This window comes from Microchirus variegatus, assembly GCF_963457635.1.
Source record: "Microchirus variegatus genome assembly, chromosome: 3".
Lineage (NCBI taxonomy): Eukaryota > Metazoa > Chordata > Actinopteri > Pleuronectiformes > Soleidae > Microchirus > Microchirus variegatus.
In genome coordinates this window covers 3,151,407-3,381,642 of record NC_139804.1, presented here as the reverse complement: position 1 = coordinate 3,381,642, position 230,236 = coordinate 3,151,407, and the positions used below count along the sequence as shown (strand labels likewise).

The following is a 230,236-nucleotide window of genomic DNA, read 5'->3' as shown; positions in this document are numbered from 1 at the left end:
AAAACAGGAGAAAAAATGTGCATGAAAAACAGAAAAAATATTACTGTGAAAAAAGAACAAAACGTGAGTGAAAACCCCCCCAAAAAAAAGATTGCGCATAAAACAGAATAAAAAACGTGCAAAAATCTGAAAAAAACTACAGTGGAAAACAGGGAAAAAAATTGCATGAAAACAGGAAAACAAATTACTGTGAAAAACAAAAATGAGCACGAAAAACAGAAAAAGATTACAGCGAAAACAGGAGAAAATTAGAGTGCAAAACAGAAACAAAATTGTGCGAAAAACAGGAAAAAAATTTGCATGAAAAACAGAAAAAATATTACTGTGAAAAAAGAACAAAACGTGAGTGAAAAACCCCCCAAAAAAAAGATTGCGCAAAAAACAGAATAAAAAACGTGCAAAAATCTGAAAAAAACTACAGTGGAAAACAGGGAAAAAAATTGCGTGAAAACAGGAAAACAAATTACTGTGAAAAACAAAAATTAGCACGAAAAACAGAAAAAGATTACAGCGAAAACAGGATAAAATTAGCGCGCAAAACAGAAACAAAATTGTGCGAAAAACAGGAAAAAAATTTGCATGAAAAACAGAAAAAATATTACTGTGAAAAAAGAACAAAAAATTAGAGCGAAAAACAGAAAAAAAAATGTGCACAAATCTGAAAAAAATGACAGTGGAAAACAGGGGAAAAAAGTTGCGTGAAAACAGGAAAACAAATTACTGTGAAAAACAAAAATTAGTACGAAAAACTGAAAAAGATTACAGCGAAAACAGGAGAAAAATCAGCGCGAAAAACAGAAACAAAATTGTGCGAAAAACACAACTTAAACTCTGAATTTCCGACTTTTCTCCGAATTCTGACTTAAAACTCTGAATTCTGACTTTAAAACTCAGAATTCTGACTTTATTCTCTGAATTCTGACTTTAAAACTCAGAATTCTGACTCTATTCTCAGAATAGACACGGAACGACAGTCAGCATATGGCGTCATAAGGAAATGTTTAAATCATATGAGAAGCTCATCGACGTCCATTTCTCGCTTTCTTATTTAATCTGGTATAAATATATATAAATATATAAATAACTTACTGTCAATCCAAGAACCTGAGAAGGAGCTGCTGCAAATAACAAAAAGTCCAAAGTGAATCACAAGGAGAGAGAGAGAGACGGGTAAAGGTGTGAAGCACGAGGCGCTGAAACACAACAGACGCTGAATTAACAGGTGATTATTCTGAGCACAGGTGAAAATCATCAAGGTGAGACAGGAAGTGAAGTTCAGGAGACGCAGGAAACTGTTTTTTAAAAAAGTAAAAGAGGAAGCTGCTCGACGACAGGAAACAAGGGAAGTAAAAACAGACCAAAGAGTTCAACAACTTCAATGCAATGTTGTTAAAAATTAAACACAAATAAAAGATTCTGCACGTGAAAACACTGGATTATCATTTTGAGGCCTTGTGTTGACCAATCACGTCTGAGGAAGCTTTGATTGACAGGAGGTAATCTGTGGTGTGTGTGTGGAGCAAAAAGAGGTGAAACACATTAGCTTAATAACAAAAATACAGTAGAGAGCGTTAGAGTTTAAAACTCAGAATTCTGACTCTAAAACTCGGGATTCTGAGTTTATTCTCAGAATTCCGACTTTATTCTTAGAATTCTGACTTTAAATTCTGACTTTATTCTCAGAACTGTGACTTTAAAACTCGGAATTCTGAGTTTATTCTCAGAATTCTGACTTTGTTCTCAAAATTCTGACTTTAAACTCAGAATTCCAACTTTATTCTTAGAATTCTGACTTTAAATTCTGAATTCTGACTTTACTCTCAGAATTCTGACTTTTAAACTCAGAATTCTGACTTTACTCTCAGAATTCTGACTCGATTCTCAGAATTCTGACTTTAATCTCCTGACTTTAAACTCAGAATTCCAACTTTATTCTTAGAATTCTGACTTAATTCTCAGAACTGTGACTTTAAAACTCAGAATTCTGACTCTATTGTCAGAATTCCGACTTTTAAACTCAGAATTCTGACTTTATTCTAAGAACTGTGACTTTTAAACTCATAATTCTGAGAATAAAGTCGGAATTATGAGTTTTACAGACACAATTCTGAGTTTAATTGTGACTTTTAAACTCAGAATTCCGACTATATTCACAGTTTTCCTCTAAACAGGGAAAATAATCTACAAATCTGACACAATGTGCGATTAAGGAAGACGTGACAAAAAGGCAAATAAACCGAGTAAACTCCACAAGAAGAAGAAGTTTTCTGGGCTTCACTTTTCACTTTACAGTCTGTGCTGATGTAGATCAGCAGACAACTTCTTAATTTATCTGCACTTGCGAGCTGTGAAAATAAAAAAAAACAAAAAAACAAATCACATGAATCTCAAAAGTCGTTATTTTCCTCTCAAACTGAACAGATGCCGACTGTCTGAAATATCAGCTGCTGCCTTGAGAAGGTAATTTGTCACTCGTGTTATAGGTGATGGGCTCCAAGATTTCCATTCAGATGTCTGAGAAATAAGTGAAAGGAAGGAGGAGGAGGAGGAGGAGGAAGAGGAAGAGGAGGAAGAGGAAGAGGAGGAAGAGGAAGAGGAGGTCTCAGAGGAACACTGCAAACAGCAGGTGTTTCATTTAACAGCTTATTTTTGGACTCACTGCAGGAATGAGAGGCCTCCACCTCAGCAGGCGTCAAACCTTTACGCTGGTTTTTTTAAAACGCGCACCTGTACCTGTGGACGGTGTTTACCTGTACGGAGGAGGATTAGTGCCACACAGGCACTTTCAGTTCAGAATTCTGACTTTATTCTCACCAGTCGTTCTGAGTTTAAAGTCAGAACACATAGGTTTAAAGTCGGAATTCTGAGCTTAAAGTCAGAATTCTGTCAGAATTTTGAGTTAAAAGCCAGATCTCAAATTTTAGTTTTAAATTAAGAATCTGGGTTAGAATTCTGAGAATAAAGTCAGAATTCCAAGTTTTAAATTTAGAATTTAAAGTCATAATTGTGAGTTTTCATGTCAGAATTCTGAGTTTAAAGCAATAATTCTGAGAATAAAGTCAGAATTATGAGTTTATTCTCAGAATTCTGGGCACCCATAATTCTGAGTTTTAAATTCTGAGTTTTAAATTCAGAATTCCGGGTTAAAAGTCAGAATTCTGAGAATAAAGTCTGAGTATTAAGTAAGAATTCCGAAAATATTAATTCTGAGTATTAAGTCAGAATTTGTTTTAGTCCAGGTTTAAAGTCAGAATTTTGAGTTTAAAGTCAGAATTCCAAGTTTTAAATTCAGAATACCGAGTTTAAAGTCAGAATTTGTTTTAAAGTCAGAATGTTGAGCTTAAAGTCAGAATTCTGAGCTTAAAGTCAGAATTTTGTCAGAATTTTGAGTTTATAGTCAGAACTCGAATATTTTTTTTCCCGTGTGGCACTAATCCTCTTCCGTATTACTTGAGACTGGAGCCGAGAATGTTCAAAATGATCAGCGAGAGGAAGCAGACGGAGCGTGAAGGCAAAGCAAAGGAACGTCCTCTCAGACTCAGCACAGGTAATGACTAACAGCTCATCCATGTCTGTGAGAGGACGCTTTCACTTCCATCGCCTGTTGTGAAATCTGGACTAAAAGCAGGATTTTCCCGCCTCCTCACACACACACACACACACACACAGATATATCTGGGAGGGGTTCATCATATGTTAATGTGATGGTCGGTGTCGAGTGAGAAGCTCTGTATCTGACAGAAGAGCTCGTGTCTCAGATTGAACTCTGAAACTGATTCCCGCTGTAAAACAAGAAGGGAAAGAAAAAAAAAAAAAATACAAGAGAAACACAAGAGCAGAAAAATAATTTTCCAATAATTTCATCAGATTTATGTGAGCTGAATACGTTTGGCGCGATAAAAAGTCCACTCCGCGTCTTACACGACCGATCGAATCAGGATCAAAAGATCATTTGTTATTTGCGGCCGTCGTGATTTGTTGCTTTTATCGATTCAAAGTGCAATTAGAAAGATTTTCTCCGACCCCCGGAGCACGAACGACAGCAGCCAAATTGGTGAGGTTTTAATAAGGTCATTCATCAGCAGCAGCAGCAGCAGCAGCTGACTCAGCCATTATTTTTAACACTTTCCTCAGCCTTTAATTCACCGTCTTCAGCGACACAGAGACAAAACACAACTGTAGAGTTAGACTTTAATGTCAGGGCCCTGTAGACCACTGTAGATGTACACACTACCAAAAGTTTGGAGTCACTTATAAATGTCCTTATTTTTGAAGGAAAAGCACTTGTTTTTTTCAATGAATATAACATTAAATGAATCATAACACACTCTACACAATGTTAATGTGGTAAACGGCTAATCTAGCTGCAAACAGAGGCCCATTTCCAGTGTTCTAATGGTACATTGTGTTTGCTAACTGCGTTAGAAGGCTATTGGATGATTAGAAAACTCTTGTGATGCTATGATGTTAGCACAGCTGAAAACAGTTTTGCTGGTTCTTTGACGAAAGCAACATTATTATTTTGAATAAAAATCATTCTAATTGTTGTCAATGTCTTGACTATATTTTCTTTTCATTTCGCAACTCTTTTGATGAATAAAAGTCTGACTTTTAACGTAAAACACAAAAAATTTTTTATAGGTGACCCCAAACTTTTGAACGGTAGTGTATGTTTAATATTCAAACTTTTCAGCTCGTTGACAGGCTAGCTAGCTAGCATCTTCAGCTAGCATGAATCAACTAGCTAGCTGGCTGATTGTCTGCTTGTTTCATTCCTCTAAAATCATTGGAGAAACATGTGAATATTTTAGCGGGCAAACCCAAATTAAATAAATTAAAATCCGAAATGCAACCGGCTCTGCTCTTTGCTCTCAATGTACCTTTAATGTTCAAACTTTTCAGATAGTTGACAGGCTACCTAGCATCTTCAGCTAGCATGAATCAGCTAGCTAGCTAGCTGGCTTGTAGTCTGCTAGTTTCACTCCTCTAAAGTTATTGTAGAAACACGTAAATATAATATATTTACGCTAGCTAGCTAGCTGATTCATGCTAGCTGAAGATGCTAGGTAGCCTAGGAAGCAGGCAACCCAAATTAAATGTCGGCAACCACCGTAAAACTTACTTTAGAAGGAAGATTTCACTGTCCACCAAGGTTGTTCATTCTTCTTCTTCTTCTTCTTCTGTGGTGATTCTTCTTCTTCTCCTCTTAAGGTGGATTACAACTCTTTGTAGCACATAGCGCCAACTACTGTACAGGAGGATCCAAAATACATCTGGCTCTGCTCTTTGCTCTCAATGTACCTTTAATATTCAAACTTTTCAGCCAGTTGACAGGCTACCTAGCATCTTCAGCTAGCAAGAATCAGCTAGCTAGCTGGCTCGTGGTCTGCTAGTTTCATTCCTCTAAAATCATTGGAGCTCTTTAAATCAGCCTACATGTTGTTTTACCACATTATCAGGATGTGTTCCAATAAAGAGATGGAGCAATAATTGTACTGTATTACAAAAAACATTTTACTGCTTAAGGCAAGGCCGAAGTACACAAAATACTGCGTTGACGACAAAGCATCGGAAGCCTTCACTCTCACAATAATAATAATAATAATAATAATAATAATAATAAATACAGTTTTTGCCTCTTTTTTTCACCTCTAAATTAAATCGAATTTTACTTTATGACCCGGTCAACTGGGTTCAAGGCTTAAAAAATACTTTTAGTTGGATTTTCTGAAATGCGAGTAACAGAAAATTCACAGGAAATGGAACTTTCCTAGTGAGTAAACTTATATCTCGCCCAGAGGAGTACACAAACTTTACATAACATGTACTTCATCGACCTTGGACGGTAAGGCTGATATTGATAAATGTATTTGGGTTATTTTTTGTGTGGAAACTTGGTGAACTTTGTGGAAACTACCAAAAAGACTGCTGGTCGCAGAGGCTGGAGGATATTTGCCTCTTAGCAGCAGCCGCTAAGCTAAACTAAGCTAAGCTAAGCTAAGCTTTGGGCTCCCCCCTGTGAATAAATCCTCCTCACCAGAGGCGTGTCGTGCTGAGATGAGCGCCCACAGATTTAAAAATTCACCTTCCACACACATCAAAAAAGTGTAGTCAAACTATACAAAGCAAACACCAAGATGGAGGTCATGTACGGGCGTTTTTTTCCCCCCTCTGTAAAAGAATAAACAACGAGGGCCGATTTGGTCGGATTAGCTAAAGCAGCGAGGGCATCAGGCTTCCTTAACTTAACTTCCTTCCTTCTGGGGCTGCAGAGGCTCAGCTTCCACCTGCGGCGAGTGAAAATGTTCCAGGTTCCGTCGCCTCATCGCCACACGCTGGCAGCTAACTCCCGAGCCGCCGCGCAAGCTAACGGGATTAGCCCCCGAGCTGCGCTTGAGTTTCAACACTTGTTCCAAGTATATTAAGTCTCCGGGTGGCTTCATAAAACACTGGTCTTCAACTTTGAGAGATTTCTGAACAGAAATCTTCATTTATATATTGATATTATTATTATTATTACAGTTAGATTTAGACAGTTAGCTAAACATGTCCTGTCCAGTACCTGGGACACGGAGTACGGTCGACTGCACGCCCTGTGGTGTCGAACAGATTTGCTGTGCACAGGAAGCGTTTGTTAGACTCTAACCTGTAGTTTTTCTTATTATTATTATTCTAATTATTTATTTTTACGATATGATGTGGGCAACCGTGTCAGATTTTGTATCGTTTAAGTTGTAGATCTCGGATTTTTAAACTAAAACAAGATTTCTGCTTGTTTTAGCTTCTTAAATGTGAATATTTTCTTTGTTTCTTTGCTCCACGAAACAAAGAAATCATTAAAAGTAAAAGACGTTGGAGAACGTTTCATCATTTCCAGGTTTGACAAACACTGATCGACGTTTTCTGGCGTTTTATGAACCAAACGATCCAAAAATTACTGAAGTCTGGTGAAATGCATTCTGCATAAAAGTGTCGTGCAATTCTACAAAAGTCCGTCGCATCATAATGTGTATTTACGCGCCGACTGATATCAATATTTACTTCTCTTCACATGACCTTGTTTCACTTGCATTCAGTTGCTGTGACTAAACTGTTATTCAGGGCTCTTAAAATCTCACCGTTTTTTAAATAACAACAAACCGAATCACAACACAGCAACACATTAGAAGCGTTGACACGTGCGAAACCCTAGAATAAATATAGTATATAAAACCAAAGCAAAAAAAAAAAATAAACACAAAATATTCCCTTTATTTTTTTTTTCCTACCTTAAGACTACACACAGGATCACTGCTGTAGCGCTAAGAGGTATCTACATTTGCATTTTATTTACAGCTTAGTTTCCGACGTCGTCGTTATGTACACAAGTCCGAGAGAGAAGCGCTAAAAACACAGTGTCGAGAAAAACTCAAAAACTCAAAAAACGAGTCCCGAAGAAAAAACCTTAGAAAAAAAAAGAATATACAGTCAACAGTTCTCAGTGCAATATTATCCACAATGCAAATATCCTTCATTCATATTATGTTGAGCATACATAGTTTTTTCTTTGTTGTTGTCACTGAATCAACCAACGACAGAATAAACAAAAATAAAAAAACAACTGTGTTCTATTTTTGCTTTAACGTTTGTACAGATTGAGACGCTCAATCGTCGCACACACACTCCTACACACACACACAAACAGAAAACAACAACAACAACAACAACACAATGATGATAAGAGAGTGGATCGTGTGCAGCAGGCTCGGCATAGTTCAATCCAAAATAGTCTTCTTTTCACAGATGGTAAATGTCCTGTATTGGGGGGGGCGGGGCTTGTGTGTATGGTATAGATTGAAGACCTTTATTTTGTAAACAGGAAGTACGACAGTGCACCTGCAGGTCTGATGCGTTTCAACCAGCGATGGGTTAAAGGAGAGCAGAGAGAGAGTGAAAGCACTTCAGATGCCGACCTGCAGGCGAAGGCAATGTGTGCGTTTCATCTCACGCTAGCAACACAATAACAAACGCCCCCATCTACCTCGGCTATAGCCGGTAATGCTAATGTTGCTATTGTATCTTTAGCCGTCTTTGGCTACGTCCACGATGAGTCCACTGGGCGTCACTGTGCGAGTGCTGGTGTAAACAGGAAGCAGGTTTTTTTTTTTTTACAAATGTACTTGTACAAACGACGAGTAAGAGGGGGGGGGGGGGGGTGGGGGGATTTCTGTCAACGACGCGTACGACGAGACGTTTATGCGTTCACAGTAGCGCATGGCGCATTTCCATGACGACTGTGGAAAAAGACGTGCGCAACGCCATGTTTACGACGGAGTCCAGGTACCGGTTACCAGTTAGCTCCGTTAGCTCCCATAGAGACTCTAGAAACGTTGACGCCATTAACGCCATGAACCCAACGTAAATGCACGTCAGCGCACATTAACGCATGACGCGTTTTCCATGACGACTGACCCGGAAAAATACACGCATGACGTCATGTTTACGTGCCCCGGCACCGGAGTTCAGGCACCGTTTATCAGTTAGCTCCCGTAAGCTGCGTTAGCTGCTTTAGCGCAGGTTAGCGCGCCTACAGTGGAATTGGAGCAGTCTGTTTATGAAACGAAAAGAGCAGCGCTACAAATAACTAGCGTACCTGTGTACTGCGTATGTGTGCCTCTGTTTCTAAAGTTTAGCGTTACTTTAGAGACTCGTTTTAACAATCGGGCGTCACGTTAACATGACGTCACATGCGTCTTTTTTCCAGTCAGTGCGCTAACGTTGGCGCCGTTAACCGCCGCTAACGCGTTAACGAGCCCAGCGCTAGTTCACAGCTGATGATTGAAGTTGAGTCAGAGTGTGTAACTGCAGGAAATGGCAGCGTCGTCCTTTCCTCATGGAGTTTTTCAAAATAAGCTAGCAAGCAGCATTTCAAAAACATTTCAAAACTGACGCAATGTGTCTTTTAAAAAAAAAGAACAAAAGTTGGGGGTGTGGAATACTGACGTAAGCCCAAAGATAAAACAAAAAAATAAGATAAGCGTGTGAAAGATCTGACCTAATAAAAACCACAGTAACTGATTTAACTAAAACCACCCGTCATAGTTTATTCCATGTGTTTGAAAACACCCTTAAGTATTGTTCAATTACAACAATTAACAATAAAAGGGACAATAGTTCACATTATTATTCTTTTTTTTTCTCGTAAATTCACATTTTTTTGTTGTTATACTGTTAATTCATGTTCAGCTATTTATAAAAACAAAACAAAACAAAAACTAAGATTCCCCATTCCTGTAAAATACTTTTTGTATGTTTTAATACACCTTACATTATTTTCCACAGTATTTTGTTCGCTCCTCGCTATTTTTCAGTCAAATAAAAAAAAAATTATTCTGTTGTTCTTTATCTCTTACTTTGATTTAAAAAAAAAAAAAAACACATAAAGTTACCTCTTATCCCCTTTTTACCGGCTTCCCCGTACACTTAGAGCCTCCTCGTCCTCTCCAGGAATCACAAGACAAGTGATGAAGGACTCGACCACTCTCTCATTATTCATGGATGACTGAAGCGATGATGGTTTTCAAGTATAAAAAAAAAAAAAAAAGTGATTAAAAGAGGAAAGGAATCTCCTTGGCTGAAATAATAAAATAAAATAAAAATCAAATAAAAAGAGAGGCAGAATTGAGCGAGCTCGTGAATAACAATCTGCAGAAGTCTGGCACCGCAGTGAGCCAGTGAACATAATGCATTACCAATACTCCTCTTGGATTCCTTTGAACAGAATCGGCAACAGGGGGACGAGGAAATGGAGTCACGAAAATAAGTCACAGACGTCTCAGATTTTCATCCTCGAGCAGCCGCACTTGAAGGGCAAAGACTGTTCAAGAATCTTCAAAAGGAGAAGGGAGAAGGGAACGCTCTTCCATTAATACAGTGCAACGCAGTGCAACCATGTTGTTTTTTTTCTTCTTTCTTCTGTTCTTTCTTTTAGTGCTGGGCACGTTAACGGCGGTTAGCGGCCTCAACGTTAGCGCACGTTAGCGCATAACGTGTTTCCATGACAACTGAGGAGAAAAAGAAGCGTGTGACGTCATGTTTACGTGCCGCGGCGCCGGAGTCCAGGCACCGTTTACCAGTTAGCTCCTTTAGCTGCGTTAGCTCCTTTAGCGCCGCTAGCGCGCCTACAGTCAAATGGGACGACTGAGCAGAAAAAGAGGCGAGTGAGTCCAGGCACTGTTTATCAGTTAGCTCCATTAGCTCCTTTAGCGCCATTAGCATGCCTAGAGTCAAACGAAACCACTGAGCGGAATTTTTTTTCCAAAATGTTTACGTGCCGTGGCGCCAGAGTCCAGGCACCGTTTACCAGTTAGCTCCTTTAGTTGCATTAGCTCCTATAGCGCCGCTAGCACGCCCACAGTCACGCCCACGCCCACGGGATGACTGAGCGGGAAAAGACGCAAGTGACGCAATGTTTACGTGCCGCGGCACCGGAGTCCAGGCCCCGTTTACCAGTTAGCTACGTAAGCTCCTTTAGCGCCGCGAGCGCGCCTACAGTCAAACTGGATGACTGAGCGGAAAAAGACGTGCGTGACGTCATGTTTGTGTGCCGCGGCACCGGAGTCCAGGCACCATTTACCAGTTAGCTACGTTACCGCCGGTAGCGTGCCTACAGTCAAACGGGATGACTGAGCGGGAAAAGACAAGCCTGACGCCATGTATTTTTGCCGCGGCGCCGGAGTCCATGCACCGTTTACCAGTTAGCTCCATTAGCTGCGTGAGCTCCTTGGGACGAATGAGTGGAAAAAGAGGCTTGTGATGTCATGTTTACGTGCCGCGGCAACGGAGTCCAGGTGCTGTTTACCAGTTAGCTCCAATAGCTGCGTTAGCCGTGTGAGCTCCTTTAGCGCTGTTAGCGCACCTACAGTCAAACGGGATGACTGAGCGGAAAAAGAAGCGCGTGCCGTCATGTATAGTGCCGTGGCACTGGAGTCCAGGAACCAATTACCAGTTGGCTCCATTAGCTGCGTTAGCTCCTTTAGCGCCATTAGCGCACCTACAGTCTAACAGGACGACTGAGCGGAAAAAGATGCGCCTGACACCATGTTTACGTGCCGCGGCGCCGGAGTCCAGGGATCATGTACCAGTTAGCTCCATTAGCTGCGTTAGCTTCATTGGCGCTGTTAGCACGCCTACAGTGGAACTGACTAATTAAACATGACGTCACGTGCGTCTTTTTTTCCAGTTAAAGTTTTTACCGAGCGTTAACATTGACGCCATTAACCTCCGTTAGCATGCCCAGCGCTAGTTTCTTTCATTTTTTTGTTGTTTTTTACAGTATATTAAAAACCAAGTTGAGGACAAGTCAGAGAAAAACAAGAAACAAAGAGTGGTCATGTACACAACTGTCTTTGGCAATAAGTCCTCATGTCCTACACGTGAGTCTGTCGTCCCAGAGCCTCATGTTCATGTCACCTTCGGCCCATTTCGCTCTGTCTCATGAAGTGAACGTTGTTGACACTGTCCGCCAGCTCGGGATACTGGTCCACGGACACCACGTAGTATCCGTCGTAGCCTTGCACCTTCCCCGATCCCAGCAGCTGCTGCTTCTCCCCCTCAGTCCAGGTCCGCGAGCCCTCCTCGCCGTCCCTCAGTCTCTGGCGCTCGCGCGCCCACGCCTGGGCGACGGCTCGCTGCCGGGCCAGCTCCAGGACGCGGGCCTTCTCCTCGTCCACGCTGCCGCCGTAGCGCGTGTTCAGGCACAGGGCGCCGTGCTGCAGCTGGATGTCAGTAATGCGCCTAGTCCTGCCGTTGAGCACGGTGTTGACCTGCGACACCGTCACGTTGACGCCCGTCTCCAGCGTGCGCCGGCCCACCGTCATGCCGATGAGCGACAGGTCGCCCTCCACCGAGCCCAGCTTCACAAAGTAGTGCGTGTCCATCCCGGCGACGGTGAAGTGCAGGTGCTCGAGGTAGAAGGCGTCGTCGAGGACCGCGGCCATGCGGCGCCCGTCCTCGTTGGCCAAGCTGATGATGTCGGTGCTGATGCGGCCGTCCCGTATGGCGAACTTCACGCCCTTGCCGAAGATGGAGCCGCCGGAGGCGAAGAACTTCCGGCTCTCCGTCTGAGGACACCCGGCACTCTTGGCGCCGTAGATCTGACCGAAGCGCTCCAGCTTCACGAAGGCCTTGAGCTGCCGCTGAACCTCGCACTGGACGCCGAGCAGAGACTGCAACGCAGAGACAAAAAACGGCGTTCAGACAAAAACGCACACAATCTCCACAGCGTCTCCGCTGAATTTTTTACCTTTTTCCCTACCAGTGTTGTTTTGGTCAACGATGACGATGACAAAATATTTTCGTTGACGCCGTTTTTTTTCATGACAACAACGAGACGCCGACGAGAAAAACGTGACTCTTTGAGGACTAAAACACTGCGTTCACTGTTGAATGAAGATGGATTAACAAACCCACAGAAGGACTGTAAAGTGGCTGCACTTTTTTAACAAAGACAGACACAGAGACACTTCTGCTCGGTAAGTGGACTCGTTAGCATTTTAAGCTAGCGATCTTCATGCTAACGTGTTAGCCAACAATAAAACAGATGGATAATTAGCGGCAGAAAGAAAGCAGGACATGACAATAACTGGACACGGTAGTTAGTAGTAGTGGCTAAAGTTAGCTTTTGTCGCGCTAACGTCAATTAATTATGTGTGTTTAGCCATGTTTACATTCAGTGACAGTGTGGTCATCTCTTTGTGTGTAATAATAGCCAATCTGCAAGCTCACAGTGTGTTGAACTTATAGATCTGCTGCTATTTTCACAACTTATGTGCGACACTGCCTAACAACAATCTCCAATACTTATAGACCTAAATACATTTGTTAAAAGACTATACTTCTTTTTTCACCAGAACTTTGACTTTTCGTCAACTAAAACTATCACATATAGAAGTGACTAAAATGTGACTAAAACTAATAAGCATTTTAGTCCAAAAGACTAAGACTAAATCAAAGATGGTTGTCAAAAACACACAGGGAAAATTAATTTACGCAATATTGCTTTATCGCTCGTTTCTTCCACCGAAGATCCATCCGAGCGCCGCACGCCCGAGATGATAAAACTCATCTTCATCCAACTCTCGACGGGGACTGAGCAGGAAATAAAAAACGACTGCTTCATTATCGCTGCAAACATTTTCATTTCCACTTAATGTTTACAATATGGCGTATATGTAGCGTACGAGCCTGTACTGCGGCTCAGAGCGTTATATCTGTGTCGTCTCGCGTGTTATTTGGGATCTTTAACAGAGCGTAGCTATCTTGCCCTGCTCTCTGATAGCATGTAAGTGCTTTCACGCTGACTGACCATTCAGACTTGGACCAGAAGAGAAGCCAACGCTGCAGATTCTTTAATCTCTGAGTATAAAGAAACAGCCGTATTTTGTCTTCGCCATTTATTTTTAAAAACAACAACGTCACCTTGTTCTAGTTCTTTGTAACTAGTGCTCACTTTGGAATGGTAAATTGTCTTGGAAATAACACAATATTCCTTATCTGGATGTCCTTTTTTCATGTTATTATTGGGTTGTTGAGTCAAAGTTACGATTCATTTTTATATCGTATTTTATTTATTCATTTTGCGTCATAAAATAATGTGTTATTTTTGCTTGTGAACTAGATGTCAAAACAAACAAAATGGGAAGACTGAGCGGAAAAAGAGGCGAGTGAGTCGCAGTTCCGGAGTCCAGGCACTGTTTATCAGTTAGCTCCGTTAGCTCCTTTAGCGCCATTAGCATGCCTACAGTCAAACTAAACCACTGAGCGGAAAAAATGTTTAAAAATGTTTTTTTAAATGAGTCCAGGCATCATTTACCAGTTAGCTCTGTTAGCTCTGTTAGCTGCGTTAGCTCCTTTAGCGGCGTTAGCATGCCTATAGTCAAATGGGACGACTGAGCTGAAAAAAAAAGAGACGTGTGACGTCATGTTTGCGTGCCGCGGCACCAGAGTCCAGGCACCGTTTACTAGTTAGCTCCGTTAGCTTCTTTAACGCCGTTAGCATGCCTACAGTCAAACGGGACGACTGAGCGGAAATTTTTTTTAAAAACGTTTACGAAATGTTTACATGCCGCGGTGCCAGAGTCCAGGCATCGTTTACCAGTTAGCTCTGTTAGCTGCATTAGCTCCCTTAGTGCCGTTAGCGCGCCTACAATCAAACAGGAAGCGTGGGAAAATAATGCGTTATTTTGTGTGTGTGTGAACTAGATGTCAAAACGAATGCTTTTATTCTGAAAGGGTGAGCAATATCATCCTGGATATTTTTAAAGTGACACGATCAATATGACGGAGTATTCGAGATATAATTTTAAATTAAGTTTCTCCAGTCCAATCCAATCCAACTTTATTCATAAAGGACTTTTAAAACAACAACAGCTGAAACGAAGTGCTGAGATAAAAACGTGTGACCTAATAGACCTAAGAACAAACAATAAAACAATAAATACTGTAGAAAATATAAAAACAACAATAAAAACCAAAGTCTCATACTGGGTTTAGTTAATTTGATCCAAACTGTTGAACTTTTTTCACTTTGACTCATCCTGACCAGCCTAGAAGTTCATTTTGAGTGTGAGGCCTTCGTTCTAAAACATCCAGGACACACTTGTGATATGAATTTAAATCATAAAATTAGCCTTGTACATTTGAAGATGCTGCTTTTTTGTTTTGCGAGGATCCTCTTCCTTAAACGCTGCATATGCTGTAATAATGATTTCCGAGCAGAAACTGGGATAATTAGGTCCTGGTGTAAACTCCACTGCTTGAGAGCCGGTGTTGATCCTATCGTACAGACGGCCAGAGCTGCCTAATTAAATATAACGTTCTCCGGAGCATAAATAGCTTTACGGGTACACCGCGGATGCATCGTGTACACTCTCATTTAAGCCTCCATTTTGTCGTGGCTGCTGAATCCTACCACCCCCCCCCCCCCACCCAGATTGATAAACGCCTGTGAGGGGATGTAGGGTAGGGAAGTGGGGGGAGTCAGACAGATGAGGTCTGTGCTGCAACAGGGCTTGCGATCTCTCATCCCGGCTCATGCTGCAGGCTGATTGCACCTCATGCTCCGTGAGTGATGCCTCAGTGGGAGTGTCCTGTCCTGGGAGGCCGTCGCACTGAAGCGGACGACATTGCTAACCCCACCACCCCCCCACCCCGCCGCCCTAGCCCTCCTGATGCCTCGGGGACAGCTGACCGGGGTCACAGTGTTGGCACGGTAAACAAACACGGAGTGGCGTGGTGTGAAGTGTCCCCCCAGGCCGACATCACAGCTGCCCCCCCATCCCCCCCCGTCTCCCACTCTCTCTTCATGCAGGATATGATGTGGTGTCACATCGGGCAGATATGCCCCCCCCCCCATCCCCACCCTGTCTGGTCTGCAGCACTGCAGACTTCTTCTGTTGGAGGCACAGAATCACCGTCACCCTCCTCCGCCTCATTTTTGGGCAGACGGTCTCTTGTGTCTCCGCTCAGACGTGGTCAGGGGCGCAGCTTGTGAACAGGCAAGGGCAGGCAACTGCTAGGGGCCCCTGAGCCGATAGTAAAAAAAAAAAAAAAAAAAAAATGACACAGACCTCAGAGCTGTGGCTGTTGTGGAGCCAGTGAAGAACAACGGTGGCACAGATCACCGTTGTTACCGTGTGCTTAAAGCGGGGGTTCTCAAAGTTTTGATACCCGAGGGCCAATTTAGGAACCCAACATTGGACTGAGGGCCGCCAAAGGAAAGAAAACAGAAAGAAATCCCATTTGTAATAATTTGAATGACCAGATTGCAGTTCTACAGTTTAGCGTTAACTAATATAAGCATTAATATAATAACGCTTTATAATTTACTGGGTAAATTACCCAGTATTTTGGCCATTGTTCTTACCTTCTAATTACAGGTTAATACCAAGTAACACATTTCTGTTACCATATATTTACTGGGTAAGTAGTTAGTAATTGGAGGCTGTAGGTACCTGCTTATTACCAGCTTATAACCCAATAATACACTAAAATTCACCATATAGAAACCAGGTAAATACCCAGTATTTTTGTTTACACTTATTGGTCTGTATCCAGTAATGTCCAATAAACATTTAACAAACTTAGTAGCTCCTGGATTAAAACTATCAACTGTAATTCATTGCGGGGCTGCCAGAAATGTTTCTGCGGGCCGCCATTGGCCCCCGAGCCGCACTTTGAGAACCAATGGCTTAAAGGCTGGATAATTAATATCCTGTGTGTTTTTGCTGTATTTTTAGAGTTTATTATTTATGTTTAATAGAGCAGACTTTGGAAGGGAATGGTGTAAGTGTGTGTGTGTGTGTGTGTGGGCGCTGCAGAGAGAGAGAGTCTGCTTTCATGATTGTGTGTGGCCGATCGATAACACTCTGCCCCGTTTACTCTGCAGTCATCTCCAATCCAAAGGATTAGCATCGGTGTAAAACAACGACTGCTGCTCATCCAGTGTCTGGATTATTATTATTATTATTATTCTGAAGATCATTTTAAATATTATGCTAATTTGACAAATGCCAGCGCTAGCATCGTGCTAAACGGGGACATTTCCTCGCTGTTATCACAGACGATGTAAGTAATGAGCGTAATTAGCGGCTCTGGAATTGAGAAGAAAGACTCGGTAAAAGTCCGTAAACCCTGTCAATTTACATGTTCCTATGAGCTTAATCACTTCTGTCAGGTCGTCGTGACGTCCATGTTGTGAATTATAAATTATAGGAGCGTTTAGAGTCAAATAGATAAAGCGAGGTATGTTTTAGGACGTCATTAACGCACAGCGAGAAGGTCACCGGTTCAGATCCCAGTCATTTGTATGATGTGTGTGTGAGTGCGTAATCTATGCAGATTAGATTTTCTTTTACTTAAAGGTGCCATGCTACATTCAAATTCAAAACACCGAGGTCTTTTAGGTTTCGTTTTTCTGACGTAACTGGCAACCCGTGGTCGCTCGGCAGCTGAGGCTCTACTGACCGCAACGATTGGTAGACGGCGGTAGGTGGCGCCACATGACGCCAAAAACGCGATTTCAAAACATAAACATGATTTGCAGTCTGCAAAATATTTTGTCCGTACTGTTGTTGTTGGTGAGTTCAGTTTGTTATATGAACATTATTCCTGAGTCTCTTTGACATATTAGGAGAATTTTACAGCCAGTTGCTATAGATTTATTACATAATGCACCTTTAATTATGCAAACACTCATTATTGTAGTTCATTTTAGACACAACAGAACACTGTAAAGACACGCGTCAGTCATTTTCATCCTCGTCCTCTTCCTCCTCTTCGCTCCGTGACGCGTCTCACTTATGGCGTTGCCTGGAGACCTGGAGTCTATAAGGGATGATTTTATATTACGCAACCCTCGTTTACCTACCGACTGACTCCCCCCCCCCCCCCCCCCCCCCCACCCCCACCGGGTTCATATTTAGCACAGCGCGGCTGTTAGAAGACACTAATTTCACCCTCTTTTCGAAAATATCATGCCTGTCGCGAACGATCAGGCAGAGGAACAACTCTGCCCTCGCGCACACAGCTCCACAGCATCATGTGTTTGTGGCTTTCTACTGATAATGGATGTGAAGCAATTACGTAATCGTAAGAATAATAATGATAATAATAATAATAATGATAAAGACTCTAATCAGGATAAGAAGTGTTATTTTTTTCCCCCAGCAATAGTGTTTAATTATCTCGCCTTTCAATCAACTGTTTCTTTCTGTAATAACACAGATTTTTTTAAAAAAGAAAATCACAAACTATTGTGATTATGATGAGAGTAAAATTACGCAAACTACAAAAATAAGTTCTAATGACTTTTACTGTCAATATTTTACTGTATTTTTTTGTAATTGAACCACAACCTATGATCTCAAACGTTACCCTTCATTAACCGTCATGTTTTTATTTTTTTAAAAACTGTCAACAGACAACGTGTCATCCTCTTAATCTGAACCCTATTTTAAGCCATAACACTAAAAGTAACCTTTAACCCCCGAGGATTGTCCAAAGAATGTGTTCTCAAACTAGTGCTAGGCATGTTAGCCACGCTAACGGCGTCAAGCGCACCTGAAAAAAAGGGGCGCATGATGTCATGTTTACGTGACTCCGGATTGTTAAAATAAGTCTCTAAAGTAACACAGTTGTTTCACTGGAGCCCAGGCACCGTTTACCAATTAGCCCCGTTAGCGCCTTTAGCGCCATTAGCGCGCCTACAGTGGAACTGGAGCGGTCTGTTTATTAATTGAAAAGAGCAGCGCTACAAATAACTAGCCTACCTGTGTTACTGCGTATGTGTGCCTCTGTTTTGAAAGTTAAGCGTTACTTTAGAGACTCATTTTAACAATCGGGAGTCACGTAAACATGGCGTCACGTGCGTCTTTTTCCGATCAGTCGTCATGGAAACGCGTAATGCGCTAACTTTAACTTACCGTGTCCAGCACTACCTCAAACCTAATTATTAGGTTCAGATTAGGACTACCTCAAATCCTAATCTGAACCTAATCATTATCTGACCCTAAACTTGACCTTATTTTCATTCTAATCTGACCCTAATTGTTACCTGGCCCTAACCTTAACTTCATCTGAGCTCTAAAACTTAACCTAATCATTATCTGACCCTAAACCTGACCTTATTTCAACTCTAAACTTACCCTAATTATTTTCTGGTCCTACACTGAACCTAATCTGAGTCCTAATCTGAACCTAACTAGTATCTAGCCCTCATCTTAACCTCACTTGAGTCTAAAATCAAAGAATAATAATCTAAGGTGGTTGTGTGGATTGGGAGCTGGTGGCCCTGGAGGGGATGATGGATTTTGATGATTCAAATCCCCCCAAAAAACCTAACCCTAATCCCAATTCTAACCTTCAAAAAGCCCTTTGAAGCCCTTTTTTAGCTAGTTACCCTGACGAAGATTAGGATTTTAGGTCGTGAAAAGAATCTGACCCATGCTAAGTCGAGCACAGTCCTGACTAATTATTAAGTCGTTTTCCAGTTGATAAATATTTGAAAATACTCAGAACGGCATCTGTGTATGTGTGTTTGGAGGAAAAACGAGGGCTGCATTTTATTCTTTCTAATCTAAACTGCACAATGCTGTTCCGTCTTAGCGCGGCTCCTCTCTCCGCTCACATAACATTTGAAATGGAAATAGCTGCGATGTCTTTGGATTGAATTAGATCTTTTCTCTTTGTTGCTGCTGCTCCTTTGTAGATCGGTACCTTGGGTGAGTTCAGAGATTCTCTGAGGACCCTGAGGCACACGGCGGCACACGGGGGGATTTGATGGTTACCCTTCCCAAAGCATCCAAGCAAAATGACATAACTGGGATTTGTAGTATTGTTTTTATTTTTTTTCATTATGTGCGCTTGGCTTTCTAGCTAAGTATGGTTTATTGGCGAGATTAGAGGTCAGAGAGTGAGATAACCTTGTATTGTTCCGTCACGTAATATAAGCTTTCAGGCTTATCAATACAAGAGAGCGCATTTTATATAATGACAAATCCCCCGCTGGGTTTTATGTGGCAGCCACAGTGTCACTCAACATGAGTCTCACCTCCCCCCTGATTCGCCGTAACCGAACCCTCAGACGACAAAACGCTGGAACCTCTTCAATAATTCAGGTGAGCTGGAGGTAACTTTAAAAGGGTGCTGATAAACGCGGGAATCAGAGCATGTCGACTACTCCTCAGACCTCGGCTAACAGCGTAAGACTGAGATGAAATCAATGGCCAGTGGTGGAGGGAATTGAGAGTGAATTTCCCTAATGGCAGGACAATTACAAGAGCTGTTTAGCCTGACCCCATTCCCCAGGATGAGGTCTCGGGGTCTCTGGCTCACTGGGCTGTGTTTGGGCCCTGATAGCCATAGCAGCTCCTGTGGGAGGCCTTAGCGCTAATGCTAATCGTGTTGCAGAAGAAGAAGTGGTAGAAGAAGAGAGGGCAGACGGACGATTTACCTTTGTGCTATCCCACTCCTGCGTCTTGATCTGCGTTTTGACTAACTCGTACGACGGCTCCATGGTCTCCGTGTTGGGTTTCCGATAGCCGGGGATGACGTTGTACAACTGGAAGCCGAAGGTCACCAACCAGCTGTTCACATCTGCGGGGGGGAGGGATTAAAAAAGAGTTAAAATCAACCACAACAGCGCAACAATCGTAGCGTAGCGGTGTCAGGCGTACGCTGTTCCCCAGGTCTACCGTTTAGGTCGTAACTGTACCTCCACAGAGGCTTGTCATTGATGGGGACAACCCGGAGCTGACCGTCCGTGTCATACTTGTATGTGTACCTCGTGGTGTTAGCATAAGGCCCCACCTTTAGCTCCTTGGTCACAACTCGGCCCATGTTGTCTTAAAACGGCGCTAAAGGAGCCAACCAGTTAACTTTGCCTGGACTCCGGAGCCGTGGCACGTAAACATGGCGTCAGGCGTGTCTGTTTTTCGCTCAATCGTCCCGTTTGACTGCAGGTGCGCCAATGGCGCCAAAGGAGCTAACACAGCTAACGAAGCTAACTGGTAAACGGTGCCTGGACTCTGGTGCAGGGGCACGTAAACATGGCGTCAGGTGTGTCTTTTTTTCGCTCAGTCATCCCGGTTGACTGTAGGTGCGCTAATGGCGCTAAAGGAGCAAATGCAGCAAATGCAGCTAACTGGTAAACGGTGCCTGGACTCCGGTGCCGCGGCACGTAAACATGGCGTCAGGCGTGTCTTTTTTTCGCTCAGTTGTCCCGTTTGACTGTAGGTGCGCTAATGGCGCTAAAGGAGATAATGCAGCTAACGAAGCTAACTGGTAAAAGGTGCCTGGACTCCAGTGCCGCGGCACGTAAACATAACGTCACACGCCTTTTTTTTTCCAGTCAGTCGTCATGCGTTAACGTGCCCATCGCTAAGTTTTAACAGATTCCGAAGTCAAGCGGCCGCCTCCTTAATACGCTCCTCAGCGGGCGCCGTGCACTTGATTTGTTTGCGAACATGGACAGGCCATAATAAACACTGGAGACTGAGACTATGATTCATGTCCACTCCTGCAGGTGCCACAGTAATGACACACAGCTGGAGCGCCGGGGAAAACGCCAAGTGAACTCTGCGGAGTGTCTGCTGAGCTGATAATTATACGTTGTAATATGATGTCGTTTCAAAGCAAGCCGAGACTTTCCAAACGCGGGACATTTTCTCAGACTCAGCGGGTTCTTTTTTTCTTTTTTGCAATAATTTCCTCTCTAATGAGATGCTAGAAGAGAAGAGAGCGGATCCGTGTGGGATTTTAATGCGGGTCATCTAATCGCTGCAGTTTGTAGGTGCTGCTGCTGTCGTTCGCCGACATGAACCGTCATTCATTCTGGAAACAGACATGACGTCGCAGCAAAAGCCCTGTTAATACTCCCAGACGTTTGTTTGTTCTACGGCCAATGAATCGCGGCTGTGGGCCACGCTGTTGCACCTGACAAAGCTTCTTTTTTTTTTTTTTTTAATTAAGAATTTGTTTTGAGGACAACGAGAGTGGTTTCGTCAAAGGAGAGGAAATGTCAGGCGCCCATCAATCACAATTGAGACAAAGCCACTACAGTGCATATCTACAGTAACAGGCCGCTTATTATTCTAATCACAGTCGGCTTCTAATAGCCGGACCGTGACGCTGAAACGCCCGATATCGCTAAATAGCTTTGTTGTTCAGAGAGCGTACCTGAACACACACTCACAAAAAAAAATGGCCCTTTTTCCCCTGTCCGCAGGTTTAAAAACGTATTAATTCACAGCCAGCATAATTCTGAGGGTTAAAATCTAACGCGTCACGTTATGTGAATGAGATCCGTCTGAGTATCCGACACAATGCCATTCAGCTTCCTGCCAAAGAGGTTGATATTTCTGGCCCTGGCTGATGTTTCTATGGATCTATTGTGCCTTTCCCTCCTTCTGTTGGGGGGGGTGGGGGGGGTTCTTTCACTGCCATTTACCTCCTCCAGGAGGACCATGTGATATTTCTGGGAAAAGATCTGTATGTTGAACAACAGAGAGGGGGCTTTGGTGCACGCCATTGTTCCCATTGAGCACTTTCAGACACAAACAGGAGCAGAAAAACAGCCTCAGCGTCCCTATGAGGGAGCTATTAAAAGCCTCTCTGGCACACTGCATTTGAATTGTAAAAATGTTAATTCTGGCAAGGTTGGTTCTTACATTTTGCGGCTTGTTGTTGTCTGGTGTTTAAAAAAAGCCAAACTAAACTTAGCTTCTCCATTAGCACCTTTGTTGTTTTGTGCGTCAGGATGATGTGGAGTTGAGCCTCTTTCCTTCCAATTCTAAATGCGACACAAGCATTGTCAGATCAGCATGGTGCAAAAGTTTACGCAATGGCGCAAAAAGTAACGCATGGTGCAAAAGTTCACGCATGGGGCAAGAGGTAATACATGGCACAAAAGTTAGCGCATGGTGCAAAAGTTTACGCATGGCGCAAAAGGTAACGCATGGCGCAAAAGTATACGCATGGCGCAAAAGTATACGCATGGCGCAAAAGGTAACGCATGGCGCAAAAGTTTACGCATGGCGCAAAAGTCTACGCATGCCGCAAAAGTCTACGCATGCCGCAAAAGTTTACGCATGGCGCAAAAGGTAACGCATGGCGCAAAAGGTAACGCATGGCGCAAAAGTTTACCAATGTCCATGGCGGCTGACGGCTGAAAAACAGAGGCACACATACACAGCACACAGGTACGCTGGTTATTTGTAGCGCTGCTCTTTTCCTTTAATTTAACAGACCACTCCAGTTCCACTGTAGTCATGCTAGCGGTGCTAAAGGAGCTTATGCAGCTAACAGAGCTAACTGGTAAACGGTGCTTGGACTCCGATGCTGTGGTACGAAAAACTGCGTTACCTTAGAGACTAATTTTAACAATCCGGAGTCACGTAAACATGACGTCACATCGCAGAAACACAATGACACAAGATGGCGCCCATCCATAAAGCAAAGTACAGATTAAAGGCTTAATCTAAGGCAAGGAAAAGCAAATAATTCTATGTTTTGAAGTCTGTTTTAAATGTGTTCACAGACAAGGAATCCAGACAATGTCCAGAGAATTGGGTTTGAACCGTCTTGAAGAATGCAGCGAGAGATTGTCCAGGTGAGGGTACGGGGCCTCGTCACTTGAACAATATCCAGAGAATTCCCTGGTTCCCAAGAATCACCAGAGCAACTTTTATGGACACACAAACCCTTCCCAGATAATCTCCACACGGACTAAAGCACATGTCTGAAACTGAAACTGCTGTTTCAGATGTGCGACACTATCTCTGATCATTTCGGATCTGCCTTCTACTTTTCTGAGTTAACAATGTCAGAGAGAAAATCCAGCCTTTGAATACAAAAGATAGCACTGAGACACTGACTAAAAGCTTGGAATGTAGCCTTGACAAGTTTCTTGCTTTGCAGAGAATGGAAGCCATGGTTTGAGAATTCTTTTGATACGAACACTGATTTATTTTCTCTCTCTCCTGACTCTGAGTTGCCAAGCATCCGTCCTCTGCAAAGCGAGTTGAGTGAATTTTTGTGGGCAAAAAAAAATCCTAGATGATGAGGAGCTTACCTGTCATGTAGCACTTTATCTCTTTACTGTTGCTGAGAGGATTGTTGTTCTTGAACATGTACAAGTTGAACGGCACCATGTGGTTGCTGTTGAGACGCTTCCAGATCTCGTGGTCCGGCGTCGTCCAGCGGCCGGCGAGGACGTCGTAGTCCCGTCTGCCCATGTGCACCAGCCTGCTGAGCGGCTCGTACAGACCCCCCAGGTAGCCGATTATCATCTGGAAGCTGGGGTTGGTGTCGAGGTAGACCTCTCCGAACGCCGTGTGGAGGACCTGTTTGATCATGAGGCCTGAGCCACTGAACACAGCCAGCGGGGTGCCTATGTTGTCGCAGGCCACGTAAAACTCATCCCCGCTGCTCAGCTCCATGGCAAACAGGTGTCCCTGTAGGTCGTAGTACAGCGACGTGATCTCGGAGCTCGAGTGGTTGTACATGTGCGTGACCCGAGTGGGATTGGATAAATCGGCGTAGAAGAACTGCAAGTGGTGGCCCGTGCTGCTTCGGCTCGACACCCTCCTGCCCAAGCCGTCGTAGCGGTACTTGATGCTCCAGCTGCTAACTTTGTTGTACACTTTGATGAGCAGGCCGGCCGAGTTGTAGTCAAAGTATTCGTTCCCCCGCTGCTTGAGGAAGCCGTCCTCGTCCATCCTGTACTGGACGTCTCCCAGGCGAGTGATGCGGTCTCTGATGTCGTAGCGTAGCGGCGTCAGGCGCGCGCTGTTCCCAGGGCTGAGGAGGTGCAGGTTACCGTTCAGGTCGTAACTGTACCTCCACAGAGGCTTGTCATTGATGGAGACGACCTGGAGCTGACCGTCCGCGTCGTACTCGTATGTGTACCTGGTGGTGTTAGCGTAAGGCCCCACCTTTAGCTCCTTGGTCACAACGCGGCCCATGTTGTCGTACTGCACCATCATCCAGTACATGAGCGAGCGGAAGATCTCGTACTGCACCTCCTTGACTCGGCCGTAAGCGTCAAAGTGCTTGGTGTGGGTCATCACCGCCGTGGTGATGATTTGGTTGATGTCGTAATAGATGACCCCGAACTTGCCGAACTGCTCCGTTTTACCGGACACGTCGTCGTAGCGGTACAAGTCGATCGGCAGCGGGGTTTCGTTGATGACGGCCTGCATGCTCGTGACGCGGAAGCTGTTGTCGTAGACGTAGTCGAACCTGGCGTTCACCATGCCCTCTTCGCTGAATCGGAAAATCTGCCTGTCGATCAGCGGGCCGATCTGACGGTAGCGGATGGTGCACGTGAAGCCTTCGCTCTGGAGGTTGACCGTCTTGAGCATCCCCGCCACCTCGTCGTAGGAGAAACCGATGCGCGTGGTGTCGTAGAGGATCTCCAGCAGCTTGGACAGCTTGCCGTATTTGTAGATGACGCGGCGACCGGTGCCCAGGTAGGTGGTCTGCAGCAGCTCGCCGTCCTCGCTGTAGTCCTGCAGCACTGAGGCGTTTCCCTCCGGGGGCCGGTAGGTGTTTCTGTAGTAGCCGATGGAGCGGAAGGTTTCCAGGGTCTGCCGCGCCACGTTGGGCATCGTCACAGAGGAGAGGCGGTCGTTCTTGTCAAATTCAAAGATGTACTGCCTCTGGCTGTAGAGCAGTAGCACCATGGACTGTAAAGACAAAACAAAGTCCTCTTTGAGTCAATATAGAACAGAACATCAATTGACTGATTTACATTTAGCTTTGTTTTACTAGAATAGGGGTAGTATTTTTGAAAAATTGTGCTTCCCAACCTCAGTTTCCCCCAAGTTGAGAAATATCTTCATTCTTTTTTTTGTTATGTACCCACTAGTGACACTTGGTCCTGTTAGCTTAACTGTTAGCAATATGGCGGACACTTGGTCCTGTTAGCATAACTGTTAGCAAATATGGCAGACACTTGGTCCTGTTAGCTTAACTGTTAGCAAAGATGTCGGACACTTGGTCCTGTTAGCTTAACTGTTAGCAAAGATGGCGGACACTTGGTCCTGTTAGCATAACTGTAAGCAAAGATGGTGGACACTTGGTCCTGTTAGCGTAACTGTTAGTAAAGATGGCGGACACTTGGTCCTGTTAGCGTAAATGTTAGCAAAGACGGCGGACAATTGGTCCTGTTACCGTAACTGTTAGAAAATATGGCAGACACTTGGTCCTGTTACCGTAACTGTAAGCAAAAATGGCAGACACTTGGTCCTGTTAGCGTAACTGTTAGCAAAGATGGCGGACACTTGGCCCTGTTAGCGTAACTGTTAGCGAAGATGGCGGACACTTGGTCCTGTTAGCTTAACTGTTAGCAAAGATGGCAGACACTTGGTCCTGTTAGCTGGATATAATCCCAATTTTGCTGTTCACACATAAAGCAGCAGGCGATTGGCTCAAATGAGCTCATGTGTTCTCTTCTTATACACAAGCCTTTGATTATTTGAGGAACATGTCCAGTCCTTAGTTCACACCTGAAAGCAGCGTAAGTGCAGTACCAAACACTCGGCTTGTACACAAAAAAAGAGGACGTACAAAATGTCAAAAAGAAAACACCATATTATGCATTCAAGTCCAAGTCGCACCAAATCTAATTTCCATCTTGAAAGCACAGTTGTTGATATTCCTCTGACATTAACACTTTCCTTAAGTGATGATTTCACAAACACGCTGCTGCTCCGTTCCCCCTTAAATCCTTTGATTCGAACAGTCTGAGAGAACTGAACTTGTTTGTGCCCTTCCTGGACGAATAAATTACGTCGTTAAATCAGTTCCCTGGCTATCGCCACAGGCTGCCAACGGCTCGGAAATTTAGCCGTCGCTTCGCTACACAGCGAAAATGACTGGCTGCCATTTTCATATCACACACGGGGGTTTGAGGAATCGCAGCCACTTCACTATTCCTCCGACAAACTTGTCTTCAATTAGTAAGTGGAAAGTGACATTTTCTCCTATTTCAGGTTGAACTTTGTCGCCAGACAGTTTTAATTAAGTTCCTGCTGATGTATGCGCTGCATACTGATAACGCAGCACAAACACGGCACCGAGCATAACAAGTTAACTTTTCACTCAACCCTGGTTCTCGCGCAAATACGCTTCGACAATTTAACGGCACAACGTGGACCCATCTTTGCTAACAGTTAAGCTAACAGGACCAAGTGTCTGCCATTTTTGCTAACAGTAAAGCTAACAGGACCAAGTGTCTGCCATCTTTGATAACAGTTACGCTAACAGGACCAAGTGTCTGCCATCTTTGCTAACAGTTACGCTAACAGGACCAAGTGTATGCCATATTTGCTAACAGTTACGCTAACAGGACCAAGTGTCTGCCATCTTTGATAACAGTTACGCTAACAGGACCAAGTGTATGCCATATTTGCTAACAGTTAAGTTATCAGGAACAAGTGTCTGCCATCTTTGCTAACAGGTACGCTAACAGGATCAAGTGTATGCCATATTTGCTAACAGTTAAGCTAACAGGACCAAGTGTCTGACATCTTTAATAACAGTTACGCTAACAGGACCAAGTGTCCGCCATATTTGCTAACAGTTACGCTAACAGGACCAAGTGTCCACCATATTTGATAACAGTTACGCTAACAGGACCAAGTGTCCGCCATCTTTGCTAACAGTTATGCTAACAGGACCAAGTGTCTTCCGCTTTTTGTTGTTAGCCCCCCGTCAACCCTTTGGTACCTTCTCCAGGTACGTGTAGCTCCAGGATTTGCCGTCGGCAAATATCTGCGAGGTGATTCTGCCGTTCTGGTCGTACTCCATGCGCACGGACATGGTTCCTCGTTGGATGCCCGCCACGTGGCCGCCGGGCGAGTACGTGACGTTGACGCCGTTCAGGCGACTGCTCGGCGCCCACAGCGTGGGTCGCCCGGCGTGGTCGTAGTGGATGCGTAGCGTGAACTTCCTGTGGTCGTCGTAGACCTTTTCCGTCCTGGTGATCCGATCGAAGTCCAACGACAGCAAGTTCCTGTTGTGGACCTAGAGAAAACAGAGCGGAATTTAAACACATTTGGAAGCTTGCAAAAGCTTGCAGATATGGCTGCACAGGAAGTGAATTCCTCTCTTTCACGTTTTTTGCGGGAAGCTTTTAATTACAGCAGAAGAGCTGTATCTCAAGACTGCAGGAGCCGCCGCCGAAGTGATAAAAATAATAAGAATTACCATATTTCTTTGTTTGTGTAGAGATTCAGCAGTATTAGTGTGCCTCTTCATGCGCAAGACATTAGAGCTATATTGATCATTAAATTCATTTTCCGCTGCCGACTGAAAAATAATTACCAGACGCAGATGACTCTCATTTTATTTAGCCATTTACGAATTCCTCTGCAGTATGACTCTGAAGCTGGTTTAAATGACACTTCATATTGTTTGGCTCTTTTTTAAAATGTGTACGAGTTTGCACACAGTGACCCAGTGATCAGAGTGTAATCTTTATGGTGGTGTCCAGGGCAACTGAGAAGAAGAAGAAGAACAAGAACACAGAGCCTTGATTTATTTATTTGGGCAGCAGCTGCAGTTCAAACAATCAACCCCAGCCATCGTGTTAGCTGGTCTGCAGCTAATGTGAGAGGAAGCTAGGTGAAAGAGAGGAGGAGAAAGACCTAAAGTTGGAGGTCAGAGCATAAACTCAACATTAAATCTAGTAGATGTTGAATGGATGAATAAATGGTCAAAAAGGTCCTTTATATCTATGGTATGTACAATTGAAAAAGTGCTAAGTAGAACCATATAAGGTTCTTCGACTTGTCCTCACAGGAGAACCCTTTTTGGCTCCAGGTAGAACCTTTTTATAAAGGTTGCACCGGGAACCCTTTTGGAGGGTTTCACCAAGAACCCTTTTAAAACCTTTTATTCGATTCAAAATGGTTCTTACTGGAACCATTAGTGTTACCAACAACCCTTGAAAAATCCTTTCTTCGGTAAAAGGTTTTCCAGAAGCAAATGGTTCCAGGTAGAACCTCAGCCCTTGTAGAAGGACCCTTTTGGAACCCTTATTTCTAAGAGTGTAGAACAACCACTACGAGCGTCCTCATAGGAGAACTCTTTTTGGCTCCAGGTAGAACCTTTTTATAAAGGTTCCACCTGGAACCCTTTTAGAGGGTTCCACCTTGAACCCTTTTAAAACCCTTTATTCAGGAAAGGGTTTTTAAAGGGTTCTCTGGATCAAAATGGTTCTTACTGGAACCATTAGTGTTACCAAGAACCCTTGAAAAAGCCTTTCTTCGGGAAAGGGTTTATCAGAAGCAAATGGTTCCAGGTAGAACCTCAGCCCTTGTAGAACCCTTATTTCTAAGAGTGTAGAACAACCTCTCCCTCTCTCTGAACTGACATGTGATTCGTTCAAAGGCTGAGGAACCGAGGAACCTTTACATCGCTTGATTTTCATTACGCTAAAAGGTTCCTTCTGTAATTACCGATCAATAACGGCACAAATGTGTCGCCTGCATTTGCTTTAATGTGGAATAAAAAAAACCCCCAGAGAAACAAAGCCGGTGCCGTTGTTTTATAACGCAGCGCCGTAATAAATTAAAAACAATAGAATTAGTGTTGTTTGATTGCTGCATTAGAGCAAAACAGAACTGATGTTATTGAAGAAAGAGCGTTGATTGAAGTCGTAATGAGAGATCGTTTCTCCTCGTGAAACGACAGCGTGAGATCAGATGTTGTTGTGATGCTTAGCGCGGAGCGCGGTTCATGTGATGTTTTTGGTTCTACCTAGGTTCCCGGTGGAACCTTTATAAAAAGGTTCTACCTGGAGCCAAAAAGGGTTCTCCTATGAGGACACTCGTATTGGTTGTTATACACTCTTAGAAACAAGGGTTCCAAAAGGGTCCTTCTACAAGGGCTGAGGTTCTACATGGAACCATTTGCTTGTGAAAAAACCCTTTCCAGAAGAAAGGGTTTTTGGTAACACTAATGGTTCCAGTAAGAACCATTTTGATCCAGAGAACCCTTTACAACCCCTTTCTTGAATAAAGGGTTTAAAAAGTGTTCAAGGTGGAACCCTCAAAAGGGAACCATTAGTGTTACCAAGAACCCTTGAAAAACCCTTTCCCGAAGCAAATGGTTCCAGGTAGAACCTCAGCCCTTGTAGAAGGACCCTTTTGGAACCCTTATTTTTAAGAGTGTAGAACAACCATTACGAGCGTCCTCATAGGAGAACCCTTTTGGGCTCCAGGTAGAACCTTTTTATAAAGGTTCCACCTGGAACCAGTAAGAACCATTTTGATCCAGAGAACCCTTTTAAAACCCCTTTCCTGAATTAAGGGTTTTAAAACGTGTTCAAGGTGGAACCCTCCAAAAGGTTCTACCTGGAGCCAAAAAGGGTTCTCCTAATCATATTGGTTCTACACTCTTAGAAATAAGGGTTCCAAAAGGGTCCTTCTTCAAGGGCTGAGGTTCTACCTGGAACCATCTGCTTCTGAAAAACCCTTCCCAGAAGAAAGGGTTTTTCAAGGGTTCTTGGTAACACTAATGGTTCCAGTAAGAACCATTTTGATCCAGAAAACCCTGTAAAACCCCTTTAAAAAGTGTTCTTGGTGGAACCCTTGGTGGAAAAAGGGTTCTCCTATGAGGACGAGCCGAAGAACCTGATATGGTTCTACTTAGCACTTTTATTTCTAAGAGTGTACAGCCGCATGCACACACACACATCCCTTCCCTGGACATGACTGCAAAACAAAAAGTACTAAAATGAACGAGAGAATCTAACAATAAATGGCAATGGATGTGGGCGGAGCAATTCAGAGACGGAGACGACTGCCTGAGGACATCTGTCGTGTGGGAAGAGTGTGTGTCTGAGCTGATCTGGTGGGAGGAGCTCACAGAGTTCCAATCCTGAAATGTTAGCATTTTAACAATCAACACACTTTTTTTTCTCCCTGCATCTTCCCTGCAGAGTTATTGTTGTTGTTGTTGAACCTCAGGAGGAGGATGAGATAAAGAACAGCACACAGTGGGCAGCCAGGTGCGGCGATTCCACGTAGAAACATGTCTCGTTCGACAAGGTAATGTAAAGTTTGCGGCGTGACGAGCATCCTGAACGCTTTCTCTCGTTCTGATCGGTGAAATGAGTTTCCTCTCTTCTGTCCACGAGATCCCATCCCTCTCATCCCTCCCTCCCTCCCTTCCCACTGCCACACAGTCGCTCAGCCACCCACATAATATCACTTGACATGCCACTCAAGGTCGCTCAATGATTCCAGCTCTGTTCATCCCCCCCCCCCCTCTCTGCTCTTGCCATTAGGCTGCTCCCATTTCCCCCATCTTGCCCCTGGGGCCATTGTCTGTAACATACATTAGACGCTTTCATTTCCAAAAGGGACAACGGGGCCCATTAAAGGAACAGCCGACAACAGACAAAGTGGCACCTCCCCATTAGCGGCGTCACCTCCCACAGCGCGAGCACGACGACTTAAGTAAGGCTGCTGTTCGCCTGACGAAGGCAAGAAAAACAGAGGACGAGCCGACCGTTGGTAAACCTGAGCAGCAATAGGCATTGACATATTTTACTACATTCACTGTCCAACTCTGTTTTTTGCTGTGCTTTGTAAATAAATGTACGGCTAATGCTGGAATCATAAGGGTATAATGAAGTAGGGATGCACAATATTATCGGCACAGTATCGGTATCGGCAGATATTGGCTTTAAAATGCGTTATTAGATATCGGCAAACATGCCAGGATCTGCCGATATGACCGAGTACAACAATAACAGCTAAATAACTAAGTAACGATATAACTATAAAACATTTTTTTACATGTATTTATTTTGCTGAATGAAGATAAAGTTATATAATATATAACTTATATATACATATATATATGTATATATAACTAAGTTAACATGCGTGACTGGCTTCAACGTTAACGTGCGTTAACTGCGCCAACGTCAACGCACGTTAACGCATGCCGCGTTTCCATGACGACTGACGGGATAAAAAGACGCGCGTGACGTCATGTTTACGTGCCGCGGCACCGGAAGTCCAGGCACCGTTTACCAGTTAGCCGCGTTAGCTCCTTTAGCGCCGGTTAACGTGCCTACAGTCGACCTGGAGCGGTCTGTTTATTGAACGGAAAGAGGAGCGCTACAAAAAACCAGCGTACCAGTTAGCGCCGTTAGCCGCGTTAGCTCCTTTTAGCGCCAGTTAGCGCGCCAACAGTCGACATGGAGCGGTCTGTTTATTAAACGGAAAGAGCAGCGCTACAAATAACCAGCGTACCAGTTAGCGCCGTTAGCCGCGTTAGCTTCTTTTACCACGCCTACAGTCGAACTGTAGCGGTCTGTTGATTAAATGAAAAGAGCAGCGCCTGTTTACTGCGTTTAATAAACAGACCGCTCCAGTTCGACTGTAGACGTGCTAACGACGCTAAAGGAGCTAACGCAGCGAATGGAGCTAACTCATCTTAACAATCGGGAGGTCGCTTAAACGTGACGTCTTTTTCGGATCAGTCGTCATGGAAACTTGTCTTGCGTTAACATTGACGCCGTCAACGTGCCCAGCACTAAAAATTGGATATCGGGGAAATCTGACGATATGACTTATTACCACAGTCTAAATCTGCTGCGACATGAATAAGAAAAATGACCTCTGCAGTATCGCAGTATCAGTATCGGTTATTTCTTCCGATACATATCGGCATATCGGATATAAGTCCAACATCGCCATAATATGTGTATCTGCTAACTACGACAACAAATCAGAGCAGCGTCTTGGTCTTGTTTTTTGTAAACAGAGCCTCGAGAAGATGAAGAAGTCTGTAGTTTATGCAATGCTAACAACTTATCAGCGATGCATTGAAGCTTACCCTGAGCCTGCGTCCGTAGACGGTGACCTGGCCGCGAGCCTGCTCCTTCCTCTGCCTCCACTCCACCAGGTTGAGGCCGTTGTCGATGGCCAGGGTCACGTTCCTCTTGCTGACGGTGGGGTTGACGGTGCCGGCGAGCAGGTGGGGCTCGGTGTGCAGAGACACCTCCATCCCATTGGCCAGCACCAGCCGCAGCGAGCCGTCCAGGCCGATGAAATAGCTGTTCCGCACTTGATCTGCGGAGCGGTTAAAAAAAAAAACGATTAGAATTAGAAAAGCGGGACTGAATCTAATTCATCTGAGTGAGACACAAACGTAATGATTTAAAAATGGCTGCTCAGCAAAAACAGAAAGGCACTAACGGCAGTATTTAACCCAACCCCAGCAATAATATTGGGTCTGTGTGACAACAGAGATCAATAGCGAGAGGTTTTCCCGGTGCCAGTAAAGTTTTACAGCTGTTGCAGCCGCCTCCAGGATACGAGAGGGATGAAAACTATCAAAGAGTCGTGGTTGCCCGTGGCCAAGGAGGAGGGAAAAAAGGAGGCTGAGACACAAACACACACACTCAATAGGGATAAATCTGAGGCTGTCTGTTGTTACTGTCCTCCGGTGACTACAGCGTTGTGTTGCAGCTCCACACCGGTGACTGATGTCTCCGCCGAGCTCGTCTCACGTCCATTCACGAGACGGGATGTGGACGGACGGGGACCGATTAGCTCATTAGCTCATTAGATAAACGTTCATTCACTGTGTTAAACGTAAAGCTATCCCACAGACCGGAAGTCCCAATCAACGCTGTTTTTTTGGTGTGTATCTCGTTGACGAAGCCCTAAAGTTGGGAAACAAACAGTTCAGCCACTGCTCAGAACGCTGGGTTTTATCGTATTCTTGGTCTGAAAAAGGCCTGGAATCGTGACGTAAGGATCCCGTCTCCTGAAAAACAGATCCTCCTGCTCCGGGCACTAGTCCGGGCACATCCGGGTTGCGTACATTGAACCGCAGAAGAAGAAGAACAAAGTCCTTTGTGGAGGTGTTTCACTCCCGACGTTGTCTGCTGCAATTTTTGAACATTGTTTTGATAATGAGTTGCAGTGCATCCACCGTTCCAGAAGGGGGAGCTGTGTTTCAGAGAGCTGGCGTATTATCCAGGTACCTGGCCAATCACAACACAGTTCTGTCTTCTGGGGGTGAGATTCCGTTTCCACACTCTTAGAAATAAGGGTTCCAAAAGGGTTCTTCTACAAGGGCTGAGGTTCTACCTGGAACCGTTTGTTTGTGAACAACCCTTTTCCAAGGGTTCTTGGCAACACTAATGGTTCCAGTAAGTACCATTTTGATCAAGGTGGAACCCTCCAAAAGGTTCTACCTGGAGCCAAAAAGGGCTCTCCTATGAGGACGCTTGTATTGGTTCCACACTCTTAGGTTCCAGGTGGAAGCTTTATGAAAGGTTCTAGCTGGAACGAAAAAGGGTACTCATATGAGGACAAGCCAAAGAACCTTATATGGTTCTACTTAGCACTTTTATTTCTGTGAGTTTCTGAGTGTAGACCTCCATAACTCACATATATGTGCAATAGGTCCACTCTACACTCTAAGAAATAAAAGTGCTTAGTAGAACCATATAAGGTTCCACCTGAAACCCCTTTGGAGGGTTCCACCAAGAACCCTTTTAAAACCCTTTATTCAGGAAAGCGGTTTTAAAGGGTTCTCTGGATCAAAATGGTTCTTACTGGAACCATTAGTGTTAACAAGAACCTTTGAAAAACCATTTGTTCAGGAAAGGGTTTTTCAGAAGCAAATGGTTCCAGGTAGAACCTCAGCCCTTGTAGAAGAACCCTTTAGGAACCCTTATTTCTAAGAGTGCATGGGAGCTTTAAAGTAGCTGTGGCCCTGTCTTTATTTAGCAACAGTAGATCTCATATTTCGAGATGTTGTGCTCCCGCTGTCACAGAATAATATGTTGTGTTGCTGAGACAAGACAAATGGGCTCAGAGGAGGAGGAGGAGGAGGAGGAGGAGGCGAGTCTGACCTTGCACTGGCCCTTACCTCTCTCCATCATCATGCAGACACCTCAGGGGTCGACTGGAAAAAAGGCCTCTGGGGCGGATCTGACCGAGAGGAGGCCTCCGAGAGCAGATAGGGCTGGGAAATACTGCTGAACTGGTCGCTTCGTACGCTAATGCATGCACACAGTTCAGCTGAGCCGGGGAGAGATCTGCCCGACGCTGACATTTAAAGGGTCTGCGTCGGGCTTAAAACTAAACAAATGGAACAGTGCACCTGACCTTTATGTAAAGCTCAGTATTTGCAGCTATCAAATACCAGTAAGGATATTTTTGGGCTGAAGATTATGATGAAAATCCACCAGCCTTAAATAATTAATTTATTAGAAAGAACAAAAAAGAACTAAAAACTAGGACAAAACTCCCTTTGCCCTTTGACGTGGAGAAAATCCTTTGATAACTTTTAAATAACTATTAATCATTAACATTTGGACTGAATTTGATGCGGCTAGCTTAAACGTGCTACGGCGAGTTTGTTTTTCCAAAATGGCCGACTTCTGGGTGGGCGGAGCTAATGAATGTACGTTAGAAATTTGTTTGGTATCATGAGAGCTACACGTGTACCAAGTTTTGTTAAGATCGGAACAACTACGTGCGACTTGGACGGGATAGAAAAAATCCCAAATTTAGCATTTAACGCAATTTTGTCAAAAATTTCTTAAGGAACTTTTGGATTAAGCCCAGACACACTCACCAAATTTTGTCCTGATCCGAAGACTTTTGTCTGACCATGACCCGACTTCTGGGGGCGCTAAAGAGTTTTTACGCACGCTAACCCCCGCAAAAATTAGCGCAACATCTGAGAAAATTAATCATCTCAACAGGAACAATAGGTTCATGCTTGGGCCCTGATGATTTGACAATTGTATGTTTTATATATTTGGTATATTTTCTCCTTATTGTGACTTATTTAATGCGGCTAGCTTAAACGTGCTAGGACGTGCAGTTTGTTTTTCCAAAATGGCCGACTTCTGGGTGGGCGTAGCTAATGGAAGTACATTAGAAATTTGTTTGGTATCATGAGAGCTACACGTGTACAAAGTTTGGTTAAAATCAGAACAACTAAGTGTGACTTGGACACGATAGAAACAATCCAAAATTTAGCATTTAACGCAATTTTGTCAAAAATTACGCCAACAATTTCTTAAGGAACTTTTGGATTTAGCCCAACACACTCACCAAATTTTGTCCTGATCCGAAGACTTTTGTCTGACCATGACCCGACTTCTGGGGGGGCGCTAAAGAGTTTTTACGCAAGCTAACCCCCTCAAAAATGAGCACAACATTGGAGAAAAATATTATAACAGGAACAATAGGTTCATGCTTGGGCCCTGATGATTTGACAATTGTATGTCTTATATATTTGGTATATTTTCTCCTTATTGCGACGGACAATTTTATCTGCGATCTCTTGAATCCCGTTGTTATCGCCTTCGCGCGCAAACACAAAGACCCGCCTGACATCCGAGGTGTCGAGGGGGCCGCGGCGCGACGATGATGCTCTTTAAGGCCCTGTGCGTTCATGTGTTATGTGATCACCCCGGTAGCGGGCTTTTTACAAAGCAGACAACAGCGACTTAATTAACAGCAGAGCTCCTGGCGCCGCTCGCAAGCAGATGTCTAAGACAAGGTCATGATACGGAGGTGACTGGTCCCTTCAGTGAGAAACCAGAGATCGTTCCTCCCTCTGTTTCAGACACTTTTTCTCCAGTGGTGCCAGAGGCTGGAGGACACGTTCAGAACCTAAATCAAACGATACCCGGGGAAAAGGTTGAAGGGTTGAAGATGCTCTTTTATTAAAACTTGAAGTGGGTCAAATAAAAAAAAATTCAAAAAGGTATCGGCGGGTGAATCGATGCGGCACTTAGTCGGGCAGAAAACGCAACATCAGAGAAGCTTAAATGTGCAAAACAAACCAGAGGGAATTAATTACAACATCAGTTCGCCTTCGTCGTTGTAGCTCGTACGGACCCACCAGCGCTGTGTTTTGTGTGACTTTTGTTGTGCGACAGAAATTCAATTTCTATTGTGGTTCTAAGTGGAAGCTGCGGCAGCTACACACTGTTTTATTAAAAAAAACTTAATAAACGTGACGGTGAGAAAGCTCTGGAACTGATAAGAGAGCGCGATATTACATCTTCATTTAAGAAAAGGGGTCCGCTCAGTCAAATCGCAGCAAAAATACATAAATAAAAAAGATAAAAAATAAAACCAATGCAGGTTAGTTTGGGTTTTATTTACCCAGGGAACTGTGTCCGATGTCTGCCTCCACCTAAACTCACTACGACAGAGGTAAATGGAGTTTTGTTTGCGCTGCTCGACGCAGTGAAAAATTTAATTTTGGAAAGTCAACAGCAATTTTGGGAATGTACCAAAAAGTTTTTTTTATTAAAGTGGAACTGCGTAGGTCCAATAAAAACCTTTGGAACTCCCTCGTTTACCACGAAATAACTAAGACTTCTAACTACTAACTCATTAAATTAAAAGTATTTAATAAGGAAATAACCAATTCTACCATGAATGTACAGTATTTTGATATCATAAAATATGCTAAGTATCCACATACTAAATGTTCCTTTTAAAGGCGCCATGTGTAAGAATGTGGCCAAAAACGGTTACTACACTCAAATTCAAAACACCGAGGTCTTTTAGGTTTAGTTTTCTGACGTAACTGGCAACCCCCGTGGTTGCTCGGCAGCCGAGACTCTACTGACTGCAATGGTTGGCAGACGGCGGTAGGTGGCGCCACATGACGGCAAAACATGATTTCAAAACATAAACATGATTTGCAGTCTGCAAAAGATTTTTTTTACCGCAAATATTTTGTCTGTACTGTTGTTGTTGGTGAGTTCAGTTTGTTATATGAACATTATTCCCGAGTCTCTGTGACATATTAGGAGGATTTTATGGCCAGTTGCTTTAGATTTATTACATAATGCACCTTTAAAACACAAAGAAGCTCCCGTGAAAAGTGAATTCTACTGCACGCAAATGCTCCTGCAGTCAGGTCTGATAGTATTGCTGCACAGTGCCTGTTTTCAGATTTAAAAAAAGTCTCACGATACCGATACCACCTTTATGTTTTAGCCAATGCTATGTAATGAACATACAGTGCACTTATTACTCTATGACCTTATTAGAATACAGGAAGTACAGGACAAAGTAGTTTGCAGTAGTTTGCACTTCCGGGTACTGGCCAATCACAACACAACTCCGTCTTCTGGGTGTGAGATTTATGTCTGAAATATCGCCGCTGGGGAACAGCGTCAGAAAAGACAGATTTCTATCGGCTCGTTTACAGCAACTAGGAGGTTTTTGACCATAAAAACAAGTTAATGTATGTAAGTAGACCTCCATAACTAATATATATGTGCAACAGGACCACTCTATGTGAGCTTTAATGGAAACTGTCGAGCGTTTGAGGCAAAGTTGAAGCCTTTGAGAGCGACGCCGATAAAGTAACCGCACAGTGAAAGACACTTACCCTGCATGAGTGTGTAGAAGGTGCCAGAGGCTGACAGGTTGGTGGTGACGGTGATGTCCTCTTTGTTGGAGCCCTCAGTCTGGACTCGGACTGAGCTGTCAGCGTCTGTGCGGTAGCTGCTCACTCGGCCCGTCGGGTAAGTGATGTTAGTCAGACGCCCGTAACTGTCGTACCTGACAAAAGAAATACATTGAACTCAGTCAAAGAAGGCAAAAAAAAAAAAATAATAATAAAAACGGGAATATCATCTGACACGGGGACAGTTGAGATGTTGTTTAGATATTAAATCATAATGAAGCGATCATAATTATGAATTTATGCAAGTCAGAGACACATGAATGTGACTAATGAGCTCCTCTGTCGTCTTAGATTTACAATGTTTGCGAGACGCTATCCAGGATGAACTGATCTCGCCGTAATTACAGTAGGAACTGGGAAGTTTTTTTTTTCCTCTGGAAGAGTCTGAGATTTACCCATCGGTGTCACAAATAACGTGAAAATGCATCAGCGCGGCCAGTAAACACAGCCACAAATCCCGCCTAATGTGGCAGTCTGAGGACATAAAACTCAAAACTATCAGCGTTAATCACCAAAGCACGATCAGCACAACTTTTTTTTTTTTTTTAAAGTCAGCAGCACTTTGCAGATTTCACTAATGAGTTGAACAAGTTTGGACTTTTGTAGCTCTGGCTCCGAAGCTACGGTATTTTTGGTTTTAGTCATGAATCATTCAATAATAACATTACACCATGTTTTCAGCCCTGGGTAAACCTGACTCATGACTTTGACCAATCATAGGACAGATCAGAGAGAAGAAGATGTGCATAAGTCATCACTCTGACATTGGGAACAACTGCCTACGCTGCATCTTCTGGCCTAAAAACATCTCAAACGCAGATCTATACAAGAACACTAAGAGCTAGCGTATGGTTCCGCAGATCAGAGGTAGAGGCAAGTGATGGCTTCTATCTGAAGCATCTACCAAAGACTGCACTACACTCTGAGCAATGAAAGTGCTAAGTAGAACCATATAAGGTTCTTCGGATTGTCCTCATAGGAGAAACATTTTTGGCTCTTAACCTTTTTATGAAGGATCTACCTGGAACCCTTCTGGAGGGTTCCACCAAGAACCCTTTGAATATCCTTCATTCAGGAAAGGGGTTTTAGAGGGTTCTCTGGATCAAAATGGTTCTTACTGGAACCATTAGTGTTACCAAGAACCCTTGAAAAACCCTTTCTTCTGGAAAGGGTTTTTCAGGAGCAAACGGTTCCAGGTAGAACCTCAGCCCTTGTAGAAGAACCCTTTTGGAACCCTTATTTCTAAGAGTGTAAGATGTGATCAAGGATAGTCCAAAACAACATGGCAGACAAGTTGAAAGCAACGTGTCCAATACATAACCAATACATAGGCCAAGGTTCATGGAACCTGGAACCCTTTTGGAGGGTTCCACCAAGAACCATTTTTAAAACCCTTTATTCAGGAAAGGGGGTTTAAGGGGTTCTCTGGATCAAAATGGTTCTTAGTGGAACCATTAGTGTTACCAAGAACACTTGAAAAACCCTTTCTTCTGGAAAGGGTTTTTCAGGAGCAAATGGTTCCAGGTAGAACCTCAGCCCTTGTAGAAGAACCCTTATTTCTAAGAGTGTAGATGGAGTCTTTCATGTCATTTGTGTTTGTCCTCATGTGATATGACCGGCTCAGGATGGAAAGAAAAACCCAATCCAGAAATGTTAGCATTGAACAAATCTGTAGATACAAGACTCTTAACGTTTTCTCTGGTGACGCCGTCTACGGCACCTTCAACACTTCTTCCTCGTTTGTGAGTAAGCTTTCAAGGATCGAAGCGCAAACGTCGTCACGTTTGGGAAAAAACTGCGTATTATTGTACAATAAGAGATTAGCGCGATCACCTCGTCTCACTTTACAGTCAAAGAAACAGGAGCAGCGAGGTTTGCCTCCTCCAGGAGACGCAGCGTCCCTCAGGAACTCCCAATCAGTCGGCTCATCGCAAACAGGAACATGAGTGGCCAGATCGTTCCATTTCACCGAGAACGCACATCGGGCATTGAACAATTTCAAATCTCTCAGACTGTTCCAGGACAGAGTGAATGCTACTTTACTTAGAATGAAGACTTTTAACTGTTTCCCTGAATACAGATTGGAAATCCCCCCCCACCCCCCCACACACAATGGTGCTGCCTGCCATAATAAAGCCTCTAATAAATGAGACGGTTGGTGCTAGTTTACGGATATTTCCTCAGCGCTGCCATCTCGAATATCCAATATGGAGAGGAAGAGTGAGAGCGAGAGGATTCATCTCACAGAGATAAATGTTATCTGATTTCGACTGTGGGGACTGGGACTCATTGATGCATTTCAACCCCGCTCCGCCACTTCAGGAAATACTAAATGGCAGAGTAATTTATATCTAAAGCATTTGATTTCTGTTGATAGGGCCTCGTCACTTTATCTGCAAGCGGCGTTCATCGCGCAATCAGAGCATTTTGCTGCAGAAGCGCGACGGCGTTTACTCATTATTCTGCTCTCTCTGCGCGCGATGTCTTACTCTTGAATCCGTCGAACCCAAAAAAAAAAGACGGAAATGCCGCTCTGGAGCGATGTCGCGTGCCGCCCAGTTTGATCACTGACCCTAACTCTTTCTGTCTCAATTAGAGCCTCGAGGTTTAGAGCCGTTCACTGCTGAGCCGTAATGGCTATGCTTCAATTCAGCTGCCTGTTAGCTTGCGTTTCTCTGGACGAGAAGGGGTAAGCGGGGGCAGCGTCCTCAGCAGAAGGAGAGGACTTCTTTCCCCTCGGATGGCCACGAGTCCTTTCAGATGTGACTGGACTTGTGTCACCTCCGTGTCACGCGCTAACTCTATGACCTTTCATACTAGCGCCCAACAACGGACACTTTATTACATTACTTTACATTTCATGTCATTCAGCTGACGCTAAGGGCCTTGCCTAAGGGCCCACACTGGGTATTAGCTGACCTGCCTTAACTAGCATGAAAGGTGGACGCTAGCTTCCTAGCTAACCTCTGATTTATGCATATTTCTTCTCATATTTTCCTTTTTTGAGTCAATTGGACACAGGAATAATGGGGGTAAGGGAATGACATCAAGTTTTACATTAGCTTGTGTAGCATTAGCTTGCATTTCTGTGAACAAGAAGGGGCAGAAGAAGAGGACTTCTTTCCCCTTGGATGGCCACGAGTCCTTTCAGATATGACTGGACTTGTGTCACCTCCGTGTCATGCGCTAACTCTATGACTAGCTAGCGTCCATTGTTGGGCGCTACCACGAAAGTTTGACGCTAGCTTCATACCTAACCTCTAATTTATGCATATTTATTCTCATATTTTCCTTTTTCCTTTTTGGATAGAGTCAATTGGTCACAGGAATCATGGGGGTAAGGGAGTGACATGAAGCTTTATGTTAGCTTGCGTGACATTAGCTTGTGTGACATTAGCTTGCGTTTCTGTGGACAAGAAGGGGCAAGCGGGGGCAGCATTCTCAGCAGAAGGAGAGGACTTATTTCCCCTTGGATGAGATGTGACTGGACTTGTGTCACCGCCGTGTCACGCGCTAACTCCATGACCTTTCATGCTAGCGTCCGTTGTTGGGCGCTAGCATGAAAGGTCACAGCTAACCTCTGATTTATGCATATTTATTCTCCTATTTTCTTCTTCTCTTTTTGGACAGATTCAGTCAACTGGGTACAGGAATCTTGGGGGTAGGGGGGAGTGACAAGAAGTAAAGTAAAATCTATTTGGTTATCACACATTAACTCCTCCCCTGTCAGTTGATCTATTTTCACTATTTTGTGAATAATTTCCCGTGCGACTAACGACTGTGTGGCGGCGGGCAAAACAACATAAAGATGTCCGTGTGATTACTTCAACCTCATTATTTAAGGTGTTATAACTTACAAATCCAATGGGGTGAGGAACATCTTCTCGTAGCAGTGTAGCTAATTCATGTTTGCGTGTTGGTTAAACAGAGCCATTACTGCCCTGTTAATTGGAGCACAATTAGGCGTCCTCCCCTCAGATGATTTAACAGATTTACACTAACCCTTAAGAAGAAAAAAATGATCATCGCGAGGAAAAAAAAACCCAACAACATTAGGCGGTCAGCGGAGCGTCTGCGTTTGCAGTATAGCTACGTCACAGCAGATGAGCATGCCAAGCACAGACGACGTAGCAGATGTCTTTTGTTTTCCAGACAATCGTTTATGTTTTAGTTCTGCAGTCATCCTACGGGGCGCGAGTACACAGTAATTACAAATACATATATATATATATATAATATAAAATTAGCTTAGCGGTACACTTTGTTAAGCAGAGATGAATTTCAAAGAAATCAAGTGGGGGAGTGACCTTCAAATCTAATTATTCATTACTCAATTGCAAATTAAGACATGGGTGATCATTTTTTTTAAATGAAAGAAAAATATGAAATTGAATCGTGGTGACCCTTATCACCAATCAATCCTGACAAGATCTAATTTTGATTTAAAGCCATATCTGTTTCCATTTTCTGTCGCTGTCGCCCCTTGCGTAATGTGCTCAAACCTAATAATAACAGCAGCAGCAGCAGCAGCCATTTTGCAGAACGTTGGGAGAAATAATTCAGGATTCCAACCACCCACTAAATTTGTTTAAGCCTCAGGTGATTCACTCTACCTTGAGAAAAATGCGTACGCATGGCTGCATTAGTGCCATTTTCGCTCCGGCGTTCTTTCAGCACCAGCGTCTCGGATGACAGGCGAAATCAAACACAGGTGATAAACGTCTCGTCAGATTGAACAGAGCACCTGATTATTTTTGTCAGAGTGTTCTAACTCCTCCAGCGCGGCGTAACAGATGTCTGGACCAGCCAATCTGCTTAATCACACTTTTTTTGGGGGGGGGGGGGGGGGTGAATGACATCCAGTTAGCGCAGTTATCCCTCGGTGGATTGCACCATTGGCGTCGCAAAGAAAATGAAATCCGGCGCTAAATCCTATAGGTCACAGGTGCATTTTCAACCCGTTTCAACCCGCCGCGATCGATAACTACATCTGTCCATTATCACGCTCTTGTGCCTGTAATGACTGCAGACAAGCAGTGGTCTGGACTCCATTGGGCACCATTATCGTGGAGTCATCGTAGAGTTGTGGTGCAACGGCAAATAGGATTACGCGAGCGCTAACGACAGGTCTGAGCGACGGAGGGGTCAAGGGAAAGCTCGGGTGCCGGGAAAATCAGATCTTAACAAAGTCTTTTAAATCTAAACCCGTCACTCACTTAAGCATTTAGCGCTAGCACAAACACGACGACCCGCAGAGACGCTCTGTAAACCGACTGTGTACAAATTGTATTTGGATTTAAGAGATTTAACAGATCTATTTAGTTCGCTCTGTGTGGCAAAGCGCTAATCTATAATCAGCTCAGCGAGGATCCTCCCCCCCCCCCCCCCCCCGACTCTGATTAAAAGGATTATGACAATGGTTCGGCCGACTCACTCGAAGAAGGTCGTCCAGCCGTTCTCGTTCGTCTTGGTCGCGAGAAGTCCCGAGCTCCCGTGGTACGTCATCACGGCTAGTTCTTGGCCCTGAGCGGCGACAGTTTTCAGGGCGTTGTTGGTGCCCATGGTGAACCAGAACGTCTGCCCGTCGGGGACCATGAGCCACAGGGGCATCCCCGTGGTGTCTCTCCGGATGATCACGGTGTTCTTGTTCTTGTCGGTGATGCCGCTCAGATCGCCTCCTCCCGTGTACGTCAGGTTGTAAAGGTAGTCGCCCGTGGTCAGACTCTGCGTGAAAACGTGGCTGCCGTTGGAGTCGAACAGGTAGAGTTCGTCGTTGATGGTCGAGGAGACCTCGTACATGCTGAGAGGATTCAGGTAGGGCTTGTTCTTACGCACGAAGCGTATGCGGATGTTGCCCAGATCAGCGATGTAGAGCTCTCCGTCCGGACACACGGCCAGGGAAGAGGGCGCATTCAGCTTAGCGTCCTTGGCGTAGCCTTCGTCTCCCGAGTAGCAATCGCAGTTGGCGTCGTTCTTGCAGTCGCAGCCGCTCGGCGCCCCCGCGACGAGGGAGATCTCCCCGTTGGTGGACACCTGTCGCACCCGGTTGATCTTCTTTTCGTCCGACTCGGCGATGTACAGGACGCCGTTGTGCGACACGGCGAGGGCGTTGGCGGACTCCAGCGTGGCGTGGATGGCCACTTTGCTCATCAGGAAGTGATCGATACCGGGCACTTGGCAGTGCATGGGGCGGCCGGCCACGATGCGGACCTGGTGGTTCTCCGAGATCTGCAGGACCACGTTGTTGTCCAGGACGTACAGGGAGTTGTCCATGGGACTCACCGCGAGGTCCGTGGGCCACTCCAGGCGCACCTGAAAGGGGAAAAAACACAACAGAAAATATCAGCCTCAGGTTTCCGCGAGGAGGCCTCGCTCGATCTTATCGATCAACACATTTTTTCACTTTATCAGAGGGAAACAGTTCCCTCAGAGTAAGAATCACTGCTCTGAAAAAGGCCCGCTATCTCAAAAAGAGTGTACTGTAAGCAAAACATGGTTTTTTTTTTTTAAAAATGATTTACTATCTGATAAGGACGGGAAACTAGCAGCCCAGTGTGCTGTTAAAAGAGAAAAAAGGTAAAGTTTAAGATCAAAAGGTGATAACAACAGTGGTAAAGGAAGGGCAGACAAGGAGAGATCACTCAAAAGATCAGATTAACAGAGCGCGAGAGGGGGAAAAAGGTACTCCTTCAATTGATCACGAGAGCTGCGGACACCCAAGGACTGAGCGTCTGCGTCGTTCACCTCCACCAACTCACTGTTTTGCCTCTCTTTGGGTTATTAATTTCATAATGACGAGAGATTGCGTCGCGAGTCCTTGAAGGGAAGGGAAACTGGAGCACACTTAGCAAATGAAAGCCTCGGCCAGCCTCTGGCATCCTAAATTATCATCTTATTGTTCTGCTAACAACGTATCAGGCTTTTAACAAATTGGAATGATTAGATTCGTCCAATTTTTTACCGGAGCTCCCTCTCACTTAAGATCCAAGAAGCATCTTTGTTTTTTTTCGGAAGAGCACAACCTGAAGTGCCATATTTTCAAGAGAAGCCAAACAAAGAAGGCTGATTAAAATCTGGACCCCCGAAAAAGACAAAGATGTGGTCTTTATGCAAATGACTACATGAGAGCAATACTTTGTTCTACTACTGGGAAACGGTAAAGGTGAATGAATTAATGCGGCCTGCTCCTGTGGCTGACAGTCACAATAACTTGCCGTAACAATGACGCGAGCGGGGGGGGGGGGGATTGCGCAAACCTTTATTATCGCAATTAAATTAAATCTCCAGGTATCTGTGTATCGCGTGAAATAAAAGTCGTTAAAGGAGGAGGAGGTTGCAGGGCTGCACTTTACGGTAAGGGTGCACACATACAATTAAATGAATTGCATGCATGAAAAATCATGAATTAATTGAATCACATCAGTAATTCCCATGTATTACAACGGTGTTTCATGCCTGACTTCACGATGGCACATCCATCCATCCATCCATCCGTCAGTACGTCGTCAACCGCGGCTTGGGTCACGGGGATGACGCCACGTGCCGTTAATTAATGCATTAATAACTAAGATGTCGGAATCACCGTAACTTATGAGTTATACGTGATGCTGGTGGGGACTTAATAGGCAAATCTGTACGACTCTAAAGGGGTGAGGGGTCACACGGTGTAACATCCAGGTGTATATGAGAATCTAGGGATTCAAAGGGAGTAGTAACTATGGTTGGGTACCGAAAAGCCAGTACTTTTCGTACCGATTTGCGTTGGTACTACCGAGAATTGGTTCACTATTAATGAATCTGGGCCAAATTTTGGTATTTGAAAAGTCCAGGAAAGCGTGCGAGAATGTGAAAGCTACGTGTAGCGAGACAACGAGATCGATAACGGCGAGGACAGCGCTCAATGTGATAAGGGTCAAACACGGGGATTTATTTAAAATCTAAAGAATCAGCTACGAACGCTGGCAGTGCTACTACTAGCAACACCCTTGAAGCTACTAGCAACACCCCTGAAGCCAGTCAAGCTAGAAAGAAGAATGTACCGTTTTTGACTCGTGGAAAGTGACGACTGCTGCTATCAGCTACCAACGCTAGCCGTGCTAGTAGCAAAATCCCCGAAACCAGTCAAGCTAGAAGCGTTGGCGACGAAATGAGCGATGAATCCACCTCACGTTGACACGTTCAGGTAATTATCAGCTAACTTAGTGCAAGTGCTGTCCAGATTCTCAGATAAATCAAGTTGAGGGCCAAGTTTAAGGGCTGTATCGCCCTCAATATTGAAACTTTCCGAGACCACCTTTGGGAGCAAGGGCTACCCAGAATGCTTTGCGTGTCTTCACATAACAAAGATGGCGCCTAAAGCAGCGAAACGAGTACGCTACAAATGAAGTATTTTCTTTGTTAATAGAGATATAAAAATGATGAAAACCATTGTATTATCTTAGTTTAGGCCCATATTATGGATTACTGACGTCATTGTTGCGTAACATTTATTTTTATTTTACGATCTTTTGTCAATAGCCGGCCGGTTGCGGACAAGCGATGGTTTGCTATGGTTTACTTTTCAATAAAGCCGTGGTGTGTGGTAACTGTCAGCTGAATATGTCCGTGGTTGTGGTATTTGTAGGAGTATCATCTTATAACTGACTGACAACCTAATAACTTGACTGACAAACGGATCGTAATAAATAATCCTGACGTAAATGTGTTCTTCTTCTTCTTCTTCTTTTTTGGAGTTGACAGACTAGACGCAGCTTTCGCGTTATTCTGCCCCCTACAGTCTGAAGACGTATATGCATTTAAGGGGGTGTCCCATTTCTAAGTGACAAAATAACCCTCAACACTTGGTTTTGAGGGCCAGTTAAGATTAAGGGTTAAGATAGGAATTGGAATTGGCCCTTCATACTCGCGTAACAAAACTGACGCAGCGTCACCTTTCAGCGAGCAGAAAATGTGTCGACTCGACGCAGACTCTCTCGCTTCCTTAAAAACCTACACCTCTTGTCAACACCGGTGATTAAATATTTCATGAGCCAGAGTGTGGAGAGTGGCTCGAAGGGGGGGGGCGGCGGTGAGGGAAGGAGGTTTTTTTTTCGCCGCCACTCTGACTGATGAGAGGGGAACTCTGTCCCATACGCTGTAACCCGATCGCAGCCTTATCCTTTATACAGCGAGGGGCAGCTGTCGCTAATGTCTGTCTGAAAAAAAAAACCCAAAAAATGTGTCAACACAGAACTAGAATATATTTGAACTGTAGTATTAAAAGTATAAAGACGTTTTTTTTTTGCCCCGGTCGTAATCTCTTCGCTCTTTGCTGGAGCCGGCGTTCTGACATTCTGTGTCGTTATTTGAAGACCCTCTCATATTTTAATTGGATGTCACAGTCGTCGGAGCGACAAAGCGATAAAGGCCTTTCTCAGCCGCCGCACTGTGTGAAAGAGAACTTGTTTTAACGCGTCACATTTTTTAAGTTTGAACAGCGAAGGCGATTTCAGAAGACGAATGAAAAAAAATAAAAAGGCAAAAAGGCCTCGGGATAAACAAATGACGAGATGACTCGCTCAACAAGGTCAAACTGTCGTTGTCGTCGTCGCCGTGAATATCAATAAGTTCAAAGAAAACGAGTCAAAGGGGAGTTTGGATTTCTGCAGCAGAGCTTTTGTGGCACAGATGGTTACGATGACCTCATCAGAGTCTTGATGTCATCTGACACCTGATATTTGTTTATCCTTTTGTCTTTAACTCTTTAAAACCTCAACCTCACAATGTCCGTCTGGACTTTTTTTTTTGCTTATTTTAACCATAAAAGGTCGAGAAAATGTTCTGTAACTACATGTTTTTTTCCCATTTTTCCAGAATAATATAATTTTCAATATCTGGTAGTTTATTTCCAATTTACTGCATGTTAAAATACTGTTTTATCAATTTAAAATGGATAAAAACACTGCATTTGTACACTTCTTGCCCATTTTTCCAGGAAAATATTATTTCCAATATCTGGCATATATTGCCAATATATGTTAAAATACTGTTTTATCAATTTAAAATGAAGAAAAACACTGCAGTGGTACACAAACAACATATGTTGCAGGTTAAATTAGAACTTCTGTAATTAAGTGTTTTTTTTCCCTTTTTCCAGAATAATATTATTTCCAACGTCTGTCAGTTTATTTCCAATTTACTGCATGTTAAAATACTGTTTTATCAATTTAAAATGAATAAAACACTGCATTTGTACACAAACAACAGATTTAGCGTGTTAAATTTGAAATTTGAACAGTGTAAAACATAATTTTTTTGTAATCTGACACCTGATATCTATTTATTTTTGTGTCTTTAACTCTTTAAAACTTTTAAAATGTCCGTCTGGATTTTGTTGTTGTTGTTGTTGCTTATTTTAACCATAAAAGTATGAGAAAATGTTCTGTGTTTTTTGCCCATTTTTCCAGAATAATATTATTTCCAATTTACTGCATTAAATACTGTTAAAATACTGTTTTATCAATTTAAAATGAAGAAAAACAAAAAGGTTTATTCCGAATAACACTGCAGTTGTACACAAACAACAGATTTCGCGTGTTAAATTTGAAATTTGAACAGTATGTTTTTGTTATCTGACACCTGATATCTATTTATATATTAATTTATTAATTAAGTCATTTATTTTAACCAAAAAAGGTTGAGAAAAACCATTTTTCATCTTTTTTTATTATTATTTCAAATATCTGGCAGTTATTTCCAATTTACTGCACAATAAAATACTGTTTTATCAATTTAAAATCAATATAAAAACTGCTTGTACACAAACAACTGATTTTGCGTGTTAAATTTGAAATGTGAACAGTATAAAACATCATATTTTTGTAATCTGTCGTCAGAAAGCAAGAGTTTGTGCCCTGGATGAATTTTTAATGGACGCTTTTTTAGCGTCCAAGTGTTTTTCTGCGAGCGCTCGAGCCATTTTTCATCGTTGTGGAAGTCTGTCCTCTCTGCTGTGGACGCTTAAGCAGCTATACATGAGTGTGAGAGGTCATGATGGGGGAGGAAGTCCCAGCCCCTCACCCCAGCCCCCCCCCCAGGGCTGGAAATCGTTCCCTCTTTTCTGATATCGGTCAAACCTTAAAACATGGGAGTCAAACTGAAACGATTACAGTTGAAAACACAGAGATGGAGGGGGGGGGGGGTGAATTAATAACAGCTGCTCGTATGCAAAAAAAAGTCCGCGTTGTCACCTCCAAAAAAGGGGGAAGTGACTGCGCTGGAGAGCGAGGATGATGATGTGACCTCAGCGCTGTGTCCTTGCCTGGAGGGTTGTGTGTTCTGTGTGTGTGTGTGTGGTACATATGGCCACATATGTGCGTTTGGCTGCATCGGCGGACATGTTTACGTGAAGGGACGGCAAACGAGGTCACGGGTCGAGCTCGCCGTCGCCCCCTACAGCGATAGGTCATCGACTGTGGCCGCAGCTAAAGCTCCTGGGACCTCAGTGTCGTCTCTGTGTGTGAATTCAAACTGCTCATTTTCATCATGCGTTTGTAGTATTTGTATATAGAGTGGAGCACATTGGCTGATTTAAATATGTTTTGTTTTTTTTAGTTAGCTGCGTTAGCTCCTTTAGCACCAGTTAGCGTGCCTACAGTCGAACTGGAGCGGTCTGTTTACGAAACGAAATGAGCAGCGCTACAAATAACCAGCGTATCTGTGTACTGCGTATGTGTGCCTCTGTTTTTAAAGTTTAGCGCCGTTAGCTGCGTTAGCTCCTTTAGTGGCAGTTATCGCACCTACAGTCGAACTGGAGCGGTCTGTTTATGAAACGAAAAGAGAAGCGCTACATATAACTAGCGCACGTTAACGATGGATAACGGCGTTAAGGCACGTGCGACGTCATGTTTACGCGCTGCGGCACCGGAGTCCAGGCACTGTTTACCAGCTAGCTCCGTTAGCTATGTTAGCTCCTTTAGCGCCAGTTAGCGCGCCTACAGTCGAACTGGAGCGGTCTGTTTATGAAACGAAAAGAGCAGCGCTACATATAACTAGCGCACGTTAACGATGAATAACGGCGTTAAGGCACGTGCGACGTCATGTTTACGCGATGCGGCACTCTACTTTAGAGACTCGTTTTAATGCGTTAACGTTAACGTGCCCAGCACTAACTTACATTTGGTAAAATGTTCTTGTTTTGGGCAAAAAATCTGCCAATAAGGTTAGCAAATTTTGCGAAGCTAGAATTCTTAAAACTAGCCCCTTTAAAAAAAAAATTGCATGCGTTAACAAGCTAACGTGCCCAGCGCTAAGTAAGAATATTTGTCTTACTTCCTGTAGGGCTGTTACGTTACTGTATGTTTCTTTAATATTAGCTTTCTTTGAAGCTTGTGAGGATTTGTTTTATTGTGAAAGACTCCAGCAGTGACAAATTCTTATTATTCTGTTTAAAGAGCAAAAAATTTGAAATGTTAAGAGCTCCAGATTTGACTCGGAGATAATTGTGCCTAATGGATCGAGACTGGTAAAGAGCGGCGGAATGAGCGCAAATGGACTCCGCGTTGAATCCTTAATGTCAGACTGCTTTAACAACGACTGTGCGTCTGTAACGTGAAGCTCCCACAAAAGGCTATTTTGCATCTCCGCAAACACACACACGACGACGTCCTGGAGATCCAGGGTCAGTCGAGGACGCCCGGAGACCGGGAAAAAAAATCACCACGACGACGCACCTGAGAGATGTCCATCACGGCGTCGCAGCTCAGAGGTCGCGCCGACGTCAGGTCGTTGAATCCCAGCAGCGTGGAGATGACGCCGTTCTGGTCGATCCTGCGGATCATCGTCCCGTCCACGAAGAAGATCACGCCGCGCTTGTCCACGGTGATTCCTGGAGATGAGAAGAGTTTTTGTCTGGTATCTTAGAAGAAGCAGCAGCGGCCACTTAATGACACTTTAAGGGCTTATTTGTTGCCATAAAAATTAAAGACTAATCACGGCGATGAGACTAATGCCACGATTGATTTGTTCGATCAATAACGCAGAGCGATAGAAACATCAAAACAGATGAATAGGACTGTAGGCATTGATTCAATTACAGAGAAAACTCAATGCTCTTTCTTTCTCAGCCTCTAATAACAGCGAAGCCGCAAACACTGACCTCACTCTTTATTTCTCCCCGTTATAATCGAGGCGTGACCATTATTTACACAACAATAAACGTCTCTTTCTCCACTTTTTATGTTTCCAATAAGGAAACGGTGCCGAATCCTGTGCTATTTCAGGGAGCGCGTGAATCACCGTTTCATCCCAGCAGAGGGAAGAAAAGCGAGCATGTGATCTGACGACTGAGTCACGCGTCGTCTGAATGTGAAGAACGACAGAAAAACACGTATTCAGTTTTATTATAAGTGAATTTAATGAGTTACGTGTATCGTTTACTGAAGAGGTGCAATACACAACTCCTTATATGGACATCCTGGGGATTTGTGTGTGTGTGTGTGTTTATAGATCACATAGTCAGGCTTTATAAAAAAATATGTTTTTTTGTTGTTGAGTCAAAGTTTGATTTACTTAATTATTATTATCATATATTATTATGATAATAATAATAATAATAGTAATAAAAAATATAATAATAAATTAATACAATAAACAAGTTCTCAAAATGTTTAATAATATTAATATATATTTAATATTAATAATAATAAGTATATAATAGTAAACATAATAATAATAATAACACTAATAATATTAATAAAAGTATGATTATTATTATAATAATTATTATATACATATAATATATATTGTTATTATCTGTATTATTATTTTTGTGAATATTATTATTTAAACTATTATATATATAAAAAAATACCTCAGCATTGTTATTATTATTATGTTAACTATTATATACTTATTATTATTAATATTATATATTAATATTTAAACATTTTGAGAACTTGTTTATTGTATCTATTTATTATGTTTATGTATTATGTTTTATTTATTTATTTTATTATAGTATCATGTATACTATATTATAGTATCATGTATACTATATTATAGTATCATGTATCATGTTATATTATTTATTTACTATTATTTTTATTTTTTATTATCAGTATTATTATTATTATCATAATATTTATAATAATTGTCGTTTCGCTCGTTTTAAACATGAATAATCTTCAATTTAAATTTATCCAAATATTAGAATTTTCTTCTCTCAATTTAAAGAATGACAATGAATTATCTCTATTAACATTTTTAACATAAAAGATCCTTTAAAAAACTGATTAGTGGATTCCAATTAGTTTAATTATAGGATCTAAGTTTTCGACAACAGTCTGACAAATCTAAGTGAACAACACAATATCCTCAGGCAGGTTTTATTCAATAAATCCTTTCTTTTTTAAAGACAATAGATTTTACATTTAATGTGTTCTATGTGCGGCTTCCAACAAAGTTTGTGCTCGACAATGACTTTGTTTCATAAACTCTTTCAATTTCGATTAACTTTTGTTACTAGCTAACGTTTTACCTCTGGGGTTGGTGAGCGTGGCCTCCACAGCTTTCCCTCCGTCTCCGCAGCGAGCGTCGTCGTACGGCAGACACTGGTCTCCGGTGCCGGCCACCAGCTCCAGGTTCTTGGCCACGTCCTTGACCACGTTCAGAGACTTCACCTTGAAGACTTTCCTGCTGCTGGTGTCGGAGAGGAACACGGCGCCGTTCACCGGACTGGTAGCCAGATAGTACTTGTGCGCCGGGCTGTTGCTGAGGGAAGAAGACGAAAGCCGAGTTTAGCGTTACTTTAGAGACTCATTTGAACAACAAGTCCAAGCGAAGTCCAAGCACCGTTTACCAATTAGCGTCAGTTAGCTCCTTTAGCGTCAGTTAGCGCGCCTACAGTTGAACCGGAGCGGTCTTTTTGTTTATGAAACAAAAACAGCAGCGCTACAAATAACTAGCGTACCTGTGTAACTGCGCATGTGTGCCTCTGTTTTTAAAGTTTAGCGTTACTTTAGAGACTCATTTGAACAACAAGTCCAAGCGAAGTCCAAGCACCGTTTACCAATTAGCGTCAGTTAGCTCCTTTAGCGTCAGTTAGCGCGCCTACAGTTTAACCGGAGCGGTCTTTTTGTTTATGAAACAAAAACAGCAGCGCTACAAATAACTAGCGTACCTGTGTAACTGCGCATGTGTGCCTCTGTTTTTAAAGTTAAGCGTTACTTTAGAGACTAATTTTAACAATCGGGAATCACATAAACATGACGTCACGTGCGTCTTTTGCTGTCATGGAAACGCGTCCAAGCCAAGTCCAAGCACCGTTTACCAGTTAGCTGCGTTAGCTCCTTTAGCGTCAGTTAGCGCGCCTACAGTTGAACCGGAGCGGTCTTTTTGTTTATGAAACAAAAACAGCAGCGCTACAAATAACTAGCGTACCTGTGTAACTGCGTATGTGTGCCTCTGTTTTTAAAGTTTAGCGTTACTTTAGAGACTCATTTGACCAATCGGGAGTCGCGTAAACACGACGTCACGCGTGTCTTGTTGTCATGGAAATGCGTCCAAGCACCGTTAACCAATTAGCTGCATTAGCTCCTTTAGCGTCAGTTAGCGCGCCTACAGTTGAACCGGAGCGGTCTTTTTGTATATGAAACAAAAACAGCAGCGCTACAAATAACTAGCGTACCTGTGTAACTGCGTATGTGTGCCTCTGTTTTTAAAGTTTAGCGTTACTTTAGAGACTCATTTTAACAATCGGGAGTAACGTAAACATGACGAACATGCGCGTCTTTTTCTGCTCAGTTGTCATGAAATTAGATAACGTTAACGTGCCCAGCGCTAACTTAAGTTTGGTAAAATTTTCTTGTTTTGGGCAAAACATCTGCCAATGCGGTTAGCTAATTTTGCTAAGCTAGAATTATTAAAACTAGCCCCTTAAACTAATGTGTCTTGAAATTAAACAAAACAGAATGTAGTAAAGTTTGCTTATTACAAGCAAAGAAGCGATATTATTTAAGAAATCTAAACTTAAAATAAGTGATCTGCTTTCTTAAATTTTACTGAGGCTTTTAGCGAGAAACATTGTCATTTTAATAGAATTAAAATGATTCAGAAGACATTTTAGAGAGTTAAAGGCGCCATATGTAAGAATGTGGCCAAAAACGGTTACTACACTCAAATTTAAAATACCTTTTAGGGTCTTTTAGTTTTCCGTTGTAAATCAGACGTAACTGGCAACCCGTGGTTGCTCGGCAGCTGAGACTCTACCGACTGCAATGATTGGTAGACGGCGGTAGGTGGCGCCACATGACGCCAAAACATGACTTCAAAACATAAAACATGATTTGCAGTCTGCAAAATATTTTTTTAAATGCAAATATTTTGTCTGTACTGTTGTTGTTGGTGAGTTCAGTTTGTTATATGAACATTATTCCTGAGTCTCTGTGACATATTAGGAGAATCTTACGGACAGTTGCTTTAGATTTATTACATAATGCACCTTTAAATGGGCACAATTACAATTTAAACCAATGACATGGAGGAAGAAATATTCACGTATATTCAGGCTTCCAAACCTGGGTTAGCGATCGAAAGAGTACAAACGAGCATGTTCTTCCGTTTCCCTCGGGACTCTTTCTCAACATCCAAACATATTACGCATCCATCAAGCGACCGAGGAAATATATCATATCGTGTTACTACCCGAGCGAGCAGCGAGACAGACTGACACAAAAAGAACCAAATATAGACAAATCCTGGCGTGGAGTGGATGTAACGTACGCATGGGATCAGGATCGGTGTCAGGAAAGACACAAGAAGGAGACGATAAAGATAGAGCCGGACAAATTAAGTGGCAGCAGCAGCAACAAGAGAGAGAGAGAGACGGGATTATTTTGGATTGAAAGTCTGTACACGCACACACACACACACACACACACACAAAAGCTGCAGCTGATCTACGGTGTCATAAAATAAGTTATAAGGAACAAACAAAGATAACAATAAAGAAAACAAACAGATTCTACAAGGTTTTTGACGACATACAGTATATATAGTACATATATACATATATATGTGTATATATATTTATATATATATATATATATATATATATATGGGTGATATAAAGGTGAGTTCCAGGTAGAACCTCAGCCCTTGTAGAAGAACCCTTATTTCTAAGAGTGTAGAACAACCTATACGAGCGTCCTCATAGGAGAACCCCTTTTGGCTTCTCTGGAACCAAAAGGTTCTTACTGGAACCATCAGTGTTACCAAGAACCCTTGAAAAAAACCCTTTCTTCGGTTTTTCAGAAGCAAATGGTTCCAGGTAGAAGCTCAGCCCTTGTTGAAGGACCCTTTTGGAACCCTTATTTCTAAGAGTGTAGAACAACCTATTCGAGCATCCTCATAGGAGAACCCAGGTAGAACCTTTTTTATAAAGGTTCCACCTTGAACCCTTTTGAAGTGTTCCACCTTGAACCCTTTTTAAACCTGTTATTCAGAAAAGGGTTTCTTCGGGAAAGGGTTTTTCAGAAGCAAATGGTTCCAGGTAGAACCTCAGCCCTTGTTGAAGGACCCTTTTGGAACCCTTATTTCTAAGAGTGTAGAACAACCTATACGAGTGTCCTCATAGGAGAACCCTTTTTGGCTCCAGGTAGAACCTTTTGGAGGGTTCCACCTTGAACTCTTTTAAACCCTTTATTCAGAAAAGTTAGAACCTCAGCCCTTGAAGAAGAACCCTTTTGGAACCCTTATTTCTAAGAGTGCAATTTCACAGTTTTGAATTGAATCCTTTGTTAATTTCGTCATTTTTTTTGCTCTTCGGCGCCACCTTTAAGTTCACAGAGTTATCAGGAGAAGATGGAACACAGTTCTGCCAGAAACCGATAAGCATTTCGGGGACGGTGGTGTAGGGGGGGGGGGGGGGGGACCTGTCAGCAGGATGTCATTCAAAGTGGATTAAGAGTGAATTTCAACTATAACCTTGAGGGTTATTTTTTTTATTTATTTATTTTTTCCTCCCTCTCTCTCCGAGGCTTGCGTGCGGTTGACAGGACGGAGCCAAAGCTTATCGTTTTTATAACACAACAAGATCACAGTCCGGCGGCTCTGAGGCGCCGTCAGGTGAAAGAATATGATTTTAAATGACAACTGACCTTCACTGAATCACAGCAGAGTCTCTGCGGCCCAGCGCCAGAACTGACTGATACGTGAAGTCTACAGCGAGTTTCTTAAAAAATATAAATAAATAAATAAATAAATAAATAAATAAATCTGCCTCCGCGTGATGGAAACGCAACAACAGCTGTCAAGTGCTGCCAAAGCAACAGGCGCCACAGCTCTAACCGTAAAAAAAAGCAGCCAAGGCCGCGCAGCCAAGTCAGGTCGGTCTGACAGCAGCGATGTTACGAGACGGAAAAAAAAAAAAAAAATAGAAAAAAGAAATATGTGTTTGTGTTAAAATCGTCGCAGTTGGACGTGGTTTTGCCTCAAAAAAGCTCAGCTTGAATTTGGACAAAAACACACACACACACACGAAGCGAAAACCTGTGGAGTCAGAGTGTGTCGGTGGCAAAGCCTCAATAACATGGATTCCACTTTGCATCCTATCTGCCGCGTGCGATCAGCTGATACAGAGGCGGTTCTAGAGTCTGTAGGGGCCCGGAGCAAAAATTCCCCAGGGGGCCCTCCCTTCCAACCAGTGTTCATCACCATTATGCTATAAATAATCTGACACCAACGAAAAATGTATATATTTTTTACATAACATGGAAAAACCTTGTAATTAAAAAATATAAATGTAAAGAACAATAAAATACTGTAAATAGCTTAAAAAAAACTATATAAACTTAGTAAAAAAAAAAAACATTACACTGTAAAGAACCATCATTATAAAACAATATAAATATATAGAACACACGTGTCAAACTCGAGGCCCAGGGGCCAGATGTGGCCCGCCACGTCATTTTATGTGGCCCGCGAGTTATTAATCAGTCTTAAAAATCTGTGTTAAAATAGGTCTATGCTGCTTTAAGGCGTGCGTTGACCATAAACTACATTTCCCACAATGCATGGCGATTGCCTTACCCGCAAAGTGACGGCACCACCACTAGATCGCAGTGCAACATTGTACGTGCATCATGCAACGAGTGAAATAAGCCTTTATTTTACATTATATTTGGGGACATTTAGTTACATTTATGGCAGTTACATGTGGCCCTTTGAGGGTTAACCATAATGCTGATGTGGCCCTCAGAGAAAATGAGTTTGACTGATATAGAAAAATAAAATACTGTAAATAACTGAAAAAAACATGTATAAACTGAGTAAAAAAGATGTGCAATACACTGTAAATAATCCTCTTCATTTTCCAACTTGCAGAACGATAACTTCACACAGGTTAACGTGAGGTGGGGCCCCTTTGGGGGGGAGGATCCTGCTGAGATGTCATTGCAAATCGCCCATTGTTGTTTAAGGGGGACGGGGAGGCGGCTGCTTACTGCACATTTCAGTAAAAAGTGTTGGGGGGCCCCCCTATCAGCTCGGGGGCCCAGGCAGTCGCTTGTTCACAAGTTGCACCTCTGACCGCATGTCAAACACTTCCTGGTCTTCCCGTGACCTTGAGCCACGACCATATTCCGCCTCCACATTCGCCCGACTACATCTCGTTTGTCGAAGATAATTGGATTTCGCCGCACGCCGGTGTGACGACGGGATCCTGAGTTAGGGGGTCAACGAACACGAGCGGTGACATCACAACGCCATCACCCCATTTTCATACAGACACCTGACCCACGATGGGCCACTGCTGCTGCTGCTGCTTGTTTTATTAATGTGGTCAGTGTGGAAAATAAGAGGCCAGTGACCAGAAGCACTGGGCTTTTTCATCCTCAATTTGACCACATGTTCCCCCCCCACTGAAGCCGTGACCCTCTCTGACAGGAAGTCGATCAATAGTCTCTTTGACTGAGACGCGATATCTAAAGATTTCCCTCGCTGCCTCCTGCCATTGGAAATTCTGTCTCATGTATCTGAAGCCACTGATATAATCTACACCGAGCGCTCTGGCTTTGTGCGCTAAGAATCTTTTTAATTTTCCCAGTGTGGATCCATAGCATCCATTTTTCTACCTGTGCCAATCTCAGCTAGCGCTGCAACAACTAATCGATTAAAATATCAAAATAGTTGGCAACTATTTAATAATCGATTAGTTGGGTCTACGTAATTACACGTACAGTTGCTAGCCCCTAATGTAGGGCAGTAAGCTAACCAAAGCCGTGGCAGTAAGCGCCATTAAGCTAGATGCTAACCTAGCATTGTGTAGCTCACGTGAGTTGGACGCGGCAGAGAACAACATTAACAGAGAGTAAAACGTATGGGAGCACTTTACGCTAACGCCTTCAAAGAACAGCGTTAGCTTTAGCTAATCTCGCACACAGCACATCGCTGCACGAGCACCTGAAGAGGAAGCACGCTGGAGCCGCGGGTGAAGGAGATTCACGCTAACTTCGTAGTACGTTAATTTATCGCTTATCCATCAACAAAACTGGAGAAAATCGAGGGTTTTTCTGTACCATTAAGTTTGTTTTTAAATTGGCTTGAAAACGTGTGTTTGTCCGTCAAAACGGACACAAATTTGCAGAAAAAGCTAGCTACATTTGATGATAATAAGCTGTGTATAACATGTACGAGCACCTGAACAGGTAGCACATTGGCGCACTGGTGAAGGACATTCACGCTAAGTTCGTAGTACGTTAGATTTTTAAATTGGCCTGAAATTGTGCATTTTTCTATCAAAACGGACACAATATCTGCCGAAAAGGGTAGCTACATTTGACGATAATTAGCTGAATAACGGAGTATAACGTGACGTTGTGGAGTCAAATTGTGCTTTTTTTTTTAAACGTTTTTTATCCGATGAATTGAATAAATAATCAATAGGTTAATCGTCAGTTGCAGCTGTAATCTCAGCTGACACAGAGACGAACAACCATTCACTCTCACACCAACGGTCATTTTAGAGCGTCTAATTTACCTAATCCCCATATTGGATGTTTTTGGACCGTGGGAGGAAGCCGGAGAAAGGAACTCCATGCAGAAAGGCCCTTGTTCCAACCTCCAATTCTCTAAATAAAACACTGTAAAATAATATAATATAATATATATATATATATATATATAAAAATATATATATATATCAGAAACTCGGGATTGGGACGTCGTGGTACGGTTTGTTTTGGATTTGCAGTGGATGTACCGACGATATCGACGATGCAATACATGCTTTACATTACAGTTTGAAACGTGTTTACTCCAGTGATGTTTGAGACGACGGCGTAACATTGAATTATAGCGGGCAACGCGATTCCGACTCCTGTTATTAACCCTGAGGGAAAAAGTTCAGCCTCTATTGACTCGATAATTAGCTGCAGTCTCACACACACACACAGGTATATACAAAACACATAACACAGAGATAACATTAGCTCAGGAGATTTAGCTAATAGAGCCATGAAGGTGAGAATTATGCACTGTTTCATAGATAGGATCATTGTGCCGTGTCTGAAATGGACTCCAAAAGGTCATTTTTGGACTGCACCATTTTCTGATATTCAACACCGTGCAGCTTACCTATGCCTGAAGTCTTTATTTCTGTCAGAGTTTGACACAAGCAGCAGGGAAATGAGAAAGAGAAAGAGAAGACAGAAGAGGAAATGTTAGTGGTTAGTAGTAGGAAAGAGAGTTAGTCAGAACGACAAACATTGAGAAAACCACCAAAGTCATTCATCTTTTTCCTGCAGAGACTCCATTACATTTGTTATCAGAGCCAAACTCTGGCTGCTACAGGTGGACGAGAGCGGCGAGGCCATCAATCCTGGGCCTTTGGGGCATTTTCCCCTCTCTCTCAGTCGACCTCAGTGGTTTATGAGCTGCACATCTGAGCCTAGCTTCCTCCCGAGTTAGCGTTAGCGGTAGGGCTGCAGCTAGCAAATATTTATGGAATTATTTGACCAATTATTTTTCAAATAATAGAGGACACAAAACACAAAATCATTATTATTATCTATTTACAAATAAAGAAATAAAGAAATAAATATAAAAAAAATCCGAAATTTTTAATTTAATTTAATCGGTAGAATACTCAATTACAAAAATATTCGATAGCTGCAGCCCTATTAAGCCCTAGTGTGCCAGAAACGTTAGCAACTGGATGCTATCGGCTCATATGATGCTGAATCATTGAGGACTTGCTTTTGTGGTACGACAGTTGTAGTTGTTAGCCTTGTAATTTTTTTTCCGATTTTCCCCCCCAAATCTTTTCCAATTTTTTAATCCGATTACTCCCAATTACTTCTCCCGATTAGGAATAATCGGTAGAATACTCAAATACAAGACTATTCGATAGCCTCAGCCCTAGTAAGCTACATTAAATCAGCTAACATCAATGTTTATGTTAGCGTGTGCCAGAAGCGCTAGCAACTGGATGCTATCGGCTCATATGATGCTGAATCATTGAGGACGTGCTGTTGTGGTAAGCTAGTTGTAGTTGCTAGCCTTGTTATTTTTTTCCATTTCTTTTTTCCAATTTTTTTAATCCGATTACTCCTACCGATTAGGAATAATCGGTAGAATATTCAATTACAAAAATATTCGATAGCTGCAGCCCTAGTAAGCTATATTATATCAGCTAACATCAATTTGCTAGTTTACATTAACGTGTGCCAGAAGCGTTAGCAACTGGATGCTATCGGCTCAGATGCTGAATCATCATTAGGAATAATCAGTAGAACACTCAATAATACAAAATATTTGATAAATGCAACCCTAGTAAGCTACATTAAATCAGCTAACATCAATGTTTACGTTAGCGTGTGTCAGAAGCGTTAGCAACTGGATGCTATCGGCTCAGATGCTGAATCATTGAGGACGTGCTGTTGTGGTACGCCAGATGTAGTTGTTAGCCTTGTTAGCTTCTTGTTTAAGCGTGAAATGGTCCCACACTTTGGACGTTTTCTTTGGTCTTTTACGGGCCGTTTCACACGCGCCATCGCGCTAGCTGAAATCCGGATGTGCAGGCGTGCGTCTGCTAAAGCGGATCCGTGCGAGTACCTGAGCTCCAGGACGCTGGTGACGTTCCCCGTGGTGAAAATCCTCCGCACGTAGTTGAAGTCGCCCACGTAGAGGCTGCCGTCGGAGCCGCACGCCAGCGCCACGGGCGCCAGGAGCTTGTTTCCGTCGGCGAGGCCGTTGCAGCTGGGGCAGGAGATGCTGCGCCTGCGCCCGTTCCCCATCACGCTGCCGATGACAGGGGGCTGCTGGGAGATGAAGACATTCTCGCCATTTCCCATGTGAAGAATACCTGATAAAGGGCAAGAAAGTGGTAACAACCTGTTTTAGTTTCAGCGCTGGAGGCTAGAAAGAAAAAAAAATGCATATGCAAACAAAAGCCCAAGTGCATACTTGGTAATCGGATGAGATTAAAATAATATCACTCCAGGCTATGAAAAATAAGAACAAATTATTGAATATTGAACAGCTAAATCAGATTTCATGAATAAATGAGGCTCATTAAATACTTAGTGAGATGCAACTCGAGCAGTTCTGGCTACATTTTGCAACTTTGGTTAAAAGAAAAAGTGTTTTTCTCAATTTTACACAATAATATGTGAAATAAATTCACCTTTTTGATCTCACATGCAGCTGTTTTATAAATGACATGATTTTGTCAGTGTTAATCCCTGCTCTGTAATCCCTGTGGTAAAAAATAGTTACAGTGACTTGTTACTGTGTTACATACTGTACATGTTTGCTAATAAGGACTTGACTGCGTGTGTGTTAACACTCTGATAACAAAGATGGCATCTAATTAGTTTCAGTGCGATATGCGTATACGTGCATAATATATCAAACCGCAGCTCTGTCAGAATGTGATCTACGTCACGTCATTAGCCATTCTCATGCTCAGTTTGTTTATTTTTATCCGATGACTTGGAAAACACGGAGAAACAAACACGTCAACGTATAGAAAATAGTGCATTTTTAAAGTATTAAATGTAAAGATCTGACTCTATAATTATGAAAGCAAAAGCGTAACTAAGAGAAAACACGCTAACACTGATTGTGCCATGCAATTCTAAAAAAATATGCAATACATACATACATATGTATATATATGTATGTGTATATGTATGAATATATATACAGTATATACATGTATGGATATTTACACACATATATACATACACATACATACATACACATACATACATATACATACACATACATATATATGTATGTGTATATGTATGAATATATATACAGTATATATATGTATGGATATTATTACACATATATACAAACACATACATACATATACATACTCATACATATATATACACACATGTATGTATGTATATATACGCATATATACATACATATATAGACATATATACACATACATACATACATACACATACATACATATATATACATGCATACATACATATGTATATATATGTATGTGTATATGTATGAATATATATACAGTATATATATGCATGGACATTATTACACATACAAACATACACATACACATACATACATATATATTCATACATATACATACATATATGTATGTATGTTTATATACACATATATACATACATACATATATAGACATATATACATATACAAACATATATACATACATACATACATATATAGACATAAATACATATACATACAAATATATACATATATATTTACATATATATATTTCATGCTGATAATCACAACAGAATGTCTTATTATGACTAGTATACAAAAATACTGCCAGCAAACATATTTAGAATAATTGTGTTTAAGTCGGAGGCCGCATGTAATAGATTGGGAGGCCACATCTGGGCCGTGGAGCCACCAGTTTGACACCACTGCTTAGCTTAACAGGGACTTCAGCAGATGTTCGTGTGCATTTCTACAGCCTTCATAACGACCCTGTGTGACCGGGCAGATGGAAACTCGGGCACAACGTCATGTCGAAAAAAGGCAAACTGGCACCGAGCGAAATCTCCTGGAGCAAAAGAAGTCAAGGAAACACATTGTGGCTGCATGAAAAACCACGATAAGTGTCCACATGCAGGCGCTCAGGCCTGTAGTTTACGCTTGGAACAAAATCAGATATGCAAATGTGAAGATGTTCCTGCTGTCCAATCAATATAATCTTATTTGAAATTCAGCATCTGCATGTCTGGAATGTTTTTACTGCTCCTGATAGTGGCCTGAGTTCTTTGAGCAGCACACGATGTGGTCTATCACAGAAGATTAGCCAAGCGTAACCCTTCTGGGATGGGATTTAATCTTTGAAGAGCTGCTGCTGCTTACTGCTGCTGCTTACTGCTGCTGCTTACTGCTGCTGCTAGGAAAGAGCACACTGATCGCAATTGAATTAGGGACAATTCAAAAAGTGCTAGTCATGGACTAAAGGTGCCACAGGGTGCATGGAAGCTGTTGAGGAACTAGCAAAACGCAAGTGAAGCTAAGGCAAGTGGCAGGAAAGCACACACTGATGCTAGGAAAGTGCACACTGATGCTAGGAAAGCACACACTCATGCTAGGAAAGCGCACACTCATGCTAGGAAAGCGCACATTCATGCTAGGAAAGTGCACATTGTTGCTAGGAAAGCGCACACTGATGCTAGGAAAGCACACACTCATGCTAGGAAAGCGCACACTCATGCTAGGAAAGCGCACATTCATGCTAGGAAAGTGCACATTGTTGCTAGGAAAGCGAAAACTGATGCTAGGAAAGCGCACACTGATGCTAGGGAATTGCACACTGATGCTAGGAAATTGCGCACTGTTGCTAGGAAGGCGCACTCCGATGCTAGGAAAGCGCACGCCGATGCTAGGAAAGTGCAGACTGTTGCTAGGAAAGCACACACTGATGCTAGGAAATCGCACACTGATGCTAGGAAAGCGCACACTGATGCTAGGAAAGCGCAGACTGTTGCTAGGAAAGCGCACACTGATGCTAGGAAAGCTCACATTGATGCTAGGAAAGCGCACACTTTTGCTAGGAAAGCACACACTGATGCTCTGAAAGCACACACCGATGCTAGGAAAGCGCACATTGTTGCTAGGAAAGCGCACACTGATGCTAAGAAAGCGCACACTGATGCGAGTAAAGCGCACACTGATGCTAGGAAAGCGCACACTCATGCTAGGAAAGTGAACACTGATGCTAGGAAAGCGCACACTGATGCTAGGAAATTTCACACTGAGCGCACACTGATGCTAGGAAAGAGCACACTGATGCTAAGAAATTCCACACTTTTGGTAGGAAAGTGCACACTGATGCTAGGAAAGCGCAAACTGTTGCTAGGAAAGCACACACTGATGCTAACAAATCCCACACTTTTGCTAGGAAAGCGCACACTGTTGCTAGGAAAGCGCACACTGATGCTAGGAAAGCGCACACTGATGCTAGGAAAGTGGACACCCATGCTAGGAAAGCGCACACTGATGCTAGGAAAGTGAACACTGATGCTAGGAAAGCGCACACCGTTGCTAGGAAAGCACACACTGATGCTAGGAAAGCGCACACTGTTGCTAGGAAAGCGCACACTCATGCTAGGAAAGCACACACTGATGCTAGGAAAGCGCACACTGAGCGCACACTGATGCTAGGAAAGAGCACACCGATGCTAAGAAAGCGCACACTGTTGCTAGGAAAGCGCACACTGATGGTAGGAAAGAGCACACTGATGCTAGGAAAGCGCACACTGATGCTAGGAAAGCACACAATGTTGCTAGGAAAGCGCACACTGTTGCTAGGAAAGAGCACACTGATGCTAGGAAAGCGCACACTGATGCTAGGAAAGTACACAATGTTGCTAGGAAAGCGCACACCGATGCTAGGAAAGCACACAGTGATCGCAATTAAATCAGGGACATTCTAAAGGTACATCTAAAAGTGCTCGTCATGAACAAGACTCTGAGGTGCCACAGGGTGCATGGAAGCAGCAGTCGAGGAACTAGCAAAACGCAGGTGAAGCGAGGGCAAGTGGCAGCTCCACTCCCCGTTTCCTGCGGACAGCACATTGAGACTCAGCAGGTTTCCTGTGACAGATCAAAGTGCCACCTTCCTGAGCACTTTCCAAATAAGTACGCCTCATCTCCTCTGATGAGACCCTCCTGGATAAGATACGAGGAGACGGTGAAATGCAGCCGGTGACAGGTGCGAGCCCCAAAGTTTGCCTTTCTTCTCGCCTCCTCCTGCCTTTCAGGAGTAATTTGCTGGCAATAAGAAAGTTGACCCCCTCTTTGCTAAAAATAGACGGCGACAATAAAAGTAAAAAAAAGAAGAAAGTGTGATCCATCTGTGGGCGACAGAGAGGGAGGAGGAAGAGACCATGTGCCGCTAAAAGCATCATCTGAGGCACATGGTGGTACTTATCTGCACTCATGGGAGCATTGTGTCATAAAGATATCAACATATACTGAACCTATTTTAGACTGCAATTTAAGATTATATTGAAATTAGAGTTGTTATATAATTATTGCCACATTGCCTTAAAAAGTAAACAACTAAAATTTGCCTAATTGGACTACTACTCATTTGATAAGTCGAAATTATGACACAAAAAGTCGAAATTGTGAGATAAAAGTTGAAATTATAAGATAAAAAGTTAAAATTATGAGATAAAAAATCATAATTGTGAAATAAAAAGTCAATATTATGAGATAAAAAGTCAATATTTGGGGATAAAAAGTCATAATTATGAGGTAAAAAGTAGAAATTATAAAATAAAAAGTTGAAATTATGAAGTAAAGTTATAATTATGACATAAAAAGTGAAAATTATGACATTAAAAGTTTTAAGTATAAGCCAAGTCATAATTATCAATTAAAAGTCAAAATTATAAGATTGAAAAGTAGAAATTATGAAATAAAAAGTCGATATTATGAGATAAAAAGTTGAAATTATGAGATAAAAGTTAAAATTATGAGATAAAAAGTTGAAATTATGAAATAAAAAGTTATAATTATGACATAAAAAGTCAAAATTATGACATTAAAAGTTTTAAGTATAAGCCGTCCTAATTATCAATTAAAAGTCTAAATTATGAGATTGAAAAGTCTAAATTATGACATAAACAGTCAAAATGATGACTTTGACTTGAATTTGAAAGGACTCACCGCTCTGGATGTTCAAAGCGTGATGCTTGTCCACCGTCCATCCTCCCAGTTTGGAGGCGGTGGTCTCGTGGCCCTGAAGAACAGCCGTCCTCTTCTCCCAGAGAACGAGATCTGGACACGACTCGTACTCAAAACCCACGGAAACTGTGAAGAAGACAGAATCCAGTTCAGCATTAGAGAAGCAGACGTAAAAACACGCGGTGTTTTCTTCTACTGTTTAAAAACATCATCGCTCACCGAAAGCCTCCGAGAGGCCGTAGACCTTCTGGCTGTAGACGTCGGCCTTGTCCCACACAAAGTCGTACGACAGGTTGGGCGACGCGGGGAACCACTTCCTGAAGAGGCGACCCTCCACGGCCACCATGAGGTGAACTTTCATCAGGTTGAAAGGGATGGTGGAGTGAGTCAGGGTCACTTTCAGGATGGACTTATAACCTGCCGTCCTGCTGCTCAGATAGCCCAGATTCATGTCCGTGCCCGGGATGGGAATCTCCTCCTGCAGCGACTGCAGACACAAGAAATACAAACATGGAGAATAAGAAGCAGAATAAAAGAGATTTTTATTTCATCATTGAAACGATATTTCAGTCGAAATAGGGACGATTGTGGAAGCCCATTTTTTGACTTTATATATCAAAATGATAACTTTTTGTCTCATAATTCTGACTTTTTAATATTGTTGACTTTGTTTCTCATAATTTTGACTTTTTTCTCATAAATTTGACTTTTTTCCCTCATCATTTGATTTTATATCTCATAATGTAGACTTTATATTTCATAATGTTGACTTTTTTTCTCACAACTTTGACTTTTTCTCATAATTTCAACTTTTTATCTCATATTATGACTTTTTCTCATCATTTGATTTTTATCTCATAATTTTGACTTTTTTCCTCATAATTTCAACTTTTTATCTCATGTTATGACTTTTTATCTCATCATCTGATTTTTATCTCATAATTATGACTTTTTATGTCATAATTTTGACTTTTTTCTCATAATTTTGATTTTTTTTCTCAAAATGTTGACTTTTTCCACATCATTTGATTTTATATCTCATAATGTTGACTTTTTATCACATAATTGTGATTTTCATATCATAATTTCAACTTTTTATCTCATAATTATGACTTTTTATCTCATCATTTGATTTTTATCTAATAATTTTGACTTTTTTTCTCATAATTTCAACTTTTTATGTCATAATTTTGACTTTTTTCTCATAATTTCAACTTTTTGATCTCATAATATTGACCTTTGTCTCATAATTATGACTTTTTACCCCATCATTTGATTTTTTATCTCATAATTATGACTTTTTATCTCATAATTATGACTTTTTATCTCGTAATTATGACTTAATCTCATAATCTCATAACTTCAACTTTTTATGCTAGACCAATAAGACATGATGCAAAGATGAATGTGATGCCTCTATATACTACAGGAAATATCAATGTTGTCACCGCTGTGGTCAGCGGCCGATATAACCTTTGTCAGGCATTTTTCAAACCCTCGTCTAAAACCAATATAATATGGATCCGAGGGGAGGATGAGAAATATCAATTTGAGGACAATTACGCAGAAACCGATGAAGGATTTCATCACGATGCACTCCGCTGAGTGTTTTTTCATAATTGAGTTAATAACAGCAGATCCTTCATTAGGGAGCGCTGGCCTTGGCTGCAATAATCCATACGACATTGGCGTCCGTGGACTCAGAGAGGGCGCGCTTCGATTGGGACAAGGTGACGCGGCGAAGAAAAGGAATAAACGTCGTCGCTGATCGTTACTGTGACAAATGACGGATAATTAAAGATGGATTTGTTTCTGTGGACAAAATAACGTTGTGATGTGTTGATAATGGCACCGTAAAAATTTGTGTAAATATAGGATATCATCATATACTGAACCTTTTTATACTGTAATTTAAGATTATATGAAATATTGAGAGTTGTTGTTATATGATTATTGCCACATTGTCTGAAATTAACCTTAAAAAGTATGAGTAAAATGAGCCTAATTGGACTATTTCTGTTTTCATTAGTCAAAATTGTGAGATAAAAAGTCATAATTATGATAAAAAGTTGTAATTACGAGATAAAAAGTCGTAATTATGAGATAAAAAGTAATAATTATAAGATAAAGTCATAATTATGAGATAAAAGTCGAAATTATGAGATAAAAAGTTATAAGTTAAAAGTCGAAATTATGAGATAAAAAGTTATAAGTTAAAAGTCAAAATTATGAGATAAAAAGTCGAAATTATGAGATAAAAAGTCGTAATTATGAGATAAAAAGTAATAATTATAAGATAAAGTCATAATAATGAGATAAAAGTCGAAATTATGAGATAAAAAGTTATAAGTTAAAAGTCGAAATTATGAGATAAAAAGTTATAAGTTAAAAGTCAAAATTATGAGATAAAAAGTCGAAATTATGAGATAAAAAGTCGTAATTATGAGATAAAAAGTAATAATTATAAGATAAAGTCATAATCATGAGATAAAAATTCGTAATTATGAGATAAAAAGTTATAATTATTAGTTAAAAGTCAAAATTATGAGATTAAAAAGTCAAAATTTGGAGAAAAACGTCATAACTATGAGATAAAAAGTCGTAATTATGAGATAAAAAGTCGTAATTATGAGATAAAAAGTCGTAATGAGATAAAAAGTCAATGTTATGAGATAAAAAGGAATAATTATAAAATAAAGTCATAATTTAAAGATAAAAAGTAAAAATGATGAGATAAAAAGTAATAATTATAAGATAAAGTCATAACTATGAGATTTAAAGTCAAAATTATAAGATAAAAAGTCAAAATTGTGAGAAAAAAGTCAAAATTATGAGATAAAAAGTTTTTTCTGGTTCTTTGGCACCAGGATAAACAGAGAAACATTTAACAAATCTAGATAATAATGTTTAAAATTGTGTTTGTGTAACGCATAAATATTATTATATGAAAATTGACCCTCTTAAATCACGTGTATGGCTGTTGAATTATTGCCCCTAAGTCCAATTACACTAGAACGATAAGTTCAGGTTACAGAGGTCAGTGTAGGAGATTTCCCCTGAGGTCACACCTGAAACTTCCCTCACACACAGAAGAGGAGGTCAGCACTCATATAAAGGTCAAAGGTCAGACAGCAGAGGTTTGGTTTAACCAAGTCTTATGAAGTCACCTCTGGTCGCTGGATGTCTCCACTGCACGGATGACAATTGAATTATTATCGAAAGTCACGTCTGTGTTTCTTTCTGTAAAGAAAATAACCGTTTAGACTTCACCTTTTAAATGGACCAGCGCAATATGGACGATGTCCCCGTTTTAATGCATTTACAGCTCAAGGAACGGCTGCTATAAATAGACCTGGACTGCGTATATGAACTTCACTGATATGCTATAAATCTTATGAGGCAAACTGGGAGACAGAGTAATTAGGGAAGGGCACGGAGATGCCTGCAAGACATGAGGGAAGCCACACATTCAGCCGCACATGTTGTCTTTGTCAAACAAAAATCATTTGCAAATGATTTAAGTTCTGACTTTAAAACTCAGAAATCTGAGTTTAAACTCCTCAATTTTAAAAATACATAAAAATTATTCCTTAAGATGTTTACAAGTATTTTCAATTGGTCCTTGTTCGGGTTGATACCGACTATTATGATGGTAAATTTCAAGTCATTCTGAGATACTTTTTGTTTTTGAGAAGAAAGTCAGCTCACTGTCAAAGGGACAAATTGATCATTTCCTGAATTTCAAAAATTCATTAAAATTATTCCTTAAGAGCTTTGCAAATATTTTCGATAGATCCTTGTTCAGGTTGATAACGACTATTATGATGGTAAATTTCAAGTCATTCCGAGATAGTTTTTGCTTTCGAGAAGAAAGTCAGCTCACTGTCAAAGTGCATCAGGGCAAATGGATAATTTCCTGAATTTCAAAAAAGCATTAAAATTATTCCTTAAGAGATTTGTAAATATTTTTGATTAGATCCTTGTTCAGGGCGATGCCGACTATTATGATGGTAAATTTCAAGTCATTCCGAGATACTTTTTGTTTTCGAGAAGAAAGTCAGCTCACTGTCAAAGTGCATCAGGGCAAATGGATCATTTCCTGAATTTCAAAAATTTATTAAAAATATTCCTCAAGAGTTTTGCAAATATTTTCACCTGATCCTTGATAAGGGCGATGTCGACTATTATGATGGTGAATTTCAAGTCATTCCGAGATACTTTTTGTTTCCGAGAAGAAAGTCAGCTCACTGTCAAAGTGCATCAGGGCAAATGGATCATTTCCTGAATTTCAAAAAAGCATTAAAATTATTCCTTAAGAGATTTGTAAATATTTTTGATTAGATCCTTGTTCAGGGTGATGTCGACTATTATGATGGTAAATTTCAAGTCATTCTGAGATACTTTTTGTTTTCGAGAAGAAAGTCAGCTCACTGTCAAAGTGCATCAGGGCAAATGGATCATTTATGACAGAATTCTGAGTTTAAAAGTCAGAACTCAAATATTTTTTTCCTGCGTGGCCGTAATCTTCTTCCGTAAAAATATACATTGTCAAGATAATAACAAATCCGTTCCTTAGCGGTGGCTCGTGTGCTGGTCCTGAGAGGCCTCGTGACCCAGGAGAAATTAAAAAATGTCCTGGCTGTTTTCTGTGTGCGAGGTAATCATCATCACTCTGCGCTGAGACAGTACAATGCACACTGTAAATCGCCCAAGTTCCACAAGCCAATTACACCGGGGAGATAAAATCACAGGACTGCCCTGAGCCAGAGTTACTATCACAGTTGTACTTGATGAATAGCCTTCATAGTGTCCCCCCCCCAGCCCCCCCAGCCCCCCCGACCCCAGATGTGTGGTATATGAATCATTTGGATCACATAACCACAAGCGTCTAACCTGGATTTCGGGCACCACCGTCCCCCTCTCGGCGCAGGAGCCGGCGAAGGCGGTGAGCGGCGCCGGGGAAACGGCGGGGCCGGGCCTGGCGAAGCTGCTGAGGTCGCAGCTCGGGATGTCGTTCTCCTCGTGGCGCATGACGACGGTGTCCATGACGAAGAAGCGCCCCCACGGCAGCCACAGCGCGTGCTCCTGGGCGATGAACGGCGCGCGCTCAAAGTGCAGGGCGATGGCGACGCCGCCGTTGGTCACCAGGTCGAAACTGGAAGAGACGAGACGTGAAAGGACGAAGGTTGATTTAGTAAATACGATAACTCATACATCACTAAAACCTTAGATTATAGAAAAAAAACTTAGAGTATTTAGTTCACAGAAAAGCAGAAAATAACATTTAAACACTGAAGCAGGTAAGTTTATACAAGACTGAGTTGAATTAACTTGATTTGTTTAAATTCACTTCTATTTAAGATGGTACAAATAATCCGATATAATCCATTAAACATTAATTTGACAATATTTGCAAAGTCATTTTTTATTTTAGGGATAATATGTGGTTATTCAAAGAATTATCACTTTTTATTTCTTTACTTTATGACATCTCAGTGGCCAACTAGGGGAATAAGGTCAAAATTATGAGATAAAAAGTCTAAATTATGAGATAAAAAGTCATAATTATGAGATAAAAAGTCAAAATTATGAGATAAAAAGTCATAACTATGAGATAAAAAGTAATAATTATGAGATTAAAGTAAAAATTATGAGTTAAAAAGTCATAATTATGAGATAAAAAGTATTCATTATGAAATAAAAAGTCAAAATGATGAGATTAAAGTCACAATTATGAGATAAAAAGTCACAATTATGACAAAAAGTCATAATTATGAGATAAAAAGTCAAAATTATGAGATAAAAAGTCAATATTATGATTAAAATGTCAAAATTATGAGATAAAAGCCAAAATGATGAGATAAAAATTATATATTCCATGCAACAACCCATTTGCCACCGTTTGCAGTGAGTAATAACAAAAGTAAGCAACGACAAATAACACTAACGTATTCTTTAATGAGTGAAGGATGATTAATTCCCTCTTATCTACGCGGCGCACACACACACACACACACACACACACACACACACACACACACACAGACGGACGATGTTTGATCACAATCTAAGAAACACATCTCCTAATTAACGCCGTAATCTGTGGATGGGATTTGAAGGAAAAGAACAGATGCACGCGTTCAAACAAGACTGTGTGTGTGTGTGTGTGTGTGTGTGTGTGTGTGTGAGAGACTGAGAGTACTTCTTAAGGTCCTCACAGAGACCAAAACCTGGTTCCAATGAGGCAGAACCTCATTTCTGAGGAACCAGTTTCAGTTTAGAGCTCTGACCTCTGAGGTCAAAATGACCCGAGGGCCAGTGAACTTCTAGGCTGGTCAGGAGGGGGCAAGTGAATATATAATTAAATGTTGAATTGAATAATTTTAAAATAAGTGCAGGGCCACAGGACATCGGCCGCGGATGACGTTACACACCCTTTCAAAGTAAAAGTTTTTGTTTTGATATATAGCTTGCAAAAAAACCTGCATATTTATGACGCAAAAATGAAGCATCTAGTCTGACTAGTTGAGCAATAAGCACTGTGGGCACGCTAATGGCGCTAAAGGAGCTAACGTCCCTACAGTAACGCTAAACTTTAAAAACAGAGGCACGCATACAGAGTACACCGGTACGCTAGTTATTTGTAGCGCTGCTCTTTTGGTTTAATAAACAGACCGCTCCAGTTCCACTGTAGGCGCGCTAATGGCACTGAAGGAGCTAACAGAGCTAATTGAGCTAACTGGTAAACAGTACATCACACGCGTCTTTTTCCCGTCAGTAGTCATGGAAACGCGTTAACCTAGTGCCCAGCACTAATTTCAAAGTAAAAGTCCTTGTTTCGTTATGGAACGATGTATACTCTCTATAGTTATAACATATTTATGACACAAAATGAACATTATTAATATCATAAACAGATATAGAAACCTAGTAAATCTTGATGAATAGATTACTAAACAACAAAGAAATCATTCAAACTGAATCATCTTTGGAGACCCCTGGTTCGGAAGGTCCATGTGTGTGATGCGCTGTCGCTCCTGTGCTCACGTTTTTTACGCGTTAGCGGTAAAGATTCACGGCGGAGGCAGCCGTCGCTCCTGCATCGATCCCTGAGACGAAGGCCGTCCTCTCTAACATCGGTCTAAAAGCCCGGGCAGAACTCCGTCACCTCTAAACGCTGCCGCGCAGGACTTTGTGCAGCTCTTGTCGCTTCACTGTTAGAGCCAATTAGCATCGGGTCACCCCGAAAAAGCTCCAGGGACGGGGGTCGGACTCGCACATGGGAAACATCTTTCTACAAGTCCGAATAATAAACTCGGGCCAGCTCGTCTCCCTCATGGGTTTGCGCTCCTATATAAAGAATCTCCGCTCCGTCCAATTGGCCGAGGCGATAAACAATGGTTTGTTCCGCCCTTGGTGTTTTGCCCTTGGCTTGGTCTGATTGGAGTACAGAGTGCCGCAGAGCTAATGCGATAGCGCTGCCGCGATCCGTCAGACGCCGTGCAGCTGGACTCGCTCGGGTCCGCTCCACTAACGCTAACGTGGCGGACGTTATCGATTGCGACAACAGCCTGAAGCAACGCGACGAAACATACTCATCTGCATAACGACGGCCTCGCTCGCTAGCGTCCGAGAGCTAACCCCGCCCGTGAATCTGACACGTCTGATACCAAAAACGACACGATGTGTATTTATTATGTACCTACAGTTTTAAATAAGTGAAACAAGGACGCAGCGACTGATGTTAAAGATGAATAGCGTGGGAATTCAAAAATAAAAGTCGAGGACTTTTTCCAGTATATTAAAGATTTAGCGGTGTCGGACTCAAATGGCCTGAGGGCCAATGAGCATCAAGTCTGACGAGTTGAGCAATACGACGTTAGATAAGATATTTATGATGATATTTTGTTGAATTTCAAATAGTGCTGGGTGCGTTAACGGCGGTTAGCGGCGTCAACGCTAACGCGCGTTAACGTTGACGCATAGCCATACTGACTGACCGGAAAAAGACGCACGTGACATCACGTCAACAGGTCTCTAAAGTAACGGTAAACTTCAAAAACAGAGGCACACGTACGCAGTTACACAGGTACGCTAGTTATTTGTAGCGCTGCTCTTTTACGTTTAATAAACAGACCGCTACAGTTCCACTGTAGGCGAGCTAACGGCGCTAAAGGAGCTAACGCGGCGGATCGAGCTAACTGGTAAACGGTACATCACGCGCGTCTTTTTCCGGGTCAGTCGTCATGGAGACGCGCTAACGTGCGTTAACCTAGTGGCCAGCACTAATTTCAAAGTAAAAGTCCTTGTTTTGTTATGGAACGATATAAACCCTATAGTTATATCACATTTATTAAAGAAAATTGATATATTAATATCATAAACAGATATATAAATCTAATAAATCTTGATGAATCGATTACTAAATAAAGTACTTTGATCATCGATGAGTGTTTTTAAGGAATTAAAGCAAGTTTTGCTGATTTTTCCGGCTTCTAAAATGTGAATATTTTTCCGATTTCTTTGCTCAAGTTAACGAAGAAATCATTCAAATTGAATATTTAGACAAATAAAACAAGACGAAGAGAAAATTATCGACAGATTTATCGATTATATACATGTAACATGAAATTTAAGGTTGAACAACACCAATTATTACTTATTATTACTATTATAAATGTAATTTAGTATCATATTCTGTCTGTATCACCTGACTGTGTTTAAAGGAACAGGACGTCATTATTACACGATATTAAGTCATATCGCATGTTACTGATTGGTAACAGTTTGTGTTTAACTGACATTTGTAGTAAAAACAATCATGATAATAATTTGATATGAAATTATAGAATGGTGGCATTCTGGGTCACTGGGATGGATCTTTTTAAAAAAAAAAATGCTGACTCATCAAAATCACTCTTACAGATGTCTTTGCAAGCACGCAGTAATGTAATTAGCTGGAATCCATGTCAGCGTTTACTCATTACTGGAAAAAAAAAGTCATATAGGGTGTTGGTGTTGGTGGGTGTGAGTCTATCTCAGTGCTCAGTCAGGCAGAAAACGGCTGCACTGTTGTAAAAGAAGCCTTAAACTAACCTCCTTCGTTTAGGCCAGAAAAACTTTTCGAGATAGTGGGAAAAAGGTAATTCAAAAAAAAACTAAGCCCTCAGACAATAAAGAACAGGCCATAAAAAACGAGCGCAGACAGCTTTCCCGTTTCTAAGTGGCTGAACAGGTGCATTTCTGATTTCACGCTGCACTGAGCGTGTTTACAATGATTGCAGAGGAGTTGCAGGAGACCGGGGCGTGTGTTTACTGGGGAACCTGGGAGTCGTGATGGAGTAGTGTTTACATACATGCTGCAAGGGGGGAAAAGAGGAGGATATCGACGAGGGAAGCCAGCGCTGTGGAAAGGAAGCAAGGGATGAGGAAATTGCAGCGGCGGCCAGAAATGGAAAGGGTTAAGGACAGTGGGTAATTGTAGGAGAGGAGAGGAAATAAGTGAAGAAGGTCAAAATGATTAGGTTTGAGATGTGAGATTTTCGGTGTAACGAGGAAGACGGCGACGGCGACGACTGACAAGGGGGAAAAAACCTAACCCTAACCCCGATCGAGATCAAAACACAACAGCGCAAAAAAAACGTGGGGCCTGTGGAGTGTCAGCGACAGATAAAAGTGGAGCTGGGATAGTAAACACCACACCATACAGTGATGTGATAGAGGAGCCCACACACACACACACACACTAACAAAGCCCCTAACACACTGGCGACTGTGTGAGATACATGGGGGATTGGAGGTGGATGATGACACTGTATGTGTGTGTGTGTGTGGGTGTGTGCAACCTGGAAATAACAGAAGCCACAGCGACAACATTACACTAAGTGTTTTTCCTCTTTCATTCCCAGAAACACAACGACGGCGAGGGGGCGGCACCAATCTGAGGTTTTTTAGCCAGAGCAGGTGGCACAAAGTCACTCCAAAGAAAAGCCACAAAGAAAACTCAAGACTTCTTCCACACTCCCCCCCCCCCCCTTTGTTATTTTTAGAACAGCTCAACACAAACATTTATCTTTCCTCCAAAAAGGTCTCCGCTGGGGCTGCAATTAATCAAAAAAGAAGCCAGACAATGAGTTTATTGATGAGGTTACCCGCTTTCTGGTGTAGACTTGTCTCAGGGAGCTCTTTGAAGAGGGTTAGATTTTTTTTTTTTTTTTCAATCATGTGCTACTTTATGAATTTAAAATGAAGGTTAGGAGAATATTAAGCTGCAGCACAAACAGAAGAAAGATGTGCCAGATATTAATCGCATGTGTGTGGCCTCAACTTAAAAATGTCAAATAAATAACATCCATCTGCACTGTGTTATTCCAGCCCTAGTGATCTGCTTTGAATTGACATATTTTATTCGCCTACACCAACCATAACCCAACTACATACATACAGAGTGGGCTAGGCTAACCCTACACCAACTACATACTTACACAGTGGGCTAGGCTAACCCTACACCAACTACATACTTATACAGTGGGCTAGGCTAGCACTACACCAACCCTAACCCAACTACATACTTACACAGTGGGCTAGGCTAACCCCTACACCAACCCTAACCCAACTATAAACTTACACAGTGGGCTAGGCTAACCCTACACCAACTACATACTTACACAGTGGGCTAGGCTAACCCCTACACCAACCCTAACCCAACTACATACTTACACAGTGGGCTAGGCTAACCCTACACCAAACCTTACCCAACCACATACTTACACAGTGGGGCTAGGCTAACCCTAAACCAACCCTAACCCAACTACATACTTACACAGTGGGCAAGGCTAACCCCTACACCAACCCTAACCCAACTACATACGTACACAGTGGGGCTAGGCTAACCCTAAACCAACCCTAACCCAACTACATACTTACACAGTGGGCTAGGCTAACCCTACACCAAACCTTACCTAACCACATACTTACACAGTGGGGCTAGGCTAACCCTACACCAACCCTAACCCAACTATATACTTACACAGTGGGCTAGGCTAGCACTACACCAACCCTAACCCAACTACATACTTACACAGTGGGCTAGGCTAACCCTAAACCAAACCTAACCCAACCACATACTTACACAGTGGGGCTAGGCTAACCCTAAACCAACCCTAACCCAACTACATACTTACACAGTGGGCTAGGCTAACCCCTACACCAACCCTAACCCAACTACATACTTACACAGTGGGCTAGGCTAACCCTACACCAACACCAAACCTAACCCGACTGCGTAGATACACAGTGGGTTAGGGTAGGGTTAAGCTAACCCTAGCCAGACAATGAGTTTATTGATGTGGTTACCGCTTTCTCGTGTAGACTTGTCTCAGGGAGCTCTTTTAAGATCTTTTTTTTCAATCATGTGCTACTTTTAAATTTAAAATGAAGGTTAGGATAATATTAAGCTGCAGCACAAACAAGAGAAAGATTTGCTAGATATTAATCGCATGTGTGTGGCCTCAACTTAAAATTGTCAAATAAATAACATCCATCTGCACTGTGTTATTCCAGCCCCAGTGATCTGCTTTGAATTGCCATATTTTTATTCCCCCCCCCCCCCACCCGCCTCCCTTGTTGCTACTGAAGCATAACTTATGAGTGCACCAGAAGGGCTTTGTTTGATTTCTCTGGGAATTGAGCCGAGGACTCCAAAAAATTGGACCAAATGAAAGCACAAAGCAGATCAATGGCAGCACAGTTTGCGGCGGCGACAATGTTGTTTTTCTTTGCTGCCATCATTAGAATTCAGCACAGATAAACAGCAGTATTTGACGATCATATAAGTATCACAGTGGCGTTTATTTACGCAGCACTTAATGGCACTCTGAGCGTGTGTGTGTGTGTGTGTGTGTGTGTGTGTGTGTGTGTGTGTGTGTGTGTGTGTGTGTGTGTGTGTGTTCGTCTCTTACCTTCCGTCCTGCCTGGTAATTGTGTAACCGAACGATGGGTTGTTGATGAAGCTGATGTTGACTCCGACCAGTGGCGTTCCGTCCGAGGTCACGACTTGTCCACGGATAACACAAGCATGACTGTGCGGGAATAAGAAGGAGCAACAGTTTTACATTAATAAAACTATATACATACACAGTGGGCTAGGCTAACCCCTACAACAACTCTAACCTAACGACATACTTAAACAGTGGGTTAGGCTAACCCTACACCAACCCTAACTCAACTCCATACTTACACAGTGGGCTAGGCTAACCCCTACACCAACCCTAACCCAACAATATACTTAAACAGTGGGTTAGGCTAACCCTACACCAACCCTAACCCAACGACATACTTACACAGTGAGCTAGGCTAACCCTACACCAATCCTAACCCAACTCCATACTTACACAGTGGGCTAGGCTAACCATACACCAACTACATACTTACACAGTGGGCTAGGCTAAGCCCTACACCAATCCTAACCCAACTACATACTTACACAGTGGGTTCGGCTAACTCTAACCTAACTACATACTTACACAGTTGGTTAGGGTAGGGTTTGACTAACCCTACACAACCCTAACCCAACTACATACTTGCACAGTGGGCTAGGCTAATTCTAGCCCAACTACATACTTACCAAAATTGGTACATTTGTTGATCTCATGAATCCAAACAGATTTCTAATGTAATTCCATTAGCTCCGCCCACCCAGAAGTCAACCATTTTGGGAAAAACAATAATGGCTAGTCTACACATTTGAACAAACTCTTCGTAGCACGTTTGAGCTAGCCACGTCAAACTACACTGTTAGAAATAAAAGTGCTTAGTAGAACCATATAAGGTTTTTTCGGCTTGTCCTCATAGGAGAAAAGGGTCCCCTTTTGGAGGGTTCCACCAAGAACCCTTTTTTTTATTCAGGAAAGGGGTTTTAAAGGGTTCTCTGGATCAAAATGGTTCTTACTGGAACCATTAGTGTTACCAAGAACCCTTGAAAAACCCTTTCTTCGGGAAAGGGTTTTTCAGAAGCAAATGGTTCCAGGTAGAACCTCAGCCCTTGTAGAGGGACCCTTTTGGAACCCTTATTTCTAAGAGTGGAGAAAATAATAGGACGGCAGATTGTCAGACTTTGCTCGGCTGGTTATCGAGAACCTTGACAGGTTTCCAGGACGAAGGCCGCATACGTCTGATCATCAGTCGTCGAATTCAACTCCTAATCTCAGTGAACTGATGCGATCAGAGATCTGCTGAGGAACTCTAACCTCGTAATTAGCGTCGGCGTCAACGTACGGTCAACCGTCGTTTTCTGTAGAGGTTTGCAAAAAAAAAAAATCACTTCCCTGCCATTCTGCCACGTCTTCATTAGACCGTGGCTATTATTAATACATTTGGGTCTTAAACACTGCCACACGCTGGAAACAATTAACACTAGCGTGTTAGCGGTTGCCCTCAACATGTCCTTACCAGAGGCAAGATCGTTCACCCTACACTGTCCTGCTCCCCTGGAACCCAACTTTATGTTAATTAGGCCAGGCCTCCTTCAGAAGACCTTGGCTGTCCACCACCACCACCGCGCTGTTAACAAGCAAGGAGATACTGCTCTGAATCCTCGGGTCTCACAACCCCCAAAAACATCCTCCTCCGCTCATTTACATTGAATTTACCAGTAACGTTAACCCAGAACAAGGCGTTTGGCCGCGTGCGATTAATCATTCATGCCAGCAGTTTATTTTAGTCTTTGTTTGAAAAGGTAATCATGCACGTTTTTCTTCAGACAGAGCTGCGGAAGTGGAACTATTTACTTTATTTTCAACCTGCCTCCGCGAACCACGACGGGGGAGACGGTTCCTCGAAAAAAAGGATTTAAATATTGACGTCAAATATCACAGAAAGGGGTCGCGACGACGCCTTTCGTCGCTGAAACTTCCACCTCCAGAGTGGGATTTCACAAAGTCACAAAGCGTACGCCATGATATTTCCAACCTGCAGTTGATCGTACATCATCCACAGAGGGCAAAGTCAGGACATGGTGAGAAAAACAAACAGGTGGGGGCCTCTGAACTCAGCAGGACGTCGTCTCTGGTTTAGATTCTTTTTTAACTTCTTTCTTTTGCACCAATATTAGCGGTAGAAGTCTCACCTACTGTTATCCTTCAGATTATTACGATATCCGAGGCTTTCCGGTCTCCTTTGCTGAATAAAGGGTTTTAAAAGTGTTCTTGGTGGAACCCTCCATAAGGGTTCCAGGTGGAACCTTTATAAAAAGGTTCTACCTGGAGAAAAAAAGGGTTCTCCTAGGACGACAAGCCGAAGAACCTTATATGGCTCTACTTAGTACTTTTATTTATAAGAGCGTAGGGCACAAACCTGTTCGTAGCCCCAGGGCTCTATAGCGCCCCCAGAAGTCAGGTCATTGTGAGACAAAAAGCTAGAAAAAGTGGCCAAAATTGCGTGAAATGCTAATTTTTTTCTATAGTGTCTAAGTTGCACATAGTTTTTCCAATTATAACCAAACTTGGTACACTTGTTGATCTCATGATTCCAAACGAATTTCCAATGTACTTCTATTAGCTCCGCCCACCCAAAAGTCAGCCATTTTGGGAAAAACATGGCTAGTCTACACATTTGAACAAACTCTTCGTAGCACGTTTGAGCTAGCCACGTCAAACTACACTCTTAGAAATAAAAGTGCTTAGTAGAAGCATATAAGGTTCTTCGGCTTGTCCTCATAGGAGAACCCTTTTTGGCTCCAGGTAGATAAAGGTTCTACCTGGAACCCTTTTGGAGGGTTCCACCAAGAACCCTTTTTTCTAATTCAAAAAGGGGTTTTAAAGTGTTCTCTGGATCAAAATGGTTCTTACTGGAACCATTAGTGTCACCAATAACCCTTGAAAACACCTTTTTTCTGGAAAGGGTTTTTCAGAAGCAAATGGTTCCAGGTAGAACCTCAGCCCTTGTAGAAGGACCCTTTTGGAACCCTTATTTCTAAGAGTGGAGGTCCATATTTTTGAGACAAGTTAATGATTAAAAGTTATATGAAGAATTTCTTCTACGTCAAAAGACGTGGCCTCAGCGCGCCGACAAAGTTGACGTTAAAATGGCAGAAAAACTACTTTAAAGGTGCCATATGTAAGAATGTGGCCAAAAACGGTTACTACATTCAAATTCAAAATACAGAGGTCTTTTAGGTTTCGTTTTCTGACGTAACTGGTAACCGGTGGTTGCTCGGCAGCTGAGACTCTACTGACTGCAATGATTGGTAGACGGAGGTAGGTGGCGCCACATGACGCCAAAACATGATTTCAAAACCTAAACACGATTAGCAGTCTGCAAAATATTTTTTTTTATGCTAATATTTTGTCTGTACTGTTGTTGTTGGTGAGTTCAGTTTGTTATATGAACATTATTCCTGAGTCTCTGTGACATATTAGGTAGGATTTTACGGCCACTTGCTTTAGATTTATTACATAATGCACCTTTGACATTCCACTTTGTGAAAGCTTTAACGCAAACAGAAATAGATGAAATTTGTCACAGTCATAACTGGGCGGAAATGTACTAAAGAATAGCCATAGACTGTAGCTGTGTTGTAATGCCGTGGTGAAGAAGGTGCAGACGTTGCAGCAACAGTGTAAAAGTAAAGTAGAAAAAGGAAGAAATGAGCTCAAACGCCCAGGTGTCCTGTTTCCATCACCGCTGATTGGAGTCTGAAAACCTGAGTCTACTGCAGTGTCATTAGACGCAGGAGTGAGCGCTGATTATATCTATTCCCATTGCAGACGAAAAAGCCAGATGTTACTGGGCCTTAATGGGCTTTTTTTTTTTCTCCCACTGGTGGATCTTTAATCCTTAATGGCTAAGTCAGTCCAGTCGAGTCTTGATGTGGATTTTTGCCACCGATTTTTTTGCCCAGCGTGAAGCGCGGGGCTCATCAAGGTGCGGCGCGAATCAAGGTCGCTGTCAGATAATCGTCGGGACCATCAATATGTAAAGCTAACAAGAGGAAAATCCCGCTTTTATACTGATTTACCACACGAGGACGGTCGTTCGTCACTAATGAACAACAACCGTTGGTGAGATGTCGTGGATATAACTCTGTCAAAGGCTTATCACAGAATTTGTTAAACATCTCCTTCGTAACAACTGTGTGAAGACGCCGCGTCGCTCAATCGGATTTTGGGGATGAAACGGATTTAAGTATAGAGTACTTTAAATGAGCGAGGCTAATAAATGGCACCGCCACCGACCGACCGCAGAGGCAACAAAAACACCATTATCCATGCAAATGACTTGATTACAGGGTAAACCCTGCTGCAAATAAGCATGTCACCGCCGCCCTCGTTTCCCCTCGCCTGGTATGTTACTTACAGAAGGGAACAGTGAGGACACATCGAGGTACATTTTGACTTCTCTAAATATGAGACTAAGGGCCAATTCCAATTCCTATCTAAGGGTGAATTCCAATTCCTTGCTTAACCCTCAATCTCAAAAATGCGCTCCCTCTAGTGCAAGTGCTGTCCTGATTCTCTGAAAAATTAAGTTGAGGCCCAAATTTAAGGGCTGTATCGCCCTCAATATTGAGATTTTCCGAGACCACCCACGGGAGCAAGGGCTACCCAGAATGCATTGCGTGTTTTCACATAAGAAAGATGGCGTTGAAAGCAGCGAAGCGAGTGCGCTACAAATGAAGTATTTTCTTTGTTAATAGAGATATAAAAATGATGAAAATCATTGTATTATCTTAGTTTAGGCCCATATTATGGATTACTGACGTCATTGTTGAGTAACATTTATCTTTATTTTACGATCTTTTGTCAATAGTCGGCCGGTGCGGACAAGCAATCGTTTGCTATGGTTTACTTTTCAATAAGCCGTGGTGTGTGGTAACTTGACTGACAAACGGATCGTAATAAATAATCCTGACGTGAATGTGTTCTTCTTCTTCTTCTTTGGAGTTGACAGACTTTCGCGTTATTCTGCCCCCTACAGTCTGAAGACGTATCTGCATTTAAGGGGTGTCCCATTTCTAGGTGACAAAATAACCCTCAACACTTGGTTTTGAGGACCAGTTAAGATTAAGGGTTGAGCTTGAGGGTTAAGATAGGAATTGGAATTGGCCCTTAACCCTCAAGCTCAACCCTTAATCTTAACTGGTTATTTTGTCACTTAGAAATGGGACACCCCTTAAATGCAGATACGTCTTCAGACTGTAGGGGGCAGAATAACGCGAAAGCTGCGTCCAGTCTGTCAACTCCAAAAAAAGACAAAAGGGGCCAAAATTGCATTAAATGCTAAAAAATGTTCTATCGTCCCTAAGTCGCACATAGTCGTTTCCGATTATAACCGCGTCGTACACTTGTTGCTCTCATGATTCCAAACAAATTTCTATCGTACATCCATTAGCTCCGCCCACCCAAAAATCGGCCATTCTGGGAAAAACAGAAATGGCTAGTCTACACATTTCAACGAACTCTTCCTAGCACGTTAGAGCTAGCCGTGCCAAACTTTTGTAGCGTACTCGTTTCGCTGCTTTCGGCACCATCTTTGTTATGTCAAAACACGCAATGCATTGTGGGTAGCCCTTGCTCCCAAGGGTGGTCTCGGAAAAAATCTCAACATTGAGGGCGATACAGCCCTTAAACTTAATTTTTCTGAGAATCGGGGACAGACTTTTTTTGAGATTGAGGGTTAAGCAAGGAATTGGAATTCACCCAAAATCTAAGCGATGTTATTACGCCAGCCTCTGATGGCCTCACGCCTTATAAAAGTGTAATAAATAAAATAAAATAAGGAAAGTGCAAGCCAGTAAATTAAGCAAATAGCCTCTGCCTCGCTATTATAAAGCAGCTATCAATCTTTGGCCATTATTGTTCCACAGACAAAGTCCCTGTTTACTATTCCAGTCAGCATCCATCGGCCCGGGCCTTGGCAGTCGCTTGTATTGTGTGTCACGGCGGCGCGAAGGCATCGTTCGAGGCGTTTTCATGCAGTGGCAGATGCTTTATTTTAGTGGCACCTTTGCCGGCTTTTTTTTTTTTGTGGTGGGAAACATCAGGGGGGGAAAGCACTCCCGACATGTTTAATAGCACCAGGAAGTGGTTAGCGGATCAATAAAAAGATGATCGGGTGACAAGGACGAGGCGTATCGGGACGGCGAGGCTCGTCTGAAGCGCAGAGGCTCCGCTGTCATAACTGCTCATATCTGTCAGTGGGCGGAGGAACCAACACCGAGCATGAATAATAGATTGCCAGTGATATTTTTAGGGTGAGCGGAGGCCTCCTCCAATCTTCGCGGCTCATCTCTGGATTCTCCATTTTACTTATTTATCGCTGCATCTCCTCGTGTGTGTGTGTGTGTGTGTGTGAGAGACAAGAGCATCACTCAATCACCTCTCTGAGCTCCGCCTCGCTGTCCGGCGCGGAACTGCGAAATGTTGAGTGCTTCTTAAAATGTCAATGAAGGAAAATGTCACACGAACGGAAGGGAGCTTCTTTTCTCAAGCATCGACAGACGCCGACGCAAATAGTCCAGACGGACGCGGAGCTGGGGATCGATTTATTGATTTTTCACGGACAACTGATGTCCGATCACGGACGGATAACAAACAAAGCTAACAAGAGGAAAATCCCGCCAAAGTATCGAATAAAGACGACCGATTCATGTTTTTATTCGATATCTTGGTCTTTGTTTGTTCAAAAAACGGCTCGTCTACACATTTGAAGGAACGCTTCCTAGCACGTTTGAGCTAGCCGCGTTTAAACTTAGTCCATATGAGGTTGGGTTGAGGTCTGGTTGTTGAAAAAGTTGACAGTGTTCCAATTGTTCCAATTTTAACCAAACCTGGTACACTTATTGTTTGCATGATTCCAAACAAATTTCTAATGTACGTTCATTAGCTCCACCCACCCCAAAAATCGGCCATTTTGGGAAAACAAAAGTGGCTAATCGACACGTTTCAAAGAACTCTTCCTAGCACGTTTAAGCTAGCCGTGTCAAACTCAGTCCATATGAGGTTGGGTTGAGGTCGGGTTGTTGAAAAAGTTGACAGTGGCTAGTGTTAGCCCCAGGGCTCTATAGCGCCCCCAGAAGTCAGGTCATGGTGAGACAAAACTCGAGAGAAAAGTGGCCAAAATTGCGTTAAATGCTAAAAAAGGATCTATCGTGTCTAAGTCGCACATAGTTGTTACGATTTTAACCAAACTTGGTACACTTGTTGCTCTGATGATTCTAAACGAAATTCTAATGTACGTCCATTAGCTCCGCCCACCCAAAAACCGTCCATTTTGGGCAAAACAAAAATGGCTAGTTGACACATTTGAACAAACTCTTCCTAGCACGTTTGAGCTAGCTGCGTCAAACTCAGTCCATATAAGGTTGGGTTGAGGTCGGGTTGATGAAAAAGGCTATAGTGGCATCAGGTACAAACCTGTTTCGTAGCCCTAGGGCTCTATAGCGCCCCCAGAAGTCATGGTGGTCATGGTGGGACAAAAGTGGCCCAAATTGCGTTAAATGCTAAAAAATGTTCTATCGTGTCTGTCGCGCGTAGTTGTTCCGATTTTAACCAAACCTGGTACACTTGTTGTTCTTATGATTCCAAACAAATTTCCAATTTACTTCCATGAGCTCCGCCCATCAGAAAATCTGCCATTTTGGGAAAAACAAAAATGGCTAGTCGACACATTTGAACGAAACTCTTCCTAGCTAGCTGTGTCAAACTTGGTACATATGTTCTAGACAAGTTGATAATTAAGTGTTATCAAAGGATTTTCTCTACGACAAAAGGCGTGGGCTCAAAGTTGACGTTAAAATGGCGGGAAAACTACTTTAGAATTCCACTAACGTAAACAGAACTACATGAAATGACTGTAGCTGCGGTGAAAAAGGTGCAAAGAACTGTGAATGTTGAGTGGTTCTTAAAATGTCACACAAAAGGGAGGCTTCTTTTCTTAAGCATCGACAGACGCGGACGCAAAAAAGTTCAGACGGAGGCAGAGCTGTGGTCGATATATCGGTTTTTCACCGACAAAGACCCACATATTGAATAAAGACGACTGATTCATATGTTTTATGTCTGCCCGTCGTCTCATTCAAGGCAGGTGTTTGGTCACATTTTAAGATTCTACACTCCCCCCTTCAGGGGAATAAGGGGAGAAGCTCGATAAGACACATTACATGCAGGATTTGCAAAGTGAAGGGGGAAGTATTTCTGAAAAAGAGTGTCCACTCGTCCTGGGCGAAGCACTTTCTATGCATCGGTGGTAGCAGAGTTTTGCAGAGGAGGAGCTGCAACAGCAGAGTCTGTCTCTGCAGTGAAAACACACTCAACTGCAGTCTGCATGTGTGTGTGTGTGTGTGTGCAGTTAATCAAGAGTCGCACACATATGAATTCAAATGTAATCACATTTTGTTAATTGTGCACATGATTTTGCACACATCTCAACAAGCGCTGCAAATGACACGGACGGAAAACGATCCGACGCCGTTTTCCTGAAACTGATGATGTCCTTAAAGGGATAGTTCGGAAATATGGACACAAGACCTATTTTCCAACTCAGCCGGTGTGATGGAGACTTCTGGGCACGCTAACAGCATCAACGTTAATGCATGTCGCGTTACCATGACGACTGACCGAGAAAAGATGTGCGCAACGTGACTCCCGATTGTTAAAATTAGTCTCTAAAGTCTTTTCAGGCCGCGTTGCCGGAGTCCAGGCACCGTTTACCCGTTAGCTCCTTTAGCTCCGTTAGCTGCGTTACCTCCTTTAGTGCCGTTAGCGCGCCTACAGTGGAACTGCAGCGGTCTGTTTATTAAAACGAAAAGAGCAGCGCTACAAATAACAAGCGTACTTGTGTACTGCGTATGTGTGCCTCTGTTTTTAAAGTTTAGCGTTACTTTAGAGACTCATTTTAACAATCGGGAGTCACGTAAACCTGACGCCGCGGGCGATTTTTTCCAGTCAGTCGTCATGGGTTAGCGTGAGTTAACGTTGACGCCATTAACACCCGGAAAATGATGCGTGCAACGTTATGTTAAGTCCAGAGTCCAGGAACCGTTTACCAGTTAGCTGGGTTAGCTTCTTTAGCGCCTTTAACCGTTTAGTCTTTAACCCAACGTTAACGCAACGTTAACCCAACGTTAGCGCACATTAACACGTGACCCGTTTCCATGACCGGAAAAAGAGAGTCACCAATTACCAGTTAGCTCCGTTAGCTGCGTTAGCTCCTTTAACCGTTTAGTCGTTAACCCAACGTTAATGCACGTAAAACACTAGACTACCGATGTGCATATCTGTGTTGATAGAATAATATTTGAAACAAAACTAACCTCGCATTGCATGAATTTTTGAGGGACTAGCTAGCCATAGCACCAGCGAACTCGGCAACTAGAAGAACTGAATGAAATGTCTTGAAAACGTCTCCATCGCATCGGCTGAGTTGGAAAATAAGTCTTATGTCCGTAATTCCGAACTATCCCTTTAAGTACAAAGAAAAGGCCGTTTTTGCCGGACGACAAATCTCTACCATCGTCGCCTTGGAAAAACAGTATAAAAAGTATACGACAGTAAACCTGGAATAATGACTCTGTCTGTTTTTTTTTTCGCCGCTTTTGACGATCAAAAAAAGTAACTCACCAGAGACAAAAGACATTTTAAAAAGTCTCCACTGTTTTCTGTTTTGATTGTTTTTCAGACGCCTCCGAAGATGAGAGAGATCCATAAGCAAGTGGGAAGCAAATGAGGTGACAGCCTGGTGAGCGATTAGAGACGAGGAAAAGAGACGGAGACAAAAGGAGAAAGAGAGGCAGGAGACTTTGACAGACGTCCTCTCGCTTGATACCGGCGCGGCTCAGATTTGTTTTCCCGTTGGTAGGGGAAGTCATGAGCTCTCTGCCTCTGGGAGCGCGGCCTCAGATGGATTACAGTACGACTGATCGCAATACATGAATATGAGATGCCTCTCTATCGCTTATCGCTTATCGCTCTCTTTGCCAGAGAATGCTCTTTGCTTTTTGTCACATTTTCTGTTCGTCAATCATCGTCTGTCCATCAATCTTTTCTGGCCGTCCACGCCAACACACACACACACACACACACACACACGCACCCGGACACATTTAAGCCGCCACTGGTGCTAGCGCAATGAAGCGTTTCCGTGACGACCGATCGGAAAAAAAGCTAACGGCGCTAACTGGTAAACTGTGACCGTCTTTTTCCCGTCAGTCGCCATGGAGACGCGTTTCCACGTGTGCCACGTGAGTTAACGTTGGGTTAAACGACTAAACGGTTAAAGGAGCTAACGCAGCTAACGGAGCTAACCGGTAAATGGTGACTGTCTTTTTCCCGGTCATGGCAACGGGTCGCATGGTAACGTTGCGTTAACGTTGTGCTAACGACTAAACGATTAAAGGAGCTAAAGAAGCTAACCCAGCTAACTGGTAAACGATTCCTGGACTACGGTGTCGCGACACGTAAACATTACGTCGCGCGTCTTTTTCGGGGTTAATAGCGTCAATGTTAACTCGCGCTGACACATGACGCGTTTCCATGACGACTGACCGGAAAAATATGCGCGTGACGTCATGTTTACGTGACTCCAGATTGTTAAAATGAGTCTCTAAAGTAACGCTCAACTTTAAAAACAGAGGCACACATACGCAGTACACAGGTACGCTCGTTTTTTGTAGCGCTGCTCTTTTCTTTTAATAAACAGACCGCTCCAGTCCGACTGTAGGCGCGCTAACGGCGCTAAAGGAGCTAACGGAGCTAACTGGTTAACGGGTGCCTGGACTCTGGTGACGCGGCACGAAAAACTTTATTACTTTAGAGAATCGTGTTAACAGTTGGCAGTCACGTGAACATGAGGTCGCGTGCGTCTTTTTCTGGTCAGTCGTCATGGTAACGCGACATGCTTTAACGTTGACGTTAGCGCTGTTAGCGTTGATGCTAAATTGGCCGTTTGTCCGTCAAAACGGACGCAAATTTGACGAAATTTGACAATAATTAGCCAGAGTTTTTTTGCAATTATTCCGAGACAGTTAAACGCAAATCCTTCATTTCTTCATAACAGAAACAAGCAATATATAGGTCAAATATATATTAATTACATTCCCCATTTGTACAGTGTGTGTTTTTTCCTTTTTAACTGATTTACAATGAACGAAATTCAAAAATAATCAACACATTAATCGAATATCAAAATAATCCCGAGTTGCAGCCTTAATATTTTCCACTCATTCATTTCCCCGATTCTCATCAAACACAAAAAAATAGAAAAACAAGAGCTCGACATCTGCTCGTGTTTTTTGAATTCAGTTTGAATTGAATAAAATTTGACTCATTTGTATATCACAATCTCCATAATCTCCATAAAAGACACTGAACATCGTCAAGGTCAACATCTGACAAAGTCAACAGTCTCTGCACTTGTTGCTATAAGACAACAGTACATGTGACTGACAGGTGCAAAGGCTTTTCAGACCCTAATTTAACCGAGAGCAAACCTGACAATTCTATCTTCACATTGATGCCAAAAACCCGTCCCCACTGCCACCTTTTGCACTCACTTGCTGTCGAAGGGGTTTGCCCCGGGGACGACGTGGGTGCTGTCCCTGCCCACCAGGAAGCGTACGCGGTCGTAGAAGGTCTGCAGGTTGCTCTGCGCCGAGGACATCTGCGTCTCCTGGATGATGTCCAGCGGGTCGGGCGAGCCCACGCACAGCGACGTGCTGTGACAGGTGGCCTGCAGACAGCAGTCCGGGTCCATGCAGTCCACCAGGCCATCTGAACAAGGTCAAACACACACACAGGAGGCTTTTCACAAACGCACCTGGGGACAGAGACTATATATATATATATATATATATATATATACTGTATATTATATTATTTCTCAGCCACTGGGGTGTTATCATTCTTTCCTGGAGTCCATTAACGGACTCATTTCAATACGTAACCGAGATGAAATAATACAAGAAATAAAGAAAGAAAGAACGGAGCTGCTGAGCGATGCATTTTTACTTTTCCCCGAAGTGGGTCACTGTACTGTACTCTTTGCGTTCAGGGCCTTATATCTGGCCAGATGGGGGGTGATAAAAATAGACCCCCCCCCACTGTCAGGAGTCACTCAAATCCCCCAGCAGCATCCCTGCACAATGACACGGGCAGACAAACTGCAATAAATAAGGGATGCTACAGTGGAAGATCGGAAGAAACCGGAGTCACGTCTTCCCGTTTTTTGGCCAGGAGAGCGGTGAGAGTAGACCCCCCCCCCCCCCGGCCTCTGCTCGAGGCGAGTTAGAAGCCAGAGGAGGGACTCACGGACGGAGCTTTAGTCCAGCGAGTCTGCTTCTTTTTTAAAAAAAGAATAAAAACCAGGTGACAGGACAGGACAGAAAACTCCTACGACGCTCTCAAAGTGGCCAATTCCTTGAGTCAAATTGAAGAAAGCAAAATTTGACTGAATGTGCCACTTGGGTCATTCGTTTGAAAAAATCCCATTAGCCACGTAAATATAACCGTCTTTTACGTCAAAATTTTATTTCCTGGTCCGATTTCAGTGATTTTGGTGTCAAGTGATGGGTAAAATTTCCCTTTTTTATATCTCTTTCTGCCATTTACCCTTACTGAATATTTTCTCCAATAATGTAGAAAATGTGCACAAACACAACATTATTCCAGCAAAATAAATGTACACAAATGGTCAATGTATTTGCTCATGAGCTGAATTCTTTACTTAGGAGCATTATGTAATAAATCTTAAATAAATGGCCATAAAATCCTCCTAATATGTCACAGAGACTCAGGAATAATGTTCATATAACAAACTGAACTCACCAACAACAACAGTACAGACAAAATATTTGCATTAAAAAAATATATTTTGCAGACTGCAAATCATGTTTATGTTTTGAAATCATGTTTTGGCGTCATGTGGCGCCACCTACTGCTGTCTACCAATCATTGCAGTCAGTAGAGTCTCAGCTGCCGAGCAACCACGGGTTGCCAGTTACGTCAGAAAACGAAGCCTTAAATACCTCAGTATTTTTAATTTGAATGTAGTAACTGTTTTTGGCCACATTCTTACATATGGCACCTTACTACAAAGGGATGTGAATCTTTTTCAAAAATGTATACAATGCATAGTGTGTTAAGGCAAATTATGGCATCAAAACAATACAGTTTGTATAAGATAATGTGATAATGCGATCAAAAGTTAACATTTAATCATTCAAAACAAATTAAAACTTAGTTACTGTACAAAAAAATAAAAGCTCAGGCTAGCTGCCTTTTTCTCCCAGAAATTACAAAAATAAACTACACAAATAACAATTAATTTTTGTTTATGAATCGATTCAGAATCGTGGATGATTGGGATCGCGATTCCGATGTGCATCGATTTTTTCCCCCCACCCCTACTGCTACACATCTATAATGCGAATAAACCTCAACATTCTCCATATGCATATTTTGTACGTTATTTGAGAAAATGTTCTGAGTAAATGGCAGAAAGAGATATAAAAAGTACATTTTACCCGTCATTTGACACCAAAATCACTGTAATTTTCGTGTATACAGAGTAAATGGCAGAAAGAGATAAACAGAGGATTTCAGATTTATAAATTAAGAATTTTTACCGATAATTTGACACCAAAATCACTGAAATCGGCCCAGGAAATGAAATTCTGATGCAAAATCGTACATGGTGAATGGGTTTTCTCAAAAGAACGACCCAAGAGGTATCTTCAGTCAAATGTTGGTGCTTCTTCCCAGTTGCGTAAAGATATTTTTGCTCATCTGCTCGTGTCAGAAAGCTGCAGAAGGTTATAATATACGGTGTCGTGAAAGTGCGCGTACCTCCGTCGTTGTCCTTGACGTCACTGCAGGCCGTTTCCATGGACGTGTCGCAGCCGTTGCCCCTCCAGCCCAGCTGGCACACACAGTACCAGCCATTGTTGCCCAGAGTGCAGCGACCGTTTCCGTTGCACAAACCAGGGCAGCCCTCTGCGTGACCAAGAAAAGGACAAAGACAGCGGTCGGCCACAGAATATTAAACGGGGAACACATGAATACTCTGTGTGTGTGTGTGTGTGTGTGTGTGTGACTCTACAGCGACAGTGCACTTTGTTAATATTTCTCTGGCAGGTGGCAATAATGAGCCCGGGGGTTGAAGTTGATTAACATGACATGTAGAGCTTGTGCTCTGTCCCTGTGCAGTAAAAGCACATATGAGTTATCTCCTAGATCAATATTCACTTATTACTACAGCAGATTGGACTTGGTGCTTCTGAAGCTGCTAATGAGAGCAGCGCTGTACGCTAACGTGCACGTAATTGGATCTGTTTTTATATTTATATACTGTGTATATATATATATATATATAATGAAAATGACATATATGTAAATATAAATATATATTTATATACACATACATATATGCATATATGTATGTATATAAATATACATATATGGATAGATACTGTATACATTCATATATACATATATGTATGTGTATATATATATATATTGACATATGTATGTATATATACATATATAAATACAGACATGCATATTTACGCATATATGTATGTGTATATACTGTATGATGTACACTTGCATATATAGAAATATATATATACATACATATAAACATATATGCATATATTTATATATATATGCACATATACATACATAGATACATATATACATACATATATGTACATATAAATATATATATACACATACATACATATATACGTATATATGTATATATATTTATATTTATACATGCATACATTATCTACTGCTTTATCCTCGCTGTGGGTGCTGAGCTGAACATACATACATATATATATACATACATACATATATATATATATAAATACGTACATATAGATGTATGTATACACACATACATATATAAATATATACATATATATATCTATCCATACATCCATTATGCACCACTTTACTCTCGCATACATACATATGTATGCATATATGTATGTGTATATATGTATGTACACATACATATAAATATATACATACATATATACACATATATATGAACATATAAATCGATATATACATACACACATATATACCTATATATGTATATTGATTATATATATATATATATATATATATATATTTATGTATATATACACATATATATATACATATATACATATATACATCCATCCATCCATTATCTACTGCTTTATCCTTGCGGGGGTGCTGTGCCTATCTCAGCTGAACATATATATATATATATATATACATATATACATACATATATCTCATTTTGTTTTTTAAAATTACAAGCTGCACCAACAACAGCATCAATTATTGACGTAAGATCTGTTGATAAATTGAAAGTGGGTGTTCTGTCATTGACAGAGCGCAGAAGAAATAAATCAAATAAACAGATAAATAAGTAAGTAAATAAATAAATAAATAAATAAAACTGTGTGTGAGCTGACAGCGTTATATGCAGAGGAGGAGGAGGAGGAGGAGGAGGAGGCTAAAAGGAGGCTGGAGCAGAACGACAGGTGAAAACATTCCTCTCTCCTCTGTCTCCTCAAGGCCATAGATCACAGGATTATCGCGGCCATGTTTTCCTCCTCGTCGGAGGCTGTTTTTGGAATTTATCCGTCTGCCTTTTTGCAAACCCTGAGCCGCAGCAGAGGCTGAGGCCGTATAAAACGTCTGCAGACATCAAGCCTCTCGCCCGTTTGTGTTGTTAACAAGCCGGCGTGATGGAGAGAACGCAGAGCTGACCCATTTTTATCAACGAGACAGAAGAGTCATGCAGTTACATCAGAGCGAGAGAGAGAAAGAAAAGAGATGGCTACAGATGTTTATTCTAGGGAGAAAGATCAGCTAAATTAATATTTAGGAAGATAAAAATGTATGGAAGCAGAACGGTTAGTCGTAGTTTGGTGTTGCATAACAACGGCTACACAATTCTACAGTCGACTGAATTTATATTTACCTGAATTCTGATAAATCCCTGAAAAATAAACAATAATAGTCAAAAAAAATCCCCGTCTAATAGAGCTGAAAATCATATTCACGACATTGTAACTTGATGTTTTGCGCTCCTGTAGACGCTAATAGCTTAGCATAAAAATGTTTATCGCAACAGCCAAAATCATATTAACGACATTGTAAATTGATGTTTTGCGCTCCTGGAGAAGCTAATAGCTTAGCATAAATTTTTTGTTGCGCAACGGCCAAAAATCATATTCACGACATTGTAAATTGATGTTTTGCGCTCCTGTAGACGCTAATGGCTTAGCATAAAAATGTTTACCGCAACCGCCAAAATCATATTCACGACATTGTAAATTGATGTTATGTGCTCCTGGAGAAGCTAATAGCTTAGCATAAAAATGTTTAGCGCAACCGCAAAAATCAGATTAACGACATTGTAAATTGATGTTATGCGCTCCTGGAGAAGCTAATAGCTTAGCATAAATTTTTTGATGCGCAACCGCCAAAAATCATATTCACGACATTGTTAATTGATGTTATGCGCTCCTAGAGAAGCTAATGGCTTAGCATAAAAATGTTTACCGCAACCGGCAAAATCATATTCACGACATTGTAAATTGATGTTTTGCGCTCCTGTAGAAGCTAATAGCTTAGCGTAAAAATGTTTACCGCAACCGGCAAAATCATATTCCCGACATTGTAAATTGATGTTTTGCGCTCCTGTAGAAGCTAATAGCTGAGCATAAAAATGTTTACCGCAACCGCCAACATCATATTCATGACATTGCAAATTGATGTTTTGCGCTCCTGTAGAAGCTAATAGCTTAGCATAAAAATGTTTACCGCAACCTGCAAAATCATATTCACGACATTGTAAATTGATGTTTTGCGCTCCTGTAGAAGCTAATAGCTTAGCATAAAAATGTTTACCGCAACCGCCAAAATCATGTCAGGTAATCATAGTTGTTAGATATATAAGAAATTCAACTTCTTCAGCCATTTTTGCCTTTTTTTGCTCTGAATAAAAATATTTCTTTGACCACAATTCATCTTCTAGACAATTGACTTGAAACTCTTTGTTAGAAATGGGGGAAAATGTTTAATTCGGCGAAATTTTAATTCCTAAAAAGCAGCCGGTCACGGTTGCTCTCTTGTTTTCCGTATAAAAACATTATAAAGCTTTTAGCCAAATTTTCTCTATCGGCGTACATTCTTTGTACTTTTATAAACAATTACTCAGGAGTAGTCAATTAGTCAGATCTCAAAAAATGTGTAATAAAAAAAAAAAAACAAGCCACCAGCACACAGAATATTCTGTGATAGGTAATACATTTAAAATTGAGCAAAAATGGACAAAACAACTGCACTCGGACCAGCGGAGACGGACGACGAGCGCGCGCCGAACCTTTATTACCCAAAGATAAATAAAGATCCGCTCTCTGCTGGCAACAGTTCAACATAATTGGCAGCTCTTTCAGAAGAAGACCACGACCCTCCATCCCCCCCCCGCTCCCCCGCTGAGCCTCGCACAAGTCTAGAGCTAAAACAGTGAGTGTGAAAAGTGAAAAGCACTCGTCTGGCAGCCTCCTCCCCGTGCCAGGTGGTCCATTACCGAGGAGCTGGAGGCAGAGAGGCAGGGGGACGCAGCGCCGCCCTCTCGCCCCCTGCTCGCCCCACACCGACCAGACCATGAACTCTTTTAATTAGATAGGATGCGGCCTCAGCACCTACAGTATCAGCCCCCCCCCCCCCCCACCCCGCTCACAGCTGCGCGCTCATACATAAATGCATAGCACAGGTTATGAAGCCGCCGAACCTTTTTCCCCTCCCTGACATCCCACAAAAATCAACACGTCATGAAACAAGAAAACCAGTGCCGGGCACGCTAACGTTAACGCTAACGTTAAACGCATGCCGCGTTTCCGTGACGACTGACCGGGAAAAATACGCGCGTGACGTCATGTTTTATTACGTGCAGCGGCGCCGGAGTCCAGGCACCCGTTTACCAGTTAGCTCCGTTAGCTGCATTAGCTCCTTTAAGCGCCGTTAGCGTTAGCCTACAGTGGAACTGGAGCGGTCTGTTTATTAAATGAAAAGAGCAGCGCCACAAATAACTAGCGTACCTGTGTTACTGCGTATGTGTGCCTCTGTTTTTAAAGTTTATCGCTACTTTAGAGACTGATATTAACATTCAAGGGTCACGTAAACATGGCGTCACACGTGTCCTTTCCTGGGTCAGTATCATGGTAAGGCGCGATGAGTCAACGTGTGTTAACGATGACATTTTTGCATGACGACTGACGGGAAAAAGACGCGGGTGGCACCGTTTACCAGTTAGCTCTGTTAGCTCCATTAGCTGCGTTTGCTCCTTTAGTGACTCATTTTAACAATCGCGAGTCACGTAAACATGACGTCACACGCATCTTTTTCCAGTCAGTTGTCATGGAAGCGGCGTTAACGCACGTTCAGGCATGACGCATTTCCATGACGTCTGACCAGAAAAAGATGCGCGTGACGTCATGTTTACGTGACTCCCAGTTGTTAAAATGAGTCTCTAAAGTAACGCTAAAGTTTAAAAACAGAGGCACACATACGCAGTACACAGGTACGCTAGTTATTGGTAGCGCTGCTCTTTTCCTTTAATAAACAGACCGCTTCAGTTCGACTGAAGGCGCACTAAACTAGCTAAAGTAGCTAGCGCAGCTAACTGGTAAACGGTGCTTGGAATTCGGTGCCGAGGCACATGAACATGACGTCACGCGTCTATTTCCGGGTAGTCGTCATAGAAACACATCATGCGTTAACGCACATTAGCCCATGATGCGTTTCCATGACGACCGACCGAGAAAAGACACACGTGACGTCCTGTTTACGTGACTTCGGATTTGCCGGTTTAAAAACAGAGGCACACATGCGCAGTACAAAGGTACGCTAGTTATTTGTAGCGCTGTTCTTTTCGTTCAATAAGGTAGGTGGGCTAATAGCGCTAAATTAGCTAACACAGCTAACGGAGCTAACTGGTAAACGGCACCTGGACTCCGGTGCCGTGGCACGAAAAACTGCTTTACTTTAGAGGCTCATTTTGACAATCGGGAGTCACGTAAACATGACGTCTTTTTGCGGTCATTCGTTGTGGAAACGCGTTGTGCGCTAACGTCGCTAACGCCGCTAACGTGCCCGGCACTAAAGAGAAAGAAGAACGACTTGACTCACCAGGTGTGGAAGGTGCTAAGTGGGTGTGACAATATGGCAAAAAAAAAAAAAAGTTGATGGGAGGTGGAGATTTTTGGATGTGTGTGTGTGTGTGCGTGTGTGTGTGTGTGTGTGCGTGTGTGTGTGTGTGTCGGCTGTGGAGTCACAATGGAAGGAAAAGAAGGTAGAATTGACGGAAGGAGGAGGAAAAATGCCATACCTTTCACTACCTTATCCAGATAGTGAGCTTGGGAGATAAAAGACAAGACATATAAGGGGAGGTTTGAAGACACAGCGCTCACTTCAATGACAACAAGACACGGCAAGGCAAGGTGTTAGTTTGCATTACAAAATGTCACAAAAAAAAAAAGTGCAGTTCATGAGGCAAAAGAAACAAAAACAACAACAACGACGACAACAACGTGCATCATGACGACAAACGCGACGCTGACGGACGGAAGGGGGAGTGGGATGGAGACAGAAATAAGAAGGGGAGGAGGTGTACAACACACACACACACACACACACACACACAGAGAAGGAAAGAGATAAAGAAAGTGGTCTCTTCCGAAAAAGAACAGTTCAATCCGTCCCCATTTATCACCTGAATATCTCAGGGGAGTTTTTCAACAAAAGAAAAAAGGAGATATGATTGATGCACATATTACCACCCGTACGTCTGACAAGCAATATGAGACAGCGGGGTCACGACGTTTCCACCAGAAAAAAAGCACTTTTAATCTGGAAAAACACCTCTATTGATGGTGAGGTCCACACCGGACCTCCACACCCCGCGGGAGATCGGGGGGGGGACGGCGGCGGCGGAGCGTCTCAATAATGGAAATTGATTTAAATTGAGATCTTAATGGATGACACTGAGGAATATTCTTGTCGAGGGAGTGGGGGGGGGGGTCTCAATATGGCACTTTATAAAAGGCCCATCAATTATGTAAGAACCTGAATATAAAACATTGGCAGATGGAGTTGAGGCTGCGACGAGGAAGGAAAAAACGGCTTCATCCGCTCGATCGCGACGAAAGCTTTTTTTTCCAACCTTTAAGGGCGTTAAAAAAGCCGTTCTCTTCGGTCTCCACGTCGGAAGACGTACAAAATGTGTCGACGGTTGCAGATTTCTGTGCCGCGGCAGGAACGGGGAGATCCTCCGTCGTGCCGTTGGTTGTGTGTGTTGTTTTTTTTTTTATGTCCTCTGTCATGTTTTTACGCTATGATAATGAGCCTGTGTTAGCATCTCAGGCCACAGCTGTCAACAACGTGGCGGCGGGTTGTTTCCGCGACTTGTAAAACGACTAAAACACAGCGCGCGTCCATATGGTCCGTATCTTTTTTTTTAAGTCGACTTAGTTTTTTCCTGTAAGTTGTTTAAATCTTAAGGTTTTTTTTTTATGGTGCACGATTTATGTTTTAAGGTCATGTTTATCAGTAACATGACATTAAGGGGATATTTAAAGTGAAGCTGTATGAGGTACTTTCTTATTCTGTGTTATTCTTGTTACTGTCATATTAAAGTAATTTGTTAGATTATTATATTACTGTCTTTGAATTGTAAGGCATTACACTACTTTTGCATTAAAATAACCGGAAATATGGATTTTGGCGTTCTCAATAGATCTTATAAAGTTCAATACACAAGTGATGTGGTGCTAGGCTAAAGGCTAACAACAGTACAATACAATATAATGGCTGCAGTTATGGCTTAGAGATACTGTAACTTTAGCCATATTCATACTGAAAACAACAGAGCTAGAGCCTACCACTGTATATTCTACTGTGTATATATATGTAAAAACATTTTTATCCGGATACAGACTGACGTTATATCGCTGTTCTGGTAGCTAACTATAATATTATTATAGTCAATAGCCCAGTTGAGCTAACCTGTTGAGGCTATGATGGGCTATCAAGGTAAACTAGCGCTGCTAGCCTGATTTTTCTAATACATGGAGAATCCACTGTTGAAAGTGGCAGCATATCTTCTTGAAATTTTAACAATGTTGGGCAAGTTACTTGATTTCAAAGTAATTATTTACATTATAATATACTGTTCTTGAAATTTAAGGCATTTACATGACTTTTGCATTAAAATAACTGGAAATATGGATTTGTTGTTCTCGCTAGGCTAAAGGCTAACAACAGTACAATATAATGGCGGCAGTTATGGCTTAGAGATACTGTATACTTATACTTTGGCCGTATTCATATTGAAATCAACAGAACTAGAGTCTACCACTGTACATTCTACTGTATATCGTTTTTGTCAATAGCCCAGTTGAGCTAACCTGTTGAGGCCACGATAGGCTATCAAGTTAAGCTAGCATTGCTAGCATGATTTTTCTAAAAAATGTTGAAAGTGGCAGCATTATCTTCAACAACATACTCATGCGAGTCATGAGTCACCTCTTATTCTCAGTTTGCTATCTTTTGCTTGCTAGCTTAATGTTAGCGTGGCACCGCGCTAGATGTTTTGTTGAATTACTAATTAAATACAATGTTCTTCTGTCTGACGAAATGAAAATAATGAGCGTATGTAGAGTCTAATTCCGCTGCTGCAGTCATCTTCTCCTCAATCAATAGTTCTCGAGCGATAACAGGAAGTTGACATTTGCGCAGATGCTAATGTTGGTGAATTTGTATAAAAAGAACACACCACTTCATTTCGGGTTTAAAATGCATAGTAACACGCGCTACTGAGTAAAATATTACCAATTTCTTCTTAGTAACGCCTTACATTACCGCGTTTCAGCAAAAGCTAATGCATTACAGTAATCGCATTAGCTTTTGTAACGCGCGCTTACTCCCCCAACGCTGCATATCTAAGCGTCATATACGGTTTGACTTCTGTGTAAAGTCACATAAACTTGGACGTGGCCTCTTGTGCAGCGGAGTTAAGTGGTTTACAAAGTGACACGCGGTCGAGTTTCCTGTCAGAGCATAAGGAGCATAATCTAAAGAAAGCACCGCGTACGCCACACACACTCGAGCTGATGTAGATTTTTTTTTTTTTAAGGTCAGCTGTTTGCAAAGTGGTTAAAGTCTACTTTATTTATTTATTTTTTCCCCTGTCGTTGCCCTCACATCACAGCTCTGTTTCGCTGAGGCTGCACGTGTCCGTCCCCCAGCTGCTTCCTCGACACAGAGTGCACTCACCTGTGTGTAACACATTGACTATGTATAAGCACCTCATACAACACTGCTTCAAAAAAAAAAAAAAAAAAATCCTGAGCTATCAGTTTAAAAAGTAAACAGAGCTAGCGGCGGTGTCGCAGTGCACAACAAATGCAGTGTATGTGGGAAGTCATTTAGGAGAAGCGGTGATATATCGGCCAACGAAAAAGAAAAAGTGCTTATGTATGTTAAGAAAACACTTTTTATATAGAAGTTAAAGAGATAAAGAAGATAGTTATGAAGAGAAAGAATGGTCAATCTTGCAAAGCAGGCATCACACATAGCACGTAATAGCATGTTTTTTCGACATCCTGAAACATTCAAACCTCAGAACATCCATCACCACAATCCAGTGCCGGTACGTCATCATGCTTTTTTCATTACGGCACTGGACAATGCAAGCAGGCGTCAAAGAGGTCAGAGGTCAACGATTGCTTATACCTACGACCTGCTCGAGCCTGAATGATTTATGACGTTCTAGGGGCTTAATATTCAATGAAACACTGATATATTGGCTGAATGGTTTGTGTCAAAACATCTAATTACAAACGATTTTGACACATATTGCGATCGCAAAAATTTTTGGTATTGCATTTTTTTTTTAAATAATCAATCAAACACAGAGAGGTTGAATAGCAGCCTTTTTGCTAAGTAGAATTGTGAAAGTGCAATTACAAAAAAAGTGTAATGATGGCAAACACATCAATACAAATGTGTAACCTCATATCGGACAAGTTTGGCAGGCAAACAAACAAGCGGTTGAGCTGTGATTAACACGATCCCTCAGGCTTCACCCGTAATACTATGTTTTTATTAGGAAATTAATATATTAAAATCTGCTTCTAGTTTCAAACATACTTTAAAGGTGCAATATGTAATAAATCTAAAGCAACTGGCCATAAAATCCTCCTAATATGTCTCAGAGACTCAGGAATAATGTTCATATAACAAACTGAACTCACCAACAACAACAGTACAGACAAAATATTTGCATTAAAAAATATATATTTTGCAGACTGCAAATCATGTTTTGGTGTCATGTGGCGCCACCTACCGCCGTCTACCAATCATTGCACTCAGTAAAGTCTCAGCTGCCGAGCAACCACGGGGTTGCCAGTTACGTCAAAAAACGAAACCTAAAAGACCTCTGTGTTTTGAATTTGAATGTAGTAACCGCTTTCGGCCACATTCTTACATATGGCACCTTTAAGCTATATGGGTGGAGCAGATTTTATGCATTTTTATGCACCGCGGATGCAGAATAATCATCTACGACAGGGATGTCAAACTCATTTTCTCTGAGGGCCACATGAGCATAATGGTTACCCTCAAAGGGCCAAGATGTAACTGTCATACAGAATAAATGTAACTAAATGTAACCGAATATAATGTAAAATAAAGGTAACTACTCTGTAACATATTGATAAATAACTTTCTGTATTTATTACTTCGATCCAGTGGCCGGTGCCGTCACTTTGCGGATAACGCAGTTGCCATGCATTGTGGGAAATGTAGTTCATGGTCAACGCACGCCTTAAAGCAGCATAGACCTATTTTAACACAGATTTGTAAGACCAATTCATCACTCGCGGGCCACATAAAATGACGTGGCGGGCCACATCTGGCCCCCGGGCCTTGAGTTTGACCTACGACATATCATGAAAAAACATGACAAACTGGCTCCTTCTATGGCATTAATCTCTAACTAACTAGTCAACAATGTGAGCCCACGAAACGCCGCGTGCACACTTCAGTATTCTGTCTAATGAAAGCCACTACAGTAAATAAATAAATAACGTGAACATCTCAACTTCAAAACTCTCGGTTCAAGCGAGGAGTCAAGGTCTTCTAACGACGACGTCGCTAATCGTCCGCTTGTTTAAAAGCCGTAGCCGAAAGTGCTGGTTGACCTTCTCACAATGATGTTAGCGTTAATAGTAAATAAAAAGAAAAAGGGGGGCGGGAGAGGGGGGGGGGGAAGAAAAGGATGAAGAACAGGATGCGCAAAAAAAAAAATGAAAGGACACCTTAGCACATTCCCACATTAAAATGCAAGAAGGCAAGCCTCAGATCCTTGAGTAAACCTGTTCATGCTTTACCGAGTTGCACAAATTCAATTAAGCATGCTCCCCCCCCACCACCACCACCCCCGTCTCTTCTCCAATTGGACCCTTCTCTTTACACCCACTGCTTCACACACAGGCAGGCAGGCCTTTGTTGGCCCCCCTCAAACCCCCCCCCCCCCCCCCCCCAAAACCTCTTCCCATCCTACCAATAGTGCAGTGTTCTCCGTTCCAGCCCGGGCTGCATTCACATTTGCCGTCCTTGCATGTGCCGTGCTCGTTGCAGCGAGGGTGACACGCCCTCTGGTCACACCCGGCGCCCATCCAGCCGTCGTCGCAGCGGCAGGTGCCCGACACACAAACGCCATGGCCGCCACAGTCCGCTGCACAAATCTCTGTGGGAGACAAGGGGGTGGAGGGGTGGAGGGGTATTGGGGGGGGGGGGTGTAGACGAAAAGGACGGAAGGGGGTAAGACAAGGCGGTGACAGGACAAGGCAACAAGGGTGTAAAAAAAAAAGAAAGAGACAAATCCAGAAGTTATTGTCAAGGAAAAGGCGGCCACGCTCCACCACCTTGTCTGATGGCGGCTGAAAAGAAATTCCTGCACCTCAATAAGGGCCAAATCCTTTTTGACAATACAAATCTAATAAGTCCATTACAAAGAGAAAGACATGGATTGTTATTGTAGTCAACGTATTTTTTTCCCCCTCTCTGTGGTGAAGATTCACTGCCGTCTGTCACAAAGGACATAAAGAGGACCAAAAAAAAAGAAAAAAGAAATACATAGTTTGAACTTCACGAAGGGAAAGGAAACAACATCAGCACTAACGCTTTGATCAAGCACTTTGACGATTAGGAACTTGGGGACTCATTATGATTAGGGACTAAGTATGATTGGGACACCGTACGATTAGGGACAGTACGATTGGGGACTCGGTACGATTAGGGACTCTGTACGATTGGGGGCTCGGTACGATTGGGGACTCATTATGATTGGGGACTCGGTGTGATTGGGGACTCATTACGATCAGGGAGTCGGTACGATTAGGGACTCGGTATGATTGGGGACTCATTATGATTAGGGATTCGTTAAGATTGGGGACTTGGTACGATAAAGGAGTCGGTACGATTGGGGACTCGGTACGAATGGGGACTCTGTAAGATTGGGGACTCATTACGATTAGGGACTCGGTACGATTAGGGACTCGGTATGGTTGGGGACCCGGTATGATTAGGGACTCAGTATAATTGGGGACTCATTATGATTAGGGATTTGGTAAGATTGGGGACTCATTACGATTAGGGACTCGGTACGATTAGGGACTCGGTACGATTAGGGACTCTGTAAGATTGGGGACTCATTACGATTAGGGACTCGGTACGATTAGGGACTCGGTATGGTTGGGGACCCGGTATGATTAGGGACTCAGTATAATTGGGGACTCATTACGATTAGAGACTCGGTACGATTGGGGACTCGGTACGATTGGAGACTCTGTATGATTGGGGACTCTGTACGATAAAGGAGTCTGTACGATTGGGGACTCTGTAAGATTGGGGACTCGGTACAATAAAGGAGTCGGTACGATTGGGGACTCATTACGATTGGGGACTCATTGCTATTAGGGACATGGGTACGATTAAGGACATGGGGGGGTACGACAGGGGAGTTATTGTCAAATAAAAGGCGGCCACGCTCCACTACCTGAAAAGAAATTCCTGCACCTCATAAGGCCCCCCATTCCTTTTTGACAATACAAATCTAATAAGTCCATTACAAAGAGAAAGACATGGATTGTAGCAGCCGCCTTTGTCGACTTATTTTCCCCTCTCTGTGGCGAAGATTCACTGCTGTCTGTCACAAAGGACATAAAGAGGAACAAAATAAAATAGTTTGAACTTCACGCAGGGAAAGGCAACAACATCAGCACTAAGGCTTTGATTAAACTGTAAATTTTCATTCCTCGCGTGGCATCGGGGGGTTCATAGATTTCGCCGCATGCTTTACTGCGCAGCTACAGGCCCCGAGATTCAAGATGTGAGAATGCGTATTCTGGGTTTTTTAAGTGCAGTGCAGCAGCAGCAGCAGCAGCAGCAGAGAGGAGGGGAGAAAAAAAAGCACATTTTGTGTGTGATGAAGGAGAGACACTGTAAAGCCTTTGCTGATGCTATTGTGTGGCAGCTGAAAGACCTCCCTGACAGCCTGTGATAGAGCCTTGGACATTACCCCGCGTCTCATCAACTCCAGGGAGAGCATGACAAGACCAACGGCTCAAAGAAATTAAACAAGTGACAGATTACTTATTAATCTCATTGAAATGTTAACCTCTTTATTAACCATTCCTCAATACAAAAAAAAGAAAAAGAGGCTTAGCGTTATGGGCAACGAGGAACAATAGCCATGTATTTCCTGGCTTATTAAGCCAAAGCCAATTCAAATATGACCACGGGGGACTCCTTTGAGAGGGACATTTTTTTAATGTGTCAATTACTGCATTTGCAGGGGCCTGATTTGTCATCGCTATAAAGTAATTTGGAGCGAAATGTTTAACAACAAACGTGAAAATAACCTGACATTAGGCTTAAAAAGTTGATAATCACTCTCCCCTGATAATTACAGCTTTGTGATTGTACTCTTTATAAGCGTGCAAATGCTCACTTCAAAAACCAAAATGCCACGACTTATTTACATGAATATCAGTGCGATCGTAATTAAAATGACTGAAGTGAGGACAAAGTTTTTCACATTAAAGTCCTCTTCCCACCTAACAGTGCGCTCGACTCTGTACTATTGGAGACTCGGTACGATTGGGGACTCGGTTCAATTAAGGACTCGGTACGATTGGGAACTTGGTACGATTAGGGACTCGATATGATTGGGAACTTAGTTTGATTAGGAACTCGATACGATTGGGAACTTGGTTCGATTAGGGACTCGATACTATTGGGAACTTGGTTCTATTAGGAACTCGATACGATTGGGAACTTGGTACGATTAGGGACTCGATACGATTGGGAACTTGATATGATTGGGAACTTGGTACGATTAGGGACTCGATACGATTGGGAACTTGGTATGATTAGGAACTCGATACGATTCGGAACTCGATACGATTGGGAACTTGGTATGATTGGGGACTCGGTTCAATCGGAGACTCGGTTCGATTGGGACTCGGAATGATTGGGAACTTGGTACGATTGGGAACTTGGTATGATTAGGGACTCGATACGATTGAGGACTCTGTTCAATTGGGGACTCGGTTCAACTGGGGACTTGGTACAATTGGGGACTCAGTACGATCGGGGACTTGGTACGTTCGGGGACTCGGTACGATTGGGGACTTGGTTCAACCGGGGACTTGGTACGTTTGGGGACTCGGTTCAATTGGAGACTCGGTTCGATTGGGACGTACGATTGGGGACTTGGTTTATTTGGGGGCTCGGTTCATTTGGGGACTCAGTACGATTGGGGTCCAAAATATCTTTGAAAACACACTCTGATGTCCTCAAAACTCTGTAAAATCTGTGATAGACGCAGCAGGACCACGTCAAACACACTTAAGAGGCTTTTCCAAATGCTGAAATACTGAAATACGAATCAAACAATTTGCCAAAATGTGACAATCACATATTTTTTTGAAAGACCAGGCTGGCACAAACACACCAAAGAAAAAAAAAAACTTAATATGCAAACCTTAAATATCCAAGCTTTCTTTGGTGTCAGAGGTCGGCTCAATCAATCTGATAATAATAGCGATTTATTGTGGGATTATGTAAAATCCTCTAAAAGAGAATATTAGCACGGTTAAATCCGAGGCGCTAATGAACATCTTGAGGGATTTCATTAGCGCGTTATGTTCGACATAAAATGTAAAAAAAAAAAAAAAACTGACATGGAGCATTTCCTTCCTCAGCATTATTCCAGCACACACTGGTCAGGGGGAAGCAGACTCAGTGTGAGACAACAGTTCACTTAGAGGGAAGGGGAAACCTTTAAGATGATGAAGATGCAATTACAGGCTGCAGGCAAGCCCTCATTACCCGTGGTAAGAGGAGTCCACCATGAGAAACACCCCCACCGTCCCCATGATGGCTGTTACCATTTACACTGAGGGAGCGTGTAAACAGAAGTTTCCTCTGGGTAGGAGAACGGCCAAAAAAAATGGCATAAAAGCACATATTAAAGGACATAAAACCTCAGGCTTTGCTTTATGGGCGAGTAACGGCGCTGCAACCAACTGTGCTTACCTGGATTACTGTTCCAAAGCCGTATGGGAAAATTAAATTGTGTCTTAAGGGCAATTAGCAGACTCTTGGAAGAAATATTAAACGGTTTCCCCGTCTTTTTTCATCCTCTCCGAGTCTCTGAAGGTTATAGGCCACTCTACGCCATACCACGGCACAGCACCACGGAGCTTGTTAGACCACAGAAAAGCTGTACAATGAGCAGGATGAAGGAGGATCAAGAGCCAACTCATCATCATTTACTCTTTTAGCTCCGTCTTTGTGAGGCGGACTCGGACTAACAGGCCATTTTGCTCAGAAATCCCTGAGATTACCTTATAAGTCATTGTGTCTACTGTGGAAAATGAGAGGATTCCTGGATCCAAGTTGCTGCCCGGTGTGTTTTATCTGTATGTGAAATTGTGTTTCAAACTTTTAAACACATTTAAAGCATCTTTGAGCAACAAATTAACATATTATTTTCTCAGATGTTGCGCTCATTTTTGAAGGGGTTAACATAAAAACTCTTGAAATTTAGCATGGAAGTCGGTCGGTTGAAAAATGCGATAGTGACATAGGACACAAACCCGTTTGTAGCCCCAGGGCTCTATAGCGCCCCCAGAAGTCGGGTCATGGTCAGACAAAAGTCATCAGATCTGGACGAAATTTGGTACGTTTGTTGGGCTTACTACAGAGTTTCTTCAGTATTTTTTGGGGAATTTTTGACGTGAGAGAAAGTGGCTAAAATTGTGTTGCTAAATTGCAAAATCCCAGATTTATTCTATCGTGTCTAAGTCGCACATAGTTGTTCCGGTTTTAACCAAACTTGGTACACTTGTTGCTCTCATCATTCCAAACAAATTTCTAATGCACTTCCATTAGCTCCGCCCACCCAGAAGTCGGCCATTTTGGAAAAACAAAAAGCATTTGAACAAACTCGTCCTAGCACGTGTTTGAGCTAGCCGCTTCAAACTTGGTACATATATTCTAGACAAGTTAACGATTAAAAGTTGTCAAAGGATTTTCTCTACGTCAAAAGGCGTGGCCTCAGCGCTCCGAAAAATTTTACGTTAAAATGGCAGGAAAACCTATGTCCTATGAGCGGTCCTAGTTATTATTATTAGGACGTGCTCTATGAACAACTTCAGATTACAAAACCAGAATTCCTTGACTATTCGAATATATATTTGAATGGACGCCTTGGCAGCAACTCATCTGAATAAATACAGGAACTCTACAAAAACAACAAGATCACTAAGGCATCAGAGCGTCTAAACCTTTACCGTCTCATATGACATATTTATACGTGTGTGAAAAGTTCACTGCAGTGTTTTAGGGGTAAGAAAACAACAGCAGTTGTTTGGTTAATGTAAGCAGGCAGACTGCTGTCAAAGAAGACTTCATCCTTTGAAGTAAAACTCACATCTCATGCCGCACGTGTTCGACTACCAGGAGAAAAGAAATCAACACCCGTGGAGAAAACCGGGGACACGATCGTTCATCGGCTTTGTGCCTCGAGAATGTGAGTCAACTTACATTAGATCTTCTCTCGTCACGACAATAACAACAACCCTGCGATGCATTTCCCTCTTTTCTTTGCCCCCAAACTATAACCCGTGTGGCGGCTGTGAGTGAAATAAAAGAAGAATATTTATTTACAGCAAACTCAACAGAAGTGCGATCGCTGGCTGTGACTCTGCGGCCGATCGAGGCTGTGAATAATTGCATTCATTTTTTTCTTTTAACAATCAGAAATGTGTGTTTCTAAGCCAGGAATTATCACATCAAACTGTGTAACTAAAAAAAAAAAAAAAAAATGGACTGGGTGAAGCATTAAGGTTATAATTATTGCCAAAGAAAAAAAGGACTTGAGGTTCAAAGGGCCTCATTTTGGCTCCGAAAACTCAAACACTATTTTATGTAAAGCGATGAAAATAAATGTTAAAATATTCAAAATGATCAAGTCGTACAAAACATTCTGTAGAACTAAAATAATTGGTTATTTTCCTCATAAGCTTGTCGGTCTTTAAATGAGACTCTCGAGAGTCAATGAAACAATATCGTGTAAGAGGGGAGAGTTCAATTATATTTGAGATTTAACAAAGATAAAGACAAACATAAGACGTAGGGCCAATTCCAATTCCTATCTTAACCCTCAAGCTCAACCCTTAATCTTAACTGGCCCTCAAAACCAAGTGTTGAGGGTTATTTTGTCACTTAGAAATGGGACACCCCTTAAATGCAGATACGTCTTCAGAGTGTAGGGGGCAGAATAACGCGAAAAGCTTTTTTAAACCCATTTACGTCAGGATTATTTATTACTCTATTACTCTATTAACAAAGAAAATACTTCATTTGTATCGCACTCGTTTCGCTGCTTTTGGCGCCATCTTTGTTATGTCAAAACACGCAATGCATTCTGGGTAGCCCTTGCTCCCAAGGGTGGTGTCGGAAAATCTCAATATTGAGGGCGATACAGCCCTTAAACTTGCCCCTCAACTTAATTTTTCTGAGAATCGGGACAGCACTTGGACCAGAGGGAGCGCATTTTTGAGATTGAGGGTTAAGCAAGGAATTGGAATTCACCCATATTCTCCGTTCTCTACAAGGTCATCGAAACTAAACCAGCACAAGCGCTTGAGAAAGGGAATAATTCGGCCAACACTGAATCGCTGCTCACCTGTAGCGCAGTCGTGGCCGGTCCAGTTGGGATCACAGCTGCAGGTCCCGGTGTCTGCCAGGAAAGCTCCGTGTCCAGAGCACTGGTCCATGCACGAGGCCCTGGGGCTCTCGCATCCTGGGCCCCCCCAACCCACAAAGCAGTGGCACTCTCCCTGGACGCACACGCCGCGCCCCGAGCATGTCGGATCCAGACAGTCCACTGTGAAGAGGAGGAGGGGGGGGGGGGGGGGGGGGGGGACAGCGTTAGACACAACAGACGCCCGCTGTGACCGTCGTTCAGAAGGAAACCCGCGGCGTCCGTTTGAGCTCGGGGCGACGCGACAAAGGCAGCTCAGCACGCGCGACGATGATGCACGTGGGGGCGAGGAAGTTTCTCTGAACAAACACAGGGAAAATCTACAGGTGGAGCCTGTGTTAGAGCAAACCTCCTGCTGTGGTCACAGAGCGAATCCGAAAAAGGGAAGTTTGCTGTTTGCTTCCAACGAGAGGCGTGTTTACGTGAAATGAAAATCACGATAAAGAGCTGGAAATAACCAACACAAAAGGTAAAAATTTGTAGCCGGTTGCGCAAAAAGAACTTTAAAATTCTCACTGGACAAAAGAAAGCATAAATGATCTCACAATTCATGAGAAGGCTTCAGTCGTCTCCACGGCAACTGTAGCACCTCCAGTTAGCTCTGTTGAGTTGTGTCCTCCTGATCGGTTTGTCCTTCTGTCTGCTTGTTTATTTCAGTCTATATTGGTTCTAGTTGTTGTTTTTATGATTGTAAACCAGTACTCATAATGAATTGTAGGGGTTAGGGTTGGGGTTAGAGGTAAAGAGGTTAAAATTCTGTTGCACAGGCCGACTGATCCGGCGTGTGGTGGTGGTGGTGGTGGGCAGAGCTCTGGGTAGGAAACTATTAATTAATAAATAGATGTTTTCTGGAGATCTGGTATTTTGGCTTGTCCTCACATTCTGACACACCTAAAAAATGGCTTTTTTTCAGGGTTATGACCTGGTTTTAGGGTTAGAATAAGGTTTAGGCTAAGGTTAGGGTTAAGGGTTAGGAGGTTAAAATTCTGTTGCACAGGCCTACTGATCCGGCATGTGGTGATGGTGGGCAGAGCTCTGTGCAGGAAATTCTAAATGAATAAATCCAATAGATGTTGACTTGGTTTTAGGGTTAGAATAAGGTGTAGGCCAAGGGTCTGCAACCTGCGGCTCTGGAGCCACATGTGGCTCTTCAGCCACTCTGCAGTGGCTCCTTGTAGCTTTAACGATCGAGGCGACAAATAAAAGTATTTTAATATCTTGTGCGTCACATCCAACGTCGACGTTAAATGCAATATTCAGTAGACGTTTGGATGCGTCCTGTCCATCTTTGGATCCACGTACCGTTTTCTCGAGCACGAACGACGTACAATCCAAATATTTGCTTCGTTTATTTCAAAGTGGGTTAATTTGAATTTCTTTAATTTGACACAAACAATGAAACAATGGAAGAACCAGGTCTACGGGGTCTAGAGGTTGGGGATGAACTGGTCATGTTGTAGTTCTTAAATGTCATAAATGAACTATTGTATATAGTATGTCTGTATAAAAACCTTTATACGTGTTATTATCTTCATTTTGTGGGGGTTTTTTTGCGGCTCCAAATGAATTTTTTTTGGGTGGAGAGGCGACAAAAATGGCTCTTTTCATCCTAAAGGTTACCGACCCCTGGTGTAGGCTATGATTAGGGTTAGGGTTGGGGTTAGGGTTAGAGGTTAGGAGGTTAAAATTCTGTTGCACAGGCCGACTGATCCGGCATGTGGTGATGGTGGTTCAATCCAGGTCTGTCAGCCAGGACAGCAAGCTGACACACCTTAAAAAATTGCTTTTTCAGTGTTATGACTTGGTTTTAGGGTTAGAATAAGGTTTAGGCTAGGGTTAGGGTTGAGGCTAGGGTTGGGGTTAAAGGTAAAGAGGTTAAAATTATGTTGCACAGGCCTACTGATCCGGCGGTGGTTCAGTCCAGGTCATACATTATAAATTAATAAATCCAATAAAGGGTTTTCTGGAGTTGAAGCCGGGTCGCTGGCAGGTGGGTGGTACGGTAAGTGATGTGGGTTGATTAAGAGCAAGTAGAATAGTGGTATAATTATAGTCTGGGAGAAGGAGTGTGGAGTTGATGGTGGAGTGGCAGCCTATATTGGTCCTAGTTGTTGTTTTTATGATTTTAAAACAGGCTGCGGGGGAAGTACACCTTTTGAATAAAAAGTACTAGGGTTAGGGTTTTAGAGCTGTAAAATATAATTTAACAAACATATATGATCATGAATCACAATTATTATGAGAGTAGGATAGTCCTGGTCCGTCTTAATGTCAATAGGCACTTTTATCCGAAAAAGAACTTTAAAATTCTCACTCGACAAAAGAAAGCATAAATGATCTCACAATTCATGAGAAGGCTTCAGTCGTCTCCACGGCAACTGTAGCCCTCCAGCTCTGTTGAGTTGTGTCCTCCTGATCCGTTTGTCCTTCTGTCTGCTTGTTTATTTCAGTCTATATTGGTTCTAGTTGTTGTTTTTATGATTGTAAACCAGGTTGGTTTAATAAGTACTCATAATGAATTGTAGGGGTTAGGGTTAGGGTTAGAGTTAAAGAGGTTAAAGTTCTGTTGCACAGGCCGACTGATCCGGCGTGTGGTGGTGGTGGTGGGCAGAGCTCTGGGCAGGAAACTATAAATTAATAAATCCAATAGATGTTTTCTGGAGATCTGGCATTTTGGCTTGTCCTCACATTCTGACACACCTAAAAAATGGCTTTTTTTCAGGGTTATGACCTGGTTTTAGGGTTAGAATAAGGTTTAGGCTAGTGTTGGGGTTAAGGGTTAGGAGGTTAAAATTCTGTTGCACAGGCCGACTGATCCGGCATGTGGTGATGGTGGTTCAGTCCAGGTCTGTCAGACAGGAGACCAGGGTTCGATCCCCAGGCAGAGGGGGCCCACTGTACAGTTTTAATTATACATTAATAAATCCAATAGATGTTTTGTGGAGATCTGGCATTTTGGCTTGTCAAAACACGTCGTCTCTGTGGCTAAATGCACCCCCCGTAATGAGGTCTAAATAGGCCTTTAGTCTTTTTAGGCATGAGCGTATGCTTGACTAGCTTAGGGACAATTCGAAAATGGCTGTGGTTACTCCGCACACTGTATCAGTGTAAGCTCAATTCATATGCAAATATCAAATTAACGCCCGCTTGGAAAACTTTCTGCTCCCTTGACTTGTCCTTAAATGAGTCCTCACTTTTTTTCTTTTTTTTTTTTGTTGGAAGGGTTGTGGGAGCAGAGAAATCACAAACAATGACGCCATTATTTCTACCGGACAATATCGGCGCGGTACGCACAGATGGCAAATGGGCGAGCGGGCAGGAGTGGACGTCTCGCGGCGGGGAGCAGCAGGCCCATGCCACGGCAGCTCCCCTTTACTGTGACATAAACGGCTATAAAGGCTGTTGTGAGGGAGACAAACAGGAATCGCTCGCCTCTTAGCAGATGGTTTGGTGTGCGCGGCGTTAAAGATCAGAGGCTAACTGACAAGCAAGTCTCTCCTGGCAATTAATCATTGCGGCTGAAGGTCGGCACGGAAGAAAGGTAGAAATGTTAAAGGGCTGCTGTCCATAGTCCTCTTCCACTCCTTATGCCCGGGAACGCTCCACCCGAAATAGAATGGGGGGCCTATGGATGTCACAAAGCCCATTTATCAAACTCCCAGGGTCCATTTTTCATCTCGAGACGAGAACCTTCAAGAGCTGACAGACACAATGGCGCCTTCAATCTTATCCGGTCCCGGGCCGGATCCGGAATGGTGAATGCTAATGCGTTAGCATCAGACTTTGTGTCTGGAAATGTTATTTTTTTTGAATTTTTTTAATGAAAGTAAAGGTTTAAATCATTGGTTCTCAAAGTGCGGCCCGGGGGCCAATGGAGGCCCCGCAGAAACATTTCTGGCGGCCCACAATGAATTTACAGTTGATAGTTAAATGTTTATTGGACATTACTGGATACAGACCAATAAGTGTAAACAAAAATACTGGGTATTTACCTGGTTTCTATATGGTGAATTTTAGTGTATTATTGTGTTATAAGCTGGTAATAAGCAGGTAGCTACAGCCCCCAATTACTAGCTATTTACCCAGTAAATATATGCTAACAGAAATGTGTTATACCCAGTAAATTATAATGCGTTTTTATATTAACACTTAAATAACATTATATTAATGCTTATATTACTTAACGCTAAACTGTAGAACTGCAATCTGATTACAAATTTGATTTCTTCCTGTTTTTTTTTCCTTTGGCGGCCAACGTTGGGTTCCTAAATTGGCCCTCAGGTATCAAAACTTTGAGAACCCCTGGTTTTAAATCCACGATTTTAGACATTTTAGATATTGGAAAAACAATCACCTTCTTCACAGTTCTCGCCCTTGTAGCCCGGGTTGCAGATGCAGGTTCCCACGATGCAGGTCCCGTGGTTGCTGCACGTGATGTCGATGCACTGGTTGGTGGGAACGTCGCACTCGGCGCCCTTCCAGCCGCTGTGGCACATGCAGCGACCTTTGCGGTATTGACCGTTGCCGCTGCACAGCACTGGACACGCAGCTTTTTTTTCAGTGAAAAAAGAGCAGACGGCACATGAATATACGTCCACGCGTGTGAATGAGCGTAGTGGATTTCCAAAAAAAAAGGTCTCTATTATTAGGATTATACTTTTTTTTTAGTCCTGATATAAATAACAGGAAACAGATGGATAACAGATGGCAGGGTGTGTAAATAATATGTGGCTAAAATCGCTAACATTTCTAATTTGTCCCCCCCCCCTTCCCACTTTATTTCCTTTTGTATGGAACACAATCATGATTCTCCAGATCTGGAGAGAAGAACAATTAAAAGGTTAAAATTGTGGTTGTTAAAATTCCATTTTCTTTGTTCGGCTGCGACGGTGACTCCTAATCTGGCAAGAGATTAGATTAAAGAGCACGCGTGCATGATGATGAATAAAGTCGTACAACCGTCGCCTCACCTCGCCCGCAGTCGGGTCCTTTGAATCCTAAAAAGCAGTGGCACGTTCCAGAGACGCAGTCGCCGTTCCCGAAGCAGTTACTGGGGCAGTCGTCGATTGATTCTGCAAGAGAGTGAAATCAGAAACATCCTTTAAAGCAGCCATTCTCAACCTTGGGTCGCCAAATCAGCGGCCCTCATTTTTATTAGCGCTGCTTTGATGGTCAATATTGGACAGTACAGCCATATTTTTTAGCTTGAAATGAATTAGTACAGTGTAGAATAGTTTCCACCCCCGCAAAAAATATATATATAAAAAAAAATAGACAAAATTTGACACGTGGACCTCGACGATCAAGTCTTAAATTGGGGGTCGCGACCCAAAAAGGTTGAGAACTGCTGCTTTAAAGGCGCCATATGTAAGAATGTGGCCAAAAACGGTTACTACATTTAAATTCAAAACACCGACGTCTTTTAGGTTTTCTTTTTTCTGACCTAACTGGCAACCCGTGGTTGCTCGGCAGCTGAGACTCTACTGGCTGCAATGATTGGTAGACGGCGGTAGGTGGCGCCACATGACGCCAAAACATGATTTCAAAACATAAACACGATTTGCAGTCTGCAAAATATTTTTTTTTAATGCAAATATTTTGTCTGCACTGTTGTTGTTGGTGAGTTCAGTTTGTTATATGAACATTATTCCTGAGTCTCTGTGACATATTAGGAGGATTTTACGGCCATTTAGTCCATAATGCACCTTTAAAAAACAAAACAAAACTATGGCTCCTCTCCTGTTTCACAACATGGAATATGTCTGTGCGGAATAATTCGCTAAAGGAGTGAAAAATCGTCCTGTGAAACGCTAAAATAAAGACGTTCTCTGAGGTTCTCAAAGCCGAGTGGAGAGAGAGAAAGAGTCAGAGGTTGAATTGAATCATCTGGAGGATACAGTCGAATATTGTTGTACGTCGACTCTAAAAAGCTTTTTAATACCTTGACATTCTATTTAGTCACATCTTTAGTGGTAAGGAATGTCAGAGCACAATCATATGCACCTGCAAAGAAATACACGACTCTATCGCTTTTTTCTTTCCTTCTTCATTCGTAGCCTTCCTTTCCAGCATATTGTAGTCAAGATTTAAGACCATAATTAAGGAAATATAAGACCCGTTTCGATAAGTACAATAAACGTGAAGGACGTTTAACTTTCGGAACTAAATGAATTCAGTTCAGTCCGCGGCGACTCGTCCCGAGCTACTCAATTTGTTTCTTTAAAGACCAATATTTAAAAAAAAAAAGTCACATAAAAATGTCCTCGTAAGTGGAGATAAAAATATAAAAATGACCTGAGGAGACAAAGAGAAACACGGCGTATCATCGTGTTTCCACACGGACTGGACTTTCTGTGTGATGCAGGGGAGGGTTATATATACATGTATACATAGATATGTGTGTATATATACATATATATATATATATATACACACACATACATTACATATATGTATATGTATGTGTATATATATATATATATTAATATATATGTACTAGTGCTGTCAAACGTTAGCACGTCAACGTTAGCGCACGTTTACGCACAACGCGTTTCCACGACAACTGACCGGAAAAAGACGCGCGCGATGTCATGTTTACGTATTAAAATGTCAAAATGAGTCTCTAAAGTTACGCTAAACTTTAAAAACAGAGGGCACACAAACGGCCCGCTCCATTTCGAACTGTAGGCGCGCTAGCGGCGCTAAAAGGAGCTAATGCAGCTAACGGAGCTAACTGGTAAACGGCGCCTGGACTCTGGACTGCATGCATGACGCGTTTCCAATGGCGACTAACCGGCAAAAAAGACGCGCGCGACGTCGTGTTTACGTGATTTGACGGCTCGTAACGCTAAACTTCAAAAACTATAGTGTGTTCTGATGGCGCTAAAGGAGCTCGCACAGCTCAAGTAGCTTAAACATGACGTCATGCGCGTCTTTTTCCGGCCAGTCGTCATGGAAACGTGTGGTGCGTTAACACACGTTAACCTTTTGCACAGCACTAATATATACACATACATATATATACATATATATATATAAATATTATATATATAAGCTTGCTTGGTTAGTTCCACAGTAGCTTTTACATTCAGTTCTCTGTTTTTGCCGTTTATTATTACTGATAATTAGCGTCATATATATGTTATTATAGTGAAATATGCAGCGTTACATTTCAAAACAAGCACTTTTATTTTTGAAATTCCGCGGAATACGATCACGAATATCTAATACATCATGACACAACTAATTTTAAGCTAATATTGGCGGTTTTATTCCGCTCTTGACCAGACTGGACGCTCGTTTGGTCATTTGATTTTTGACGCTCCCTGGTTTTAAATCAAATCATTATTTATCCGTCCATGTTCTGATGCTCTTTTCTTTCTCATCTCCAAAGGAACTCAATAGCGGTAGAGGGCGAAACACGATGCTCAGTAAATTAAGCCTGAAATGGTGCTGAAAAATACTCTCCAGTCTTGTCCGTTGCCTTCAGGCAGCAGAAGCTCTGAGGCAGAACTTCCCCTGGAACAAAGAATCTCTTGTGCTTCACAAAGGGCCTGGAAATGTGAGCCATGGATTCAGCTACAAAGCCCCCCCCTCCCCACCCTCCACCACCACCACCACCACCACCACCTCCCAACCCACTGTTACTCTGGAGAGTCAATCATCAGTGAGGATGCAATGTTAGACACAGAGATAGAAGACTGAGACAGGAACACACGGTGCTGATGTTTCCTCTGCTACTGGATTCACTGTGGTGGAGAATTTTTGTAGGGGGGGGGGGGGGGGGGGAGTGTAGGTTCGATGAGTGGGAATACACTGTTTTAGCACAAAGCCAGGGAATCCACGTGTGTGTGTGTGGGGTGGTATAGGCTGCAGTTAGTGGAGAATGAGGTGTGGTTTGTGTGCAATCCCTCCCTGAAGTACAATTTGCGGCGGGGAGATTCTCGCTGTGAATCTTCCAGGGACACAAAAGAAAACCCCTTATAAGTTATTATTATTATTTATCGCTCACCTCGCGAAAGTTTCGAAAAATCTAACTTTCGCCGACATTGCGCCCAATTATTCCATTCGGCATTAACGCACACCTCTAATTGAGGCGATCTTATCTTTATCCATCAACGTGTTTGTTTCTTTAGGGTAAAAAAAAACACACACCGTGACTGCACACTGTCCATGTCTGTTTGGCCGTTTCCTGCGAGAGCACAGGAACGAGAGGAGGCCCATGAATATCTCTTAGCCACACACTCGACACAGGCCGACGCATTAATCATGGATTCAAGCAGAGCTTCATTGAAATTCATTACCCTTCATATCAGGGGGAAGCTAACTATTGTGTGCGAGGGCTCTGCTGCAGTCAGTGGAGGAAAGAGCAGTGTGTGCAGACGGCAGGTTTAATCAGAGCCTCGCCGCGTTCTCAGAGGATGTGCAGCGTCGATGAATGATGGCGACGGGACGGAGTGAGACGCCTCCGCGGCGCTGGGTCTCTGCCGATCTTTGCTTCTCGGGTTGAAGCGGGGACAGAACGGTGGTGTTCAGGCTTCACGGAAAAACATTCAGTGCGACACATTTTACATCGCCAAGTCATGAGGAGCAAACCAAATTAAAGGACAGGGGACACTCAACCCCCCCCCCCCCACCCCCCCCACACAGATGAACTCTGACATGGCGACGTGCAACAAGCCGTCCTTTCATTTCATCCGTGTAGGGCTGTTTTGCTAACCTGAATCTCGGAAAAACAGATCAGAAAAAATCTCTCGGAAAAACGGACGCGAAACAAGAAATCTTGTAAAAAAAACAGACCTGAAGAAAAAATTGCGGGAAAACAGACTGAAAAAAAAATTGCGTAAAAACACCCGTAAAAATCTATTAAAAAAACAGACCGAACCAAAAAAAAAATTGCGTAAAAACACACCCGAAAAAATCTTGGAAAAACATACCCGAAAAAAATCTCTCGTAAAAACACACCTAAACAAATCTCTTGGAAAAATATATTTTTCGATTAAACGAGGACGCTAAATGCAAAAATATTATTATTACTATATATTTTAAAGTTTACAATTAATTAATTAAATCAGCTAACATCAATGTTTATGTTAGCGTGTGCCGGAAGCGCTAGCAACTCTCCGTCTCCGCCATCTTGCTAGCTGACATCCAGATGTGCACTAGCAACTCTCCGTCTCCGCCATCTTGCTAGGTGACATCCAGATGTACGCTAGCAACTCTCCCTCTCCGCCATCTTGCTAGCTGACATCCAGATGTACGCTAGCAACTCTCTGTCTCCGCCATCTTGCTAGCTGACATCCAGATGTGCGCTAGCAACTCTCCGTCTCCGCCATCTTGCTAGGTGACATCCAGATGTACGCTAGCAACTCTCTGTCTCCGCCATCTTGCTAGCTGACATCCAGATGTGCGCTAGCAACTCTCCGTCTCCGCCATCTTGCTAGGTGACATCCAGATGTACGCTAGCAACTCTCCCTCTCCGCCATCTTGCTAGCTGACATCCAGATGTACGCTAGCAACTCTCTGTCTCCGCCATCTTGCTAGCTGACATCCAGATGTGCGCTAGCAACTCTCCGTCTCCGCCATCTTGCTAGGTGACATCCAGATGTACGCTAGCAACTCTCCCTCTCTGCCATCTTGCTAGCTGACATCCAGATGTGCGCTAGCAACTCTCCGTCTCCGCCATCTTGCTAGGTGACATCCAGATGTGCGCTAGCAACTCTCCGTCTCCGCCATCTTGTTAGCTGACATCCAGATGTGCGCTAGCAACTCTCCTTCTCCGCCATCTTGCTAGGTGACATCCAGATGTGCGCTAGCAACTCTCCGTCTCCGCCATCTTGCTAGCTGACATCCAGATGTACGCTAGCAACTCTCCCTCTCCGCCATCTTGCTAGCTGACATCCAGATGTGCGCTAGCAACTCTCCGTCTCCGCCATCTTGCTAGCTGACATCCAGATGTGCGCTAGCAACTCTCCGTCTCCGCCATCTTGCTAGGTGACATCCAGATGTGCGCTAGCAACGCTCCGTCTCCGCCATCTTGCTATGTGACATCCAGATGTGCGCTAGCAACTCTCCGTCTCCGCCATCTTGCTAGGTGACATCCAGATGTGCGCTAGCAACTCTCCGTCTCCGCCATCTTGCTAGGTGACATCCAGATGTGCGGTGTGCGTCTGCTAAAGCGGTCCGTGTGGAACAAAGATCCCTGCGCTGAACAGGCCGCATTACGCGACATAGGAATTAAACGAATACCTGAGGCAGAGTTTTTGTAATCGAGTTACTCGAACCCCTCGCTGCAGCCCTAAATCCACGTGAGCAGCACGGCGCCGCCGCCGCAGACATTTCTTTTCCCCACCAAACGCCGTCAACGAAAAAACACTCAAATCATTTCACAGCTGGTGTCGTATCAACAATAGCGCTTGTGTGTGTGTATGTGTATGTGTATGTGTGTGTGTGTCTGTCCTGGATACTGTTCACGTTTATATTTCCAGACTCTACGTGAAGGTCAGCTCCATCCCTGCACGGCTCAGTGCCATCCAGGCAGTCGGTGAGATTCAATTTCTGCTGAAGGGCACTTAACCGGTGACCCATTTTAAAAAATGAGCTCCTGTGGGCAGAAGAACCTCTGACTAACTCTGCCCCACCCGCCACCCACGTCCACATCCACATGCCCGTCCACTGCGTTTATGAAGATGCAAACCACGGGAGGCCGCCTCGGACGCCCGGTCCAGAAAAGACGTTTAACACTCTTGTCATGTCGTATATTAAGTATTGAATTACAGCCGTTGTTTGGCACCAGGACGAGGGAGGGGCACCTCTCGGCCTGTCTCCACTCGGTGTTACATTTGTGTTGAGGACAGCTCCTCATCGATCTGCTGCCTGGCACCAAACCCCCCCCCATCCCCACCATCCCTCTGTCACAGATGGACTCTGGCCCAGGAGCTTTTAATTAAAGAGCATGTGAGAACAGCTCCCAGCTGCCATCCCCCGTGAAAGTCGACACCTCGGGCCCCGCTCACACCTTTGCTTGATACAGCAGCGCTAATCAAAGGCGCTTTGGGGGAGAACAAAGAGGAGCATACAGAACGAAAATGTGCTGTCAAAGAGACACGGAGACGTAAACACAAAAACACAACGCGTTCGCTGTTGTTAGAGACAGTTAGAGACAATACTTTGGTATATGGAAAGTAGATGGAAATCGGAGTAAATCGTGATTAAAAAAAAAAAAAAAAAAAAAAATGGCACGAGCAGGAGGCTACAATCATACTTTGAATTGTATGCAAATGGTCCCAGAAGCTGGACCCCTGATTTGCTTTGGAAGACACTCAGGCTAATGAGGATATTATGATCTCTTGATGCCCTCCTCTGCGGCATGGCAGGATAGCGACTCGTGTCCTGATTTTTCTAATATCCAACTTCACCTTGATTAACCCCCGCACTCTTCTCAGCTGTTGAAATCTGCCCTCAAAAACGGTCTCTAACCAGCTTCTGTTGGATACAACGAGGAACCAAAAAAGGATAAATCACGCAAAAACAGACACAGAAAAAAGAAATCTCGTAAAAATGGACCTGAAATTTAAAAAAAAAATTAAAAACAGACCCCTAAAAAAGAAATCTCGTAAAAACAGACCTGAGAAAATCTTTTAAAATCAGACTCGAAAAGAAATCGCGTAAAAACAGACCTGAAATTTTTTAAAATCGCAAAAATAGGACCCCCCCAAAAAAGAAAGCTCGTAAAAACAGACCTGAAAAAATCTCGTAAAAACAGACTCGAAAAGACAGAAATCTCGTAAACACAGACCTGAGAAAATCTTTTAAAATCAGACTCGAAAAGAAATTGCGTAAAAACAGACCTGAAATTTTAAAAAATCGCAAAAATAGGACCCCCCCAAAAAAGAAAGCTCATAAAAACAGACCTGAAAAAATCTCGTAAAAAGAGACTCGAAAAGACAGAAATCTCGTAAACACAGACCTGATAAGAAATTGCCTTAAAACAGACCTGAAATTTTAAAAATCCTAAAAACAGACCCCAAAAAAGAAATCTCGTCAAAACAGACCCGAAAAGAAATCACGTAAAAACAGATCTGAATTTAAAAAAAACGTAAAAACGGACCCGAAAAAAGAAATCTCGTAAAAACAGACCTGAAAAGAAATCACGTGAAAACAGACCTGAAATTAAAACAATCGTAAACACAGACCCGGAAAAAAGAAATCTCGTAAAAACAGACCTGAAAAGAAATTGTGTAACGCAGACCTGAAATAAAAAAAATCGTAAAAACAGACCTGAAAAAAGAAATCTCGTAAAAACAGAACTAAAAAGAAATCTTTACCTGAGACCTGAAAAAATTAAATCTCGTAAAAATGTACCTGAAAAAATTAAATCTCGTAAAAACAGACCCGAAAAAATACATTTCGTAAAAACAGACCCGAAAAAATCTCTCCTTAAAAACAACCCCCCCAAAAATCTTGTATAAACAAACCCTGAAAAACTTAAGGGGGGCGCTCACCTATGGCGGTGGTGAGGAAGGAGACGGTTTCGGTTTCTTTGCCGTCGTTGTAGATGGCCAGGTGCCAAATGCCCGAGTCCATGTACTGGATGAAGCCCGTGTCGTGTGTGGTTATGGGCACCAGGCTGCGCTGCATGGCCACAGGACCCTCCAGACCGTGGACGTCCGGGGCTAAGAGGCGACGGCCGTCCAGAAGCTCCACAAAGTCAAACTGTAGAGAGACGGACAGAGAGAGAGAGTGAGACGGACCGCAGACACGCCATTAGAGTGATATGTGAGACGTGAGTGCTCTCAGTCCGTCTTTATAGTGGAACATCATTTGTCTGCATGAATAACTCATCATTCCAGAGGAGCGCGAGTCTAAGAACATCATGGCTGGATAAGCTGTGATCATTTCATCGTCCGCACGTCTCATATGAAAGCTTCATTTAAAGCGCTTAAAGTAGTAGGGCGTCAACGCTAGCACATGACGCGTTTCCATGACGACTGGCGGGAAAAAGACGCGCATGACGTCATGATTATGTGATTCCCGATTGTTAAAATGAGTCTCTAAAGTAACGCTAAACTTTAAAAACAGAGGCACACATACGCAGTACACAGGTACGCTGGTTTAATTTAATAAACAGACCGCTCCAGTTCAACAGTGGGCATGCTAACGGCGCTAAAGGAGCTAACGCAGCTAACTGGTAAACGGTGCCTGGACTACAGTGCCGCGGGACGTAAATATGATGCCACACGTGTGTTTTTTTGATTTTAGCGGCATTAACTATAGCACGACGCGTTTCCATGACGACTGACCAGGAAAAATATGCGCGTGACGTCTTGTTTACGTGACTCCCGATTGTTAAAATGAGTCTCTAAAGTAACGCTAAACTTTAAAAACAGAGGCGCACATACGCAGTAACACAGGTACGCTGGTTATTTGTAACGCTGCTCTTTTCTTTTAATAAATTAGACCGGTCCAGTTCAACTGTAGGCGCGCTAATGGCGCTAAAGGAGCTAAAACAGCTAACGGAGCTAATGGAGCTAAAACGGTGACCGTCTTTTCTGGTCAGTCGTCATCGTCGAGACGCGTTTCCATGTGTTAACATGTATTAAGGTTGGGTTAACGACTAAACGGTTAAAGGAGCTAACGCAGCTAACGGAGCTAACTGGTAAATGGTGACTGTCTTTTTCCAGTCATGGAAACGCATCATGTGTTAACGTTGGGTTAACGACTAAACGGTTAAAGGAGCTAAAGAAGCTGACCCAGCTAACTGGCAAACGGTTCCTGGACACCGGTGCCGCGACGCGTAAACATGACGCCGCGCGCATCTTTTTCCGGTGTTAATGCCGTCAAGGTTAACTCACGCTACCGCATGACTCGTTTCCGTGGCGACGGAAAACAGAGGCACACATACGCAGTACACAGGTACGCTGGTTATTTGTGGCGTTGCTCTTTTCGTTTCGTAAACAGACCGCTCCGGTTCGACTGTATAAGCGCGCTAACCGCCGCTAAAGGAGCTAACGCAGCTAACAGGTAAAGAATGCCTGGACTCCGGTACCGCGGCACGTAAACATGACATCACATGTGTCTTTTTTCGGCCAGTCGCCGTACGTTAACGTTGACGCCGTTAGCTAGTCGTGGCTAGTTTAAAGAGAATCTGGGGTTTAAAAAACAAAGTTACCGTTTACCAAACGACGTCTGACATCAACATAAAGTCAATGAATAGCAACGAGGCAGCGTTTGAGTCTTGACTCAAGCTGTAATCAGTCACACTGTGAAAACTCCACTTGAGATTATTATTCCCTTTAATGTAAAAATAGAAGAAAGACACACAAACATGATCCTTTGACTCGGGAAAATGAATCACGTTTGACTTTAATGCTGACAGAAAGAAAAAAAAAAAAAAAGAATAAGTGGAAAAAGTTACGCTCTAAACAATTTGTTCAACTACAGTTTCAGTTACAGCAGGCGCGCGTAAAACCGTGTGAACCCAACAGCCAGATATGATTAATAATCTGTGATTCTGCACAGCACGCACATGGTAAAATTAGTGCAAAAAGAAAAATCTCCTCCTTTTGGCCTTTGAGCTTTGTGTTTCCTTTTTTCCTTTAAGATGCACGCGCGTGATTCATTGATGATACTGAACCCCGGAAAGAAAAAAAAACGCCATTAATCCTTTGTGCAGCGACCAAAGTGATTCATAAAACAATGGAGAGAGAGATTTATGAATCGGTTCGCGTTCACGCTGTGAACCGATGTCCTCGTTCACATTCTGTGGCGGAGGAAGAACGGGGAAATTAAGCGGAATACTGTTGTACAGCACAGGTGTCAAAGTGGCGGCCCGCGGGCCATATGGCCCCCCCCCCCCCCCCCCCCCAATCGATTAATTAATTAAATGACTAATTTGTTTGAACAATCCTTCAGATTATTATTCTATCTATTGCTTTGCGGTCACGTAAATGAGCAAACTCAAAGTTTTAATGGATTCAAAACGGCATGGCTACGGCAACCCTCTGTGTTTTGGCGACCATTTGCCACGAAACAGGAAGTGCCCTATGACTTCCGCATAGATGGAGTTCCACCGAATTTCCGAGCAAAAAAGTCGACCGTAACTATGGCCTCAACTCAACAGGAAGTCGGCCTTTTTGAATTTTGGTGTTCATTTTGGCGATTTGCACGCGGCTAAAATAAGCTAGACACACCAAAGGTGAAAAGTTGCCTAAAGGATTTGCCGATTCAAAACGGCGTGGCTATGGTAACCCTCTGCGTTTTGGCGACCATTCGCCACGAAACAGGAAGTGCCCTATGACTTCGGCATCGATTGAGTTCCACCGAATTACTTGAAACTTGGGGGGAAGACGTTATAGACCAAGACGAACTAAAAAGTCGACCGTAACTATGGCCTCAACTCAACAGGAAGTCGGCCTTTTTGAATTTTGGTGTTCATTTTGGCGATTTGCACGCGGCTAAAATAAGCTAGACAAAGCAATGGTGAAAAGTTGTTGAGAAGGTCTTGCGGATTCAAAGCGGCGTGGCTATGGCAACCCTCTGCGTTTTGGGGAGCATTCGCCACGAAACAGGAAGTGGCGTGTATTATAACTAGCATAGATTGAGTTCGACAGAATTTCCCAAAATTTGGCGGGAAGACGTTATAGACCAAGAAGAACAAAAAAGTCAGCCGTAACTATGGTCTCAACTCAACAGGAAGTCTGCCTTTTTGAATTTTGGCGTCCATTTTCCCGATTTGCAACCTACATTAATAAGCTAGACACGTCAATGGTGAAAAGTTGTTGAAAAGGTTTTGCGGATTCAAAACGGCGTGGCCACGGCAACACTCTGCATTTTGGTGAATTTTCTACCATTTGCCATAAAACAGGAAGTGCCCTATGACTATGGCATAAATTGAGTTCCAGCGAATTTCCCGAAACTTGGCGGGAAGACGTTATAGACCAAGACGAACAGATAAGTCGACCGTAACTATGGCCTCAACTTGACTGGAAGTAGGCCATTTGGAATTCTGGTGTCCATTTTGGCAATTTGCACCCATCAAAGGTGAAAAGTTGTCAAAAGGTTTCGTTTTTTGTGTTTTATTTCACATTTTTTAATTAATTTCAATATAATTATTGATGTAATTTTGAATAAATGTCTCTGTTTTTGCCCCCAGGTCATTTTGACTTTGACACCCCTGCTGTACAGTATATCACACACAAAAAACATGATGATTTTCATGTAGAAACTAGTCAATAAAAAGGGCTAAATACAGACACAGCACAATATAATCCATACACTGTGGTCACAAAGGTCCATAACAGTTTAGCGTTCCCCACCTGTGTGTGTGACGGAGGGAGCCCTCTCCTTCCATAGATTCCCACTAAGGCAGCTTTGCTCAGGGATACGTTAAACTTCAGGTACATGGGATGATCAATGAAGACCTGGGAGCGCCAGAAGATACCGGGAGGAATCTGCTGTGCGACCTTGCGCCCGATGTCGATCTCGCCCATATCTATATAGCTGTCATCTGGGAACAAGCCGTCCAATTTGCCTGCATTAAACACACAAAGTAAATCGGTCAAACGAGAGCACGCCATTAATCCAAGCTTGCGGGGGGAGGGGGGAGGGGAGTCAGTCTGCCGGAGCGTGATAGTCTGACCATATCACAGATATTCAATCACGCCGCTGACAGCCAGAGGAAGAAGAAACATAATGGACGACCTGTCTGACCGTCGCCGAGACTTTCAGTCCCAGTTTCAAAGGAGGAGAAAACACAAACACAAGAAAGAGTCAGACTCGACATAAACTAAATCCTGGTTCTGTTTTGCAGCCAATAAATTCAAAATTCAGCCACGTTTTTTGTCTGTTTGTATCGATTTAAGTTGATTAAGTTGCACTTGATTTTACTGCAGCTCATTTGAGTGGATTATTACGGAAGAGGATTACAGAGGCCACACAGGGAAAACATAATTGAGTTCTGACTTTAAACTCAGAATTCTGACTTTAACCTCAGAATAAATTCAGAATAATGTCAGAATTCTGAGAATAAAGTCAGAATTCTGAGTTTTAATTTCAGAATTCAGAGAATAAGGTCAGAATTAAAGTCAGATTTTTGAGTTTAAAGTCAGAATTTTGGGAATAAAATCATAATTTAAGTGAGAATTCCGAGTTTAAAGTGAGAATTCTGATCTTAAAGTCAGAATCTGAGAATGTGTCAGAATTCTGAGTTTTAAATTCAGAATCCTGAAAATACGGTCAGAATTAATTAATTTTTGAGTTTTAAAGTCAGAATTTTGAGAATAAAGTCAGAATTAAAGTAAGAATTCTGAGCTTGAAGTCAGAATTCAGAGAATAAAGTCAGAATTCAGAGAATAAAGTCAGAGTTAAAGTCAGAATTCTGAGCTTTAAAGTCAGAATTCTGAATTTTAAAACCAGAACTTAATAATTTTTTCCCTGTCTGGCACTAATTCTCTTCCGTACATTATAGTGTGCTCACGTTGGTCATTTGTATCTTTATGTACGTAGGTTTTAAATATTTATATCCATTTCTGTGCCTCTGTGCAGCACAACCTGAACACGTTTTTTTTTACATTTCTTTCATTTCATTAAATACAAAAAAACATGATGAAACATACGGAGAGGGGGAAAAAGGAAACGGTGCCTTAAAATGAGGCTGTGATGAAATAGATGTATAATTAAAGCATAAATAACCATGAGAAACGTGTAATTACAGAGGAGCGAGGGACGTCCAGGACGTCAGGATCGCTCAGGTGTGAGAGCGCCCTCTGCCCACACTTCGTCCATATGCTCCGACATACGACTTATATGTGACTCTGCGGAAATGGCAAACATCTGTTTGTCCATGTAGATGAGCTCATTACAGCGGCGGAGATCAGTCTGGTTTCATGCAAACTGCCCTTAGGACTCGGCGGCGTTAGCTTACACACACGGCGTTGGCTTACACACATGGCGTTAGCTTACACACACGGCTCTGCAGATGGCGCTCGTCTCCATCAGTCTAAAAAAAGTCCAATGAGACTTATTTAGAAAACTATAGCTTTTGATTTGTTTGCTAAACACACACTTTCTGCTGTTGGGTTAATGAGAAAGACAAGTCCTGGATTCATCTATATGGTAATGACCCCCCCCCCCCCCGCCCCCCCATCTTCATCTTCTACCTTTTCTTTTGTAGTTTGCCAGTGGCAAATCTATGGAAGCCCATTTGTGACAGAAAACCCAAAAAACACATAAAAGAGGTAAAACTTTCCTCAAAGTAAGTCGATAAAGAGTCAGAAGATAATGAGATAGTCATACTTATGAAAAAAAAGTCAGAATTATGAGATAAAAAAATCTAAATTATGAAATGAAAGTCATAATTATGAGCTAAAAAGTCAAAATTGTGAGATAAAAAGTTGAAATTATGAGATAAAAAGTTGATATTATGAGATAAAAAGTTGAAATTATGAGATAAAAAAATTAATTATGAAATAACATTTTAAATTATGAGATAAAAAGTCATGATTATAAGATAAAAGTTGAAATTGTGAGATAAAAGTCATAATTATGAGATAAAAAGTCCAAATTGTGATATTAAGTCATTATTATGAGATAAAAATTTGAAATTATGAGATAAAAGTCAATTATGAGATATAAAGTCCATCATTATGAGATAAAAAGTCATAATTATGAGATGAAAAGTTGAAATTATGAGATAAGAAGTGCGTCTCAACGGCAACGTTTGTAATGACCTTTTCTCTCATAATTTCAACTTATTATCTCATAATTTCGACTTCCTTTGAGGATATTTTTATTATCAAGGCTTCATTCTGGCGGTAATGGGCTTCCGTACAAATCACTTGGTTAAATCTGGAGAATGGAAGAGAGCAAACTTTCCTGGAGTTGGGCACTTGGTACCGTGGGGGGGGTGAGGAGGGTCATGGGGGGGTGAGCACATGCTTTCTGTGGCTGCCAGGAACGGCAGCCCAGACTCTGAGATGAAAGGATCACATCCGTTGTGAAGGGGGGGGGGGGGACAGAGTGTCTAATCCCCCCCTCCAGCTCCTGGATACTCAGTCCCTTAAGCTGGCCCATTTCTCTCCCTCCAGGAACAAATAACTCTTTCCCATTTACAACAACTTTCATCGGATTACAGAGCAGATCTCTGTGCGCACCGTCGAGACGAGGAAACACAATGAGAATCTGGACGACGACATGAGAACGTCACTGAGAGATGAGCGCTGGAGCTGCGAAATGTCATCTGGAAACTTTGAGATTCAAGACTTTATGTTTTCTTCTTCCTCCTCATGCAGCATTTTCTGCTGCGTTTAGTTTGGTTTGTTAGAGTCAGAAATGTCGAAATATGAGATAAAAATCACACTTATCAGATAAAAAGTGGAAATTATGGGATAAAAAGTCACAATTATGATAATTATGAGATAAAAATGTTGAAATTATGAGATAAAAAGTAATAATTGTAACATGAAAAGTCAAAATTATGAGATAACGTTATAATTACAAGATTAAAAAAATTATTACGACATAGAAGTCATAATTATAATATAAATATGTCGAAATTATGAGATAAAAGGTCAAAATTATGAGATAAAAAGTCAAAATTATGAGATGAAAAAATTAAATTATGAGATAAAAGTCGAAGTTATGATAAAAAGTCGTAATTTTGGGATTAAAAAGTCAAAATTCTTAGAAAAATTCTAAATTCTAAGAAAAAGTTATAATTATGAGATAAAATGTTGAAATTGTGAGATAAAAAGTCAAAATTATGAGATAAAAAAGTCAAAATTCTAATAAAAAGTCATAATTATGAGATAAAATGTTGAAATTATGAGATAAAAAGTCGTAATTGTGAGATTAAAAAGTCAAAATCCCAAGAAAAAGTCATAATAATGAGATAAAAAGTCGGAAATATGAGATAAAATGTTGAAATTATGAGATAAAAGTTCGAAATTGTCAACATTCTGGATAAAAAATAATTATGTCGAATCATAATTCCTCCACAAAAAAATGGGTCTTTGGGCCAAGAAAATACCACAGTTTTCATTTAAGCCAAAAAAACGGGTCAATTTTAGGTCTTTCAGGAGAAACAATATCCATAATTGTAATAAAATCACACTCACTTTCGTCTTTTCCTTTCCGATCAGGTATTTCTAAACCTGTGTTGCCGAGCGGTGGCAAACTCAGGTCAGTGGGGAAAGGCAGGCCACTGGTGTTGTCCTCGGACAGCTGGTACATCTGTCTCTGCATCGGCTGAAGGTGCCAGTTCAATCCAAACAGGTGCATGGCTGCAAAAAAACAACAACCAGGGAATGTATCAGTAATAGCAAGAAGTTTAAATGCAAGTAATAACACAAACTGTACAGTAAATGGATATAAAATGTGGAAATTATGAGATAAAAAGTGGATATTATGAGATAATAAGAACAGAAACTAATCCCACAAATTTTCCAGTGTCTGCGTTTCTTTTTTGGATAAAACAGACGTGTAATTATGCAAATCTGACAGCTGTCAGAATGTTAAATGGCAGGAATGTTAATTCCAAAGGGTTATGAACAATACATGGTTTAATATTTAATCCCCTTTTTTTCTTCTAAAGCAAAAGAAACTGGAAATTATGAGATAAAAAATGGGAAATTATGATATAAAGTGGAAATTATAAATTAAAGAGTCAAAATTATGAGGTAAAAAATGGAAATTATGAGATAAAAAGTCAAAATTATGAGATAAAAAATTGGAAACTGAGATAAAAAGTGGAAATTATGTGATAAAGAGTCAAAATGAAGAGATAAAACGCCAAAATTATGAGATAAAAATAGGAAATTATGAGATAAAAAGTCAAAATTATGAGATAAAAATTGGAAACTGAGATAAAAAAGTGGAAATTATGAGATTAAAAAGTGGAAATTATGAGATAGAAAATTGGAAACTATGAGATAAAAAGTGGAAATTATGAGATTAAGAGTCAAAATGAAGAGATAAAACGTCAAAATTATGAGATAAAAAGTGAAAATTATGAGATAAAAAGTGAAAATTATGAGATAAAAAGTGAAAATTATGAGATAAAGAGTCAAAATGAAGAGATTAAAAGTCAAAATTATGAGATAAAAATGGGAAACTATGAGATAAAAAGTGGAATTATGAGATTAAAAAATTGAAATTATGAGATAAAACATTGGAAACTATGTGATAAAGAGTCAAAATTATGAGATAAAAAGTGGGTATTATGAGATAATAAGAACAGAAACTAATCCCACAAACTTTCCAGTGTCTGCGTTTCTTTTTTGGATAAGACAGACGTGTAATTATCTAAATCTGACAGCTGTGATATGGCAGGAATGTTAATTCCAAAGGCTAATGAACAATACATGGTTTAATATTTAATCGCCTTTTTCAAGTGCTGAAGAGCGCAATCAAAGGACGAACGACCCCCACGGGACGACATCTGTCTCAACACAGCACAAACCATCCTCGTCATTTTCCCCCCAATTCCAATCCCGACACCTTTTTTTTTTTTTTGTTTTCATTTCTTTGACAAAACTCTGGGACAAAAGGGACAAAAAAAATAAACACATCAGCAGCGAGACACCGGGCGTGAACTCTGAACGCTGATATTTTACAAGGTCGACAAAATAAAAGAAATGTCCTCTGGAACAATGGTCGTGGAGGGGGGGGGGGGGGGGCACATAGGTTGGGGGGGGGGGGGGTCTGACCATGACAGATCACCAATAAGAGAATGGACAAGATGAGCTTAGCAAGGCAAAAGCCACCGTGGAAGTCAACAGTCAGCAGAAAAGAAAGAGCCAGGAACTCAATACAGACGACTGTTTTATTGGTTTGCTGGTTTCTCTTAAGCTGCTAAAGTGCATAACCACACAATTCAATTTCAAGGTGTGAAATTATCCCCAGATTAGGTGTCAATCCCAGCCGGCTCTTTTCTTTAAAAATGCTTTTTCTAAAAAAAAAAAAAAAATATTATTATTCCTTTTATTCCGATTTTAGAGCACAAACTGGTTCAATGACAGAATTGAACGATATAATTAACGTCGGTAAAAGCAAGATCCGTGTGAGCAAAAATTCACACGGATAATTTCAAACACGGTTTAAATCTCACACATCGAGTGACGACTAGATATGTGGACCTGATCGGAAAAAGACGCGTACGAGGTCATGTTTGCGTGACTAAAGTAACGCTAAACTTTAAAAAACAGAGGCAGTACACAGGTACGCTGGTTATTTGTAGCGATCCTCTTTTCGTTTCAATAAACAGAGCGCTCCAGTTCCACTGTAGGCATGCTAACGGCGCTAATGGAGCCAACTGGTAAACGGTGCCTGGACTCAATGAAAAACTGCATTACTTTAGAGACTCATTTTAACAATCGCGAGTCACATAAACATGACGTGACGCACGTCCTTTTCGCGGTCAGTCGTCATGGAAACGCGTCATGCGCTAACGTTGACGCCGCTGACGCGTTGCCCGGCACTAGCTAAGACCGACGTGCTTCTGATTTCCGTGGAAAATCCTTCATAAATCATTCACCCCACAATATGGACCGCTTTTCTACATTTATGGTCTTCAAACTGACATGTACATGACTTTGAAGCCGGCGTCCAATGTTGGTATTTAGCCCGTTCTGAGGCTTTTCCATGGGTGACTCATTCAAACACACTTACACTACCGCGCAAAAGTTTGGGCTCACTTAGAAATGTCCTTATATTTAAAGGAAAAGCACTTTTTCTTCAATAAATATAACATTAAATGAATCAGAAATACACTCTATACCATTGTTAATGTGGTAAACGACTATTTTAGCTGCAAACGTCTGGTTTTTAATGGAAAATGTACATAGGTGTATAGAGGCCCATTTCCAGTGTTCTAATGGTACATTGTGTTTGCTAATGGCGTTAGAAGGCTATTGGATGATAAGAAAACCCTTGTGCAATGATGTTAGCACAGCTGAAAACAGTTTTGCTGGTTCTTTGACGATTATTTCTAATCTTGTCAATGTCTTGACTGTATTTTCTATTCATTTTGCAACTGTTTAGATGAATAAAAGTGTGAATTTTAATGGAAAACACATCAAAAAATTGTATAGGTGACGCCAAACTTTTGTATTTTATCCAAAAAATGTATTAATTGCGACCTCATCTGGCCCAAGATGGAACTAGAAAGGCACTGAGTAAGGCCCGACAGTGTGCATGTATTTTTCAAACAAGCAAGCCTTATATACACTACCGTACAAAACACAACTTAAAGTGATAGTTCGGAATTACTGACATAAGACCTATTTTCCAACTCAGCCGGTGTGATGGAGACGTCTGGAGACGTTTTCAAGAAATTTCATTCAGTTCTTCTAGTTGCCGAGTTCGCTGATGCTATGGCTAGCGCAAGTCAATGGTACGAGTTAGCATGGCTTTAAAAACACTCATACCGACTCCACAGTGCACCCGAGGCAAATCGATTGTAACGGCAGACTATTGACGTACATATCTGTGTTGATAGAATGTTGGAAATAAAACCAACCTTGCAATTTGAATGATTTTTGTCTCAGCAGCAGCAGCAGCGCTTCATACTTCCTGTTAGGCTATGGCAGTGGCGGACTGATTCTGAGAAAGTAGTCCCTCAAAAAAAAACACAGAGCGGCGGAAACCGCGCCATTCGCGTTGCTTTAACTGTCATTTATGTCGACTTCATATGTGGAAACTCAAAACGATCCGTAACTCGCTCCTGCAGGTTTGCAAAGTTCGCCGCAGCCTGGCGACGTGATGAAAACAGATCCGTTAGCCGTACGTATGAAAGCGTTTGTCGCGCCAAAGCACACGAGCATATGTTCTTCTTCCCAGTGTTTCTTTTTTTTTTTTTTTGAAATACCTGCAGATGATTTCAGCCGAAAAAAAAAAAAAAAAAACCTTCTTATCACGGCTTCCCCTTGAAGTCTGCACTCGCTGGAAAGTGCTCTTCAGATCAGAGGATAGCAGCGCAGGAATGCTGGCAGAAGAAGACCCACAGCAATAAGCTGCCGACTTCTTCAGATTTGGCGCCGAAGTCTCCGACTTACAGTACCTCTGTTTTCTCTAATTGGCACGCGGCGTGACCTGAACTCCTGCCAAGAGACGACGAGTGCAAAAAAAAAAGAAAAGGAAAAGAAAAGAAAGAAAAGAAGGGGATGGCACAACAACATGTGCTCAGGACAAAACGGGCGATGCTACGAGAGCGCCGTCATCTTGACAGGTCGCCGTTGCCTCTGCCAGTGGCCGTCTCATTAGAGGGAACCTCGTTATTTCTGCAACCTGTCTTCGTTTCCACGGAACCGTTTTTTTTTTTTTTTTTACGAGCGCCCGTCGCGGAAGAAGAAAGTTTGGACAAAAAAAGTAAGCGGAAAAACAAAAACCAGGAGGCCCCCTTTTCTCGCTCACTGGATCGGCTCCAACGCTCTGCATATCGCAGATACCGAGAAGGCGCTGGAGTAAATCTTTAAAGATGGAGGGAGGAGAAGCCATATTCCATTAGACGCCCTTTGGGGACGGATGGGATGAGGAGCGCGGGCTCACAAAGACGCGATTACGAGGACACTTGGAACGACGCGGCGGCGGCGGCGGCAACTCCGCGGCGTGAATTCCGTGCCAGAAAACATTTCGCCGACTCGTCGTCCGTTTCACCAGCCGACGTAAAAGCGACGAATCAAAGGGAACTTTGAGTTTTTTTTTTAAAATTCTCTCTCTCTCTCTCTCTCTCTCTCTCAGAAGCTCACAGAACGACAAACAGCGCCATGGGTCGTCGCATGAAACGGACGCGGGGGTGTCACGGATTCACTTTGATCAGACCGACAACAGTCGACCGTCCTATATTAATTTATCCCAAAAATAAATATTTCAGTAGACGCGTGCGACGTGTGGCCTGGTTTTCTTTGAACACGTTGGACACGACGGCGTGCTCTTCATCACCTCAGCCAACGAGGTTTCTGTTTGTCGGATTGCTAACGCGCGTGATTACCGAATTAACGAATTTTCATAAAACTTCGTGGAGAGGATTGGGCTGTTGACGAGTTGAGGAAGACGTCGACACCGTCAGAAAACGATAGCCGTGTTTGTGTTTTTCGTCCACAAATGGACCCGAGGCGTTCAGGGTCTGCATCGTCTTTGTTGGCACAGCTACGCTACCGTTCAAAAGAATGGGATCACTTAGAAATGTCCTTATTTTTGAAGAAATAACGTTGTACACGACTATTCTAGCTGCAAACGTCTGGTTTTTAATGGAATATGTACATTTAACGGTGTATCGAGGCCCATTTCCAGTGTTCTAATGGTACATTGTGTTTGCTAATGGCGTAAGAAGGCTATTGGATGATTAGAAAACCCTTGAAAACCCTTGTGCAATGATGTCAAAATGCGCTAACGTTGGCGCCGCTAACGTGCCCAGCACTAGTTAATACTAGTTGATGTACTTGTATGGTCTTCCAACTGACATGTACATGACTTTGAAGCTGGCGTCCGATGTTGGTATTTAGCCCGTTTTCAGGCTATTCCATGGGTAAAGTTTCAAAAGTTTGGGGTCACTTAGAAATGTCCTAGAGGCCCTTTTCCAGTGTTCTGATGGTACATTGTGTTTGCTAATGGCGTTAGAAGGCTATTGGATGATTAGAAAACCCTAGAAAACCCTTGTGCGATGATGTTAGCACAGCTGAAAACAGTTTTGCTGGTTCTTTGACGATTATTTCTAATCGTGTCTTTTGCAACTCTTTTGATGAATAAAAGTCTGACTTTTAATGGAAAACACAACAAAAATTGTATAGGTGACGCCAAACTTTTGAATGGGAGCGTATGTAAAATAATAAGGTTTGGCACGATTGATAAATAACTCCAAGTAGTACAAGTACGATTACTTAAATATGATAATGAGTACTTAATAATACAATTACAGCTCAGCAAAATCACAAAATACAACATTTACAGTTCTCCCTCCAAAAGTCTTCCGAGAGCGAGGCCAATTCCGAAAGTTTGCATTTCAGCTTTTTTTCCCCCATTGAGAAACGTTAAACGCCGAGGATTAGCCTCGTTTGGACTTTGTATTTGAATTTAAATGAATGATTCTTGCCCGTAACATACATCAGGACATCAGAAGAGAAGAGATCAATGTTTTTTTTGTACTTCAGTGACCTTTGGTCCTCAGATATGGGGGAGTATTGATTTACAAAAGCAGTGGAGAATTCCCTCAAATATCCTTAAGCGTTTTTTCTCGTCAGTATTGATGAATCCGGGCTTTATGAGCAGTCGAGTCAAACAAAGCTGGGATGTTTTTTGAAGCGCAAACATATACGTCAAATCTGTTTTTCTGGGTCTTTTTCCTCTGTGTCTCAACCCTTTTTTTTGTCCTTGGCAAAAGACACCGCGAGTAACACAAGAGGATAGAGATGACCTCAAAATGAGGAACATGCAGTTTAATAAATGTGAGGGAGGAAGCGCCCGATAGAAAAGTGCCTTCTTAAACCCTTGACCCCCTTTTTTTTGGCTTCAAAATGTGTCCGTTTTTACAAAGCGGCGACAAACTGAACCCGTGCTGCAAGTCAAAAAACATCTGTCACGAGGCGTAATTGGGTTCATTAGACGTCTCACCCCGAATTCCCAATTAGAGGCTTCAATAATTAATTGCGCTTCAAATTAAATGTATTTTCTCATCAGCCCTTAATTAAACACGGCCCCTTGTTCTTGATTGGAAACTCAGAGTCTCGGGGTGAGGTTTCGGTCTCCAGCATGTTTACATGCGGTGCGTCGGGACAAGGTCTGAGATCTGCGGGGTGTAATTACACCGTCTGATGAAGCACAATCAGGCCAACGGTGCTCTAATGGCTTTTGGCCAGAGAGCACAACGAGCCGTAAACACCGGATTCATACTGTAGCTATAACAACACGACGCATGGAGGCCGAAATAAAATTTTAAAAATCATGATCTGGACGCGCAAATATTCAAAAGGGTACGGAAGAGGATTAGGGCCACACTGGAAAAAGAATATTTGGGTTCTGACTTTAAACTCGGAATTCTGACATAATTCTGAAAATAAAGTCATAATTCTGAGATTTAAAGTCAGAATTCTAAATTTAAAGTCAGAATTCAGAATTCTAAATTTAAAGTCAGAATTCAGATTTCTAAATTTAAAGTCAGAATTCAGATTTCTAAATTTAAACTCAGACTTTAAACTCTGAGTTTAACTGAGTTTAAACTCAGAATATTCTGACTTCATGGTCAGAATTCTGAAATAAAGTCAGAATTCTGACTTTTAAAAACTCAAAATTCTGACTTTAAACAAAGTCAGAATTCTGACTTCCATCCATCCATTATCTACCGCTTTAACCTCCTAAACTCTGACTTTAATACTCAGAATTCTGACTTTAAAACTCTGAATTCTAACTTTATTCTCAGAATTCTAACTTATTCTCAGAATTCTGATTTTAAAACTCAGAATTCTCTTTATTCTCAGAATTCTGACTTTAAACTCAGAATATTCTGACTTTAAAAATCTGATTTCTAACTTATTCTCAGAATTCTGACATTAAAACTCAGAATTCTGACTTTATTCAAATAATTCTGACTTTAAACTCAGAATTCTAACTATTCTCATAATTCGGCCTTTAAACTCAGAATAAAGTCAGAATCCTGAATTTAAAGTCAGAATTCGGGGGAATAAACTCAGAATTCTTATAATTCTGACTTATAACTCAGAATAAAGTCAGAATTCTGACTTCTTTAAACTCAACTCAAACATGTTTTCCCCGTGTGGCCCTCGTCCTCTTCCGTAAAAAGGAAATCATTCAAATTAAATCAGTTCTGAGTTTGTTTGGCCTCAGGCAGAAGTGATCGCGTTCTCAGTTTTCAGGGGCATAAAACATATCTATAACACATGTTCTCCGTGAAAAAAAAAAAAAAAAAGAAGTAATTTATCTCAGTGATGAAGGCCACGCAGAACCATCAGGGCTGTTTCTTTCATTGACTTCATGCAAATGACGCCAGGCTCCTCTGTTTGCTGCGTAAAACCATTTATATGTTAAACAGGTATCCGCTGCCAATCAGACGTTTTTATCATATGGTGAAATATATGAGATGGAAGCGTGTATCACCTCCTCATTTTCAAACGGTAACAGTGGACCGGGCCGAGCGTTTATCACCAGAATAAAAAGTGTGACTCTCTTTGCTCTTTTTCCGGCAAAGTTTAAACTGTTTTGATATTTTACCATAGAGTGTTTGCCCTAGAAATGTTTTATTCTTTTGCGTTTTTAATGGGTATTTTCATGCTTTTCGATTGAATTATTTTAAATTCTACGTGTTTTTTAATGCAGTGCATCTGTCATGCTTTTATTTTGTAAAGCACCTGTTGTTATTAAGGGATATAAAATATAGATTTTGATAAATTTAATATAAAAAATCTAATTCCACAAGCCAGGAAATGACTTCCTACTCTACTGGTGTTAGTATTTTCCATTTTTGATTTTTTGAAAACCGACCTCAGAGGTGACGTAATTCTTACTTCCTACTACTGAAACTCTCCAATTTAAACTTGGAACATACCATTCTCAGTTTAAATGAGGTGAAGGTTCCCGGGGAGGAACGAAGAAAACCACGAGTAACAATTCTATAACCCAGCAGCTATCGTCGTTATTATGATTACGCTTAATTAATATCGAGGAAACTCAGAGTAATCCCATATCATCATCATCATCATCACTTCACCTTATCTTTGTTTTTAATCCGATTCCACAGCACTCAATAATTCAATCCACATGTGGTTTATTAAGGCTTCCCGATAATCCCTGGACGTGATGGTGTGTGACCTCCAATGACCTCTAAATCATCCTCACGCTGGCAGAAATCAACTTCCTAGAATTCTCCTGTACGATGGCTGACACCTTTTTTAATTAATACCCTATATCTGATCTACTCAGATAAGCCTGGATTACCCATCTCTTCATATATTCAGTAACCCCTAACCCTAAGTCTAACCCTTACCACACAAAAGAGTCACTGTCACCGAATTTCCCCAAACTTGGTGGAAAGATGTTATAGACCAAGAGGAACAAAAAAGTCGATCGTAACCATGGCCTCAACTCGTCCGTTTTGGCAATTTGCAGCCTACGTAAATTAGCAAAATTGCCCGAGCACGTTTGTCGGTCGTATTAACGTTTAAAAGAAATTTGCCAATTTGTACTAGACACATCAAAGGTGAAAAGTTATAGAAAGGTTTTTGCGGATTCAAATCGGCGCAGCTGTGGCAACCCTCTGCGATTTGTCGAATTTCCACCATTCGCCACGAAACAGGAAGTGCCCTGTGACTTAGGCAGGAGCCTGGATTGCCCATCTCTTCATATATTCAGTAAACCCTAACCCTAGGAGTGATATAACCCTAACTTTAACCCTTACCACACAAAAGAGTCACTGTCACCGAATTTCCCCAAACTTGGTGGAAAGATGTTATAGACCAAGAGGAACAAAAAAGTCGACCGTAACCATGGCCTCAACCCAACAAGAATTCGGCTATTTTGGATTTTGGAGTCCGTTTTTTGGCAATTTGCAGCTTACGTAAATTAGCAAAATTGCCCGAGCGCGTTTGTCGTATTAACGTTTTTTAAAAAATGCGCTAATTTGTACTAAACATATCAAAGGTGAAACGTTAAGGAAAGGTTTTTGCGGATTCAAAGCGGCGCAGCTGTGGCAACCCTCTGCGATTTGTCGAATTTCCACCATTCGCCACGAAACAGGAAGTGCCCTGTGACTTAGGCAGGAGCCTGGATTGCCCATCTCTTCATATATTCAGTAAACCCTAACCCTAGGAGTGATATAACCCTAAGTCTAAGCCTTACCACACATAAGAGTGAGCAGACAACTGAAAACAAACACAACAGAGTGAAGACTCAGCCTGCGACTGCAGTTAAGCGAAGGCTTGGAGTTCTGACGGGGGGCAGAGGTGACCGCCGCGGTGTGCGCGAGGTTGACTCACCGATGAAGTAGGCCAACAGGAACAGCAGCGTGACGGAGACGAGGATGGCGCTGAGCGCGGCGCACTTCCAGTTGCAGTGCTTGTACGGCTTCTTCAGGCTGAAGGCGGGCCGCGAGAAGGTGTTGCGCGGCAGAGGCCGCGGGGGCGGCGAGTACACCGTGCTGGAGGTCAAAGGGTAACCCGGCGATGTCGTGCAATACATTGGTGATGTTCCACCTGGCTTGAACAGGAAGTGCCTGTGGAAGGAAAAACACACGTTTTTTTTCTTAGTCTTCACAGAAGCTGCAGTTTCTCAGGGATATTTCGTCTAAGTGCTCAGTCCCATCCACTGGTAAAAGCATCTCTGTCGCCATAGACGCCGCCGCCGCTGCTGCTTATTAGTAAGAACACTATTGGGTTTTTGCTCATTCGGAGCCGTGAATCGATATTAAATCCAATTTATAGGACTGGTGACCGCAGCTGTCTCTTGTTTATTACGTATTCACGCCGGCCCGGTGAAGAGTAATTCCCCGCGACTACGCGTCAAGGCTGTCCAGAGCCGAGAGAGAGAGAGAGACAGAGATACGGTTGTGTCGAAGATTGCGGCGACGCCGGAGTCGAGCAGATTTATTTGCCCTTGAAGAACGCGGCCGGCTATCTCGGAAAACATGTGTCGAGCCGCGTTGTCCAAGTGCGCGCGGCGGCAGCGGCGACGGCGGCGGCAGCTGTCAGAGGCCGCTCGAGTGACAAGTCTACAAGACGACTCTCGAGCGACGGTGACAAGAACGTGATGGAACGTCGCATTGCGATGCACGATGGGGGGGGAGTCGCCCGTTTTATTGATAAGCAGATCTGTGACTGTGTTCTGTTCTATAGCGACGAGCGCTAACTGTGTTTGAGTGCACTCTTAGAAATAAGGGTTCCAAAAGGGTTCTTCTACAAGGGCTGAGGTTCTACCTGGAACCATTTGCTTCTGAAAAACCCTTTCCTGGAGAAAAGGTTTTTCAAGGGTTCTCGGTAACACTAATGGTTCCAGTAAGAACAATTTTGATCCAGAGAACCCTTTGAAAACCCTCTCCTGAATAAAGGGTTTTTCAAGGGTTCTTGGTTACACTAAGGGTTCCAGTAAGAACCATTTTGATCAATGGAAACCTTTGAAAACCGTTTCCTGTATAAAGGGTTTTTCAAGGGTTCTTGGTTACACTAAGGGTTCCAGGTGGAACCACTACCCTACCTCCGAGTTGCTGCAAACCAGCCGATTGAAATCTCACCCCCCAGAAGACTGAACTGTCTCGTGATTGGCCAGGTATCGTCTTGAAGAGACGTCATTAGCACGTCAGCTCTCAGAAGAACAGCTCCCCCTTCTGCAACGGTGGATGCACTGCTACTCACATTGTTTTAGCGATGTTTCAAAATGGCTTGGTCACGACTCCCCGCCGCGGTCCCTTTTACGACCTTTGAGTCAGAAGACACTGTCGTAAAGTGAAACACATCCACTACGGACGTTCTTCTTCTTCTGCGGTTCAATGTACGCAACCCCAGACGTGCCCGGAGCAGGAGGATCTGCTGTTCGGGAGACGGGATCCTTACGTCACGATTCCTGAGCCCGAGAATGCAATAAAACCCAACGTTCTCAGCAGTAGCTGAACTGTTTGTTTCCAAACGAGGTAATGGCGCAGATACACACCAAAAAACAGCGTTAATTGGAACTTCCCGTCTATGGGAGCGTTAACATTCATCAACAATATGACTTAGTGCAAATTGGTCGTCGTACTAAACAGGGATGGGACAGATTCTATCACTGCAGGAAAGACACATGCGCTTCTAAAACACGTTTGATGGAAGGGGGGAAAAAAACCAAAGTAACACGTGCACCAATTCATGGCAAAGCAGGTTTATGTGGGACATAAATATAGCAAGACATGCAACATACCCGTCCGTGTACGCGGCATCGTGGCGTGCCGATGCCAGGATGTCCATCTCAATCAGGTTGTCCTGTAAAGTCTCTAGGAATGTCTGCTTTGCTATGTTTCTACACACAGGTGGAAAGATGGATATGAGGCTATATGAGTGTGAGGTGTGTACATGCAAGAGAAACACAGGAAATGCCAAGTACAGTACAAGGTAACGCAGAGGTGCAGTGCTGTACAAAAGTGGTGTACAAATATTAATATTATGGCAAAAAAATGAGTCGATTTTTGTTCATTTTCACCCTTTTATCTTTCGGCAATTAATGTCAACGCGGTGGATTCTTGTTAACATTTCACACCGCGAAAAATGTCAAAAACACGACCACTTTGACCGCGTTTCTCTGTTGTCTTTGATGTTCAAACGCTGCGCATAACTGAATATGATTTTAAGCAGATTATTCCAAAAAAGGTTTCCTCAAAGACAGAGTCGTCGTTTTCACATTTTTTTCGAGCACGACACCTCTGCATAATAATGATAATCACCAGGCAACGACATCAATAACTGACAAATGGAGATCGAGACACAGACACAGTGTGGGTAAAAAACAGAAAAACAGGGCCCTTATGGAACTACTTCTACAAATAAAAGTGTGAGACAGATATAACATCTACTGTCGCTGGCTCGCTCCGCCTCGTTTCGGGCTCGGCCGTACCTTGTGTTGTACGAGCCCTGCCCTTCTCTGCAAGCGTCTTGCTCTTCTCTGATAAACATTAGCGTATTCTGGCTCCTTTAAAGGTTGTGATTGAAAGAAAACAATGCGTCACTGAACAAGAACGACCTTAAAAAGTGTCTATTTCCATGAAAACAGATTTAATTACAGATAAACTACTTTTATCACATGGGGATAATATCCTTAAGTATTATCATTTAATTTTTGCAACAAAAATTTTTTTTTATAATTTCTCAGGTTAATGCACTCCCTCCTATGAGAACTCTGTTCCATAAGGAAACACTGCAGCAATGCTATGGAGAAAACCATCCACATGCAGTGGGCAGGCTGAACGTGTTCAGTGCAACAAGAGAAAAAGGCTTCTTAAGGTGCGAGCTGCACATTTGTGCAAGGAACCTATTATCCTTCAGATTATTATGATATCTCTGGCTTTCCGGTCATTTTTGCGGGGGTAATCATGCATAAAAACTTCTGAAACTTGGGCTCTTTTGGTGAAAACCGAGGCAAAATTGAGTTCCACCGAATTTCCCCAAACTTGGTGGGACGATGTAATAGACCAAGACGAACAAAAAAGTCGACCGTAACCATGGCCTCAACCTAACAAGAAGTCGGATATTTTGGATTTTGGAGTACGTTTTGGCGATTTGCAGCCTACGTAAATTAGCAAAATTGTCCGAGCGCGTTTGTCGTATTAACGTAAAAAAAAAAAGGGCCAATTTGTACTAGACACATCAAAGGTGAAAAGTTATAAAGTTATACGGATTCAAAATGACGTGGTCACAGCAGCCATCAGTGTTTTGGCGAATTTCCTCCATTTGCCGCAAAACAGGAAGTGCCCTATGACTTCGGCATACATTTACTTCCATTTCCCGAAACTTGGTGGAAAGATGTTATAGACCAAGAAGAACAAAAAAGTCGACCGTAACCGTGGCCTCAACTCAACAGGAAGCCGGCCATTTTGAATTTTGCAATCCATTTTGGCGATTTGCACCCAACGTAAATGAGCGAACGGCAATTTGTACTCGACTCATTAAAGATGAACAGTTAATCGAAAGGTTGTGCGGATTCAAAACAGTAAATGACCAAACTCGTCTGAGCGTGTTTGTCGTACCGACGTAAAAAATTTGCATATTTGTACTAGACACGTTAACGATGAAAAGTTATTGAAAGGTTTTGCAGATTGAAAACTGCGTTTTTGGCAAATTTCCACCATTCACCGCGTAACAGGAAGTACCCTATGATTTCGGCATACGTCAAGTTCCACTGAATTTCCCGAAACTTGGAGGAAGATGTTATAGACCAAGACGAACAAAAAAGTTGACCGTAATCGGGAAGTTAGGAAGTCGGAAATTTAGAATTTTAGGTGTCCATTTTGGCGATTTGCACCCCACGTGAATGAGTTTCCGCAGTTTCAAAAGTGAGGTCAGGGAACTGCTGCACTCCCCAATTTGGGGACACTTGAATCTGGACGCGAGGGCCCCGTAATGACCGCTTACAGTAGTAGTTTTGTTTATGTTCTTTCTTTTTTCCTGTCACTGCCTCGCCGAGGCCAGCAGTGAAGTCTGTTTGCTTGTGTTCTGGGGGAAAATGCAACTTTTAATGAAGAGAGCGCGAGAGAGTCAGACGCCTGAAAGACACAGTACAGGGAAAAGTGGTGAAGCTGAATCAGACCGACCGACTGCTGCCTTCTCTCCCGCGGCAGCAGAGCAGGATCAAGACCGGACCAGTGCAGAATTTATCAGGTCCATTAAATTTCATTAAAGTGACGAGAGAGGGCCATTGCAGCACTGTTAACTAAGTAAAAGTGATATTTAATATTTCATGGCCTGTGTGGATATGACTAAGGCTTTCACTTTCATTACTGACTTTTTTTTTTCCTCGCGGTAATAGATCATAGTGAATACGCGAGGTTTTTAAGCAACGCGCCTGTCTGTCTGTTGCAGATCCACTCTCCTCCGCCATCTGTTATCCGCCCCAGAAGGGAATACCTGTGTGGGATTAACTAGGAGCCGGGATGATGCATAATCATTCATTATCGCGCTAACTGTCCTTCCACCGGATGAAATTGATGCTCATTTTCCTGTTGACTGAACCGTCTCTCACACACAGAAAAAAAAGAGTGTGTTCGGGGGGAGGCTGCCGTTATTCAGCCGTGCCAACTTAACATCGCCGAGCCTCCGCGAGGGATTCATCGTCTTAGATCAAGTGTGCCAGAATCATGTCAAACACTGGAGCTAATCTGCACTAATTTACGAAAGAAAATGTACATTTATTTCATAGAGAAAATGTGCTGCACTACGATATTAACGTTTATCTGGATGTGAAACGAACTACGTTTCTATTAGTAACCGACTAATAAATGATTGGTTAACCATGAATAACTCAGTTTTGAGTATTTTCTTTGAAATAAAAGTCAGACTATTGGTTTTCACCATTTTTGTTAACGTTTCTAATCCAATAACCTACAAAATAAATGACTATTATTATTTAATTTATTATTATTATTATTATTATTATTTTTTATTATATTTAATGCACATGGAACACAGCATAACTGAAGGATAATTTTTCCTCTCGCCTAAAAAAAGATTGCATTTTAAAGCAAATATCACCTTTAAAAATGTGCAGTAGGAGCTTAAAAACACATGGAGGTCATGTAAAAACATGTGGACATGAGCTGTGCAATGTCTGATGCTGCTGAAATGAAGCGGAGTGAAATTACAGAGGTTTTAGTAAAGAGATGTCTAGGCGTTCTCTCTGTTGGCACAGTTTGGCACCATCTGTGCCATTGGAGATTTCTTATGTACCAAATTATTAAAAACCCATTTAATTGTATTTACATGTCCCGGGGGCAACCGTGAGGAAGAGGTTAAAACATGACAATTAATGGTTGTGTTCAGGGATAGAAATATATACCGCGCGCTAACGCGAAGTTCAACGAAGCGCCAAAACGCCCTCGGTTTGACGTCACACTGGAAGCTACGCGGCTAACGGCTCGTATTATCCATCACTGTTCACTGTGGAATTGTACGTCCCCAAAAACCCCACATATGGCAAGTAATTAGTCAGAGAGCTGAGAGAGGAACTCTCTCTCTATTCATATTAAAGTAGGTGTGCGACAGCAGGCTCAGCAGCTCTGTGTTCAAACACTGTTTGGTTTCCACCATCGCTGTCTTGAATATTCTTTAAAAGAAGATATTCACGATACAAAAAAACCTGACACATATCTGTGTCGTACATGGAGTCACGGAAAAGTGGATTGTTTTGAATATATTATAATAAATAAATCATGTGAATGTAGTACAACCTTTATCAAATCTAACAGTTTGCTCAGTATAGGAGACTCGGACACAAGCAAAAATTTGCGACCTATTACCAGAGCGACGGTGATTAGGGTTAGAGGAGGTTTTAGATCATTTTAACCTTCTCTAGATTTCATACGATCTTGCAGTAAAGGCCACACCACAGGAACGACAGATACTGCCTTTGTTATAATAATATAACGCTAATAAATATACTTCATAAAAGGCCACCTCCTACTGATAAGTGTACGGAAGAGGATTAGGGCCACGCAGGGAAAAAATATTTGAGTTCTGACTTTAAACTCAGAATTCTGACTTTATTCTCAGAGTTTAAAGTCAGAATTCTCAAAATAAAGTCAGTATTCTGAGTTTTAAAGTCAGAATTCTGAGAATAAAGTCAGAATTCTGATTTCTAAAGTATAAAGTCAGATTTCTGAGTTTTAAAGTCAGAATTCTAAGAATAAAGTCAGAATTCTGAGTTTTAAAGTCAGAATTCTCAGTTTTAAAGTCAGCATTCCAAGAATAAAGTCATAATTCTGAGTTTTAAAGTCATAATTCTGAGTTTTAAAGTCATAATTCTAAGAATAAAGTCAGAATTCTGAGTTTTAAAGTCAGAATTTTAAGAATAAAGTCAAAATTATGAGTTTAAAATGAGAATTCTGAGAATAAAGTCAGAATTCTGAGATTAAAGTCAGAACTCAAATATTTGTTTCCTGTGTGGCCCTAATCATCTTCCGTATAAGTGAATGCTGATTAATATGAATTAAATAATAATAACCGGGGCAGATATGGAGGAGTCATTACGCCTGATCGCAGGAGTCGAAATAGTCGCAACAGATTTACAGCCGGACGTGATTATAATTGCTCTTTACACAAAGACCCAGAAGCAGCAGTTTTCTCTTGTTTGCAACCAAACCATGTTCATCACAAACCGTAAGCCTTTGCCCTTCAGCAGAGTTTTCCCATGTTATTGCCCCGACTACCTGTTAGCACAGTGGTGTTTTCGACATGGAGCGGGGACAGCATGAGAAGCTCATGAGCATGTCAAGCTCAGCCTTACAGGCGCCAACATCTCCATACATCACCGAGGGCTTAGACGAGCGACGCCTTACCTGGTTTCCAGTGGGATGTTGCTGTTGAGCAGCCAGTTGTCCTGCACGCTGCCAGAGTCTGGACCGCTGGCAGGGCCCTCTGTGGGAATGGAGCTGTCTGTGGGCACGGGACTGGGGTTGCTCCGCGGCGTGTAGTTGCCCCTGTTCAAGGAGTTAACGGAGGCCGCATGGTGCTGATGATTGGGCGAGTGGGAGAGCGGTAGAGGAGGCGTCCGCAACCGAGAGTGGTTCTGAAAGGCTGCGTCTGGAAAGGAAACAAGAGGAAGGAAAACTCAGAACTTGATACAGCTGTTGTACGACGACTATTCAAACCTCAAAGTTACAGAAGCGTATTGCTGCCACACATAGAAAAAAAGTGGGGTGCTCAGTATTACGTTATAACGAGAAACTATCAGGTTATTTTGAGATAAGATTGTTTTCTCGTTATAACGAGAAACTATCACGTTATTTCGAGAAACTATTACGTTATAACGCAAAACTATCACATTATTTCGAGATAGTTTGTATTCTAGTTATAATGAGTAACTGTCACGTTATCTCGAGATACGATGTTTTCTCGTTATAATGAGAAACTGTCACGTTATTATGAGAAACTATTACGTTATAACGAGAAACTATTATGTTATAACGAGAAACTATAATGTTATTTTGAGAAACTATTACGTTTTAATAAGAAACTAGCACGTTTCTCGTTATAATGAGAAAACATTCTATCTCGAAATAAGGTGATAGTTTCTCATTATAACGTGAAAGCTTCTCATTATAACGTAATAGTTTCTCGAAATAACGGTTTCTTGTTATAACGTAAAACCAACTTTTTTGTAGTTATGGCAGCAACACAAAACTTTACACAAACAAACATTAAGTCAAACAAACACTTTTGGAACCCTTATTTCTAAGAGCGTAGTGCGTGCTCATTGTGTGTGAATGATGTCGTCTATGTACAGAGCCTTGAGATGATGTATGTTGTGATTTGGGGCTACACAAATGAACTACACAAACTGAATGGAATTCAATTGAAAACGTGTTACAGATACTTGAAAATAAACTTTTGGAATTGTCTTTGGAGACAGCGCGATGGTTCATCAGCACATAAAGAGATTATTTTCTGAAGTGCTGCTGCCTCGCTCCCCGAGCATCAGCTCTCTGACTGATAATTGATAAGTTGTGGTTTCAACAGCAGCAGCAGCAGCATATTAATTTCTGCCAAAAGACTCTTTTGACTTAAGAGCTTCAAATCCCTTACGTGAAGCTAAAAAAAGAGAAAGAAACAGTCCTTCCTCAGCTCATTATCTCTCCAAACCAGTGTCTATCAAAGTTCCCTGGCTTCCTCCCACAGAGAGACTTTGACTGTTTACTCTGATGAGGAACTGGATCCTGTGTAAACAGACCAAAACTGACCGCTACCTGTTTTTAGACGTTTATTCAGCTAGGGAAGAGTCTCTTTTCAATAATAACAACGCAGTAATGTACGGCATTACTATTTTTTTTTTTTTATATTTTACCTTTTTATGCATCACAATGCATTTTAAGCCTGAAATGAAGTGGTGTGTTTTTACAAACACCGCAAGATTAGCAGAGGAGTAAAAAAAAAAAGGTAAAAAAGTAATCAAATAAAAAAAGCGAGCCTGATGCCACGCTAATATTAAGCTAGCAACCAAAAGACAGCACGTTCTCACGCTACCTTTAAGCTAGCAAACCAAAAGACAACACGGTAACATTAAGCTACCAAGAAAAAGACAGCACGGTGACACGCTAACATTAAGCTAGCAACCAAAATGCAGCACGGTGCCACCCTAGCATTAAGCTAGCAACAAAAAGACAGCATGGTGCCAGGCTGACATAAAGCTAGCAACAAAAAGACAGCACGCTGCCACGCTGACATTAAGCTAGCAACCAAAAGACAGCACACCGCCACAATACGACCTACTTTAGTTCCATGTTGTAGTTATGTTATCGCATCCTCAAAAACAGAAACATTCCAGAAGTTTATGCATTTTTAAATAAAAGTTACGTTATTAGATTTTTAAGACCTTTCAAAATTGTGTTTAAGAGCTTTTATGAGATTTTAGTAGAATTTAAGACATTTTAAGGCCTTAAATTCAAATGATTGGATTAAATACTTTTAAAGACCACGCGGATACCCTGATTAAGCTACCAACAAAAAGACAGCACGGTGACACGCTAAAATTAAGCTAGCAACCAAAATACAGCACGGTGCCACGCTAATGTTAAGCTAGCAACCAAAAACTGACCGCTACGTGTTTTTAGACATTTATTCAGCCAGGGAAGAATCTGTATTGTCCTTTTTTTTTAGAACAATAGCTTGCTTGACTCAAACTCTTTTCACACATTTTGAAGATTTGACGCTGAAGAAAGAAAGAACAGAGGCTATTTTTTGCCCATTAGTTCTGTGGCATTATCAGATTCTCAGTGGTCAGCGTTAGCGAAAGTCATTCGTGAGCTCTTATATCATTTTTCAGGCCCTCTTTCGCCAGCTTTGTTGTCACTTTTCACCAGAGGATTTAAAACTATTAGATACGAGGCGTTAGAAGACCAGATTGTACCCAGAGGTCCTATATGCACTTTCTGATACTCGGTGCACTCGACAAGACGGAAGGCCAATGTCCTTCTGCACTCTGAAGCCGTTCATTTCCACATCTGCTAAGCCATTCGTCAATCAATAAAGTGGCTTTACGCCGAGTGAAAGAGTGGCTTTTCTTTACACCTTTTATTCCACAGATATCCCCACAACGCTAAATTGCCAATTTACAGCAGAGGGAGTGGAACACAGTGGCACAGTGGACCTATTTTGTATAATCAGCTCCTTCATTAAAGCAACACCTACTCACGGCGCGGTGAACAATCGACAATCTTTACAGGATTTATTTTGCAGGATCGGTGGCATGAAGCCGCGACGTTAACGCGCTTCAATCCCAGTAAATAAATAACCCGTTGAGGTGCAAAGCTGACTCTTTGCAGAGAACAAAGACGCATTAAAGGTTGAGCGCTGGAAGGCACTTTTAGAAAGAATGGAGAGAGAAGCCATTGTGTTTACAGGTAATGTGCTAACGAGAAGGAAAATGTGTGCGACTATTCATCTTCACGCAACCTAATTTCTCCGGTGTGCCAGAGTTTGATCTTATTTATTCATTCATTTTTTTTCTATTCTCCGTTTAGGCGAGAGTTCTTAACCTATAGCTCTCTACCAGTGGTGGGTTAAGTAATGCAATTACTGTAATGCATTAGCTTTAGCTGTAACACAGTAATGTAAGGCATTACTATTCATATATATATTTTACATTTTTATGCATCACAATGCATTTTAAGCCTGAAATTAAGTGGTGTGTTTTTTTTTTACACAAATTCATTATATGGTACTTACACCGCAAGATTAGCAGAGGAGTAAAACAAATTAAAAATGTTTACTTCCTGTTAGCGCAAGAGAACTATTGATTGAGGAGAGGACTCTACGTACGTAAATTATTTTCAGTTCGTCAAAGACAAGGATACGAAGAACATTATAGCTACGTACACTTCATGTTCAAAGTTAAAGAGTTAAATTAAATGAAACATCTAGCATGGTGACACGCTAACATTTAGGCTAGCAACCAAAATACAGCACTGTGCCGCGCTAGCATTAAGCTAGCAACAAAAAAAACAGCACAGTGACACGCTAACATTAAGCTAGCAACCAAAAGACAGCACGGTGACACGCTAACATTAAGCAAGCAACCAAAAGACAGCACGGTGACATGTTAACATTAAGCTAGCAACCAAAAGACAGCACGGTGACACACTAACATTAAGCTAACAACCAAAAGACAGCACGGTGCCACGCTAACATTAAGCTAGCAACCAAAAGACAGCAGGGTGCCACCTTGCCACGCTAACATTAAGCTAGCAACCAAAAGAAAGCAAACTGAGGATGAGAGCAGAGAGAAAAAAACACTTTCAACAGTGTATTCACCAACTTTTAGGCTAGAAACGCTAGCTTACCTTGATAGCCTGTCATTGCCTCAACAGGTTAGCGCTACGGGGCTATTGACTATGACATAAATAGCCACTAGAACAGAGACATAACATACAAAAACAATATACAATAGCCTGCAATATACAGCGGTAGGTTCCAGCTCAATATGAATACGGCTAAATTTAGTTTAGTTAGTATCTCTAAGCCTGAACTGCGGCCGTTATATTGTACTGCTGTTAGCCGTTAGCCTAGCTCAGTCATTATGCCAAGAACCAAGAAGATGGTGAAGAAGAAACAGGAAAAAATAGTATGACTGGACTAGGAAAGCAAATGGTGTGACGTTTGAAATCATCATTTGAAATGTTAACATCCTCACATTCATACGTGATGTCGTCATATGTGCAGACGATTGTTACTCTCAGTTCCACAGATGACAGTTGAGTTGTATAACACTGTATTTCCCGCCACTTTTACAGCTGCTTTCACTTGAGATCTAACACGTTACGGCTCGCGCACATTTCACGGCGTTACGCTGACGAGCGAAGAGGAGAAATGGCCACGATTCCTAATCCTGTGGGATGCAACCGAAAAGTGACATAATGAGTCATAAAAACTACCTTTTCACGCCGAGTAATGAGTAATCCATTAATAATTTCAGGGGGGAACAAGCCTGTTTACTACACTACGCCCAACACATTAAAGGATGTACGCGGGAAACGTTATTTCCTCTTTTTTTCTTTATATTAGTCATCCGTCGCGCTGACAGATGGTTCCATACTTTTGCACAATCCTGCCCTCGTAATTAGCCGCGACGCCGCGTGAGAGAACGGGAGGTGCGGCGTCGCTGTGATGAACAGTAGGGCCGGTGTGTGGTGTGCAGTAGTTGTTGTTGATGGCCTCCCTCCTTCTCAGTAATGTACCTGATCCCTAAAGCCATTAATAAGGCTATGCTAATTTGATACGGGCGGACAGCGCGGAGGAAAAAAAAAATATCACACCGCTAAATGCATCACTGGTCTGGAGAGCATCCACTGCCGGGTAAACAAATACCTCACCGAACTATGACGCTTCAGCAAAATGTGGGCCGACAAGTCGTTCAGGGTTAGAGTCGCAATGTGGCCCAGGAATCACGGCGGGAATCGATAAATATTAATCAGTGTACCGTTAGCTTAGGTTAGCCCATAACTTACACTATACCGTTCAAAAGTTTTTAGGGTCACAATACAATTTTTGTTGTGTTTTCCATGAAAAGTCAGAGTTTTATTCATCAAAACAGTTGCAAAATGAATAGAAAATATAGTCAAGACATTGACAAGATTAGAAATAATCGTCAAAACTGTTTTCAGCTGTGCTAACATCATCGCACAAGGGTTTTCTAATCATCCAATAGCCTTCTAACGCCATTAGCAAACATATTAATATTAATTGAAAAAAAAAAAAAAAACATTTCTAAGTGACCCCAAACTTTTGAACGGTAGTCTAAGGATCTGCCGTACAAAGGCTAGTAACATTGAGCTTGCAACCAAAAAACAACAAGGTGCCACGGTAACATTAAGCTAGCAACAAAAAGACAGCACGCTGCCATGCTAACATTAACATAGCAACCAAAAGATAACAAGGTGCCACGGTAACATTAAGCTAGCAACAAAAAGACAGCACGCTGCCACGTTAACATTAAGCTAGCAACCAAAAGACAACAAGGTGCCACGGTAACATTAAGCTAGCAACAAAAAGACAGCACGCTGCCATGCTAACATTAAGCTAGCAACCAAAAGACAACAAGGTGCCACGGTAACATTAAGCTAGCAACAAAAAGACAGCAGATTTAGCCAGGACATTTCTAAAAATGTCAATATTGAACTAATTTAAAATGTCGCAGGAAGTACCGAGTTATTCTTTTTTAAGATTTTAACAAACGCTGCATAGAGATGACGCTAATCTCATCCACTCTTGTCTAATCATTTGCATAAACACATAAAAAGAAACTAGGGGTGGGGAAAAAATTCATTCATAAACTTTGCGTATGAAAACAAAAATCGATTAAAAAGAAAAATATATATATACATGTACATATTATTATTATTTTTTGAAAGTTTCTATTTTGAAAAAAACACCACCAATTTGTGTTATTTGTGTTTTTTTTTGTCAATTCTGGGCGAAAAAGGCAGCTAGCCTAAGCTTTTATTTATGCAATTTATTTTTTTTGTACAGTAAGTAAGTTTTTATTAGTTTTGAATGAATAAATGTTAACTTTTGTCTTAAGTTTGTCTTTGTGTGATCACATTATCACATTATCTTATACAAACTGTGTTGTTTTGATGTCATAATTTGCCTTAACACACAAAAAGCTGAACAATAAAAGCGTTTATGAGACAAAGAACCCGGGAAACGCGACCAACAGATGCGATTCCATGATTCGGCAAAACCATTACTCAGGACGACCCGAGCTATAAGGACGGGAGGAGGAAAAATATTAATGGTTTTCTATTGACCTGCTTTACACAAATGAAAAAGGAGGGAGATTAATTTGTTTTAACAGAGACGACAGAGAGAAGACAAACTTTCACATGGCATTGAAAAAAAAAAAAACAGAAGCCCTATAGATCCCCCATTCAGTCTGGAATGCACTTTTTCATTTCTCAACAGATGCACGCACCGCTTGAGACCTCCCGATGCTATTCTAGACAAGTAATTAAGGCAAATCCACTTCATTAGCCAGGACGAAACCACCACCCCCGCACACACCCCCCACCCTGAGAGACATCAGGAATGTCTGTCTAATGGCAGGATGATACCATTTCCCCCCTCGTGCAAATGATATAAAAACTGCAGGGTTAAAAAAATGGAAATGAACGGAGGCGTGCCAGCGAAAAAAACCCTCCAAAATGTTATTTACTGGTGTAAATTGAATTTTTTTACACGATGACTTGTTTTTGATCGTCAGCTTTCCAAGAACACACGTTGTTTATATAATCTTTTGTTTCTTTTTTTTCAAGGATTTTAAATTCGTGACATGTTCACAGAGACATTTTACACAACTGTCCAAACCTGAACAGATGCTGCTCTCTTCACAGCTTTATACGTAGAAGTGTGTATTTAACATTTTTATTATTACTACGCGCAGAGTGAGGAAACAAAGATGTTTGCTGGTGGATTTCTTCTGCAACCTTTTACTTGACACATGTAAATGTTATTATAAACTATCATTTATAATTATTCAGTTATATAACGTGACGTCCAAATAAATTGAAATTTAATTCATCAGATTCACTTCAGGGACTGAAGTAAGATAAGATAAGCTCAACTTTATTTATCCCACGAAAGGGAAATACAGTTAAGACAGACGTGTGCAGACAAGCAAGGGATTAAGGAAAGGTAAAACGTAGAATAAAGGACTACACTCTAAGAAATAAGGGTTCTATAAGGGCTGAGGTTCTACCTGGAACCATTTGCTTCTGAAAACTAACCATTTTGATCCAGAGAACCCTTTAAAACCCTTTTCCTGAATAAAGGGTTTTCTAAGGGTTCTTGGTGGAACTCTTTTCAATGGTTCTTGGTTACACTAATGGTTCCAGTAAGAACCATTTTGATCCAGAGAACCCTTTAAAACCCCTTTCCTGAATAAAGGGTTTCAAAAGGGTTCTTGGTGGAACCCTCCATAGGTTCCACCTGGAACCCTTTCCAAGGGTTCTTGGTAACACTAATGGTTCCAGTAAGAACCATTTTGATCCAGAGAACCCTTTAAAACCCCTTTCCTGAATAAAGGGTTTTAAAAGGGTTCTTGGTGGAACCCTCTTCAAGGGTTCTTGGTAACACTAATGGTTCCTGTAAGAACCATTTTGATCCAGAGAACCCTTTAAAACTCCTTTCCTGAATAAAGGGTTTCAAAAGGGTTCTTGGTGGAACCCTCCATAGGTTCCACCTGGAACCCTTTTCAAGGGTTCTTGGTAACACTAATGGTTCCAGTAAGAACCATTTTGATCCAGAGAACCCTTTAAAACCCCTTTCCTGAATAAAGGGTTTTAAAAGGGTTCTTGGTGGAACCCTCTTCAAGGGTTCTTGGTAACACTAATGGTTCCAGTAAGAACCATTTTGATCCAGAGAACCCTTTAAAACTCCTTTCCTGAATAAAGGCTTTTAAAAGGGTTCCAGGTGGAACCTTTATAAAGAGGTTCTACCTGGAGCCAAAAAGAGTTCTCCTAAGTTGAATCACCTATGAGGACAAGCCGAAGAACCTTACAAGTGCTAAGTAGAACCTAATGGTTCTACTTAGCACTTGTATTTCTAAGAGTGTATAGTCTATGTGCATTATGTACAAAAAAATAATTATTACATACAATGGGCTGAGGGCTAGAGAAATTTTGCAGTAATATTGCAGTAATATTGCAGAGTGTCAGTTTTTCTCTAACAGTAAACACCGTCTTATTTTAAGTGACAAACACCGACACAGAGTCTGTCTGTAACGATGCCGCTCGTATATAATAAACTTGCAGATCAACATATAACTGTATGTCTCGCTCCGCCGTCGCCATGGAAACACTTCCAATTTCCTATACGGCAGCTGTTACATAGGGGGGATTAGCCTTTGACATTTCATTCGATACTTAGCCACCAGATGGACGCAATCAATGTTGAGAAATGTTGGACAGCGGCGCGCGGGTCCTGGAGCGCTCATCATAACACGAGGGGGAAAGTGAAAGTGAAGATGCATTTCACACAAAAAACAACCAAAAACACAACTTTGGCGGCACAATAAGAGACTGGCTCACATCACACCCGATCGAGGGATAAATCACTAAATCTTGCTTACTGCTAACGCCGCCTATGGCTAATCATAAGATTTCCAGTCGAGCAGCATTTGTCTGCGAAACGTACGAACGGGATTTGTCACGAAGGCAGCGAGGCTGCTTCCTCCCTCCTCGCTCCCTGGAGCGGCTCCTCGCTGCCGGCCCTGATGTTTCCTCGCACCATTAGAAAAGTCTGAAGGGAAGAGCCGCCAGGGAATAGAAGCTGTCTCTCCCTGCGCTCATTTGAGAGCTAACAGGTACCACCACCACCACCACCACAACACCCCGATCTCTCAATGGGAATAATCCGAAGACATGGAATCCCAATTTCAGTTCACCTTTTGTCAGAGAGGAGGAAACAAGCGACGGCGTATGAAAACCAGGCCGAGGCCCAAATGACGTACGCAGGTAGAAAAGAGCCATTCATTCTCATTTGGCTGTACGAGTATAGGGCAAATAACTATTATTTTCTTTATGGATTCATCTTTTTCCTCTCGTATCGATTTATCGAACTGTTGTTTGGTGCATACAAATGTCAAAGTCTGTGGTTTCCCGGGGGTTTAAAAACACAACATCCTTTAAAAAAGCCAAACCTTCACAAGCCAAGGTTTCAGCCTTAAATGCGCCACATGTAAGAATGTGGCCAAAAACGGTTACTACAATCAAATTCAAAATACCGAGATGTTTTAGGTTTCGTTTTCTGACGTAACTGGCAACCCCGTGGTTGCTCGGCAGCTGAGACTCTACTGACTGCAGTGATTGGTAGACGGCGGTAGGTGGTGCCACATTTTTTTTAATGCAAATATTTTGCCTGTACTGTTGTTGTTGGTGAGTTCAGTTTGTTATATGAACATTATTCCTGAGTCTCTGTGACATATTAGGAGGATTTTACGGCCAGTTTGCTTTAGATTTATTACATAATGCACCTTTAATAAATAACTCCAATCATCTATCTATACATTCAAAGAACGTCCGTCCATCCGTCCGTCTGTCTGTTATTCGCATATCTCTCAAACCGACAGTCCGATTGATCTCAAACTCGACAGGTGTCTCGATACGGTCGCGAGTAAGCGCACCGCCGAGTTTGACGTTGTTTGGGCGAAAGATGTCGTTAAATATATCGGTAAAAGAAGCACGCACTGGCTCTACTGTAGCCACACCCCCTCTAAATCACACAGCGCTGTGGGGCTACCTGAGAGGATAAACAGGGCCGTTTGGGTAAAAAGTTGCGTAAGTGTAAAATGTGTGATTGATTATTATGGTCTGACCTCAATAATAAAGACTCCCTGAATGCGGTTTTCTTGCATTTCAATGAGTCAGTGGATTCTGCAACAAACACAGGTATGCGGTCGCTATCCAAAACGATGTGAACATGATGTGGAATAATAAACCCAGCCTACTTTAGACAGTCTTTAGACTTTGAATAAACAAAAGACAATTATGTCTTAAAGTTGCAACCAAATTTAAAAAATGACTAAAAAACGCACACAAAAACAGATTTTGCGCAAATGGCATAACCGTTTTTTTGACAAATGTGAAGCCAAACCATCTCCCCCCCCGTAGCTGCCACTACGTTAAATCAAATCCAAAGGTGTTTTATTATTCACGGCGAGTGATTGGTTGATAAACCGCTCTTCTCCACAATCACCAAACCATGTCATTACTTTGGTATATCTGGTAAATCTTTATATACAATCTGATTTAAACATAAACAAAAAAAAACCCCACCCGCCTTTTTTTTGGTCTAAACTAAACTGTTTGCCACAGTTTGCAAACCCAATCCATTAGTTTGTGGCATGCGCTTCTTCTGTGCCTTTGTGAGGCCGCATGGATTTCCTGTCAGTCGCTGAGCCGCTTTAGCGAGAGCAAGACGAGTGGTTTGGTCCGCGCTCTGTTGTGTACGTCACTCTGCCGCACATCCATCAAGGGCGGCGCAAGATTCTGTTAGAAGAGCACAGATGGTCCGGCAATTATCGCGGGAATGAAAGTACTGCGTCTCAATTTGTGTCAATATAGAAGACGATATGTAGGTTATGCAAAACGCATTACAGCCGCGGCCTCTGCGCGCTGACGGAGAGCGCGGCCAATGCAACCGGACAAAAACCAGCTCGCCGATAACTCCACGTATGACGGGTCAAAAGTCGGGGGGGGTCGTACCTATGTTCCCCGGGTCCTATGTTCCCCGATCGGGGAGCATCGGACCTTTTTTTACAAAAAGGGTCCTTTGTTCCCCACTTTGTGGAAGCCTGGGTGTGGAGCTCCAGGGTAAAGGGTTAGGGTAAGGGTAAGGGTTACGGTTAGGGTCCTATGTTCCCTGGGTCCTTTTGGGTGAACAGCGGGGAACATAGAACCCTTTTTTAGAGAAAGGGTCCTATGATCCCCGGTCTCAAACAAAGCGGGGAACATAGGACCCTTTTTTAGAGAAAGGGTCCTATATTCCCCGGTCTCATACAAATCGGGGAAACATAGGACCCTTTGGGTGAACAGCGGGGAACATAGAACCCTTTTTTAGAGAAAGGGTCCTTAGTTCCCCGGTCTCATACAAAGCGGGGAACATAGGACCCTTTTTTAGAGAAAGGGTCCTATGTTCCCCGGTCTCATACAAAGCGGGGAACATAGGACCCTTTGGGTGAACAGCGGGGAACATAGAACCCTTTTTTAGAGAAAGGGTCCTATGTTCCCCGGTCTCATACAAAGCGGGGAACATAGGACCCATTTTTAGAGTAAGGGTCCTATGTTCCCTGGGTCCTTTTGGGTGAACAGCGGGGAACATAGAACCCTTTCTTAGAGAAAGGGTCCTATGTTCCCCGGTCACATACAAAGCGGGGAACATAGGACCCGGGGAACATAGATACAGTTTGGGAAACTGGGAATATCCGGGGGAAAAGAAACACAAGAGACACTGCACGCTAGCGCCATGTGCTACTCATTAAATTATTACTTAGCCTCAGATAGTTTCATCCCTCATGGTGTCTGTGGCTAAATTACTTTCTGGTGTGACCTCTTTTAACCAGATTTCCCCGTGTACTCGCAGACACGGGGATTATTAGGACGGTTCAAATGAAGACTTATTTGAATTCACGCATGGCCACGTCCCCGCGGGTAGTTTCTACCCGGTATCAGCATTCCTGCTTTGGTCAGCTGCCAAGGCCGGGAGAGCGGGTGAAGACACAGAGAGCCATCACTGGCCCCCCGACCCCATGCTGTTTGTGCATTAAGAGATGCTAATGCTAGGAGGTCAGAGTGTCTCAGATCTGTGGGCTCAGTGTGGCAGTGGCCTCCCGCTGACGGACTCCGCGGGGGGGGAAGACGGCCCTCGGGGGAAAGCTTAGGGCCAGGGTGGAACACATGCCCCGCACAAAGGGACCGCAGGCTTCAGTGAGCAGCGCCGCAGCTTCGTCGGCTTCTCAGCGATCTTAGAGAATCCTACTTTTTAAGAAGAGCTCTTTCTAGCAAAGAAACAAATGAAGATGTGTCTGTGTATGTGAATAGCGGTCAAACACAGGATTTATTTAAAAGCTGAAGAATGAACCGCTGTTGACTCACGGAAAGTGACGACTGCTGCGTCAGCTACCAACGCTAGCAGTGCTAGTAGCAACACCTGTGAAGCCAGTCAAGCTAGAAACGTTGCTAATGAATTGAGCGATGAATTCACCTCATCGACACGTTCAGGTCAGCTAACTAACTCTGTGAATAAGTAGGTTTTTTTTTTGTCTTGGCTGATGTTATCTAAGCTAGCTAGTTTTTAAATCTAAATCCTCTGAATAAATAACATAAATAAAGATGACAGCTCATACAGTAAAGGCCTCCTGTGTATGTGAATAGCGGTCAAACGCAGGATTTATTTAATAGCTGAAGGATGGACTGCTGCATCAGCTACTAACGCTAGCATTGCTAGTAGCAACACCCGTGAAGCCAGTCAAGCTAGAAAGGTTGATGACAAAATGAGCGATGAATCCACCTCATCGACACATTCAGCTAATTATTAGCTAACTAACTATAGGTGAATATGTATTTGGAAATAATAAAAGCTTTTTTTTTTTGTCTCGGCTGATGTTTGCTAAGCTAGCTAGTTCTTAAATCTAAATCTTCTGAATAAAAAACTGAAATTGAGAAGTGTAGACTGTTTTACTCTCAGAAGCCGCGGCCTCAGCGTTTTTCGAGAACTTTTAGCAAGAGCTCTTGCTAGCAAAGAAACAAATAAAGAAGACTACTCATACAGTAAATGCCTCCTGTGTATGTGAATGGCGGCCAAACGATTTTGGTGATTTATATGAAAGCTGAAGAATGTCCTGGTTTTGACTCATGGAAAGTGGCGACTGCTGTGTCAGCTACCAACGCTAGCATTGCTAGTAGCAACACCCATGAAGCCAGTCAAACTAGAAACGTTGATAACGAAATGAGCGATTAATCCACCTCTCCTAAACGTTCAGGTCAGCTAACTAACTCGGTGAATAAGTAGTTGGAAATAACAAAAGTGACAACTGCTGCATCAGCTAGCAACACTAGCTAGTAGCAACACGGTCCAGCTAGAAACGTTGACGACAAAATGAGCGATGAATCCGCCTCATCGACACATTCAGGTAATTATCAGCTAAGTAACTCTGTGTATAAGTAGTAGCTTATTTTGTCTGGGCTGATGTTAGCTAAGCTAGCTAGCTAGCTCTTAAATCTAAATCAGAAAAATAAACACTGGAATAACGTACTCAAAATCCAGCAGAACATTCAAAGTCCGGTATGTGCGGGGCTAAAACATGACCTTGAGTAAAAAGCCACTGTTAGCCAATTACATTAGCCACACATTTGTTTTACTGTGGCTGTTTACCGACAAAACTAAAGTCAATATTCCCGCCTCGTGCACCGTGACAGCTCTGATTTGAAATGTTTCTTAAATCACTGACCTGTGTGTCAGAAAGATCTGATTTGATATTCAAGTCATTTTTTTTTCCATGCTGGCTTTTAAATTACCTTTTTTTATTTCCTGCACCCTCCCTCCTCATGTACTTCCCACTGAAAACCTGAGATGCATGTTTAATTCCAGATTACATTACATCTGGCGCTGTGCACATGCTCATTTTCCTCCTCCAACATCTGCATCAAATAGAAAAATCTCTTTCCCGAGATAAATTTGTTCAGATAATTTAGTCATTCTGGTTTAAATATATATCGACAACGTCCTAGTGCACCTAAAGTAACCCCGTTCTCTCTCTGTGTGCCAAATACACGCCGCAGAACCATGTGGCCCACTGTGGTTCTGTCACCTTGAAAAAATTAGCTTCATGTAGCTGAAGGCAAACGGTTGAAGTGAATCCTTTCACTGGAATTGGGAAAACCAGCATGGGTTCCTCGAGTTATATAGAATATCCGTGTCTGTCATTAGCGGACACTTGGTCCTGTTAGCGTAACTGTTAGCAAAGACGTTTAACAAGAGCCGTTACTAGGAATGAATGAAACGATGAAACAAAATAAACAAATAGTAATTAAAGTAATTAAAAAAGTAAATGCCTCATGGAAAGTGACGACTGCTGCATCAGCTAGCAACACTAGCTAGCAGTCAAGCTAGTCAAGCTAGAAACGAGCAATGAATCCGCCGCATCAACACATTCAGGTAATTATCAGCGAACTAACGAGGCGAATATGTTGTTAGCTTTTTTTGTCTCGGCTGATGGCTAAGCTAGCTAGCTAGTTGTTATATCGAAATCGCAATCTTTTGAATAAAAAAACTAGGGCTGTCAAACGTTAACGCGTCAACTTTGTTAGCTTTTTTGTCTCGGCTGATGTTGGCTAAGCTAGCTACTTAGTTCTTAAATCCAAATCCAAATCTTTCGAATAAAAAAACTAGGGCTGTCAAACGCTAGTGCATCAACAGCGTTTAACGGCGTCAACGTTGTTAGCTTTTTTTGTCTTGGCTGATGTTGGCTAAGCTAGCTAGCTGGTTTTTAAATCGAAATCTTTTGAATAAAAAACTAGGGCTGTCAAACGTTAACGCGTCAACGTTGTTAGCTTTTTTTTGGCTCGGCTGTTGTTGGCTAAGCTAGCTAGCTAGTTCTTCAATCGAAATCTTTAGAATAAAAAACTAGGGCTGTCAAACGTTAACGGCGTTTAACTGCGTCAACGTTGTTAGCTTTTTTTTTTTTTTCTCGGCTGATGTTGGCTAAGCTAGCTAGCTAGTTCTTAAATCCAAATCCAAATCTTTTGAATAAAAAAACTAGGGCTGTCAAACGTTAACGCGTCAACTGTGTTTAACGGCGTCAACATTAACGCATGACACGTTTCCATGGCGACAGAAGGGAAAAAAGACACGTGCGACGTCATGTTTACTAAACGGAGCTAAAGGGAACAGTTGAAGTGGATTCTTTCCCTTGAATTGGGAAACCAGCATGGGTTCCTAGAGTTATATAGAATATCTGTGTCTGTCATTAGTGAAAATAAACATAAATGTGACATCCAGTTTAAATCACGATTAACTCAGTTAAATGGGACGACTTTGCAGCGGATCAAGTAAAGAAAACGTACTAAAAAATACAGAGCGAGCGCACACGTCCTCATTAGCTTGTTTATGGGAATAAACCACATGAAAAAGCAAAGAAGTTCCTATTCCTTATTTATACGTAATACCAGCACCGCGAGGTGAAAGAACCTCCGTCTGGACAAAAAGGCATTGATTTAAAGAGTCCTGGTTTGATATTGCTGAGATACAGAGAGTGAGAAAACGGCGAGGAACACGCCGTACCCTGCTGCAAACTAAAAAATAAATAATACGAGTCTTGCGAAGCCCGAGGATGAATAAAGCAGCAAATAAAGCTGGGGATTCTCCTCAGTATCAGCCCCTCTTGTCCTCTGTCCTACCCCTTGCTGACAAACCCTGGAGCAAAAACCTTAAACGCCACACCTATGCAAATCAGTGTCATTGTTATGAGACACAGATTCCCCCCCCCCCACCACACACACACACACACACCCGTGTCCCCTGAAGTCATGTCACTGCTGGGCTGACCAGCTTGTTGTTATACTGTGGAATTAGGATTGGTGGGGGGTGTGTGTTGGGGTGGTGGTTTGTGACAGGATTAATAACTCATTCTCCGGGGCTTTCTGAGCATGAAGTGAACTCTGGGAGTTTGATGTAATGCAAACCCCCTTTGGTAAAGTTAAGTTGTAGGCTTTAATAAATCACGTACATCATTTGATTTTTGTTGTTGTTGTTGTTGCGCCGACGCTTCTGAATGGTATAAATCTGCTTTCCTGCGGGGTCACCTTGAGTAGAATACTCGAAAATAATAATCCCATTGTCCATGCATAAGCGTAGTTCGTGGCTTTAAAAACAACGTGCGTTAAATCTCACCCCGCGACCACAGCGCTGCGTTACTTGCTTCGGCGACACCTGAACGTCTGCATTAATGCTTTGTGACCAATTCAATTGCTTTAAATGACAGTTTAGCGACTCACACCCGCTCACATGCTGCTTTTGCACTACTTGCTAAGTTTTTGTCTAAAAATCCTGGGAGTGTTTGTTTTCAGTCTAAACAGAAAGTAGAAACTGGGACATCCAAAACTTTCCTTCACTGATCGGCTGTAAATTAAATATGTTGTTTACAGTCGACGTTTAACAAGAGCTGTTTCTAGGAATATATTAAACGATGAAACAAAGGAAACAAATAAAAAGGGACACTTGGTCCTGTTAGCATAACTGTTAGCAAAGATGGTCCGACACTTGGTCCTGTTAGCGTAACTGTTAGCAAAGATGGCGGACACGTGGTCCTGTTAGCTTAACTGTTAGCAAAGATGGCGGACACGTGGTCCTGTTAGCTTAACTGTTAGCAAAGATGGCGGACACTTGGTCCTGTTAGCGTAACTGTTAGCAAGATGTCAGACTTTGGTCCTGTTAGCGTAAGTGTCAGCAAGATGGCGGACACTTGGTCCTGTTAGCGTAAATGTCAGCAAGATGGCGGACACTTGGTCCTGTTAGCATAACTGTTAGCAAAGATAGAGGACACTTGGTCCTGTTAGCTTAACTGTTGGCAAAGATGGCGGACACTTGGTCCTGTTAGCGTAAGTGTCAGCAAGATGGCGGACACTTGTTCCTGTTAGCGTAACTGTTAGCAAAGATAGCAGACACTTGATTCTGTCAGCATAACTGTTAGCAAAGACGTTTAACAAGAGCTGTTTCTCGGAATGAATGATACGATGAAACAAACGAAGACGACTATTCATACAGCACATACAGTAAATGCCCCCTGCGTATGTGAATTCTGGTCAAACACGGGCATCAGCTAGCACTGCTAACGTTGGTAGTAGCAACACGGTCAAGCTAGAAACGTTGACAAGGAAATGAGCGATGAAACCGTCGATGACTTGACACGTTCAAGTAATTATCAGCTAACTTAACTCGGTGAATAAGTAGTAGCTTTTTTTGGTTCGGCTGATGTTAGCTAAGCTAGCTAGCTAGCTCTAAATCTTCTGAATAAATAACTGAAACTGAGAAGTGTAGACTTTCTTTTACAACTATTAAAACATTTTAAAAGTACAGAAATAAGTATTGAATTCCAGATACCAATACCGGTTCAATTTATGAAAACAGGTTTAAACACTTTATCTCGCCTTTCGTGCAGCAATCTGTCAAACAAATAATGTCATGTCAGCTCAACGGCGCCGTTTTCGCGTAACAGATCAAAACATCGTGTCTGCAATAATTAGATAAACATAAAGTTTAACCGCTGACACAATGTGCTTTTACAGCGGCTGAACTTCCGCCAACTGTCAACACGCGTGTTTCACCAGCTTTAAGTGCGAATGTCAGCGTGTCAGCGTGAGTGAACGTCGGTTTCCAACGGCAGCAGCAGACACTGAGCTCGCTTCAAGAGCACAGCTGACATTTATTAATGAGGATCCACGTATGGATTTCGACCAAAAAACCCTAATCTAACTCCAGAGGAAACCATCTGCCTTTGAGCGCTTATCAAAAACACACGGTACAGAGTACAGTACAGTACAGTACGGCGCTCCTTTCAGCCGCTAAGCGTCGCGATGACATCGCACCTGGTGTGAAGTACCTGTCGTTACGCGCTCCCTTGCTTCTCTTATCTGAGGTTTGCGGAGGACGCGCGAAAAAAGCTCCTGCTGCTTTTCTGTGAAGTCTGGAGATGATGATGACTCCCACACACACACACACACACACACACACACACACACACACTGAGGACTGGGTTGCTGACAAAGTGAGGACCAGCATTTCCACTTCATAAATCCACACAATTACAAATATCTATTTCATGAATGACATCTATATAGAACTACTGGTTGCAGTACCGTAAAATGTCTGCAGGTGGAGCCCCAGAGCAAAAAGGGCTGGAAAACATTTGTATTTATTTATTTATTTTTGGTCCAAAATTTTTACAAAAACAAGTCGACCAAAATTTGACCAAAAAAAATGTTGGTCCAAAATTGTACAAAAAAATTTTGGTCTAAAATTTGACAAAAAAAATTTGGTCTAAAATTTGACAAAAAAAACGTCATACTATATTATGTCTTCCAAAAAAATTGGGACAAATTGAGTATAGCATGTTATATATAGCAACCTAAGGAAGTGATTTCAATGAAAACAAAGTGAGGACCGGCCAAAATGTCCTTACTCCGTAAAAATGACCTCACTTTGTTGGTTAAAAACCCCTCACTGGTCCTCAGTATGCCGCAAGTACAAGAACGCACACACACACAGAAATATCTGACAAAACATCACCCACTGGACCAAAATCGTCCGTCCGTTTAAGCAACGCTGTGAACTTTGCAGACCCTGTGCATGATCCCGAGGCTAAATATCTCAACTCATAATAATAGTCTTGGCCCCTGCAGCCGTCTGCATGATAATACAAACACACTGTCCAGGAACAGAAGGCTCAACAACGTCAACAAAAGCAGCAGAAGTTTGTTTTTTAAAAAAAAAAAACCCCAACTCACCATCAGCTGTTGCTGTAGCAGTGGCAGGAGCACACAGGTTCCCTGAGCCAGTTTTAACTAAGAATGAATTGGGGCCAAACTCATCCTCAGAGTCAGAGTCCTGGGCTGGCTGATGAGCCGCACAGTTACCTAGCAACCCTGCCTCGCTCTCATTGGCTGCAATGGAAGGGGGAGGAGGGTATGGGAGCTGCTCAACAGGGGAGGAGGAGGAGGAGGAGGAGGAGGAGGAGGCGGATGAACAACAATGCGGAGGACCTGTAGACCACAAACAGAGACAACACATGCGGGGGGGGATGAATGAAACACACCCAAAAACACAGGGATCGTCACATAAACACACACACACACACACACACAACTTAATTCTGACACTTAAAAGGGGAAATAAAAACACACACATCTGCCTTTGTCTCCGCCGGCCTCCGCCCAACTGAGAGGTACAATACAAACAGGAGTTTGTTTGAAGGCAACGACAAACTAATGCTGCTTCAAAGCAATAAAAAAACATCCTTTTATTATTCATTTAAATGTGAAAAAAAAGTAGGAGAGGGAAAAAAAACTCTGCTCAAGTCTTTACAAGAGCACAGAGACATCGACAGGAAGTTTAACAAACAGTTTTGCTGTAACTGAAACTTTCTCGTGCACAATCTTTTCTGGCATCTGATCCTTTGTGTGTGTGTGTGTGTGTGTGTGTGTGTGTGTGTGTGTGCAGAAATAGTTCAGGACAACAGTGACATACAGTACAGTGAGGGCCGGGTCATGCTTTATAATGACATGTGTATGTTTTCGAGCACATGGTTCTGTTTAGACCACGGTCGGCTCAAACTCAATCTCACTTTCCGTTTCAGGAGCAGCTGTTTTTCACCAGGAGCTCGTTCTCATTGTTGTTGTATGTTCTTTGAGTTGTGCGTGATGTGTCCTCCTGCCTTTAAGTTACAGGGATACTTCACCGATGTGCATTAGCATAGCTTTGTGTTACGAGAATAGGGTTAGTGTTTTGGGAATAAGGAATCATTTTAGTGAATTTTGGAAATTCAGGAAATGATCCATTTGCCCTGATGCACTTTGACAATAAGCTGACTTAAGTCTCAAAAACAAAAAGTATCTCGGAATGACTTGAAATTTACCATCATAATAGTCGGCATCACCCTGAACAAGGATCCGTCGAAAATATTTGCAAAAATCTTAAGGAATAATTTTAATGAATTTTTGAATTTCAGGAAATGATCAATTTGCCCTGATGCACTTTTGACAGTGAGCTGACTTTCTTTTTTAAAAAACAAAAAGTATCTCGGAATGGCTTGAAATTTACCATCATAATAGTCGGCATCGCCCTGAACAAGGATCCGTCGAAAATATTTTCAAACCTCTTAAGGAATAATTTTTATGTATTTTTGAAATTCAGGAAATTATCCATTTGCCCTGATGCACTTTGACACTTTGGAATCAGCATTGCAGTTTCAAATCTTGGACCAAGTGTCAAAGAACAAATCATGGAGCGCAAAGAACAAGTGCATTTTCAAACAATAAAATGCAATATTTTTAAATGATTAAATCTTTTTTTTTTTTTTTGATTCACAAATCTACACACTATTCTCGCTGTTGCAGGGCATTCGCTGTACTTAACTTAATTACACTACAAAACAGACAGAAACAGAAACAGCAGCTTAAAACAATTTCCCTAAATATGATGTATTTTCACTTCTCCTCGTCCACCACAGCTCGTCTGTAACATGAATAATGCACGGGTGATCATTTATAGCCTCTTGTTATACATAAAGTGTGCGACTCTGATTCTCCTAACGCGCCAATATCGCATTTTTTCTCCTTCTTTATTTTTTTCTTTATTGACTCCAATCTCAGGCCCTGTCACGGGATGTTAAATCTCCACAGAGTGCCCATTAAGGTATGATTAACTTTTGATTCAGCTCGGTGCCACGCGAAAAAAAAAAAAAAAAACCCGGAGCACTTGAGTAACGTGTACTGCAGGCGAACGCGGCCATCAGTTCAGAGCACTCGCGCTCTCGCGCCGCACACCCTGCGTTCTCCCATCACTCCAACGGCCTTGATGTTGGAAAATTCCTGCTGACTGGACCGTCATCCATCAGCGGAGATACATTTCCTCCTCGCTCTGTAACGATCCCCGAAGAGCATTAAAATACGACTCACTGACTCGCATCTAATTAGGAAACAATTAGTGATATTAACATATCAGGCACAGGCCGACACAAGCGCACACGGACGTCCACTGCACCGCCGGGGGAGTCACAGTTTGTGCTTTCTATATATATGTATATATATATATATATATATACTTCCACAGCACATGCTTCATTTCTCTCTCAGACGGCTGCAGAAGCTGCAGGGTTAACGACTGTGACGCTTCAATATACAGCGATGTACAATCCTGCTTTATTACTATTAGTCATTCCCAGAATTCCTCAGATACGCCCCCAACATTTAGCCAAAAACGACCGCACACTCTATACGCAGCAAGGTTATTGTAGTTTTGAATTTTTCATTCGTTTTTATTAGCGCTGGGCACGTTAACGGCGTCAGTGTTAACGCATGATAAGTTTCCATGACGACTGACCCGGAAAAAGGTGCGCGTGACGCCATGTTTACGTGCCGCGGCACCAGAGTCCAGGTACCATTTAGCTCCGTTAGCTACATTAGCGGTCTGTTTATTAAAGGAAAAGAGCAGCAATACAAATAACCAGCGTACTGCGTATGTGTACCTCTGTTTAGCGTTACTTTAGAGACTCGTTTTAAAAATCGGGAGACCAAAACATGACAAGTCTTTTTCCGGTCAGTGGTCACCAGTTGGCTGCGTTAGCTCCTTTAGCGCTGTTAGCGTGCCTACAGTCAAACTGGAGCGGTCTGTTTATTAAAGAAAGGAAAAGAGCAGCGGTACAAATAACCAGCGTACCTGTGTACTGCGTATGTGTGCCTCCATTTTTAAAGTTTAGCGTTACTTTAGAGACTCATTTTAACAATCGGGAGTCACGTAAACATGACGTAACGCATGTCTTTTTCCAGTCGGTCCTCATGGAAACGCGTCATGCGTTAAATTGCATAAGCACATGATGCATTTCCATAACGACTGACTGGAAAAAGATTTGCGTGACATTACGTTTACGTGCCGCGAAAACCGGAGTCCAGGTACCGTTTACCAGTTACCTGCATTAGCTCCTTTAGCACCGTTAGCTCGTTAAGTCGAAATGGAGTGGTCTGTTCATTAGACAAAAAGAGCTGCGATATAAATGACCAGCGTACCTGTGTACTGCGTATGTGTGCCTCTGTTTTAAAAGTTTTGCGTTAACTTTAACTTTAGAGACTCATTTTAACGGCGTCAACGTTAACGCACATTAACGCATGCCACGTTTCCACGACGACTGACCCGGGAAAAAGACTAGCGTGACGGCATCTTTTACGTGCCGCGGGAACCGGAGTCCAGGCACCGTTTACCAGTTACTCCGTTAGCTGTGTTAGCTACTATAGCGCCGGTTAATGGTCTGTTTATGAAACGCAAAGAGAAGCCCTACAAATAACTAGCGTACCTGTGTAACTGCGTATGTGTGCCTCTGTTTTTAAAGTATAGCGTTACTTTAGAGACTCATTTTAACAATCCGGAGTCACGTAAACATGACGTCACGCGCGTCTTTTTACGGTCAGTCCTCATGGAAATGCGTCATGTGTTAACTTGCATAAGCACATGATGCATTTCCATAACGACTGACTGGAAAAAGACTTGCGTGACATTACGTTTACGTGCCGCGGAAACCGGAGTCCAGTTACCGTTTACCAGTTACCTGCATTAGCTCCTTTAGCACCGTTAGCTCGTTTAGTCGAAATGTAGTGGTCTGTTCATTAGACAAAAAGAGCTGCGATATAAATGACCAGCGTACCTGCGTACTGCGTATATGTGTGCCTCTGTTTTAAAAGTTTTGCGTTAACTTTAACTTTAGAGACTCATTTTAACGGCGTCAACGTTAACGCACATTAACGCATGCCGCGTTTCCACGACGACTGACCCGGGAAAAAGACGCGCGTGACGGCATCTTTTACATGCCGCGGGAACCGGAGTCCAGGCACCGTTTACCAGTTACTCCATTAGCTGCGTTAGCTACTTTAAGATTAAGATTAAGATTTAAGATTAAGAACCCTTTAAGTGTCGCAAGGGGAAATTTAATTCTGCAGTGAGTTAGTGAACACACACAGCACACAGTGAGGTGGAGAACATGCTAACCCAGCGCAGTGAGCTGCCATGCCAGTGAGCGGCGCTCGGGGAGCAGTGAGGGGGTTAGGTGCCTTGCTCAACAGCACTTCAGCTGTGGACTGGTCGGGGATTGAACCGGCTACCTTCCGGTCTCAAGCTTCGAGCTCGAGACCGGAAGCTCAGTCTTCTGGTCTATTTGTTATAATTGATAACAAATCAATTATCATTTGTTTCAGTTAATTCAACAAATGATTTAGTCGTTTTAGTTTAGCTTTTATTTTGAGGAATTGACTAGTTTCAGTTTAGTTTCTATTTAGTTAGTTACTCAGGTTTTTCAGGTAAATGAATGAAGTTTTGGACAAAGCTGAATTTATCTACAATTCAGTTTAGTTTTAGTTAGTTTTGGTTTGTGTAGTTTTTATTTAGTTTTTATTTTGATTTCAGTAGCTCGTTTTAGACTTAGATTCCGTTCACTATAATAACCCCTGACACGCAGATGAGTTGACATGAGAGGTTGAAAACTGAGCTCCTGAGTCCTGCAGCTTTTTATTTCCCTTCCTGGAGAGCGAGGGAGGGAGGATTCATCCGTGAGACAAGAAAAGATTAAAATCCTCTAAAAAAAAAAAAAAACGGTCAAAGTCATAACCGAAAATGAGGTCAAGGTAGTCGGTGCTTAGCGGCCGTTATTCTTTCACACAAAGGTTTTACTGTCTTTACTGTGTTTAATTAACAGAGGATTGTGTGCAGCCAAGACGTCCAAGACAGAAGCCAAACGGCCTCTCGATGCAACTTTTATTTAAAAATCGAAAGCAGAGTTTGAAAGAAATAAGACAAAAGACGCACTTTTATCGCTCTTGCTGTTCAAACCGTGCGATATTGACGTTGTGATGTTCAAATCCACATTTTTCTGCACGTGTTACAGTGCAAAGAGAGAGAGAGTACAGTATGAAAGAAGGCAAATATAATTCAAAAGAAGTTAACTTTGCATCGAAGCCAAGGTTCAAAGAATCAAATATATATATATGTTTTTTTTCCGAGGCATAAAACAGTAAGAGTGTGTGTGTGTGTGTGTGTGGTGCTGGTATGGGAGCCAAAACAGCGGCGCTAACATGAACGTGGGTGGACAGCTGTGCATATTTGTTCTTTTCTTTTTACAACTCCACAAGTAACAATGAATAAAATAGTCTTTTTTTTTTTTAATGCTGCTTTGAAACAAATTTTGGAACCGCACTGGATTTGAGAGTTACGCAAACGGCTGCGTGTGAGATTATTGCGATTGTTTAAACGATAATCTGGGTCTGAACAATTAGTTACGCTGAAAAACATGGGAGAAAATAGTTTTTTTTAAAAACTATACAGTCACACGTAACAGACGTGTGTGCGCAGTTGTTTCCGCGATGAATCAATTAATTATTAATTAGCGGCAAACGCACAAAAAATTAATTAACACAAAAATAAATAACAATCTTACAGCCTACAGGTGTCAAGTGCCTGCTTTGCATATCTCCATTAACACTCCCATAACAACTTGAATTTGAGATCATAGGGAAACAAAAAGAAGATGAAGCAAATCCTCACATTTAAACAACAAAAAGGAGTCTTCATTAGCAGCGACGCTCACAATTAACACACATTACCGATCGTTTAATCAACCAAGTGTTCCGGCACTAAAACTAATAAACAACGACACGTTCCTTAGACCTTTAAACACTCTGTTTATCCCTTTAATGGGGATTAGTCCGTGTTTCGGTGGATTCAGGGGGAAAAACCTGAGAGCACTCACCAAATTACACCAAAACGGTTTAATAAGGCAGATAATATCCTGATAAAAGTCACGATTGTTAATTCTCGCCCTCCAAATTCAGCCGTTCATCCTCAATTTGCCTCTAACTGCGTTAAATTCTGACGCCATTGCATTGAAATTCAAAGTTATTCATCAAAAAAAAGACAAAAAATCATCTTTTCTTCGATTCATCACGACGACTGCACACACACACTCACACACACACACACAATACCGAGCAAGGTAAAGCGGACTTTGTCACAGTCCAGGTTTTGTGCAATGGTGCGTTTACAATGGAACACGAGCTACGTCTACATGGACACAGGTGAAATAGGTTGAATAAAAATGCTTCACGTAAATACTCTGGTTCTGGAGTGGCAGTCATTGCAGGGTTCTGGCTAGCGCATTTTAGCGTTATAGCGCTATAATTTGACACGAGTTAGCCGCTTCAGGTCATGCAAACGCGTTAGTCCAAATAAAAAAATGAAGCTAGTCTTAGTCAGACTAAAATGAAGCTAGTCTCAGTCTAAAAATCAAGCTCGTCTTAGTCAGACTAAAATCAAGCTAGTCTTAGTCCGACTAAACATCAAGCTTGTCTTAGTCAGACTAAAATCAAGGTAGTTTTCGTCCGACTAAAATGAAGCTAGTCTCAGTCTGACTAATAATCAAGCTTGTCTTATTCAGACTAAAATCAAGCTAGTCTTAGTCCGACTAAAAATCAAGCTCGTCTTAGTCAGACTAAAATCAAGCTAGTCTTAGATAGACTAAAACCAAGCTTCTTTGTCTGACTAACATCAAGCTAGTCTTATACTAACATCAAGCTAGTCTTAGTCAGACTAAAATCAAGCTAGTCTTAGTCAAACTAAAATCAAGCTAGTCTTAGTCAAACTAAAATCAAGATAGTCTTAGTCAGACTAAAATCAAGCGTCTTAGTCAGACAAGTGAGTCTTTGTCAGACTAAAATCAAGCTAGTCTTAGTCCGACTAAAATTAAGCTAGTCTTAGTCCGACTAAAATCAAGCTAGTATTAGTCAGACTAACATATCTAGATAATATGTTATCAGCTTCTTTCTTTGGACAACACGCTCCATCTAATTTGTATCACCATTAACAACGTACAGCAGGTACGAAACATACAGAACCACAGCGCGATCCATCTCGCCGTTCACTGTTTGTAAAAGGTCAACATCGAACAGGAATTGACAAGTTGTCCGATCGCCTATCTTAGTCGCACTATACGGCCTTCGCTGGATTAAACCGCACATGTAAACATGCCGTGTGTTTTCTTATTAGAGGCTTTTTTTTCCCACAAACTCCAAACTCCATAGGGCAGCAGAGTTCAATGCGCTTGGACTGATGCGGACGTCTATTTGTCAAATGCAGAAGCGCACATATGAAATGCCCGAGCCTGCGCCTTCATTACCGAGACAAAAAAAGTATAGTTTTGAAAAACACCACGGTCTGTTTCAGAAAAACAAAACTATTAAAACAGAAATGAAAGTGCAGGGGAAAAAGAAAGTTGAAGGTGAACAGTGAGGGGGCCGAGCAGAGGTGAAATAATAAGGGTGAGCGACGACAACAGCATTTGTTTATAATTCAGACAGAAATGCTTCTTCTTCTGCAACTCGAGCAGAAAGTGCACGTGTAAACATGACCGTGGAGATACAGTCGCGGGCGGATTCACATCGCGCTGTTGGTTGTTTAGTTCCGTATAATGGCTCTTGTGTTTCATTGTGTGGGCACATGGAACCGTGGGCTGTGCTCCCTGTGCAATGCTGCTGCTTATTATGTGGCACTGAACACCGGCGATGATGTGCTGCTGCTGCTGCTGCTGCTGTTTGACACCCGCACCTCACACGACACACCTTTTGTCAGCGTTGCTGGCAGAAGAGCAGAGCGAGCGGCGTAGGTGCAAAAAAACTCACCTGATTTTACACGCTCACACCACGAGTCAACGCCACGTCACACTCCCGTCGTATTCACGTCGCTAATTGATGGATGTGCACCTTTTCAGACCTTTTAAAGCTCCCATAGAGTGGTCCTATGGCACATATTATGTGAGTTATGGAGGTCTATTTACATACATTCACTTGATTTTTATGGTCAAAAACCTCAGAGTTGCTGCAAACCGGCCGATCGAAACCTCTCCTCGCTGAAGCAGAAGACAGAGCTGTGTTAGTCAGATTAAAAATCAAGCTTGTCTAAGTCATACTCAAATCAAGCTAGTCTTAGTCCGACTAAAAATCAAGCTAATTTTAGTCAGACAAGCTAGTCTTTGTCGGACTAAAATGAAGCTAGTCTTAGTCCGACTAAAATGAAGATGGTCTTGGTCAGACTAAAATCAAGCTAGTATTAGTCAGACTAAAATCAAACTTGTCTTAGTCGGACTAACATATCTAGATAATATGTTATCTGCTTCTTTCTTTGGAAGCTAGTGTTCGTCAGACTAAAATCAAGCTTCTTTGTCTGACTAAAATCAAGCTAGTATTAGACTAAATCAAGCTAGTCTTAGTCAGACTAAAATCAAGCTAGTCTTGGTCCGTCTAAAATCAAGCTAGTCTTAGTTCGACTAAAATCAAGCTAGTCTTTGTCCGACTAAAATCAAGCTGGTCTTAGACTAAAATCAAGCTAGTCTTAGTCAGACTAAAATCAAGCTAGTCTTGGTCCATCTAAAATCAAGCTAGTCTTTGTCTGACTAAAATCAAGCTGGTCTTAGAGTAAAATCAAGCTAGTCTTAGTCAGACTAAATTCAAGCTAGTCTTATTCAGACAAGCTAGTCTTAGTCCCACTAAAATGAAAGCTAGTCTTAGTCGGACTAAAATCAAGCTAGTCTTAGTCCGACTAAAATCAAGCTAGTCTTGGTCAGACTAAAATCAAGCTAGTCTTAGTCCGACTAATAGCAAGCTAGTATTAGTCAGACTAAAATCAAACTTGTCTTAGTCAGACTAAAATCAAGCTAGTCTTGGTCCAACTAAAATCAAGCTAGTCTTAGTCCGACTAATATCCAGCTAGTCTTAGTCAGACTAAAATCAAGCCCTGTTGTGATTGGCCAGCCAACGAGAGCTTTCCAGCAGTGGCCGAACTATTTAGGGCTTCGTAAACGAGGTCATGACGCAGATACACACCAAAAAAACAGCGTTAATTGGAACTTCCGGTTTATGGGAGCTTTAAGCGAAATGATACGCATGTAAATTACCGTCTGGCTCGTTTCAAGGACACAACAGCCTTCCTTCATGTATGAAAACCCTCGCCCTTTTAGCCGATTAATCCTCCTTGACGCCACATGAAGGTGGCAGACCTGTATTTGTTTCCTCCTGCAGTTTCTAATTTGAGTGGCGCACACGTTGTGAAAGTGCAGTTTGACGCTCACCAGATCCTTTAGTCACCTTGATTAAATCCTGCAGCTGCTGCAAAGTCACCGCTCAACACTTGAGGAGTGATCTTGGGGAACATTTACTGTTGTATTTCTTGTTTTAAATCGTCTCTGTCGTTATTCCTTAAGGAAGTGCTTTTTTTTTTGTAAAAAACAAAATCGTCCAGGGTGAGTTATTGGAACGAACGATGACAACTAATTAATACAGTAATGTGACTTATGCTAAAAAGATGATTAGGGAGTAAATCTGTGGAAAGGGAAACAGTTTGTTTTATAAATAAGCTTCTGATCCCAGCCCTAATACAAATAAGGGGCTCTATTAATTGAGTCGCGTTTGCCTACGAGCTACTTTGGCTGACGGGGAAAACCTTAATTGGACGTTTAATAGCTTTTAAATTGCCTGAACAATCCCCCCGTTCACTTTTAACTTTGTCCCTCTAATGAAGTGCCGCTGCCTGGCTCTGGTTGGCCATGTTTACAGTGCGCGACACAAATGTTCACATGGCAGGATCAAGTTGTCCTGGAAATGTCATGCGATACAAAGGATTCGGAGCCGCTAAATCCATGAAAGGAGGCTTGATGTGTTTTTTTCCCCCCTAACTCCACTGACTGCGCCATGACTGATTAACTTTACCCCCCCCCCCCACATACTTCCCTACATGATCACTGCTCTTTGTTTGGACCGATCTTCAAAGGCGAGCGTTAGTGCTGCCATTGTGCCGGTGACAGTGTCGGGAAATGCGATGCGTTAGCGACGCGAGGACGCTAACACTCAGGACCTCGCGAAGGTGTTTCTGCAGTGTGACAGTGAACATACTGGCTGGTGATGGTGCGACGAGGCGATAAACGACGTATATTTGTCAGACAACAAATCTGTGCCACACATATAACTCTGCAGGCGATGAATTTCCATCAATCCATCGACCTTTTGACGCGACTGTCCCGCTTTGGTTATTGGTGTCTCAATTTCCGTATTTCCATTAAGGCTGAACGATAACGAATAAATATCTAATTGTGATTATTTTGATCGGAATAGCGACTGCGTTATGATTCGCGATGGCCGAGGGAATGGTGATTTTTCTACGAACTAACCCGATTAAGGCTAAGTCCGACTAAAAATCAAGCTAGTCTTAGTCAGACTAAAATCACGCTAGTCTTAGTCGGACTAAAATCAAGCTAGTCTTTGTCTGAGTAAAATCAAGCTAGTCTTAGTCAGACTAAAATCAAGCTAGTCTTAGTACAAACAAAATGAAGCTAGTTTTAGTCCGACTAAAATGAAGCTAGTCTTAGTCAGACTAAAATGAAGCTACTCTTAGTCCAACCAAAATGAAGCTAGTTTTAGTCCGACTAAAATCAAGCTAGTCTTGGTCCGACTAAAATCAAGCTAGTCTTAGTCCGACTAAAATCAAGCTAGTCTTAGTCCGACTAAAATCAAGCTAGTCTTAGTCAGACAAGCTAGTCTTAGTCAGACTAAAATCAAGCTTGTCTTAGTCAGACTAAAATCAAGCTAGTCTTGGTCCGACTAAAATCAAGCTAGTCTTAGTCCGACTAAAATCAAGCTAGTCTTAGTCAGACTAAAATCAAGCTAGTCTTAGTCAGACAAGCTAGTCTTAGTCAGACTAAAATCAAGCTTGTCTTAGTCAGACTAAAATCAAGCTAGTCTTAGTCTGACTAATAGCAAGCTAGTATTAGTCAGACTAAAATCAATATAGTCATTGCTTTAGATTTATTACATAATGCACCTTTAAAAAGGCCAAGATACACAGAGACAATCAGTCACACCTGACTTAACCTAACTCCCATCATCATGTCCTTGGAGGAAGCCAAAGTCTGTAGTTTGACCCTCGACCCAATCCTCGTTCCACAATCCATAAATACATTTTCATATTGTATTTGGTCAAATTAGCATCCGTTTGGCTACATTCTATTGGAAATACACAGTTTATGTCAGATTTTACGACGAAGAACGGTGAAAACAATAACTCACGGATAATATAGTTAGATTAATAAAACTACGCATGGTGCTAAATGCCAAGCATGTTATATTTATTTTTAATTAAATGACTCTGGTTCATACACTAGATATATTAAATATGATTTTTTTGTTATTGAATGTGCTGGATTAATCGTGTGACAGAAATTAATAATCAGAATTGTTCATTTACACGCCATGAAAACGTGTTACGTGTACCCAACGACTGCAGGTTCGCACAATTGCTTCATTCTGATTTTTTTTGCATTACTAGGACTATGACAATTTGGCGAAACAGCAATGCATATTGAAAATGTACGTTCCCCCCCCGTGTTTATTACTGCAAGATTACAATTATACAATAAAGACGTCAATCTAGTGGTCACCGCCCATAGTTCATCGCCCTCAGTGGAGGAAAATTACCAAGAGACGTCGTTGAACGGGGAAGAAGGAAATTAGCTGTGATGAGTCAACATTGGAGAAATGATAAAAAACATCTCTGACAGCACTGTTTACCTGCGAGTAATCGATATCTGTAAGGAGAACATAGGCTGAAAACAAATTATTGTAACCTTGCACTTGGAAATGTTTAGGCCTGAGCATTACTGAGTAAATGGAAATGATATTTGTGCGTAATAAAAACACATTATCGCGCGCGGGGAAAGGAACATTCCATTCAAGGCCGACCCAAAACATTTCTATCAGCGCTTTATAGCCGGCATCCGTTACTTACAACCAGCGTGCGCCGCACCACTCTACGGCCAAATTAGAAATGGTTCACAAACAATGAAGCGATAAAAACCCACATACATATGGAGGTGCCTCGCCACCAAAGCGGAGATAGAAAACAGTCACGGAGTCGCATTCTGTCACAACACTGTCGTTAGCGCCGTTAAAAAACAAACACATAAAGGAAGAAAGATCGACCGGACATCGCGGGACGAGCGGTAATAATCCAGCAGCACTGAGCTAATCTGACGCTTGCCAGGTTCCTGATCGCATCAACCTTCCACAGAAGACCACTGCGAACGCTAACCTCGTGAGCTCAAGGCTAAAGCAGTTTTTTTTTCATCAAAGTACAACATAATACTTTGTATTTTCCAGCAATTTTCCAATAAATACACTTCAAAAATTTCCTTTTTCAGACGATAGCTCCTCTGTTTGCCTCACAGCAAGCAGGTCCTGGGTTTGATTCCCGGTTGTATAATGACAACATAGACAAATTGAGAATTTGACCCCAGAGGCAACTTTATCCAAATCCGATCCAATCCAAATGTATTTATAAAGCACATTTAAAAGCAATAAAGTTGACCAAAGTGCTGTACAGTTAGACATAAAATAACACAAGAAAACAACTTAAATTCAACAGGACATTTAAACAATAAAAGCGTTAAGACCAATAGGAAAGGGAAAAGGGATTAGAGTAGACAACTCTATTCTAACACTTTCTTTCACCCCCATTATCAGTCTAACCTGGCACGTTTCAACAACTGTTGTGTCTCATATTTATAGTGTTTTCCACAATTAAGAAACTCACGATAATTAGACCATTTGGCTTCCTGTTAAAAGCACCACGGTCATGTGATGGTTTCATGGTGTGTTGCCATGGAACTACTAGAATAGAGGTAGTATTTTTGAAAAATAGAGCTTCCCAACCTCAGTTTCCACTGAGTTGAGAAATATCTTCATTCTGTATTTTTTGTAACATGCCCTCCAAGTGACAATTGGTCCTGTTAGCGTAACTGTTAGCAAAGATGGCGGACACTTGGTCCTGCTAGCTTAACTGTTAGCAAAGATGGCGGACACTTGGTCCTGCTAGCTTAACTATTAGCAAAGATGGCAGACACTTGGTCCTGTGAGCTTAACTGTTAGCAAAGATGGCAGACACTTGGTCCTGTTAACTTAACTCTTAGCAAAGATGACGGACACTTGCTCCTGTTAACAAAAATGGCGGACACTTGGTCCTGTTAGCTTAACTGTTAGCAAAGATGGCAGACACTTGGTCCTGTTCTTGTAACTGTTAGCAAAGATGGCAGACACTAGGTCCTGTTAGGTTAACTAATAGCAAAGATGACGGACACTTGCTCCTGTTAACAAAAATGGCAGACACTTGGTCCTGTTAGCTTAACTGTTAGCAAAGATGGCAGACACTTGGTCCTGTTCGCGTAACTGTTAGCAAAGATGGCAGACACTTGGTCCTGTTCGCGTAACTGTTAGCAAAGATGGCAGACATTTGGTCCTGTTGGATTACTGTTAGCAAAGATGGCAGACACTAGGTCCTGTTAGGTCAACTGTTAGCAAATATGGCAGACACTTGGTCCTGTTAGCCTAACTGATAGCAAAGATGGCGGACACTTGGTCCTGTTAGCATAACTGTGAGCAAAGATCACAATTCCAGTTGATAACAGAAAAACTGACAATACTATTACATACGCTATTACAAAATTAGCCATATTGCCGTATCGCTCTTGAGTGTTCTGGGGGCATTGCACTACATCTACAACTGACTTAAATTACACCATTATCATGATGTAATCACTTAGTGCTAATCTATTCAACTGTGTGGAGAAGGTGGAAAATGTCCAAGTGAGATATAAGGAGGAAAAAAAACAGCAGTAGCACACTGCAGAATACTGATGATTTCCACAGTATTGGCTTGGAAGATGAAAAGGAGGAGGGGGGGGGAAAAAGTGGCTGAGTCAAGACATGGCATTTCTTCTCTGGGTGATTATGAGCACAGACGTGCTCACCGGTCATTCTCTGCCCACATCTCTGCTGCCGCTGGGCCGCTGCCACTCTCGTTCCCACAAAGTCCACTCTATTCCTTTGCCCTGGAGAGACAGTGTGCCCCGCAATCAGCCCAGAAAAGGCACCTTCTGTTTCGACTTCTCCGTGACACGGAGAATTAATCCGACTGGAAATGTGAAATTGAAATCCTGAAGGAGGTTTTTCTTCCGCTGCACTGGAAGCTGCACAGAAAGGATTTGTGGACACATAACGAGAGAGTAAAGGCCGCTAACTGAGCGATCGCTAACTGAACCATTTTCAAGACTCCTAACGCTGACAGTCCAAGGCCCAATAGTATTTTGAACCAGTGTTGGTTCTGACAGAGCTAAATCCCTCCATTCAGCCCCGTTCAAGCATCCCTGGGGATGTCTTTGTTCACGGTTGTAAAAGTAAAGGTTCCACTCTCCTCATAGCTAACAACATCCTGCAGACGCTGTTTTTTTAAGGATCTCACCAGTGCACAAAACAGTTTGCGACAGAATTATCTTCTCCACCAAACTCATAAATGCATATGTCAGTGCTAGCACATGGTAATCAGCTCTAAACGAATGTTTCTAGGACTCGATTACTCCGTCAACTGTTGGCCCTGTTAGCTTAAATGATAGCAAAGATGATGGACACTTGGTCCTGTTAGCTTAACTGTTAGCAAAGATGGAGGACACTTGGTCCTGTTAGCAAAGATGGTGGACACTTGGTCCTGTTAGCTTAACTGTTAGCAAAGATGGCGGACACTTGGTCCTGTTAGCAAAGATGGTGGACACTTTGTCATGTTCGCGTAACTGTTAGCAAAGATGGCGGACACTTGGCCCTGTTAGCTCAACTGTAAGCAAAGATGGCGGACACTTGGTCCTGTTAGCTTGAATGTTAGCAAAGATGGCGGACACTTGGTCCTGATAGCTTGAATGTTAGCAAAGATGGTGGACACTTGGTCCTGCTAGCAAAGATGGTGGACACTTGGTCATGTTCGCGTAACTGTTAGCAAAGATGGCGGACACTTGGCCCTGTTAGCTCAACTGTAAGCAAAGATGGCGGACATTTGGTCCTGTTAGCATAACTGTTAGCAATGAGAGAGTAAAGGCCGCTAACTGAGCGATCGCTAACTGAACCATTTTCAAGACTCCTAACGCTGACAGTCCAAGGCCCAATAGTATTTTGAACCAGTGTTGGTTCTGACAGAGCTAAATCCCTCCATTCAGCCCCGTTCAAGCATCCCTGGGGATGTCTTTGTTCACGGATATAAAAGTAAAGGTTCCACTCTCCTCATCGCTAACAACATTCTCACCAAACTCAAACTAAAAGCATCTGTAAGCGCTAGCACACGTTAATCAGCGCTAAACGAATGTTTCTAGGCCTCGATTGCTCCGTCAACTGAGCCGACTTGAAAAAAAAAAAGAAAAGACAACGCTAATAGTGGATAATTATCAGCTTTTACTCTGCCTGCGCGAGCTGCTCTATTCCCTCTGCCATCACACACAGAAGCTGGTGAATAAACACAAAGGCATGAATAAATAATGACCCCTACAATCCTCTTAAGGTCCCTGAATAGTGTGTGTGTGTGTGTGTGTATGGTGGTGGTGTGGGGGGGTAGACAAAAGTTTACTTTTGGTGTTTGTGAGCTAGCGGAGCCTGAAATTGTAAGCGACTCATTAGGGCTACATGTGGCTCGCCGGCGGCTTTGCTCGACAAAGTACGGGGAGGATTCCCTGCCCTCATCATTCCTCAGCACATTTTAGGCCTGACCTGATATGATAAAACTGTAAAAATATACCCTTAAGTAAAAGCTACATGTGCCAATAAAAGAGCGTTAAAAGGAATCTAAAGCAACTTCCTGTATCCTATCACAGTGAAAACCTTCACCTGAGCTTAGCCTGAGGTCGTATTCACAGCTAATCGTCTCCGCTAGACTCGTTATTACACGTACAGTTGCTAGCCCCTAATGTGGGGCAGTAAGCTAACATTAAGCTGGGCGCCGACCACCGTAAAAGAAGAAGAAGATTAGCAGAGAGAAAAATGTACCTCAAAAGTATGGGAGCACTTTACGTTAACGCCTAACAGCATTAGCTGAACTATGCTAAATGTTCTGATCTCCTGAAGAGGAAGCATGTTGGAGCCACAGGTGAAGGAGATTCACGCTAACTTCGTAGTACGTTAATTTATCGCTCATACGTCAACACAACTGGAGAAAACAGAGAAACTAGACTCGGTACGATTGGGGTTTGCAAAAACTAATCGATTAAGTCGATTAAAATCGATGATTAAAATAGTTTGCAACTAATTTAATAATCGATTAGTTGAGTCTACGTTATTACACGTACGGTTGCTAGCCCCTAATGTGGGGCAGTAAGCTAACCACAGCTGTGGCAGTCACTTTCGTGAAATGAAACACACCTTTTTAATAACGTATTCTCCTTTATCGCCTGAGGTGGCGCTGCGTCAAGAATAACGAACAAGAAAAATCATCGGAAATCATGCGGTCGTCTGTTGTTTTAATGCAGGATAACTATTGTTTCCCTTCACATCCTGGGGAAAACATGGAGCTGCAAAAACGGACTCACACATTCGTTTTACACGCTTCGTGTAGCACTTTGGTTGTGTTTACCCACAATGCCCTGCGTTGTAGTTCACCCAAGACCGGAGTTTGCTTCTTTGGTTGCGGATCAGAGTTAAAAACGAACCGGACTTTCCGAGCAAACGGACCCGGATTCGGATCGAGATGGAGCCGGAGTGAACGCGACGTGCCGCGTTGTAACCTAAAAACATCGCCGTGAAGAGGAGAACGCCTCTGTGAAAACACGGCTTCCCTCCCTCATCTCGCTCTCCCGCTCCTGCTTTTCATTTCAGACACTTTGTCAAGTGTTTAAGAATTGATTTGCCTCGCGTGCCTCGCAGCCCCCCCCCCCCCCCCCCCGCCGCGTACACGACAGTTCAACAGGCGACTTTTAAAATAAAACACACCGTGTCAAGAAGCGGGTGTTTTCTGAGCACTTATATGATTTACAGTGTGCTTAAAAACTCAAGTGTATTTTGACAAATAGAGTTTCACATGCGATGGAAAAGTGCTTATAACTTATATAACCAATGAGATGAAACATTTTTGGCAGTGGCACAAACGAGTGCAGGAGTGAATTGTAACACAGGCAGAAAGGAACACAGTGTGATTTGGAACCAAAAAAAAAAAAAAAAAAACGAAATGAGCCAATTTCAATTCATAATTCCCACCGAGGCGATGAATAGCAACGACGCTGCCTCGGTTACGAGTCCTAGCAACAGCAACGACACAGACATCAGGATTAATCCTTCACTTCTCTGTGGAGTGTCACTTTTCACCAATTCCTTAATTTAAATTTTTAAAATGAACAGAAATCACGATGTACTAAAACAAAAGCATCTTTTCTCCATGAATGCAGTTAAAAAGGATTCTCACGATGAAACATAAACTCTTTGATGTGCACAGTTTGAGCAAAGAAAACCCCAAAAAGAGCTGCTTTTGGCACATTTAATGTGAGTGAAACAGCTGAAACGGTGCTTTCAGTGCCGTCTGTTTGCACTTTATCGCCCCGTGTGTTCAGAAGTGGCACGAAATACAAGACACTGAGGTGTCATTTGGCGTTTTAAACGGGAAACTATCGTCTTAATTTCAGAGAAAAGATGATACACGATCACATTTTGTGCTGCTGTCATTACATTATATCTGAAACCAGACGACACAGTGTCAGTATCGACCAAGCTTTCTCAGCTGTCCGTCAAGACGCCTCACCTCGTTTTTATATATACACACACACGTATATATATATATGCTGTATATTATGGCATGCCATTTAGGTAATTAATTTAAGTATATATTAATTACCTGATTATTATTATCATTATTATTAATAAATATATTAAATGAAATATATATATAGAGAGATAGTCTGAATATATATAATGAAAGTCTGAAAACAGAGAAAGTCTGAATATATTTATAGAGAAAATCTGAATTTGTATAATGAAAGTCTGAATATATGTAATGAAAGTCTGAAAACATAGAGAAAGTCTGAATATATTTACAGAGAAAGTCTGAAGATATATAAAGTCTGAAGATACTTAAAGAAAGTCTGGATATATAAAGTCTGAATATGCATAAAGTGTGAAGACAAAGAAAGTCTAAATATATAGAAAGAAAGTCTGAATCTATAGAAAGAATGTCTGAATATATATAGAGAAAGTCTGAATATATATAATCAAAGTCTGAATATATATAGAGACAGTCTGAATATACATAGAGAAAGTCTGAATATATATATAAAGAAAGTCTGAATATATATAATCTAAGTCTGAATATATATAATCTAAGTCTGAATATATATAAAGAAAGTCTGAATATATAGCGAAAGTCTGAATATATATATAAAGGAAGTCTGAATATATATATAAAGGATGTCTGAATATATAGCAAAAGTCTGAATATATATAGAGACAGTCTGAATATGCATGGAGCAAAGCTGAATATATTTAATGAAAGTCTGAATATATATAAAAAAAGTCTCAATATATATAATCAAAGTCTGAATGTATAAAAAGAAAGTCTGAATATATATAGAGACAGTCTGAATATATATATAAAGGAAGTCTGAATATATATAGATAAAGTCTGAATATATTTAATGAAAGTCTAAATATATATAGAAAAATCCTGAAGATATACAGAGAAAGTCTGAAGATATATAAAGCTTGCATATATATATAAAGTTGTAGAATTCTAAGAATATAAAAGCACACTCTTTGATCCTGTCTTTGTCAGATTCATCTAAAAACATGAGTGTATTATTATCATCACGGTGTGAAGAGGTTCGACTGTGTTTACTGACTGAATTCTCTCCTCCTGAATGGACTGGTCCACAGTGACATTTTCAAAAAACCACTGCCTCAGGTTTGCTGTCGTCTGTTCCTGAGCTCAGTGTTTGTTTTCTCTGGATTTCAGACGGACTCTGAATAAAAACGCAGAAAATGTTCAACATGAGCTAGCAGAGCTCAGCTCCTCTAATAAGTCGGCTTAAATTCTCCCCGATAGCCTAAAGTGTCTCAGAATTTGATTATTCGCCACAGTGCAAGTATCGAGAGAATGCAGCTCTGCTGTGTGTGTGTGTGTGTGTGTGTGTATGTGTGTGTGTGTGTGTGTGTGTGTGTGTGTGTGTGTTACCTGCTGCGGAGGCCAGCAATTTATACAGCTGAGATAAGACTAATGTTTCCAATGTGACAGTAGTACTTTAGAGGAACCTCTAAAGGTAGAAGAGAGAAAATATAGCTTATGTCCTGAGCTTTTTTCTTCAACAAGAACAGGCAGAGGAATTTAACTGCAGCGAGGAGAGAAAATAATCCAGAAAGAACCTGAGCCTCTGTGTGTCCTTGTGTATATATATGTATATATATATATATATATATGTATATATATATATATATATATGTATATATATATATATATATATGTATTATGGCATGCCATTCAATTCATTATTTAATTCATTTAAGAATATATTGAATGAAAGTCTGAACATATAAAGAGAAAGTCTTAAAAAATATAAAGTCTGAATTTATATAGAGAAAGTCTGAATATGTAGAGAAGTTCTATATATATAAAGAAAGTCTGAATATATACAAAGAAAGTCTGAATATAATGAAAGTCTGAATATATATAGAGGAAGTCTGAATATATAAAGTCTGTACATATAATGAAAGTCTGAAGATATAAAGAGAAATTCTGAATACATATAAAGAAAGTCTGGAGATGTATAAAGAACATCTGAATACACAAAGAAAGTCTGAATATAAGGAAAGTCTGAATATATATATATATATATATTCAGACTTTCTCTATATATAGAGAAAGTCTGAACATATATATAAAGAAATTCTGAATACATATAAAGAAAGTCTGGAGATATATAAAGAATGTCTGAATACATATAAAGAAAGTCTGAATATATATAGAGAAAGTCTGAATATATATAGAGAAAGTCTGAATACATATGAAGAAAGTCTGAATATATATAGAGAAAGTCTGAATACATATGAAGAAAGTCTGAATATATATAGAGAAAGTCTGTATAAAGAAAGTCTGAAGATATATAAAGAAAGTCTGAATATATACAGAGAAATCTGAATATATATAGAGAAAGTCTGAATATATATAGAGAAAGTCTGTATAAAGAAAGTCTGAAGATATATAAAAGAAAGTCTGAATATATACAGAGAAAGTCTGAATATATATATATAAAGAAAGTCTGAATATATATAAAGAAAGTCTGAATATATACAGAGAAAGTCTGAATATATATATAAAGAAAGTCTGAATATATATATAAGAAAAGTCTGAATATATATAAAGTGTGTTATATGTAAAAGCTAGCCTTGTATTTAAACGTGCTGCGTGCCAAAAAAATGAAGACATTAAAAGTATTATAATATATTCATAATAGGAGAATTACTGCTATTCAAGTTAAAGACAAATACTTCATCAGGGAATCATCACATCATCCTGACAAAACATTTGACACTTTAGCTTAATTACTTCAAGGTAAACACAAGAAATTGACAGCAGAATAATTAAAATAATTAAACTCCTCCAAATACCTCACTGTTGTACAATACATCACATATACTTTGAGTAACAGTATCATAATAATAATTATACTAATATAACTAGAGCTGAAATCACTAAATTCATTTGTGCAATCGATTAATTAATTTGCAGCTTTTTTTTTTTTATCATGATTAAAACAAGAGTTCTGGTCGTTTTAACTTCTTAAATATAATACATATAATATAATATGAGGTAAACAATGACTCGATGATGAAAATAATCGCTAGCTGCCGCTCTAAATATAACTCGTATATAACGTGTATCGTACTATCATGGGATATTCCCTCCAAGGCCCGTCCTCCTGGTTTCCAACAACTAACAATAAAAAGAAGAAAATGTTGGTTTACTCCGGCCAATATCTGCATAATAAGGTCAGTATATGTGCTCAAGCAGATCCAGAATATTAAATTAGTGTAGTGCTGAGCAGAGGAAAGCGTTCCCTGAACCATAAATATAACATGAGCACAGATAATTGACTGTATGTTAAAAATGGATAACGGCAAAGAGAGAGGACACAAGTTGTGAGGCCAAGTCCGGACGATTCTACGACTCCATGTGGAGCTGCAGCCCAGGCCCTGAGCCTTTGGTTTGTAAGATGTATATATAGAGAGAGAAAGTCTGAATATATTTAATGAAATTATGAATATAGAGAAAGTCTGAATATATATATATATAAAGAGAGAAAGTCGGAATATATATCATGAAAGGCTGAATATATATAAAGTCTGAATATATATAGTCTGAATATATATCATGAAAATCTGAATATATAGAGAGAAAGTCTTAATATATACAGTATAATGAAAGTATAAATATATATGAATAAAGTCTGAATATGAATGAAGAAAGTCTGAATATACATAATTAAAGTCCGAATATATATAGAGATAAAGTCTGAATATATATTGAAAGTCTGAATATATAAAATGAAAATCTGAATATATATAGAGCAAGTCTGAATATAGATAATCAAAGTCTGAATATATGTAATCAAAGTCTGAATATGAAGAAAGCCTGAATATATATAATGATAGTATTAATATATATATAGAGAAAGTTTGAATATATGTAATGAAAGTCTGAATATATAACATAAAAGTCCATATACATATAAAGAAAGTCTGAATATATATTGAAAGTCTGAATATATAAAATGAAAATCTGAATATATATAGAGCAAGTCTGAATATATATTTATTGAAAGTGTGAATATATATATATAGAGAAAGTCTGAATCTATATTCAAAGTCTGAATATAGATAATCAAAGTCTGAATATGAAGAAAGCCTGAATATATATATAATGATAGTATGAATATATATACAGAGATAGTATGAATATATATACAGAGAAAGTTTGAATATATATTGAAAGTCTGAATATATATAAAGAAAGTCTGAAAATATATAATGAAAGTGTGAATATATATATAAATGAAGTCTGAATATATATAATGAAAGTCTGAATATACTGTATGTAGAAAGAGTCTAAATATATATAAAGTCTCTCTCTATATATATATATATATATGAGCATATATATATATGTATATACATATACATATATATATATATATATAAAAAGTGTTCCCTGAACCATAAATATAACATGAGCACAGATAATTGACTGTATGTTAAAAATGGATAACGGCAAAGAGAGAGGACACAAGTTGTGAGGCCAAGTCCGGATGATTCTACGACTCCATGTGGAGCCGTGAGCTGCAGCTCAGGCCCTGATGGGCTGTTGGTTCAGAGACACAGTCAGAGACACAGTCAGAGACACAGTCAGAGACACTGGCAGAGAGCGGGTATATGCAGCTCCACTGATAACAGCCCCAAAAACTGTCCACAAGGACGTCTAACACCCAGCAAATTAGCCTGCAAATGAGCCAGAGAATATCTGGGTGCTAATCCATGATCTGAGCCGAGGCTCTGCCAACAAAAAAAAAAAAAAAAAAAGTCAACAAATAAATAACTTCACAAGAAACAAGCACGACTGTGCACTGAAGTCTGAGGCCATTTCAGAACAAGACTACACAATATACACAATCACAGAATCACAGCACAACAACCATCACAGTGGTGTCAGGATGTTGTGTGTCCGTGGTGTATAATGGTGTGTGTACTCTTATTCTGTGCTGAATAAGAAAAGATAGGTGCATGTTCTTTACTTGAATAATAATAAAAAATATAATTGTGTGTGTGTGTGAATCATTACAGTTGATGTTACTGACAAATACTCAGTTTATAACAATATCACAGTCGTCACTTGACACACACATATGTGTATATATACATATACATATATATGTGTATGTGTGTATATATATATATATATATATACATAGATACACACACACATATATATATATACATATATTTGTGTATACATATTTTTGTGTGTGTATATATACAAATATATATATATATACATATATGTATATATACACGCACATATGTGTATATATACATATACATATATATGTGTGTGTATATATACATATACACACACATATATGTATACGTATATATACATACACACATATGTATACGTATATATACATATACACACATATATGTATATATACATGTGTGTATATATGTACATATACACACATATATATACATATATGTGTGTATACATATTTTTGTGTGTGTGTATATATACAAATATATATATACACATATGTCTATATACACATATATGTATATAAACATATACATACACACATATGTGTAATCATATATATATACACGTAAAAAAGCTAATGATATCTATATATACGTATATATGTATATATACATAAATATATATTTACATATATGTATATATGCTGCTTTTTTCGTTTAATAAACAGACGGCTCCAGTTCGACTGTAGGCGCGCTAACTGCGCTTAAAGGAGCTAATGCAGCTAACGGAGCTTACTGGTAAACGGTCGCCATGGCAACGTGTCACGCGTTAGCGCGCGTTAACCTTTTGCACAGCACTAATATATACATACATATATGTATACATGTACACGTACATATATATGTGTACATATACATATATAAAAAAAAATCAATTATGAAGCAATTACTCGATTATTAATCTATTATTTTGAGTGTTTTTTAAGGAATTAAAACAAGTTTCCTTGATTTCTCAGCTTCGTAAAGGTGAATTATTTTCTGTCAAAAAGAAATCATTAAAACTGAATATGTGTGTATATATATATATATATGTATATATTTTTCAATCCCCTATAGCTCCCTGGTGAGATTAAAAGCAGAGAACAAATTCACGATCACTAATTGGTGTGTGTGTGTGCACGACATGACTTATTCTAATTCATGTAAATAATGTCCGTCACCTCCTACAACAACACCCTAACCCTCCACCCAGGAAGTGTCTTTGCTTCATCTCCTCAGGACGATGTAACAGTACGTCGAGTCCTACGACTTCCGAAAAAGTCTCACTTTTAATTTCCCTGTCCTCGACAAAAAAAAAAAGATGTCGGAGCATAATCAATAATTAATATGCTGAGAGTCTTCGTGGTGGTGATGGTGATAATCACGGCGACCGCTCGCCCTCCGGCTGAGTCGTAGCTCCTGTGCGTCTCGGGCCGTAAACCTGATTCCCCCGTGTTACTTCCTGATGGACGCGGCGAGGCGACAGGTTGATATATAAACCCCCGTCTCCTGCTTCAAATCCGCCAGAGATTTGCTTCTCAAAGCCCTTCAGCCTTCTCTGGGCGCCGCGACAAGATCCTACAACAAACACCTGTCCCTCACGCCGCGTTGTGTGTGTGTGTGTGTGTGTGTTTGTGTGTGTGTGTGTGGGGGGGGGGGAGTTATTATTTATTAAGTTAAGAGAGCCTCAGCCTGCAGCTTTTACCCTCCACCTTTTAACAACTCAAAGTTTCTCTGCACAGTCTTAAAGTCGTCATCTGCGCGGAGGATAAATCATTATCGTCACGCAGTTTAAAAAGCTTGGTAATAATTCACCGACAACAGCAGACGATCACTGTGCAAACACTGGGATAATAACGCGTTTTCACTGTCTGATTGTTGAACACTATATAGAGAAAGTCTGAATATATATAGAGAAAGTTTGAATATATAGAGAGAAAGTCTGAATATATATAGAGAAAGTCTGAATATACAGTATATAAAAAAGTCTGAATATATATGAAGAAAGGCTGAATATATATATATACATATATATAAAGCAAGTCTGAATATATATATAGAGAACGTTTGAATACATATATATAGAGAAAGTCTGAATATACAGTATATAAAAAAGTCTGAATATACAGTATATAAAGAAAGTATGAATATATATAATGAAAGTCTGAATATATATGAAGAAAGGCTGAGTATATATGAAGACAGTCTGAATATATATATAATGAAAGTCTAAATATATATAGAGAAAGTCTAAATATACAGAATATAAAAAAAATCTGCATATACAGTATATAAAGATAGTAGAGAAAGTCTGAATATATATAGAGAAAATCTAAATATACAGTATATAAAAAAAATCTGCATATACAGTATATAAAGATAGTAAAGAAAGTCTGAATATATATAAAGAAAGTCTGAATATATATAAAGAAAGTCTGAATATATATAATGAAAGTCTAAATATATATGAAGAAAGGCTGAGTTTATATTAAGACAGTCTGAATATATATATATACAATGAACGTCTGAATATATGTATAATGAAAGTCTGAATATATATGAAGAAAGTCTGAATATATATTTAAAAAGTCTGAATATATATATATATATATATAAAGTAAGTCTGAATATATATCATGAAAGTCTGAATATATATATATAAAGAAAGTCTGAATATGAAGAAAGTCTGAATATATATAATGAAAGTCTGAAGATAATGAAGAAAGTATGAATATATATATAAAAGTCTGAATATATATAAATAAAGTTTGAAGATATATAAAGAAAGTTGAATATATAGGAGAAAAGTCTGAACTTATATATATAAAGAAAGTCTGAATATATATAGAAAAAGTCTGATTAGACTGTATATAAAGATATGAATATGTGTATATATATAAAGAATGTGTTCCCTGAACAATATATATATATAATGAAAGTCTGAATATGTATATATATATGTATATATATATACATATATATATACATATATATATATATATATGTATATATACATATATATATATAACATGAGCATAGATATAGCAAAATAGCAGAGTATTACTGTTCAAACACTGGGACAATATCGCGTTTTCGTTGCTTTACGTGTGATTTGACGTCTTATTGTTGAACAAGTGTTTGCAGTTTTCTTTCCCACGAGCTTTCAATACAAATTAACTTTGAAACCCGACTTTATTTATTCGGTTCATTTAGTATTTTTCATGAAGAGGGATAAATATTTAATGATCTCGTGTTTAAGGCCATGATGATACAGATTATACAAACAGAACCAGCAGCCAAAGCCACAGCTGCTTATGTTCCTGTAAGATGTCGACGCTATTTAGCTCAAATTCATGGATATTCAAATCGGATTAAAATGTCAAATTAGACCTTATTTACTTCATTTTAGTTTTAATGGTTGAACGTTACGCTTGATTCATTTCCTGAAGAAATGAATCAGAGAAGAAGCCCAGTTTTTTTAGAGACTCTTTTTAACAAATCGGGAGTCTGTGTATGTATATACTGTATATATAAACACACACACACACACATATGTATACATATACACATGTACACACAGTATATAAATGTACAGTACAGTAAGCTGAGGCAGCTGAGCTTCAAAAAATTGCAGTGAAATCACTCTTGCTTATTTGCATGCATTAAAAACCGGGGTCAAGTAAGTCACATGAGAAAAAGGGGGGGGGGGGGGGGGCTGCCCAGCAGCATGAATACATTAAAGCAGAGTAAATGGTTTGTTGATTCAAAGAGATTACAGCACACACACACACACACACACACACACACACACACACACACACACACACACACACACACACACACACACACACACACACACACACACACACACACACACACACACACACACACACAAGCAGGTCTGCTGGATGGATTTTAATTAACTTGCCATATATAAATTGTATGTTATCAGGCATTACTGAATTAAACACTGAATACAAGTGCTCTTTCTGCTTCGGTGAGTGGAATAAAAAGCTACTCAGAATCTTGATTGGGCCTCACAGATGCAGCGCGATGCCGAGCACATTCCCTGGCGCATGCGGCGACCCCCTGAGCAGCCGCCGTCCACCGAGATTCTCTTTAATTACGTACAACGCAGCCAAATCCACGTCTCCTGGCGATGATCAAGCAAAAAAGGGGGGGGGGGGTAATGGGGGGAGATGCCACGTTCTCTGACGTCTGAGTCATTCGGGCAAATGGATTCCATTTCCGAGCCGTGGTTTGTGTCAGTTATAATAAGAAGCCAATACATAATGTGACACACTCTGAAATGTAAAACTATTCACAAGGTTCTCTGTGAGGCTCCAGAGGCAATTAGACTTTTTACTGCTCCATCCTTGATGAGGTAACTGTACCTCTGATGTGTACTGTATGCATAATGATGAGGAAACAGGAGTTTAATCCCATAATTTCAATTTTTAATCACAGAATTTTATTTTTTATCTCATCATTTCAACTTTTTATCTAATATTGTTAACTTTTTATCTAAAAATTTAAATTTTTATCTAATAATTTAAATTTTTATCTCATATTTTCAACTTTTTATCTCATAATTTCGACTTTTTTATCTCAGAATTTCAATTTTTTATCTCAGAATTTTGACTTTTTTATCTCAGAATTTCAACTTTTTTATCTCAGAATTTTAATTTTTTATCTCAGAATTTCAACTTTTTATCTAATAATTTCAATTTTCAATCTCATAAATTACATTTTTAATCTCATAATTTCAACTTTTTATTTCATAATATCGACTTGTTTGTCTCATTATTGTGATATCAAATAATTATGATGTTTTAATCTCATAATTTTAACTTTTTATTTCATCATTTCAAATTTCATCTCATAATTTCGACTTTTTCTTATAATGTCAACTTTTTATCTCATAATTTTTTTTTTTTTTATCTCATAATTTCAATTTCTTTCCTCATAATATCAATTTTTTAAAATCTCATAATTATAACTTTTTGTCTCATAATTATAACTTTTTGTCTCATAATTATAACTTTTTATCTCATAATTTCAACTTTTTTATCTCATAATTATGATTTTTTAAATCTCATAATTGTGACTTTTTACAGCTGAACAGCATCCATCCATCCAGGGAGATTCTCTGAGTCATTCGGGCAAACGGATTCCATTTCCAAGCCGTGGTTTGTGTCAGTTATAATAAGAAGCCAATACATAATGTGACACACTCTGAAATGTAAAACTATTCACAAGGTTCTCTGTGAGGCTCCAGAGGCAATTAGACTTTTTCACTGCTCCATCCTTGATGAGGTAACTCTACCTCTGATGTGTACTGTATGCATAATAATGAGGAAACAGGAGTTCAATTTTACAACACGATACAATACCGTGTTGGTAAAAAAACAACAGAGACTTAGGTAAACAGATATAGAGTCAGCCAGGTGCAGCCTCCAAAATGCACTGACTTTACTCCAAAAAGCAAACAATAAGCAAGACAAATACGCGCCTGGGGACTGAGCTGAGGATCCAAACAGAATTCTTTAATATCATTACTCCACGCTATGCTAATCCACAACCTGAATAAGTGCACTGTATCTGCGGCAGAACGGCCGATTATCTCCTGGCCTTTTTCTGGCACTTGACATGCCTCATATTTACATATTATCTGACCCCGGGCCAGCAGCACAGGCTCATCAGGCCCCCTGGGGGCCACTTAGAAATACCACAGCCACAGAGAGATAAATTCACAAACATATGGCTCCACACGCACACACACACTTCCTGGCACTGGTGTCGTCACATGAAAGCTGCCAGGCGGTGGAGTATCACAGTGTACAGTGATCAACACACTCACTCCAACAAGCAAGAAGAAAAGGATGAGGGAATTATTGACAGTTTACAGGTAAGAGCCAAGACCCTGGCTGTGCTGTAACAACGGTAAATGTCTTTGAAACATGTCAAATATCAAATTCAATGAAGTCCAGAATTGTTACAAACCAATCCAGAACATATGGAAGTCCGTTTCCGCCAGACAAAGAGGCATAAAAAGTCATAATTATGAGATATAAAGTCAATTTTATCATATCATATCATAATTTCAACTTTTTCTGGTAACTATTTTTTATCTCATAATTTCGATTTTTTTTTCTCATAATAATTTTTGAATCTCATAATTTAATTTTTTATCTCAAAATTAAAATTTTTGATCTCAAAATTTTAAACATTTGTTCTCATAATTATGATTTTAAATGTCATAATATCAATGTTTAATCTCATAATTTCAACTTTTGATCTCATAATTCCAACTTTTATCTCATAATATTAACTTTTATCTCATAATTTCAACTTTTGATCTCATAATTCCAACTTTTATCTCATAATTACAACTTTTATCTCATAATTTCAACTTTTTATCTCATAATTTCAACGTTTGTCATAATTAAATTTTTTTATCTCATAATTACAACTTTTTATCTCATAATTACAACTTTTATCTCATAATTTCAACTTTTTATCTCCTAATTACAACTTTTATCTCATAATTTCAACTTTTTATCTCATAATTACAACGTTTAATCCCATAATAATAATTTTTGATCTCATAATTTCAACTTTTATCTCATAATTTCAACTTTAATATCATAATTTTGACTTTTTATGCCTCTTTTTATTATTATTTTCTTTCTGGCGTAAACAGGCTTCCATAAAAACAACAAGGTCTGAGATTTTGCCATGCCTGTTAATGTGTGTGTGTCAAAATTAAAAATGCACACGTGTGTATCACTTCCACACCAGAAAATCACAACCAAAACTCCACATCGCAAATAAACTAAGAACCAAAAGAGCGAACGAGCGCCTACCGTTCTCCGTGTTCTCGTGCTCCGTGTCGGTGAGCGTCAGGTTGGAGTTGGCTCGGCTGGAGAGGCACGAGCTGCGGCCCGACTTGGTGTTGCCGCGACCCCAGAGTCTGACGGCGTGCTCGGGCGACATGACGCCGTCCGTCTCCGTGTCGGCGTCCGAGCCCACGCTGACCGAGTAGTCGCGGTGCTGCAGCCCGAGGTCGGTCCGGTACGTGGCCACGTGCGACGGCAGGGCCTCGCCGAAGCCCAGGTCTCTGAGAGAGAAGTCTGTACCTGCAGCGAGAAGGATGATGATGATGATGCACAGCTCTGGGAATTAAAACCTGCCACGAGCTGCATCAGTTAACATAATGAAGTACAGTCATAGCAGAATAACAATAACAGCGATATGAGGCGCCGTAATCTCTTAAATAGCGAAGTTACTGCGTTCAGTATTTAAAAGCCAGACACACAAGATTAAGGGTGCATTTGAAAAATTAAGATATCTGTCGTTTCAATTTTCTCTCCCTTTAATTCTAAGATATATCTGTAAAAGGCTGCGCTCTGGTAAAGCAGACCTTGACGATTTCAAAGCCTCGGTCGCATGTGTTTAATTTAAATAAAAGAGCAACGCTCGTTATGAATCTATCCACCATAAAAGGTCATTGATGCATATAATTAAAGAAATGACTGGATCAGATATCATACATTTGCAAACGCAAAAACAACACAATGAGCAATTTGCCATGGCTGTAATTTAGTATATATGCATATATATATATATATATATGTATATATACTGTACATTATACATCACATCTGACCAAGGTTGTACTTTTGTGCCATAGCGGAGGTGTGAGTCATAAGTGAGTGACTGACCTATTCCAATATTCCCAGATTGTTGACATTTGAAATGACTCCACTTGTTTCATTGAGTCATAGTTTACTGACATGACTTAAACATCCCAAACAGAACAAGGAACTCCGACAAGCGAGGGAGACAAAGAACAAGTGAATGAGCGCAAAGAACAAGTGAGGGAGCGTAAAGAACAAATGAGGGAGCGCAAAGAACGAATCAGAGAGCGCAAAAAACAAATCAGGGAGCGCAAAAGACAACTGAGGGAGTGTAAAGAACAAGTGAGGGAGTGTAAAGAACAAATGAGGGAGTGTAAAGAACAAGTGAGGGAGCGCAAAAGACAAGTGAATTAGCGCAAAGAACAAGTGAGGGAGCGTAAAGAACAAATCAGAGAGCGCAAAAAACAAATCAGGGAACGCAAAAGACAAGTGAGGGAGTGTAAAGAACAAGTAAGGGAGTGTAAAGAACAAATGAGGGAGTGTAAAGAACAAATCAGGGAGCGCAAAAAACAAATCAGGGAGTGTAAAGAACAAGTGAGGGAGTGTAAAGAACAAATGAGGGAGTGTAAAGAACAAATGAGGGAGTGTAAAGAACAAGTGAGGGAGCATAAAGAACAAGAAAGGGAGTGTAAAGAACAAATGAGGGAGTGTAAAGAACAAGTGAGGGAGCATAAAGAACAAGAAAGGGAGTGTAAAGAACAAATGAGGGAGTGTAAAGAACAAATCAGGGAGCGCAAAAAACAAATCAGGGAGTTTAAAGAACAAGTGAGGGAATGTAAAGAACAAATGAGGGAGCGTAAACGACAAATGAGGGAGCGCAAAGAACAAGTGTATTTTCAAACCATAAAATACTAATACATGAACAAGTGCAATGCTGGTGCTTTTAGGCTTGAACTCTGACGACGGAGAACATAATAATGTGAACGGTCATGGTGAAGATTTACATGAGTCCAGTGCAACACAAACACTGTCAGTGTGACGTTCAGCCCCTGGGCCTCTCTGTTAATAGTCAAACTATCCACGGTGACCTCTACGGTGGCTGAATGTAAATTACCAAGAGGCTCTTTAATAAAAATGCACTGATGCATACGTTGAAATGGGAAGGTGGGGGGGGGGGGCTGTAATGTGCCCTTAAACTAACAACTGGCATTTTCATGCCACTTTGCACTGCTAATGTTCTTCCACTTGAATAATAGTCATATCAACGACAATGACTATCGCCGTAGAACAGGATGTCTAATATTGGCACAGGTGAGACCGACCTTGCCGGCTGAACTCGTCCACTTCGTGATGAACCATCTCCTTCACGCGGCTGCCGTACGCCATCCTGGAGTCGTGGTCGAAGGCCTTGAGCGTTTCGCTGGAGCTGTAGGACTTGGCGTTGGCTTTCCCATCCTCGCTGTCGGCCGAGGAGCTGGTGTAGCGGCGCTCCGTGTCCTGCCGGGCGGTGAGCGAGCGGTAGGGTCTGCGTTCCTTCACTTCCATGGCGTCGTCCGTGCCGTTTTCAACATCAAACGCGGGTGACAATGCCAGTTCAGTTTGAGCGATTCTGCAGAGAGAGAGGGGGAAAAACGAAGAAAATGTGAAACACAATCCATTTTTAATGCATCCCCAAAATCACTGGAAACAAAAACGTAGATAATCGGTTTAGTTTTAAACACTCAAAGCATTATTTCCAGACGTTTAGTGCTAGTTCATGCTAAACCCACACACACACATTATATATAAAGTCAGTGTGAAAATCAATAAGTGCATGTTACCCAGCAGCAGCAGAGTATGCCGGCAAAGCTTGGCACATGAAGAACCACCAGGATTACAGATTTAACACAATACGGCACAACAAATCTTGCACCTATAAAGTTTACGGTGCAAGTCCCCCTCCCACAAATATCCCATTTTATGTGGTGTAAAGCGACACAGAGAGCCTGCAGCATCTGTCCAAGTGGCAGATGTCCTTCCCGTGAAATGTGTTGTTTATATGTTCACAAATCATCACCCCGTTGAAAACCAAAGAGCCGAATAACTCTCGAATGCTGCAGCGATGATTTTCGTTTTACTCAAACTTTTAAAACACAACCATCCACATATTTTCATTCTTTTCTTTGTTACGTGCCCACCAGTGACACTTGGTCCCGTTAGCGTAACCGTTAGCAAAGATAGCGGACACTGTTTACATTCTGGGAAATGAGGTCCCGCCGCCCTACGAGTGGGTCTAAAAAGTGCGGAACTAGCGTTGCAGTTTCAAGCTTCGGGCAAAGTGCTGGGTTAGCTAACAGGACCTAGCTAACAGTAACAAGTGTCACTGGTGGGCACGTAACAAAACAAAAAGAATGAAGATATTTCTCCACCCCTGTACGCAGCAATGATAATTTTCTTGTTCATCTGGGTTTTTTTTTCAAACTTTTAAAACACAACATTCAAAATATCTTCATTCTTTTCTTTGTTACTTGCCCACCAGTAACACGTGGTTAGCATCTGTTAGCAAAGGTGGCGGACACTGTTTACATTCTGGGAAATGAGGTCCCGTCGCCCTGAGAGTGATTCTAAAAAGCTAGCGGAACTAGCGTTGAAGTTTCAAGCCTCGGACCAAGTGCTGGGTTAGCTAACAGGACCTAGCTAACAGGACCAAGTGTCACTGGTGGGCACGTTACAAAAACGTGAAACTACAAATGTCAAATAGCACGGGTGAGTATCGGATCGATATCGTTCGGCCATCTTGAAGGACGCTCAAATAACGACACTTGATTTTATAAGTTTGAAAACACGATTATTATCTTAGCGCAAAATGATATTAATTAGCAAATCATCATTGTAGCTAATTGAAGATGCTCAAGTCTACGACATCACATGGTTTAAGTTGGATTAACAAATGTCAATGTGGATGTAAAGTTGATTAAAGGCTCGGTCACTGTTTACTCTGAAACTCTATCGCTGAACATTGGGATTTAGTGATTTAACGATACATTGCAGAAACACTGTGTACGTTTTTATCCACCAGTGACACTTATCAATAAATGTATGTCGAGAGCTGTAAAGCTTATCACTCACAGGTGCAGGTGGATCTGCACTATTCTCCACTCGCTCCCACACTCGAGACGTAGACGCTGATAAGAGACCGTAGCTCTTTGAAAAATGAGTAAAATACACTTCCTGGGAAATCTGTGGATTTTTTTTTTTACTGATAATAACGTGGCTGTGTTGTTGAGACAGGGATTTCTCGGCGAGATAAGCTCTTTATGAATACTGTATGAGATTTGTGCCGGACAGAGCCGTAAACAATAATCCCCAGTGAACTATATTTGCCCCTGCTTCCCAAAAAAAAACAAAAAAAACGTTGTGTTTAAGGCACCATTGTTGGGTTTCTTTTTGTATGTATTGACAGCTGAAAAGATCCTGGTGATTAATGACTTGGGGGGCCCTCAATACCAGGACCTCCACCACATGGTGTGGGGGTGATGTGATGTGATGGCAATGGGGGTACGGACGGACGGACGGACGGGGACTCTGTCTTCCACAAGAGCACTTCAGCTGCTCTCAAGATTTTCAGATGCAGCTTGTATGGGTCGCTAATTTTTTTTTTGTCAAAGATCCTTCTTCACGCTATGCAAATGTGAGAGAGCGGGGTTTCTCAAGGATGTTTCTGTAAAGTGCATTGTTTTTGTCTCCAAAGAGCCTTTGGTCGTCGCTCTTCAGCGTTCCTTCCCTCGTTCTCATTAATCGGCTGGTAAGCGATGACACGTATGGGAAAAAAGTTGCAAGAAAGAAGCAACAACGCGGACAGATGATATGGCACTCGATACAGGTGCTGGGAATATGTCCACCCTAGCATGCACGTAGCCGTACGAATGTTCACACTGAAAGGAACACTTGCATTTAGCTTTGTTGTGCTTCCCGACCTCAGTTTCCCCCTAAGTTGAGAATCTTCATTCGTTTTTTTTGGTTACGTGTCCACCAGTGACACGTAGTCCTGTTAGCGTAACTGTTAGCAAAGATGGCGGACACTGTTTACATTCTGGGAATCGTTGCAGTTCCAATCCTCAGAACAATAAGGCTCGGAACCAAGTGACCAAAAGTCACCGGTGGGCTCATAACAAAGAAAAGAATGAAGATAATTCCCGACTCGAGGTTGGGAAGCACAATTTAGCAAAAATACTCCCCCAATTCTAGCAAAACAAAGCTAAATGTGAATCGGTGAAGTATTGCTTTAATGCAGTAAATCTAAACTGTTCTTCTCCAGAGAACTGTTCATCTGTTTTTTTTTTTAAAGACACTTGGTCCTGCTAGCATAGCTATTAGAAAAGATGGCGAACACTTGCTCCTGTTAGCATAACTGACACTGTTTACATTCTGGGAAATGAGGTCCCGTTGCCTTACGAGTGGGTCTAAAAAGTGCGGAATTAGCATTGCAGTTTCAAATGCTAAAACAACCATCCAAGTATCTTCATTCTTTTCTTTCTTACATGCCCACCAGTGACCCTTGGTCCTGTTAGTTTAACTGTTAGCAAAGATTGCTGACACTTGGTCCTGTTAGCTTAACTGTTAGCAAAGATGGCAGACAGTGTTTACATTCTGGGAAATGAGGTCCCATCGCCCTACAAGTGGGTCTTTAACGTGCAGAATTAGCATTGCAGTTTCAAGCCAAGTGCTGGGTTAGCTAACAGGACCTAGCTAACAGGAGTCAAGTGTCACTGGTGGACACGTAACAAACAAAGAATGAAGATATTTCTCGACTCAGGGGAAACAGAGGTTGGGAAACAGAATTTTTCAAAAATAATTGAATAAACCTCAGGTTTACCCCTAACCCTAACCCTATTCTAGTAATACAAAGCTAAATCTGTAAAGTATTCCTTTAGTGTCGGGTAAATCTAAACCGTTGCTAGCCATAGAGTTGTTAGAGCTGTTATTCTTGTTCATCTGAAAAACTTTGAATACACAACCAAATCCTAATAATATAACACGCTGTTCTGTGAAAGGTAATAAAAACAAAAAGGTTTTCATATAAGCTAGGCTACGTCTCAACATGTCGAGAAACAATAACAACGCGGCTATTTTTAAATCTCACCTCATGCTAAGACATATGGACGAGCACGAGAGGAAGTGAAGGTTAATGAGGTCACGCTCACAAAAGCTCCGCGAGAGAGAAAAGTTATTTACAAAGACCAGTGAAAAATGACTGCGCTAACTGTGAATCCGTGAAATGAAGATAACAATCAAACGCTTTTTATTTCAAAGACAATGTTCCTCTAAAGCCCTGCAAAAGGCTGCGGAGCCTCGAAGCGGTGCCAAGGAGAAGCTAACTGCCTATCTATGCAATGATCCAAAATCAATTCAAGTCTCCGCGGATAGACAAAAGAAATGATGGATGGTCTGTCCCCCCCCCCCCCCAACACCACCCCCACCATTAAAACAACTGCAGACTCTACATTTTTGAATTGCATTGTCTACCACACTGGTTTGTCTGTTGCGTGTAAAAGCAAACGTACACAGCAGCAGCTGGAAGCAGCAGCAGCAGCAGCACAATAACGCGGCCCTGCAGCGAGAGCCCACAATGAACCGCGTCAATAGGAAGTCATCAGATATACAGCAGATTTTTGCCCCCCCCCTGCTGCGTATTGAGAGGTGAACAGCATGTGTACAGAGAAACATTACGATCGATAACAAGGCGTCAGTCACCTTGGAAACAAGTGTCACTGTACACATTGAGCAGAGGAATGAACGGACAAAGAATGAAATAATTCTCCACGTTCGCCGTACGTGATGTTCTGAGTCGCACTGATGTTCAGCTGTTGTGTCGAGTTATCACCGGCAAAGAAGAAGAAGAAGAGACAGATTTATTGCGTTTGAGTTTTTGGGCAGGAAATGCTTCAGGTCAGGGACGTCAAAAAGGGCCAGATTTGATAATGTGAAGACGGTCGGGGGCCAATGGTCACTTCAGACCATTAAAATGTCATTTTCATTGTCACAATTATCACTTTTTGTATGCACCTTAAATGGTTTATTCCAGTTACCCGATTATTACCAGTAATGTTTTTTTTTAGTGCGCATGTAAACGCACTCAATGAGTGCAGCTTTATGTAAAAACAGAAAAATAAAATCTCCAATAATTGACGTATTTGGGTGGCTCACGATCCGATCTGATTCGATTCCGATTCGCAGAGTCATGATTCCGATTCTCAGAGTCACGATACCGATTCTCAGAGTCACGATTCCGATTCTCAGGGTCACGATTCCGATTCTTAGAGTTACGATTCCGATTCTCAGGGTCACGATTCCGATTCTTAGAGTCACGATTCCGATTCTTAGAGTCACGATTCCGATTCTCAGGGTCACGTTTCCGATTCTCAGGGTCACGATTATGATTCTCAGGGTCACAATTCCGATTCTTAGGGTCACGATTCCGATTCTCAGGGTCACGATTCCGATTCTCAGGGTCATGATTCCGATTCTTAGAGTCAGGATTCCGATTCTCAGGGTCACGATTCCGATTCTCAGGGTCACGATTCCGATTCTCAGGGTCACGATTCCGATTCTTAGAGTTACGATTCCGATTCTCAGGGTCACGATTCCGATTCTCAGGGTCACGATTTCGATTCTCAGAGTTACGATTCCGATTCTCAGGGTCACGATTCCGATTCTCAGGGTCACGATTCCGACTCTCAGGGTCACGATTCCGATTCTCAGAGTTACGATTCCGATTCTCAGGGTCACAATTCCGATTCTCAGTTACGATTCCGATTCTCAGGGTCACGATTCCGACTCTCAGGGTCACGATTCCGATTCTCAGAGTTACGATTCCGATTCTCAGGGTCACGATTCCGATTCTCAGAGTTACGATTCCGATTCTTAGAGTCACAATTCCGATTCTTAGAGTTACGATTCCGATTCTCAGGGTCACGATTCCGATTCTTAGAGTCACGATTCCGATTCTCAGGGTCACGTTTCCGATTCTCAGGGTCACGATTATGATTCTCAGGGTCACGATTCCGATTCTTAGAGTCACGATTCCGATTCTCAGGGTCACGTTTCCGATTCTCAGGGTCACGATTATGATTCTCAGGGTTACGATTCCGATTCTTAGAGTCACGATTCCGATTCTCAGGGTCACGATTCCGATTCTCAGGGTCACGATTATGATTCTCAGGGTCACGATTCCGATTCTTAGGGTCACGATTCCGATTCTTAGGGTCACGATTCCGATTCTCAGGGTCACGATTCCGATTCTCAGGGTCACGATTCCGATTCAAAATCGATTCTCGATTCAACCGATTCGATTCTCGTTTCAAAAATTGAGTGTGTTAAGGCAAATTATGGCATCAAAACAATACAGTTTGTATAAGATAATGTGATAATGTGATCACACAGAGGGAAACTTAAGACAAAAGTTAACATTTATCCATTCAAAACAAATAAAAACTTACGTACTGTCCAAAAAAATAACTTGCGTATATAAAAGCTTTCTTTTTCTCCCAGAAGTTACAAAAATAAACTACACAAATAACACAAACTGGTGATTTGTGTGGTTTTTCAAAATATAATTTTTTTTTTTTTTTCAAAAATCAATGTTTTGAAGTTTATGAATCGTTTCAGAATTTTGGATATTAGAATTCCCCCACCCCTAATATAGTGAACACAACACACACACACACACACACACACACACACACACACACACACACACACACACACACACACCCTATCGAAGCCATTCACTATGGACGCTGTCCGTTTCCTCCACAACAACGTAAAACAAACCTCGATGGTCTGGACGACGTCATGAGTTATCAGTGGTTACAGTTCAACGAGAGAGAGAGAGAGAACTGAGCCGGTCGTTAATGGTGAGTCTGAAATGTTATTACACTTGTATTACATTACACGAGTGCCGTGGGGGGTTAATAGATAGTTGCTTCCTCCTCGATGTAATGATAACTTACAGCACACGGCGACAGAGTGCACTGACGCACTGACATGCAGCCCAGATACAACCTCCCGCGTTACTGTCAGATTAGCTTCAGTTCACTCTCTAACTGTATCTGTCTGCAGAGAAAAAAAACACTCCTTCCAACCAGCGTTCATCACCATTATGTTACAAATAATCTGACACCAACGAAAAATGTATGAGTTAAAAAAAAAAGTTTTTTCAAAATGAATGAAATAACATGGAAAAACCTTGTAATTAAAACGTTATTAAATCTCACAACGCAAAAGCAGAAAACTAGCTAAGTTTGTGTTTTGTAATTTTTGTGTTTCCTGTTTTGCATTTCTGTTTCGCGTTTTTTGTTTTGCGCTTGTGATTGCCTTTGTGATTTGCGTTTGTGTTTTTTGTTTTGTGATTTGCGTTTTGTGTTATGCATTTGTGTTTTTTGATTTGTGTTTTGCATTTGTGTTTTTTGATATGCGTTTTTTAAAATGTATTTATTTACTTATTTTTATTGATTTGCGTTTTGCATTTGTGATTTGCATTTGTGTTTTGCGGTGTTTGTTTTGCGTTTTTTATTTTATTTGCGTTAGTGTTTAGTGATTAGCGTTTGTGTTTTGCATTTGTGTTTGTGTTTTGCATTTGTGATTTGCATTTTGTGTTTTGCACCTCAGGGCCAGTAAAAACAGCCCTCAGGCTCCGAGGGTCGGGGGCCCCCCTATCAGCTCAGGGGCCCCAAGCAGTTGCCAGTTCACAAGCTGCGCCTCTGGTTTTCCATTAAAAGTCAGACTTTTATTCATCAAAAAGAGTTGCAAAATGAATGGAAAATATAGTCAAGACATTGACAAAATAATGATTTTGCCATTTCGTCAAAGAACCAGCAAAACTCTTTTCAGCTGTGCTAGCATAAAATATAGCAAACACAATGTACCATTAGAACACTGGAAATGGGCCTCTATACACCTATGTACATATTCCATCAAAAAACAGACGTTTGCAGCTAGAATAGTCGTTTACAACATTAACAATGTATAGAGTGTATTTATGATTCATTTAATGTTATATTCATTGAAAATAAAGAGCTTTTCCTTCAATAATAAGGACATTTCTAAGTGAGCCCAAACTTTTGAACGGTAGCGTCTCAACAAAGTGATCGTTTCAGCTCCTCGAGTAAAAAGTTTAAGTTGAATAAGAACTAGTTTTGAGTGACAGTTCAGGGAATTGAAAACACTTAACGATAAAGCGAGTCACGGGCTGCACAGACACATGCAGCCCGTCTGGTATTGACAGTTCATTTTTCACTCTTTGTGTTCGGTTTTCCCTGCCCATGATCAGAGATTAAGACCAAGTGAACAAAGTAGAGGAGTTTTTACGCTGCCGCAGTAAACCGCACCAAACTTTTTTAACTTTTAAATCCGAGCCTTTGTCCCCAGTTTTTTAGTGCGCTGACAATTAGGAATCAAACAGCGATTTGTCTTCCGTGTCACTATAGATCTTTTACGGAACATCCAGTTCAATGGCGGCGCTGCTGCTGCTGAACACACACACACGCACACGCACACACACAAGGTGACACAAACGACTTTTTGATTATCAGTCACTCCTGATTATTTTTGGATTTATTGTAAGAAAACGTCCCAGTATTGTACCCTTACTACTACTATAGTAAAAAAAACTTCTAGAAGTATGGTGATGGTGGTTAGCTCCGTTAACTGCGTTAGCTGCTTTAGCGCCATTAGCGCGCCTAAAGTTGACTTGGAGCGGTCTGTTTATTAAAGGAAAAGAGCAGCGCTACAAATAACCAGCGTACCTGTGTAACTGCGTATGTGTACCTCTGTTTTTTAAAGTTTAGCGTTACTTTAGAGACTCATTTTAATGATCGTGAGTCACGTAAACATGACGTTAACGCGAACATGTGACGACTGACTGGAAAAAGACACGCGTTACGTCATGTTTACGCGACTCCAGAATGTTAAAATGAGTCTCTAAAGTAACATAGTTTTTCGTGCCGTGGCACCTGAGTCTAAGCACCGTTTACCAGTTAGCCCCGATAGCTCCTTTAGCTCCATTAGCACGGCTACAGTGGAACTGTTTATTAAAGGAAAAGAGCAGCGCTACAAATAACTAGCGTACCTGTGTAGTGCGTATGTGTGCCTCTGTTTTTTTTAAGTTTAGCGTTACTTTAGAGACTAATTTTAACGATCGGGAGTCACGTAAACATGACGTTAACGGCGTCAACGCGAACATGTGACGACTGACCGGAAAAAAGACAGGTGTTACGTCATGTTTACGTGACTCCCGATGTTTACGTGACTCCAGTTAAAATGAGTCTCTAAAGTAACATAGTTTATCGTGACGCGGCATCTGAGTCCAGGCACCATTTACCAGTTAGCCCCGATAGCTCCTTTAGCTCCATTAGCGTGGCTACAGTCAAACTGTTTATTATTATTATTATTGTGTGCGTTAGCGTTGACACGGTCAATGCGTTAACAGCAGATAGCGGTTTGCGGCCCAGCATTACAATAAAGTACCTGGTACCAGGTGCTATGCTAGTAAAAAACGCAACCTAACCGTGCCGTTTCCGAGGCTAAGCGAGTAGCGTCGGTGGAAACGCGCCGTTAGACACAGAAACGCTAAAAAAACCCCAAAGAGGCTGCAGACTTCACAGCCGCAGCAGAGAGCCTCAGCCTCAGTAGTCGCTGTTGTGGAGATCCGTCAAAGCGAGCCATAAAACACGCCACCCACGGCGTGAACGGCGGGGTAACAGAAACCCCGGTTTTAAAAACACACTCTTTAGGTTTGTGAGGCGAGAGCAGACTGTTGTGACCGTTGCTCCAGTGTCAGGAGTTAGTTACATATGGGATCTAAATAGGTGGGAGGAGTTTTGGGGTGGGGGGGGCGGGGGGGCTACAATATAAATGCAAATGGCTCTCCGCTATCCATCAAACAATTAGCAAAGTGCTGAGAATTGCTATTCAGCGCCGTTGCTCTCTATAAATCTAAACTCCCTGTGCAGAGCCCTGTTTACCATGATAATTAACCACTTCCTGCTATTTATGTTGTGTTTTTTTATTTCTTTTTTTTAAACGCAGAACCAAAGACAGTAGAAAAAGGCAGTTAGCCTAAGCTTTGATTTATGCTAAGTAAGTTTTTATTTGTTTTAATTGAATAAATGTTAACTTTTGTCTTAAGTTTGCCTTTGTGTGATCACATTATCACATTATCTTATACAAACTGTGTTGTTTTGATGCCATAATTTGCCTTAACACACGATGCATTGTATCAGTTTTTGAATCGAGAATCGTATGAATCTCAAATCGTGACCCTAAGAATCGGAATCGAATCGAAATTGTGAGACGCCCAAAGACTCACATACTGAGCGTATAATCTGAGACGATTACAGATTACTTACGTCATTAAAAACCAATCACTAACATTGAGAGGTAACGCGTCGCTGATTTTTTTGAATGTTAATACATACATGAAATAATACATTAAAGGCGCCATATGTAAGAATGTGGCCAAAAACAGTTACTACATTCAAATTCAAAACACCGAGGTCTTTTAGGTTTCATTTTCTGACGTAACTGGCAACCCGTGGTTGCTCGGCAGCTGAGACTCTACTGACTGCAATGATTGGTAGACGGCGGTAGGTGGCGCCACATGACGCCAAAACATGATTTCAAAACATAAACATGATTTGCAGTCTGCAAAATATTTTTTTAATGCAAATATTTTGTCTGTACTGTTGTTGTTGGTGAGTTCAGTTTGTTATATGAACATTATTCCTGAGTCTCTGTGACATATTAGGAGGATTTTACGGCCAGTTGCTTTTAGATTTATTACATAATGCACCTTTAAACATTGAAATTCTAATTCACGTGTGTTCTTTAATGATCTCAGTAACCCTGCAGAGAAGCACAGGGGCCAATATCGAGAACATTGTCTACAAGGTCCATTGAGAGTAAGAAAAACTCCTCACAGGCTCCACTTACTGCTTTTTCTGGAGATCTTTCACAGGCCTTGGGCTCTATTGAAAAAAAAAAAAAACCTCCTTGGTCAACAGAAAGGTGTGTTTTCAATAGAGGGAGAGAAAAAAAAGGACTTGGGTAGAAGGGAGGGAAGGGAGACTGAATTGCTTGCCAAACAAAACTGAATTCAGTGGTGCTAATGCAGGCTGAGCAGAGGAGGGGAGGCGAGGGGGTGAAGTGGCCGTGGAGTATTTCAGCAGCCGCCTCCTTCCGGGATCAAAAGCGAGCTCCGGGGCCGCCAGTGCATAAAACAGAATGCGTAAAAGCCCTAACATAAACAAAAGTAGCCTGGGATCTCTGCAGCAGCATCAGCATCAGCAGCAGCAGCAGCAGCAGCAGCAGCAGCAGTACGCTACCCCGCTACGACTAATCATGCAAAGCAATTCAAGGTTCCGTCCTGACAAAGGGTGCAAAAACGCAATGGAGTAACGCTTTTAAATAAGCCCTGGTAAATAACAAGGATCAGCAGCAGAATTTAGAACTTATTCACTGTTCACGCTGAGGTGCGGCCCTGAGCGAGGGTTAAACGCAGGAAGAATGTTTGCAATGCAACATCGGACTGAAACTTTACATCACAGACACAGTTTTTACTCAAGAAATGTCTTGAAAAGTACTTCTACTACTCACTATGATTAGTATGCTGTTATTTTACTGAGATTGTTTGTGCTTGTATGAAATTATAAATTATAAATGATTAACAGAGCGAATAATAATTCATAATAATCTGTACTCCATGTAGCGTGGTCCAGACAGGTTCCTGAAATTGTCCGGAGAGGCCGTACACAAGATTTCCGATTGTTTTAGCTTCTTAACTGTGAATGTTTTCTTTGTTTCTTTGCTCCACATAAACAAAGAAATCATTAAAACTGAATCATTTTGGTTTGTGGACAAAAACAAAGACATTCGAGAACATCGTCATTTCCAGGATTTGACAAACACTGATCAACATTTTTAACATTTACGAACCAAGCGATTCATCGAGAAAATAGTCGTCGGATTAATCGTTAGTTGCAGCTCATACACTCTTAGAAATAAAAGTGCTAAGTAGAACCATATAAGGTTCTTCAGCTTGACCCTTTTGGAGCGTTCCAGCAAGAACCCTTTTAAAACTCTATATTCAGGAAAGGGTTTTAAAGGGTTCTCTGGATCAAAATGGTAACCCTTCTGGAAAGGGTTTTTCAGAAGCAAATGGTTCCAGGTAGAACCTCAGCCCTTTCAGAAGAACCCTTTTGGAACCCTTATTTCTAAGAGTGTAGTGTACTTATGTGAGAACAGACTCCTTGCCACCCGTCTCCTGGACGTTCCCAACCCTAAAAACACCACAACACCAATAAATCTCATCATATTCCAGAGTTCACGTAGGAAAACCACTAAGGATTCCAAAAGGGTTCTTCTACAAGGGCTGAGGTTCTACCTGGAACCATTTGCTTCTGAAAAACTTTTCTTGATGAAAGGGTTTTTCAAGGGTTCTTGGTAACACTAATGGTTCCAGTAAGAACCATTTTGATTCAGAGATCCTTTTAAAAAACCCTTTCCTGAATAAAGGGTTTTAAAAGGGTTCTTGGTGGAACCCTCCAAAAGGGTTCCAGGTGGAACCTTTATAAAAAGGTTCTACCTGGAGCCAAAAAAGGGTTCTCCTATGAAGACAAGTCGAAGCACCTTATATGGTTCTACTTAGCACTTTTATTTCTAAGAGTGAACACTCTTAGAAATAATGGTTCCAAAAGGGTCATTCTACAAGGGCTGAGGTTCTACCTGGAACCATTTGCTTCTGGAACCATTTGCTTCTGAAGAAAGGGTTTTTCAAGGGTTATTGGCAACATTAATGGTTCCAGTAAGAACCATTTTGATCCAGAGAACCCTTTAAAACCCCTTTCTTGAATAAAGGGTTTTTAAAAGTGTTCTTGATGGAACCCTCCAAAAGGGTTCCAGGTGGAACCTTTGTAAAAAAAATCTACCTGGAGCCAAAAAGGGTTTTCCCATGAGGACAAGCCGAAGAACCTTATATGGTTCTACTTAGCACTTTTACTTCTAAGAGTGCATGAGACAACAAACAAACAGAACGTCTCCTCCTCTGAGTCGTTGACTTACAGAGGTCACGTTGACCCGTCTCTCATTAAAGGCGACGTTTGATACTCGTCACGCTACGACGGCGACCGAGCTGAATGTGATTTCCATCCTCGCCCCGCAGTGAAAACCTTAACTGGATACCGAAACAAAAACAAATAATCTCCGTCTGCAAACCTGCGACTGTCAAACCCCGCTGTTACAAATATTTGAGGTCTGCATCTGCAGCCTGGGGAAGGTCCAAGGGACGGAAACGCTGCGAATAATTGATGCTGTGAACAAGAATGTTATGAGTGCTGTTTCCAAAGCCTGAGGGCTTTGTTCACCGGACAAAAAAAAAAAACGTTCCTTGTTGCTGCACTCAAATTATTTTTTGTTCCATATGCAAGATTTTGAGATATCTGACCCCCGCCAGCGCAATGGAGGTGAATGGATTCTCGTGTCTGGGCAACAAAATTACATTTAAATAAAAAGAAAAGGTCCTTCCAGGGGCGACGTCTCTTTTAATCAGAATATTTGACAGAGAAAAAGCCATCAAGCTTGAGTCACCTGGAACATTCTCGCTAAAGATATAAGATACGCAGGTCTTTGACGGTTCTTGAATGTCAAGGGCGTTCACAAACACAAAGGGGAACCGCAAACAAATCATCGAGCTTTTTTAGCCTCGTGTAGAAGAAAAGTGCACGAGATAAAAGAGGCATTGTCGCAAACGGCGTCAACGCTAACGCACGCCGCGCGTGACGTCATGTTTACGTGACTCTCGATCGTTAAAACGAGTCTCTAAAGTAACGATAACCTTTAAAAACAGAGGCACACGTACGCAGTTACACAGGTACGCTAGTTATTTGTTAGCGCTGCTCTTTTCTTCTAATAAACAGACCGCTCCAGTTCGACTGTAGGTGCGCTAACGGGGCTAAAGGAGCTGATGCAGCTAACTGGTAAACGGTGCCTGGACTCCGGTGCCGCGACACGTAAACATGACGTCACGCGTGTCTTTTTCAGGTCAGTCGCAATGGACACATGCGTTAATGTGCATTAACATTGACGCAAATTAACACATGGCGCATTTCCACGACGACTGCCCGAAAAAAGACGCGTGACGTCATGTTTACGTGACGCTAACCTTTAAAAACAGAGGCACACATACGCAGTTACACAGGTACGCTAGTTATTTGTAGCGCAGCTCTTTTCCTTTAATAAATAGAACGCTCCAGTTCGAGTGTAGGTGCGCTAACGGCGCTAAAGGAGCTAACGCAGCTAACGGAGCGAACTGGTAAACGGTGCCTGGACTAAAACATGACGTCACGTACGTCGTTTTTCCTGGTCAGTCGTCGTGGAAACGCGTCGCTTTTATCGCAAGCAGTTCAGGTTCAGTTAGTGAACTAAAACCTTTGTAGCTAGTGTTTTACTGTACATAACTTCTTACATAGCATTTTCAATTAGGTGTCCGTAAACGTCTATAAATGTATAACAAATGATATGACGCACGCCTTTACTTAGCCTCGCGCTAATCATGATGACGCTAATGGTTTAAATACAATGAACTTCGGTTTTTACACAAATTTGTGCGCTGACAAATGTACACAAACGTGCGTATGAACTGAAAGGTGATTAAAAATAAAGGTTTTACATTTCAGGGAACAGATCAGAAGATCATCTTCACTAATGTAATGTCTTATTCACCTTTTAAAGTTCATAAAAAAAAAGCTTACTCCTGACAAATGTGAGTCTAATTTTCCTCTTTTAAAAAGCTCTCCTTTTGTCTGATATTATGGTAGTAATTATATTTTCATTGAACCCAAAAAAAAAAAAAAGAGTAAGTAAGACTAAGATTGTATTCGAATTTAAAAAAAAAAATCAAATATTCCTGCAGCTCTGTGGGAAAACCACAGTATTTACAGCATGAGTCAGTGATGTGATCTCACATTAATGACCCTGCAGTTACTGTGGACCTCAACATCCTGTGAATCATCAGCGTGAGTTAGCATCGTGTAACCCCGACCACGTCAGGGCTAAGGGCTACAAAGAATGCATTTGCATAGTGTGAATATATACATATATATATATATTAGAGGTGGGCACAAGGTCAACGCACGACCCAGTTTCCATGACGACTGACCCGGAAAAAGACGCGCGCGACGTCATGTCTGAGTCCAGGCACAGTTTAGCAGTTAGCTCCATTAGCCGCGTTAGCTCCTTTAGCGTCCGGTTAGCACGCCTACAGTCGAACTGGTGTGGTCTGTCTGTCTGTCTGTATGTGTGCCTCTGTTTTTAAAGTTTAGCGTTAATTTAGAGACTCATTTTAACGATCGGGAGTCGCGCAAACATGACGTCGCACGCGTCTTTTTCCGGTCAGTCGGCATGTGCTAACACTGACGCCGTTAACCGCTGTTTAAACCCACCAATGATATATATACATATATATGCATATTTATGATATATATGCATATATATCATGTATCACATATGTATCATATATATTATACATATATATGTATATATATATATATATACATATATATACACACATATACTTGTATATATATATATATATATATACATGCATATATACATATACATACATTTCTATACATATATATATATATACACACACATATACATATACATACATTTCTATACATATATATATATATACACACACATATACATACATATAGGTATATATACACATATACTTGTATATATATACATGCATATATACATATACATACATATACATATACATACATTGCTAAACATATTTTCAGCGGGGGCCAGAAATGACTGGTACGTATATACGTATATATATATGTATATGTATATGTATATGTATGTATATGTATGTGTATGTATATGTATATATATGTATATGTATACACATATACATACATATGTATATATACGTGTATACATACATATACGTATATATATATATACATAAATATACGTGTATATATACATATATATGCATATATATGCATATATACACATAAACATACATATATACGTATATACATAAAATAAATATATATATATATATATATAGGTAAATGTATATATATAAATATATATACATTTACATATATACACATATATATGCGCATACATTTATATACATATATACATATTTTCTGCGAGGGCCAGAAATGACTGGTCGTAGAATGAATATACGTCTGTATTGCACCATACGCCACATGTATCCCTCCCTAAGTAGCTCCAGCACAGTGGATTACCAATGTGTTTTCCAAAGCCTCGCAGGTGCAGTCGCTCGTGTCGTACGAGCTGTTCGTTTTGGTAATCGGAAGAACAGCTAAAAAAAAACAGTGTGAATGCAGCGGTTCCTGTCACTGAGCAAGTCCTATAAAGACGAGGCCATTACCTGGACACTGCATTTCTCTTAAGGAGCAGCCCTGTGTGGAAGAACCCCCCCCCCCCCCTTTAAAGAGACTGTGAGACAGTTGCTGTCGTACCGCGGGAAGCCATTTAAGAAACCTCTCACAGCGGGGATCCGAAGATCCGCCGACGGTTTATTTTTTATCCTCGTGATAACTTCTGTGCCGGTCCAGAGTGAAGAAGTGCACAGGAAAGATCACAGACTTTGGTCGAAGTCCTCAAATCATCAATCACCACCGGCATCAGCGTGAGCTCTGCAGTTCTGGAGAAAGCCGAGTCACTTCCTTTGAATAATACACAGGAGTGTGTGTAGCGTTATATACCGGAGGGCGTTTGCTCCGACGCAGCAAAGGGAGACGAAATAAACGGTCAAATATGTACCGTTTTATTATTTACTGTTATGCTAGAGCGCCGTCAGTCGGTCGCCATCGCTTTAAGACGGCAAAGGGAAGCTCGGATTCATCTGAAACGTCGAGAACGCGTCGCTAAGTTCGTTCGGAATCAGACGTTTATCGCGTACGACGGGATTGACTTACGCGATTTTCCGGTTAAAACCACTTAAAGCTCCAGAGAAGCAAAAACGTCGCTTCCAGGGAAGCTCAGCTTCAGCTTATATACTTCATTAATATACTATACTTTTACTATATACTTCATTACTTTTACTATATACTTCATTAATATACTATACTTTTACTATATACTTCATTACTATAGTATACTTTTACTATATACTTCATTACTTTTACTATATACTTCATTACTTTTACTATATACTTCATTACTTTTACTATATACTTCATTTATATACTTTACTTTTACTATATACTTCATTACTATACTATACTTTTACTATACACTTCATTACTTTTACTATATACTTCATTAATATACTATACTTTTACTATATTCTTCATTACTACACTATACTTTACTATATACTTCATTACTATACTATACTTTTACTATATACTTCATTACTATACTATACTTTTACTATACACCTCATTACTATAGTATACTTTTACTATATACTTCATTACTATGCTATACTTTTACTATATACTTCATTACTATGCTATACTTTTACTATATACTTCATTACTATACTATACTTTTACTATATACTTCATTACTATACTATACTTTTACTATATTCTTCATTACTTTTACTTTATACTTCATTACTATACTATACTTGTACTATATAGTTCATTACTATAATATACTTTCACTATATACTTCATTACTATATTATATTTTTACTATATAATTCATAACTATACTATACTTTTACTATATACTTCATTACTATACTCGACGTTTACTATATACTTCAATACTTTTACTATATACTTCATTACTATACTATACTTTTACTATATACTTCATTACTATGCTATACCTTTACTATATACTTCATTACTATACTATACTTTTACTATATACTTCATTACTATACTATACTTTGACTATATACTTCATTACTATACTATACTTTTACTATATACTTCATTACTATACTATACTTTTACTATATACTTTATAACTTTTACTATATACTTTTACTATATACTTTATAACTTTTACTATATACTTCATTACTATACTATACTTTTACTATATACTTCATTACTATACTATACTACATACTATACGTACTTCTCCTAAATGTATATCATTGTTTTGTAGCTATTGTTTGTTGACATTATTCCTTCTTGTTGACACCGTCATGTGACTTCCTGGTAGAAAAAACCCCCCCAAAACAAATTCAAATAAGTCAAACAAGGAAGTACTAATATGATAAATGCTCTTATGTGTTATTCAATGTCTCCCGTTGTTATATTTGCATTTTAATTTACTTCCACGAACGTACGACGACAATAAAAGGCGAGTGTGAGTCTGAGTCCACGCGGCGGGAAAAGCCTTGTATTTCTCTCAAATAAGCGCATCAATCAACCACATAAACTGGAGTAATTAGGTTTCCTCACAACAGCAATAATATGGATCTTAGCCACGCTTTCTTCACAACGAATCATCGAACACGGCAAAGCTTGAGAGGACGACACGCGACACAGCTCACAAACAGCGCAGCGGTTCTGTTAGAGACAATAAAAAACAGCGGCTGCTCGGTATAAACAATAACAAATAAATAAATAAATAAATAAATAAAAAAAATGCAGCACACGCAGCAAAGCTCGACAGAGGGTTCCTGCATGGTAATGATCTGACTCTAAGTGCCTGACTGAGTCATCTCTGCGAGCCCGGCTTTGACAACCAACACACACCCCCACCCTCTCTCGGCAGCCTCTGGGTGGGGCTAATCACTCTGTAGCTTCATCAGCGGCTGGATGACGACTCAGGGCTGTAAAGCAATGCGTGCAACGTCTAGAGGGTGTGGCATGCTGCTGCAGTGGCCGACTGTACACGCACACATGCACGCGCACACACACGCACGCGCACACACACACACACACACACACACACACACACACACACACACACACACACACACACACACACACACACACACACACACACACTGAAAATAGAGCATTGCAACATACATAATAAAGCGTGCACTGTCAGAGAGCATGCAGCACCAAATTCATTTTGTCATCCTTTTCCTTACAGCACAGGCATGCACGCACGCACGCCCGCACGCACACACGCCCGCACGCGCACGCCCGCACGCACACGCCCGCACGCACACGCCCGCACGCACACGCCCGCCCGCACGCACGCACACAGAGGAAAGAGTTCCTGCGGCACAGTGAGACCTGGTGTATGCTGATTCTGGCCCTAACTGATTATGACATGAAATAACCAACAGAAGCTGAGCAGCTTCAGTGTTGACCTGAACAATCGCTGCTCCTCTGCCTCCGAGGAACTGGAGGTTTGTAGTTCAGCGACAGAAGAGTCAGGCGGAGCTGCAGCAGGGCAAAAATAAAACATGCCCGGAAGTCTATATGAATATATGATGAAAGTCTGAATATATAACACGAAAGTCCGATTATATATATAATGAAAGTCTGAATATATATACATATATATATGTATATATATATATTGAAAGTCTGAATATATATATATAATGAAAATCTGATTGTATATATATAATGAAAGTCTGATTATATATATAATGAAATTCTGAATATATATATATATATATATAAAATGAAAGCCTAAATATATATAATGAAAGTCTGAATAAATATATATAAAGAAAGTCTGAATATATATAATGAATGTCTGATTATATATATAATGAGTTTGAATATATATAATGAAAGTCTAAATAAATATATATAAGAAAGTCTGAATATATAGTATGAAAGGCTGAATATATATATAAAATGAAAGTCTGAATATAAACATAATGAAAGTCTGAAAATATATATAATGAAAATCTGAATATATATAATGTAAGTCTGACTATATATATATATAATGAAAGTCTAAATAAATATATATAAGAAAGTCTGAATATATGGTATGAAAGGCTGAATATATGATGATATAATGAAGATCTAAATAAATATATATATAAAGAAAGTCTGAATATATAGTATGAAAGGCTAAATGTATATGTATGTATATATATATATATATATAGAATGACAGTCTGTATATATAGAATGAAAGTCTGAATATATTTATAGTGAAAGTCTGAATATATACATATATATATATAATGAAAGTCTGAATATATATAAAGTCTGAATACATATATATAATGAAAGTCTGAATATATATACAAAGAAAGTCTGAATATATATATACATATATTTATATATAAATATATAATGAAAGTCTGAATATATATACAAAGAAAGTCTGAATATATATAAACATATATATAATGAAAGTCTGAATATATCTAAAGAAAATCTGAATATATATATATATATATATATATATATATATATGATGAAAATCTCTTTATATGCCTGTGCAGTCTCTTTCCCCCCTGTGTTATTATATGTTATTAAAACACGCGTACATAAACCAAATCAAAAGGGGAAGTATTGTCTCTCTTATTTGCAGCGTCTCGATTGTTGATGCATATACGAGGGGAGATGCCCTTTCATCTGTCAGGGCAGCAGGGCATTGCATCCGCCTTTATATATAAATGTAATTCTCCAAGTAAATTAGGATTGATCGCCACAGCTCCAGGACACAATCAGCATCCGTGATCTGATCAGCGCTCGGCCAGAGACAGAAAAGGATACTTCCATAAATAAAAACCACACGCGAGCCAGCGAGTGCTCATAACACTGGAGCAGCGATAGGGAGATACCATTAGCACAGGTGTGCTTTTAGCCACCTTACATTTAAAGACCTGCCCGTGTGCAACCATGCCACACACACACACGGTTGTTTTTCTGCACTTTACATCACGCTTGCATCATCGACGTACTGTATGTGATCAGCACATGCAACGCTGGAGTCACCGCGCTGCCCGTGGAAAAGGAGAAGGATCCCAGAGGGACGCAGATCCGTCAGGAGCGCCCCTGCCCAGCGACACCCAGGGTAATAAATTACCCAGAATTAACACGTCATCCTGCGCTGCACACAGCAGCCGCACTCCACTCATGCCACGCTGCTTAATGGATCTATTAACCAAATGGATACGGGAGAGGGGGGGGGGGGGGGGGGTAGAGGGGGGGGGCTGCTTTCAGACCTCTGTATTCTTGTTTGGTCTATGCTAACAACATAGTCTGAGAGGAGTTCTCTCATCCACTTACAGTTCAGATAAGGGGGGGGGGAATACAAGCCTGAATATATATAAATAAAGTCTGACGATATGTAAATAAAGTCTGAATATATGTAAAGAAAGTCTGAATATAGAGAAAGTCTGAATATATATAAGAAAGTCTGAATATATATAAGAAAGTCTGAATATATATAAATAAGGTCTGAATATATATAAATAAAGTTTGAATATATGTAAAGAAAGTTTGACTATATATAAGAAAGTCTCAATATATATAAATAAAGTCTCAATATATATAGAGAACGTCTGAATATATATATGTAAAGAAAGTCTGAATATATATAAAGAAAGTGAAGATATATAAATGTCTGAATATATAAAAAGAAAGTCTGAAAATATATATAGAGAAATTCTGTATATATATATATATATATATATAATGAAAGTCTGAATATATTTAATGAAAATCTGAAAATATATAGAGAAAGTCTGAATATATATCATGAAAGTCTGAAAATATATAGAGAAAGTCTGAATATATGTAAAGAAAGTCTGAATATATAAAGAGAAAGTCTGAATATATATAGAGAAAGTCTGAATATATATAAATAAGGTCTGAATATATATAGAGAAAGTCTGAATATATATAAATAAGGTCTGAATATATATAGAGAAAGTCTGAATATATATCATGAAAATCTGAATATATATATAGTCTGAATATATATATGTAAAGAAAGTCTGAATATATATATATATGAAGAAAGTCTGAATATATATAAAGAAAGTCTGTACTGAATATATATATATAGAAATTCTGAATATACTGTACATATGTAAAGAAAGACTGAATATATAAAAAGAAAGTCTGAATATATAAAAAGAAAGTCTGAATATATACATATATATATACACAATGCAAGTGTGAATATATAAAGAAAGTCGAAATATATATACAAAGAAAGTCTGAATATATTGAATGAAAGTCTGAACATATATATATATATAATAAAAATATTTTATATACTGTATATACATTACAAAACTCAGGTTTTCATAAAGGACTTGGACTACATTTGTTTGCCATCTATTCAATGTTTGTTTTATTTTATTTTTTTGGTTATATAATCGCAGGTATGAGGGAATGTGAAGCACAACACTGCGACTGTGAAACTAACCGCGAGCTCCCAGAAAGGAAAAAAATATAAAAAAAGCCTTCTTTTCATTTCCCTTCTTAAAATCAGTCACATGATTACTGCAGATATGTGCACTCACGATAAGGTCACACCTATCTTTGTAGATCATTCATTTAACGCCACCTCTCACACAATCAACGGAGCGTCATGTAAGCCTGTTTACTGTCAGGATATCTGAATTATTGAGTTTTTTTTGCCTCTGCTGACGTTCCACGTAGCCAGAAAAACCTGTGGCGACACAGATCTCTGTATGCAGCGACAGCACGCTACAGGAAGCCACTCGCAGCATTTCTGTCTCTGTCACCTGTTTGGGAATTCCTCAGAGACGCGTCTCCACAGCCATTAAGAGCAAACTCCACTGGTGATGCCTGTCGCTGATAGCGGGGTGTGGGGGGGGGGTATTTAGTCGTGGTGCAGCCTCTATCTCCATCTCTGTATCTCTGTCACGCAGCCGAGCGCCGTGACATCCTGACGGTGCTTTGACCGGAGCTCACTCTCACACACACACACACAGACACACACAAACGTACAAATGCAAATGTTGATAAAAACAGACGACGCCTATGGAATCCGTCGCTCCTGTTAGAGTCTAAGACTTAGACTGTGGCGATGGCACAAAAGTGACAGCGGCGAGAGAAACTTGTGAACTTTTCTTTTGCAAATATAAATGTAGTGGTTTAGTTATTTAGGTTAAAATACACAATATTTGTACATGCTACGGACAAAGCTGCCGATAATAATATTTATATGATATTATATATTCATATCAAATAGGGATGGGATAAAAGTCTGAATATATATATATATATATGTACATATATATATAAAGAAAGTCTGAATATATATTAAGAATGTCTGAATATATATATATATATATATATATACATATATACATATAGAGAGAGAGAGAGAAAGTCTGAAAATATATAAAGAAAGTGAATATATATCGAGAAAGTCTGAATATATAATCAAAGTCTGAATACATAAAGAAAGTCTGAATATATATAAATATATGTATACATACATAATAAAAGTTTGAATATATATATTTATATAATGAAATTATGAATATCTATATAATGAAAGTCTGAATATATATATATATTTATACATATATATATAAAGAAAGTCTGAATATATTCACTTTCTTTATTCAGACATTCATTCAATATATTCAGACTACAGTATATATAGTATATATATATATTCAGACTTTCTTCCCATCCCTATTTGATATGAATATATAATATTATATATATATTATTATATTATGAATATATATAAATATATATAGAGAGAAAGTCTGAATATATATAATGAAATTATGAAGATCTATATCGAGAAAGTCTGAATATACTCTATATATAATGAAAATCTGAATATATATAAAGAAAGTCTGTAAATACATATAATGAAAGTCTGAGTTTATATAAAGAAAGTCTGAATATATATATAATATATATATATATAATGAAAGTCTGAAAATACATATAATGAAAGCCTGAGTTTATATAAAGAAAGTCTGAATATATATATATATATATATATATATAATGAAAATCTGAATATATATATATAAATATATATAATGAAAGTGTGAATATATATGAAGAAAGTCTGAATTCAGACTTTCTTTATATATATATATTCAGACTTTCTTTTTTGCGAGTTTGTAAATTTCATTATCAGAGACATCTGTTCCATCCAGAATATTATATTCCTCATATTCTACTTTTTTTTTTTTTTACATATTTTTCCTGCACAAACCTCTGAAGCTTTGATGATTTTTTTTTTATATCACACAAAACCTGAAAGCATATAATTATCAAATCTGAACCTTTTCTTCCTGAGAAGTTGTAAGAAGTGTTGCAGTGCAGTGTAATAAATTCAAATTTCTGAAAACCTCTTCATGCGAAAAACAGCGGAGGAGATCAATCACTTGTCGGCCGAGGCTGATGTAGCATCCTGTGCGGCTCGTGTTGATTGTCTGTATTAAAACATATATTTAATAAAATCCTAACAGAAGCCGTACACGGCAAACTCATCCAGTTCTTCTCTCTGATTCAACCTCACATTTTCTACAACATTTACTCACTGATTCACTCTACTCCGAGAATGCTAAAGTGTTAGCGCCGCTAACCCAAGGGTCCCCAATCACACAGTACAAACAGAAACAGAAAAAAAACACTACATACATCGTACTATTATTATGTCTCGCTATTACAACGTAGCTCTGCAAACACCGGCAGAAAATGAACATTATTGCTAAGCTAAATCACGACAAATACACCTCGATAATTAACAATTTACCTCGCAAATTAACACCTTGGATCCCCCCCATGCTGGGCTAATTTAAATAATTTGCCAGAACGACAACGTTTGAACAGATGTACAATTTGCAAACAACAACACTGAGTACTAGCACCGTTTAAATTCGATTTTTAAAGACTTAGGGCCAATTCCAATTCCTATCTTAACCCTCAATCTTTGTCACTTAGAAATGGGACAATGCAGATACGTCTTCAGACTGTAGGGGGCAGAATAACGCGAAAAGCTGCGTCCCAGTCTGTCAACTCCAAAAAAGAAGAAGAAGAAGAAGAACGCATCTACGTCAGGATTATTTATTACGATCCGTTTGTCAGTCGAGTTATTAGGTTGTCAGTTAGTTATAAGATGATACTCATACAAATATTCAGCTGACAGTTACCACACACCATCAAAAAGATCGTAAAAAAATAAAAATAAATGTTACGCAACAATGACGTCAGTAATCCATAATATGGGCCTAAACTAAGATAATACAATGGTTTTCATCATTTTTATATCTCTATTAACAAAGAAAATACTTTGTATCGTACTCGTTTAGCTGCTTTCGCCGCCATCTTTGTTATGTGAAAACACGCAATGCATTCTGGGTAGCCCTTGCTCCCAAGGGTGGTCTCGGGAAAAACTCAACATTGAAGGCGATACAGCCCTTAAACTTGGCCCTCAACTTAATTTTTCTGAGAGCGAGAGCAAATATAACCATAACAACCTTGCAAATATATCCACAGATATATGAATTAGTGACCAAACCTGAATATTATTGCAGTTCCTGGTTGGGAAAAACAAGTTTTGGTATTTGTTGACTCCACTCTGTAGGTAACTTGTAGCTAATTACGCTAAAGGTCATAACAAGGCGAATCCCTAATCTGTCCATGCTAGCTAACCTCAAAGCAATTGAAAAACATGGCCGACATACTCTGAAGCAAATTATGGCTTCTGTTCTCTAAAGCATTTTTTTTTTTTTTTTTACACTGATATCACACAGTGCCACTTTAGGATTAAACTGACAGAAATCTGTCATCGTGTCTGAGAACCTCTAACCCCCCCCCCCCCCCCCCCCAGCAAGTCTGTTCTTTAAAATACTGCTAACTTCAGCTGAGCATGTAAGGGAAAAAAAATAAAAAATTCTGCCACTCAGACCACATCCAATTTGTGCAGAGTTAAGTGGCGAGGAGCCGCCATTAAAAAGTACTTTTTTTGTAAGGGTAATAACTGCAGGCGTTGATGTATCCAGGGAGGTCTGGACTCAAAAAAATGTGAGTACATTTTAAATTCATATCGGAACAAGCGCTGTCATATTTCAAAGTTCACGTGTAGAGGTGACCTGGCTGGGTCCAATTTAAGCTACCAGTCAAAATACGTGTAGCTAGCAATTAACAAATCAAGTCATTCCCCCCCGAGGAACCTTCGAAGTCGAGTCGAAGACAAATCTAACACGGCTCAGGAGGGAGAGTCGGGTCGTCTTCAAGGCGGAGAGTCGAGGGTTTGAGTCCCAGTTCTTTGTGAAATAATGGCCTTCAAAAATCCACATTTTCGAATTTGAAGAACCATATCAAGAAAAGTTGCAAATATAAAAGACAAATGGCACACCAGCTTGAGCTAGCTAAGTAGCTAGCTACCCGCGGTTCCTGGCATGCTGCGGTGCTCACTTAGCAGCTAGCTAGCGTTAACTAGCATAAAGCTGGATGGTGTTTTTGACCCATCATCTTTTATTTTAGGACATATATAGCTTACTGTTGCCAATATAAATTATAGACCACGTCTACTTTTGTGCTGCCTGATCACATGCCTGTATTTATCCTGACATGCTGCAGTGTTCACTTAGCAGCTAGCTAGCCTTAACTAGCATAAAGCTGGGTGGTGTTTTTGACCCATCATCTCTTATTTTATGACATATATAGCTTATTGTTGAAAAATATAAATCATAGACCACGTCTACTTTTGTGCTGCCTGATCACATGCCTGTATTTATTCTGACATTCTACAGTGCTCACTTAGCATTTAGCTTATGTTAACTAGCATAAAGCTAGGTGGTGTTTTTGACCCTTCATCTTTAATTTTATGACATATATAGCTTACTGTTGCCCATATAAATTATAGACCACATCTACTTTTGCGCTGCCTGATCACATGCCTGCATTTATCCCGACATTCTACAGTGTTCACTTAGCAGCTAGCTAGTGTTAACTAGCATAAAGCTGGGTGGTGTTTTTGACCCACCAACCACCACCCAACTGAATGAAATTTCTTGAAAACGTCTCCAGACGTCTGGTTTACCAAAGCTTTAGAGGTACGTGAACTGCAGCACACTGATAATAAAAGAACGCAGAGAGAGGGGGAGGAGGTTGGGGGAGGTGGGTTTGCAAATGCCCTTACAAGTGTAGTAAGTAAGGTTCAAAAAGAGGGAAGGAACCTTCTCGAGTGCAACCATTGTCTCGTGTTAAAGTGGGGTCAAGAAGGACCGCGTCGAGTCACGAGCGCCGAGCTTCAGCCGCTCTTCACCCGGCCATATACCACACAAGCAGCGTCTCAACGACACAAAGACAATCTTTATCCCACTGGCCTTTCCCTCAAACTCCTCTTATGGAGGCAGACCTGTTTAGAATTTCATCGCGTATATAGGCTCATATATGTGGAGGGGGGGTGGAAGACCTGGACACTGGATCCCTGTGTGTGTGTGTGTGTGTGTTGGTGCACACGCTTACAAGAAACAGAAAGATCTGGAGGCAAAAGGAAGAAGTGAATAAAAAAAATGCTGCACAAATAACACTTAATTGAGGTCAGTGTGATTGAGCGCTCAAGGCTACGATGGGCTTCAGCATAGGTTCCAGATGGCAGGCTGTTATTTCACTGTGCCCCTTCTAATGCTGCGGGATTCAACGCTGGTAACCTGAGTGTCCCCCGGGGCCCCCGGGCTCCTCCACTGCAACCGAAATCAGGGCCACGCTCCCTCCACTGCAACTCTGCAGGTTTGCTCAACTTTAAAGGAGGAGGTGTGTGTGTGTGTGTGTGTGTGTGTGTGTGTGTGTGTGTGTGTGTGTGTGTGTGTGTGTGTGTGTGTGTGTGTGTGTGTGTGGAGGTGGGGGTTGTGCAGCAGTGTGGGAACAAAAGCATGTTCACGCCGTCGCAGTGTTTAACAAGTTTGGGGAAAACAAGCAGGAGTTTCCTTCAAGAAAATCCTCATCACACACGGCGTTTCAAAGCTGTTCGACGGAACAGGCAGGAGAGAGAATCCTGAAGTTAACGCAATCCTGAAGTCTTTCTTTCTTTTCTTAACTTACGTGAGAATCTGAAAATAAAGAACTCTGAGTTTAAAGTCAAAATTCTGAGAATAAAGTGAGAATTCTGAGTTTTAAAGTGAGAATTCTGAGAATAAGGTCAGACTAGTGTAGTGGCCTTGATTCTGAGAATGAAGTCTACATTCTGACTTTAAAGTAAAAATTCTGAGAATAAAGACAGAATTTCTTATTAACAATTCTGAGAATAAAGTCAGACTTCTGAGAATAAAGTCAGAATTCTGTGAATAAAGTCAGTATTCTAGGTTATAAAGTCAGACTTCTCAGTTTTAAAGTCAGACTTCTGAGAATAAAGTCAGACTTCTGAGAATAAAGTCAGAATTCTGTGAATAAAAAAAGTCAGAATTCTGTGAATAAAGTCAGAATTCTGACTTTTAAAGTCTGACTTCTGAGAATAAATTCAGACTTCCGGGAATAAAGTCAGAATTCTGAGAATAAAAAAGTCAGAATTCCGAATTAATTAATTAAGTCTGAGAATAAAAAAGTCAGAATTCTGAGAATAAAGTCAGAATTCTGAGTTTAAGTCAGAATTCTGAGAATAAAGTCAGAATTCTGAGTTTTAAAGTCTGACTTCTGAGAATAAATTCAGACTTCTGGGAATAAAGTCAGAATCCCGTGAATAAAAAAGTCAGAATTCTGAGTTTTAAAGTCAGAACTCAAATATTTTTTCCCTGTTTTGGCCCTAATCCTCTTCCGTAGCTCTCATTCTGTCAACTGAGGTGAAAAAGGTCCACGTTAAACGGCTAATTCCTCCAAACAGAACTCAAAATACATGATTGAAAGGCGCCTTTTTGAAATCGTCCCCTTTAAATGTGCGCTGTGTTTTCTGTGCTGCGTTATAATTACAGAGCTAAGCCTACGACGCTATCGCAGAACTCCAGTAACTTTAGCTCTGGGCCTCGGCCAAATCCCGCAGAATATCTCTGGGTGAATCGCTTCACTTGGCTGACTCTAAAAAAAATTAGCCAGCCAATTGAATTAGAGTCTAATTTACATTTAAAATGTAAACCTTGGACTGCACGGCCCTGCGGTCATACAGAGGAGTATTACTGTAAAAATACAAAATTTTTAATCGTTTTGGCCATAAGATGTCAGAAAATTATTACGTTTTTAATGATTTCTTTGTTATGTGGAGCAAAGAAACAAAGAAAATATTCACATTTAAGACGCTGAAACAACCAGAAATCTTGTTTTAACCATGAAAAAAGCTTCAAAAGTGATCGATTAGCAAAATAGTTGATTAATAATCGATTGTTTCTGCTCTAAAAACACGTCGAGCGTACTTTAGAGCTGGGTTTCTATTTGTCTGACTTGATTCTGTCGCCACGTTCACAGCAGAATCAACCAGGAAACATTAAATGTCTTCAATACATTCCAACCGAGCACATAATACATTTATTTCTCGACAAAGCCAATATAATAGGTGACTAGAATGAAGGCGTCGGGGCCAAAACTATGTGAGAAGAACCTAAATCGGTTAGTTTTATACATAATAGACGTAATAAAGTCATAGAATGGGATGAATAAGGTAGAAATGTGTCGGCTATATAATATACTGAGACTTCACAACTGTGTCTAATGTTATTATTCATGAACTTTTTGACCTTTGACTCCAGAAAACAAAGGGAATCTTGTTGTTTTCCAGACTTTGTAATATCCTGAACACTCGGCGCGTTGCGGCGGGCGCCGCAGCAGAAATAAGTTATATACGTTCACACAAAACGAAGCAGGGTTTTTCATTTTTTTGTAAATGGGGGCGATAGATAATGAGACAGATGCTTCCCACTTCCTACGAACTCAGCATATATAACACAGTACATATACGCTTCATATACACCGTGTCCTTACTTTTGCCGCACAAAGTTAGAGAAAACCATTTATCATCGTCAGCGGGGATTTTATGAATGTCTCTTTCTTTCTTTTTTTCTTGTGAATGTCTTCTTCTTCTTTTTTTTCTTTTTTTTTATGAATGTCTGGTATTTTATGAATGCGTCTTCCACCTTCCTATAATCCCAACACCTCTTCTTTAGGCTCATAAAGAGCTGAACCAGATTCAGGTGATCTAGATATCTCTCACTGTGGCACTTCCAGGGCAATGTGGCAGAATTAAAAGAACACTTCTACTTCCTTTTTCTCTCTCTCTCTCTCAAGAACTACTTTAAAACATATACTAGAAGCAGTTGCGTTGATTTATGATGATGTGCGAGGTTTTAACCGTAAAGAAGCAGATGAGCGGTCCCTCAGAGACGGTTTCAGCTGGGGAGTTTATGAGCCTCTGTCTTATTAAAGCCACTTCGTTCATAAGCAGCAGCAGATCGGACCTTGTTGGCAGAAAGAGGTCGCATCATTCAAAACTTTTGTTATTTAGTTTTCAGCATTACAGTTTCTTCCGGACGTCAGCATCCTTACATGCTTCTTTTTTATGCTGCATTAAGTATCGCAAAAGTTAGATTTTAGTCAGATTTATGGCCCTTTTTCCACTATTGCCCCAGCTAGCCTAGCCTCGCCTCACCACGGATTAGGTCGGTTCGACTTGTAAAGCAGTTGTTTTCAGTGCAAATGAATCATTAATTCTGACTTTTTTATTCTCAGAATTCTGATTTTGTTCACAGTATTGTGAGAAGAAAGTCAGAATTCTGTGTATAAACTAAGAATTCTGTGAATAAACTAAGAATTCTGACTTTATTTACAGAATTCTGACTTTATTCTCAGAATTCTGACTTTTTTATTCTCGGAATTCTGACTTTATTCTTTGAATTCTGACTTTAAACTAAAAATTCTGACTTTAAACTTAGAATTTTGACTTTAAACTCAAAACTCTGACTTTATTCTCAGAATTCTGACTTTTTTATTCTCAGAATTCTGACTTTTTTCATTCTTTGAATTCTGACTTTAAACTAAGAATTCTGACTTTAAACTCAAAATTCTGACTTTAAACTAAGAATTCTGACTTTAAACTCAAAATTCTGACTTTATTCTCAGAATTCTGACTTTTTTATTCTCAGAATTCTGACTTTATTCACTTGGAGGCAAGTTGTCCGTTTGCCTTGTCTTAGTCGGACTGTGGCCTTAGCTAGATTAAACTGGTTATGTAAACGTAAACAGGGAAGGCCAAGCTGGGAATTGCTGGGGGGGGGATGGGGACAGCGGCAACAACAGCTGATTATGTTAGCACACTAGCACACAATAACAACAATAACAACAACAACAATAAGAGTTTGTGTGAAAAGCTTCTTCCACTTCTTCCCCGTTCACCTTCATGTACCGGAGACTGCTGTGGCACAGTTGGAAAGGCACTAACTAGGCCAAATAAAACTAGTTTTTTCAGGTTCATGTGAGGCCCCCGGTCCCAGGATCCCCAGAGTCTCCTGAAAAGCCTCCATTTGTCGGACTATTTATATAAGAATTAATTTAGATAACATCAAAAACCCTTCTTTACCTTATTCTCAAAACTCACGAGAGGGTTTTTTTTTTTTTTATTCCCCCTCCCCGCAAAACAAATGCAGCTGTACTCCAGCATCACTTTGTTTTCTGGTGAGTTCGTGATCCCGGAGATTTTCATAGACACACTGTACTTTGTCCTCAATCCACAGAGCAGCAGCAGTCCTTGAACGGGATGTTAACAAATAAAAATAAATCACTTCTTATGTGATTTTCAGCTGACAGCAATAAATAATCCCTGCTACGGGTCAAGTCATGTGCCGCCGTAGCACAGCAGTTTCCTTTTTTTCCCCTGCGATATTCCCTCCAACTCAGCACAACGGCAGCCTCTCCAGTCAGGATCTAAATCACATAAGCTGCTCCATTGTTTCTGTGTCTATGTTCAGGTGCATGCAAAAAAACCAAACATTTCACAAGGATCCGCACTCACAGTACAGGAGAGTCGCACCAGCATTTGACTGTTGACTGCAGAGAAGTTCGCACCGCGGTTAAACCTAAAGTCTCCGGTCTCTCGTCTCGGCGGATTTCAGCACCACAGTTTTTAGCAAAGCATCTACAAACATCTGTCAAGCTATTTTAAAGCTTGCGTAATAAATAGTGCTGGGCACGTTAATGCGCTAACGGCGGTTAACGGCGCCAACATTAATGCACGTTAACGCACGTAAACGCGTTTTCCATGATGACTGACGGAGAAAAGAAATGCCTGACGTCATGTTTACGTGACTCCCGATTGCTAAAATGAGTCTCGAAAGTAACGCAGTTTTTCGTGCTGCGGCGCCAGAGTCCAGGAACCGTTTACCAGTAAACTCCGCTAGCTCCTTTGGCGCCGGTTAGCGTGCCTACAGTCGAACTGGAGTACGAAGTCCACAGGTACGGTGGTTATTTGTAGCGCTGCTCTTTCCGTAAAAAAAAAACTAAAAACGCTCCAGTTCAACTGTAGGCGCGCTAACGGCGCTAAAGGAGGTAACGCGGCTAACGGAGCTAACAGATAAACGGTGCCTCGTCTACCGTGCTGCGGCACGTAAACACGACGTCAATCGCGTCTTTTTCCGGTCAGGCGTCATGCTAACGTTAGCTAACCATTAACGTGCCCAGCACTAGTAATAAAGTTTAACCACTTCTACTCTATGTGAATTATCTTGGTATCAAAATAAAGTGCAGAGTAAACGCACATGGAACACAGCATAAATGAAGGATTTTTTTCTCCTCCTCGCCTAAAATAATATTGCATTTTAAAGTAAATATCACGTTTAAAAATACGCAGTCGGAGCTTTAAAACTCAAGGAAGTCATGCGACAACATGTGGACATGAGCTCTGCACAGTCTGACACTGCTGACGTGAAGCAGAGTAAAATTACAGAGGTTTCAGTAAAGAGTTGGCGTTCGAACAATTTGGCACAGTTTGGCACCATCTGTGCCGTTTAAGATTTCTGAGGTACTAAATTATTAAACCCATTTCATTTTATTTACATGTCACTATTGGTCTAAAAAAAAAAAAAAAAAAAAACCTTGGCAATACTGTGATAAATAGGAACAGTGATTTAATTTGGCCGCGGCGAGCATGTCTGCGACTAAACGACCTGCCACCTACGTGCTCCCCGCCTGCCTGAGCTCTCACAGCACGATACCACAGCCTTCAGAACGAGTGATCACCACTGAAGGAAGCAGACGTGATCGTCTGATGTTCTTCACAAGTGAGTCACAGAAGAAAAAAATCCACAGATCCACTTCAGACAATGACTTCCAGTGTTTTGGGGGCAGAGCTTTGATGAGAGGGCTCTTTTTCAAGTGTAGAATAGCTTTTTGCTATTTTGCAGACTCAAAGACGCTAGCTTTAAAAAGGTAAAATATGGATTAATGCCAGTCCTAGTCTAAAACACAACTGCAATGACCCT

General features: G+C 41.2%; 1 protein-coding gene across 2 annotated transcripts; it reads right to left on the bottom strand.

Moving 5' to 3' along the window:
* Nucleotides 1–11,447: 11,447 nt before the first annotated feature.
* On the bottom strand, nucleotides 11,448–197,448 carry tenm4 (teneurin transmembrane protein 4; the record flags this gene model as incomplete). 2 transcript variants are annotated; one of them, XM_083887239.1, is made up of 30 exons in its annotated part: nucleotides 11,448–12,206; nucleotides 19,991–20,133; nucleotides 23,609–25,223; nucleotides 27,268–27,564; nucleotides 32,395–32,630; nucleotides 37,945–38,117; nucleotides 43,457–44,334; nucleotides 50,733–50,887; nucleotides 52,538–52,770; nucleotides 59,632–59,652; nucleotides 61,111–61,360; nucleotides 66,199–66,342; nucleotides 66,436–66,703; nucleotides 71,110–71,371; nucleotides 78,177–78,296; nucleotides 89,765–89,981; nucleotides 92,055–92,201; nucleotides 97,606–97,632; nucleotides 102,841–103,026; nucleotides 109,537–109,737; nucleotides 113,969–114,163; nucleotides 114,585–114,686; nucleotides 122,118–122,328; nucleotides 125,931–126,145; nucleotides 129,723–129,893; nucleotides 139,593–139,828; nucleotides 141,505–141,603; nucleotides 146,627–146,870; nucleotides 195,130–195,402; nucleotides 197,226–197,448. In XM_083887239.1, 30 exons carry the CDS (start codon nucleotides 197,446–197,448, stop codon nucleotides 11,448–11,450), a joined length of 8,301 nt encoding a protein of 2,766 aa, XP_083743365.1. The 2 variants fall into 2 exon arrangements, with proteins under 2 accessions (XP_083743365.1, XP_083743364.1); XM_083887238.1 differs by lacking the exons at nucleotides 59,632–59,652; nucleotides 97,606–97,632 and adding an exon at nucleotides 165,341–165,595 and having other exon boundaries at nucleotides 129,729–129,893; nucleotides 146,627–146,864.
* Between the last annotated feature and the right edge of the window lie 32,788 nt (nucleotides 197,449–230,236).